The sequence below is a fragment of the Balaenoptera ricei genome, chromosome 4 (assembly GCF_028023285.1).
Source record: "Balaenoptera ricei isolate mBalRic1 chromosome 4, mBalRic1.hap2, whole genome shotgun sequence".
In the NCBI taxonomy this organism is placed as follows: domain Eukaryota; kingdom Metazoa; phylum Chordata; class Mammalia; order Artiodactyla; family Balaenopteridae; genus Balaenoptera; species Balaenoptera ricei.
This window is the reverse complement of record NC_082642.1, coordinates 60,958,991-61,247,348: the sequence shown is the minus strand read 5'-3', so window position 1 is coordinate 61,247,348 and position 288,358 is coordinate 60,958,991. Positions and strand designations below refer to the sequence as shown.

At 35.0% G+C, this 288,358-nt stretch overlaps 1 non-coding gene across 1 annotated transcript; it reads left to right on the top strand.

Moving 5' to 3' along the window:
• The first annotated feature begins 277,588 nt into the window (after positions 1 to 277,588).
• Positions 277,589 to 277,692, top strand: LOC132365666 (U6 spliceosomal RNA). The gene has a single exon (XR_009503188.1). It is a non-coding gene; the product is annotated as a U6 spliceosomal RNA (small nuclear RNA).
• Positions 277,693 to 288,358: the final 10,666 nt, after the last annotated feature.

Sequence of the window (288,358 nt, the reverse complement as noted above, 5' to 3'; positions counted from 1 at the left end):
TATATCTCCATCAAATGTGAAAATCTGATGTACAAATTCCTTCTCTCTTCTGTTAACATTTCTCAAAGAAAATCTATCATTATCTATCTACCTAATCTATCTGTCTATCTATCATCTATCTCCTAAAGTATTGGCCATTACCATTCATTTTTTTTAATTGGGATATAGTTGCTTTACAATGTTGTTTTAGATTCTGCTGTACCATGAAGTGAATCAGCTATATGTTTACACATATTCCCTCCTTCTTGGACCTCCCTCTCACCCCCACCTCATCCCACCCAGCTAGGTCACCACAGAGCACTGAGCTGATCTCCTTGTTCTATATAGCAGGTTCCCACTAGCTATTTTATACATGGTAGTGCATATATGTCAATCCCAATCTCCCAATTCACCCTACCCCCCTTGCCCCTCTGTGTCCACATGTCTATTCTCTATGTCTGCGTCTCTATTCCTGCCCTGAAAATAAGTTCATCTCTACCATTTCTTCTAGATTCCACTTATATGTGTCAATATACAATATTTGTTTTTCTCTTTCTGACTTACTTCATTCTGTATGACACACTCTAGGTCCATCCACATCTCTACAAATTATCCAACTGCATTTGTATACTTGCATACTTTTCAGGGATATGGTGAATGCCTTCTCAAACCCTGTAGGAGATTGGTTTTATATTTAGATTTCTTTATCCATTCATCTTCTTTATCTATTCATCTGTCAGTAGACATTTAGATTGCTTCCATGTCCTGGCTATCGTAAACAGTATTGCAATGAACATTGGGGTGTGTATGTGTCTTTTTGAATTATGATTTTCTTAGGGTATATGCCCAGTAGTGGGATTGCTGGATCATATGGTAATTCTATTTTTAGTTTTTTAAGGAACCGCTGTACTGTTCTCCATAGTGACTGTATCAGTTTACATGCCAACCAACAGTGCAAAAGGGTTTTCTTTTCTCCACACCCTCTCCAGCATTTACTGTTTGTAGATTTTTTGATGATGGCCATTCTGACCAGTGTGAGGTGATACCTCACTGTAGTTTTGATTTGCATTTCTCTAATAATTAGTGATGTTGAGCATCTTTTCACAAGCTTTTTAGCCATCTGTATGTCTTCTTGGGAGAAATGTCTATTTAGGTCTTCTGCCCATTTTTAGATTGGGTTGTTTGTTTTCTTGATATTGAGCTGCATGAGCTGTTTGTATATTGTGGAGATTAATCCCTTGTTGGTTGCTTCATTTGCAAATATTTTCCCCCATTCTGAGGGTTCTGTTTTCATCTCGTTTATGGTTTTCTTTGCTGAGCAAAAGCTTTTAAGTTTCATTAGGTCCCATTTGTTTATTTTTGTTTTTATTTTCACTACTCTATGAGGTGGGTCAAAAAAAATCTTGCTGTGATTTATGTCAAAGAGTGTTCTGCCTATGTTTTCCTCTAAGAGTTTTATAGTGTCTGGTCTTACATTTAGGTCTTTAATCCATTTTGAGTTTATTTTTGTGTATGGTGTTAGGGAGTGTTCTAATTTCATTCTTTTATATTTAGCTGTCCCAGCACCACTTATTGAAGAGACTGTCTTTTCTCCATTGTATATCCTTGCCTCCTTTGTCATAGATTAGTTGACCAAAGGTACATGGGTTTATCTCTGGGCTTTCTATCCTGTTCCATTGACCTATCTTTCTGTGTTTGTGCCAGTAACATACTGTCTTGATTACTGTAGCTTTGTAGTATAGTCTGAAGTCAGGGAGCCTGATTCCCCCAGTTCCGTTTTTCTTTCTCAAGATTGCTTTGGCTATTCAGGGTCTTTTGTGTTTCCATACAAATTGTAAAATTTTTGTTCTAGTTCTGTGAAAAATGCCATTGGTAATTTGATAGTGATTGCATTGAATCTGTAGATTGCTTTGGGTAGCATAGTCATTTTCACAATATTGATTCTTCCAATGCAAGAGCATGGTATATCTCTTCATCTGTTTGTGTCATTTTTTTATTTTATTCATCAGTGTCTTATAGTTTTCTGAGTACAGGTCTTTTGCCTCCTTAGGTAGGTTTATTCCTAGGTATTTTATTCTTTTTGTTGCAGTGGTAAATGGGATTGTTTCCTTAATTTCTCTTTCTGATTTTTTGTTGTTATTCTACAGGAATGCAAGAGATTTCTGTGCATTAATTTTGTGTCCTGCAACTTTACCAAATTCATTGATTAGCTCTAGTAGTTTTCTGGTGGCATCTTTAGGATTTTCTAAGTACAGTATCATGTCATATGTAAACAGTGACAGTTTTACTTCTTCTTTTCCAATTTGTATTCTTTTTATTTCTTTTTTTTCTGTGATTGCCGTGACTAAGACTTCCAAAACTATGTTGAATAATAGTGGCGAGAGTGGACATCCTTGTCTTGTTCCTGATCTTAGAGGAAATGCTTTCAGTTTTTCACCATTGAGAATGATGTTTGCTGTGGGTTTGTCATATATGGCTTTATTATGTTGATGTGGGTTCTCTCTATGCCCACTTTCTGGAGAGTTTTTATCATAAATAGGTGTTGAGTTTTGTCAAAAGGTTTTTCTGCATCTATTGAGATGATCATATGGTTTTTATTCTTTAATTTGTTTATATGGTGTGTCACATTGACTGATTTGCATATATTGAAGAATCCTTGTGTCTATGTTCATCAGTGATATTGGTCTGTAATTTTGTTTTTTTCTGGTATCTCTGTCTGGTTTTGGTATCAGGGTGATGGTGACCTTGTAGAATGAGCTTGAGAGTGTTCCTTCCTCTGCAGTTTTTTGGAAGAGTTTGAGAAGGATCAGAGTTAGCTCTTCTCTAAATGTTTGATAGAATTCGCCTGTGAAGCCATCTGATCCTGAACTTTTGTTTGTTGGAAGATTTTTAATTACATTTTCAATTCTATTACTTGTGATTGGTCTGTTTATATTTTCTATTTCTTCCTGAAGTCTTGTGACTTTTGCATCTTGTTTAAGGAAATATTCCTACCTTAAATTCATTTAAAAAATCTGTTTTTTACTTTCCTCTTTGTCAATAAATTATCCAATTGAAAAAAATAGTTATTGTTTTATTCTGTTTGATTGCATCCAACAGTTCTAGGCATTTGGTGGTAGATTTGTCTCTCTCTTTTTTTTTTCCTTGTCTGAACCAGAGACAGTCCATGTTAATCTTTAAGCCACTCTGTGCTATTTTTTTCATTACTTGTCCTAAAAAGCATCCTTAATAAAACAAGAGACAAAAACACATAGAATTTAATAAAAGATAAACTATTCAACAATTCAAAGTGCTACAGAAAGTTCAAGAAGTATAAAGGAGAAATGTGTTCACTTGATTTGTCATTGGTGATAACAAATCCAGGGAGTAGCTTGATAGAAACCAGATGTTGATGAGTTGAAAACTGTACTTATCATTAATGTTATTCTCTGTATGTTTCCACCTCTCCTTCTCCAGGATCATGTTGAGATTGCACTTCCTGGCCCCACTGTGGTCACTGTCTGATTAGTTTTGGCCAGTGAGTTGTGACGGGAAGTGGCATGTATCCCTTCAGGGTTGGTTGAAAGTTTCATTATAACATTCAGAGCAGTTTCCCCCCACCACAGCAGCCACCAAGATTCATGGTTTGCTCCTTCATGTGGATGGGTCCAGAAGTGAGGAGACCTGCATAAGAGAAAGTGAATCTTTCCTATTACAAGCCATTGGGATACTGAAATTTATCATTACAGCATATCAGAGCCTAGCCTGACATTATATAAGTTGATAGAAGAGGGTTGTGAACTCATGCCCATAGCATAAGGATAAGCTAGATTATGCTGCAGTAACAAATAATGGCATATCTCAGCAGCTTTAAACAAAATTTTTCTTTCATGCTACATGTCCATAGTGAGTTAACTGTGGACTCTGCTCTACATTTTCCTCACTCTAGGCCCCAGGCCAACAGAGCAGTCACTGTCTGGAATATCGCCAGTTGCTGGGGTAGAGGAAAAAAATAGGTGGCAAATCATGCATAGGCTCTTTAAGCCTGAATATGACACATGTCAATTCCACACATATTTTCTTGTAGTTTAGGTTCCCCACTAGTAGCCCTTGAGTTAATGATTCATGTGATGGTAATATAAGTAGTGTTCATAGCTAAAACCAGCAGGAAGGTTGGGAAGTAAGAATGAAAAGAAAGGAAGCCAAGAGACGTTGCAACATCAAGCAAAGTGCCCTGAAATTTTGGCTCCTCTTTAGGGTAGCTCTGGAGACTGGGCAAGTCAAGCCTGAAACATTCTAACCAGGGGAGCATAGAACCTGCATTATTATTCCCTGCTACTTGCCAGCTACTTTTTTAGGGTTTCCACTGTGGTGATATAAAATTCCAGGCTTTGGGGGCTCCAGTGACCTAAAGAGTGTTACAGATCTGGATTTTGGCAGTGAAAACACAGAAGTCTTTGTGCACTAAAATTACAAAGGGTTCCTAGGGGATAGGAAGGCACTGACAGTTCTGATATGCGTGTCAATGGCAAGGCACAACACACCTAAGCTTTAGGACGCCAGGAAGCGTAATCCTACTGTACTAGCAGGAGGAGGTACTGACAATAGTCAGTGAGTAGCACTAATCCTAACCACAAGGAAATGGGAGATAAAATAGGTAGACTTAGAATTGAAGCTTTTTAGAGAAACATTATTAGGTAACTAGCTGTTTCCAAGTGGGGTGGAAAGGAGAAGGAATAGAAGGAGAGTAAAGAAAGAAAGATGAAAGAAACCACAGGTTGAAGGTTGAAGTAGGTTTTTTTTTTTAACATTAAAAGTCCTTGAGAATATGTAAATGCTGACATACATACATATGTATACATATATGAGTATATATATATGTATATATATACACACACACACACACACACACAGAGTGTGTCATTATGGAAGGTGCCTTTGAAGATGTAGTTAAGAAGAGATAATAGATGAGATAAGGTTTTCCAGAAAACATAAAAAAATGAAATCCCCTGTATAGGTGAAATCTTTATTTTCAGAAAGGTACAGAGAAATCATTTACTTAAATGAAAAACAAAATTAATGGTAAGACTGACTGGAAATGCAAATAACCTGCAGGCATGGGGCAGGGGAAGTAAGGAGCTCAAGTGTTGCCTGACCTCCCTTTTCTCTCTGAGTTAAAATCACCAAGCCATCTCCTGAAGGGGAGAAGAAGAAGAGGAAACCTGGGAATAAAGGCAAGTTTGGAATAAACATGAGGGGAGCGAAAGAGGTGTCCCTAGGTTTATGATGAAGTGTGTATGGCAACAGTGAGGGCCAAATGAGGACACAGAACATGAATTTGAAGTGGAGTTGACACATTTCCCTACATACTGAGCAGATATGGTGCTGTTCTGGAGAAGGGTTTTGGAAGATGTCAGCACAACACTGCGAAAGGGAAAGTTGATTTGTGATTTTGGCCATAGAGTGATTAAAGTGAGTTATTGTATGGCATCATCTTGTAAGGAAATAAGAGAAGCTAAGAAAGGGCTGAAAGATAGGGAGAATGTAAAGTGTTAAGGGCTTGATCAGCCAGAGTAGAACTAATGGTGTAAGAGACCAATAAGGCAAGAAATGGTATACGCATAAAGTTCATTCATGGATTCTGCATTCAGAGTGATAGCAAGGTTAAGTGTATGGCATTAAGTTATTGTCAAGAAATTATGAGGTTAGGGTAAGATGTTGGGCACTTTATTCACATGTAGAAGTTGACTGAGATAGTGAAATGACCAGGAGATCGGACATAATGTTGTAATTTTGGAGCATAATATTCTATAGTACAAAATGCACAGTGTTAATTGTGGACATGCCACTGTTGGAGTCCTGGATCTCTGGAAATCAGTGTCTAAAACTATAAATTGTGATTAATACTATCTGTCCTTTCTACTTAACTAGTTGTTTTACTTATGATATTATTTCTCTCGAGAATTAAATGAAATAATGAATGTGATGCCTTATCTAACACGCAAAGTGGTAAGTGAGTATTATGCTGCCCAACTAGATTGCATACTCAGAATCTCATGTAATAGCAAGCATAGTACAACAAATCAGAGATGTCCAATTTGTTCTAAATTGAATTGAGCCAATATTTGAAAATGCCAGATATCTTTGCTCTTGCTCAAATGCAGTGTGATTAGGGAAAAAAGAGGTAGTTGGCCTCAGCTCATATGGTATTGATCAATGTTCTCCTTAGATAAACAAGAAAAATTTGATGTAAGTTACTATCTGTCTTTGTCTAGGAAATACAATTGAGTAGTCAGCAAGAAAACTAAATTGTAACTCCATTTAAGTAATAAGACACAACAGGGTATGGTATTGTGACATTAAACACCCTGAAGTGAGTTAATGTGACTATAACGTGGCTTCTTTAAATAAACCAATTATAGCATGCACAGGTAATAAATTATTTTATCAGTATTAGTATATGAAACTTAATCTTCTATTTCCTGTTTATACATACATGAAAATTTAAAATGCATCACCATAAAATGTAAATGATCTTATTTTACAGTTTTATAGTTCACCCAGATAGAAATGTTTTGCTCTTCACTGAATTTTTAATTTTTTCATTCATATGTTTATTCTTTCATTCTCTTATATGAAATTCTTACCTATTAAAGCTATATGGGGATTCAAATATGATACTTGCTGCTATATATTTGGTACATGTGTGTTATGATTGTTTTGTTAAAAGTCAGACTGGTGGAGGAGGTGATTCTGATATGACAATAGCTTGGTCTACTATGTCTTAATATTTAAAAGGAGATGTCTTCAAGGGGTCTATAATCTGATGGGGAAAAACATACAGAACAATAACTCAAATGTCAGGAAAAAAAAATTTTTAAACACCACAGAGAGATAGAGCTGGAGGGTAAACATGGAGATTTAGAGGAGAGAGAAATAGCATTTCTTTGGAAAAAGGAGAGAAAAATTCCTAGAGATGAAACTAATTCAAATTAACCATGGAGGATTAGCAAAATTTCTATGTCCATAAATAAGAAATGTTATTGAGAAGTGAAGAGTATACAGTTAAGACAGTGCTAAGTTCATTAAGTAATGGGCATTCCCTATTAAATTATTTTTCAACTAAAATAAAATGGAAGCATCCTCACGTAAGCTTTCTATGAATATGTGCATACATAATTTTCAATAAATTTTTCAAAAAAAATTCACTGAGCATTCACTATGTTCCATGCATAATGGAGTGAGATCAGAGTAACTTGACTTAGCATGTTAGTGGTGAAAAAGAAATAATCTGTTTAAAGTTAAAACTGACCAACTCTGCTGATGGACTAGAACACTTGTCCCCAAACTTTTTGGCACCAGGGACCAGTTTCCTGGAAGACAATTTTTCCACGGACCTTGGGGTGCGGGGGATGGTTTCAGGATGATTCAAGCACATTACATTTATTGTGCACTTTATTTCTATTATTATTACATTGTAATATATAATGAAATAATTATACAACTACCATAATGCAGAATCAGTGGGAGCCCTGAGCTTGTTTTCACTTGCCACTCACTGATAAGGTTTTGATATGAGTCTGCAAGCAATTGATTTATTATGGTCTCTGTGCAGTCAAACCTCTCTGCTAATGATAATCTGTATTTGCAGCCGCTCCCCAGCACTAGCATCACCACCTCAGCTCCACCTCAGATCATCAGGCATTAGATTCTCATAAGAAGCGCTCAACCTAGATCCCTTGCACACGCAGTTCACAGTAGGGTTCACGATCCTATGAGAATCTAATGCCACCACTGATCTGACAGGAGGCGGAGCTCAGGCGGTAATGTGAGTGATGGGGAGCGGCTGTAAATACAGATGAAGCTTCACTCACTCACCAGCCACTCACCTCCTGCTGTGCGGCCCAGTTCCTAACAGGCCGTGGACCAGTACCAGTCTGTGGCCTGGGGGTTGGGGACCCCTGGACTAGAAGAATGTAAGAGAAAAAGTCAAAAATAACTATAAGCTATTGACTTTACCAACTGAATGAATGAATACAAGTGACCTCTTATTAAAAATGCTGTAATGGGGCTTCCCTGGTGGTGCAGCGGTTGAAAATCTGCCTGCTAATGCAGGGGACATGGGTTCGAGCCCTGGTCTGGGAAGATCCCACATGCCGTGGAGCAACTAGGCCCGTGAGCCACAACTACTGAGCCTGCGCATCTGGAGCCTGTGCTCCGCAACAAGAGAGGCTGCGATAGTGAGAGGCCTGTGCACCGCGATGAAGAGTGGCCCCCACTTGCCGCAACTAGAAGAAGCCCTTGCACAGAAATGAAGACCCAACACACCCAAAAATAAAATATAAAAAATAAATAAATAATGCAAGCAACCACTAAAAAAAAAAAAACACAGCTGTCTTCATGTGTGGATTTAAAAAAAAAATGCTGTAATGAATTCTTTGCTCATAGAAATTTTTCCGTATTTAGGGAGCTGTAGACTTGACTGGGTCTATCATCTTACCTCTCATGAACTGAGAACAGAAGTGGGCTAGTTCTTAATTTTTTTGCCCAACCATTCAAGCATCTCTATCCAGTCTTGGTGTCATTCCTACATTAGCAATGAGACAGGTTAGCATGCCTCCTTTCTCCATATATATTACATCACATAAAAAGTTATTGGTCAAATTTCTAGGAAATCCTTCCCTCAGTTCTAAGTAGCGAGATCAGCCATGTGCTTCCCTTCCTTATACTTCTATAAGGAATGATAGTCTCCTCTACAAAAGATTTCTTGACAGAAGGTAATTTCCTTTCTCTCCACAATTATCAAACAAATTGGTCATTCTCACACCTGAGGGGAAGCTGCTGCTCTCATTTTGAGAAAGCAGCCTTGAGGATTTTAATATTTTTGTTTTCCACATGATACTTTCTATATTGTAAACGTTGCACTATTCAGGAATCTGTAAAAGCATTAAAATAGTGATTATAGTGTATACTGGGTTTATTCCTTTGTTTTCAGAAAAAGAAAATACCTTTAAATAGATATCTATTCAAGTTTTTACAACATTAATTTTCATTTACTGGCTAAATTAATCACTCTAGTCTATAGAGTAAGCAAATTATTACTTACTTGTCCATTGTGGGACACTCGGATTCACTGCTGCAGGCATAGCTGTGGTTTTGGCCTCCAGTTCCATTTTCCTTTTTTACATTTAGAGTTGGGCAAAGATTTTCTGATGTATTCAAAACCACCCCTCTAACACACACGCACACACACACACACACCCCAAAACCAAAAACCAAAAACAAACCCTATTACTCGTTTCATTGAAGAATTTCAACTTGGTGAGATTTATATTTTCCAGTAACTTCTATCAAGGGTGCTCTTTGGAAACACCCTTTCCCATGAGTTTTGTGATTTCCCTTTAACAATGTATCCATTAAGTTTCATACATTTTCAGTCATACTAAGAAGTCTGGGCTTACCTCTAATACTAGTAGAAAACTATTTATGATTGTTAAGCTAAAGAACGACATGACATATTTAATGTATTAGAAAAATTACTCTCAGCCAATGCAGAGAAAAAAGAGACTTGGAAATATAGAAAAATGTTAGTTAAGAGACATTTTCAGTTGTCAGAAGGAAAATATATTTTTATTTGAATTGCAAATGTGACAGAGGAAATGAAGACAAGTGGAAGTTTTAAAAATATAATTTGGTTCCATGTCTTGGATATTGTAAACAGTGCAGCAATGAACGTTGGGGTGCATGTATCCTTCGGCACCATGTTTTTCTCCAGATATATGCCCAGGAGTGGGATTGCAGGATCATATGGTAGCTCTATTTTTAGATTTTTAAGGAACCTCCATATTGTTCTCCATAGTTGCTGTATCAATTTAATTCCCACCAACAGTGCAAGAGGGTTCCCTTTTCTCCACACCCTCTCCAGCGTTTATTGTTTGTAGATTTTTTGATGATGGTCATTCTGACTGGTGTGAGGTGACATCTCATTGTAGTTTTGATTTGCATTTCTCTAATAATTAGCAATGTTGAACATCTTTTCATGTGCCTCTTGGCCATCTGTATGTTTTCTTTGGAGAAATAGCCTTCTTTGGAGAAGTCTACTTAGGTCTTCTGCCCATTTTTTGACTGCGTTGTTTGTTTTGATGACATTAAGCCACATGAGCTGTTTCCATCAACAGAAGAATGGATAAAGAAGATGTGGTACATATATACAATGGAATATTACTCAGCCATTAAAAAGAATGAAATAATGCCATTTGCAGCAACATGGATGAACCTAGAGATTGTCATACTGAATGAAGTCAGACAGAGAAAGAGAAATATCATATGATATCGCTTATATGCAGAGTCTAAAAAAAAAAATGATACCAAAGAACTTACTTACAAAATAGAAACAGACTCACAGACTTAGAGAACAAACTTATGGTTTCCAGGGGTAAGGGTCGGGGGGAGGGATAGTTAGGGAGTTTGGGATTGACATGTACACACTGCTATATTTAACATGGATAACCAACAAAGACCTACTGTATAGCACAGAGAGCTCTGCTCAATATTATGTAACAACCTAAATGGGGAAAGAATTTGAAAAAAAGCAATAGATACATGTATATGTGTAACTGAAACACTTCGCTGTACACCTGAAACTAACACAACATTGTTAATCAACTATACTCCAATATAAAATAAAAAGTTAAAAATATATATATATATATATATATATATATATATATACAATTTGGAAGTAGAATCAACTGAATTTCAGGAATTGAAGATCTACTGGTTGTGCAAAGTGAGGGAAAGAGGTATGCAAAGATGATTCTGGGTTTTAGGCATTGAGAGTGTGGTAGATGATCATGCTATTCTCTGAGACAGGATGTACATAAGGAGAAGCAAGAGACAAACTGTTGTCAGTTTTAATCACGTTGGTCTTAACTGTGATGTTTTGTGTTTAGTTCGACACATGAGTCTGACAGTCATTAAAGTGGTGTTTGGCTATCCAGATGAGGGAATCATCAGAATTAATGTGAACTGAATCATGAAAGGATGGGTAAAAACTCTGAATATAATATGAGAGGAGAAAGGAAGAGTATTCCACTAGAAATGCAATAAAAAAATAAAAAATAAAAAGAAGGGAAACCCAGATGTATGGTTACATGGAAGTATTTCAAAAAGAAACAATACAATGTAAAATGCCCCAAGGATATGATAAAACTGAAGATGTCCATTATATTTCTTAATAATAAAGATATTTGTGATATCACAATGCTAGTTTCAGGGGAAAAGAGTGAGAACTGAAGCCAGATAACAGTGATTTGTGGCATGAATGAAAGTAAAGAAGTAGGGACACAACAGAAATAACATTTTGGAGTTTGGAGAGGGCTGAAATAAACAATGGAGAGGAAAATGAGACCAAAGAAAATGTGTAAGTGTCAGAGATATGAGCATATTTAAATGCTTATAAGAAGAATATAGAGGAGAAAGAAGTTAAAGTTACAGAAGATAGATAGGTAATAAGTAGTATGGTCCCTTAGGACCAGAAGGTAAAATATCTCAGTTACGTGGTGAAAGGATTACCTTCAGAGTAGGGAAATCTACTTCTATTCCATTTTAGAGGAGACATAAAGAACAAAATGGCTGATATTACTGGTAATTGTTCAGGTTTAAGAGTTGAATTTTAGAAGAGAGCCCATCTGACAGTTCTGGTTGTAAATGAGTAAATGATGAAGTCATCTCCAGAGTCCAGCTAAGGGTCCTAGTGGAATTGGAGATTTAAGAGAAGTAAAGAAGAAATAAAACTGCCTTTCTGAAGAAAAGGAGAGGAAGCTGACAAGACAAACGTAGAGGAATTTCTAGGCTGCACTGCAGATTCAATCAAGGTTAGACAGCATGGATTTACAAAGGAACAAATCTATGCAGTTGATTAGTGTTCTTCTTTTCTTTTTTTACTGATACTTTGAAGTGAAAAGCTGGTTATTGGCTTATTAGTGAGCTGGATTGATTTGATGTTGGATATTCTCCAGGTGGTGTTTTAAAACGACAACAGGGATGAGGATTTTGGCCAGTGTTATGGAGATGGATATAAAAAAATTAGAGATGTGTTTTATTTGATAAGATAATAAAAATGCCACATCATTGCACAAAATAGTGCTAGTTTTATAGATATAAACTAATAGCCAAATTTACTGTAAAATATGATCTAACTTTATTCTCTTAATCTTCCTAAGTCATTTAAAACATCAAAGTGTGGGCTTCCCTGGTGGCGCAGTGGTTGAGAATCTGCCTGCCAATGCAAGAGACATGGGTTCGAGCCCTGGTCTGGGAAGATCCCACATGCCGCGGAGCAACAGGGCCCGTGAGCCACAACTACTGAGCCTGCGCGTCTGGAGCCTGTGCTCCACAACAAGAGAGGCTGCGACAGTGAGAGGCCCGCGCACCGCGATGAAGAGTGGCCCCCACTCGCCGCAACTAGAGAAAGCCCTCGCACAGAAACGAAGACCCAACACAGCCAAATAAATAAATAAATAAATAAATAATAAAGTTCCAAAGCATTAAAAAAAAAAAAAAAAAAAAACACAATGTACTTACATTTTGCCTTAAATCGTGTAAAAGACAAATTAATGATTTGAATTAATGAGTTCTTAAAGATGTTTTTGTAAGAGTGTAATTATTTTTCTTTAGCATAATACTTAGGGTTATATCATTATATTTTCTATGCTGCAATTGAAATAAAAGAAATTTTGAAATATATAAACATGCACTTACATTTTTTTGTCTCCAATTTCTAGCACATCAAATGTAGTCAAATCTGTATCTATGTTCAAGGATAAAATAATAACTATTTAAATGTCTCCTATTTCCCTGAAATTACTGCATTTTGTTTAGGCTGGGTTTGTTCAGCAAAGTTAAAAAGCCCATGTTACACATATTTGAAAGCTGATGATTCCTGATTTACACGTCAATTTAACACAAAGAAAACAAATTGCTATGTCAAATTGAATATTTCATTATACGTATATATCATATTTCATTACCCATTGATCAATTGATGGACATTTATATTGTTTCCATATCTGGGCTATTATGAATAATGCTGCAATGAACATGAGATTACGGACATCTCTTCAAGATCATAATTTCAATTCTTTTGGATATATACCTAGAAGTGAGATTATCGGATCATATGGTAGTTTTATTTTTAAATTTTTTAGGAACATCCATACTGTTTCCATAGCATCTGTACAATTTTACATTCCCACCAACAATATACAAGAGTTCTAATTTCTCCACATCCTCACCAACATTTGTTCTTTTGTTTTTTTTGATAACCACCATTCTAACAGGTATGAAGAGATAGCTCATTGTGGTTTCGATTTGCATTTCCTTGATGACCAGTTATGTGAGAACCTTTTCATATATCTGTTGACTATTTGTATGTCTTGGCCCATGGAACAGAAAAGAGAGCCCAGAAATTAACCCACACATATACAGTCAACTGATCTTTGACAGAGTTCCAAGAATATACAATGGAGAAACAATAGTCTCTTTAATAAATGGTGTTAGGAAAAATGGATATTCACATGCAAAAGAATGAAATTGGACCCTTATCCCACGGCATCACAAAAATTAACTCAAAATGCATTAAAGACTTAAATGTAAGAACTGAAATGCTAAAACTACAGGAAGAAAATAAAGGAGAAAACCTTCTTGACATTGATCTTGGCAATGATTTCTTGGATGTGACACCAAGGACAGGCAACACAAGAAAAAATAAGCAAGTAGGACTACATCACACTAAAAACCTTCTGCACAGCAAAGAGAGCAATCAACAGAATGAAAAGATAGCCTGTGCAATAGGAGAAAATATTTGCAAATTATTCACATGATAAGGAATTATCATTCAGAATATATAAAGGACTTCTACAACTCAATAACAAAAACACAAATAACCTGATTAAAAAATAGGCAAAGGACTGCCAAGGCATTCTTCCAAAGAAGATATATAAATGGCACATTGTATTATTGATTCCAGGACTACACTCTATACTGTAAACATACCATCTTTCCATCCTTTCTTTTTCAGAGTGACAAAGAAGCATCATTGGTAGGAATCTTAAATACCCCATAGACTCTGCTTTTGTCTCACTAAATTTCTGTCTCTCTGAAATTGATCAGTGTAGTTTTCTGCCTAGTGCTTTCACTCCAATGAGTCTGTGGGCCTATTTGGAAGACCTATTTGGAAAGGCCATTATGAAAAATGAACCAGATGATCTTTTTGGAAATCTCAGAAGGAAATTAATCCCTGATTTTATGATAGCATAGTTTTATTCCTCACTCTGGTGCCTCCACTATCAATATCTCAGACCTTGGATCTATTCCCAGCAACCTCTTGGCTAAAGATACTTCATATCTATAACATATCAATGAGGCTGAACACATAAATTTCTCAATCAACCCATCTATGTGGTTACTGGCCTAATACCTTTTACTAGAAGAGACTACTGAAAGCCAGTGGCCCATGATACCACATAACTCCAAAAAGGACTCAAAATTTCCTATATTAACACCTGCCATATACCTTCTGCTTATCAAAAGGGCAAGTGGATGTGATTATCATGTTCTACAAAATTTATGGGCCATTAGCAAGTTCATACTTCACTTCCCTGTAGTCGCCAACCGTTATACTATCCTGTTCTCAATTCCTGAGACAGCTAACTTTGTACTGGTAGATCTATGTTCAGCATTTTTTTTTTAAGTATCTTTTTTTGCATTTACTTAAGGAAATAAACAATACATGTGATTGTTACCTTCCACTGATAGAGAAGCGTCCTCTTACTTTTTGCAAATGCTCAACTAGAACTCCACTCTTATATATATGGTTGATCTCCTGCTGTGTTTTCCAGACTGAAAGTCTTCCAGAATTGATTCCCTCTATTTACTGACAAGACTTTTAAAGAAAAACTCCATTTTTTTCAGATGTAAGTACATTTTCTAGGCCATGACAATATACAAAATGGTAATTGTTTCCCCCCAAATAGGAAGCTATTTATCTTTTTCCCTGATCAATTATTAGAAGAAAACTTGGAGGAGCTCTGGGTCTCACAGGATATTGTATATTAGATTTCTAAATTTCTAGAACTGAATACCTCCTTATAAACTTGAGGGAATCTGACAAACATGAACCTTTGGCTTAGACAGAATCACTATAGATTGTCTCCAGTAATGAAGCATTTCCTTCAAAACCCCTTACCTTTAACTACCCAATAAACATAAAACTTCACTTCTATGTGTATGTGAAAATTTGGGACAAGCATTGATGATCCTAACTAAATAGGACAATAGATATCAGAAATCATTATTATAAGCTTTCACTTAACCTTATAGGAAAAGCTCACCCTTCTCTATGCATAATGGCAGCAGTTGTATAGCTAACTGATCCTGTAGAGAACTCTACTTAGGTCTTGGAACAACTCCAGTACCAAGCACTCAAGTTTGGAAAGACAAACAGAACAACAACAACAACAAACACACACATATATATACATGCCAGAATGGATTAAATTGTTTATTCCACCCAGATGGTCTCTGTACACACTAAGATATTTACCTTTATGGACTCTCTTGAAACATTGAGATGAAGTCTCTCAAAATTTTTAACCCATCATGTAAAAGAAACTAAAATCCATCTTAAATAGGGCTTAGTTAGAAAATTTCAACAAGATCTCAGAAGATGTTTCTAGTATACACACTATCTGTGAAGGCTGCAAACCTGAGAAAATTATAAAGGTGAGTCATGAACATAAACCAACATCTTTAGGCTCTTTTGAACATCTACAAATGGACTTAATTAAGCCTCATATGGCTATAAATATATTCTTACTATTTTTCTGCATGTTTCCTGGTTAGCTAGAGCCTTTTCATGCCATAGAGCAGCTGCTCTGTTAGTAGCAAAGCAACTTTCATGCTTTGCATTTCTCATTTTGGAAAACTCTCCTGTTTGTCTGATATTAGAGGTCTTATTTCATCAGAAGAGTAATTAAGATACTTGGTAAGGCTCTGCCTGTTGCTTAGAAGCTTCATTTTCACATTTCTCAGAGAAAGTGGAATAAATAAATTGTACTCTAAAATTAAAACTTGCAAAACTATTGGAAGAACTTCAGTTCTGTGACCAAAGTTTTGCCCTCAGGTCTCATGGCCATTGACTCCATCCAAAAAGAACTCATAGACTATACACACAGAACCTTCTTACTGAATGCTTGTGCATCTTGTGATCTCACCCCCAACATTAACTCTTCTCTTTTATAGTAGGCTGATATGGACAAATTTTGTAAAGCTTTAATACAAGCTTATTATTAACAGATCCAAGGTTTGCCTTTTATCAAGAATAAACTGCAGGAAGCTCTGCATGACCTTCAATCCATTAATCCACTTTATTTACTAGAAATGATACCAATTTAAGACTACACATGTACCTCACTGGAAGGAACCTTATCAGGTATTGTTAATTATAAACACTTAAGTAACCTTTCAGGGAACTGACCCTTGGATTCGTGTTTCCCAGTTGAAAAGACATCATACATCTACCTCCTGAACGTCTATGCATAGCAAAAAAGTTTCTCGGGAAACTTGGATTTAAAGCAGACTACTAGGCTTAGCCTGCACCCAGATCCTTCAGATTGAGACACTTGAATGCAGGGAGCCAAAACTACTACAACTTTTTTTCTTTCTCTTCCAAATTTTAATGGATTTGTTTGTTTGGTTTTTTTCTCTCCCTCTGTTGGTTTAGGATTCTTGATTGCTAATATGAGTTTCCAAGAGTTTCCTCCCCAGTCTTGTTATTCTGAGCACCAGAGATTAAATCTTGACATTAGACTACACTTGGCACCAATGAACTCACTTTCCAGCTAAAGAATTTAATTAATTTGATTGCTGGATTTGTATCATTTTCCCTGGGAAAATAAATCTTTGTACCAGACAATTATGTCACTTTTCTTTCACTATACACTGACCAACAAGCTTTTAGGATGATTAATATAAAGCAAAATTAAAAGAAGAATACCCTAGACTGTCATTCCTCGCAAATATATACATGTTTAATTGTATCTAATAATTTAAGGTACCTGGGAAGCAGCCTTTGCAAAGAGATCAGAAAAAAACTTCCTTCTCCTAACTTCTAGTACCAAATTGGAACATTAACTCTCTTCTAAGTCTTATAAAACTGCATTCCTATTTACCCTACTGTTAGTCTTATTGCTATCTCTCTACCATGTTATGACCATTACAAGTTTTCTTTTTTCAATTAATTTTTATTGGAGTACAGTTGATTTACAATGTTGGTTAATTTCTGCTGTACAGCAAAGTGAATCAGTTATACATATACATATTTCCACTTTTTTTAAATTCTTTTCCTATATAGGTCATTACAGAGTGTTGAGTAGAGTTCCCTGTGCTATACAGCAGGTTCTTATTAGTTATCTATTTTATATATAGTAGTGTGTATATGTCAATCCCAATCTCCCAGTTTATCCTTCTCCCCTTTCCCTCTTGGTAACCATAAGTTTGTTTTCTACATCTGTGACTCTATTTCTGTTTTGTAAATAAGTTCATTTTTACCATTTTTTAAGATTCCACATATAAGCAATATCATATGATATTTGTCTTCTCTGACTTATTTCACTCAGTATGACTGTCTCTAGTTCCCTCCATGTCTCTGCAAATGGCATTATAATCTTAACGCATGTCTACAGACTCAGTCCCACCAAAGTCTCTGTGCTTCATAAGGAACTTCATGCTCCTGTGACAGTGTTATGGTTTTCATGCTTACCACCTTCTCAAATCTATGCAATGAATTTTAAAAAATAAAATTTATTTGGGAACTTTCACTCCTGGAAATCATTCAGGAATACAAACAAAACTATTTGGTTAATAATTTTTGATACCTAAATATGGACCCTGGATCATATTGTTTGAATATTCCTGGATCTTGGGAACACAGATTGCTAGAAAATTCTACTACTTGAACAGGTACTGGTATCTATTTCCATTTCCACCAGTTTTCTGGTTTCTAATAATCTGACCAAATTCCTTTTATCTATGAAAAATCTTTATTCTTTCTTTCAGCACTAAGATCTTAATAACTATGGTCTCAAGTAATATGGGACAGGACTATAAATTTCCAGAATATTCACTGAAATTAGAAGAAAAAAGTCTACATTTTCTTAGCCTGAAGACATAACAAACTATATTTACCAGTGAATCCTGAGTTGCTGTTTTCTCTCTTAGTTCAAAAACAATTTATTATGCCATGATTGAAACAACCATTTTAGTAACCTAGGAAACTTAAATAAGAATTGCAAGAATTGGTATAAATTCACCAAGCTGTAGTGCAATGTAGAAAAGTTTTTTTTTTTTTTTTCAAATTTAGCAAAAGTTTATTTTACAGTAAATTTCTTCTTCTTTTTTTTTTTCTTTCCATGGGAAAGGCTTAAAATATACTCAGCACACAGGGTAATGCATGTGCTGACTTAGGGAAAGTAGTATGCACTACCTACCAAGAGATGTACTGTATAATTTTCACATAAACAAGAAAGGAAAGCTAATTGTTTTCTGCAGAATTTTTTCCCTGTTCTCTCCAGAGTCTTAAAGTCTTCTGCATAGCAACTCATTGGCTACATAATTTAAATTCAACTACAAAGATAAAAATCATAAGGAGCCCTAATGGCAACCATCACCAATGAATCTGGGACCACGATCAATGAGTGGCATCAATCTAGACAAATCTACATGTGGTCAAATTATGAGATTCAATTTCCCTCTTGAACAAGAGAGGACTGTGAGGGACTTTGAAAGCCTAAAATGTTTCCACTTTGAGCCTTGTGTAACATTAGGACCTACTTTTATTTGCCCTTATCCTTATTGGTAGCCCTCTCATGACTTTAACATCCACACTGCTGAAGACACTTTGCTCAAACAATTGCTGTTAAACTACAAGAGTAAATTTTCCATCTTCCAAGAGGCGAATTTGACCAACTGTTCTTCAAGTTAGGTAAACTTTAGCTATTCTCTCTTGCTTGAGCTCTACAAAACTTCACCCATCTTTCCAATTCAGAACTTTCTTTTGGAATGACACTCAGATGACAGCATGTTAAAAGAAGTTTACAGTGTTTTGGTTTATTTTCTTCTACAGAAATAATTGATATTTTTATGATATTGATCTTTCCAATCCATGATCATGGTATATCCCTCTATTTAACTTCAGTCTGTAATTTATCTTGAAAAAGTTTCATAGTTTTTGTTTAGGGTTCCTCCACATCTTCTGTTGGAATTTTTCCTAAGTATTTAATTGTTTACACTATTGTAAATGTTATTTTATTTTTGATTTATTTTCAATTTATTTCTCATTGTGGTATAAAAATATAATTTTTTTAAACCTTGATTTTGTATTGAGACACTTTGCTATCTCAATGTGATTTTTCAACATGATCACCTTAGCATGATTTAATTCATAAGACCTCAGTATATCTTTGAGTCATTTGAGAATTTAATGTATGGGGATTTAAAAGAAATGTAAAACTCTGACCATTTTTTTCAATTCCTGAAATATGTATATCTCTATGTAATAAAAAAAAGAAGTAAAAAAAACTGTCAGCCCAGAAAGTGAAAACATTCTTAATTTGAGTAGATGATAAAATACCTTGAAAATCTGAAAATCATTAAGTTAAAATATTTAGGCAACCTCAAGCTAAAGAATATTGCTTAAATCTTGTCTTGATTATTACCACATGTAAACTGATTTATTTAATTGTAATTTTAAAAAGTATAAATTATAGAAACACAGTGATCATTTTGGAAGTGACCTAAAAAGCAAGTGCATCCCAGTTATTTTGTATCTGGCAAACAAAAGGAAACAAAAAACTGAGACCAAGTAAAGCTCTTGGTATTCTTGGTTAAGTTCACAGAGTCAAAACTGTAGCAGTCCAGTGCTACATCCTGGGTTATTGACAGCAAGTTAAGCTCTTTTAAATACATCTATTTTATCACATACAATTATATGAATGGGTTATTTCAGAGTTTCTTTGAAATATGATTTTTTAAATTGAAGGAGTGTGAAGATTCCAATGCCTCAATACAATCTTGCAGTGTGAATCATTATTTGTGTCATAGCAAGTCATACACAGTCTCTTAGTTTGCTCCTTATAAACATACTCAAAATTATTTTCCTAAAGTGTTATTATAAGAAGCTAATCTCTGGAAAATCAAAAGAAACAAAGGCATCACATGTGTTGGTGTTGAAAATACCTTAAAACCCCCCTAAAACTAAAAAACAATAGCATCGAATGTCCTAAAATTTAACTAACAAGGCAAAACCTGCAACTATTATTTTTTCAAGTTCAAAAAACAGAGAAAGGTACAAAAAATAACAAAATTTATCTATCATCCAGGATTGATAATTAGTTATGAGTCATCGTGGGTCACTTTTATTTAAGATTAAAAAAAGAAAGAAAAGAGAATATACTGATTGTTATTTTTTCTTTCTTTCTCTTCCCAGAACATCTAAATTAATGTTTTCAAAAAAAATTGATTAATTCAGTAAAGTTAAATATTTTTAAACATTTGTAATAATGGCCATTGAATGGCTCTATATATAAATGGAAAGAAGTACAAAAAGACATGGAGGGGAACATAGAAGGCTAAAATCTGAATTTCTGGACTTTGTTTTCATTCAGTTTAAGACAACCCCATGTGATTATATCAGCAAACCAAATGCTTCCCATCAGATTGGTGGTCAATTATGTCAAAAGTATACTGAGTACTCATTTTAAAATAGGTGACTGATATAAGAGATGGTGACTACTATAAGAGATACAGGGACAACATGAGGAAATTGATACAGAAGAAAACAAAAGATTTTCAGTATTCATTTTGATATACAGAAGGAAGAAGAAAACTCAGACTTTAGCTACACAGGATTATTTTCTTTACAGTGACAAAAATCTTAGCTAAATGTTGTAGATACAGAAATTTAGCTGACAAGTGCTCTAAGGGTTCTTTCTGTTCCATATCCATAATAACTAGCTGATGTATAAAAGTTAGTTTATGTCCAGTGCACTCAGACTGCTATGAGACTGTCAGATGTAGGTGTTAAGCCCATTTGGGGTGGGAGGGGGTTTGGTGATGGAAGTACTGTGATTAAATAATTTACAAAATAATTGCTTTAGAAGTTTTGAATTAAAATACCTTAAAGGGAAGAATTATATATATAAAGGGGAGATTCTTTAACTTCACATATTGGGATATTAATTTCATAGTGCTGTATGTAAGTGACAAATTAACACACTCCTAATCCTTTGTTACCTTTCCTCAAGAAAGTGATTGTACACTAGCTGGAGACTGTGAGTCTCATGGAGACTGGAGATGAAAACGACTTGGTTCAGAAAAATCCCCCTTTGACTTGGTGAGACAGAGTGCTCAAACAAGATGGTCATGAAATATGTGGATTGAGATTATACTGATAATATTTTCACAGATGTAGGAAATACAATTTTATATTTTTGGTTAAATAACATCATGGAGATAAAAGATGAGGCATAATATTGAGCGGGATATGGGTCAGTTTTAATTCAACACTGGTTTAATAAAATAGGAGTTTCTTTTATAGTCATTCTTCTTAAAATTATAACTCCAAAAAACACCTCTAGGAAAATCTCAGAAGATGTAAGAAAATCTTTTTGCATATGAACCGTATGATATTTTGTTCACTGTATATTGTTCATTTTATTCTTTTTATGACTCCTAAAAAATTATAAATAATTAACCATTTTTTATAACATTCTGAAGATACAGAATTTCATAATAAACAGTTCCATATATGATTTTGTACCACCACCATATACTACTATTGTAAGGTTACCACCTTTGGATATATATTCTGTAGGTAACAGTCAAACTTTCAAGTTGGGTTGGTGATTTATAAATGCAATAGTATATGAATTAATGACACTCTCCAGATAATTTCATTTATCAAACAGGAAAACTAGCATTAATTGAGCATCTACTGTGTGTCTGTTCTGTGCTTACTGTTTTATAAACACTACCTAATTAAATTTTCCTTACAATTCTGGGAAGTATTACATAATAATATTCTCACTTTTTAGGCTGCGTAATTGAGCTTCAGGAAGATTAATTATCTAGCCCAAACAGGTAGAAAGTGATGATGACTTAATTTTCATACAGGAATTCCTAAAACTCCTAAAAAGATTCCTAAAATTTTCATTCTTATTTCAAAAGAGGAAACAAATCTCAGAATGTGTGGTCTTCAGAATAAATTTGTATCACCTCTTTCCTAGCAAAGACAATGAATCAATAGAATTTTATCCATATGTAAAACAAACTTGGAAGAAATCATTTATTTGAGCTGAGAAACAACATTTTTTTCTTAATTTGGTTCATCAGAAAAATTCTATTATTAGTTCTTGGTTTAAAAAAAAAAATGTTTCCATATGACTTGCCCTTCAGTTTATTACCCTTTGTCAATTTCCAATGTCTGTCATAGGCCTTTACCCAAATAGTTCAATTTGGAAAGGCAAATGACAAGGTAAGCTAAAAGAGAAAGTAGAACAAATTGCTTTAGAACTTTATATATATTCTCTTTACAGTGACTGACAGATTGAAGACTTTTCTGAAACAAAGAGTAAAGTTTCCGAAAAGCCTGAATGCTGAGGAAAAAAAAAAAAAGATATAAAGCTCAGTGTTTTAGCTTCCTCTGCTGTTATTTTTCTGATCTAACACAAGCTAGTGCCCCTTTCTACTCCTTCAGTATTTGCTGAAAAGAATGCTGTCCCATGGGGTAAATATTCTGGTTATTAGAAAGAACACTGTGATTACAGTGATCTATATACAAGGTGGAAATATTTTTGATTATGCTTTGTAGCACGTGTTGGCCATGCTCACCACACAGTCATGACCATGTTGAAGAGGTGAGTGGGGAGGATGGGGGGACAATCAATTAAATGCTTCAGGGATACCAAGCAGAAATTAATTGTTTAAAAATCAGTAGTATTCTGTAACATGTTAATCAATAGGTGTAATGTCAAATTTGATTTTCAAAAATCTGATATAGTATTAATTATTTTCCTTCATTATTTAGTGAATTAATTTGAGATGAAGCCAGCATGGTCTTTGCCCTCAAGTAGAATACATCTAGTGAAGGGAGATGGAAATGTATTAATTAAATACAATAGAATATTGTAGGTAACATAATATAATGGCAGGACAAGGTTCATTTTATACTAGGAGACAAGGATATAAGGATAGACTCTGTGAAGTAGAAAACTCTACATATTTTGTATCTATTTTACAAAATATATATTCCCTCCTTTCATAATCAGTTGTCTGCAATGATGTCCACTCACTCCATTCAGCATTATAGTACACTCTCCTTGAATATATGCATATTCTATATTGCATACGCCTTTCTATAGACAATAGAGTCCAGATTCTTTAATATATGGTTTAATCTCGTAGTTGAATATTAGTTTATTAGATATTGTTGAAAGAGGGAACCACAGATAAAATATTTTAACAAAGCAAAAAATATTTTGTTAAGATTAGCTGGCTTATTAATTATTTAATTACCAAAGTTTAACAATCTTTATTGTATATTTCCTAAGTGATTCACCTTGAAGATTTCACAAGGGAGTAGATTTGCTCAAAGCTAATGTTCATTTATAATTTTTTTGCTTAGCGATTGTTCTTGTTAGTGACTATGCTTTTGTTATTGAGAGGTATTGCTAAGTTAAGCCAGAGCTGTGGTGCCATTAAAAGTTTCCAAAATTCACTATGATAGCCAGTGCTCACAATAGTTTTTTTTTTTCCCTATAATAAGCAATTAAAAAATTCTGATTGAATATCTATCTGACTAATGCCTAACTTACATAGAGTATTATACTTGAAGGCAGAGATTATATTGTCTTTTTATCTTCTGTAGCATCTCACTTGTAGATAAGAAAAATTTGTTAAAGTATATTTCAGTTTTTAATATTTCATATTTTTTCACGGTTAGCTTTCCCTGTGTCTTGAATCAATATACTAAATAAGTATAAGAAAATGCATAGGATGTGTAATTTATGATAAACAACTGAATGACAATTTTTATTGATTTAATCTTAACCAATACACATTCTATGCCATATGTAATTCTTTCAGCTCTGCAACCACCTACACTTATTCACATTTTTAAACTCAAGTTCAGTGCCCTCAGAAAGGTTCCTGCTCAATTTAGTCATTTTATCCTATTTTTACTTGCACTATTTATTTTCTTATCCCATTATCCTTTGGCCTCTATGCCCTTATTTTACATTTATGAGTTCCTTTCTTCCAGAATAAGTTTTAAAAATCCCAGTACCATGAATAGTTTGTTGTACTATTTGGTTCTAAACCATTGCTGCGTTATTTAACAACTTTTCCATTACCCTTTAGGGATATCCTCATTGTTTCACAATCTAAATGGTACTTTAGTTTCCATCACTTTTTTTTTCTTTTTATCCAAGCACTTATCCTGAACAGAAGTTCTCCAATTTGCTGCTGTTGTGTTTTCCATCCTTCAGATTGAATTGAATTTTATATTAAATGAGATAAAAGATAAAGAAAAAATAAAAATTAATACTTACAGAAAACCATGCAAGTACAATTATAGGGTAGGAGAAAATATTTTTCTTTAAATACTGGCCACTTGCTTTGTTTGTATTATTAAAATATTTTTAACCAGTTAATAGGTATTTGTGTGTCAAGTCCTCTGTTACACGTTGTTGGGGAAATATAATTAAAAACAAAATTTCCTCCCAACCCAGGAAAATATTCCACAAAGTTTGAAGAGAAAGGAAATAGTTTTATAACTTAACAAGCATTGAAGCAATGCTATTCACATCACAGGAAATCTGCTAAGATATTGTTAAAATGGGAAGAATTCTCACCCTTTTATATTGCCAGGTAGATACAAGGCATTGCATATATTTTCTCAAGATAAATAATCACTAGTTCTCAAGTAAGGAGAATTGACAACACCACTTGTCACATATAGTTCATCCTAAATTCATCTGGAAATAAGATGACCCTTTGTGTTAGGTAACTGATTTTATCAAAAAAGAAAAAAAGAAAGAAAGAAAGAAGGAAAGAAAGATATCTTTATGGCAGGTAGGAATTTTGGAGCAAAAAGCTCCCTGTAGTTAGTCTCCTATACTCCCACAGCACTAAGTGATAAGGGATGATTACTTTTCAGAGAGATGGCTTCCAGGTCCTTGAGAAAGACATTTCTGGTTTGTAACGCTGACAAGAGGCTTACTTAGGTTTCAAAAATGTTTCATACATATCCAAGGGACAGAGAAAGAATTTACAACTATAATTTTTTTGTTTTATTTTTAATGAAATGCTCTGAAAGAAAATGGGCAGGGAAAGGAGTCTCTTTTCCTTTCTGTACCAGGGATCCTTTTTTTCTGATTTATATTTACCCTTACAACACCCTGGGGCTATGTATGCTTCTTGCCAGGGAATAAATGGTTAAATTATGAAGATGCCTTTAACAAGATTTTCACACACACGCACACCACACACACACACACACACACACACACACACACACACACACACACCAGTAGCTGTATTTGGTGCTACCAGGCTGTGATCTCTATTTCTGACATTTTTGACCTCTTTAGATGTGTTCATTCTAAGGAAAGCCATTTATATACTTTACTTAGTGATATTTTATTGATATAAATGCCTTTTAAAATGTATTGTTCTTAATTTTTGTAATTTCCATTCAACAAATAATAATTGGAGTGCTTATTTGTACAAAAATTGTTCTAGATAGTATGATCATGATACACTTCTTGCTGCTGTTATTTAAAGTATCATACATTCTTCTAAAGTTTAAAACAGATTTTTTTTAAAAGTTCATATATATGCAAAAAGCCTATTTTAAAGTTAGGAACCTTAACAAATGATCTTTTGAAGAGTTTTTGAATAATGGTAACATCATCTTATTAATGCATTTATCGTACAAGAGTTAATTTGTCCTCTCTGAGAATAGTTTAATATTTGTCCTTTTCCTTTAGTGAAATTATACTTTTCAGTGACAACTAACAGTTAATGCCATTGCTACTTCCAGATAAATTTGGAACATCTGATGTAAGGTCACTCTCTACAAAGGACATTCTGATTCTGACAATGCTTGTATTGTAAGCCCTTAATTTCCTCTCTCAAATCTTGCAGGATATAGGCAATCCACATGACATGGGCATATATATTAAGACATTCTTTTACTGTAGCTTGGGATATTTTTATTGATAAATGGATTGATTTCTATAATTATTTAGATTCTCCATTTGATAATTATATTCAAGTATCCTAATTGTAAATTTAATTCTGCTCTACAGTTTCCCTCTTTCTTTTTCTCATCTAGCCTCTTTTCCTCTCTTCTCTCCCTATCTCACTCTTTCATTCTACTTGTTAAACATTTAAAGCTAGTCTTTAGGGACTTCCCTGGTGGTCCAGTGGTTAAAACTTTGCCTTCCAGTAAAGGGCGTGTGGGTTCGATACCTTGTTCGGGGAGCTAAGATCCCACATGCCTCGGGGCCAAAAAACTAAAACATGAAACGAAGCAATATTGTAACATATTCAATAAAGACTTTAAAAATGGTCCACATCGAAAAAAAAATCTTGTAAAAAATAAATAAAATAAAGATAACCTTTAGGGCTTCCCTGGTGGCGCAGTGGTTGAGAATCTGCCTGCCAATGCAGGGGACACAGGTTCGAGCCCTGGTCTGGGAAGATCCCACATGCCGCGGAGCAACTGGGCCCATGAGCCACAATTACTGAGCCTGCACGTCTAGAGCCTGTGCTCCACAGCAAGAGAGGCCGCGATAGTGAGAGGCCCACGCACCGCGATGAAGAGTGGCCCCCGCTTGCCACAATTAGAGAAAGCCCTCGCACAGAAACAAAGACCCAACACAGCCAAAAATAAATTAATTAATTAATTTTTTTTTAAAAGGCAAAATATTAAAAAAAAAACAAAAACTAATAGAATAAAGGAGCTTCCTTAAAAAAAAAAAAAAAAAGATAACCTTTAATGCACTTATGGAAAACAAGTGTTTTCCATGAGCTGTTTTTTGGTAGTCTTAAGAGTGTTTCAAATCCTCTCTGTTTTGTACTCTATTGCCATAGTTTACGCTTTCATCATTCCTTAATTCTGAGATTTAATTGGATTTCATATTCTTCATGTAATCATCAAATATTTGTTGTTTATTACTTAACAGTAATTGTATTTGCTTATTTAATTATTGGGAAAATTATTACCTAAAGTTATTTATCTTACTAAAAGGACTCCTGTTGGGTGGAATTGCCATTACTGTGACAGTATTGGAATCGGTTGCAATAATCATTCTTTTCATTAGGAATTAGAGAATAGCATCCAAAAACCTTTAAAAATGCATTAGAAACCCTAAAATTTAAAGACAGTAAATCCTAGAAATCTCAAGTAATTTATAAAAGGATTCAGTTAATTATGTAAACATTAGGCCAAAAGATAATTTAAAAATAGTGAGTGTCAAATCAGTTTAGACTTTTCCAACTACTGATAATTTTACAAATCCTTGGCTAGAGTAAGTTGTTTTATTCTTCTGAAAGAAAGTAGTAGCATACTACAAAACAAAGCAAATTATAAATATATCTAAAATCAACCTTTCTGAAGAATATTTCCAAGGAGATTATAGATTTCTTTTAAAGTTAAGTGCATCAATCAATTACCAGAGGGCATTAGCCGTTGTTAACATGGGCTCCTATGCAGTGTTCTTCTCTCCTACATTCAGAGGCAAGTTGGGAAGAAAAGGGTAAACACTGAATAATAAGATTAAAAATTCATGATGAAAAACTCTCATATTATCCAAGACCCTTAACCTGATACCTCTTAGTAAAAAGTCATACATTTTGTCAGCCATCAAAATGTCTCCTTCTCTGGGATTTATTATCACAGCAGTTCTTTTTTAAACGTGTTTCCTTTGTCACCAGATATTGAAGTTCCTACTTTAGTTCACTTGAGACTTATAAGACTAAGCTCAAATTCTACTGTGGTTAAGATAATCGATCCTAGGAGATAAAAATAAATAATTCTATATGACAAAACCATGTTATTTCCCTATGTGATGTTATCAATACTAGGGAAATTATCAAAATTTCTACATATGCAGCATTAGAGGCAATGCTTTTCAAATTTTAACTTGCATTGGAATCATCTGCAGGGCTTATTAGAACACAGAATCCTGGGCCCCCACGTGGAATCCCAGAAATTCGAAGTCAGTTGGTTTGGGAGAGGCAAGACAAGAATCTGCATTTTGGATAACTTTTTAGGTGATGATATACTGCTGGTCTAGAAGTCGTTCTTTGAAAATCACTATATTAGAAAACTAGGTGACTTATTTTGAAGTGTCATTTGCATAATAACCTCACTGTTATTAATTAGATGATAAAGTTTTTATAGACTATTTCATTCATATTTTACATGAGAAATAGATAGTCTCTTTTACATAGTCTCTTCCATTTTTTAAATATTTTTTCTCTTTGAGTTTTGGTTTGGAAATATGCTATCAACAACTTCAAAGTTTCTACTTTGCTTGGCTCTGTCCAGTGTGCTAATGTGCATTCTTCATTTCTGTAATAAGGTGTTTTTTTTTCTTTTAATTTCTAGAATTTCTTTATGATTCTTTTATAGAGTTTTCATCTCTGCTTATTTTACTCATCTATTCTTACATATTTTCTACTTTTTTTCATTAGAGACCTTAGCATATTAATCAGTTATTTTAAATTCCAGATCTAATAATTCCAAGGTTTATTCCATATTTGCATCATATATGAGTCTGAGGGTTGCTCTAACTCTTCAAACCGTGGGTTTCTTTGGTTTGTTTTTTTGTTTTTGTTTTTGCTTTTAGCACGCCCTGTAAAGTTTTATTTAAAGCTTAGCATGACGTTCCAGGTAAAAGAACTGAGGTAAATAGGCCTTTAATGTGAGGTTTTATGTTTATCTGGCTAGAAGTTTGGCTGTGTTTACTATTTGCTGTAGCTGTGAGTGTCAGAGACTAAAATATATTCTGGTATATTTGTTTTTGTTTCCCCACTGTCTTTGGGTTTCCCTAGTGACTTCTTAAATAAGGTCTAAGATTTGCAGTTCTTTCTGTTGTAATCAACTGCTATTGTACAGATGCTCTATTGATGTGGAGATAAGTGTTAAGAAGGCAACCATTCTCTAAATCTATGATTAGATCTCAACCTTTCAGTGTGCCTGTACCCCTTAGCTATGACTTTCATAAATGCTTCTCAGCCTTCTTATCTCACTTAGATAAGACAGGAAGACTAGAGGGAGCTGTCCTTCTCAAGTCAGATAATACTTTGGTAAAGTAGTTCCACTTGAGGCCTAGTCTTTGTTACAAGAACATAATGAAGGAAAGGATATTCTGGGCATATTTCAAAGGGTTTCTTTCCCTCCCCTGTTGGATGCTTAAGGGGAGTTTCCTGCATTCTTCAGAATGAAAATCTGGTGGGGGTTCCAGAGGTAAAGCATATAAAAGTATGGGACCTCTGGAGTTTTTAATTCTAGACACAGCTTACACTGAGCCTCCTGCAATTCCTCAATTACGGTTAAGTGTCCCAATGGTATTGGCTCAGGAGTAAGGATGGACATGCTTACTACCAGGTGTCTGGGTAGGCAGGACTGCCCCCATCACATGGCTGAGCAGGCTTACAGTTGGGTCATAGGGTTATGTCAGGATACACAGTTGGACCGAGGTTGGTGAGCTTTCCAGAGGCAAAATCTTAAAAGCAGAGAGAAGATACATTACCTTCAAACAAGGAGTGACACTTATTCTTCAATAAAAATGCTAAAAAAAAACCTGAACAAAAATATATAATATCTTTAAAGAATTGAAGGAAACTGACTCCCAATACAGAATTCTATACCCAGCAAAGATATCCTTTAAAAATTAAGGTGAAGACTTTTTTTTTTTTTAAGTAATTAATTAATTTACTTTTGGCTGCATTGGGTTTTCGTTGCTGTGTTCAGGCTTTCTCTAATTGCAGTGAGTGGGAGCTACTCTTGGTTGCAGTGTGCAGGCTTCTCACTGCGGTGGCTTCTCTTATTGGTGAGCACGGGCTCTAGGCACATGGGTTTCAGTAGTTGTGGCATGCAGGCTCAGTAGTTGTGGTTCACAGGCTCTAGAGCACAGGCTCAGTAGTTGTGGCGCACGGGCTCAGTTGCTCTGCGGCATGTGGGATCTTCCCGGACCAGGGCTCGAACCTGTGTCCCCTGCATTGGCAGATGGATTCTTAACCACTGCACCACCAGGGAAATCCAAGGTGAAGACTTCTAATATTCACTTTGACCTGTAAAGAACTGGGAAGTCAACATTCCTACCCTCAAAATGTGAAAAAAGCCAAAGGAATGAAAAAAAAAAAAAAAAACACAGCAAATATTCTTAGATCCCTCAGAAAATTGAGGTCACAGAACAAACTGTTGTCCCCCAAACTGGTGAAAGAAGCATACAGAAAAAGACATCTTGTTGGGAACAGAAGCCCACCACTGGAGCCAATACTATCATTAATCAACATCAGTAATCATCAGCGAAATACAAATCGAAACCACAATGAGATATCACCACATCTGTAGCATGGGTATTATAAAAAAGATAAGAGTTAAGAAGTGTATGAAATGGTGTAGAGAAAAGGAAACCCTTTTGCACTGTTGGTGGGGATGTAAATTGGTACAGCCATTATGGAAAACAGTATGGAAGTTTCTCAAAAATTTAAAAGTAGGACTACCATATGATCCAGCAATCCTACTTCTGGATATATATGCAAAGGAAATGAAATTTGTACCTCAAACAGATATGTGCACTCCCATGTTTATTGTAGCATTATTCACAATAGCCAAGATACACAAACAACCTGTGCTCATTGATACATTAAGGGGCAAAGAAAATTTGGAATGTATACAATGTACTATTATTCAGCTGTAAAAGAAAGTAATTTTGTCACTTGTGACAACAGAAAGGAACCTGAAGAACACTATGCTAAATGAAATAAGCCATATACAGAAAGGCAAACACTATATTATCTCATTCATATGTGGAATCTAAAAAAGTTGAACACATGGGAACTAATAGTAGAATGATGATGGTTGCCTGGGTCTGGGGGCGGGGGTAGGAGAAATGAGAAAATATTGAGCAAAGGGTACAAACTTTTAGTTATAAGATGAATAAATTCTGGTTATATAATGAACAGCACAATGACTGCAATTAATAATACTGTATTGTACACTTCAAATTTACTTAGAGAGTGGATCTTAGGTTTTCCCACTACATGCACAAAAAATGGTAGCTATTTAAGGTGATGAATGTGATAATTAGCTTGATTGTGGTAACATTTCACAATGTATACATATATCAAATCATCATATTGTACCCCTGAGATATAAACTTTTATTCATCAGTTATACTTCAATAAAGCTGAGAAGGAAAGGTTTGTCTCTAATTTGATTTTCAGCAATCTTATGAATGTTTCTAGATTTATTATTTTTTTACATTTATATTGCTAAGGGTTTTATAGATTCTTAAATCTGTGGATTTATTAAATTTCTAATAATTCATGCTTATTAGCTTTTATTTCTGTCTCATTCTCTTGCTTTTTTCTTTCTGATTTTCCAATTAAACTTCTGTAAGACATTTTTACTTTATCCCATCTATCACTAATGTTTTTAGTTCTTTTAGTTTACTTATCTGTACTTCAGTTTGCATATTTTCTATTAACTTGTCTGCCAGTTCTTTAATTTTGTTTTCTGGTATTTGTAATTTGTTTTTAAACTAAAGTAAAAACACAGTTTCTAATTTTACATATTTAATTTCTCAAATCTCGAATATTTTTTACTGATTTCAATTGTTTATGGTTTTCTAATAAAATTCTACACTTCCCATCTTTTTATTATATGTTTATCTATTTTCCTAGACATGATAAATATAATTATTTTAAAGCTTTTTAAGAGTACATAATTTATATTTGCATAACCTATGGGTGTTTCTACTGTAATTTTTCTTTTGTTTTTTGGTCTTGTACTATCTTTTGATGTTCCTACTATTTTCTGATTGACCGATTAATATGTTGTTTTAAAAAGCAGATGCTCTAGTTAATGATATCTTCTTCCAAAGGGAGATTGAAGAATACAATGCACTTTCAAAGACTGAGTTTGGGATTTAATTTTAAGAGAGAAATGGACATCATAGAAATTGGGATTTTTATTCCAGAATTAAAAATTTTAACAGCTGACATGAAAATTTTCTTTCATAGGCTTAGCAATAAATTAAGAAAAAATCAGTTAACTTGAAAACAAGCACTGGAAGTTATCCAAACTGAAGCAAAAAAGAAAAATACATAAGGTATAATCAACAAAGTCTCAGAAACATGTGGTATAATTTTTACCTGTATAACATTTGTACATTAGTTTCCTAGAGGAGAAGGGAGATAAGGGAATAAAAATATTTAAATATACAATCTCTATTAGAGATTATCATACTAAGTGAAGTAAGCCGGACAGAGCAAGACAAATACTATATGATATTACTTATATGTGGAATCTAAAAAAAAAAAAAAATACAAATGAACTTATATACAAAATAGAAATAGACCTACAGACATAGAAATCAAACTTATGGTTACCAAAGGGGAAAGACAGGGAGAGGGATAAATTAGGAGTTTGGGATTAACATATACACAGTACTATATATAAAATAGATAACCAAAAGGACCTACTGTACAGCACAGGAAACTATACTCAATATTTTGTAATAACCTGTAAGGGAAAAATAAAAGATATATATAACTGAATAACCAAATTACTTTGCTGTACACATGAAACTAACACAACAGGGCTTCCTTGGTGGCACAGTGGTTAACAATCTGCCTGCTAATGCAAAGGATATGGATTTGAGCCCTGATCCGGGAGATCCCACATGCCATGGAGCAACTAAGCCCGCATTCCACAACTACTGAACTTGTGCTCTAGAACCCGTGAGCCACAACTGCTGAGCCCATGTGTCACAACTACTGAAGCCCACGTGCCTAGAGCCCATGCTACACAACAAGAGAAGCCACCACAATGAGAAGCCTGCACACTGCAGTGAAGAATAGCCCCCACTAGCCGCAGCTAGAGAGAGTCCGTGTGCAGCAACGAAGACCCAACACAGCCAAAAATAAATAAATAAAAATGAATTAATTAATTAAAAAAGAAAGTAACACAACATTGTAAATCAGCTATACTTCAATTAAAAAAAAGGAATTAAAAAATTCCCAAAATAAACAAAAAGATATAATGTCCAAATACTTTCTAAGTTTGATGAAAAATTCAATTTATAGGTCTAAAAACGTCATGCCTCAGTACATCATTGTCAATTTCTTCAATCAAAGATAAATCAAACATTTTAAAAACAATCAAGAACAAAATACACATTACATACAAGGGGATAATGATAAAAACACCTCATATCTTTCATAGGTAATAATAAAGCATAAAAAGTGGAACTACATCTCTAAACTGACAAAATGAAAGCAAATCTCTTGATGTGGAATTCTATATCCAATGAAAATATACTTCAAAATATTATTTTTAGATCAATAAAAACTGGGTGAATTAGTCATTAGCAGACTTCAAATACAAGAAACGTTAAAGAATATGATTGTATTGTGGGTGGTTTATAAATATGTAGAAATAAATTGTTTGACTATAACACAAAGTGTAGGAGAAACAAATAGTTATACTGTATTTTTTATTAATATGTAATATAGTGACATATTAATGTAAATACTGTATTTTTTTATTAATATGTAATATAGTGACATTAATGTAATATAGTGACAAATTAATTAATATGTAATATAGTGACATATTAATGTAATGACATATAATGTAATATAGTGACATATTTATTAATATGTAATATAGTGACATATAATGACAATTAATGATAGTTTAAGAATGAATATTTTAATCCCTCTAAAATGTAAAAAAGAAAAAGCATAGCTATAAACCAATAAAAGAGTTAGTCAGTTAAAAAAAACTATTCAAAAGAAAGCAGGAAGGAGAAAAAAAGGAAACAAGAACAAATGGGACAAACAGAAATCATTGGAAGATGGTACATTCAAAGCCAACTACACTACTTATTACATTAAATGTAAATGAACTAAAACATTCTACATTGCCAAGTAATTGGGTAAGGGTAGTGAACACATGAAGCAAATTCAGTCTGGGAGTTCTGTTTCTACTAAAGCTACTGGAATAAAATCTAAAAACTGCTCATCCAAAGTGCAAATACAAGGAATACTTTCACTTATTTTGTAAAATGTCCATTGTTTCTTTCAATGATTTTATGATGTTCCCAGAATATTGCATAGTAAACAAATGACAATATTCAATATAATGCACAAAAAAGTATCTGAAAAACATACACATAGAAGACTACTATTCCTCAGTAAAATAATGATTCTGTAACTGGCTTATAAGCATATAAATAAACTTTAAATAACAAACTGTTGAGTTCTAAGATTTGTACAAAGTTCTAAGAAAAGTACAAATGAAAAATATGAATCTTTCAGCGCCATATGTTTTTAATTCATATTTTGAATTTTCTACTTAAATGCAATTTAAAAAATGAATGCAATATGTTTTGTTCACTGGAAAACAGTTTGCCAGAATGTTAAGCCTTTAAATAGTTCTGAATCCAGAAGATGCCAGAAAAGGAAAATAAGTCAAGTAAAAGAAATATCTTTTTTTATGAAAATAAGTCCTAAAATATCTTAGCAATTGAGAAAACATCTTATGGATAATTCTTCTAATTTATGTAATTTAGCATTTATTCACACCAAGTACAGCATGCTTATATTTATTAATATGTAGTTTATTTATACTCCTGATTGATAGTAAAGAGGGCAGAGGAACAAGTTAAACTACACTGTGTAGACAGTGTAGTTGTAAACAGTGGAACCATATCTTTAAAGTACTAAAAGGAAAACAAATCTCTTGATGTAGAATTCTATATCCAATGAAAATATACTTCCCAATATAAATCCCAACTGTGGGAAACTACAATAGAAAAAACCTAGTTTCTTCTATTTTAATCTTAAGGAATAAATTGATACATAGAAAATTATTTTAAAAAAATTTTAAATGTGAGAATATGTCAACTCATTGAAACTAAAAATTATGAGGCAAATGGAATTTTGAATACTGATGAAATATTTTATACTATAAACTTAATATTTTATTAAAATATTCAATATTTAGGTACAATTTTTAGTGAAAGAAAACCTATCTTTTAAAAATATATACTAAAACAGTTTTGGATTAAATTATATAATATCTGGGATTAATTCTGAGCAATATGGAAGGATAGGAAATGGACTGATTATGAATGGTGTATGTATGGGGCAGAATCAGCCAGATATTCATGGTTTGGGGATGGTAATATGTTTACGAGGTTTCATTATACTATTTCCATGACTTTTGCATATGTTCAAAATTTTCTCCATAAAAGAAAGGAAAAGAAAAAAGCCAATGTGGTTTAAGAGATGTCCTTGTGACATTCATATGAGAAGAATGGATATTGTATTTAATAGTCTGTGTGTTACTGACTGAAAAGCTGTTGCAGAGAAAATTTTGAACACTAGATGATGTCTATAAAAGGGTAACATTTTAAAGCAAAAGAAAGAAAATGTATGATAATTTATGGGTGTCAGAAGAGACTAGAATGAAAATTAATATCAAAAGAGAATTGTATGAGAGAAATGTTCAGTTTTATCACAGTATCACATATGATTAGAAATGTAGCAGATGCAATGAGAAATACACATTTTTCACAGCAATAAGAAAATCATTTAGAAAGGAATAGTCTTTTTGGATGAGGGAAGTGCAAAAGTCTTGTTCAATCTTCAAGTCTAATATCAAGCATTGTTTCTTTTTAGAAACCATTCCTCTTGTTCCAGAATAATATAAATAATTAAACCTCCCATCCCCAGCCTTTCATAATCACATAGCTCAGTACATATATTCACCAAACACTTACACTATTAAACTGTACTCATGGTTTTAGTTGTTTAGTTTCTAATCTAGAAATTTCTTTTTAAAAGGAATAATGTTTTATCTGCTTTGTGTCTGCAATACTCAATTTGGTATCAAGCACAAACGGAACCAATAATTGTCGAAGAGATCAACCCTGGTACCTGTAGAAGTGTCAGTAAACGTGTTTGGAAACAAATTAGCAACACTTTATTTATCTCATGCTGAAGTTAGTTTGGGGAATTTTCTTTTTTTTTTTTTTTTTTTTTTTTTACTGTCAACTTTCCTATAGTACCTTATTGATTCAGTTCTCAGACAAAAATACATTCCTGAACATACATGCTATTGCAGATTTCAAGAGAAAGTTATGCCAAAGATATCTGTAATGATACTTGCATGTAAATTTTTTTCTAAAAGAAAATAGAAATAGAAACTTGGATAAAAGTTTGTCCCATATCATATTAATCACAAAAGTATCATTTTCCTCTGAGAATGAAGAGTTTATAAGTTCAAAGAAATCAAATAGCCTTCATTCAAATATAAATTCATATATAGAGAGAAGTGTGGATATAAACTAAGGAATTCTAATTCATTTGTTAATGAAAAAGAAATGTACAGAATATTTTAAATGGAACAGACAATATGAAATATGTTGATAGCAACTTTGAAGATAATTTTTGAAAACAGCAAAATAAATTTGGTGATGGCTTCTTTCATCTTTGTTTCACTAAATTATTGTTGTAGAAAGACTGACAATTTTATATTATAAAAGAATTCACTTAAATCAATTTTACTTCAATTGTATTTAAATTAACCAAATTACTAAAGTCAAGTTTTTGGGAAAAAAAGAAAAAAACTACATTCACATAATTAAAAATTTGAAAAGCATAAAAAATAAGGTATGTAAAGAAATTCTCCTTTGTACTCCTAAGTCCCATGCATCAGGTTTTCCTCCATAATGGCGATACAGTTTAATAGTATTTTGCATATGATTCTAGATGTATATTCTTCCTTCAGGGTCTGTTTCTGGAAGGAAATGTTCTAAGATAGAAGTTTTCATAGCAGATACTGGAATTTTTTTCAAAAAATTTTAATGCTATTATAAATTATAAATCTTATTTTTTTTTAAATATTGTATTCTAATTTTTTTGGCTAATGTATTAGTCTGGCTGCCATAACAAAATATCACAGACTGGGTGACTTAAATAACAAAGACCCAGATGTTGGCAGTTTTGGTTTCCTCTGAGGCCTCCCTCCTTAATTTGCAAATGGCTGCCTTCTCTCTGTGTCCTTACATGGTCTTTCCTCTGTGTGTATGCATCCTTGGTGTCTCTTCCCCTTCTTATATGGACACCAGTCTTATTGGATTAGGTCCCCATCCTTATGACCATATTTAACCTTAGTTACCTCTTTAAAGGGCCATTCTCCAACTATAGCCACATTAGGGTTTAGGGCTTCAGCATATGAATTTAAGGGAAACATAATTCAGTCCATATAAGTTGATATATAAATTCTCTCTCTCTCTTTTTTTTTTTTTTTTTTTTTTTTGGTATGTTGACTTTGTATTAAAGAAACTTAACAAATTAATTTATTTCTAATAGTTTTCTGTGCTTTTATTCCCCACATAAGGATTTGTCACCACAAATAGTGACATTCCTTATTTCCAATTCCTTTAGCTATTATCTATTTTCTTTGCCTTACTCCGGAGGTGAGGATTCTTAGCAAAATGACAAATAGAAGGATGATAGGAGGTAGCCTTACCTTACTATGTCAAAGAAAGCTTTCAACGTTTCACAGTTAAGATTGCTATACATACATTTTATCAGAATAATAAAGTTACCATACATTCCTTATTTTTTTCTAAGCTTTTTTTTGTATTGAATGAATATTGTATTTTGTTAAAGAATTTTCCTGAATGAATGAAGAATAGATGATTTTCTTCCTATATTTGTTAATGTCATGAGTAACATCAGTTGGTATTTAAATATTAAATATTAAAACATATCTCTGTATATATGGATATTTTATATTTATCTGAATTTTATTTGCTAGAGTTTTCCTTAGGAGTTTAGTATAATATACATAGGTAGGAATTTATTTTTATTTGTTCTACTTGGAATTTGTCAGGCATCTATTTTTGGTTTGGTATAAATATTTCAATTCTCAGCTAAATAACTTCAAATATCCCTTTGGCACATTCTCTTTCTCTTCTTTTATAATTCTCACTCTATTCTGCCTATATTTTATTCTCTCTCTTCTTCTATATTTTATACCATTGTTTCTTTGTAATCTTTTCTAGATATTTTCTCTTACTTTTCAGCTTACTATTTTTTTTTCTTAGCTGTGTCTAATCTTTTAAACTTATCCATTGAATTCTTAATTTCCTTTATTATAATTTTCAACTCTAGAATTTCAATTATGTTTTTTTATAATTCCCAGTTCTCTGCTAGAATTATTAATCTTGTTTTTTAATGTCTGCCACTGATAACTCCATTGTTAGTAAGTCTACTATTTTCTGTGGTTTCTGCTGATCTTTGTTCATGTTTTAGCTCCTTGTTTATCTAATTTTTTTATTGTGTACTCAATGTCGTACTTGCAAACATGTTTGAATGAATAATATGAGAATTATGATGAAGTAAAATTTCTCTAGAGATATATTTTCTGCCAAGTGCCTGGGTCACTATCAATTTAGGATTATTATAATAAAATTTCTGGGATTGAGGTGATTTAAAATTGGAACATAATCCTAGTTGACTTGACTTTATCTTTACTGATAAATTAGTGCTCTTGGAGGTTTATGCACAAAGTAAGGATTGTTCACCTGGCATCCCTTTTGATATGTTCTAGACTCCTTGTCCTGTTCTTGAAGCCACAAAAAGCTGTTAAAGTGTGCTCTTCAACATCTTAGCTACTATATCTGGAATCAACAAGTGTCTTTGGAGAAAAGGGGCTCTCAATAGAGTGCATACATCCCTGGAACACCAACCTTCCCCAGAAGAATGGCCCAGTTGTTCTTTACTTTCATGTTATTGTTGTAATATTTTCAGGTAGATCTTTATTTGTTTGATATTTTTTGTCCAAATGTTGTATTTATGTTCAGTAAGGAAAGTCCTCAGAAGGTAGGATCACTGTTACTGGGTGGGAATAATTCTTCTTTAATTATTAAAATCCAAGCAGAAATATTTAGGTATAGTATGTTTTGCTTGTCCAGTGGTGACACTATCTTATAATAAATATTGTTAAATCTTTTGTTTGTTTAATTCTTATCACCACCCCATCTATTTTTCTAGACTCCTTTTTTTTCAGGATGTTCATACCTCAGTGGTGTAGGAACGTGTTTCAGGCTAAATGGAGATTTTCCTATGATGCAGGATTTTGCATTTGAGTTTTCTGAGCTTTCATTCTTTGTCAAAGATAATAGGCAACAGTATATAGTTCTTTCTCCCACTCCTCCAGGCAGGGATTTTCTTTCATATTCTCACAGACTGAATTGTTTCCTATGATTATAGTTGTAAATGTAATATCTCATTTAGTCCTAACTCCTCTGCTTCTAGCCAATTCCTTCTTGGTGCCATTGTTGCAGTGAAAATATTTCATTTTTTCACTTCACCTTAAATATTTTGCTTTATCTTCAAAGTAATTTTTGCTGGACCTCCTGAGATGCAGGGATGGCATTATCTGTTAGAGATATCTTTAATTTACTTCCACTTGTATGCCTTCCTTGATGAATATCCACTGCTGTATACATTCTTTCCATCCATTTTGGGTTTTGAGTGTTAGCTCCTCCTGCTTTCTCTTGATATAGAGTTTATGCATTTGCTTCTTATAAATGTTGTGGCTGTTGGATGATTTCATGAAAAATAATGGAGGAAACAATTTCTAAAATACAGAAGTTTTTTCACTATAGACAATATACACTTTTAAGAAGTGATGTCATCTTGAATAAGTAAGCTATAGAAAAAATTTAATAAGCTAATAAATAAGGCAATCAACATATAATATAATCAACAAATAATATACCTGAAACAATCAAAAACTTTAAATTTGTAATTACATACTTGGATAAATCATTACTGTTATATAGTTTCTTGAACTGTAAAATGCTCTAGAGAGACTTGACAATTTCTAAGGTCACTTTCTGTTCCATATATTTAGGACTCCATTACATGCTTCATCTAAGTCTAGCTTGCTAGTTTAGTTAGAGTAGGACCAATTTTTCTAATAAACTCTTCCTTTGGATGAGTGAATTTTGATTGTATAAATATTTTGTAAGGGATATATTTATGTTTAAAAAGTTAAACTTTCATCACATTTCTTAAAACCTCTTAACAACTAGAAAATTATTTATAACTTCCAAAAATTATGACATATAATTGTGCCTCAATGTTTCAAACTGTTTTAATATGAAAATTAACTGTGTTTTTTTCCCTTGCTGTGTTAAAAGGATGGAACACAAATTTCTTCTCACTTCTACAGAATTTTAAATATGAAGATTTCCCTTTCCTCAATAAAAGAAGAACTGATTTTAGGATTGTTGATGTTTCCAAATCTGGATTTAATAAACCATACATATCTCTTACCAAATTAGAAGAAGAACAAATATTTTTAGAAGAGGTAATGTAACAGAGAAAAACAAACCTAACCCCATATTGGATCTATTCCTTTAGCTCTAACTTTTGTGCTCTGTTGCTCAGTTATGCTGGCTCTGCACCTTTGTAAAGGAATGCTGCCTATAGCCTGAAATATACATAATAGTTCTTTCTTGAGGATTTGCTTGACCTTTAAAAGTATTACACTTTTCATTCATATAGAGATAAAAAATTGCAGAACAGAGAATAACATTTGTCTTGTTGGAGGGTTACAGGAACATCGTGACCAGACCTACATGGACAACTGCAAGAACAAAGGATTATCACATCACTCCAGGTGTGTCCAGCACCAAGAAGTTTGCAACAACCAGCCACACCTCCTCCCCTTTTAGTATAAAAGGAGTCTCAATTCTAACTCTGGTAAAGATGGTTCTTTGGGACACCAATCTGCCATCTTCTCAGTCTGCTGGCTTTCCAAATAAAGTTGCTATTCCTTGCCCTAGCACCTTGTCTCTTGATTTATTGGTCTGTTGTGAAGGGAGCAGTATGAGCTTGGACTTGGTAACAGTAGGAGACATGGTTCTTCTGGGAAGCAAAAAAGAAAGAATAATTTCACCTAGGAGAGAAGTAAGTCATAGGAGTGGGGAAAGAGCTATCAAGCCAGCTAGTTGATCCTGGTGAAGTCTGATAGTACTCATAGCCTGGAAAGAGCTGAGTGAGTGGACCAAGTAAAGCCACTAGGAAGAGACTTATGGGCAAGCTCTGGAGTCCTACTGGAAAAGGAGACATGGCCCAAATGCTTCTCAGTCTCATTGTCTCAGCACAAAATATTATTATCATCTCTAACTGGTCATTATCAAGACCCATTTAATAAAAAATCCACTTATTATAGCATATTTCCAAATGACTTTAATAATATATTCACTCAGATTGAGTACATTTTAAATGTACAAATTAAATCAGGACACTGTTACTTTCAAGATTATTGCCTAGGGATCATGCATAATAGTCATTTATTCAGCACATTATTACTTTTTCAAAGAACAGTTAAGCTCATGATCTTATTTATTCTCCATAATAAAAACTGACAGTGAAGTACAACTGAAAAATTCTGGCCTAAGACGCAGGAATCTAAGACCCAATTTGGCTTTGGTTCCAAAGTTACTTAACTTCACTGTGAAAAGTCACTTAATTTCAGTATGCATCAAGAGCTGGAACATAGTTCTGTCTTTTTTTTTTTTTTTTATGTCCAATGTTAAATCCCACTTATTTGATGAGAAAACACCATTTTCCTTAACAGTTTATATTGTTCAGATGAGACAAATCACTACAGTAGCTAAAGAGATGTGGTCATTGCCTGGATGTCAGTGATTTATTCATGACTGGACATACAAACCAATTATGACCAGTAACAAGTAATACCTGGGACTTTTGTTAGAGCTATAGAAATGAGATTTTCTTTCCCCTGGGATTAATAAACTTGTAGAATGTAAGCCTGGTAGTCTGAAAGCCCTCATATAGACAGCCTACCAGTAAACAAGGCCAAAGTGAAGAAAATAGAATAAATACTGGTAAAGACAAAGACCTCTTGATTCAACATGAGTCCCTGTATTCAACCTTGTTTGCCCAATAAATTCTTCTTTTTAAGCCAGTTTGACTTGCAATTTTCTTTTTTGCAAGAGGACAGGTCATGACTCATATACTATCTTTAACTATAAAATCATAGAAGTACCTAGATGATGATTTCCAAAGTTAAATCACTGCAATGCAAAACATGAGGAAGTAATTAAAAACAGAATCTAATCTTTCTAAGTGCCGGATTTTTTTTTTTTTCACTGCTAATTCATCAGCACCAAGAACAGTACTCAATACATATTTGTTGAATAAATAAATGGATTTTCATCTTAGAATGGGGAAGTTATTTTCTAATTCTGCCCCCCTTATCAGTGTACTAGAAGAAAAAAGTTCAATATCATTTATTTGAGGTTGAGTGTGGTACTCAATTAAGCCTTATCTTTACTTGGTTATCAAACAATTTGGGGACCATGGGGTTCATTCTTATTGTCTTGAAATTGAAAAACACTCTCTATTTATAGAGGTAACTCTCTATCTTTCTTACTGGTGTGGCTGACCACAAATAGAGTTATGTCTATGAAGATATAAAACATCTAATTTCATCATAATTAGATCTTTATTTTAACATATTTTTCATAGGTTTATATTATGCATGAATAATTCTACAGTTATCAGATATTTATTGGGCACTTACTATGTGCTAGGAATTATGCTATTGCAACACGTTATAGTAGAAAGAGCAAAATAATTCCTCAATCTCCTTCTCCATTAGATATGAACAATATAATATTTACCTAATAGGGATTGTGAAGATAAAAAGATAGAAATATAATTATATTCCATACATGTGAAAATGCACTGTAAACTGCAAAAATTAATATGTACATCTAAGGTGTTTCTTAAGGGAAACTCCATCTAAGACTTAAAATTGGGTTGTACTTCATGAACATGTGTGGTTGCACTGTTCCAAGCAGAACCATTTCTGTAGAATTCGGTATGGATGTAGAATATGGTCGAATGTAGAATTCTGTAGAATGGGCCCCCTAGAACACAACTCTAGGAAGCATCATTCACAGGAATGACACAAAGTTGTCCTGGGTCACATCAGTAAAATGGTGCATTTATCTCAATGTTCCCTCATCTTACCATCACTGAAACTTTAGCCCCTGCTAAAGTATCCTACAACATATGTATATTCCAAAAGGCTACTTTATATATATCTATGGATAGGTCATGTAAGCACATGGATTCTGCTTTTTCATCTCCAGATTCAGCTTCCCACAGGGATGTCTGCTGCCAAGACCACTTTGTTTGAAAACTGGAGGAAGGTTCTCTGTCCCCCATGGCTGAACTGTCTCTCCCAGGCATAGGCATCACTTTATTGCTGCCACCAGCACTGTCACTTTTGCTGGGCATTACTGCTGCCTCTTCCTCTACCAGGAACTTCCATCCCTGTTGTGATGGATACCTGAGAGCCAATGTGGCTCTTGCAGAAGAAGAAGAAAAAAAGCTATTAGTTCGAGCCTTTCATTAAAATATGAAAACATGGGAAAAGCTCATGACTGCTTTATAAAGAGCCAGAAGCATAAAAACTTTATAGGAAATTTGGAGGATGGCAAGGCAAAGTCGGTTTTTCAGAGAATTTTCACTGTTCAAATTCTTGAAAGCTATGAAGAAATTGAGGTTGTGTTAATCATGGGACAAGATGCAGGAAGAACAGGACTGAATCTATGATCAACTGGGTTTAGAAATAGGTATGGGGAGGAACAGCTGGGAGCTAAGTTCTTGCTAGTGTAGGTAGAAATTTTTTATTTCTTCAGAATCTTTAACACTGAACCCAGTGGTTTCTCCATGGACATATGTTCAATGAAGAAGTGAAGAATGCTTTTCTCACTTTTGCTCTGTTTTATCACAGGGTTATTATAGTGTCTCATAGTTTACATCTCTTAAACCCTCCAGAGGAATTAGACACAATATGGGCATCTAGGTCAGAAACTAATTTTTTGCCAAGTATAACACTGTACTTAGAATCAGCCTTCCTATTTTGAGCTGAAATGTATCTTCCCAAAACGTGTATGTTGAAGTTCTAACCCCCCAGTACCTCAGATGTGACTGTATTTGGAGATGGGGCCTTTAAAGAGGTAATTTTAGTTAAAATGAGGTCACTAAGGTGAACCCTATTCCAACATGATGGAAGTCCTTATAAGAAAAGAAAATTTGGAGACAGACATGTACCTAGGGAAGATCACATGAAGACACAAGGAGATGGTCATCTACAAGCCAAGGAGGGAGGCCTTAGAAGGCATCCACTTTGCAGGTACCTTGATCTCAAATTTCCAGCCTCCAGAACTGAAAGAAAATAAATTTCTGCTGTGTAAGCCATTCAGACCGTGTCACTTTGTTATGGCAACCTTAGCAAACTAATACATCTCCCTTCTGTGAGCTAAAATTTTGTTAATAGAGGAGGTCTGTTTTCATGTCCCCTTCATTCCTTAAAATAAATTCTCCCTCAAAAGCCTCTGCAGTCCTCTGCCACATGAATCCACCTACATATCCAGTAAGTCTGAATCCCAGTGTTGGAAGCAGCTTAAGCTTGAGAAGAGCCACACACTCTCTCTTTTCAACTCAAACACTCTTATACTTTTAATGAATGGCCACAGCACTACTGTTGGGCCCATCATGATAATAGATTCTCTTTTTTAGATGCTCAAAGAATTACTTTGCTATAAATCAGTCTATCATTTATGTTCACAGACATGAACTAATATAGAGTAAAGGGCAAACTCCACTTAGAGAGAGAGTAATGCATTTGTTCAACCACCTCCACTTTGTGATAACAGCTTTAGGAGAATCTCCCTATTGCTCATCTGTGTGCAAGTTTTGGCCAATACCTGAAGTAATGGTCTTGTCATTACGCTCACTTAAACATAAAAGCTTTGTGGTGTCAGAGAGAACCCTCATTGAAAAATGAATTGACTACATAGCACACTTGAATGTGCTTGTACTTCTAGATGAATCTGTAAGCTCATCCTGACTGACGACACATCGGGCAACATCTTGCAGAGTTGCAGAAGAAAATTAAATGCCCACAGATTGCACACTGATAAAGGGTGAATGCTCTTTTCTTTGCTCAGCGTGATTTAAAATCTTGTTATATGTTAGAATAATTCATTTTTCTCTCATTACAACAAATTAATAGGTAGACTATAAACACTGAAGTTAAACAGGAATGAATTTAAGCAGTGACTCTTCTATTTAATACTGTAAGACATCCCCCCATCATAAGGATTAGAATCCCCTAATCTGTAAACTAGGAATAATAATGATGTCTATTCCACAGTAGTTGTGAAAATTATTAATGCACAGTGCCTGGAAATTCAGAAATGTTCCATACATGTTAGTCAGCAAAGGCAAAAATTTTGGCATTACAATAAAGTTAAACTGAATATAAAATGTGCTTATATTGCATATTTTCATTGAGCAGGTATAAGAGTTTCCTAGGGCTGCCATAACAATGTAACACCACACTGGATGTCTTAAGACAACAGAAATTTATTTTCTCCTAGTTCTGGATGCTAGAAGTCTGAATCAAGGTGTTGGTAAGGTTGGTAGCTTCTGGAAGCTCTGATGGAGAAACTTTCTCATGCTTCTCTCCTAGCTTCTGGTGGTTACCAGGAATCCTTGGTGTTTCTTGGTTTCTAAACACACCACTCCCATCTCTGTCTCTATCTTCACAGGGCCTTCTTCTCTGTTTATCTTCACATGGCCTTCTTATTACTCCAGTCATTGGGTTTAGGACCCACTCTAATCCTATATGACCTCATTTTATGTTAACTATTGATAATTACATCTGCAAAGACTCTATTTTCAAATAAGGTCACATTCTGAGGTTCCGGGTGGAACCTCACATATATGCGTTGATATAAAATATTTGTTTTTCTCTTTCTGACTTACTTTGCTCTGTATGACAGTCTCTAGGTCCAACCATGTTTCTGAAAATGGCAAAATTTCATTCCTTTTTATGGCTGAGCACCAGAATCACCTTTAACATCCAAATTTCTACAGTCTTCTCTTTAAGGCAATATAGCCTTTTTCTATGAAGCTCCCCCACGCTTTACTTAATTCTAAAGCCACTTCCAAAGTTTTAAGTATTTGTTACAGCAGCACCTCACTTCCTAGTACCAAAATCTGTATGTTTCCTAGGGCTGTTGTAACAATATATGACAATTCGGGTGGCTTAAAGCAACAAATTTATTCTCTCACAGTTCTGGATACTAGAAGTCTGAATTCAAGGGTTGGCAGAGTTGGTTTCTTCTGGAGACTATGGGACAGAAAACTGTTTCATGGCTCTCTCCTTGAATCTGGTGGTTGCTTGCATTCCTTGGTGTTCCTTGTCTTATAGATGCATTACTCTAATATCTACCTCCATCCTCACATGACTTTCTTCCCAGTATGTCTCCACATGATCTTCTTATTTCCAAATAAAGTCCAATTCTGAGTTTCCATATGGGCATGAGTTAGCTATTCAACCCAGCACAGGGGAAATGTAATTAGGACATGGAGCCACAGTTAATGTAAATGAATGGAGACCACTTAATAAAACATTGCTTAGGACAGAATTTACCAATAAGAAGCATCATTCTCCTCCTCTACTTCCTGGAAAAGCATATTTTTCAATACGATATGCTTGGATAGAAACATTTAATCTTGTTAGTTTAAAAGGTTTTTAGGTTTTCGCAGAAAACTGGCACTTAAAATGCAGTCACAAATATATAGAACAAATACAAAACAACAGAAAATTAAAAGCATTTTCCCATCTTTAATTCCAAGAGTAGTAAAGACAGTAAAGGCTAAGGGAATTCAAAAACACCCCACATTAACTATAAGCTGAAATCCTCACTCTATCCAATTCTTTATGTTATGCTTCAACCTTAATATAAGGTTTACATGAAAGGGAATTAATTTCACATTGCTTATTGTTTGATTTGCCAAACTGGTAATAATCCTCCTAGGGTACTGGTTGTTTTAATCCTTGACATTATGCAGATTTGAAGTTTGAAGGGAGGGTGAAGGCTGTGGAGAAATGTGCTGCTTCCTGTGGTGCCGGGCTGCTTTGAAAAGAAACCTCCAGCTGCTTGGCCAGGTCCTCCAGTGAGCGGCATGGCTGGGAAGAAGGGCTCCGGTGGCTCCCGCCAGCCACATGCCCTGCAGCTCAGTAGGGCGAAATGACTTTGAACAAGGACTCAGAAGAATAGTATGACCGAAGCAAGGAGTATCGTGACGGAGAGAACAGTGAAGATGAAAGTAAAATGAAGCTGAATAAGCAGACAGGAATGGGGGAACTGATGAAATATTCAAATGCCACCTGTTTCCTATCATTCCCACTGCTAGCCATTCCTTGCTCAGAGAAGGAGAGTTATGTAGAAACACTTGTTTAGTACTCAATCCTGTGCATTTGGTCTAGACGCAAGAATATCCCTAAGTTTACCTGGTGCTTCTTTTGCTTGGAGGGGCCATTTTAATTAGTTGTATTAAACTTCATTAACATATGAGGACTTGCTCCCAAGCATGAGCTCTTAGGTAATTCTGATATACATCTTTTATTGTAATTAAAAACTACTAGAATAGAATTATAAGTTGTTACTTTATATACCCTTCCATGATCCTCTATCCCCTGGCTACAGTAACTAGAGTAGCATAAGCAAGACTACTACATCCTAACTTGCTTTTGCAAAACCTCCAGTTTCCTGCCAAGTCTTCCCTAGTTTCAGGGGTGACACAGGGAGTAGGGTTGCGGAGGGGTTTCACATATGCTCATAAGCAGTCTTGACAGCATCAAGGTGAATTCACTTCTTATTACGTTCCTGCTGGGACTTGTCTATTGTTGAATCCACCAATAAGAGTTTTGCCGCCTGCATGCTTCCAGCAGTCCATCAGTCTACATTTGGACACCATTGCTATTGCCACGGAGTACTGCCACCCTGCTGCAAATGTGCTGGACAGAAGGAAACTCCCTTCTCTCCAATCTCAATTCTCCTGTGCCCACTGTCCGCCAAACAGAAGTGAAAAAAAGACCTCTTATTCCCTTTTGAGTTTATTTATTGCATTGATTCTGAAGCAGTACTACCCAATATTCCAATGTCCTACAGAATTTTTAATCAAACAAGCTCCCTTTTTCAATTTCATTGGGGTGAAGGGAGAATTAGTAGCTAATAAAAGCACATTTCTAGCCAAAATTCAAACGAGTTTGCAGTGTAAAGTACTTCTTCCCCTAAACCATTTAGTTAACTTTGGTGGCAATGGTTTTCACATGATATTTTGAATGGTATATCTATATGTTTTCCCACTAAAATCACAACGTAAAAATCATACTCCTATGCAATATTTTTTTTTTAACATAACTTGGACATTAGTACATATCTAATTGTTTATGATAGCTGCCTTCAAAAGGTCATTTTCTATTGTACGATAATAATGGATTTTAAAATGTTTTAATTCTTTGCTATTTCTAGAAATAGCTAAAATTAATATCCTCATACAATATATTTTTCCACTTGTGGGAATCTATCTGGAGGATAAATTCCTGGAAATAGAACTCCTTGGTCAAAGCCCATGTGCATTTAAAATTGTAATAAATATTGCCATGTTGTACACCATAGGAAGCTATACTCGAATAAACTCTGCAAAAATGTTTCCCCACATTTATACTACTTTTTGACCTTTGACAATCTGAAAGGTGAAAAATAGAATTTCTTTATAGTTTTAATATGCATTTGTGGTAATATAATTTATACTGAGCTTATTTTCAGGTATTTTAAAGCCATTTTTATATAATTTGATGTGAACTTCTTTCATATATGTAACTCTTTTCCAATTTTGTTCTTATTAATTTATTAGGGCTTTAAAATATTTAGGTAAATAGCATTTTGTCTATGATGAGTATTCAAAACTCTTTTCCTATGTTATAATTTTTCTTCTGATTTTGTATATTGTTTTCCATATTAAGTTTTTAAATGGATTTGGGTCATCAACTGTCCACAATGGACTAACAGAAAAATTTCTTCATCAACAAAGCTGAATTTTAAAAACTTACTATATAGTAAGAGAAAACATTACCTTGAGAGAACCTTAGTAGTGTCTCAAGAGGAGGATGTTAGGAAATGGTATTCAGAGATTTTATGAGTCACACACAAATGGTTTAAGGTGCATCTTTCAAGGTAAAGAATTGGTTGGAACTGGGCAAAGTTCATGATGTAATGGTATAGGATTGGTGGAAATAGTGAAGCAAGGCTATTGAAACAATTCTTGGTAAGCAACTTATTGTACTGATAAGTAAGCTGTTCATCCAGGTGAGCAAACCGTTTGCCCAGATGAATTGATTTGTAAGAATTTCCTAAAGCAAACAGTAAAGTTATTTATTGACTTTTAGCCTTATCTTCCTGGGCAAGAAATTTATGGAGCAAACAGTTAAATTATGTTGACACAGGTGGTCTCAGTTCTTACAATTTTTGTTTAATATTTTTAGAGGCCTTTCCCATATTAAAATTAGTTTTTTAAATATTTAAAAAATCATTTTTTTCTAATAATTTTATAGTTTCCTCTTTCTCTTCTCCTTCTGCTCCTCTTCAGTCATCTTCCTAATTTAATTATTTGTTCCAACTGGAATTGATAATAAGAAATGAGGTTGCAGTATAAACTTTTTTTAATGTGCTAAATCAATTGCCCTAAACCATTGCTAATTAATGTACATTTTCTCCAATAATATAAAATGTCACTTTTATCATGTACTAAATTCTCACATATATTTGCATTATATCTGGACTCTTTTATTTACTGTTCATCGTTCTATTTATGAATCAGTACTACACTATTTTAATTATTAAGATCTGTAATATTTCATAATATGCTTGAATATTTTCAGGTATTCAAATCCACCTTATTACTCTTACCTTTCAAAAATTACCTAGTTAGTCTTAAACATTCATTTAACCACATGAATTTTAGAATCAGCTGTCTAACACTAGTGAAAAATATTATATTAGTAGACTGCAGGCATCACAACTTGCACACTGATTTAGGATTAGTTGAAATTCTTCAAGTACTAAGTCTCTTTATCGAACAAGAAGGCATTCCTTTCTAATAATTCAAGTTTCACTTTGGGTCCCTTAGTAACATTTTCATAAAAAGTCACTATATTTCTTATTTAGGTTATTCACAGGTATCTTATGTTTGTGCAGCTATTGTAAATGAAATGTTTTCTTCCATTATCCTTTCTAACAAGCATGCAGATAGATGATAGATAGATAGATAAGCATGCATATAATATATATACACATATGCTGTTATTTTGATATATTGATTTTGCACCAACCACCTTATTGAAATCTCTTATTGCTTTTGGCAGTTTTAGTGGTTTCTTTTGAATTTCGTAGATTTTCTATTATATCACTGTAAATAATTTTAACTTTGCCTACTTCTTTCCAATTTTTACACCTTATTTCTTTCTTATGTAAATTCCATTAACTAGTACACTCACAAAAACTATTAAATATTAGTGATGGTAACAATTTCCTCATTTGTTCTCAATTTTAATACAAATTCTTTTATTTTTCCCATAAAATGCATATATATGTGCATAGTATATATACTATATGTGCACATATAGATATGTTTACATGTTATGTATATAAGTAAACATATATATATACACACACAAAATATACACATATAGAGAGGAATTGCCTTTATCTATATAACTTATTAAGAAAGTATATACCTTAGCAATCTTATCCAGTATGGATGTTGCCTTTGATCAAAATAATTTTTTTACCAATAAATAGAAGTTTTTCTCTATAACTATAGTAAATTATGTTTATTGATTTCTTTCAACTGCTGATATAAACTCTGCTTGTTTTATGTTATCCTTTTAATTAGTTGGAATTACACTAAAAAATACATAATTGCATAGTTTTCAAAAAGATGAAGGTGATGGAATTGACTAAAAGATCCCATCAAATAAGCAACTTATCTGCTCATGTCTAGCACCTTCTGTTGGAGGAGAGGTTGCTAGAAATACTGCTTGTTTAAGGTAAGGATACTGTCAGGTCCTTCAGAACACCTCCCTCCTAAGTTCTCAAGTAGGGCTTCATACCTTCCTGATTTCTTCAAACTCTTCTGGACGCTGTGATTTGAATATCCCTGCTTATCATGTGCAGGTAACTGATAATATCCCATACACATTTCTGAATATTTACTGAAAACTTTGGATAACGGAGCCTCAGTTTCCTAGGAAAATTATCCTCTATAAAGACATGAGGTAAATTGCTAAAGATATACACAACTAGATATATTTTGTATTATATAATTTGGGACTTATATAGTTTTATTTATTTTTGATCTACTTGAAATGCCATTGGCAAAAGAGATAAATTAATTAAAATATCATACACCTGAAATATCACTGAAATTTTCCTTCTAGGTTTTATTTCATGAATTTTGTTGTTTTATTTATTTGTAAATAAATAAAATTTATAAATACAATTTGTAAATAAATAAAAAATGTAAATAAATAAAATTATTGTATGTGACTGTAAAATCTTTATGAATTAAACCTTTTATTATTATCATGCATTTGCCTTAAATCAACATTACCTGATGTTAACACCATATGTCCTGTTTTTTGTGTTGTTGTTGCTCTATTTACTGCTAACTTTGTCCATCCTTTTCCACTTTCTCTATCACATATATTTAAACATATTTCAAAACATAGTATCTAGTTTTATTTTACCTTGTCATCTAGATCTATTTTTCTTAGTTCTTTATATTAATTCACTTTTTAAAAATTACTTTAATATATATGTTCATTGATTGTCAGGTTCAAAAAGCATCTTTTGACCTTCAGCTATAAAAAAAGAGGAAATCATTATAGCTATAAAATGTTGCACTTCTCTTACATTTATACTCTTGACTTTTGATAATAGTGATGACTTTTTCTGTCTTGACATGGTTTGTGATTTATAGTCTGTTTGTAACTACAATTTCCACTCTTGGATTAACTTTAATCTTGCAATTAAATAAACACAAGGATCATTGCCAATCTTTTGCCCTAGTGTCTATGTTTATATTGGTCAATTGATCCTCTATAAATGTCTTTTTCAGAGCTCATGAGGAATATATGCCCTTTGTTCTTGTGTATTTGTGTATCAGAAATGAAATATTGACTGAGTGTAAAATACTCAGGTTCCTCTTTGCTTGAGAAATTAAAATTTGCTGGCAATATGTGAAGCCTCCTCTTCTCCACCCACTATAGGCATTTTATCCTTTTTCCTCAAAGCCTGAAGGATTAGTCTTTAACTTTGAACTCTCTGTTTTACCTTAGACAGAGTAAGATCATTCAATCTATACATTAAAGTTTTTCATATTAATCTATACATTAAAATATTTTACAATCCTAGAAAATTTTTGAATTATATCTTGAAGTTTTTGTCTCCTTCTGGTTCTTTTATTCAAGGATACCAATTATATCTATTTTGGATCTGCCTTGGGTATCTTCTTTATCAGTCAGCTCTCCCTAATTTCTTTAATTCTATTTGTTGTCTTTTTACTTTAATTCCACTTTAGTCTATTTTGCCAATCTGACTTTCCACTCGCCTTCGAGTAGAGTCTATTTCCCTTTCATGTTTTCTGTGTGGCCTCGTTTTCTGAAGTCTTTATTTTCTTTTCTTCTTGTCTCTTGAGCTCTGGAGGTTCTTGTATGTATTTATGTGTCCAATGTCTTCCTCGTTCTCTTATATCTCTGCTTTTAGCTCTTACTTTAAATTGGTATTTTCCATATAGTTTGGCCAAAATCTTGAATCTTGTCAAAGGTTGTATTTTTCTGCTATGTCTTCCTTATTTTCCATTTCATTTTTTCTGTTCCTTATTTTTAACTTGCAGAATATTTGTGGATGCTGAGTTGAATAGTTTAAAGTATTAATTATCTTTCTGTGAGGTAAATTCTTACTTTACTACCATCTCTCAGCAGGAGGTTTCTGTGGTTTAAGAGTGAAAACAGTTTACAAGCTACCTGGATACTTCCCTGGTTCATGGAGAAATTTCCTATAACACAGAATTTCAAGTTTGTGTGTGTGTATGTGCATGCCTATATGATTTACACAAACACAATTGCACACATAGAAAGAGAGACAGAGATGGATTATTTAGCCTTTACTTCTCCCAGCTGAAAGAAATCAGCAGTTGCAGGGCTGTTTACAATTCAAAGGCTTTCCTTTATCTGGATTCCCTGCAGATTACTTTCATACATTCAGAATGCTTGTGTGTTTTCTTCTTCAGCATCAACTCCTTACTTCTCTGTGATGATAAATAAGGTCTAGAGAAACCCCTATGACCCAACCCACTATTCTGATATGCAATTGTTAGTGGTATTTTATCCCTCAGGGTGATCAGCTATATTGGAGAGTTATCTATGTCTGCATTATCCAATGGTGCAGCTGTAGATTTCTTTTCTCAGCATTTTCTTGCATCATATTATTACTGTCACTGGATTTAGCAGGCATTCTTCATGTATTTTGTAGAGTTACAGATAGTTTCCAGTTTTACCAAAGATGAAGCTATGTTTCTCATCTCTTTCTTATAATTCTCATTGTTTTGCAATGATTTCAGAGAAGAGGCAAAAGCAATAGAGATGTCATTATTATGCCACTGTAAACCACAAGTCAATTCTTAAAATTTTATTTGTTGTAAGCTTCTATGTCCATTGTCAACTGTGACTTAGTCATTAGTCCATTGAGGGTTAATGTGGGGAGATATCTGAGTCAGAGTAACACTGATGTCACATCCTGACAAAAACCTGAGGCATTACTGTTGAGTTAATCAAATAGCTTCAGTATATTTGGGGTATGTCTTTATCAGGAGACTCCTGATAACCTGGTTCCATTATGACATTGGTCTTGCCATGACAGGGGTCATAGCTTCAGTTCAAAATGAGGATACTACCATTCTAATATAATAGACATATGAAAGGGCAAATGTTAGAACAATAAAAACCATTGAGGAGAATGAAGCATATTGAAGCAAGCAAGCTAAGGTTGAGAGAAAGGTGTTTCACAGAGGAAGTATTCCTAAAGGAAGTAATGCATGAGTTGGGTCTTGAAGGATGGGTAAGTAATACTAAGCAGACATGAACTGAAATTAGAGGGAACAATGAGTGAAAAGCAAGGAGAATTGAGGAAGCATGATGTATGTGTTCTATTACTGAAAGACAAATTACCCAGAAACTTAGCAGCTCAAAAATCACCCATATATTATCTCATAATTGTGTAGGTCAGAATCTGGGTTTATCTCATCTGAGTGTCTCACAAAGCTGCAATGAAAATGTCATCCTGGCTAGGGTTCTTCTCTGGAGTTTGGGGTCTGCTTCCAAGCTCATTCAGGTTGTTGGCTGAATTCAATTCCTTGTGGTCCATCCACAGTCAAAGGGATTTATTATACAAAGTGTACATACGAGAAGGTAGTAATTTTGTGATCCATCTCAGAATTCTGCCTACTACACGTGATTTGTTGGAAAAGATTTGAAATCTTAAGTATGACTGTAGTACAGACCCGAATCAGACAAGTTGAATAAGCAGGTAAAGGCCTGATGTCTATCAGGTAATGGAGTTTGACATTACCTTGGTAGGTAATAAGGCACTGTAGACAGACTTTAAGCAGGTAAGATCTTTTCTGCTCTAGCAGCAGTGTGGAAGATGAATTGGTAAACTGTAGAAAGGGATATTTTAATAGAGACTATTAAGGTATTCCTGGAAAGAGCTAATAAACTAACACTGTAATAATGAACAAGCATAGAGAAGTTTATCTTTAGATATTGAAGAGATAAAGGTAGTAGATTGAATATATTAGTCATATATTTTTACACATTCATTCAGTATCTACTATGTGCCAAACAACATTCTAGGCATTGGGTCAAAAATGAATATAAAAAAGACAACATTCTTTTTCTTAAAATGCAGGGAAAGACCAAAAACAGGAAATGCATAAACAAGCAAGACAATTTCAGAGTTTATTGCCTGCATTAAGACAACTGGTTAGGGTAATGAACTAGAAAATATATCAGTTAAGCTACTTTGGTCTACAATTAACATAAGACCCAACTTTAAATAGCTTAAGTAAGAGTGAGATTTATTATCTCACATTAATTAAAAAAAAAAAAAAAAAAAAAAAAACCTGACTAGAGTTAGTGTTGTATGAGTGTTACCTGACTCAACAATGTCATTTAAATTCTCGTTTTCTCTTTCTTCTCAGCCATCCTGATGTCGGCTTTTATACTCAGGTTTTCACCTTCCGGGGCATAAGACAGCTGCTTCACGTTCTTACACAACAATGCCCAGCTGGTTGTTGAGAAGTTATTCTTTGATCCCCCTTGTAAGACAGAGAATATTTTTAAGAATCCCATAAGTAATCTTTCTTTCACATTTCATTTACCAAATTGCAACCCATGCCCATGCCTGTACTAAATCACTCCAAGCATACTCAAATACCATAACCAATTCAGAAAAATGGTTTTTAACCTCAGACCAAAGATATCAAAATCTCTGTGTGTGGGACCCTGCCATTGTTTGAAAACTATTAGGTTAGACTTATAAAGATTTAAACTCATCATACCTGAAGGGTATTAGGCTTAGTGAAATAAGTCAGACAGAGAAAGACAAATACTGTATGTTATCATTCACGTGTGGAATTCAAAAAATAAAACAAATGAATGAATATAACAAACAGAAATAGACTCATAGAACTAGTGATTACCAGTGGGGAGAGGGAAGGAGGGAGGGGCAAGATAGAGGTAGGGAATTAAGAGGTACAAACTACTATGTATAAAATAAATAAGCTACAAGGATATATTGTACAGCACATACAGCACAGAGAATATAGCCAATATTTTATAATAACTTTAAATGGCATATAACCTATAAAAACTTCGAATTAAGTTGTACTCCTGAAATTAATATAAAATTGTAAATAAAAGAAAAAAAAGATTTAAACCCATCAGATTTAGACTAATGGGGTTGAAGCCCACATCCTCTGAAATATGTGGTTATGCAAGGAGGTAAACAAACTCGGTTTGTTAGAAATGAATAAGGATAAAGAGCTGTCTGTTACAGAGAATGACAGTGCAGGAGAATAATTTAGATGGGAAGTTAACGACTGGTATTTCTCAAGAGGTGTTATTTGAGCTGAAGCCTAATGTTAAAAAGGCGGTCAGCCAGATCTGGACGAAGCAGGGGGAATCGAAAGGCCCTGAGTTAAATATGATCGTGGCATGTGAGAAAACAGAAAGCAAACCAATGTTGGAGAAGTTGGTGAGATCAGTTCCTGTGGTCTCTGAGGGTCCTAATAAGGAGTCTGAACTAAGCGCGGTAACACTTACTTCAGAGTACGAAGCATGGCAGTAGCAAGAATGAATTTACTTTTTTTTTCTATTCACTCAGTGTGAGGAAATGAATCACACAGAGAACTTAAGAGAGAAGAAGGGAGTCCATCAGCAGTTTATTCAGCTGTCCCAGTGATCTCTTTGGAGAGGAGGGGAAACATAGATTTAAAAATAAGACTAGTAGGTTTTGCTGGTGAATCAAATATGGGAAGTGAGGATAAGGAAGAAAAAAAGAGAACAAATGTTCTTCTGTGTTTAACGGGCTGAACAACTGGGCAAACATGGGGTGGGTGATTAACTAAAAGAGTAACAAGTTGAACAGGAAGTTAAAAATATATTTTTTTTAAAGGAGGGAACTAATATTGGAGGACGATCGCAAGGTATCAGTTGAAAGAAACATACTCAACTATTGCATATAAATCAAACTAAACAACATGAGAAAAAAACATGCAAGTCTCTAGGTTACTGAAAATCTGAACTTATAATTTTTTAAAAACCAATCCAAAATCAAACACTGATAAATGTCAAAGGTAACAACAGCAACTTGTAATGGGAGTTTCAAGACTAAAAAGTATCTAAAAAGTACAGAACTTTTAGGGAGGTTGTTAATACCATACTCTATAAAACTGTAGGCAGGAATTTCAGCAAAGTTATCAAATAGAGGAGGTCATTTGTGTTGGAAATATTTATGAAATACACTACCTGGACAGGAAATTAGAAAAGTTCTCAGGTCCATCTAACCCATCATCTTCCTTCACAAACACACTATTACGTATTCGTGCATTATGACTAACTACATTAAGATTATCAGGAAAGAGCAAATGAGATTGTATTTTATATTCTTGACAAGTTAACTGAAAACTGCAGAATATATCAACCACTACCTTTAGAAATGTGTTGGCTGAAAGAAGGAAAATTTGTTAAAAGCTGATTTTCCTGCCAGTAGATAACTAGGAAAAATTAAGAGTAACCACACAGTGGAAAATGTACTTTTCAGATACTGATACGGTGGCAATATCTGCTAGCTATTCAGATGTAAAAGAATATTTATAAAATAATTTTTACAAGCCCAACTTTACTAAAATTGAAAAAAATTAAAATGCCATAAATGTCATGCTCATAGAGAGGTACAGTAGCTGTTTATAAAATTGAAACAACTAATGTATTTCAGGACCTTGTCCTATGACATTATAATAGTCTGTTTCAAGGGGTAAAAAAAAAATTATGACTTCATTTATTCATTCACTAGATACTTTTTGAATGCCTACATGTACCAGATTCTATTCTAGGTACTGAACAAACACATAAAATTCTTGTTCTCAAGAATTTTAGAGGAACAACATATAAATAAACCCACAAAGAAAAAAAGAGAGAGAAAAGAAAGAAAAATATCCTATCATTTCTACTTAGGAATTAAATTAGGGTGACATGGTAGAGAGGAAATGACTGGCTACTTTAATTTAGGAACTAAGGGAAGATCTCTGGCCTGTGTAAGTCCTTAATGAACAGCAAAAGCCAGGCATGGAGGGATCTGGGGAAGAGTATTCCAGGCAGAGTGAACAGCCTGTGCGAAGGACTCCAGACAGGAAAATACATCATGTGTTTGAGGATCTAAAAAGAAGGCCATTGAGGTTGGAGTGTCATGGATGATGCAAATTGTATTGGTTTCCTAGGGCTGCCATAACAAATCACCACAAACTGGTGGCTTAAAGATAAAGAGACTTATTCTCTCATCATTCTGAAGGGTGGAAGTCTGAAATCCCGATGTCAGCTGTGTCATGCTCTATCTGAAGGCTGTTTCTAACTTCTGATGGTTGCAGACCACCCTTGGCTGTAGCTGTATCCTTCCAATTTCTGCCTCCCTCTTCACATGACCATCTATTGTCTGTGTGCGTCTGTGTCTCTGTGTCCAAATCTGCCTTTGCTTATAAGAACACTAGTCATTGGATTTAAGGGCCACCCTAGTCTACTATGCCCATATCTTAACTTGATTATATCTATGAAGGCTCTATTTTCAAATAAGGTCACATTCACAGGTACCAGGGGGTAGAACTTCAACTTACCTTTTGGGGAACACAGTTCAACCAACAACAGAAACCAATAAAAATCTGTTAGAAACTAAATATGAAAATATGACATTGGATAGGTGAGTGTAAACATATTCACAGTTTTCTTTTGTGATATGTAAAAAATATTTTTTTTCGGTAATTAAAAAAGTGGCCACAAAGTAAGACTGTAACTGCCATCTCATGGGTGCTTACTCCTATTACAGGAGATTATGCTCCCTCCTGCTGTTTTGCTAACTTAAGTCTCTGATCTATCATATTTTAAAACATACATATTCACTGTTTGTGCATATCATTAAAGGCAAGTCAAAGCCAAGGAGAGAATCAGTTATATGAAGCTCTCGCCAATGAAGAGAGAATATTCTTGTTCCTCAAAAGGAGGTATATTTTTTTTCTGGGAACTTTGCTATGTAAGCAGCTTCTCACTTGTAGATTCATGCTGAAGGCACTTGGAGTGGACATTACACTCACTGTTGAGGATTATATTCCACAGCAAGTTTCATAAAGCATGTCAAAAACCTGAGTGAAGAAAGCTATTATTCAGGCAGTTACGATCATGCGATCCAATCCTACTTAAATCAATTTTTTTTTAACATCTTTATTGGAGTATAATTGCTTTACAATGGTGTGTTAGTTTCTGCTTTATAACAAAGTGAATCAGCTATACATATAAATATATCCCCATATCTCTTCCATCTTGCATCTCCCTCCCTCCCACCCTCCCTATCCCACCCCTCTAGTTGGTCACAAAGAACCAAGCTGATCTCCCTGTGCTATGCGGCTGCTTCCCACTAGCTATCGGTTTTACATTTGGTAGTGTATGTATGTACATTTGAATGGATAAAGAAGATGTGGCACGTATATACAATGGAATATTACTCAGCCATAAAAATAAATGAAATTGAGTTATTTGTAGTGAGGTGGATGGACCTAGAGTCTGTCATACAGAGTGAAGTAAGTCAGAAAGAGAAAAACAAATACCATATGCTAACACATATATATGGAATCTAAAAAAAAAAAAAGGTCATGAAGAACCTAGGGGCAGGATGGGAATAAAGACGCAGACCTACTAGAGAATGGACTTGAGGACATGGGGAGGGGGAAGGGTAAGCTGGGACAAAGTGGGAGAGTGGTATGTAAATCAATGCTTTTAATCTTTTTCTGCCTCCACACAATTCATGTTTGCAAGATAGTCCTGTAAGTAAGATCTCTCATGAGAACTTATGATTCTCATCTGGAAGGATGATAAAGATGTTGGTATGGGGCAAGATAGGGGTGGGGAGAGAAAGGACTTAACAGAATTTCCAGGGAGGTTTAGATAGAGAAAAACCTTTTTCCATCCTCCCTTTGATATTTTACCTATTCACAGTTAAAAATCAGTGACTTAAAATAACCAGTGTGGGCTTCCCTGGTGGCGCAGTGGTTGAGAATCTGCCTGCCAATGCAGGGGACACGGGTTCGAGCCCTGGTCTGGGAAGATCCCACATGCCGCGGAGCAACTGGGCCCGTGACAACTACTGAGCCTGCGCGTCTGGAGCCTGTGCTCCACAACAAGAGAGGCCGCAATAGTGAGAGGCCCGCGCACCGCGATGAAGAGTGGCCCCCGCTCGCCGCAACTAGAGAAAGCCCTTGCACAGAAACGAAGACCCAAGACAGCCATAAATAAATAAATAAATAAAGTACCTATAACAAAACAAAAAAAACTCATTTAAAAATAAATAAATAAATAAAAAATAACCAGTGTATCCATCTATTTCACTTAAGAGTATGTACATAAAACCCATAGTAAAAGTGACTGACAATATTTAGTGCTTACAAAGTGTCAGGCACTGTTCTAAGTGTTTAAGTACTTAACTCATTTCTTCCCCAGTCCAACCCTTGATGAGAAACTGAGACACAGGTGTTAAGTGGCTTATCCTAGGTTATACGACTAGAAAGAGACAGATTTGGGATTCAAAATCAGGTACAAATACCAGAGGTTGTGATGTTAACCACTATAATATTCTGCTTGTGATTACATGGAAATCCACAGTGATTAGAAATATAAATGCATTACCATGGCTAAAGCATGTCATTATTCAATTGCTCATTCATGAATACTTTCATATTTAATCCACATCTTTTTAGCAAGATCAGAAGAATCCAATACTATATTCTTGTGAGTATTCAACAAGCCCTTGAAGCTTTAATAGCTCTGATTCAGATGTTGTGGGCTAGGTCCACACTTCTGGGGTTTACTCATCACTTCTAAGAAGTCTTGCCTCAAACTGGTTTCTCATTCTTCAAGTGGCAACACTTACTTGCTGTTCACTCTAACAACTTTACTGATTGTACTTTGCTGAACAGTATCCTGATTTGGAAGCCTGCTAGATCTGGAAAATGTCAACCATAACAATAAAAACAACACTAGGAGTCACCTACCTCCTTCTGTTTCTAGACTTGCATCAATATACATTTGGGATGCAGAGTGATTAAGTTCATAGACCCTGTTCTCTGGCGTTGCAGAGGCTCCTGTGTGACAGTTTCCTCATTTATAAAACAACATAGGAGTATGGTGAGAAATAAGTTATAAAATATATAAACACTTGGCACAGTACCTGGCATATGTAAATAATCAATAAATGGCGTATGTCAGTTTTATTAACCTAAATGTCTGTCAGAAACAGGTGTTTTGGCTAAGTAATTTTATTGAGTACCCACTCTTAAGGTACTCTTTAATAGGAAATAAAAGATATTTATATTGAGATTTAATATAACCATCATTTACTGAAAATAATAATTATTATAAATTTATTATTTATTATTTCATGTATTATTCTTGTACTTTTCTAGCTCATTTATAGGTGACAGATCTTTTATATAACAAATCCCAACTTGTATGTATACACACACGCACACACACACACCATATTCAGGTAGACGTGTTTTGACACACTTTGCCTTTCCTTATGCGTAATTATTTACGGAATTCCTTCCCAAGTCTTAGAAATTGATCATTTTTCCCCTGCCTAATGAAATTTAACTGTACTTCATCATTTTCTTTCGGAACAAAACTCTCCTCTCTGCTTTCAAAGTTGTTACTTACCAAATCTGGTGAAAATGTCCCTGTGTGATGGCAAAGTATTCCAGCACCTATTTCTAGATCCAGATAATACATAACAGTTCCAAAAATATATAGTGTGTTCTTGGTAGCCTCCTGAAGACAATGATTTCACATCTGTTGTACTTTCCAAAAGAGTGATTTGGTGGAAATTTAAAGCCAGCAAAAGGAAGAAATGATAATGAGGATGGAAGAAAAAGGCAATTTGAGGAGGTTGTCAGGGATCCTCCAATTTTATCTTTATAATTTCTTTCATTTTAGCAATAATCATATCTTTACATTAATTCAATAAAGGCGCTTCATACTCCAGGCATTGTCAATATAAAAAGTTCTTGGATTTTCAGCAGAAATTGACAGAGGTGTCTTTAATCACACACAAAACCACATGACCAGAATTTTTTACATACACATTCAAATATTCATTCTTTGAAAAAATATCATGTGTCACAATGTTCAAGGCATCATAAGTTACTATGTGCTTCATAATGTAATATATGTTTTGTGGGCAAGGAGCTGACAGCCCAATTGAGGAAAAAAAAGTAAAAAATGAGGGTATTGATTTGTGTAGGCAAATATTAAATTATTTGATTCACATTTCAAAGACTCTGGAGAGCTATCAATATCTAAGTTTGACATATCCAAGTCCAAATCCCATTCTGTGCTACATAAGAGACCATTTTACCTGTATCCTACATTTCTGTTCTTCCATTCATGTTTCCTCCAAGTGTCTTGCCTTTTGACCTTCTATTCTTCTAACACCAGCTTGACCATCAAAACAATTCTAAATTCTCCCTCTTCCATTCTGATATTCTCTCTTCTGATCTTTATGATATTTTCAATTGAATCTCAAAAATCCACAGGCATGCTTTCATGACTATGCAGTTATTTTATTAGTCTTGCTTCTTCAAACAGATGCAAACTCCTTGAAGGCAGGAAGCATGTCTCTGGTTTTTGAAATATAATTGAGAACATCTTAACAAGTGTGTGAATACAATCAAATTTTGATAAACACATTAATTGAAAAGATCAAAGAGCAGCATTTCTTTTACCGTCCACTTTTTTCCTTATGACTGTTAAGCTTTAATTAACTTTAAACTTCACGTGCTTCAATATTTTATTTTCCCTGTTAGTAGTACCCAAAATTCACTCAAAATATTAAAAGTAGATTTTGGGGTTCCTATGAATTATTTCTAGAGTAGAATTATATTATTATTGGTATTGGACTAAATGATATAAAATATATATAGCCTGAAGAATATGAGTATAAATAAAAATGACTCACATCCACAGGAATAAACATGATTCAGTATATAACCAAGTAGTACCGTAGTATGTAATAATACTGATGGTCACGAAATAACATTCATGATATGTCACAACTCAATGAAAATGACTGCAATCAGAATAACATGAAATTTAGTTGGCTCTGATCAGAGGATGACTATGACTAAATTTCAACAGATTTCACTGGATGGACTTAGACAAAGGTTGCCACCACCCACATTTTCACATGTAACTATAACATTTCATGTTGTGTAATATTTTCATTCTATAGCTTTTATTCTGCAAATGATATTTTAATAGAGGACTATTCCATTAGTAAACAGACTGATCTGGCTGACACATCTTTCCTTTTAAAATATACTTTGGCTGAATTCTAACAAAACTGTTTTGAATGCAAAAGGGATGCTTTTCAAACCAGATGGTTTATCTAATAGGAATGTATTCTGATTAGAGAAACAGCAGTAGACTCATGATCACAGCAGGTGCCAAACTGGTCCTGTAGTTTACATGAATTTGCAACTGAACAAGTCATGAACAAAAGGGAATCTATTTTATAATGTGCCACAGTCTATTCTAAGAGGAAAGGGGAACGTAAAAGAAGCTACCATATCCGATGCAATTCATATATCATTTCTTGATATGAATGTGGCCACTACTGCATTTGTGATAACAAAATTTAATTGTATACTGAACTTCCTGAGTATATTGTGGAGACTATTAATAAAATTTCAAAATCATAAAATTTGCAGAGTATTATATGATGGCATCATATCCCAAAGTCTATTTTTAATCTAAATAATTGAGTCTTTTTATTTTAAAAAGTATCATTTTTCTTTCTCATTGCCCTTATTCCTTGCACTTGTATTTTCCCTTTGTTTTAAAAAACAATTTTTCCACGTACTGGTAATCACAGAAGCAGCATATTATTGGTGTGGTAGGCCCAGCTATGCCTAAGTACGTGTAAGAGAGAACCTCCTAGGCCCTGCAGAGATGGCATGGGAATGTAGGTTCCTGAATAATGGAATTATTGCCTGTTAAGATAGTGTAAGTTGCTTCTGGGTGCTAACATGACTACTGCAGACACAGAAGGCAGTGAGCACACCGATTCCCACTCTGACTGAGCAGCATTTCATTCCCAGGGGTTTGCTGAGACCACCAGACCCTGAATCATCTCAGTAAGGTGTGAGGGGCAAAGTGTTCCATCATATCCACCCACCTACTTTCTTACTTCATTTACATTAGTGATTCTGTTTATTTGCTGCTTTGGAAGAAAATCAAAGTAAAAGTAACCTAGAACAGAGTCCAAGTCATCACGCTCAGTCATCCTCATCCCAGGCAAATTCCATGGTCTCTTCTAGAACAGCTGGTTAAACAATAGAAACTGTTGGTACCTGGAACTTGTTCACATCAGAGATACGTTACCCAGAAGAATCATAATTTCCTAATTGTTTTAGTAATTCCATAATATCGTCAATATAATTATCTAAATTAATCCTCTCTGAAGGTGTTAAGTAAGCATCAAAATAAGTCTAAGTATGTTAAAATTTGAAACCCCATTTTTTGATGAAATTATAATGGTTTGGCAAGTTTTTTTTTGTCCATGGATCTGACATTATAAGAATAGTTACTACAGAAAATTCCTGTACTTTATATCATTTCCTCTAATCAAACACCTTCAGAATTTTAAATGCATTAGTTTTACTTGTTTTGGCAGTTATTCATACACAGACTTGAAACCTTATGCTGAATAACTATTTGATATAGAAACTTTTGTTTTTTTCGGGTTGGCTATAAGCATTAACAGTACAGGAAACATATCTTCCATATTCTGTTCAATTCCTTCTGTATTATGCAGAATTGACTATTAATATGCTTATTTTATTAAATTCTTTGCTTATAGGAGGATGAATTCTGTTGAAATAGAGGGACCTGTTTTTCACTCTGCTGAAGTTCTAGAAATCTGTAATAAAAACTGCTCCAGCACTAAGTAACATTAGCATCTTTTAGCCTTGCCTTACTGAATGAAGTAAGCGACCAATAACCTGCACTTCCTTTAAAGTGCTTTCACCTTTGCTGTGGGTCAGTGTTTCTTAGACAGAATAAAGGTGTGCAAGTGTATTGTGGTAATCTACCAGTTCTCAGTGAGAATAGTTTAATTTTCCTCTTCTTTTTAGTAATATTATATGTATAATATTCTATTATATATGATACTATATATATATATATATAAAGCCACATATCAGGTCACCTGGGTGATCATTTTAAAAAAGGACTGCCATGGGATTCCAGTGCCTGCACTGAATATCAGTTTGGAAATGAGTTGGTATCAGGAAGGAATACTTTAATGGTCCTGAGAAAACGAGAAAAAGAACAGAGGTAGTTTTAGAATACACCAATTGTATGATCTTTCTCCATTTATGATATGCTTACTTAAGAAGTCAAGCCCAAATGATGCCAACTTTGTCTGCTCCAACAGAAGTTTCATAGTAATGTGAATAGAGAAAAACAGAGGGAGAACTGAGTCATCACATGGTGTACAGTAGGGTCCGTGTGCCAAACTCAGAAGATCCTATGTCACATCAGGGAATGACATTTGCGTGCTTCAAACACTGAGTTAGTTTGTGCAAAATAACACCATCATTAAATCCATTTAATGTTAATTCTATTTTTTACTACTTTAAATATGTCTTGGAATAAACTAAAGCTATAAATAAAAAGAGTGTGTACCTAGTTACACCTTTATTCAGGTACATAGTAAAAGTAATTTAAGTCATTAATCACGGTCTAGGAAAATACTTTTCATCCTTCAAAGGGATTGTTTGCATTTCTCAAGCATAAGAAATGCTGCTATAGTCTATGTGTACTCTCTATGGTTTCTGAGTATGACTTTATTACAGTGATGGGGCAGGACACGAGGGTCAATTAGTTTAGTTCAGGAGTGAGCAAATGTTTTCTGCAAAAGGTCAGATGGTAAATATTTTAGGCTTTACAGCCCATATAGTCTCTGTTGCAACTACTCAACTCTGTTGTTACAGCAAAAAAAAGCAGCCATAGATAATATGTAAATGAGTGAGCCAAGGTGTCCCAACAAAACTTTATTTACAAGCACAGGCAGTGGGCCAGATTGAATTCATGACTGTAGTTTGTTCACCCTCGAATTAGTTTAGTGGTCTCAGAATATGGTATTAATAAAATATTTTGAGAGTAAATTATCTATTATCCCAGCTTCTAAAAAGGGGAACCTAGTACCACTAACATAGTTCTCCAAAAGAAAACCATATAAAACTTCCCATTTGTTTCTTACTTTAACATAGAAATGGTTTGTTATTTAGAGAGGTTGAATAAAATCCACCTAAAGTAAAAAAGATAAGCTTTGTACAGCTCAAAAAAAAAATTGACAGTGGCATAAATTAGCTATTCATGCCTGTTAAAAAACTATAATAATCATTAAATAGCTGTTTATGTCTAGTAAATATTTTAAAAGAAATGATCACCATTACTAAAGCCAGCATTTCACTTGCCTCCTGTAAACATAATTTTTAATAAAGTTTCAGGGTTATATTTTTATGAATGTGCCTACTTCTTGTAAGAAACAATGTGGCAAGGTAACACATTTTAGTAATAGGAGCAAACCAACTTTCCAATGTCATCATAGATGTATCTAATGAATTCTAAGTACCCTGTGTTCTTGACCATGCATTTCACATCTTCTGAACAATGATTACCTGTAGAAAGAATAAATGTTAACACATCAGGTAGTTTCCTTTCTTGCCAACTGAAAGCTAGTAATTGAAAGTAATATACAACCACAGAAAGTGAATAATTAAAAAGAAATAGATTTTCATATTAAATAAATTAGTCCAGATATGTTATGAAAAACTGATAATTCAATTCTTTCAGCAAAATAGCAATGTTTCTACTCATGATACATCTATGTAATTATAAGAAAATCCTAATGCTTTGAAGAAATCCAACAAATAAATGTATTATTACAATTTAAGTAATTTTATAGCAAAGTTAATTTGTTGTATTTAATAATGTACATGATCATATTCTGTTTATAAAATAGACAAAAATAGTACATAATTTCCGTCAATGTCTAGTAGTTATTCCTTCCAGTCAGTTAAATTTTGATGTTTAGCTTATCTTTTTAGTTTTCAATTCTTTGCAGGAGATTGTAATTTTCCAATATGTCATACCCATTTTTCTTTATTTCCTCGACTGTTACCTTATTCTGTTTATTCTTTCATTCATTCTTTCTCCTCCTGTTAAGTCATTTATTTACTCATTCTTTTTTGATTCATTTCATTGTCCAACTTTTGTTAATCATTTTACATTGAATAAGCATTAAAGGTATTTTGTGGTTATTATATAGCTGGTATGCTGCACCTGATGGCTTATATAGAAAGCAGTCATGTATAGATTGTTAAACAGTATGACAACAGCCGGAGCATATAACTTTATTGAAGCAGGATGTGGAGAGCATCAGGCTTCCAGTAATAGTGGCCTACAACTTAAAATAAGTAACCTTAAAACAAGTGACTGCTCTTTGAAAATATTCAGTAATATAGAAGTGTCTAAAGTGAAAGCAAATTTTTCATACTATCCCTCTAAGCTCTTATACACTAGTTATAATCTGAGCACCATGATGTATACAATTTAGAATTTGCACATGCAACTATTTATGTGTATGTATATGTATACATATATGTCACATAGGAAAAATACACAAGAATATATTTATTTTTACAAAATGAAACCTGACTATATATACTGCTCTACAATTAGCTTTTTTCTCCATCCCACAAACAAAATGGCATGGGCATCCTTACCCATCAGTACATCTCATTCTTATAGCAGCCAGTTACTCCAAATTATAAATATACCTCTCTTTATTAAACCATGCCCATATTAATAAAATATAAGATGATTTAATATTCTTTCTTTCCTAAAAATGATGCAATAATGAACAGTTAAGTGGAAGAATGTCTACAGGATTAAATTCTGGAAGTGGAATTTTTGAATCGAAGTATTTGTACATTTCAAATGTTGGTAAAAGAAGGTACTTTACCCTCCAGCTTACTTTTCCACCAATTGTGTATGTTTCCCCACACTGTCACATTCACTAATCATTTTAAAAAAAACAAAAAAAGTAAATCTAATAAAGAAATTTTGAACTGTATTGTTTTCAAATACATTTCCTATCACCAATGTTGTTTTTTATGTTATTTTTGCTCTTATTTCTTCTCCTGTGAATTACTTTAACTTTCTTTGTTCATTGCTCTTGTATGTTTAAATATTTTCTCACTGATTTGATAATTTATTAGCATACAATTGCCATTAACCCATAGTTTGCTATGTTGATTGCCAATAGCACCTAATCATGGCTGTAGTTATCCATAAATAACTTTAAAAATAATCATTATAGTCATATTTGTCATTATTTTATGTTGTTTCTAGGTTATAGATCTTGAATAGAATAGTCTATTAATATTCTATTAATATTTTTTCTTAATATTTTATATATAACCATTGTGACCTATTTAATGAGTTTGAAGTACATTTCTTTTTATTGTTTTTTACTAGCCCAAACCACTACTGCCATTAATAATTAGATGAATGGAATCCCCCTCTTCATCTTTTTGCATGTGAAAGACCTAAAACCCTAGTAGTTTACTCAGTCCAAAACTGCTGGAAGAATATCTACTGCTTCCTAACCTTGGTTCCACAGATAGAGTTGTGATAATTCATACTCATATGGACATCCATTAAAGCATAACATAATTGTGACGGTTTATTTTATGTGTCAGCTTGGTTAGGCCATGGTACCTAAATATTTACTCAAAAATTATTCTAAATGTTTCTGTGAAGGTATCTTTCAAATTAGATTAATATTTAAATAAGTAGATTTTAGTGAAGTAGATTACCCTCCAGAATGTGGGTAGGCTTCATCCAATCCATATCAGTAGATCATGAATCAACACAAAAAACCTGACCTCCCCAGAGGAGGGGATTATACCAGCAGACCACCTGTGGACTCAGACTGAAACTCTTCCCTGAGTCTCCAGCCTGCTAGCCTACCCAACAGATTTTAGGCTTGTCAAGTCTTCACTGTCACATAAGCCAATTCCTTCAAACAAATCAATCTCTCTCTGTCTCTCTCTCATACAGCTGACCCTTGAACCCTTGAACAATGAGAGGGTTAGTGGTGCAGTCAGAAATCCTAGTATAACTTATAGTCGGCCCTCTGTATCTATGGTTCCACATCCCTAGATTCAACCAATTGCAGATCATGTAGTGCTGTAGTATTTACCAATGAAATAAAAATCCATATATAAGTGGGCCTGCATAGTTCAAACTCATGTTGTTCAAGGGTCAACTGTGTATAAATCTATATCTGTGTCTGTATCTGTATCTGTATCTCTATGTATGTATTCTGTTGGTTCTCTGGAGAACCCTGACCAATACCACAGTGTCAACTTGAATGGAAACAGAGGGCCCTCATGTTTCATCCACACACATCATTGAACCAGCCCTGACCAATAAACAACCCTGAGGTTCTTGAGATAATGTCACTTTCACTCCTGAGTTTACTTCTATGGCCTCTGGTAACCTTCCCTGCTAGCACACCTTGATCAAGGTCATATGCGTCCATCCTTTTAGAACTATAAATCTTCAAATTGGTCTCTGAGATTGGTCCTGGTCTCTGAGGGAACTAAAGTAGCTTTTTCCTTCCCATATTATCTCTAGAATATGCAAACTATATTTCTCCACTGTATATACATGCACTACTCTTCCTATGTATTGTTCTAATTAATATAACTGCATACAGCATGTTTGCTAACTGCCAGACATCCCACCACTTTGAATAATTTCTTTCCAACATTTCAACATATTCATGGTTTTCATTACACATTCACTCTCCCAGGTAAACTTTGGAAATAGCTAAACAATTTCCATGTTATGTTGTTTATGACTGTGATTAGCATTTATTGGATGTATAGATTCATTTGGCATATACCTGGTATCCTTACATTTTTGCATGTTTTATTTTAGTTTTTCAATAATGGTTTATATTTTTTCACAGAAACCTTAAGTATTTCATGTTTAGAATATTCCTACATGTTTTATGGCTGTTTTTTTCATTGATTGCACCTTTTTTCTCCTAACATTATTTTACTGATTATCACTCACACACACACACACACGCACACACAAAACCCAACAACTACGTATATGTGTTAGTTCCAACTAGTTCTAATAACAGTTTATTTGAATTTCTTATATTTCCTTGTAGAAATCATGTAATCTATGCTTTACTAATGGTAGGATTTTATAACCTTTCATTTAAATCTAGTTACTGATTACATAGCCTTTCCAATATACTTGATTACGTTCTGATATTTTAAATTATTTTTAAGGAATTTTTTTCATTTCATTTAAATTTTCAAATATGTAGAATAAAATTCCTGATAGACTCATTTTAAAATTAACTCTGGGGCTTCCCTGGTGGCGCAGTGGTTAAGAATCCGCCTGCCAATGCAGGGGACACATATTCAAGCCCTGGTCCAGGAAGATCCCACATGCCGCGGAGCAACTAAGCCCGTGAGCCACAACTACTGAAGCCCCCATGTCTAGAGCCTGTGCTCCGCAACAAGAGAACCCACCGCAGTGAGAAGCCCGTGCACCACAATGAAGAGTAGCCCCCCGCTCGCCACAACTAGAGAAAGCCCGCGCGCAGCAACGAAGACCAAACACAGCCAAAAATAAATGAAGAAATAAATTTAATTTTAAAAGCCTTTAAATAAATAAATAAATAAAATCAACTCTGATCTTTGATTACTTCCCTATTAAGTACTAATTAACTTTTTTTTCTGTTTGCAGTCAGAATTACCAGATGTGGGCTTTTTTTTTTTTTTTTTTTTTGTATTTACCAAATAACTTTTCTTCTGCTTTTAATTTCAATTCTTTTATTTGAACATTGCTATAACTAAACTCCAGACTTATTTGGATTTCATCAGTTCTTCCTTTAGCATCCTTTTACTGTTCCAGGATTCAAACCAAGAATGCATATATGTAGTTGTCCCATTTCTACAGTATCTTCTGATCTGTGATAGTTTCTCACTCTTTTCTGATTTTCGTGACCTTGAAACTCTTGAGGTATACTGGGCAGGTGTCCTATTGAATGTCCCCAAATATGGATATGCCTGTCATTTTCCTTATGATTAGACTGGTGTTCTGGGTTTGGGAAAATAATACCACAGAGGTAAGTACTCTTTTCATCACATCATATCAAGGGGCAATGATGTCCACATAGCATCACTGGTGATGTTAACCTTCATCCTTTGTTTAAGGTAATGTTTGCCAGGTTCCTCCACTGTAAATTTACCATTTTCCCTGTCCTTATTCAATTCTTTGAAAGATATCATCTAGCCCATCCTCGGTGGGAAGATGCAAGGAAGGGACAAGAATTAAGTTCCACCTCCTGGGCAGGGGTGTAAGTATCTCCATATATTATTTGGAATTCTGTGGAAAAATATTTTCACTTCTCCCTCATTTAAATAATTTTTACATTTATTGATTTATTTATTTTTCTTCCTCTGACTGTTAACTTCTTAAAATTCCTCCAGAAATATCATCAATCAAGCAAAGCTAAGTTTATTAGACCTTATGCTGTAAAGAAGAATACCGAAGGGGAGGAGAGAAGATGGCAGAAGAGTAAGACGCGGAGATCACCTTCCTTCCCACAGATACAGTAGAAATACATCTACACGTGGAACTGCTCCTACAGAACACCCACTGAACGCTGGCAGAAAACGTCAGACCTCCCAAAAGGCAAGAAACTCCCCCCGTACTTGGGTAGGGCAAAAGAAAAAAGAAATAACAGAGACAAAAGAATAGGGACGGCACCTGCACCAGTGCGAGGGAGCTGTGAAGGAGGAAAGATTTCCACGCACTAGGAGCCCCTTCGCGGGCAGAGATTGCGGGTGGCAGAGGGGGGAAGCTTCGGAGCCACGGAGGAGAGCGCAGCCACAGGGGTGCGGAGGGCAAAGCGGAGAGATTCCTGCACAGAGGCTCGGCACCGAGCAGCACTCACCAGCCCGAGAGGCTTGTCTGCTCCCCCGCCGGGGCGGGCGGGGCTGGGAGCTGAGGCTCAGCTTCGGTCGGATCGCAGGGAGAGGACTGGGGTTGTCGGCGTGAACACAGCCTGAAGGGGGCTAGTGCACCACAGTTAGCCAGGAGGGAGTCCGGGAAAAAGTCTGCAGCTGCCGAAGAGGCAAGAGACTTTTTCTTCCCTCTTTGTTTCCTGGTGCGCGAGGAGAGGGGATTCAGAGCGCCGCCTAAACGAACTCCAGAGACGGGCGCGAGCCACGGCTATCAGCGCGGACCCCAGAGACGGGCGTGAGACGCTGGGGCTGCTGCTGCCGCCTCCAAAAAGCCTGTGTGCGAGCACAAGTCACTCTCCACACTGCCCCTCCCGGAGCCTGTGCAGCCCGCCACCGCCAGGCTCCCGTGATCCGGGGACAAGTTCCCTGGGAGAACACACGGCGCACCTCAGGCTGCTGCAACGTCACGCCGGCCTCTGACGCCGCAGGCTCGCCCCGCCTCCTCTGTACCCCTCCCTCCCCGCGGCCTGGGTGAGCCAGAGCCCCCGAAGCAGCTGCTCCTTTAACCCCGTCCTGTCTGGGTGGGGAACAGACGCCCTCAGGTGACCTACACGCAGAGGCGGGTCCAAATCCAAAACTGATCCCCAGGAGCTGTGCAAACAGAGAAGAGAAGGGGACATCTCTCCCAGCAGCCTCAGAAGCAGCGGATTAAAACTCCACAAACAACTTGATGTGCCTGCATCTGTTGAATACCTGAATAGACAACGAATCATCCCAAATTCAGGAGGTGGACTTTCGGAGCAGGATATATTAATTTTTCCCCTTTTCCTTTTTTTTGTGAGTGTATATGTATATGCTTCTGGGTGAGATTTTGTCTGTATAGCTCTGCTTTATAATAGCTTTATTTTACTTCACTATATTATAGCCTCTTCCTTTCTTTCTTTCTTTCTTTCTATTTTTTCTCCCTTTTACTCTGAGCCGTGTGGACGAAAGGCTCTTGGTGCTCCAGCCAGGCATCAGGGCCGTGCCTCTGAGGTGGGAGAGCCAACTTCAGGACACTGGTCCACAAGAGACCTCCCAGCTCCACGTAATACCAAACAGCGAAAATCTCTCAGAGATCTCCATCTCAACACCAAGACCCAGCTTCACTCAACGACCAGCAAGCTACAGTGCTGGACACCCTATGCCAAACAACTAGCAAGACAGGAACACAGCCCCATCCATTAGCAGAGAGGCTGCCTAAAATCATAATAAGGCCACAGACACCTCAAAATACACCACCAGCCGTGGATGTGCCCACCAGAAAGACAAGATCCAGCCTCATCCACCAGAACACAGGCACTAGTTCCCTCCACCAGGAAGCCTACACAACCCACTGAACCAACCTTAGCCACTGGGGACAGATACCAAAAACAAGGGGAACTACGAACCTGCAGCCTGTGAAAAGGAGACCCCAAACACAGTAAGATAAGCAAAATGAGACGACAGAAAAACACACAGCAGATGAAGGAGCAGGGTCAAAACACACCAGACTTAACAAATGAAGAGGAAATAGGTAGTCTACCTGAAAAAGAATTCAGAATAATGATAGTAAGGATGATCCAAAATCTTGGAAATAGAATAGACAAAATGCAAGAAACATTTAACAAGGATGTAGAAGAACTAAAGAGGAACCAAGCAATGATGAAAAACACAATAAATGAAATTAAAAATACTCTAGATGGGATCAATAGCAGAATAACTGAGGCAGAAGAAAGGATAAGTGACCTGGAAGATAAAATGGTGGAAATAACTACTGCAGAGCAGGATAAAGAAAAAAGAATGAACAGAACTGAGGACAGTCTCAGAGACCTCTGGGACAACATTAAACACACCAACATTCGAATTATAGGGGTCCCAGAAGAAGAAGAGAAAAAGAAAGGGACTGAGAAAATATTCGAAGAGATTATAGTTGAAAACTTCCCTAATATGGGAAAGGAAATAGTTAATCAAGTCCTGGAAGCACAGAGAGTCCCATACAGGATAAACCCAAGGAGAAACACGCCAAGACACATATTAATCAAACTGTCAAAAATTAAATATAAGGAAAACATATTAAAGGCAGCAAGGGAAAAACAGCAAATAACACACAAGGGAATCCCCATAAGGTTAACATCTGATCTTTCAGCAGAAACTCTGCAAGCCAGAAGGGAGTGGCAGGATATACTTAAAGTGATGAAGGAGAAAAACCTACAACCAAGATTACTCTACCCAGCAAGGATCTCATTCAGATGTGATGGAGAAATTAAAACCTTTACAGACAAGCAAAAGCTGAGAGAATTCAGCACCACCAAACCAGCTTTACAACAAACGCTAAGGGAACTTTTCTAGGCAAGAAACACAAGAGAAGGAAAACACCTACAATAACAAACCCAAAACATTTAAGAAAATGGGAATAGGAACATACATATCGATAATTACCTTGAATGTAAATGGATTAAATGCTCCCACCAAAAGACACAGGCTGGCTGAATGGATACAAAAACAAGACCCCTATATATGCTGTCTACAAGAGACCCACTTCAGACCTAGAGACACATACAGACTGAAAGTGAGGGGATGGAAAAAGATATTCCATGCAAATGGAAATCAAAAGAAAGCTGGAGTAGCAATTCTCATATCAGACAAAATAGACTTTAAAATAAAGACTATTACAAGAGACAAAGAAGGACACTATATAATGATCAAGGGATCGATCCAAGAGGAAGGTATAACAATTGTAAATATTTATGCACCCAACATAGGAGCACCTCAATACATAAGGCAAATACTAACAGCCATAAAAGGGGAAATCGACAGCAACACAATCATAGTAGAGGACTTTAACACCCCACTTTCACCAATGGACAGATCATCCAAAATGAAAATAAATAAGGAAACACAAGCTTTAAATGATACATTAAACAAGATGGACTTAATTGATATTTATAGGACATTCCACCCAAAAACAACAGAATACACATTTTTCTCAAGTGCTCATGGAACATTCTCCAGGATAGATCATATCTTGGGTCACAAATCAAGCCTTGGTAAATTTAAGAAAATTGAAATCGTATCAAGTATCTTTTCCGACCACAACGCTATGAGACTAGATATCAATTACAGGAAAAGATCTGTAAAAAATACAAACACATGGAGGCTACACAATACACTGCTTAATAACGAAGTGATCACTGAAGAAATCAAAGGGGAAATCAAAAAATACCTAGAAACAAATGACAATGGAGATACGACGACCCAAAACCTATGGGACGCAGCAAAAGCAGTGCTAAGAGGGAAGTTCATAGCAATACAAGCCTACCTCAAGAAACAGGAAACATCTCGAATAAACAACCTAACCTTGCACCTAAAGCAATTAGAGAAAGAAGAACAAAAAAACCGCAAAGCCAGCAGAAGGAAAGAAATTATAAAGATCAGGTCAGAAATAAATGAAAAAGAAATGAAGGGAACAATAGCAAAAATCAATGAAACTAAAAGCTGGTTCTTTGAGAAGATAAACAAAATTGATAAACCATTAGCCAGACTCATCAAGAGAAAAAGGGAGAAGACTCAAATCAATAGAATTAGAAATGAAAAAGGAGAAGTAACCACTGACACTGCAGAAATACAAAAGATCATGAGAGATTACTACAAGGAACTCTATGCCAATAAAATGGACAACATGGAAGAAATGGACAGATTCTTAGAAATGCACAAACTGCCGAGACTGAACCAGGAAGAAATAGAAAATATGAACAGACCAATCACAAGCACTGAAATTGAAACTGTGATTAAAAACCTTCCAACAAACAAAAGCCCAGGACCAGATGGCTTCACAGGTGAATTCTATCAAACATTTAGAGAAGAGCTAACACCTATCCTTCTCAAACTCTTCCAAAATATTGCAGAGGGAGGAACACTCCCAAACTCATTCTACAAGGCCACCATCACCCTGATACCAAAACCAGAGAAAGATGTCACAAAGAAAGAAAACTACAGGCCAATATCACTGATGAACAGAGATGCAAAAATCCTCAACAAAATACTAGCAAACAGAATCCAACAGCACATTAAAAGGATCATACACCATGATCAAGTGGGGTTTATCCCAGGAATGCAAGGATTCTTCAATATACGCAAATCAATCAATGTGATACACCATATTAACAAATTGAAGGAGAAAAACCATATGATCATCTCAATAGATGCAGAGAAAGCTTTCGACAAAATTCAACACCCATTTATGATAAAAGCCCTGCAGAAAGTAGGCATAGAGGGAACTTTCCTCAACATAATAAAGGCCATATATGACAAACCCACAGCCAACATTGTCCTCAATGGTGAAAAACTGAAACCATTTCCACTAAGATCAGGAACAAGACAAGGTTGCCCACTCTCACCACTATTATTCAACATAGTTTTGGAAGTGTTAGCCACAGCAATCAGAGAAGACAAAGAAATAAAAGGAATCCAAATCGGAAAAGAAGAAGTAAAGCTGTCACTATTTGCAGATGACATGATACTATACATAGAGAATCCTAAAGATGCTACCAGAAAACTCCTAGAGCTAATCAATGAATTTGGTAAAGTAGCAGGATACAAAATTAATGCACAGAAATCTCTTGCATTTCTATACACTAATGACGAAAAATCTGAAAGTGAAATTAAGAAAACACTCCCGTTTACCATTGCAACAAAAAGAATAAAATATCTAGGAATAAACCTACCTAAGGAGACAAAAGACCTGTATGCAGAAAATTATAAGACACTGATGAAAGAAATTAAATATGATACAAATAGATGGAGAGATATACCATGTTCCTGGATTGGAAGAATCAACATTGTGAAAATGACTCTACTACCCAAAGCAATCTACAGATTCAATGCAATCCCTATCAAACTACCACTGGCATTTTTCACAGAACTAGAACAAAAAATTTCACAATTTGTATGGAAACACAAAAGACCCCGAATAGCCAAAGCAATCTTGAGAATGAAAAATGGAGCTGGGGGAATCAGGCTCCCTGACTTCAGACTATATTACAAAGCTACAGTAATCAAGACAGTTTGGTACTGGCACAAAAACAGAAATAGAGATCAATGGAACAGGATAGAAAGCCCAGAGATAAACCCACACACATATGGTCACCTTATCTTTGATAAAGGAGGCAAGAATATACAGTGGAGAAAAGACAGATTCTTCAATAAGTGGTGCTGGGAAAATTGGACAGATACATGTAAAAGTATGAAATTAGAACACTCCCTGACACCATGCACAAAAATAAACTCAAAATGGATTAAAGACCTAAGTGTAAGGGCAGACACTATCAAACTCTTAGAGGAAAACATAGGCAGAACACTCTATGACATACATCACAGCAAGATTCTTTTTGACCCAGCTCCCAGAGAAATGGAAATAAGAACACAAATAAACAAATGGGACCTAATGAAACTTAAAAGCTTTTGCACAGCAAAGGAAACCATAAACAAGACCAAAAGACAACCCTCAGAATGGGAGAAAATATTTGCAAATGAAGCAACTGACAAAGGATTAATCTCCAAGATTTACAAGCAGCTCATGCAGCTCAATAACAAAAAAAGAACAACCCAATCCAAAAATGGGCAGAAGACCTAAATAGACATTTCTCCAAAGAAGACATACAGATTGCCAACAGACACATGAAAGAATGCTCAACATCATTAATCATTAGAGAAATGCAAATCAAAACTACAATGAGATATCATCTCACACCAGTCAGAATGGCCATCATCAAAAAATCTAGAAACAATAAATGCTGGAGAGGGTGTGGAGGAAAGGGAACCCTCTTGCACTGTTGGTGGGAATGTAATTTGATACAGCCAATATGGAGAACTGTATGGAGGTTCCTTAAAAAAACTAAAAATAGAACTACCATATGACCCAGCAATCCTGCTACTGGGCATATACCCTGAGAAAACCATAATTCAGAAAGACACATGCATCCCAATGTTCATTGCAGCACTGTTTACAAGAGCCAGGACATGGAAACAACCTAACTGTCCACTGACAGATGAATGGACAAAGAAAATGTGGTACATATATACAATGGAATATTACTCAGCCATAAAAGGAAAGAAATTCACTCATTTGTAGAGACGTGGATGGACCTAGTGTCTTTTGTATGGACTGAAGTCAGTCAGAAAGAGAAAAGCAAATATCATATATTAATGCATACATATGGGATCTACAGAAATGGCACAGATGAACCTATTTGCAGGGAAGGAATAGAAATGCCAATGTAGAAAATGGACGTGTGGACACAGGGGATTGTGGAAGGACGGGTGGGATCAATTGGGAAATTGGGATTGATCTATATACACTACCATCTGTAAAATAACTAGCTAGTTGGAACCTGCTGTATAGCACAGGGAGTTCAGTTTAGTGCTCTGTGGTGGCCTAGATGGGTGAGATTGCATCAGGGGTGGAAGATAGATCCAAGAGGGAGGGGATAAGGGGATACAGGTATACATATAGCTGATTCACTTCATTGTACAGCAGAAACTAACACAACACTGTAAAGCAACTATGCCCCAATTAAAAAAAAAAAAGAAAGAAAAGAAAATGATGATGAGCCTCAATTTGTATTATGTTCACCTTTTAACTTTGTTTCTATGGAATTAATGACTTTCTAATTCAGAGCTGTTTGGTAGGCAAAGTAGCCTGAACATTTTCATGGAGAGTAACAAATAAATGACCTTTCTGAATTAAGTCTGTCTGTCAGCATACTATTTTCACAGTTTCTACATTCTATATTTTGTTGATCCTATAAGTTAGTAAAATAAGAAAATGTACTCAGGACCTTCTTAGAAAAATGTCTAGCATTTTGCCTTGCACATATTAGACACAAATACATGATCGTTGAATTTAATTGATTTTTTGCTTCTATCAATTGAATTGGAGCCGATTTGTTAAAATCTTTTTTTTTTTTTTGGTGGGATTTGCTTTTTCTTCATCTATTTCAGTATGCTGTGTCATAAGGAAGGAAAGCCAGAAACATGGATAACAACAGTATTAGAACTTTTGACCCCTCTGTAGATGAGCACAGAGTTCTTTCATATAGCTATTTTCCACCTGAACCTTTCTACCTGAGTAAAATATGTCAAGATTTTGGCCCTTCATTTTTTTACCACTTTATATAAGTTTAATTGACATGTAAAAATCTGTTCACATTTAATGTGTACAACTGGATGCTTTAGGGGTAAGTATACACCCTTGAAACTATCACCACCATCAAGGCCATAGATGTATCCTTCATCCCTCAAACTTTTATATCTCCCCCATTATTATTTGAATTATTTGTGTGTGTATTTGCGTGTGTGTGTGTGTGTGTAGTAAGAACAGAGTTCTACCCTCTTTTAAATATACAATACAGTATTGTTTGTTATAGGCACTAAGTTTTATAGTAAATCTCCCGAATTAATTTATTTTGAGTAACTGAAACACTGTACCCTTTGACCATCACCTTCTCATTTCCTCCTCCACATGACTCCTAACCACCATTCTACTCTCCCCTTCCCTACTTTAACTACTTTAGATTCCACTTACAAGTGAGATCATACAGTACTTGTCTTTCTGTGTCTGGTTTATTTCATTTAGCGTGATTGTGTTCCAGGTCCATTCGTGTCGTTAAAGTGGCAGGATTTCCTTTTTTAAGACAAATAATATTCTATTATATATATTAATATATTGTATTATATTATTTAGGATATATATATCCCAAATATAAAAATATTCCATTATATATATTTAGACACAGGTTATTTCCATATCTTGCTTATTGTGGATATGCTGCAACGAACTTGGGAGTACAGGTATTTCTTCCAGAATCTGATTTCAATTCATTTGGATAAATATCCAGAAGTGGGATTGCTAGATCACATGGTAGTTCTATTTTTATATAGAACTATTTATGTTTATATTTTTAAACCTCCATACTCTTTTCCATAGTGGCTGCACAAATTTACATTCCCAAAAACAGTGTGCAAGGATTCCCTTTTATCCACATCCTCGTCAATACTTGTTACCATTTTTTTAATTGGAATGTAATTGCTTTACAATGTTGTGTTAGTTTCTGCTGTACAATGAAGTGAATCAGCTACATGTATACATATATTCCCTCCCTCTTTGTCCTCTCTCCCTCCCATCCCACCCATCTAGATCATCACAGAGCACTGAGCTGAGCTCCCTGGGCTATACAGCAGGTTCCCACTAGCTATCTATTTTACAGATGGTAGTGTGTTTGTGTCAAACCTAAACTCCCAGTTGATCCCATCCTCCCTTCCCCCACACCATCTCCATACGTATGACCTCTACATTTGTCTTTCTATTGCTGCCCTGCCAACAGGTTCATCTGTACCATTTTTCTAAATTTCACATATATGCATTAATATATATTTGTTTTTCTCTATCTGACTTACTTCACTCTGTATGACAGACTCTAGGTCCATCCACATCTCTACAATTGACCCAATTTCTTTCCATTTTATGGCTGAGTAATATTGCATTGTATATATGTACCATATCTTCTTTATCTATTCATCTGTTGATGGACATTTAGGTTGTTTCCAAGTCCTAGCTATTGTAAATATTTGCATGGAAACACAAAAGACCCCAAATAGCTAAAGCAATCTTGAGAAAGAGAAACGGAGCTGGAGGAATCAGGTTCCCTGACTTCTGACTATACTAGAAAGCCACAATAATCAAGACAGTATGGTACTGGCACAAAAACAGAAATATCATTTTTTTTAAAAAAGATAGCCATCCTAAAAGGTGTGAGGTGATATCTTACTGTGGATTTGAATTGCACTTCTCTGATGATTAGTGTCACAGTGTTTTCCTCTGTGTTTTCTTCTAAGAATTTCACTGTTTCATATCTTACATATAAATCTTTAATCCATTCTGAGTTATTTTTTACATGGAAAGAAAAGTGTCCAACTTCATTTTTTCCATGTACATATCCAGTTTTCCCAATACCGTTTATTGAAGAGACTATAGTTTCCCCATTTTGTATTCATAGAACCCTGTGGAAGGGCTATACAATTAGCTATACATGTTTGGGTTTTTGTTTTGTTTTGTTTTCCTGAGGTCTCTGTCTTGTTCCATTGGTCTATAATTCTGTTTTAGTGCCAGCACAATTCTGTTTGGATTACTATAGCTTTGTAATATAGTTTGAAATCAGGGAACATGATACTTCCAGCTTTGTTATTCTTTCTCAAGATTGCTTTGGTAGTTTCTATTCTTTTGTGATTTCATGCGAATTTTAGGATTGTTTTTTCTGTTTCTGTGAAAAATGCCATTGGAATTTTGATATGGATTGAATTGAATCTGTAGGTCACTTTGGGTAGTATGGAAATTGTAGTAATATTAATTCTTCCAATCCATGAACATGAATTATCTTTCCATATATTTGTATCTTCAAATTCTGTCATCAATGGTTTATAGTATTCAATGTACAGCTTTTACTTACTCATTTAAATTTATTCTCAAATATTTTATTCTTTTTGATGCTATTATAAATGGGATTGTTTTCTTAATTTTTTAAAATCTTTTTTTGGTCACACCACATGGCATGTGGGATCTTAGTTCCCCAACCAGGGATCAAAACCTCACCCCTTGCATTTGCAGCACAGAGTCTTGACCACTGGACCGCCAAGGAAGCCCCACTAATTTCTCTTTTGGACATTTATTTTTAATATATAGAAATGTGACTGATTTTTGTATGTTAATTTTGTATCCTGCAACTTTATTGAATTTGTTTATTAGTACTGATGGTTTTTCAGAGGAGTCTTTAGGGTTTTCTATGTATAAAGTCATGTCATCTCCAGACAGTTTTACTTCTTCATTTCTGATTTAGATGCCTTTTATTTCTTTTTCTTGTCTAATTGTTCCAGTTAGAACTTGCAGTACTATGCAAAATAGGAGTGGAAGAGTGGGTATCCCTGTCTTGTCCATGATTTTAGAGAAAGTTTTCTGCTTTTCCTTGTTAAATATGATGTTAGCTGTGGGCTTGTCATGTATTTCCTTTATTATATTGGAACTTGTCATATATTTCCTTTATTATGTTGAGGTACTTTCCTTCCATACCTAATTTGTTGAGAGTTTTTATCAAGAACAAATGTGAAATTTTGTCAAATGCTTTTTTCTACTTCTCTTGGAGATCATCGTATGATTATTATCATTCATTCTGTTAATGTGATGTATCACATTTATTGATTTGTGAATGATGAACCATCCATGCATCTCAGGGATAAATCCCACTTGATCAAAGTATACGATTCTTTTAATGTGCTGTTGAATTCAGTTTGTTAGTATTTTATTGAAGATTTTTGCATCTATGTTTATCAGGATTATTGCCCTGTAATTTTCTTTTTTTATAGTGTCCTGTTCTAGCTTTAGAATCAGGATAATGTTAGTCTCATAAAATGAGTTTGGGAATGTTCCCTCCTTTCCCAATTGCTGCAAGTCCTCTTCCCTTTTTCCTGTTCCTAGCTGCCCCAAAAGTTTAAGCCTTTCTGATTCTCTCAGTATACTGGGTGGGGCAAAACAGTATAGGGCCTCCTGGGTAGCACCTCACAAGGCTGGGGAAGCTAGACACTCACTTAGCTCTCACTTTCTCTCATGGGAGATATCACTGGCCTAGGGAGTCTCTCTTGGCACTGGGTTGTGTTACTGTGGACAATGGGTGACACATAAAGTGAAACTGTTCTTCTTACCTTCTTCCTGCATTTATTCTTGGATGTTTTGCTCTAATGAGGTGCTTGAACCTCTCAACTGAACTCCTGGGCTCCCACAAAGTTATTCTTGGTTGTGAGTAGTTGTTCAAACCAGTGTTTCTGTGGGGGGTTGAGGACTGGAACCCCCTATTCCACTATCTTACTGATGTCACTCTGAACCTTTCTATGCCTTTCATATTTTATTAATGATTATTTATTTAGATATTTATTAATAATTTTTAAAATATTTATTTAACTGTAATATAATTCTTGTTCTGTTTGAATTACATTTCCACCTAATTTTAATTGGTTTTCTCAACCAAGTTTCAAGCTGCTTGGAGACAGGAGCATTGTTTATTATTTCTCACAAACCCAATTAGCCTCAAGTGGTACTACGCCTAATAAAATCTTAAAAATGTGTTAATCTGATTTCCTTTATAAACACTACAGTAAATGTAGGTAGGATTAAAAAAATATGAGCACAAGAATTAAAATTATGTTTACTTTATAGGTAATAAAAACACAGCTTTTAAGTAATTTTTAATTAAATTGGGCTATCAAAAATGTCTAATAGTGAATAAATATGTACTTCATTAAGAGGAAAACAGTGGAAAGAATGAAAAGGTAGAAATTATGCAGTGCCATGTTATTTGAAAATGTTGATAACATTAAAGTGTTTCTTTATATCTCTTTATAACTCTCTGTGTGGAAAAATCTCCTTTTCATCACAGCAACTCATTTTCAAATGAGCTATGCCTTCAGACTAAGTATGACCAGCTTTTGGTTATACTTTATTCTCTTTTCATCAACCAGCTGCAGTAATTCAGATATTTCCTTTTTAGTCTCAATTTTATCACTGTTTTCCTTTGCTACCCTACTTTTCACTGCCATTACATTAGGTCATTGTTCAAAAGAATGATCACAACTGAGCTTATCTACTAAGGCAGATTTAGACTGTAAATGAGTCTACTGCCATTTGTAAACACTCCTTGGTTCCAGAAATCCAGTCTTCATTGCTAAACCCCCACAGCTATGGCTGTGCAGTCTATCATCATCTATAGTGTGCAAAGTCAGAATGTGATTACACATATTTTATAAAATGGGAACTGCTGACAACCCAACCCACCAGTTATTTCCTAGTGAAAACATATTAGTGTGTATGTATATATATATATATATATATATATAATGTATACTAATTATGTATCTAGTAATTAATTTTTTAATGACTCACTAAATATTTATGGTCTTTTTTTCTTATGATACAATCTTCAGTTTCCCCAAGAGTTATCCTAATTTAGGCAGATATTTAAATAGAATCACTTCATTATACTTGTTTTTCTGTTGTCTTGAGAACAATGTAATAACACTAGTAAGATATTTTCTTCTAGACATGAAAAAGAAAATATTTGGAAGATACTTAAGCTGTTTAAAAATCAGATTTGGAGGATAATATAAACTGGCTAATTGATTATGGATAATATATCAGTGCACTAGGTGATAGACACATAGATAAATAGATATTTATATGCTGATGAATTTCATTAATGTGAATCAAGGATTTCTATTCAATTGTTTTAACTACTGAAACATTTTCAGGTCAGAATTTATCAAATAATATATGCATTGCAATAGTAGCAACATTTTAAAAGAAGTCCTTAAATTCGCTAAGGCAATGAAGTGTCTATTCTAATAGATCTCTTAATGTAAAGTTTTGCTTAGTGCATGACCTGAATGACTTTGCTGAATTTCCTTGACTGGATCAGTACTAATGATATTTCAGTTCTGCTCTCAGAAATTCAAGTATTATGCCTTAATATATTAGAAATTAAATGGTACTTCTTTATAGAAAATAATAAGGGGGCAGAAAACATAATAGTTGTACTTCTGAATGATGCAACCAGATTTTTGCCTTTACAGAGTTATCTCCTTTGATTGAGAACATGATTTTAATATATAGTTTTGGTCTGATCTGTTAGCTTTGTTCTTTGGTTTCCCCAGAACTATGACCTGTAACTTCTCAACGGGTATTGAAGCTTCCTGAATATGTACACTTCTCAAGATACAGGGCAATTTAAAAACTTGTAAGTTATAAACTTAAAAATTTTTAAAGTATGTAAATCCCAGGGTTTGGTCCTAGGTTACCTCTTGTCTCCTATCAACTTTACCTCTCTAGGAGACCTATCCATTCCCCAACTTCTAATATCATCTGTAGTTCATCCTCTCCAGGCTTTATCTCTCTTCTTAGCTTCAAACTGTACATACTAGTGTTTATTTGATCTTTCCACTTACATCTCAAAACATAATTATCCTCACATCTTCCTGTGGTACTTCCATCTTCCTCCTTCACTCTTACTCATATTAATACATAGCATCACATCCACTCTGTTGATTAAACTAACCTATGAATTATTGTTTGTTTTTCTCTCAGCTCTCATACCTTACCCATCAGCAAATCCTGTTGTTTCTTTTTAAAATACATCTTGTTTGCATTGCTACTATCCTAGTCCAAGAAATATTTGCTTATCTGGGCTAATGCAATAGTCTATTTAATGGTTTGTCTGTGTCTACTTTACTCCTTAATTAGTCATTCTTTACACAGCAGCCAGTGTGAGCTTTTAAAATTCATGGAATCCTTCTGCTCAGAACCCTCCAATGGCTTCTCATTGCAGTTAGAATAAAATCCAAGCTTCATACAAGTCTCTACATGATAATAGTCACTGTGTCCCTCTCTAGTCTTATTGCTTGTCTCTCTCCCCTCCTCACTGACTTTGCTCTTACTACACTAGGATGCTTAAAGTTCATGGAAAACACCAAACTTATTTCCTTGAAACTTGCATCTGCTTTTCCTTCTGCTTGGAACTCTCTGCATTCTGATCTTCATATGTCTGACTTACCCTCTTGACTCAGCCCAAATGTCATCTTCTCAGAGAGACCGTCCCTGAAAATCAATCTAAAGAATTACCTCAGTTTTCTCTATTTTATCCACTGTTTTATTTTGTGCATAACACTCTTCATTACCTGAATTTATCTTACTTGTGTATTATTTTTCTGTCTTCTAAAATATAAACTCTGTTTTGAATGGTGTCTTTTTCTGCTTTTTCACAACTTTATCTCCAACCCCTAGAAGAATAATTGGAACATACCAGTATTTTTCCTGGGAGGGTGGGGGCACATAAGAGAGGGACAGAGAGAAAGAGAGACAAGAAATAGTTTATGTACAATATGATACTGAAGTGATGGACATTTAATCCACATTCTCCCTAAACTGGTTTGGGTAAACTCTAGTCTACAGGAGTCCTGGACACAGAACGATTTTGGGGGCAAAAGGGTGTGGAAGATTCTCCTAGAGATTTTAAAGTTTTATTTTTTAAGTCTATTTTTCTGTAAAGTTTTGCAGTAAAGAATCTTACTTATCATATGTAATCAAATGAATCCTAAAGTGAGGTGGCCCTGGAAGGTGTTTTTTCCCCCCCTTTTAACATATTAACTTTTGGAAATGCTGGTCTAAATTAACACAGTATCCCACCTGGAAAAGAATTAAGGTAATGAGGGTGACATCTTTTTTCAAAGTTATTTAAAATGAAGACTCAATGAATAAGAAATATATATTTATTTTTGAAAATTTTGTAGAGAATTTGAAGTAACTATACTGAGAGAAAAGACAAAAATATACTAAAAAGAAATTTTAGTACATAGCAGATAAGTAACCAAGGATAAAAATCCGCAAAACAATAATAATAGCAAAAATAAAAATGAAAAAATGGATACTTTCAATTAGTTCCAGATTTAGAATAATGTTGGAAATTTTTGAACAGAAAATAATGTAATCACAGACTTCCCTGGTGGTCCAGTGATTAAGAATCCACCTGCCGATGCAGGAGACATGGGTTCCATCCCTGGTCTAGGAAGATCCCACATGCCGCAGAGCAACTAAGCCCATGAGCCACAACTACTGAGCCCCCGCTCTAGATCCCATGAGCTGCAAGTACTGAGCCCACATGTCACAACTACTGAAGCCTGCACACCCTGGGGCCCACGTGCTGCAACTACTGAAGCCTGCATGCCTAGAGCCCATGCTCTGCAACAAGAGTAGCCACTGCAATGAGAAGCCCGAGCACTACAACGCAACGAAGAGTAGCCCCCCTCACCACAACTAGAGAAAGCCTGCACGCCGCAGTGAAGACCCAGCACAGCCAAAAACAAGAAAAGAAAGAAAAAAAATAATGTAGTCAGGTAAAAAAATGTATAATTACCAAACGTGTTCTTTAGAAAGTCTGTGAAAGATGAGATAACACAAACATGAATATCCTCATTATAGTTATGGAAAGTGAGGTAAAACCAGAATTTCAAACTTAAATCCAGGGAGATATTAGGGAGATTAGATTGAGAGTAGTAAATCCATGAAATTTATATTTAACCACAATGTGGAAGGATAGTTTTTAAAAGCTGCTCTTTAAAAAATCTGATTTTCAGCTACATAAAATTTTACCAACATGGCTGTGGTGTTTTTAAATTTCATCATGTATTTATATTTTGCTTCAAAGCTTAGATGAAGAGCAAATATGTAAGTTTAAAAAAAGCTTGTCATAGATAGGGAATGTATTGTAACACCCAATGGAAAAAAACTGTGTATTTATAGAATTCCCAGGTCTCTATATACCTATCCACAGAATAACTGTTATATTTTTAAACCTCATTCCTGGAAGCACTGCAGATGTCAGATCAATTTAGAGTGCCAAAGAGTACCTCTGGGAATGACATGGCAGCAACTGAAATAGTATTTGGCCAAATTAAAAATGTATGCCAGTGATGCCAAAAATCACAGTAACCTGGCAGGTATGTAGCTATTATTTAACTGTATGATAATTACTGGTTTCTCTACTGAAAAACTATTGGTTGTTTATGCGGTGAAATGGAGCCCATGATTTAGGCAGAGTCTCTCTTCTCATGTCAGTAGTAACTGGTTGGGGATTGTATCCAATCGCAAAATATAATTTCCCAAGCAAACTATTTGGAAAAAGCTGTTAACAAATTATATTGTAACTCACTTAGAAACAGAAATAGGAGAATATCAATTTAGGGATTATTTTTGACTATAGATTCTTAATAAGCAGAATGATGTTCATATTCTGAACTATTTACAAATTTCTGTACAAACAGATTAGCCTGATCTTAGTGTTTACTGAAATTTTTTAAAATTGTAAATATTTACTCTGTAAGACAACTAATAAGATATTGTTTTTTCAAATAGTTTTCTTTGTATGTTCATGGTGCCTAGATCTCTGCTCTCTCACCTGAATGCTGGTCTTGTGGTTAATGTTGCCATTTGGAAAGAACTTTGTTTTCATAGTTCTTAAAATTCCAAACTGGCCAAAGTTGCTGAAGTACCTGGAAATACAGCATGTGTTCTTAAATTTAGGAGAGTTCATAATATTTATAAATAGGATCCTCTGGATCTACATTATTGTCCTCCTAATGGATAATGCTCAGTGGACTACATTATATTTTAAAGTGGGACAATCTGCTATTTGGAAAGTGCTGGAATTTTCCTATTTTGTCATTTAAGGAACAATTTTATGCTAAAGACTTTACGTCAACATTATAAATGTATTATCTTGAAAAAACTTGTATCAGGATATTTTCATATTTGTAAGGTTCAGATGTAATCAAAGAGTCTCATTAATCATATATATAGTGGAAAGAATATTATATTTGATCTGTGTTTGTGTCTTGCCTTTTCCAGGTATAGTGTGTTTGGTCAAGTCACTTCTCTTCAGTTTAGTTCTTTGATTAATAATATGAGTCCAATAATACCTAAATATGAAATAGTGTTGTTTGTAAATAAATGTAAATCATTATTACATCAACATTACTGTCATCTTTATCATCACCAATTACATCGTGATTATCATCAAATTTAATGTAATCCTGGAAGATTCCAGAACTCCCACACTCATAAACATACAAACAAATCTGAATCCACTATTTATGGGGTTAGAAGGCAGAATTCAGAATTAATATATTATCAAGTAGCAAATACAATTTTGACTATTTTCTAGCTATTCTATACTTGTACCTGCCAAAATTTATAAATAGCTAACTTGACAAATAAAAGAAGATACAGAAAGTATAGATTTGGGAGGGGCAAATGATTAATTCAAGTAAAATAAATTATTGGGTGTTTCTAGTCTATTTCATGACCAAGTGGAAATCACAGAAAAGGCTTTGGGCAATCACAAATAAATGAATGCTCTATACTGAATTTTAACTCCCCAAATTATGTGTGTTTTTTTTTTAATAGATCTTTATTGGAATACAGTTGCTTCACAATATTGTGTTAGTTTCTGTTGTACAACAAAGTGAATCAGCCATATGAATACATATGTCCCCATATCCCCTCCCTCTTGAACCTCCCTCTCATCCTCCCTATCCCACCCCTCTAGGTCATCACAAAGCACCGAGCTGATCTCCCTGTGCTATGCTGCTGCTTCCCACTAGCTAACTATTTTACATTCGGTAGTGTATATATGTTGATGCTACTCTCACTTTGCCCCAGCTTCCCCCTCATACCTCATGTCCTAAAGTCCATTCTCTATGTCTACATCTTTATTCCTGCCCTGCAACTAGGTTCATCAGTTCCATTTATTTTTATTTTTTTAGATTCCATGTACATGTGTTAGCATATGGTATTTGTTTTTCTCTTTCTGACTTACTTCACTCTGTATGACAGACTATAGGCCCATCCACCTCACTACAAATAACAATTTCATTTCTTTGTATGGCTGAGTAATATTCCATTGTATATATGTACCACATCTTCTTTACCCATTCATCTGTCGATGGGCATTTAGATTGCTTCCATGTCCTGGCTATTGTAAATAGTGTTGCAATGCACATTGGGGTACATGTCTCTTTTTGAATTATGGTTTTCTCAGGGTATATGCCCAGTAGTGGGATTGCTGGGTCGTATGGTAGTTCTATTTTTAGTTTTTTAAGGAACCTCCATACTGTTTTCCATTGTGGCTGTATCAATTTACATTCCCACCAACAGTGCAGGAGGGTTCCCTTTTCACCACACCTTTTCCAGCATTCATTGTTTCTAGATTTTTTGATGATGGCCATTCTGACCGGTGTGAGTTGATACCTCATTGTAGTTTTGATTTGCATTTCTCTAATAATTAGTGATGTTGAGCATCTTTTCGGGTGCCTCTTGGCCATCTGTATGTATTCCTTGTTGAAATGTCTATTTAGGTCTTCTGTCAATTTTTAAACTGAATTGTTTGTTTTAAGTAATGCAGTTATATGTTATGGAACCTAGGAAAGAAATTGCATTTGCTAGAGTTATTATATTAATGAATAATGATACAAAAATAATATAAAAATTAGTTTTGATATAAAATATACTTTATGCCATTTGTGCTGGACAATGATAATCTTAGGTAAAGTTAGATTATTAAATAATTCAGAAATTCTCTAATTAAATACACAAATGCAAGTGTTTTTGACAGATTCAATGATCAGCATTGTTGAAGGCAAACTTCCAAATCTAGGAAGCAAAACATAAAGTTATACACATCTAGCAAGTAAAACTGTGTGAATCCTTTATCATTCTTTACCAGATTAATTTTTGCATTGCATAGTTTCTGACTTTTACATTCATTTTGTGTGCTTTTGTATAACCGTAAGAAACATATAACATGCTAAAATATAAAATACTAAGCTTGAATAGTCTATGAATAGTCTGGTTGTTCATCCACCCATCCATCCACTTAGTAAACAAAGATATCTGAGTACCTATTTTCACTTGGCATTGTAAATACAAAACTAAGTGTCACATCTTTGTGTCTCACAGTCCAGATGGTGAGGAAGACTTAAAAATAATGATTGAGATGTAGTATGAAAAGTGTTATTAAACACACACACACACACACACACACACACACTCAGAGCATTTATAGAGTCGACAAAGAAAAGTGTGATATCAACTTCCTTAGATAAGGAAGACTTTAGAGAGGCAACATCACTTGAACTAGGTTTTTGAAATCTAACAAGGAGATTTCCACACACTTAAGATGGGCTTGTTTACTGTAGGAGGGAGAAAAAAACATGTGCAAAGGCAAAGAGGAGGAGCATGTGGCCTGAGATTGGTGAGGTAGGACAAGATATATGATGAAGAAAAAGGCAGAAACTGATTCATGGAATACTTTCTAATTTCATTTAAGGAATTTGGAGTTTAGACTATGGCTAATATAAGAACCCTGATGCTAATATAGCATTTGAATAATAAAATCTGACTTTCATTTTTGAAAATAAATGTAAGAGCAGTAGGTCTAATGAACTGAGGGTGTGTAAAGTGGAAGCAGAGAAATGAAATAGGTTATCATATAGTTTTACAAGACATGGTGAAGAGCTAAATTAAGCCAGTGAAGTGAAGATAAACAGGAAATTGTTGTGAGAAAAATGCTAGGATATAGTAATCTATTGCATGTGAAGTCAAAACAGTGAGAGAGAATGAAGCCTGCCAGATGGCTCTATGATTTCAGGTTTGGGTATGAAGGCTATATAATTTTTTTTAATCCAAATCAGAAAACTTCTGAAAGTGAAAAGGGGTTCTAAAATAATCAACATTTTATAATGTTAATATTTATTTCTTAATGAATTTGTTGGTTTTTCTATTTTGAATATATAAAATACTTTTATTTAAAAACTATTTTTTTGGGGGCGGACTTCCCTGGTGGCACAGTGGTTAAGAATGTGCCTGCCAATGCAGGGGAAACGGGTTCTAGCCCTGGTTTGGGAAGATCCCACATGCCGTGGAGCAACTAAGCCCGTGCACAACAACTACTGAGCCTGCGCTCTAGAGCCCGCAAGTCACAACTACTGAGCCCACGTGCCGCAACTACTGAAGCCCGTGCACCTAGAACCCGTGCTCCACAACAAGAGTAGCCACCACAATGAGAAGCCCATGTACCACAATGAAGAGTAGCCCCCGCTCACCACAACTAGAGAAAGCCTGGGCACAGCAATGAAGACCCAACACAGACAAAAATAGATAAGTAAATTAAAAGAAAATATTAAAAAATAATTTTAAAAAACTATTAAAAACAAATTTTTTTGGCCATACCATGGCGTGCATAATCTTATTTCTCTGACCAGGGACAGAACCCATGCCCCCTGCAGTGGAAGCATGGAGTCTTAACCACTGGACTGCCAGGGACGTCCCCTAAAAGCTATTTTTATAAATAAAATTATTTGTGCACATAAACCTATGTGTATCAAAGCAAAGCAAAACATTACATAAGTAATACATAAGTAGAAAAATACATGAGTAGAATTATTATCTTTGGTTCACATTCATGTATTTTAACCAGTTTCTAAAATGACTAGGAATAAATCTAACCAAAAAGGTAAAAGAGTTGTACTCTGAAACCTATAACACATTGATGAAAGACATTGAAAGTGATGCAAATGGATGGAAAGTGTTACCACACTCATGGATTGGAAAAATTAATATTCTTAAAATGACCATACTCTCCAAGACAATCTACAGATTCAGTGAAATCTCTATCAAAATATCAAAGGCATTATTCACAGAACTGGAACAAGTAATTCTAAAATTTGTATGGAAACACAAAAGACCCTGAATAGTAATTTTGAGAATGATGAACAAAGCTGGAGGTATCATGCTCCTTGATTTCAAGCTATACAACAAAGTTACAGTAATCAAAACAATGCAGTACTGGCAGAAAAACAGACACATAGATCAATGGAATGGAAGAGAGAGCCCAGGAATAAACCCATGTTTATATGTCAATCAATCTATGACAAAGGAGACAAGAATATACAATGGAGAAAGGCAGCCTCTTCAATAAATGTTGTTGTGAAAACTGGAGAGCTACATGCAAAAGAATGAAACTGGACTACTTTCTTACACCATATATAAAAATAAACTCAAAACGGATTAAAGATATAAATGTTAGACCTGAAACCATAAAAATCCTGGAAGAAAACATAGGCAGTATGCTCTTTGCCATCAGTCTTAGCAATATTTTTTTGGATCTGACTTGTCAGCCAAGGGCAACATAAACCAAAATAAACAAATGAGACTAAAAGTCAAATAAAATAGCTTTTGCACAGTAAAGGAAGCTATTAACAAAGCAAAAAGGCAGCCTACTGAATGGGAGAAGATATTTGCAAATATATACTCAATAAAGGTTAATATGCAAAATATACAAAGAACTCATGCAACTCAATATCAAAAAACAAACAATCTGATTAAGAATGGGCAGAGGATCGGAATAGACATTTTTCCCAAGATGACATACCAATTGCCAACAGATACATAAAAAAATAACACTAATCATCAGGGATATGAGATCAAAACCATGATGAGCTATCACCTAACACTTGTCAGAATGGCTATCCTAAAAAGACAACAAATGACAAGTGTTGGTTAGGATACTGAGAAAAGGGAACCTTCATGCACTGGTGGGAATGTAAATTGGTGCATTCACTATGGAAAACAGTATGGAGGTTCCTCCAAAAATTAAAAACAGAACTGCCATGTGATCCAGCAACTTCACTTCTGGGTGTTTACCTGAAGAAAACAAAAACGCTAATTCAAAAAGATATGCACGGACTTCCCTGGTAGTGCAGTGGTTAAGAATCCACCTGCCAATGCAGAGGACATGGGTTCAATCCCTTGTCTGGGAAGATCCCACATGCCACAGAGCAACTAAGCCCATGGACCACAACTACTGAGCCTGAGCTCTAGAGCCCGTGAGTCACAACTACTGAGCCCATGCACTGCAACTACTGAAGCCCGCACAATCTGGGGCCCGAGTGCCACAACTACTGAGCCTGTGTGCTGCAACTACTGAAGCCCATGCGTCTAGACCCTGTGCTCCGCAACAAGAGAAGCCACCGCAATGTGAAACCTGTGCACTGCAAAGAAGAGTAGCCCCCACTCGCCGCAACTAGAGAAAGCCCATGTGCAGCAATGAAGACCGAACACAGCCAAAAAATTTAAAAAAAAAGATATACGCGCTACAATGTTCATTGCAGCATTATTTACAATAGACAAAATACGGAAGCAAACTAAGTGTCCATAAATGGATGAATGGTAAGTGTCCATAAATGGAATGAGGGTATTATGCTAAGTGAAATAAGTCAGACAGAGAAAGACAAATACTGTATGATCTCATATGTAGAATCTAAAAAACAAAACAAAACAAAAACAACATGAAAACAGGCTCATAGATACAGAAAACAAACAGGTGAATGCCAGAGGGGAGGAAGATAGGGGTGAGATGGGTGAAGGAAATTAAGAAGTATGAATCTCCTCATAAAATAAATAAGCCTCAGAAACATAATATACAGCATAAGGAATAAAACAAATAGAAAAAATCAGTTTCTTAGCTATATTTGTCTCTCAAATCATGTCACTGAAGACTATTTTTTTGTGTTCAGATAAGTTTTAAAAAATGAAATTGCTTGCAATCTTTTTCAATGTGTTTTATGGTTAATAAATTTGAAGTAGTTGGCTGTTTTTATTGTTAATGTTCTATAGGTCAGAAATATTTGTAATTGAGAAAATTTAATTCTGCTAAATAAATGGTAGTTTCATTCCACTTTTTTATTGAAACACGTAAAAATTTTAGTCCAAGGATTTTTTACCAACAGTACCTTTTTACTTTTATTCATAGTAATTTTCTTCAACAATTATTTTTACATTACAAAATTCATCAAATAAGATGTCTCCATGATTTTTTCAGTGTCTTGTCAAACTTAGATGCAGCAGAAAATAAAGGTCATCTCAATTTTATTCTAATCTATTACAGATTATTAATTTATTCAATTTTAAAAAAGGAGAATTTTAAAAGTTATTCTTCAGAACATAAGTTATTCTACAGCTCAACTGTAGATTTTCAAAAATAATTTATGTACCTGTTTGAGTTCTCACCTGTTTTTCCACGTTCTTTTATTTTGGTTTGTTTCTGTGTGAAAAATGTTTTATTCTTTACATTTCTAAATGTTGGTCTCAATAGTTTCAATTATCTGAAAGCCTCAGAGTTGACACTTTTTGACAATTTAGAAAGATTTCCAACAAAACAAGTTTGAAAAAATTAATCAAAATCTAGAAAACCCTTTCACTACGTAGTTTAATATCATTTTCGGACAGATTGGTTTACTACATTGTTTTTAAAAGGCTTAAATATTTCTATATATTTATTGATCATGGACATCAGAGAGAGAGTGTAAAAACTTCTTAATGTGTAAAATGTGTTTGTATATTTACAGAAGCAGTAGTATACTGATCGATATATTAGATTGGTAAAATATTACAGATTGTTTGGATATAATTATTAATTTTATGTGTATACAACCAATTCCAAATATACTTATTCTCCATATATTTCTTTTTTTAAAGATATATTTTATTTTATTATTATTTTTAAAATTTATTTATTTGTTTGTTTTTGGTTGTGTTGGGTCTTCATTGCTGCACACGGGCTTTCTCTAGTTGCGGCGAACAGGGGCTCCTCTTCTTTGCAGTGCGTGGGCTTCTCATTGTGGTGGCTTATCTTTTTTGTGGAGCCTGGGCTCTAGGCACAGGCTTCAGTAACTGTGGCATGCGGGCCCAGTAGTTGTGGCGCACTGCACATCCGCGGCATGTGGGATCTTCCTGGACCAGGGATCGAACCCACGTTCTTTGCATTGGCAGGCGGATTCTTAACCACTGTGCCACCAGGAAAGTCCCTATTTTCCATATATTTCTTAACTCAAAAAGATTATTATCTTTACTATGACTTTGTGATCTAAAACATTTATATTTCAATCTCCCTAAAAGCATGTAATTTTAATCTTCAAGATTGAATTTTTAACTATTTTAGAATCATAATCACAGTAATCTCAGGTGTTTCACCATAGCATAATTAAGTTCCAAAAGCTTTCCTTAGAGTCCATGAATTAGTTGAAAACATAACTTTTATTGGGATTAATCTAACTGGCTTTCTATTTGAAGCAACTGTTGAGATTAAATTAAACCTCACATCACTTACCATTTGCAAAGTTCTTCTTTGGGAAGGAAATAGAGCCAATCTGTGAACAGTTGTTGCTATACTTTTTGAGTAATACACAAGAAAACTTGAGATTAAAAAAGAGTGAAAATAATTTAGAATAGTCATTTAATCTAAATGAAAAGAGAGTAAGTTCACTTTCTACAGCTATATTAATTAAATCAAGATCTAGTAGCATATTTATCTTTGCTTTTAAAATTTATTATTATTATTTTTATTGAAGTATAATTGATTTTTAATATTACCTTAGTTTCAGGTGTACAGCATAGTAATTCACATTTATTTTTTTAATTTTCTTTTTAAAATTTTAAATTAGCTACCATTGCTTCTCCTACAGATTTCTTTCTTTTTTTTTTTTTCTTAATGTCTGAAACAGAAATCCTACAGATTTCTGATTTGATTTTCATATGGTCTGTGATATAACTGTGACCCCACATATGGTGGATGATAAATGTCAACAAATATTTTGTGCAATTCATAACAACTTTTACTAGTAGATTTTTTTACACCTATCTTGGATTTTAAATATCTTGGTTCTTTGCTGCTACAAGTTTACTGCAAAATGAAAGTTCCAGCAATTAGTGAAATAATTAGTTGTAAATATTTAAGATAAAATATATGACAATAACCACAATAGCAAGGGTGTGAAGGCTACTATAAACTCTGACAGGACCCCTCAGCCTTTATTTCCTACATATATTTCATGTACACTTAACGTCTACCTTCCCACATTTCATACGACCCCCACTAAGTGGAGGTTTAACAATTTTGTGAAACTTACAGGCCATGGGACAGTCCAGGGACAACTGGCTGCAACACCAAATGGTGCAAGGGCAATAGCGTCAAATACTTGCTCTACCACCACTTGAAACTAAAAGGAGGTACCGTCTGTGTTGTTTATGACCGAGAACACTTTGTTTTATCATACATACACTATCATGTGTAGTCCCCTTGTCTCTGGAAAGGATCAGGAAAAGATAGAAGTGTTAACGACTAGTCTTTTTTTCCCACCAGATTATTACATGTTAAAGGGAATATTCTATTTACTTAATTCATTCTCACACACTATGAGATGATGCCATAGCCAAACCTGGAAGCCAAAAGGTTGAGATTTACAACACTCAAATTATTTTAAGGCAATTATTAATAATAAGACTTCTTAAAAATGAAAAAGATCTTGAAAACTTAGGACAAGTGCTAAATTGAATAGGACACAGGAACAACAAGATAAACTAGTGCTGTCTTAAGCTAACCAGTAGGTAAAGTCACCCTGGATATAGGTGACTGGTCCATTAACTGATTTGGAAGGAAAAGATAATTTGAGTTTCAATGAGTTCAACTTGAGCATGATCAGTTTTGATAACTGTGGTACATCTGGGTGGTAAAGCCCAGAAGATATCTGGAAATATTACTTTGGAGTACAGGAGAGTGGTAAAAGACAGAAATACAAATTTGGAAGTTTTCAGCATGTGGGTAGTAGCTGAAACCATGCGAGATGAAAGATTATATAAGACACTTTCAACACTAATATTTGTAGAACATTTCATTGACAGTTTCTGGAAATAAGACCAATGGCCTTTGTCTAGACATTAACAACAAAGGAGTGAATGTAATGTCATTACATTACTCTAAATGACTTGTGTATTAGTTTCCTGTAGCTGCTATAACACTTTACCACAAATTTGGTGGTTTAAAACAACAGAAACTTATTTTCTCACAGTTCTGGATGCCAGAAGTCCACAATAAGTATCACTGGGCCTAAATCAGGGTGTTATCATAGCAACAGTTCCTCTGGAGGCTCTAGGAGAGAATTTGCTCCTTGCCTCTTCCAGGGGTTCTTCTGGGGGCTGCTGATATTCTTTGGCACATGGCCACATCACTCCAGTCTCTGCTTCTGTCATCACATTGTTTACTTCTTCCTCTGTGGTAAAATCTCCCTCTGTTTCCCACATATAAGGATATAAGTGATTGTACTTAAAGCCTACTCTGATAATCCAAGAAAATCTCCCTATCTCAAGATCTTTAATTTAATTACATCTATAAAGTCCTTTGTTGATATATAAGGTAACATTCACAGATTCCAAAGATTAGGTTATGGACATCTTTTTTTTTAAATTTTTTCCCATTGGGACGTGGGGAGCTGCTATTAGCAGTCTACCATAACTTGTATCTATCTAATCAACATCAATGTGTAGATTTTTCATCATCTCTAACATCACCCCTGAATTTGGAAGACTTTGTAAAAAAAAAAAAAAAAGTAATATGAAATATCTCATCGTTTTTTATTGATTACAAGTTGAAAAGACATTCTAGATATATTGTATTAAATAAAATGTGTTTAAAATAATTTTACTTAATTTTTTTCAATATGGCTATTAGGAAATTTAAAATTGCATGTGAAGTTAACATTACATTTCTATTAGCACTGGTCTAGAATGTGTGTGAGTTTAAATCTCTTAATTTTATAGATAAGTTGCTATTTTCTTACAAATAAATAATTACAATTTCTGAAAACTGCACACCAAGTTAATTAAATTGCTCAATTTTATTTTATAGGTGTACTTTATTGCAATCCATATTTATACAAACTGTTTACTGCTGCTTTTCTCTCTTTCACAGCAACAAACCAACAGGACTTCGTGTGAAAATCATTGACCACCATATACTCCTCCAGCCTCCTTTAACTCCTAATTCTAGGAGCCTGAGAACTAAAGCAAACCACAAAGAGCCACAGTCACCACTCCCAGCCCTGATTGAAGCATCTCACAAAAACAGTCTCACACGGTGAGTGCCAGACGGATGGGTAATCTCCTAGAACTGAAAGGAAATAAGGTAATTTTGAGGAAGTTGACATTTTCTTTTAAAAGAGGTCATATTCTAAAGGGTGAAGTGTGATGAGGAAATAAGGGGAAAATATTTATGATGGGGAGGGATCCAAGGGAAACTTGTAGGTGGAAGAGTGTTCCCCGAAAGGAGGTTTGAGATTTGAAGAGACCTGTGTGTAGGTCTGGGGAAGAGTTGGAGACGTGTGGTCAGAGGAGAAAATCCTGGAGGTTCTGACAAGTAAAGGCCTGAGAGGGAGAAGAAGGAAGGACACTACTATTTATCAAGACCGTATTGTGTGCAGGGTAACTTCATATATGTTATTCTAAATTTATTTATAATATTCATTTATGAATGCAAAAAATTTGAGGCACAGGAAGATGAAAATGATTTTCCCAAGGTCATACGGCTATTAAATATCAAGGGCAAATTTAGGATCCATCAATTGGTCGGTGGAGATTCTTTTAGAGTATTCAGGCCTGATTAAATGGTGAATAGGCGAGGGTGGAAAACATGGCAAGTGACTTGAGAAAATTTGGGTAATTTCAATGATAGGAGTCTGTGTTTGATTGGAGTTGGGGAGAGAGGAAACAGGCCATGGAAGTGTTTGTACTTGGAACTATTTGTGGCAGCTGTGAGAACATACCACATCCAGAGGACTCAGAAGAAATGAGACATTGGTTGACTTTTTAACTAGTCAAAGTTTTGAACTTGACTGGTTTCCTGGCATCCCACTATATTTCTAGTAAGCATAGACCTCTGCATTTTTAGATAAGTGCCTGTAAGAAATGCAAGCATAGTTAAACTTCAACTCACACATCTGAAAGAAACACAGTGAAAAGACCAGTTCAAGTTTTAGTTCACTGTAAAAATGAAGGTGTTAAAAGGACTATGGTAGCTCATAATTAGGTGACTTAAAGGTACCATGACATCACATCAGCCTCCAGAGTTCCCAATGATGTGCTTCTCAACTTACGCTATTCTCTTTAGAAATCATTTCATTTTCACTTCACCCAGACCCTTCAAGGGCTCAACAACTTTTCTTCAGATATCAGCATTATCCTCGCTTCAGTGGGCTCTTATCCTTGGGCTGTGAGATAAATTATTTTATTGATGCCCTTCCCTGGCACACAGTTGGTCTCTAATCACTTAAGCATTCAATCTGTAAATAGATGACAGAGTAGCTGCTGGAGATGAGTGGAGAGAAGAAAATCTTACACACTAACAGACTTGGCCCAGCATAAATTTACAAAATCCAAATATAGCTTTCATCCTTGCTGGTCTTTGGCAGCCTCCTTTCATTAACTGCTTGGGGTTGTCCGTATTCTGATATCTCAATATCCTTCTTTACTTGTAGCTGTTAGTCTTGCCTCTCATTTGGCCAAAATCAAGCACTTGACCCAGGCTCCCTCATTTCACCTCATTTCAATAGATCAGTGTCTTTACATATAGATCATTTCATCCTTCCCCAAAATCTGAGGAAAAGAAAACATTTTAAAGCAAATATCTTTAAGCTCTAGTTCATATCCCTTTTTGTTTTCTTAAAAACGTAATTGTCAGTATTTACTTTTCTTCTTGTATCTTTCTCTCCTGTCTATTTACTCTTTTATATGTGCTGATCATATAAGGTTAACATTTTTTTTTAAGTTTTGGTAAATCAACAGGAGAAATAACATATCATATTCTTTAAATTGACCTTGAATTATGGGATTGAAAATTTAAATATTTAGCAGTCATTTCATTTCCTACCCAATGAATTGTCTTTTGAATATTTATGTCCCTATATCTATTGTTAATTTAGTATAAATTTTGCAATGGTATTTAAACTTGTTTATGAATTAATATTAAGCATTTACCAGCTTTATGACAAATATGTTTCTGTTTGTTACATCTTACTAATAAATGTCTAAGAAATGGTAAAAATTGCAAAGGTTTAATTTTGTGCATCACATTAGTCACCCTTTCCCTTTGTGATATCTTCAAATATTTCTATACTTAGAATGTCGTTAGCTTTCTATATTTCAAATTAATATATACTTAAATATTTTTATATTTCTATGTTTATTTTATTACTTTAAAGGTTTGAATTCATGTAGAATTATTTTACTCTTTCTTATAATACCAATTTATCATAGGTCATGAAAAGAGCAAATCATCTTTAACTTGTCCAGCTTAATTCATACTCCATGTCATTAATTTAGAAGGTACAATTTTCCAAAATTAAATCGTATTTGACAAACTTACTGATTCATTCTGTTAGACAATAAACATAGTAAAGATAAGAATCATGTCATATTTATGTGCAGGCAGTATAATCCTTAATGTATTAATTTAATACTATGTATGTTACATGATGGACTTTCAATAAATGTTTGCTGAATTGGATTACAAAATTGGGTTATCACATTAAGTCAATGTCATGGTAATTATTTTTATTAATGCTTTGCAGGGTCTTCTTGAAACTATGCTTTTAACCAAGTCAACTTATATATCATTCCTTCTATATTCTTTCTTATTTCTATCCACCTTTGGACAATGTTGGCATAGTCTCCTCTCTGTTTCTCATTCTAGAACCTAGCCGCCTGATTTCAAAGGGCATGCATTTGCCCAGTGATGCTGCTTCTGTCTGACACTTTGGACAACCACCCATCTTCAGTCTCTAGGACTCCCTATCTGCATGAGCTTTTTTATGGGATGGACTTTATCCATTAATAAATATGGCAGCCATCACTTTCCCCCAAAATCCCTACACTTTAGACTTTCTGATACTATCTGCAGTAAGAACACAAAGATATAGCTGCTTAGTTAGTTGTTTATTGACCATATATTTTATTTTATGAAAATCATTTTCAATAGTGCTAGCTCTAGCAAAGACCAGAAGGATTCAGAGATTCCTAATTGGAAATTATTAAGCAGATTGTGTTTGCTAAGGAATGGAACTCCATAGTTTATACATTGTATAAAAAAATAAAGGAAATAAAAGAATGTCAATAGAATAAAAACAGGCACATTTTCCTGGTATTTTTCTTAATATTGGAAAAGAGCTTCCTATGTAGTCAGATGATCAAACTTTCTTAGAGGATATAGACTGAGTTTACAATTTAAAACTTCTTAAAACAGATATAGAAGATAGAGAGGAGGGACAGTTAGAGATGAATGCAAGAAACTGAACAAGAAAATAACATGAAGATCTTGATAGAATAAGATTAAGCACCTAGAGTTTTTTGCCTTCTATAATTTTTTTTAAAGAAATAGATTTGAAGAAGGAGAAACAGGTGTACATGTTGTTTTAAGACTGGTGAGAAGAAAAATAACGAGTCAGAGACTAAAACTGTGTCGTTAAGCCATAAAACAAGATTTATAGCAAGAACTGGGAGTGTGAGACTTCACGGTTTTGCCTGAGGCCACCTCTATTCATCTTCATCCATACATCAGGCAAATACAAGTAATGTAGAAGTATTTCCTGTCTTGTATAACTCCATAGGTTCACATTTTTATGAAATATATCAAAAATTTTTTTCTTCTTTTTTTTTAATGTTTTTATTGGAGTATAATTGCTTTACAATGGTGTGTTAGTTTCTGCTTTATAACAAAGTGAATCAGTTATACATATACATATGTTCCCATATGTCTTCCCTCTTGCATCTCCCTCCCTATCCCACCCTTCTAGCTGGTCACAAAGCACAGAACTGATCTCCCTGTGCTACGCAACTGCTTCCCACTAGCTATCTATTTTACATTTGGTAGTGTATATATGTCCATATATACACTACCACTCTCTCACTTTGTCCCAGCTTACCCTTCCCCCGCCCCGTGTCCTCAAGTCCATTCTCTAGTAGGTCTGCGTCTTTATTCCCGTCTTGCCCCTATGTTCTTCATGACCACTTTTTTTTTTTTTTTTTTTTAGATTCCATATATATGTGTTAGCATACAGTATTTGTTTTTCTCTTTCTGACTTACTTCACTCTGTATGACAGACTCTAGGTCCATCCACCTCACTACAAAAAAGTCAATGTCGTTTCTTTTTATGGCTGAGTAAAATTCCATTGTATATATGTGCCACATCTTCTTTACCCATTCATCTGTCAATGGACACTTAGGTTGCTTCCATGTCCTGGCTATTGTAAATAGAGTTGCAATGAACATTGTGGTACATGACTCTTTTTGAATTATGGTTTTCTCAGGGTATATGCCCAGTAGTGGGATTGTTGGGTCGTATGGTAGTTCTATTTTTAGTTTTTTAAGGAACCTCCATACTGTTCTCCATAGTGGCTGTATCAATTTACATTCCCACCAACAGTGCATGAGGGTTCCCTTTTCTCCACACCCTCTCCAGCATTTATTGTTTGTAGATTTTTTTAATGATGGCCATTCTGACCGGTGTGAGATGATATCACATTGTAGTTTTGATTTGCATTTCTCTAATGATTAATGATGTTGAGCATTCTTTCATGTGTTTGTTGGCAGTCTGTATATCTTCTTTGGAGAAACGTCTATTTAGGTCTTCTGCCCATTTTTGGATTGGGTTGTTTTTTTTTTGATATTGAGCTGCATGAGCTGCTTGTAAATTTTGGAGATTAATCTTTTGTCAGTTGCTCCATTTGCAAATATTTTCTCCCATTCTGTGGGTTGCATTTTTACAGTTAGTATCTTTTAATGAAAATTTTTTTTTTAAGTTTCATGAAGTCTAATTTGTCTATTTTTCCATTTGTTGCCTATGCCTTTGGTATCAAGAAATCATTGCCAATCCCATGGCATGAAGCTTCTGTCCTGTGTTTTCTTCTAAGAGTTTTACAGTTTTTCATTTTACATTTAAGTCCTTGATTCATTTTGAATTAATTTTTGTATATGATGTTAGATAAGGGTTCAACTTCATTTTTTTGCATGTGGATATCCAGTTTTCCCAACACTGTTTGTTGAAAAGACTATCCTTTCCTATTGAATCATCTTGGCACCTTGTCAAAAATCATTTTACCATTTATATGAGGGTTTATTTCTGGGATTCTCTATTCTATTTCATTTGTCTATATGGCTGTCTTTATGCTAGTACCACACTGTCTTAATTACTATAATTTTGTTGTAAATTTTGATATGAGGAAGTGTGAGTCCTCCAAGTTTTTTCTTTTTCAAGATTGCTGTGACTATTCAGAATCCCTTGAGATTCCACAAGAGTTTTAGGATTGTCTTTTCTATTTCTTAAGAAAAACGTCATTGGGATTTTGATAGGAATTGCATGAATCTGTACAGCACTTTGGGTAGTATTGACATCTTAAAACTATTATCTTCCAATCCATTAACTTGGAATATGTTTCCATTTGTTTGTATTTTCTTCACTTTTTTTCAGCAATGCTTTGTAGTTTTTATTTTACAAGTCTTTCACTTCTTGCTTAACTTAATTTCTAAGTATTTTGTTCTTTTTGATCCTATTATAAAATGGGATTGTTTTCATAATTTCTTTTTCAGATTGTTCATTGTTAGTGTATAAAAATGCAACTGATTTTTAGTGTTGACTTTATATCCTGTTGAACTTATTTATTAGTTCTAATAGTTTTTAATGGAATCATTAGGATTTTCTATGTATAAGGTCTTATCATATATGAACAAAGATCATTTTACTTCTTTCCAATTTGCATTCCTTTTATTTTTTATTTAATTAATTAATTTATTTATTGCCTAATTGCTCTGGCTAGAACTTCCAGTATTATGTTGAAGAAATGGCAAGAGTAGGCATTCTTGCCTTGATATTGATCTTTGAACAAAAGTTATATGTTTTTCACAGTTGGGTATGATGTTAGCTGTGGTTTCCTATATGGCTTCTATTATATTGAGGTAGTTTTTTTCTATTCCCAGTTTGTTGAGTGTTTTTATCAGGAAAGGGTGTTAAAATTTGTCAAATTTTTTCTGCATCCACTGAGAAGATCATATGTTATTCTTCCTTCATTCTGTTAATGTGGTATTTTACATTGATTTTCAAATGTGGAACCATCCTTGCATTACAAGAATAAATCCCACTTGATGGTGTTTAATATTTAATATGCTGCTGAATTTGGTTTGCTAGTATTTTGTTGAGGACTTTTGCATCCATGTTCATAAGGGATATTGGTCTACACTTCTTTTGTCTTGTAGTGTCTTTGCCTGGCTTTGGCATCAGGGTAATGCTGGCCTTAAGCGTTTGGTAGAATTAGCCAGTGAAGTCATTAGATCCTGGGGGTGGGGGTGGGGGTTTATTTGTTTGGTTTTTCAGGAAATTTTTTATGATGATTCAATCTCCTTACTAGTTATAGGTCCATTTGGATTTTCTATTTATTTGTGATTTAAATCTTGGTAGGTTTTGTGTTTCTAGGAATTTGTCTGTTTATCTAAGTTATCCAATTTGTTAGCATACAATTGCTGATGGTACTCTCTTATAATCCTTTTTATTTCTGCAGAGTTGGTAGCACTGTCCCTACTTTCATTTTTTATTTTAGTATTTTGAATGGTCTTTCTCTCTTTTTTTTTTAATCCACCTAACTAAAAGTTTGCCAATTTTGTTGGTCTTTTCAAAGAACAAACTTTTGATTTCATTGATTTTTCTCTATTGTTTTATTCTCTATATTGTTTTTCTCTGTTTTAATTTTTATTTTCTTCTTCCTGCTAGCTTTGGGTTTAGTTTGTTCTTCTTTTTCTAGTTCTTTAAGCATAAAGTTTTGAGACCTTTCTTGGTTTTTTCTTCTATATTATATTTTATTTTTTATTTTATCTTTATTGAAGTATAATTGACGTATAAAATTATATTTAAAGTGTATGTTGTGGGGATTTGATATACATACACATTGTGAAAGGAGTCCCTCCATCTAGTTAACACATCACCATCTCATGTATTTATTTATTTTTGTGTGTGTATGAGAACATTTAAGTTCTACTCTTTTACCAAATATCAATTATATAATAAAGTGTTATCAACCAGTTACCATATTTTACATTAGCTCTTAAGACCTTATTCATCTTATAGCTGACAGTTTGTACCCTTTATCAACCTCTCCCTATTTATTTCACCCCTTCTTTCTTATTTTTTAATGTAAATGTTTATAACTATAAAATTTCTCCTTAGCATTGTTTTCACTGTGTCCCACTAAGTTTTGGTATGTTGTGTTTTTGCTTTCATTTGTTTCTAAGTATTTTCTAATTTCTCTTGTGATTTCTTTATTGATCTATTGATATCAATAGATCAAAATCTATTAAAATAGATTTTTTAATTTTTATAATACAGGTCTGTGAATTTTCTAGTTTTACTTCAATTGTTGATTTTTAACTTCATCCTATTGTGTTCAGAGAAGGTACTTTATACGCTATGTCTTTTTAAACCTATTGAGACTTAATCTGTGCCATAACATATGTTCTATCCTGGAAAACGTTCCATGTACACTTGAGAAGAATATGTATGCTATTGTTGTTGGGTAGACTGTTCTGTATATGTATGTTATATCTAGTTGGTTTATTGTATTGTTTAAGTCTTCTGTCTCTTATCTTCTGTCTGGTTATTTTATCCATTATTGAGGGTGAAGTATTGAAATCTCTAACTATTATTATATAGTTGTCTATTTCTCCCTTTAGTTCTGTCAGTTTTGGCTTCATATATTTTGATGGTCTGTTATTAGGTGTGTAAATGTTTATAACTTCTATTTCTTCTTGCTGTATTGTACATTTTATTAATATACATTATGCATCTTTGTCTCTTGTAACCTTTTTGATTTAAAGTCTATCTCATATTAACATAGCCACTTCTGCTTTGGTTATTTTTGAAATGGAATATATTTTTCCATCCTTTAACTTTCATTCTATCTGTGTCTTTGGATCTAAAGTGAGTCTCTTGTAGATAGCATATAGTTTGGTCATGTGTTTTTATACATTCTGGTCATCTTTGGGTTTCAATTAGAGAGTTTAATCCATTTACTTTTAAAGTAATTACTGATAAGGAAGGACTTACTTCTGTCATTTTGCTATTTGTTTTCTATATCTCTAATAGCTTTTTGTCCCTCATTTCCTGCATTACCATCTTCTTTGTGTTTAGTTGATTTTTTTTGTAATGAAAACGTTTCAATTTCTTTCTCATTTTTTGTGTATATTCTATAGCTATTTTCTTTATGGTTACTATGTGGAATACTTTAACATCCTAAAATTACAACAGTCTAATTTGAATTTATACCAGCCTAACTTCAATAACGTACAAAAACTCTGATACTTGGTAGCTCTTTCCTACTCCTTTTACTTGCCAATGTCACAAAATTACATCTTTATAAATTGTGTGTCTATAAGACAAACTAAGAATTCTTTTAAATGCATTAATTTTTTAAGTTACGTTGAAAATAAAATATGGAGTTACAAACCAAAATTATAATACTAGATTTTTCACTAATAACTGGATTTTTTTGTATTAGTTTTTTACATCATGGATAAAACAAAAAGTGCAGTTTCAAACCATTACTACAATACTACTAGCTTTTATAATTGCCCAGGTATTTACATTTATTGAGATCTTTATTTCTTAATATGGCTTTTCATTACTGTCTAGTGTCTTTTCATTTCACCTTGCAGGACTCTTTTGAGCATTTCTTGCAAGGTAAGTCTAGTAATAATGAACTCCCTCAGCTTTTGTGTATCTAGGAATGTCTTAATTTCTTCTTCACTCTTGCAGGACAGTTTACCAGATATAGGATATTTGGGTAGACATTTTGTTTTTTTTCGGTTTTTTTTGTATTAGCACTTTGAATATACTGAGGCACTGTCTTTTTGCCTCTAAAGTTTCTGATGAAAAAACTACTCGTATCTCATTGAGGATCCCTCATATGTGATGAGTTAGTAACCTCTCTCTTGTTGCTTTCAAGATTCTCTCTTTGTCTTTGTCTTTGGAAAGTTCATTATAATGTGTCTTTATGTGGGTCTCACTGAGTTCATCTTGCTTGGAGTTTATGGAGCTTCTTGGATGTTTTTATTTATGTCTTCTCTCAAGTTTGGGAAGTTTTCAACTATTATTTGTTCGATTATTCTCTATGTTTTTTTCTCTCTTCTTTTCCTGGGACTCCCACAATGTATATGTTGGTCCACCTGTTGGTATCCCACAGGTCTCTTAGGCTTCTTATTTTTTCACTTCTTATTTTTTTTTTCTATTCCTCAGACTCAATAATTTCCATCCATTGTCTTATCTTCAAGTTTACTCTTTTTACTCTTTTTTTTTTTTTTTTTTTTTCTGCTTGCTCACATCTGCCTTTGAATCCCTCTAGTGAATTTTTCATTTCAGTTATTGTACTTTTTAGCTCTAGAATTTCTTTTTGGTTACTCTTTAGGTTTTCTGTCTATTGATATTCCTTTTTTTCATGCATCATTTTCTTGACTTTCTCTACATGTTCCTTTGTTCTTTCAAAAATTTTAAGATAATTGTTTTAAAGTCTCTGTCTAGTAGATTTGCCATCAAGTCTTTCCCAGAGACAGTTTCTGTTGTTGTTGTTGTTTTTCTTTTGAATGAACAATACTTTTAAGTATTTTTGTATGCTATGCGATTTGTTGTTGTTGTTGTTGAAAAGTGGACATTTGAATCTGATAATGTGGTAACTCTGGAAATCAGATTTCCCAACTTCCTGGGGATTTGCTGGTTTTTGCTCTTGTTTTTGCTTTATTCTGTTGTAATTTATTCTGTCTCTGTGATGAGAATCACCCTGAGGTAGAAAAGTAAGATCTTCTCAAGTTTTTTCTGAGCCTGCGCCTTTACTCCAGGTATGCACAGTCACTTTCTAATTTATCCCATTTATGCAGTTGCTTTTGAATGTCGTAGGTTTTATGGCTGGTCTCACAAAGGAAAAAAAAATGAAGGGGAGAAAAATGGCACCAACCCTATAAGTCTCCTGGAAGTCACTTTAGCCTGAGGGGGAGGGACTTGCAAGAATGTGGGGAACTGCAACGATGGCCACCTGACTCTTTGTCTGTATCTCTGAGCATAAAGGCAGCAATCAGCAACCAGAACAGAGATCCCCAATATTTAGAGGACAGAGTCCTTTTTCCCCCTCTTGCAAGAATTGTGCAGGATGCTCCAGCAACACCTACACAACACTACACTTGGCAACAACCAACAATGCCTGCCACGGTTGGAGGGGGGAGGGTACGCTTAGTTGCTATTGTGCTAAGAGTTGAAATTAACTGAAGTAACCAGTTTACCACCCAAGGTTTTCCCTAGATGTTACAAGCCTTCAGTAGACTACAGAGTTCCAAAATAATTATATCAGACAGCTTTTGCCAGTGAAATTTTTGTCTACGTTGGGAAATCGATTCCTGGTACTTCCTACTCCTCTATCTTCCCAAAACCCTCCTTGCTTGATGTTTTAAAATAGTTACAATATGAATAGCTGAGCTTTTTTTTTTTTTAATAAATTCAATGAAAAAATAGTAAAATGAAATATCCACAGACTTACTCAGTTACCACCGTAAAGGGAGTGTTTTATTAATATGAATTAAAATATGATAATTATATTTATATCATCATATGCTGAAGAATATATATCAGTAAAATGATTTTTTAATTGTATTTACTTAAAAGCCACATATCTTTTACCAATAGTGAAGGGAATTATGCATTTTTCTAATCAGTGAAAAAGAATATATATGTAATGGGGAAAATATTGAATACGAATTCATAGCTTGAAATTTTATCTTGTCTTTTCCCCATAAATTATCATGAACTTATCACTGAACTTGGATTAATGTAGAAGAAGAAACATTTAGACATTTGGCAGTTGCCTTTTCTGATTCAGTTATTCAGTTATATCAAGCACAATCACTTTTACTAAGTTTGCTCCTTCAATCATTTTCCTGTTGAGATGTAGAATAGTGTCATTTATCCTAATGTGCTTGGTTTTTAACCTAAGTCAGAAACAATGATACTCTCAGCCTATATTTTCATACTGACAGATTGGCGACTTTGTAACCCGCAAAAGACATTTTAAAGGAACATTTATTTTTCATTTCATTCACTCATCATGCATTGAGTTACTAAAACACTTAATAAGTGCCTGTTATATATAAGATACTGCTTGAAGCACTATGGATGTAGAAGAGATCAGGACATGATATCTGCCTTCAAGAAACTTCTAGACTAGTAATAAGAAGTAAAGCTGGCTACAAAAACAAGTTTATCAAATAAACACCTGGTTTTCTGTTAGACACCAGTAGAAGACTCAATAAAGGATAAAAAGAAAAGGCTGTTAGATTTATATATAGGGTCAGGAAATACTTCATAGAGGAAGTGACACTAGGTGTCTTAAAAGATGAGAGAGCCTAGTAGGGAAAGGGATTTGTGGATTGAAAGCCAACCTGAAGAGATTGCATTCTAAATAAAGGGACTTAGAATGGGAAAAGAAAAAGAATCAAACAATGTGATATAGTTAGAGAACTGTATGTTATTTGGAATGGCCAGAGTGTAGGTTATGAGGGGAATCATGGTAAATACTATGACTGGAGAGGTAAGCATGGCCCTGGTCATGGCACACCTTGATAATAAGCAAAAGTGCTTGGGTTTGTTGTAGTGATAATTGAAAGATTTCATATATGGAAATACAATAAACATATTTGCCGTCCAGAAAACACCCAATCCCTAGAGTACTCTGGGTAGTGTGAAATTCATATATGTGAGGTTTAGAGATGTATGTCAGAGAGTCAAATTATAATATTGCACAACCCGAGTGCTTGGGGCAGCCCTTTTATGTTTCTTCCATGTTGTGATTCAGCACTTGTCTTGTAGAGAACTGGTGTCCAACCCTGCTTTTGTTATGGCTTTCTGAATGTTTTATTAGCATTTCTTATTATTTTTAATGCATAGATTAAAATTATTTATTAATTCACTCCCCTGATGGCTGTGGATTTAGTGCTGTACCACATTTTCCCACTATTAGTAAAATCAGTTATCAGTTTTCACAACAGATGACTGCCAATACAGGCCACTTCAAATCTAGGTAGTTTACTATAAGAACGTTCTTTTTCTGTACACTCTTTCTTGCATCAGCTTTCACTTGTGTAATATTCTCTTTAAACATAGATTTGATTTTTTAAGATATTTAATTAGATCACCTATTCATTAGTGTCTCCAATTTTTCATAAACTCTTTCCTTCTTGCCTCTATTTTCCAGCTATAGTCTGATCTGGTGGTTCTTCTGTCATCACTTTTTTTGTCTAACTTTTTTCCCTGATAGGATCCATTATTTCCTGTATTCTATATCTTGATTTGATTCATTGCTTGATTAGTTGATTGATAATCTCTTATTTCCTTGGAGAATATCTTTAAGTACACACCCAACAAAATGTATGTGGGAGGGTATTTTCATGGGTCCTCATGTCTGATTGTGTTTTATGTTTTTATTAAACCTTTATTCTACCTTAAAATTTAAGTTTTATTTAGATATTGAAAATTATTTTTTCCTACACAGCTTTTGTAGCTTTTAGTCAGTGTGGCTCGTGAAAAATCTGATGCCATTCTGAATCCCACTTTTTGTTTTTGACATAATTTTCTCTGAAATACTGTAGACTCCTCTCGCTATATCTGGTACTCTGAATCATAATGCTATGCCTTGATATACTTACTGTGTGAACTTCCAAGCCAGATGTTTCTTAGATAGTTTGTTCTTTTACTTCCTTGATAATTTCCTTCACTTTCCATTTTCTAATCTTTTCCAGAACTTTATTTAGTCAGACATTAGGCCTCCTAGATCAATCTTCTAGGCCTCTCATCTTTCCTTTTATTTTCTTTCGTTTGTTTTTACTATAATACATACAGAAACTTAAAATATATACATACACAGTTTAAATCATAATAATAAAATGAATATTATTGAACTAATCTCCCAAGTTAAGAAGAAATAGAGCATTCCAAATAACTTAGAAGCATTTGATGTTTCACTTAAGAAATATATGCATTCCAGGTAAAAGAAATTTGTATCTATTTTTAGTTAAAGACTTTATTTTTTTTTTTTCTTTTCTTTTTTGAGTAAATATTCTATTGGAAAGATGTATTTTTTCTCCTTTACCATGCTTAAATGGTTAATTACTTTTCTAATATTAAAACAAGACTATATTCATGAGACAAATCAACATGATCTCTTTTATATATTGTCCTTTGGTTTAGTAAATATTTTGTGTAGGATCCTTGTTTCAGTGTTCATGGGTAAGATTCATTTATAAATTTTATTTCTCCTACTAAGTTTGTTTAAGTTTGGAAACAAGTTAAAGAGTGTTCTCTCTTAGCTAGTTCTCTGAGAGTGTTTATGTAATACTGTGTGGTAATTGTATACTGTCCATTTAAGCTGGAACTACGTTTCCCAGAACTCCCCTTTCTGGTTCCATGTAAGAGTAGGCCGTGGCAGAAATTTGTGTGGACTTTAAAAGAGAAGATTAAGTAGAAAGAGAAGATTAAGTAGCAACCGTTATTCTCTGAAAGCAGCACCATTGCTGCTTGCACATAGTTTTCCTGATTTACTTGCTCACTTTATTGGGCTCTCTGCTCTTTCAGTGTCTGTACTTAGGCCTCCTTCAGCTTCTCTGTCTTCTGAGCCAGATGCATGTGGCTAACGGCACTAGTTTCTTCTATAGGAGATTGAAATTGGTGAGAGGGAGAGATGGATTCCATATTGTCCTTGTGTATTCCAGTTTATCTCCCTGGTTCTAGTTGATCATCTTTCTCCTCCTTCATGTCCACCTATTATTTTTCCAGTTGCCACCCAAGTAGATGTACAATGACTTCAAGCCCACTCCAAGATAACAGGTAACAGCTTTCCATGGACTTTTTTTTGTACTTCAATAGATGTTATTTTTTTTAGAGAAGGTTTAGGTTCACAGAAAAATTGAGTAGAAGGTGCAGAGATGTTCCATATATCCCCTGCTGCCACTCGTGCATATCCTCTCCCATTTTCCATAAACGTTTTCTTCATCTTCCACAATTGTGTAAGAATTGATTTCAGAGTCTGTTCCATGAGCTTGCAGATAGTGCAGTCACTCTGAGAACCACATTAGGAAGGTTGCTCATGCTCAGTTGTTGTTGTTTTGATATTTGTAATAATTTTATCTTTGAATGTGTGTTGGGTAAATTAAGTCTGATGGGAAAATGGAGCATGAGCTAGGTGCTTGGAGCCTTGACTAATGTGTGGACCTGCCTTCTTTGGAGAAGTTCTTTGTCTGTTCACTTCTCCACTGACCCCTGCCCAGTGATGGCTGCTGTTCTCTAGACCCTGCAGCTCCCTGGACATGAGTGTAGGAAGGGTCAAGGTCGAGTACATGCACCCCAAGCATTAAGTCACAGGACTGGCCTCAGGTGCCTGTAAGGGTCTGCACTCACAAGTTTTCCCTTTCCTGAACAGATACAGAGAGAGACTGGCGAAGAAAAGAAAAGACTATTTTCCTGCTTTTTGAAAAAGAGGCTCTGCATTTTTATTTTTCTCTGGGTCCTCCAAATTATGTAGATGACCATGTCTAATTCCTATACTTAATCAACTTATTTCCTGTCACTCTTACTTGTTCAGCTTCTCTGATTAAACCTTAACTAGATACATAGTGTACACAGTAGAATAAACTAATAAATTTTGGTAGAACTCACTTGTAGTATGTTTAGGCTTGTAACTTCATTGTAGAGACATTTAGCTGATTATATATTTCATGGTTATGATTATAAAGGGTTTTAATTTCTTAAGTCAGAATTACTGAATTATATTTTTCTCAGGGTTTATTAATTTCATCTACCTTTTCAAATGTACTGGTATAAACTTGTTTTGAAATGTTCTTAGCTGATTAATCTCTGAAGCATCTGTGGTTTTATTCCCTTTGCCTTCTCTGTGTTTTTTTTTTTTTTTTAATACAGCAGTTTCTTATTAGTTATCTATTTTATACATATTAGGGTATATATGTCAATCCCAATTTCCCAATTCAGCCCACCACCATCACCATACCCCACCCCACTTCCCACTTTGGTGTCCATATGTTTGTTCTCTACATCTGTGTCTCTATTTCTGCCTTGCAAACTGGTTCATTTGTACCATTTTTCTAGATTCCACATATATGAGTTAATATACGGTATTTGTTTTTCTCTTTCTGACTTACTTCACTCTGTATGACGGTCTCCAGGTCCATCCACATCTCTACAAATGACCTAATTTTGTTCTTTTTATGGCTGAGTAATATTCCATTGTATATATGTACCACATCTTCTTTATCCATTCATCTATCAGTGGGTATTTAGGTTGCTTCCATGATGTGGCTATTGTAAATAGTGTGGCATTGAACATTGGGGTGCATGTGTCTTTCTGAATTATGGCTTTCTCTGGGTATGTGCCCAGTAGTGGGATTGCTGGTTCATATGGTAGTTCTATTTTTAGTTTTTTGAGGAACCTCCATACTGTTCTCCATAGTGACTGTATCAATTTACATTCCCACCAACAGTACAAGAAGGTTCCATTTTCTCCACATCCTCTCCAGCATTTGTTGTATGTACATTTTCTGATGATGCCCATTCTAACCAGTGTGAGGTGCTACCTCATTGTAGTCTTGATTTACATTTCTCTAATAATTAGTGATGTTGAGCAGCTTTCCACGTGCCTCTTGGCCACCTGTATGTCTTCTTTGGAGAAATGTCTATTTAGGTCTTCTGCCCATTTTTTAATTGGGTTCTTTGTTGTTTTAATATTGAGCTACATGAGCTGTTTATATATTTTGGAGATTAATCCTTTGTTCGTTGATTCATTTGCAAATATTTTCTCCCATTCTGAGGGTTGTCTTTTCATCTTGTTTAAGGTTTCCTTTGCTGTGCAAAAGCTTTAAGTTTCATTAGGTCCCATTTGTTTATTTTTGTTTTCATTTCCATTTCTCTAGGAGGTGGGTCAAAAAAAATCGTGTTGTGATTTATGTCAAAGAGTGTTCTTCCTATGTTTTCCTCTAAGAGTTTTATAGTGTCTCGTCTTACATTTAGGTCTTTAATCCATTTTTAGTTTATTTTTCTGTATGGTGGTAAGGAGTATTTTTTTTTTTTTTTAATTTTACTTATTTATTTATTTATTTATTTTTGGCCGTGTTGGGTCTTCATTTCTGTGCGAGGGCTTTCTCTAGTTGTGGTGAGCGGGGGCCACTCTTCATCGCGGTGCGCGGGCCTCTCACTATCGTGGCCTCTCTTGTTGCGGAGCACAGGCTCCAGACGCGCAGGCTCAGTAGTTGTGGCTCACAGGCCCAGTTGCTCCGCGGCATGTGGGATCTTCCCAGACCAGGGCTCGAACCCGTGTCCCCTGCATTGGCAGGCAGATTCTCAACCACTGCACCACCAGGGAAGCCCAGTAAGGAGTATTTTAATATCATTCTTTTACATGTATCTATTCAGTTTTCCCAAAACCACTTATTGAAGAGGCTGTCTTTTCTCCATTGTATATCCTTGCCTCCTTTGTTTAGTTGACCATAGGTGCATGGGTTTATCTCTGGGCTTTCTATCCTGTTCCATTGATCTATATTTCTGTTTTTTGCCAGTACCATACTGTCTTGATTACTGTAGCTTTGTAGTATAGTATGAAGTCAGGGAGTCTGATTCCTCCACCTCCGTTTTTTTCCCTCAAGATTGCTTTGGCTATTCTGGGTCTTTTGTGTCTCCAAACAAATTTTAAGATTTTTTGTTCTAGTTCTATGAAAAATGCCATTGGTAATTTGATAGGGATTGCATTGAATCTGTAGATTGCTTTGGGTAGTATACTCATTTTCACAATGTTGATTCTTCCAATCCAAGAACATGGTATATCTCTCCAACTGTTTGTGTCATCTTTGATTTCTTTCATCAGTCTCTTATAGGTTTCTGCATACAGGTCTTTTGTCTTCTTAGGTAGGTTTATTCTTAGGTATTTTTTCTTTGTGTTGCAATGGTGAATGCGATTGTTTCCTTAACTTCTCTTTCTGATCTTTCATCATTAATGTATAGGAATGCCAGAGATTTTTGTCCATTAATTTTGTATCCTGCAACTTTACCAGATTCATTGATTAGCTCTAGCAGTTTTCTGGTGGCATCTTTACGATTATCTATTATCTGTAGTATCATGTCATCTGCAAACAGTGACAGTTTTACTTCTTCTTTTCCAATTTGTATTCCTTTTAGTTCTTTTTCTTCTCTGATTGCTGTGGCTAGGACTTCCAGAACTATGTTGAATAATACTGGCAGGAGTGGACATCCTTCTATTCTTTCTGATCTTAGAAGAAATGCTTTCAGTTTTTCACCATTGAGAATGATGTTTGCTGTGGATTTGTCATATATGGCCTTTACTATGTTGAGATAGGTTCCCTCTGTGCCTACTTTCTGGAAAGTTTTTTCCATAAATTGGTGTTGACATTTGTCCAAAACTTTTTCTGCATGTATTGAGATGATCATATGGTTTTTATTCTTCAGTTTGTTAATATAGTGTATCATGTTGATTGATTTGCATATATTGAAGAATCCTTGCATCCCTGGGATAAATCTCACTTTATCATGGTGTATGATCCCTTTAATGTGTTGTTAGATTCTTTTTGCTAGTACTTTGTTGAGGATTTTTGAATCTATATTCATTAGTGATATTGGTCTGTAATTTCTCATTTTTCTGATATCTTTGTCTGGTTTTGGTATCAGGGTGATGGTGGCCTAGTAGAATGAGTTTGGGAGTGTTCCTTACTTTGCAGTTTTTTGGAAGAGTTTGAGAAGGATGGGTGTGAGCTCTTCTCTAAATGTTTGATAGGATTCACCTGTGAAGCCATCTGGTCCTGGACTTTTGCTTTTTGGAAGATTCTTAATCACAGTTTCAATTTCATTACTTGTGATTGGTCTGTTCATATTTTCTATTTCTTCCTGGTTCAGTCTTGGAAGGTTATACCTTTCTAAGTATTTGTCTATTTCTTCCAAGTTGTCCTTTTTTTTGTCATACCGTTGCTTGTAGAAATTTCTTATGATGCTTTATATTTCTGTGGTATCTGTTGTAACTTCTTTTTCATTTCTAATTTTATTGATTTGGGTCCCCTCCCTCTTTTTCTTGATGAGTCTGGCTAAGGGTTTATCAATTTTGTTTATCTTCTCAAACAACCAGCTTTTAGTTTCATTGATCTTTGCTACTGTTTTCTTTCTTTCTATTTCATTTATTTCTGTTCTGATCTTCATGATTTCTTTCCTTCTACAAAAGTTGGGTTTTAGTTTTCTTCTTTCTCCATTTCCTTTAGGTGTAAGGTTATATTGTTCATTTGAGATTTTCCTTGTTTCCTGAGGTAGGATTGTACAGCTATAAACTTCCCTCTTAGAACTGCTTTTGCTGTATCCCATAGGCTTTGGGTCATCGTGTTTTCATTGTCATTTGTCTCTAGGTATTTTTTGATTTCCTCTTGTTTTCTTCAGTGGTCTCTTGGTTATTTAATAACGTACTGTTTTGCCTCCATGTGTTTCTTTTTTTATGTTTTTTTCTCTGTAATTTATTTCTAATTTCATAGCAAAGTCGTCAGAAAAGATGTTTGATATGATTTCAATTTTCTTAAATTTACTGAGGCTTGATTTGTGACCCAAGATGTGATCTATCCTGGAGAATGTTCCATGTGCACTTGAGAAGAAAGTTTAATCTGCTGCTTTTGGATGGAATGTTCTATAAACATCAATTAAATCTATCTGGTCTATTGTGTCATTTAAAGCTTGTGTTTCCTTATTAATTTTCAGTTTGGATGATCTGTCCATTGGTGTAAGTGAGGTGTTAAAGTCTCCCACTATTGTGTTACCTTCAATTTCCTCTTTATATCTGTTAGTATTTGCCTTATTTATTGAGGTGCTCCTACGTTGGGTGCATATGTATTTATAATTGTTTTGTCTTCTTCTTGGATTGATCCCTTGATCATTATGTAGTGTCCTTCCTTGTCTCTTGTAACATTCTTTATTTTAAAGACTATTGTATCTGATATGAGTGTTGCTACTCCAGCTTTCTTTTGATTTCCTTTTGCATGGAATATCTTTTTCCATCCCCTCAGTTTCAGTCTGTGTCCCTAGGTCTGAAGTGGGTCTCTTGTAGACAGCATATGTGTGGGTCTTGTTTTTGTATCCGTTCAGTGAGCCTGTGTCTTTTGGTTGGAGCATTTAATCCATTCACATTTGAGGTAATTATCAATATGTATATTCCTATTACCATTTCCTTGATTGTTTTTGGTTTGTTTTTTGTAAGTCTTTTTCTTCTCTTGTGTTTCCCACTTTGAGAAATTCCTTTAGCATTTGATGTAGAGCTGGTTTGGTGGTGCTGAATTCTGTTAGCTTTTTCTTGTCTGTAAAGCTTTTGATTTCTCCATCGAATCAGAATGGGATTCTTGCCAGGTAGAGTAATCTTGGTTGTAGGTTCTTCCCTTTCATCACTTTAAATATATCATGCCATTCCCTTCTGGCTTGTAAAGTTTCTGCTGAGAAATCAACTGTTAACCTTACAAGAGTTCCCTTGTATGTTATTTGTTGCTTTTTTGTTGTTGCTTTTAATAAATTTTCTTTTCCTTTAATTTTTATCAATTTGATTACTATGTGTCTTGGTAGGTTTCTCCTTGGGTTTATCCTGCCTGGGACTCTCTGCACTTCCTGCACTTAGGTGGTTATTTCCTTTCCCATGTTAGGGAAGTTTTCGAGTATAATCTCTTCAAATATTTTCTTGGGTCCTTTCTCTCTCTCTTCTCCTTCTGGGATGCCTATAATGTGAATCTTGGTGCATTTAATGTTGTCCCAGAGGTCTCTTAAGCTGTCTTCATTTCTTTTCATTCTTTCTCCTGTTCTGCAGCAGTGAATTCTACCATTCTCACTTCCAGGTCACTTATCCGTTCTTCTGCCTCAGTTATTCTGCTATTGATTCCTTCTAGTGTATTTTTCATTTCAGTTATTGTATTGTTCATCTTTGTTTGTTTGTTCTTTAATTCTTCTAGGTGTTTGTTCTTTAATTTTTCTAGGTCTTTGTTAAACATTTCTTGTATCTTCTCGATCTTTGCCTCCATTCTTTTTCTGAGGTCCTGGATCATCTTCATTATCATTATTCTGATTTCTTTCTCTGGATGGTTGCCTATCTCCACTTCATTTAGTTGTTTTTCTGGGGTTTTATCTTGTTCCTTCATCTGGTTCATAGTCCTCTGCTTTTTCATTTCATCTGTCTTTCTGTGAATGTGGTTTTCATTCCACAGGCTGCAGGATTTTAATTCTTCTTGCTTCTGCTGTCTGCCCACTGGTGGATGAGGCTATCTAAGAGGCTTGTGCAAGCTTCCTGATGAGAGGGAGTGGTGGTAGGTCTGTCTTCTCTGTTTTGCCTAAATTAATCTTGCCAGTGATTTGTCTGCTTACTAGTCTTTTCAAAGAACCAGCTTTTATCATTGCTGACCTATTATATTTTTGTTTTCTATTTTATTAATTTCTGCTCTTGTATTATCTCTTTCCTCTACATTCTTTGAGTTAATTCTGCTTCTACTTTTCTAATTTTTTACTTTGGAAAATTTAACTTTGAGTTTTGTTTTTTTTTTTACCGTAAAAATATAAGGATTAGCTATAACTTTAAATACAAAATTTTTAAGTCAAAATATTTGAGTACATTTACATAAAATAAAATTCACTAACCCAAAGTATAATGTTTGGTATCTTTTGATGGTTATATGTATGCATTCATATAACCATCACCCCAATCATCATAGATAGTATTTCCATCACCCCAAATAGTTCCCTTATGCTCCTTTGTAGTTAATAATTTCTCAGTCTTAGGTAACCACTGATCTACTTTCTATTATTATAGATAATTTTGACTATTCTAAAATCTCATACAAATGTAAACACACAGAATGTATTTTGGGAATGACAGTTGCCAAAACTCACTTAACCATTCTAACACATGCACAAACTTGGAATTACAAAGGAGTTAACACTCCACAGGACAAAAAGGGATCTTGACCAATAGGACAACAAGACAGCAACTGATAAGTAAATACTTCCTCTTTCAATTCCTAGGGTAGACATATTCTATGTGGCTCCTCAGAAAGTCCCCAATGGAATTGAGCCCAGGTATTTACTAAGTGACCATCCTGGGATTGGGTTTCCCTCTTTTTCTTTTTACTCTTCTCAGTTCCCTACTCAAATTCCTTGAAAATCATTTTCCAAAATAAACTACTCCATGCAAACTTTTGTCTCAAGCTCTCCTCTTTGGGCCAAACCATGCTAAGAAAAATTATATTAATGGAAATGCTCAGGCATAACCACACAAAACAGTGAATAGTTTCCTCAAATTTTCTAAAACCATTACTTCATATGGATAGTTCTGGGAATGTACCATATGTGTTTTTTGTTGTTGTTTTGGGTTTTTTTAATCTTTTTTTAAAAATTAATTTATTTATTTTTGGCTGTGTTGGGTCTTCATTTCTGTGCGAGGGCTTTCTCTAGTTGTGGCAAGTGGGGGCCACTCTTCATCATGGTGCACAAGCCTCTCACTATCGTGGCCTCTCTTGTTGCGGAGCACAGGCTCCAGACGCGCAGGCTCAGTAGTTGTGGCTCACGGGCCTAGTTGCTCCACGGCATGTGGGATCTTCCCAGACCAGAGTTTGAACCCGTGTCCCCTGCATTAGCAGGCAGATTCTCAACCAGTGCACCACCAGGGAAGCCCTGTTGTTTTGTTTTTAATGTATTTTCTACATGTTGTGTATGGTGTACTAAGCACATCCTTTAGATCAAGTTTATTAATTTTGCTATTCAAATTCAAATTGTTCATATCAGTTTGTCACAAGAGTGGTATTTTATCCATCATTTTAGAAATATGTAGGAGAAATATGTATTTTAGTAATCACAGTTATGGTGGGGGTGCTATTTTCATTTTGTCAGTGGAGGAGTTCAGGAGTGCTAAACATTCTTGCAATGCCTAAGAAAGTGCCCAACAATAAACAGCTGTACCAAATGCTACCTGACTGAACCAAGATTCTAACTTTCTTTTATGTACACAAAGTATTTTGCCAGTGTGTGTAATAATCCACTGAATTTTCAAAGCTTTCAATTACAATGAAGATTAAGGGAAGATAAAGTCAACACTGAGGAGGCAGAGTAGAGAGTCAGAAACTAACTGGATCCTTGGTGAACTCACTCTGGGCTGAATCAACTGATTCAAAATTTGTTCTCATTTGTACACCTGGTTATGTGTGCTAATACATTTCCTTTTTGGTTAAGCCCATTTGAGTTGGTTTTCCAAATATATGCAGCCAGAAGCAACCTAAAATAACTACACAAGGATTTTTATTATGACTATCTATAGTATGTTATTTTGTTTAGCATGAACGATCACCCCCATTTTATAATCCATAAGTAAAATGCAAAGAAAACTTAATATTTTTGCATTTATTTTAAATCTAGGCTCTTTAGTAAACTTTATAAACAAAGTGCAATTTTATTTTCTAGTTATATAATTATATAACCACTGATAATCACCATTTGCAAACACTATAGTTGGAATGAGTATTGAATTTATCAAATGCTTAGTCAGCATTGAGACGATGACATTGTTATGTTTAAGAGGTTCTTTTGTATTTTTCTAATTTTAAAACCATTCATGAAATCTGTGACTAAGTCTTATGTGGTCAGGTTGATGACTCTTTAAAGAACTGTATAATTCATTTGATAGCTTTCTATTTGCTCTTTTTTAAATCTGTTTTAATCAGAGTCATAAATAAGTTTCTTTTTTATACTGCATTTGTAATATTTGGTAATGGATTGAGTTTGTTTCCATGCATTCTACACCATGAAAAGTTTAAGTAGCCTCTGTATTTTCAAAATTACTAGCAGAATTGTACATTTTTATAATTTAAAAGTATCCTTTATATATCTCATGATCCTATGTCTATTTCTTAATTTTATTTAATTTTCTCATTTTTTCCTAATTGTAATTGCCAAACTTTTGCATATATTGTGTCTTACTTTATTTTAAAGACCGTCATCTCAAATATATTTACTAGTCCTGTTTTTTATGTTTTTTCTTAATCTTGTAACTTCTGCCATTATTTTATTATTTATATACAAAATGTAGTTCATACTACATGTACTGTTTTGTTTAACATCATTCATAATTAGTATATCTTTTTATGAATGTACAATAACTTGTTATTTCCTTAATTTGAATTATTTTTGCTATTTCTAAATTATCTCTTGTTACTATTATATATAACTGTGATAAATATCATTAGAAATTCTTGTGAATTTCTCTGATTACTTCCTGCGGATAAATTCCTGTACAAAAAATCACTAGGCTAAATACTTTGTCTCTCGCTCTTTCTTTGTTATGAAGCAAATTAATTGGCTCTTAGGAAGTTTGTACAATATCTATTGGTATACATTTATGAGTTTGCTTTTGAAACATATGGAAATAAATTTAGATAATGTTTGACCTTTTTCCAACAATCGCTCATTAAAATTATAAATGGAAGTAGATGATCTTATATTCCTTTTTTCAGTTGAGAAAATTGATTGAAAAACATCTCAAAGGTATTTAGTTTTAGACTTCTCTTACTGAGGAGGAGAAGAATAGATATGAAAATAGTAAATTTCCATAGATTTTGGTGTTATACACAGAAGAAATAATTTAAGTGATTTAGCAGTAAGTTATAAACTCTGAACTCTAACTTTTCTATAGTGTCATACTTTAACTTTATTATATAAATAGAGGAAAGGAAACATCTAGAGTTGTTAATGCTTTCACTGAGATAAGAAAAGGAATATTAATAGGGAGAAGCAGAATGAGGCTATTCTCTATACATTTAATAACCTCTCTCCTTCTAACTTTCAGCTTTCCTTCTTGTCAAATTCTCTGTACTCTTCAAGGACACTCTAACTAGTAGCAAAGCACACTTCAACAAAATTTAGAATAACAAAACAACTCTTCTGGCCTCCAGTTTTATATATTAAAATGGTTGCTTAGAATAAAGGAATATGATTTTATATTATAAGCTCACCAATTGTTTATATTTTTTTGTGGTCTGAAGAAAGATGGGAAGATATGAGCCATTGGCTTTGGAATTAGAAATAGCTGTATTCAAATTTGTGTCTGCTACTTATTAATTTAGTGACATTGGGGAAGCTAATTAATATTTCTAAATCTCAGGAATATTTAACAGTAGGATGAAAATTTATATAAGTTTATTTACAAACTATTTTTATTATTTATGCTAATATGTTTTCACTCTTCAGTTGAGGTGTGTGTGTGGTGTGCATGCGTGTGTCCAAACAATTTCATAGGTTCAAGAAGCATAAGCATATACCACAGTCATTTTTTTTCTGAAGGAGAAAACTTATTGAAGGGAGACTTGGATTCAGATTTCAGATTTACTATCCATTAGCTATATAACCTTGGATAAGTTACTTAATTCTTTTTTGTTTTATACATCATCCATCTTCTTTCCTATACTGGCCAGTTGAAGAAATTGCTTAGGTAAAGTGAGTTTTATTCCTGGAGCAGATTCTTTATCTCTTCCAGACCTTTTATTATTCCCCTAGCTAACCATCTCATTATGCATACTGCTAAGGTCAGACAAAGGATGTCAAACAGCAAAAACCTCCTTTGTCTTTTAGTGTCATTACTACGCATGCCGTATATTCTTTATACTAAACTACCACTTATTTAAATTTCTTTCTTCTGTCTGTCAATACTGGTATAATAACAATATGAAAAATGTTTTAAATATGTACCAGTCTGCTTAGAACGTGTCAAACTATTACTGCAAAACACTGGGTGAACCAATCCCCAAGAGCCATCTGTATTGAATCAAGAACTCTCTGGAGCTATGAATATTTTGTTTTGTTTCAGTAGTTTTTGTCTGTCTTTTCTTTTTTTCTTCATAATCTTTACTTGGGAAAAATTTACATTGAATTCACAATCAGGCTTATACTGTTCTTCCCAACGCAATAGTGGAAATGAAACAAAATGTATATCCAGCATATTGTTGATATACAGTTACCGTAATGCTGGTGAATGTGGCATTTACATGCCTGACAGATGTTTACCTTTGTGATTATTTAGAATTGTATTTTCCATTGCCTTTCTATAACGTCTATTAACAGGAAGCTGAGAGCTGAAAATTTAACTCTGAGTAAATTTTTCACTAACAAAAATGTATAAGAAACAAGTAATGTCATTTTTATTTCTATTATTATCAATTATGTCTGATTCTGACAATAAATGTCAACCAGAGGCTGATCACCTGACTCTCCATCACCTTCTAAAGATGAGTCCTTCACACCCCTTCTTCGCCAGCAACTGCCCCCTATAAAATCTTTTCTTCTTCCTCAGTAAATTGTATTTTATATACAAACTATATTATTTATTTCCAAACTGTTGTTTATTACTTAGGTAAATATGTTTTCACTGTTCAACTGATATATTTTTCTAACTGCAAAATTATTTGTCTCTGTTGCATTGAGATGGAATGCCTCATATTTTTTCCCATTAAAATTAATGGAGTTATATACAAACACACATGCATATACACACATACACATATACATATATATATATATATATACATATATAGAGACATTTATATGTGTGTATAAGCAAATTTTTCAGGTACCAATAAAAATTGTTAACTAAAAAACATATATAAATTTATTCCTGAGAGATTCAGAAGTCAGTATAACTTTTACTGTCTATAAATGTAACTTCCTTATTGAATATCATAAATGAACCTTTGGATTAAATATCAATCATTATTAAATTCCATAAATATTGATAGCATATTGCATACATAATGTTACAAAGTATACACTTAAAAGGCATTTGTATAATTGTTGTTATAAATTTCAAATATTATTTGCCATATAAATGATATATGAATCTTAACATTCTGTTTAAAAATCCAGAATTTAGAAGTACCAAATTTTGATACTAAATATATCTAATTTAAATTTAAATATGTGAAACAAAAGACTGTGAACACGGAATCTAGTCTTTCTTCTTAGAAATTAGGATTTATTTTTTATTTTTGTCTAACAATTTAACTTCTTTATGCTCATAAATAGCATAATAATATGCTATTTATAATGCTATTTATATAATAGCATTATAAATGCTCAATAATAGCACAATAATAATTGTCTAACAATTTAACTTCTTTATGCTCATAATTCAAAATTATCCATTTTATTATCTATTTTAAAGTAAATTCTTCCTACATCTCACTGTTTACAATAATGATTCCTTCAAAAAACTATTCCTTAGAATATATATATATATATATATATATATATGTAAAATCCCTTAGTGGCAATAGTGAAGGTATGATGGCTTCATCAGCACTTGTGATTTTGTCCTTGTAAACATGGATAAGTCATAATTTGGATGGTGACCTTCTATATCTCTTTATCCATTCATCTAATATCTGCTTGTTTGTCCATCTATCCATCTACGCATCCGTCCATCCCTATCTACCTGTATATTTATCTACCTATTATCTGTCTGTATTAGACTTATTCATTTCTTTAAGAAAAAATGTATACTTGAAGCTTATATAAATGTAATAAAGTGCATTTGACCTTGCTTGAAGAAAAGCTCCATGGATCCTCCTGGATGGTGTTATTATGGCATAAGTTACTTAATTGCAACAACTTAATCCGTCGAAAAAAATTAGGCATATTTCTTTTGACTAAGTGCTGACTGCATCAAAATTTCAGATAGAGGCCACAATTGTTAAAATATAAACCCTTGAAATAACCAATTTACCAGAATCAGAGAAGAATAAAAAGAAATATTTAGTGATTTTGTTAACATATGAAAGGACCATATATATTTTTTTAACTTATTTATTTATTTATTTATTTTTGGCTGTGTTGGGTCTTCGTTGCTGCACGTGGGCTTTCTCTAGTTGCAGCAAGTGGGGGCTACTCTTCAATGCAGTGCGTGGGCTTCTCATTGTGGTGGCTTCTCCTGTTGTGGAGCATAAGCTCTAAGTGCGCAGGCTTCAGTAGTTGTGGCTCGCAGGCTCAGTGGTTGTGGCGCACGGGCTTATTTGCTCCACGGCATGTGGGATCTTCCCGGAATAGGGCTTGAACCCGTGTCCCCTGCATTAGCAGGCAGATTCTTCACCACTGCACCACCAGGGAAGTCCAGGAATGGCTTTCTTGACATATGAGAAACCATTTTTGCCTTAGCCATTTTGTGATCTAAGCCTGGCCACAATGCTTGCCCTTGTAGAGGTCTCAGGAATTAAAGATCTTAAGGGAATAAAGGAAAGCAGAAACATAGCCTGCTATCAGGCAAGAGAAGTAACAATAGCAAAGATAATATATCAGTTGTAATGACTCCCAGTTATGTTTAAATAGTAAAGATTAGCCTGAAGCATTCAACCACCAGATCAACTGGAACCTAAGGGATGTTGATGATGACCTTTCTGACCCTCTTGACTTCAATCAACTAAAGTTTGGACTCCACTGAAAGCCCAGGCCCCTTCATGAATAGGCATGTACTTTTAGCTTAAAATATCCCCTTGGACTTCCCTGGTGGTCCAGTAGTTAAGACTCTGAGGTTCCACTGCAGGGAGCATGGGTTCCATCCCTCATTGGGGGAAAAAAGATCCCACATGCCTTGAGGCCCCCTCCAAACAATAACTTTGCCAGTTTTGCTGTTGGGGAGACACTGCATTGGGAAAGATCCCCAGTGTCCTCCTTAACTTGCTGCAAGTAATAAGTCCTTCCTGGGAATTCCCTGGTGGTCCAGTGGTTAGGATTCCAGGCTTTCAACTGCTGGAGGCCCGGAGTTGGATCCCTGGTCAGGGAACTAAGATCTGGCAAGCCACATGACAGGGCCAAAAGTAAATAAATAAACAAACCCTTCCTTCTTTTGTGCTTTGGCTTGGTTGCTCTGTTGACTCCACACCCACTGGAGGACAGTAACACTGTCTCTAACACTTTTTTTGTTTTTTGTTTTTTTTTGGTTGTGTTGGGTCTTCATTGCTGCCCATGACCTTCTCATTACAGCGGCTTCTCTTGTTGCAGAGCACGGGCTCTAGGCGTGTGGACTTCAGTAGTTGTGGCATATGGGCTCAGGAGTTGTGGCTTGTGGGCTCTGGAGCGCAGGCTCAGTAGTTGTGGTGCATAACCACTGCACCACCAGGGAAGTCCCTCTAACAGTTTTAAGGTAAAAGATTACATCGTGTGGGACACGTCTGTCAAAAATCAATTTTTTTGTTTTGTTTTTGCCTTGCCGCGTGGCTTGTGGGCTCTTTGTTCCCCAATCAGGGATCAAACCCCGACCCTTGGCAGTGAAAGTGCAGAGTCTTAACCACTAGACCCCCAGGGCAGTCCTAGAAACTGAGATGTTTTCTTCAGGGACCATAGATTTTTTTAATCATGGGAAGTATCCACTGAGACTAATTACAAAGTTAAAACTGAGTTACCAATTTAATGGCTTTGGCATTAGGAGAACCTGACTCTTGTTCTGATAGTGATAATAATAGTGATAAATCATAATAATATTAATCCTAATATTAATTACTGTTACTACTACCATAGCTAACATTTGCTGAACAGTTAAAACTGGCAAGACATTGTACTAAGTATTGAATATTTTGCCCTAATAATTTTGATTTCACATTCCCAATGTGAAAAATACTATTATTGCCTATCATTTTACAGATGAGGAAATAAACTTAAAGAAATTTAAAGAAATCTATCAATAGTTTCTCAGCTCATAAACTAAGGATCTTGGATTTAAAACCAGATTGTTTGACTATAGAATCTACCTTCTTAACCACAATGCCCCATCATTCTGAAAATAATCATCTTCTCAGGATCTCCATTTCTTTATCTGTAAAATGAGAAATATCAGATTAACAATATCCAATTCTTATGCAAAATTTCTAATTTTCTGAAGTATTATAAAGAAGGGAACATTTAAGGAGAAAAATTTTACTTGGTTCTTTTTATTCTCTGTAATAACACAGTGCGTAGCCTAAATATTTGTATCCACAATACGCTTTGCTTTTCCTTGATTAATGTTTGTAGAGTTAGGGAATCACTTTATAAATGTGTAAAGAACACATAGTCTCTACTGCACAAAGTAGTCTTTTTATCTTTTATTCCCATTTCTCTAATTTATTGTTTTTTTGTAGTGTTTTCTTAAGCTCAGTTATTTATTTTGAAGCTTTTTTTTGTAATAAGTTTTGTGGCCTATTATTTATTATGTTATCAACTACCATGAAATCATATTCATATTTTTTAAAAGAGCATTCCATTATTGATCATTATTCATAAATTTCCTAATCGCTTTAGCATTCATAGCAAATTACCTTCCTTGTCTCAAATTGGTTAATTATGTAATAGAATCTCCTTTTCCTGTGGTTCAGCCCATCCATGATCAGTTTTTTGATGTCAAGAGCACTCAAGTGGTAATTGAAAGATCTAATATGTTTTAACAAAAGTTCATTTAATTCAGCTGAAATTATGAAAAAAAGCATCAAGATTCCACACAATTCTTGATATACTCAGGTCGGTCTTAGCATTGTAACTCTGATATTGTACCAAAAAATGTAGATATCTTACTAATGGCATTGTCATTATGTTTAATTTGAAAAAAGGAAGGTAATCACCATATAAGAGTTTTTAAATAGATGCTTTTGTTTTTCTAATTTCTCCTTTCCTCTTGGCCGATTTAATGGCCCCTATCACTGTGTGACTTATAAAATCAATTACTAGGTAAGGGATTAAATTCTGGGAGATAAGTTTTACAAGGTACATTGAAATATTCTACATGCTGGTTTCAGACATGACCCTCCAGAGTAACATTTCAGTGTGCGATTAATAGAAACTACACTTTACTATACATATGGAACTTGTCTTGTTCCTTGTGCAGTATGGTAAATCTCTTCTTTGTTGTGTCTGTGGTAAACAAGTAATAAACTTGTTTACCACAAGTTTACTTGGGTACAAGTTGTTGTTTCTGTGGTACAAATAGTAAACTTTATTTCTTAAGAATATATAAAGTGAACTGGAGTTTTTATCTCCTAACAGCTAAATAGTTAAATTGGGTTAAACCAAAATGTGGAAGAGCTTTAGTCAAGATAACATAATTCAAGGCTGGGATTTACTTTCCCTGATCACAATTAAATAATACAAGTTTTATGGGAAATAAAAACAGTGTCAGTATACTTCTGTGTCTTTGGATCCTTTTTCATTATTATTTTAAACAACTATAGTAGAAAACACATCTGTGAAATAAAATGTATTCTAGTTTTATTATTTCCTCTCTATTACTAATTGTAGACACATTATTTAAAATATTGCATATAAACATTCAATGGCTATAGTGTTTATTAGTGCATTTTATTTTTGTCATAATATATTCTTATTAAATAATCACCAAAGGTTAAATATAAGTTAATGTTATCCTGAAATACCATTATCATGACATACCATTATCTTTTCTAAACTCACTTGACATAACTTGTCATTATGTTTAAATGTGCTCAAAACACTATTAATTATAATTTATAAAAAAAAGTTATTAGCATTATAGATTAAAATATGATTGAATGCAGATTGCACATGACCAAGTCAGTTACAATGATTGTAATAACTTTACTTAGGATAATTTTTTTTTTACTAGAAATTAGTTAATTCATTGTGAACATGATTATTTCATTTACAAAATAAATCCTATTGGCCAAAATAATTAAAAGTATCCAATAAGTGACAAAAATTATCAAAGAAAAACTGAAAAATACCTCTTTAGTTTATAATACAACATATATTTTATATTTGTTCCATGCCTACTGTTAAAAGACTTTTAAGGTGACAATTTTAAAACATACATATGCAAGATAATTTTGTCAATTTTTTTAAAATGGAGAAATAATATAACAAATAGCTTAGGTATATTGTTTAAACCTTTAATATACTAGAATAATTTGAGAACAGATGAGATAATGTATTCAAATTTCTCCCTGTAGGTTAAGTTATAATAAATATAGATAATTAAATTCATAGAGAATTCCCAAGCCTCTTTTTTAAGAAATAAAATTTTCAGATCTGTATTTCTCACTGCCCATTTTTACTGCTTATTTTCTGTCACTGGCAGTTCAGTGATCAAAAGAACAGAATTGAAAAGGCTTACAGACTCTGCACTTAAAAAGATCACTCAACAGAGTGATGAGTACCTGAAGTATATATGTTGAATTCATAACTAGACGTCAACAGAAAGAGGGAAAATGTTCATATATGTATTCAGCATGAAAGGAATGCCTTCTACAGTGGCCTATCCATGTAAGGGACCTGGCAAGTGTGGGCACAGATGGTTAGAGCACAGCTGGAAGAATTACAAACATTTGGACATCAATGACACCAATGCTGAACAACTTATAGTCACAATTGTTTTAAAAAAGAAAAAGAAAAGTATCCCTTAGGCTACTTCATCAACTTTAGCAGTTTCTGGAAACCTTACTTTTGGAGAAACTGATTTTTGCTGGGAACCAAAAGAGACGTCTATCAAGAGTATGAGAAGGCAGCTCACAGACTGGGAGAAAACATTTGCAAAACACATATCTGCTAATGGACTGTTATCTGAAATATACAAAGAAGTCTAAAAAATTCAACAATAAGAAAATGAACAACCAAATTTTTTTAACTGGCAAAAGACCTAAACAGACACCTCACTAAAGAAGATAAACATATGGCAGATCAGCATATGAAAAGATGGTCCACATCATGTGCCATAAGGGAAATGCAGGTTAAAATGAGATATCACTACACACCTATTAGAATGGCCAAAATCTGGGACACTGACAACACCAATTGCTGGTGAGGATGTGATCAACAGAAACTCTCATTCATTGCTTGTGAGAATGCAAAATAGTACAGCCATTTTGGAAGAGAGTTGGGCAGTTTCTGTTTTTTTTTTTTTTATAAGTTTATTTTGGGCTGTGTTGGGTCTTTGTTGCTGCGCACAGGCTTTTTCTCTAGTTGCGGCGAGCAGGGGCTACTCCTTGTTGCAGTGTGCGAGCTTCTCATTGCAGTGGTTTCTCTTGTTACGGAGCATGGGCTCCAGGCACGCGGGCTTCAGTAGGTGTCGCACGCGGACTTCAGTAGGTGTGGTACACGGACTTAGTTACTCCGCGGCACGTAGGAAATTCCTGGACCAGGGCTCAAACCCATGTCCCCTGCACTGGCAGGTGGATTCTTAACCACTGTGCCACCAGGGAAGCCCCTGCAGTTTCTCGCAAAAGAAACATACACCTACCAAATGATCCAGCAATCATGTTCCTTGGTATTTACCAAGGAGTTGAATGAGTTCAAAACTTATGTTCACACAAAAACCTGTACACAGATGTTTATAGTGGCATTATTCATAATGTCCAAAACATGGAAGCAACCAAGATGGCCTTCAGTAGATGAATGGACAAAATAATTCATTGTCTACTTGTACCACAGTGCTGTCAAGCCATGAAAAAACTTTTAGGAACCTTAAATGCATATTACTAAGTGAAAGAAGTCAACCTGAACAGGTACACACTCTGTTATTCCAACTGAATGACATTCTGGAAAAGGCAAAACTATAGAGATGGTAAAAATATTAGTGATTGCCAGGGGTGGAGGGGAGGAAAGGATGAATAAGTAGAGTACAGGGCATTTTTAAGTTAGTGAAACTAATCTTTATGATAATATAATGGTGGATACATGGCATTATACATTTGTCAAAACCCATAAAATGTACAACTCCAAGAGTATATTCTAATGTAAATTATGGATTTTGGGTGATAATGATGTGTCAATATAGGTTCATTGATTGAAACAAATACTTCACTATGGTGGGGGGTGTTGATAGTGAGAGAGGTTTTGCATGTATGGAAGAGGGCTGTAAAGGAACTCTCTGTATTTTCCAGTCAATTTTGCAGTGAACCTAAAACTGTTCTAAAAAATAAAGTCTATGGAAAAAGAGAGAGGAAGAGAGGGAGAGGGAGAAAGGCAGGGAGAGAGAAAGAGAGAGAGAGAAAGAGAGTACAGTCAACCATTGAAGCTCAGAAAAGATAAATCTGAATAGACCAAGGGAACCAGAAGTGAAAAATTTTGTCATAGCTTTTTGGTTATAGACCTTTCCCATTGAAGTGGGAAATATGAATCATTCAAACCCAATCATAAGACCCCTTACACCCTTTCATACTTTTTAGATTATGACCCACATAAGAAATACATTTTATGTTGGGATCCATTGTGCACAGACAATCATTATATATATATGCACAAACAATTGAAAGAAAACATCCACTAAACAATTTTACACTTAATACATGCAGTGTACTCATATTTTCTCTTTTAGTCAACATTGTTAAAAAATATGCTGGACAAGTTTCAGTTAAATGACTATTTTTCTTTTTTTTCCACAACTCCAGTTTACAAAACATCACCTGGAAGGCAGTCTAGTGTTGAGATCAGAGATCGTGTTGAGGTCAGTCACACAAATGATTGCTGTTCTTTGGTATTTTGCAGATTGCAGAATGGATAGATAAAACTAATTCAGAATCTTATGTCTGCCTGGACAATTAGGGGTTGACTTCATCTAAGACACTAAGGGACATCTTGTGGTTGAACTCACACATGAAGGACAGGACATAGCAAATATTCCATCTTCCTCTTCTAGCCAGGAGCATAGCACTAGTGACTGACAGTTATTGAATACTAACTTCCAAGTGCTTGTTTCCTGGGAATTGATTAGATTAGCCAGAAGAGTTCATGATGGATATACTCAGCCAAGGAAAGTCACACATCATCCCTCGGTTATCAGAAAGGAATCCTACCCTACACATAGAAAAAGATTAAAAGAGTTGGTGTTGGACTAGGGATACAAAGGATCACTGTCACTGACTGGCATTTTATTCCTCTGTATGGAATACTACAGAGATTTGACTTGGTGAAAAGAAGACAGAGAATAAGTCTTGTACATGTGTACTCAATGCTTTATTCCTTCCCATGGTCACAAAGGAGAATTTTGCCTTTATCTATTCAGGCTTTTCTATCATTTCTTTTCTTTACCACCAGGAACTCCTGTTAGCTTGCCCCACCACACAAAGGACTGCCCTGGAGGGAGCTGGAGAGTTGCATCTTTACTTGATTAGCTCCAGGCATGTCTGCATCAGAGTAATACCTGGACTTGTACGAGAGGTAATAGTGGGAGAAAATCATAACCATCATCACCATAGTCAGATAGAGAAAGGGGAAAGTGGCTAGAAAAATAAGAATCTACACAAGGTGGATTGGGATAATGTTCCTTTGAGGTTATTTTGAGAGGAAAAGAGAATTTTGAGGAGACTGTATCCTGCTTATGAGGGTAAGATAAAAAGACGAAGGAATTTTATGTCGTGTTGCCCTACATTAAAAAAAACCTCCATTGGTGTTTTCTTCAGAAACTGCATTAAAGATTTAAATTGCTTTCAATCATATTTTGGTTGAAATTCTTCCTGTTGTTGCATTGTTATTTTTGTTGTAGAGTAGTAATACTAATAATATTATTGTAAATAATATTAAAACAATACTCAAATCATCATTACTATTATTATCATTACCATTACTATTGTTTCAAGAATACTATATGCCAGGAGTTATCTACAACTGATAGGAGTTAAATAAAAACTGAAAATTAAAAGTGTTAAAATCTCATAAAGTTAATTTTTCCAACATTATATAATACCTAGGATTGCTCTTTAATCCACCTCTAAGTCTCAACTCACATTTTTTTTTTTAAATTTATTTATTTTTGGCTGTGTTGAGTCTTCGTTGCTGCGCATGGGCTTTCTCTAGTTGCGACGAGCGGGGGCTACTCTTCATTGCAGTACACGGGCTTCTCATTGCGGTGGCTTCTCTTGTTGCAGAGCACGGGCTCTAGGCATGTGGGCTTCAGTAGTTGTGCCACGCCGGCTCAGTAGTTGTGGCTCGTGGGCTCTAGAGCGCAGGCTGAGTAGTTGTGGCACACGGGCTTAGTTGCTCTGTGGCGTGTGGGATCTTCCCGGACCAGGGCTTGAACCCGTGTCCCCTGCATTGGCAGGAGGATTCTTAACCACTGTGCCACCAGGGAAGTCCTGAACTCACATTTTGAAGTTGCTGGCAAAGGGAGGGATTTAGAATATTGGTAAACCTAAATATAGTATAGGTATAAATTCAAGGAAGCTAATTTCAGTTATTGAAAATACATTTTTAAAATATGAGTCATTTCCTTTTTCTCTTATTAGGAATACAACTGAAAGTTTAAAGGCAGTATACAGTATACTCAGCAACCTTGGGAAAGATTAAGGCTCAACTCTTAAAGCAACAAAGCAGACAGCCATGAGAGTTTACATATATTTCAATTTTACAAAGTTTTCTTTTTAATGTCTCAGTAGTTGATGGCATTATTAGACATATTTTACTATCTACTAGCTCCATCAAATAGCAGACAAGATAGAAAATATGAATGGAGATCACTATTCCTTGTGGATTAAATTTGACATGATATACTATGGTGTTTCGAATACCCAGTTTTATGTATCTCTGCTGAGAAATGGAAATCTTTATTTTGTCTCTTTTATCTGATTTATTACACTATTGAATTCAGAAACTGCACTCAATCCAGTATGATTCCTCATCTGTCTTTCAACTGAAAATAACAACCAAAACAAAAATCAATGACCATTTTTTTATAAAAAGGTCCCTCTCATATAAGAAAAAAGTAGCAAGGCTTTTCTTTAAACAAATATTAGCCTGGCCAGGGAGAATCATATTCAGGGAACTTGTTTGATAAATATTAATGTCTAGTTCAATATTAATACTTTGTTTTTAGGTGTGACACCATAATATTAGCAAAAATGTTATGTGACACAATCATAAACCTATATATTGAAGTGAGATTACATCAATTGTTTGTTGGGCTTGAGGGGAGAATTTTGCTTCCTCCTTTGAGGCATTCTATGACACTGTTTCTCAAAGTCTGTTCTGAGGACTACAGACATTAATCACTTGTTAAAAAAATTCCTCAGTCCTGTCCCTAGTCCTACTGACAAAAATCTTCGGGAGTTACAACTCAGAACCTACATTTTTATTTAATTAATTAATCAATTTATTTATTTATTTTAAACATTTATTTATTTATTTTTCTATGGCTGAGTTGGGTCTTTGTTGCTGCGTGCAGGCTTTCTGTAGTTGCGGTGAGCGGGGTCTACTCTTCCTTGGGGTGTGCAGGCTTCTCATTGTGGTTGCTTCTCTTGATGCGGAGCACAGGCTCTAGGCGCACGGGCTTCAGTAGTTGTGGCACGTGGGCTCAGTAGTTGTGTCGCGCAGGCTCTGTAGTTGTGGCACATGGGCTTGGTGGCTCTGCGGCATGTGGGATCTTCCCTGACCAGGGCTTGAACCCATGTCCCCTGCATTGGCAGGCAGATTCTTAACCACTGCCCCACCAGGGAAGCCCAGAACCTACATTTTTAAAAAGTACATCTTGAATGAGAAATATTGGCCTGTGTTTCAGAATAAATTCATAGTCCACAGAAATCTTTAAGATTCTAAGTAACTAGAATTAACTACCAAGGATGTTGCCATTAATAATACCAGATAATTTATAATTAATATTAAGTAGAATTTAAATTATATATTTAATTCAATTTGAAATATTATCAATATTTTAAGAAATATAACAAAATATTTTCACGTCAGTTTAGAAATATGCATTAAAAATTTAATTGTTTAATAGTAATTGAGAATCTAATTAGTTAAAAATTAAGAAATATATAATATGTAATATTAAATTTTAATACTTAATAATATTTAACATAACCATGACATTATATAGTCCAAAATAGGTTAGTGTTTAATGTTCTCTACAGAAGACTTGTACCAGGGAATTTATTTTTAAAGAGGTAACAGAGTTTATAATATATTATGGGTAGAAGGAGGCTTAGGGATCTGCTACCCCAAAACTTCCACTATCATGATGAGAAAAGAGAAGCCCAGGGAGGTAGCAGAACTAGGATCTGCACTTGGCTCCCCAGAGCATTTTTTTGTTATGCTATGCATCATACGGAGTTGTTATACGTGTGCCTTTCAAACCGGTGGAAGAGGATGCTGGTTAAGAACATATACTTTGAAGTCAGAGAGATTTGGACTTGAACACTAATCTATTTTTGTAACATTAGAAAAGTTTCTTAATTCTCTGTATCTCAGTTTTTCAGCATATTGGGGAAAACAGAACCTATCTCATTGGATAGATATAAATATTAAATCAGATACAGCATTTCAGGTGTCTAACCCTTTATTGCTCTCTACCTTATATATATTTACATATATATAATGGTCATACATATATATAAATAATGATTTATTTATAACCATTTATATTTTGAATTTAATATATTTTCAATAGATAATGCATTCAAGTAGTTGTTTTTAAAAATCAAAGCATTATGAAAAGCTATACAGTAAAAATTCTCCCACTTTGCCTCTACAAGTCTCCTTCCCCTTACCTGTAGATAACCACATTTGTGTATGTGTGTGTGCCTGCTTCTAGATTTTCTTTATGTAAATACCAAAAAGTACAAATTAATATATATTCTTTTTTCCCTTCACACATTAATGATGGCCACACACTGTTTTACAGATACTTTGTTTTAACTTAACATTATATCTTGGAGGTCACACAATGTCAAATTACAGAGAATGTCTTCAATTCTTTTTTACAGAAGACTCATAATAGTAGTCATCATTTTTATGGCAATTAGCATGCACGAGGCACTATTTTAAATGTTTTAAGTGCTTTACATATATTAAGACATATGTAATGGCATATTCTTCAAAGCCACACTAGGAAATGTATGTTTATTTCATTCCCATTTATAGCTGAAGAAGCCATGTTTATGAATGTTGCCTCAATGAACCATAACTTATTTATCCAGTACTCTACTAATGCAAAATCATGTTGCTTCCAAACTTTTCTTTTTATTAAAACCAGTGCTGCAGTAAATAATCTTGGACAGGAAAATATTTGCAAGTATATCTGTAAGATAAATTCTTAGAAGTCAGATTACTGAGTAAAAATGTAAATGCCTTCGTGATTTTGATAGATGTTACCAAATTACCCTCTTTAGTGATTTTTAATGTGTAGTTCCACCAGTAATGTATGAGTGTTTATTTCCCCATAGCCCTGCTAACAGAGTATGTTGCCAAACATTTAGATTTTAACCCCAAATAGGACAAAAAAATGCTATCTCACTGTAGTGTTAATATTAATTTTTCTTACTAGGAATTAGGTTGAGCATCTTTTCATTTCTTCAAGACCAATTTGTATTTCCTTTTCTGTTCATAACCTTTGCTTATTTTTAAAAATTGGACTGTTGGTCTTTTTGTTTTTTAAATAAATATCCAGGAATCCTTTTTACGTATTCAGGAGATTGACTCTGAATACAATGTGACAACATTTTTTTTCAGTTTTCACTTTTAGAAATAGACTTTATTTTCTGGAACAGTTTTAGATTTACAGAAAAATTGAAAAGATATTACAGTGAGTTCTCAAATATCTTGCACCCAGTTTTCCATTTTAATATATCACATTAGTATGGCACATTTATTACAATTAATGAACTAATATTGATATATTATTATTAACTAAAGGCCATATTTTCTTCAGGTTTCCTTAGTTATTACCTAAGAAGTAACATACCATTTTCATCACATCATGTCAAGAGTACATGCTGTCACATGATTTATCACTGTTGGTATTGACGTTTATCACCTAGCTAAGGTAGTGTTTGTCAGTTTCTCCACTGTAAAATTACTCTCCCATCCTACCCCCTTTCCTCTAGGTCTTTGGGGAAAAGCCACTGTGCTCAGCCCCAGCTTGAGCATGGAGAGTTATGCTTCCCCTTCTCAAGGGGGTAGTTTCTGTACATAAATTACTTGGAATTTTTCATGAGAGATGCATTCATTATCCTCTCTTGAAACATTCCTTCGCTTCTTTTTATCAGTATGGAATCTCTTTTTTTTTTTTTTGTACTTTAGGTTAAAATTCAATACTATTTTTTATATTTTATTGTTAAAAAAAGCTTTGTCCATTGGGAGCTCTTTCAGTTGGCTCTTGTGTGTTCTTTTTGACATACCCCCATTAATGCTTGGTTTGAGTACTTCTCACTTTCTAGCACTACAAGATTCTCTAGGCTCATTTTTTTACAGCTCCAGTCCTAGAATCAGCCATTTCTTCAAAGAGTCTTAGTTCCTTTTATTGTAGAATGATATTAGAAACCAAGATCTGGGCAGTATGTGTGCTTCATGCTTGGGTGCTATTATTGCCTTCAGGCCTTTTCAGCCAATAAAGGGAGAAAATATAAGTGTATATATTACCTCGTGTGTGCATATGTAATTTCTATATGCAGCTATCTGTATCCATATTAATTAAACATGAGTTCATATGGATAACTCCAATTCTAATCCATTACCACAAGGATTATTCTAGCTCTCTCCCCTTGATTAGCTATAAATTCCCACTCCAATGGTGAAAAACCTGGCTTCCACAATCTGCTATCCACTTAATTATTCAATTCCAATATATGTATAGAAGTATCAAAATTAACTGGTACCTGCATAAGAACTAAAGTGTAGTGCTTTTGTGCAGCCCATATGCCTTTAGTTTTACAGCTTCAGATCATCTCCAGAGTATGTAGGCCAGCACATTTTCTGCCCATCTCCTTTAGTGAGGTTGTTTCATATATTTGTAATAGGTTCTCTCTTTTTATTTTTTTAACATCTTTTTTGGAGTATAATTGCTTTACAATGTTGTGTTAGTTTCTGCTGTATAACAAAGTGCATCAGCTATATGTATACATATATCCCCATATGCCCTCCCTCTTGAGTCTCTCTCCCACCTTCCCTATCCCACCCCTCTAGGTGGTCACAAAGCACCGAGCTGATCTCCCTGTGCTATGCAGCTGCTTCCCACTAGCTATCAGTTTTACATTTGGGAGTGTATATATGTCAATGCTACTCTCTCACTTTATCCCAGCTTACCCTCCCCCTCCCCGTGTCCTCAAGTCCATTCTCTACGTCTATGTCTTCATTCCTGTCCTGCCCCTAGTTTCATTAGAACCACTTTTTTTAGATTCCATATATACATGTTTGCATATGGTATTTGTTTTTCTCTTTCTGACTTACTTCACTCTGTATGAGACTCTAGGTTCATCCACTTCACTACAAATAACTCAGTTACGTGTCTTTTTATGGCTGAGTAATATTTCATTGTATATATGTGCCACATCTTCTTTATCCATTCATCTGTCGATGGACACTTAGGTTGCTTCCATGTCCTTGCTATTGTAAATAGAGCTGTAATGAACATTGTGGTACATGACTCTTTTTGAATTGTGGTTTTCTCAGGGTATATGATCAGTAGTGGGATTGCTGGCTCATATGGTAGCTCTATTTTTAGTTTTTTTTTTTTAACTTTATTTTATTTATTTTTTATGCAGTAGTTTCTTATTAGTTATCTATTTTATACATATTAGTGTATATATGTCACTCCCAGTCTCTCAATTCATCCCACCACCATCACCACCCCCTGCCCCGCTTTCCCCTTTTGGTGTCCATATGTTTGTTCTCTATGTGTGTCTCTATTTCTGCCTTGCAAACTGTTGCATCTGTACGATTTTTCTAGATTCCACATATATGAGTTAATATATGGTATTTGTTTTTCTCTTTCTGACTTACTTCACTCTATATGACGGTCTCCATGTCCATCCATGTCTCTACAAGGGACCTAATTTCGTTTTTTTTATGGCTGAGTAATATTCCATTGTATATATGTACTGTATCATCTTCTTTTTTTTTTTTTTATAGCTACTTTATTTATTTATTTATTATTTATTTTTGGCTGTGTTGGGTCTTCGGTTCGTGCGAGGGCTTTCTCCAGTTGCGGCAAGCGGGGGCCACTCTTCATCGCGGTGCGGGGACTGCTCTTCATCGCGGTGCGCGGGCCTTTCACTATCGCGGCCCCTCCCGTTGCGGGGCACAGGCTCAGTAGTTGTGGCTCACGGGCCCAGCCACTCCGTGGCATGTGGGATCTTCCCAGACCAGGGCTCGAACCCGTGTCCCCTGCATTAGCAGGCAGATTCTCAACCACTGCGCCACCAGGGAAGCCCTGTACTGTATCTTCTTTATCCATTCATCTGTCGATGGGCATTTAGGTTGCTTTCATGACCTGGCTATTGTAAATACTGCTGCAATGAACATTGGGGTGCATACATCTCTCTGAATTTTGGTTTTCGCTGGGTACATGCCCAATAGTGGGATTGCTGGGTCATATGGTAATTCTATTTTAAAGATTTTTAAGGAACTTCCATACTGTTCTCCATAGTGGCAGTATTAATTTACATTCCCACCAACAGTGCAAGAGGGTATCCTTTTCTCCGCAGCCTCTCCAGCATTTATTGTTTGTAGATTTTTCTGATGATCGCCATTCTGACTGGTGTGAGGTGATACCTCACTGTGGTTTTGATTTGCATTTCTCCAATGATTAGTGATGTTGAACATCCTTTCATGTGTTTGTTGGCAATCTGTATATCTTCTTTCCTGAAATGTCTATTTAGGTCTTCTGCCCATTTTTGGATTGCATTGTTTGTTTTTTTGATATTGAGCTGCATGAGCTGTTTGTATATTTTGGAAATTAATCCCTTGTCAGTTGCTTCATTTGCAAATATTTTCTCCCATTCTGAGGGTTGCCTTTTCGTCTTGTTGATGGTTTCCTTTACTGTGCAAAAGCTTTTAAGTTTCATTAGGTCCCATTTGTTTATTTTTGTTTTTATTCCATTTCTCTAGGAGGTGGGTCAAAAAGGATCTTGCTGTGGTTTATGTCATAGAGTGTTTTGCCTATGTTTTCCTCTAAGAGCTTTATAGTGTCCAGTCTTACATTTAGGTCTCTAATCCATTTTGAGTTTATTTTTGTGCATGGTGTTAGGGAGTATTCTAATTTCATTCTTTTACATGTAGCTGTCCAGTTTCCCAGCACCATTTATTGAAGAGGTTGTCTTCTCTCCATTGTATATTCTTTCTTCCTTTATCAAAGATGAGGTGACCATATGTGTGTGGGTTTATCTCTGGGCTTTCCATCCAGTTCCATTGATCTGTATTTCTGTTTTTGTGCCAGTACCATATTGTCTTGATTACTGTATCTTTTTAGTATAGTCTGAAGTCAGGGAGCCTGATTCCTCCAGCTCCGTTTTTCTTTCTCAAGATTTCTTTGGCTATTCGGGCTCTTTTGTGTTTCTGTACAAATTGTGAAATTTTTGTTCTACTTCTATGAAAAATGCCATTGGTAGTTTGATACGGATTTCATTGAATCTGTAGATTGCTTTGGGTAGTATAATCATTTTCACAATGTTGATTCTTCCAATCCAAAAACATGGTATATCTCTCCATCTGTTTGTATTGTCTTTAATTTCTCTCATCAGTGTCATAGTTTTCTACATGCAGGTCTTTTGTCTCCTTAGGTAGGTGTATTCGTAGGTATTTTATTCTTTTTGTTGCAGTGGTAAATGGGAGTGTTTCCTTAATTTCTCTTTCAGATTTTTCATCATTAGTGTATAGGAATGCAAGAGATTTCTGTGCATTAATTTTGTACCCTGCTACTTTACCAAATTCATTGATTAGCTCTAGTAGTTTTCTGGTAGCATCTTTAGGATTCTCTATGCATAGTATCATGTCATCTGCAAACAGTGACTATTTTACTTCTTTTCTGATTTGGATTTCTTTTATTTCTTTTTTTTTTCTCTGATTGTTGTGTCTAACACTTCCAAAACTATGTTGAATAATAGTGGCGAGAGTGGACATCCTTTTCTTGTTCCTGATCTTAGAGGAAATGCTTAATTTTTTCGCCATAGAGGATGATGTTGGCTGTGGGTTTGTCATAGATGGCCTTTATTACGTTGAGGTAAGTTCCCTCTGTGCCTACTTTCAGGAGGGTTTTTATCATAAATTGGTGTTGAGTTTTATTGAAAGCTTTTTCTCCATCTATTGAGATTACCATATGGTTTTTATCCTTCAGTTTGTTAATATGATGTATCACACTGATTAATTTGTGTGTATTGAAGAATCCTTGCATTCCTGGGATAAACCGTACTTGATCATGGTGGAGGATCCTTTTAATGTGCTGTTGGATTCTGTTTGCTTGTATTTTGTAGAGGATTTTTACATCTATGTTCATCAGTGATATTGGCCTGTAGTTTTCTTTTTTTTCTGACATCTTTGTCTGGTTTTTGTGTCAGGGTGCTGGTGGCCTCGTAGAATGAGTTTGGGAGTGTTCCTCCCTCTACTGTATTTTGGAAGAGTTTGAGAAGGATAGGTGTTAGCTCTTCTCTAAATGTTTGATAGAATTCACCTGTGAAGCCATCTGGTCCTGGGCTTTTGTTTGTTGGAAGATTTTTAATCACAGTTTCAGTGCTTGTGATTAGTCTGTTCATATTTTCTATTTCTTCCTGGTTCAGTCCTGGAAGGTTGTTCCTTTCTAAAAATTTGTCCATTTCTTCCAGGTTGTCCATTTTATTGGCATAGAGTTGCTTGTAGTAATCCCTCATGATCCTTTGTATTTCAGCAGTGGCAGTTGTTACTTCTCCTTTTTCATTTCTAATTCTATTGATTTGAGTCTTCTCCCTTTTTTTTTTGATGAGTCTGGCTAATGGTTTATCAATTTTGTTTATCTTCTCAAAGAACCAGCTTTTAGTTTTATTGATCTTTGCTATTGTTTCCTTCATTTCTTTTCATTTATTTCTGCTCTGATCATTATGATTTCTTTCCTTCTGCTAACTTTGGGGTTTTCTGTTCTTCTTTCTCTAATTGCTTTAGGTGTAAGGTTAGGTTGTCCATTTGAGATTTTTCTTGTTTCTTGAAGTAGAATTGTAGTTCTATAAACTTCCCTCTTAGAACTGCTTTTGCTGCATCCCATAGGTTTTGGGTTGTCGTGTTTTCACTGTCATTTGTCCCTAGGTATTTTTTTATTTCCTCTTTGATTTCTTCAGTGATCTCTTGATTATTTAATAGTGTATTGTTTAGCCTCCATTTGTTTGTATTTTTTATAGTTTTTTCCTGTTATTGATATCTTGTCTCATAGTGTTGTGGTTGAAAGAGATCCTTGATATGATTTCAATTTTCTTAGATTTACCGAGGCTTGATTTGTACCCAATATAGGATCTATCCTGGAGAATGTTCCATGAGCACTTGGCAAGAAAGTGTATTCTGTTGTTTTTGGATGTAATGTCCTATAAAAGATCAATTAAGTTCATCTTGTGTAATGTGTCATTTAAAGCTTGTGTTTCCTTATTTATTTTCATTTTGGATGGTCTGTCCATTGGTGAAAGGTGGGTGTTAAAGTTCCCTACTATTATTATGTTTCTGTTGATTTCCCTTTTTATGGATGTTGGCATTTGCCTTACGTGTTGAGGTGCTCCTATGTTGGGTGCATAAATATTTACAATTGTTATATCTTCCTCTTGGGTTGATCCCTTCATCATTATGTAGTGTCCTTCTTTGTCTCTTGTAATAGTCTTTATCAGTCTGCCTTCCTTCCTGGGATTCCTCAACCTCCTAAATGTTTTCTTTTTTTAATTTGTATACATTAAGGTTCACCTTTGTGCTTTAAATTTTGGTGGGTTTTGACATATACATAATTTTATATCTGACATTACAATATCATACAGAATATTATCACTACCTAAAAAATTCCTTGAGCTTCACCTATTAAATGTGTTTTTCCTCAGAACCCCTAGAAACCACTGATCTTTTTGTCTCTGTAGTTTTGCATTGTCCAGTATGTTGTATAATTGGAATCATATAGTATATAGCTTTTTCAGACTGGCTTTTTTCACTTAAAAACATGTATTTAAGGTCCATCCACATTTTTTCATGGTCTGATAGCTCACATGTAGTTTATTGCTGAGTAATGTTCCACTGTATGGATTTACCATAGTTTGTTGACCTATTCACCTATTGAATAACATCTTGGTTAAATCCAGTTTTACAGTTATTATGAATAAATCTGCAATAAACATTTGTATGCATGTTTTTATGTATACATAAATTTTCAAATAATTTGGGTAGATATATCTGGGAGAGTGAGTACTGAATGATATGGTGAGGGTTTTGCAAAAACTGTCAAACTGTATTCCAAAATGAATATACCACTTTGCATTCCCAAAAGCAATGAAAGTATTGTTCCATGATCTTTTCAACATTTGGCATTGTCAAATTTTTTAAGTATTAGCCATTCTAGTAATGTGTAGTTGTGTCTCACTGTTAGTTTAATTTGCAGTTCCTTAATCACAGATGATATCTTTTCATACATTTATTTGCCATTGATATATATTCTTTGATGAAGTGTCTGTTTAGATCTTTTGTCCATTTTTTAAATTGTATATTTTGCTTTCTTTTTGTTGAGTTTTAAGAGCTCTTCATTTATTTTGGATAACAGCCCTTTATCAGGTATGTATTTTGGAGATATTTTTTTTCCCAGTTTGTGGCTCTTCTTTTCCTTCCCTTAACAGTACCTTTTCAGAAGGTTTTAATTTCATCAAAGTCCAATTTACCAATTTTTACTTTTATGGATCATGCTTTTGGTGTTGTAACTAAAAATCTATTGCCAAACCTAAAGTCTCCTTGATTTTCTCTTATGTTTTTTTCTAGAAGTTTTATCATTTTGCATTTTACATTTAGGTCTATAATCATTTTGAGTTGATTTGATTTTTAGCATTTCCTTTTGAATTTTTCCTAGCATTTCCATTTCTTTGTTTATATTACCCATCTGTTCTTGCATGTTTTCAACTTTTTCCATTAGAGCCCTTAACATATTAATCATAATTGTTCTAAATTCCAATCTGTGTCATATCTGATGCTTATTATTTTTCTTCAGACTATATTTTTCCTTGCCTTTTTGCATGTCTCAAAATATTTTGTTGAAACCAGACGTTATGTACTGGATAAGAGGAACTAAGCTAAATGGGCCTTTAGTGTTAAGGTATTATGTTAATCTGACTTGGAGTGGGCTGTATTTAATGTTTGCTGTGGCTGTAGTTGCCAGATGCTTCAGATTCCTCTAGTGTCCCTGTTTTTGTCTTTCCTGCTGTCTTTGGATTCTCCAAAGAACTCTTCCTTAAATGGAATTTGGGCCTTGTAGGCCTTTCAGTTCTAATCCACTCTCTATATGGCATTAAATGTGTGGGAGGGGAAGCATTCTAAAATCTTATCATTCAATCTCAGTCTTGTACTGGGTTTATATCACTGGGATGTTACCTTCACAAGTATTTCTTAGTCCCCTGCCCACCATCGCCCCATCCCACCTTACATGAGACAGGAAGGCTAGAGGGGCTGGAGTTGGGTAAATGCCCTTCCCTCTAGATGAAATGAGGCTCTGGTAGTCTTTTCCCCTCAAGAGATCGACTTTGTTATGGAGAATGTTCTGAGTATATTTCAAAATGACTTTTTTCCTGTGTCCCTGCCAGAGACCTGAAGGAATATTTCTTGGCTTTTCTGTGATAATCTAGTGGAGTTCCAGAAATAAAACACACAAAAGCATGGGAGTATTCCTAAGTCAGTGACCCCAGAAATTTCTCACACTCATGCTAGTCTACATTCAGACTCCAACAATTTGTCATACTTATTATTTAAGTTTTCCTAACAGTCTATGGCTTCATCCACTTATGCTTCATGTAAGATGGTCTTAGCTGTGATTCTTCATATTTATCTGTCTCACCAGATTTCTGGGTGGCAATTACCCAGCAACCTTATTTGTCTAATAGGTCCAAGAATAGCCATTAACGTTGTTTGTTTAGTTTTTTTTTTTTCTGATTGTAAAGACGGGAGTGACAACTTCCAAGACATGCTGGAGCTAAATCCAAAAGTTCTATCATTTGCTTTTTGACTGTTTAGAGGACTGATTGATTGATTTACCATTTAGATGTTATATTGTTTCTGAAATGTTGCATAAGTCACAAACCATTTTAATTATTGAGAATTTATAAAATACTTGAATATATAGTAGGGCTACCACCCTTTTTAAACTAGTTTTCTATTGCCTTATAGCACATTACCCACAAAACATTGAATTAACACAATAAACTTTTTTTTTTTTTTATCTCACACAATTTCTGTGGGTCAGAAATTCTGGAACAACCTAGTTGACTCAAGGTCTCTCAAGATGTTTCAGTCAAGGTGTCAGCCAGTACTACAGTCATCTTAAAGTTTGACTGAGGCTGGAGGATCTGTATTCACATTTTCTCTCAAATGAGTTGGAAGCTGATGCAAACTGTTGCCATTTGGCCTCAGTTCTTCACCTGACATACTTCTCCCTTGGGCTGCTTGAGTGTTACTACAACATGGTAGCTGACTTCCCCCAGAAATAATGATCCAAGAGAGGACAAGGAGGAAGTGACAGCCTTTTGTGAAATATTCTTGGATGTCACACATCATCGTACTATATATTCAGCTAATAACACAGGTCAACCCTAATCAATGTGGGAGGGGACTTCTTTAGTCTGTGTAGGTAGAAGGATCATTGAAGGCCATATTGAAGAAGGGCTGTGACATCCTTTTTTAACTGTCATCTGCAGGATTTTCTTGGTTATTTTCACTTATTTAATTTTTTTATATGAACTTTAGATTCAGCTTGCCCAAATTTAAGGTTTTTTTTTTTTTTTTTGGCAGGGGTGTGGGGAGGTGGTAACATTACATTTAAAAATTAAGTAAGGGAGAACTGACATCTTCATGAAGTAGGGTCTTATATAAGAATATGTTATAACTTTCAGTTTGTTCATATGTACTCTTATGCTTTTTGTGTCTTAACATTTTCTTCATAGAAGTTATCTGTATGTCTTGTTAAGCATGCTTTAGGTGCTTTATCCTTTTTTATCTGTGTGTGTGTCTATTTTAATGTCTTTTTCTTCCATTATACTTTCTAACTGATAATGATTTTTTTTTGTCATAAGATAATTGATTGCTGTGTATTAAATTTGTACCCTAATATTTTATCACATTATTTTATTATAGTAGTTGAGTAGTTTATTCTCTGGTATAGTCTAGGCATAGTTAGCATATACAAAAAAGTGAGAATATTACATCTCTATTCCAGTGTTTATAACTTTAATACCTATCTCTTGTTTAACTTATGTGTGTATGTATGTGTGTGTGTATATGTAATTTGACTTCCTCTTATAGAAGGACTAAGGATATTTGGACTAGTTAATAAACATGTCCTTTCTATCCCTTTATTTTAGGATTTATTGCAAATTGATGAAGTAGCTTAGTCTGCTCTGCTTTTCTCTCAAGTCTCAGAGCTCTAAACAGGAGTCTTCCTTCTGTAGAGGGTTAGGCTTTAAGGAAAAGTCCATTCCTTCCTGGTGGTTGGTTTAAGAATGGAAAAGGGGCCAAAGCCCAAAGATGAGCTATTCTGAATGCTGTTATTCCTCAGCCTCCTGCCCTGTGTATTTGCTGATTCTGGGGCTGTAGTATCCCCAAAGCTCTCTTAAAAATGACAGAACATACCTTGCTTTTCTCACAAGATTTTACTGTTGTGATTTCTCCCCTATTCAATTATGTATGCCTTTTATTTTTCAAATTCTCTAACGGGATTTCTCCTTTCCTCACTGTTATTGTGGTTTCATTATGTCTTAACTTAATATATTTTTTTATAATAACTTTTTGTCATTTAAATTCAAAACTTAGAATGGTGGATAAGAAAACATTTGTGCCTAGTCTGCCATTTTCAAACAGAATTTAATCTGCCATAACCTAATGCTTATTTTTATTTTGATTGCAGACTGTATGAATTATATTGGAATAAAGTTGTTAAATGTACAGTTGATTAACAGACACACATCTGTTGTAATAATATATTATTTTCACTACATGAGAAATCTTTGGAATATATGTAAGGTGTGTTGGGAGAACAAACTTTTTCCTCTTCCTGCTTGGTTCCAGTGTTTGGGGATTTGCAAGTTAATTGACAATAAGCAGATTAATATAAGTAAAGATAAAGTTTATTTACACTTCTCATGCAGGAGTTGCTCAGTGATGAGTAATTCACTGAATAGCCAGAAATAAAGGTTTGTATACCAAAATCAACAAAAATGGAGAGGGAGAATTTAGGGCTTCCATGAGAAGGTATGGAAGGTTTTCCTGAGCTTTTTTTAAATGCCAGTGGTAATAGGCAGTCTGTCTCCTGGACAGCTAAATTCACAGGAAACTCCTTCTGAGGGAAATTCATGGCAGCTGAATTTTCAGGAGGCTCTGCTTTAGTCAGATAAAGGACGTTCTGATAAGATTTTTTTCTGCCTCTTCTGTAGCTCAAATGTTTTCACTTTACAGTCATCTTTATACCAACTCCTAGAGTCTAAATGGGTCCTGACATTTCCCCCACTTGAAACTTCCTTAGAAGTTTCATTAAAAAAAAAAATCTAGGGAATTCTCTGGCAGTCCAGTGGTTAGGACTCAATGCTTTCACTGCCAAGGACCCTGGGTTCGATCCCTGGTTGGGGAACTAGGATCCCACAAGCCGTGCAGCATAGCTAAAAAAAAAAAAAAAAAAAATCTGTATAGATTGGTGTGGAGAGAGATTCCAGTTAGAAATTGTGAGGTAAGAAATCTACCAAAAGGAAAAACAGCATTGATTAGAACAAGGATGAATAAGCAGAAAAGAACAAATCTAAAGACATTACTCCATATCCCAATGGACCAGTCCTGCCATAGGTAGATCAGTCCAGTTAAATGGTTGTGTCTTATAGAAGGAAGCAATGGTGAAGGTGGGAGCACAGCACAAATCAAAGTCAGGCTTCTATATAGTAGAAGTGATCAAGCCTCAAGTGAGGGGCATTTCTATGGAAACAAAAAGATTTTTAAAAAGAACAATGGTTGGAGCAGATGATAAGCCTAGTTTCTGAGTCCAGAGTGCAGAGTTAAGAAGATTAGGCTCAAAGTGTCTGTAGATGATGCAGAGAGGACAGCAATGGCAATCTGGTGGATTCCCCAGTTTATAGTTTCAGTGCCCTTGGTGATGGCGTAGACATCAGTGTCATCGTCATGGTTATTTTCAGGAGCAGAGAAAGATGCAGGGATTCAGACGAACTTCCCAACTGACTCAAACTATTGTAAGTCCTTTCAAATTATGTCAAGTTGTCCAGCGTCAGCTTACAGGGCTTTGGGAAAGGAACAGCTACTACACAACCTAGAATCTCAATAAAGATCTGGACAGTCAGTTTTTAGTTCTCAGTGACACCAAGTCCGGAGGGTGGGAGAAAAATTGGAAACATTAATTATTGACAAATTAATTACTGACAAAATGCTCAGGATAGCAGGATCCAATTTACAAAGGGGTGAAAAATGCTCAAAGACAGTGAACAGGACCAGAATCTGATAAGCCACATGGTAGATTATAGAGTTTCATTGAAACATAAAATTTCTCTCTACAATAACTCCCATTTTGTCCAAAGATAATCAAAGCGAGATGATTTTTGTTTACAAACTTAGTCTTATTAAATTGGACCTAAATATTTACATAAGTGAAGCAAGAATAGTAACTGAACACATAGGCTTCTGTTTAAGTTTGCTTTACTGCAACTTTTTATAGAGAGCCTTAGATTGGACTTCTAGAAGCCATGCCAAGAACTCACATACTTTGCCTGCAATACTTAGAGATTTGGATGGACTCTTCTCTCCTCAAGGTACCCCCAAATATCCTAAGGTTCCTGGGCCTGCCAGGAAGTAACCTTCTTCACTTACTTGTAAATCTGGAACCCTTTTATGCTAAGTAACAGATCAGTTTTTCCCAAGAGAGCTTTGTAAGCATTGGCTCATAAAGTCAGTCTTAGTTCCTTAAAACTGTCTAGTCACATATGATTCTATGCACATCATTATCAAATATGACATTCCACTTAAAGCCTTGATAATATTCATTTTCCCAATTATGTCCTATTACAAGAACAGATTCTCATTGAATTTATGCAAATATCTATATTACCATGTAAGAATACTTAATGAGAGTTTCTGAATTCTAGAGTGATCAGGCAAGGAGAAAAGATAAATGTTTCATTTCTGCTTATACAATTATAATCTACTAAATTTTTGTAAGTTATAGATAACTTAGGAGAAAAGGAAAAAAAGGGTTTCTTAAACCTGGAAAAAAGAACATTAAAGAACCAAGCAATGTTCCGAAATTGTTCACAGAAAACATAGTAATTATTTATTACTTCATCTAATTTCATATAATTAGTTCTTGTTCTGCTTGATCTTGGGTTAATAATTTCATGAAACCATCAGCTTTTCCACCAGAGTTCTAGAAATTCTTGCTCAGTCCAGTGGTATGACTTCAAAGTTGTTAACACTATCTGAAGCTTATACCTCAGAGTACCTGTCATGGTTCTTTCCATGGTTCTCTGAGACAGTCCTTTTTGTTGAAGATGAAGGTTTCTGGCTTGTAGCTGGTTACAAGAGTTTTCAGGAAAGCGTCAGATCAAAACAATAACTAACTGTGGGTGATAAAACACAAAATAGCTGTGGTTAAATATCTGAATAGAGCTCATTAAAATAATGCAATTTATAAGGAAATTTGATTTTCTACGGTATACATTTTAAATAATAAATGGAATTATTGATGATAACTTTATACCATTGTTTTCTACTATCACAAAAAGCAACATAAGGATATATTATGGACAGCAAGGGCATTGAAAATTTTCTAGAAATTTTATATAATTCCTGAAATACTAGTATTGATAAAATGTACCCATACAAATATAACCTAGGGAAAGTTAAGTGTCTCTTCTTCCTTGACAATGTTTTCCATGACAGTCAACATAACAAACAAACCTAATTATTTTTTAAACATCTCTCTTTTTACAAGGTGAAAGAACACACTATTTGAGATTTTTAGGGGCCCTCTGGGAAACGTCACAGGTCAAGACCAAGATTTTATTTAGGATTTGTTTTGGGGAAGGCAAAATATCATAAGTTGTCAAAAATGTCAAAAGTTGAACACTTGATTAAATAGGATCACAGGTCACAATAAAACAATTCTTAGTTATCTATTCAACCAAAGTGACAGAAAAGATGTAAAAAGTATATGTAGGAGGTAACATGACTATAAAACAAACAAAAGAAACCACTTAAATTGTTTAACAGAAAATTTGTTTCTCTTAAATAATTGAGGACATGATAAAGACAACATAAAATAAGGAAAATCATTCTGATAAGATATAGAATCTTTCTTCCCTAGACAGATTACTCAAAAAGTTCAAAACAAACAAACAAACAAACAAAACCCATTTACTCTCTTATTAAGAGCAGACTACTAATTCAAGAAACTTTATCTTTTTAAGAGAGAGAAAACCAAGCTCAAGTTCTGCATTGGTACACTATTACTATGATAGCTCATTTTAAAACCTATAATGAATCTATTTAATCTTACTTATCTTGATCACACAAGATAAGATATCCTCTCTCTTTCTCTCTCTCTCTCTCTCTCTCATTTTCTTTACTGCAGACCCTTTACAACTTTCTATATCCATCCAGGTTTTTTGTTCTATGTTTTCATTTTTTCTCATTTTGTAACAAACTTTAATCAACCTCTAAATTACTACTTTAGGACAAAATTACTCTTTTTTTCCCTAAGAAAAACACATCCTACATTCCTCGAAAAATTTTTGTGATGGTTAATTTTATTTGTCACCTTGACTGGGATATGGGGTACCCTGATGAAACATTATTTCTGGCTATGTCTGTGAGGTTGTTTCTGGATGAGATTAGCACTTGAATTGGTGAACTGACCAAAGCAGATTGCCTTCTCCAATGTGACTGGGCATTATCCAACCCACTGAGGGCCTGAATAGAACAAAATGGCAGCATAAGAACAAATTTACTCTAATTTATTGAGCTGGACATCAGTCTTCTCCTGTGCTCTATTGGGACTTACATCATTGGCTCTCCTGGGTCTCAGAACTACACCACTGGTATTCTTGAGGTTGCAACCTGCATATTGCATATCATGAGATTTCTCAGCCTCCATAATGGCCTAAGCCAATTCTATATAATAAATCATATATATATATATATATATATATATATATATATATATATATATATATATATATATATATATCCTATTAGTTTTCTTTCTCTGGAGAACCCTAATACATTTTTCATACAAAGTTGTGTTTTTTTCCCTTCATCCATATTGTTTAGAGTAGTTTCATATATATATATATGAAAATTTTATATATATTATAATTTTTAACCATTGGTAGCCTTTATTTCACAGAGAAAACTAGGAAGTAGATAGTTATGAATTGCCCCTCATACACAAGCTTTCTGTAGTAGATTAGCAAATTTTTATGAATATAGTATTTCACAGTTTCTAGAGGCATATGCTTCTTTATAGTACAACTTTTCAATGGGATAGAAAGGACATGTTTATTAACTAGTCCAAATATCCTTAGTCCTTCTATAAGAGGAAGTCAAATTACATATAAACACACACACATACATATATAATATATATATATTTAAATGTATGTTTAGTAAGTAATGTTTCAGCATTTTATCTATTTAGAAATAATCTACTTATTGAATAGCTATTATTTAACTTAGAATAAGCCTAAGGTTTCAAGTTACCAAAAAGATTTTGGAAACTACTTTTAAGCAAACACATCATAAAACAGAATTATTGTTAAAATAGAGTTTTTAAGAACACTGACTAAATTTGATTAAAATCAAATCTGTAAGTTTTATAATTAAGAATCTAGTATATATAATATTAGCTTATTTGACTAGTAAGACCAGGTTCAGCTGCTTGCTGCTCACAAACCAATAATTTGAGAGGCAAGTGTCAGTAGAAAGGAAAGGTGCTTTAATCAGAAAAGCTGGCAATCTGGGAAGATGGTGGACTTGTGTCCAGAGACCAACTGTGAAGATTCTGCTCAGCTGTGACGGCTTTTTTAAAGGGAAAAATGTGGGGGAGGGGGGAGAATCTCAGTGAATCATCGAGGCAGGAGGTTGGGCTCTGCATCATTCTCCACTGAGTGCAGACTGGCTGACTCTTTCTTCAGATGTTATCTTACCCACATGATCTGCCTGCACGATTGCTAAGGGGGCTGTTTGGGTAGAGAGCTAGTCATTTTTAACTGCTTAATTCTTCATTCTTCTTTTTATCTAGGAAAAGAATCAACAGGTTAGACAAGGCATGGTGTGCATTCAGGAGAGCATAAGTCTGGAGTTAGTTTCAATTGCTTAGTGAGCTCATTTCTATAATTAAGTTCTTTTAAGGTCAGAGGGGAAGAGAAATGGGCAAACAGGAAAGGGGCAAAAGAGCTGCTTTCACAGGTTGAATAAAAATTTATGTCTGTATTGTAGTTAATGATAACAACTCTGAAGACATACCAGTTTTACTAAACCAACAATATTAAACTAGTCCTATTCACCAAAGGTTTATCCAAATCATATAAATTTGAAAAGCAATTGGATTGGTTCATATACTTCTGAGAGTTTTAGAAGTATTTAATTTATACAAGTGCTTATTTTTCTCTAAGTGAATTAGAATAGAGCTCCTTTATTAATTTGGTAATACCATTTGAAGATCAGAAAATATCACAAATATACAACATATATACATCCAGATAGATTACAAATAGAGATCTTTATGGCTTTCATTATAAAATTTTAACAATGAGTCAGGCATAAATACAGTAACACAAAAGTCATTAGTTTCTATATGAGTCAGTTCTCATCTTTGCTCCACTTTATATTTTTATCCGAATTGTGTTTTGGGGGATAGAACATGTTGTTACCTGCCTAACTTGAGGGCTAAAGCTTTCCATCAATATTTTTGGAGACTTTTAAGGTTTTCTTTCGTTCTCACATGGAGGCAAGGGACTAAATTCTGTTTCCAATTGCCTAATTTAAAAAAAAAAAAAAAAATTTGAGTGTCCCTGAGTCCCTTGAAAGCCCCTGAGGTGTAGCAGGGGAGCCTAAAGTTCCAATAATTATAGAGAGTTGAGGGGTTGGAGTAGGAAGGGAAGGTCTTAATGAAGCCAGCTTGGGAGATTTACCTTTTCTCAAAGGAGCCGTTACAAACAAACTTGGTGTTCTAGCATAGCTTCAGAGAGTATACTTGTTTTAAATGTGATTCAGCCAATAAGTGTTTTTATGGCTTAATCATGGACATAATACTTTTCCCCAAAATGGCACTGAAAATGCAGCCCCCAGACCCCAAAATAGCCAAAGGAAAAAAGGCAAGGACACTCATTGCTGTAGACAGTAAGCAAAGGCAACAGGAGTGAAAGAAGAGTCCTTATGGGTTGAGACCTTTTATTTTTACTCAAAGGAAATCCCAGAGAGCTGGCAATGATCAGTAAGATGACAGCTGCAAATGGAGTGTCCAGGCTGCCCACAGTTCTGCCTAGCTGGCTACAAATTGTTGGTCCCCAACCTGACCTCCAATCACAGATCTGACAGTCTCCACACAATCCACCCCAGGCGGGTAGAAAACCAAAGAGAACACTCTCTGGATCCAAACCAAGTTTTTAGAATACAAAATTGAGGCAGAAGGAGAACTTTATCCAGTATTACTGGTGACCCACAAACTCACCAGCCTGTGAAGTGGGTTCAAACAATAAGTGTTGGGGAGGAAAAATGTTTCCTCTACCTTCTTGGTTCTTTGGCTGCTCTAATAATCAGATTAACATCAAACGGATTAACAGGAGAAAAATAATTAGATACATGTATGTGGGGCCCCATAAAAATATGAGACACAAAGGCAATCAGGCAGTTGAGGCTTATGTGCTATCCTGAGCTAAGGAATGGGATAGGGCTGTGGGGCTTCAAAGGGGAGGAGGGTTAATTCACAGGACAATGAAAAGAGCACATGTTTTGTAATTAGATGTTTACCCTGGCATAGAGATAGTTCATTCAGATAAAAGTTATCTCTGGCAATAACTCTTTCTGAGCCAGGCCTCCTATTGAAATTCTTTCAGGCAGTTGAAGGGGAGGTAAAAAGCTCTTCCTGCATCTTTTGGGCCTCCAAAGTCTTCAACTCTAATCCAACTTGTCATGTTTTGGGGTGGCTTGTTCTGAGACCCTTCACAGGCTTATAAGATCTATGCGTGTGTTCCACACTATGATTCTCCTCAACAGCACAACACAAAAGACAGAGACAAACAGGACACATGGTGATATATATCAAGAGCCACAATATCCAAAGAACTAGTTCTAACCGAAAGTTTTCTGTAAATCTAAATCTTACTGCCCTTGCTCAACAAGACCCTGAGGAGAGATCCAGGAATCTGACTATTAAAAACAGTTTACCTAGGACTTCCCTGGTAGCACAGTAGTTAAGACTCTGCCTGCCAATGCAGAGGACACAGGTTCGATCCCTGGTCTGGGAAGATCCCACTTGCTGTGGAGCAACTAAGCGCATGTGCCACAACTACTGAGCCTGCACTCTAGAGCCCGCGAGCCACAACTACTGAGCCTATGTGCCATAACTACTGAAGCCCGCTTGCCTAAAGCCCGTGGTCCTCAACAGAGAAGCCACCGCAGTGAGAAGCCTGTGCACCGCAACAAAGAACAGCCCTCCACTCGCCGCAGCTAGAGAAAGCCCGCGTGCAGCAATGAAGACCCAATGCAGCCAAAAATAAATAAATTTATAAAATAGAAAAAAAACAGTTTACCTTTGTCGGCTTGGTCAGAGGTTCCGAGATGTCAGTTGCAGTCTCATCTCCGGAGTGAGAGGGGAGTCCTAACCATCCTGTCTTAGTCAACAAAACTGTTGAAAGGCAAAATCTTTTTTCTCTTCCAACTTGGGTCCTGTAAAGAGGGCCTGCAAATTAAGTGACAACTGACAGATTAACAAGAGGAGAGACTAAGTTTATTTACACTTGCACGTGTGGGAATTGCTCAGTGATAAGTAAGTCACTGAACAGCCAGAGATAAAAGTTGATGTACCAAACTTAACAAAAGGAGGGGAAAGTTTATGCATCAATGGGGAAGTATGAAAGTTTATATTGGGCTTTTTTGATGCTAATGAGAGTGGGCAGTCTGTATTCCTGGCAGCTGAATTCACTGGAAACTCCTTCAGAGGAGGGTTAATGGCATCTCTATTTTCAGGAAGCCCTGCTTTAGTCAGATAAGGAAATTCATATAAGATTTCTTTTTGCATCCTCCGCAACTCAAATGTTTTCATTTTATAATAATCTTTATACCAATTCTGGAATCCAAGTGGATCCCCACAGATGCTTAATATAACATTTCAGAAATTTTTAATTAAGTTGGATTGAATTTAAACAACAACAACAAAAAGCATACACATTCTGGAGTAGACATGAGACTTGAAAACAAAATTAATTGTTCGGGACATAACACAAATAAAATTACTTTAGAAATATGCAAATATACTCTAGGAAAATTTACTCCAATACTCTTTTTTCTCAGTTTATCAGAATCTAAGTCTAAGAGCACGGAAAGAGAGTATGTCCTCTTGAACATTATACAAGATAGGTCACCATAGGTAATGTAACAATACTCAAACCCATACACATCAGCTGCGTTTTATTTCTAATACTGAGAAAACAGTCATAATCTGTCCTTATAGAGACACTATTGGAATGGTCTGCCTCTGCCTGTTTTGTGGTTGTGTTAATGTTAAAATATGGAAAACAGTCTTCCTGTTAACATATTATACTTCAACTTACACTTTCTTTTTAATTTTTTTCAGACTTGTACTCATAAAATTGAAGGTTTACTGCATTAAACACAATGCTAACTGGCACTGAATCTCTTTAAGAGATAACAGTTGAAAGGAAAGGAGAAAAAGGTGAGAAGGATGAGGAAGATGAAGTGATGCCAGGGAAAATAAAATACTCATTTTACTCAATAGCATCTGAAAGTGAAAGATGGATAAAGGAAGAAAAGGAATTCAAATATCTGATAGTTTGATGTACTCTGAAAGAGTTTTAATGATAAAGGAAATGTGACTTTCTTCTGTTTCTGTTCATCTTCATCTGGTGTTTTCTCTGTGGCTTACCTTGTCTTGCATTTTTAAAGAGAATTTGGGCCTTGCCACTCTCCCATTCACTCTCCTCTGTGTTATTAGTACTTTCAGAGGCAGTGTTTGTTGTCCTTGACAGACATACCATTGTCTTTCTTATCAGATCCTTTTGGTAACTTTTTAAAATTCATTGTCTCTACATCTATATTTTCCTTTTGTTTTCTCTTTGCAGTAAGTAACTGAACATCGTCTCTTTTCCTTCCCTTCTTTCCCTTTGTTTTCTTCCTTATTTCATTGACCTCTACTCAGTCTGACATTTTATGCAGTTCTGTGCCACAAATACCTCTGACTTACCTATGTCTCTGCTCCTTGTCACACTTCTTGGATATTTTGTTGCTGGACAAAAATACCACCTCTCCTGATTGCTTATTCTCTGCAATCAAAGAGCCTTAGTAACTATTTGAAAATATGTTTGTAATGTCTCTTAGGGTAATATTAAAAGATAATTTGAGATAAAAGGTAAAATTTTCTGTTGTGTCTGCTCTCATGAGGTGGATTTCTTCATGGGCTATTTAACATGTAGCTGTGAGCTGTAAACTGTATTTGTGGGAATCCCTCACACTAGAAGTTTTGTGTCCACTTGCTGGGTCCCTTGGTTTTGAGTCAGGAGATAGATGGACCCCCCAGGGCAAACGGTTTGAGTTCGTCCCTGTGGACCGATACTGTGAGACAAGAATAACAGGACAGTGTATATATGTCAATGCCATATACACTATCAAATGTAAAATAGATAGCTAGTGGGAAGCAACCACATAGCACAGGGAGATCAGCTTGGTTCTCTGTGACCACTTGGAGGGGTGGGATAGGGAGGGTGGGAGGGAGACACAAGAGGGAGTTGATATGGGGATATATGTATACACATGGCTGATTCACTTTGTTATACAGCAGAAACTAACACACCATTGTAAAGCAATTATACTCCAATAAAGATGTTAAAAAAAAATAACACAAAATAAAATAAAAATTCAAAAAAAAAAGAATAACAGGACAATTGAGAGAGGAGGCTGTGTCCTGCCCAGATAGAAGATAAGAGACCACATATTCCTCATTCTCAAAGTCAGGAGACCTCCCCAACTACACATGCACAGAAAGTCAAAAGGGGAGTGATGTCAAGTGGCTAAATCTACCCATAGGCCTCTTCGATAGAATCCATCTTGGCTAAGAGATGCACGTGCACACATGGGAAAATCCTGATATATACCAAATACGGACTTTGAACCAGTCAAATTAAAATGATTGGCCAAAGGAAGCCCGGAAGAAATGCCCCATATAAGTGATTTAAACTGCCACAAGGGCGCGACTCTCTCTCTCAACCTACCCGTGTGTCTAGCCACACATACTATACTCTTTTTTTCTCCTAATTAATACTTTACTTGTTTCCCTGTTTTCCGTCTTTGTGGGAATTCTTTTTCTGCAAAGGCGTAGGGCTAGGGCCTTGTCACTGACCACTGGTCTAGTAACTAGGATTCAGTGCTCTCACTGCTGCGACCCGACCTCAATAAGTGGCCGGGAACTGAAATCTTGCTTCAAGCAGCTGCAGGCTGAGGCCACCCGAGATCAGTTTCAAGTTTCTTAAGTGAAGAAAGTCCTGGATGAGTAATCAAGCCATCATTGCTATTTTAAATTAGCTATTAACATACTTCATATATATTATTTATTTTTCAGGGAGTCACTGAGTATTGGTTATTGTGTTTGGGTTTATCTTTAGTATATTTTAGATAACTTTTAAATTCTCTTCACAACTAAAATTGATTTGTGATTAATATATTTTATTCAACAAAACACATTAAACTCTCCATACCAAATTCCCATGTCATTTTAAAATCACATAACTCTTTTTAATCTCACAATTTTTTTTAAAAATTGATCTTCCTATTTTTAAAATAGAGTAATATGTTTCCAAATATTTACTACCTCAAATAATACCAGGTCTTATTAATTTGCCCAGAAATAATTAGAAGTAATTTAAGAAAAACTTTACCTTTCCAAAAGAAAAAAGGACAAAACAGAACTATATCATAGACTTAAGAATGTTAGAGCTGGAAAATTCTGCCTTAAAAATCTTCATTTTATTACATTTCAAGTCCAAGCATGAAACACACTGTCAACTGGGAAAAAAAAAAAGTGCAACGTAAGAGCTGTAAGTTGAGTTTTATTCAGTGTCATACCGAGGTCTACAGCCCAGGAGACAGCATCTCAGATAGCTCTGAGGAGCTGCTCTGAAGAGGTAGGTGGGAGGGAGACAGTATGTATGTGGTTTTTGCTTAAGGAGTATATGCAATCCAACATACATCTTGGTAGAAAGTTACCACTAGTCACAAGGAACAGATATCTCAGTTAATAATCTGTGTGCTTTTCTAAGAATGGAAAAATGCAGGAATCTGGGTTCATGAATATTTTTCCTGAAATATATCTAACTGTCTAAGAGTCTGTTTTGCCTGTTTTCCTACAGCATATAGTGCCTCATCCTATTCTTCATCCTGAATTCCTTTCAGGGTATACTGTAAGTCAGTGACTGCAATGGCTAATGCCTTAATCCTTGTGGAACCAGATGGTGAGCAACGTTCCTTGTTTTATAGCTTCCATCATGTTTAAACTTTTAAAAGAGATTCTATGCATTGCATGGTTCTTGTTTTTAAATTCGATATCTTTGAGACAACTAAAAGTTATTTAATGAGACTTGGATCACTAAGCAAAAGTTGTAGATGAAAATTTAACTTATTAATATTAGTTTTAAGCATAAAATTTATATTTTATGTACATACATATTTAGATTCAACTATATACAGAAAATAGTTCAGATTTTTAAACTGAAGTAAATAATTTAACCTTAAGGTTTAGGAATTTTTTTAGAGCTTCCTACAAATGTATGACATCATCATCTGCTACATTTAAGCATCACAAAACATATTAGCTGGATGCTTCTTAACTATGAATTGTCTGTAAGCCTGTAATTCTATTTTGCAGTTCTCATCTAAACCAAATTAATTCTTCTCTCTTCAGTAGTAGAACAAAGCCTGGCATAAAGTACATACATAAATGTTCATCAAATGAGCAAACAAATGAACAAATGCAGTCTCAACTGGAACTACTATGTGTATATATTTATGGCCTAGAAGGAAAAGGAAAAACTAACCAATTTTTCAATGATGAGATAGTTTCCCTCTGAACATTTTTAGAATGATAATACATTCCACTTTATGTAGAATAGTCCTGTTTTATACTTGTCATCCTATTGTAGCTATTATTATATTTCCTTTCACTCTTCAAAAAGTCCTGGTTTGAGCAATAAAGTATATGGTTCTTCTGGTACTTATATTTAAGTGCATATGTGAAAGAGAATAGAGAAATGCCTGTCTTGCTTTACTATTTTCATGTCTTTCCTGGACCTTAAACTAAATGATTTTCCTATATGGATATGACCAGTTTCTACCTCAAAATACTACTTTGGTTGTAAAAACCTAATATCAAATTTCTCATATCGTTAATTTATTTGAGTCAAGGTATTGAATGCCTGTCTTTGCTTGGTGTACATCATCAGATAAACTAGTTTATCTTCTAGGAAGACACTAGTGAAATGGCAATGGGAATAGGTAACTTTTAAAGCACTACATTAAAATTGTATATGGGATGTCTGCTTATTTCTGAGCCCTCACTAGTGTAGCTTTTTATTGTCATCATTAAGATAGTAATGTGTAAAAAAGTGATACGAATATCATGCAGACAAAAAGTAGATGACAGTAATAGTTATTACAGCTTTTGTGTCCAGTTAAATATGTTCAGCTTTCCTTCTTCTGGACATATAATAGAATTCTCTTTGTTGCTCCTTTGAAACTAAACTAATGGCCAAAGCAGAAATTTTACAAGCCAGTTTATGATTTTTCTGCCTTCCCTTTCCATGAAAACTTGAATCAAGAATAAACTTCTGTATAATCTGGACTCCTGAGTAGCAAATATGAGTGGGACTCCTGCTGTTCTGAATGTAGCATGAATGGAAAATAATTTTTTTTGTTATGTTAAGTCACTGAGATTTTAATATACTTTGTTACCATAACATAACCTAGCCTAACCAAGCCTCCATCAACTGCTAAAATCACCTTCTTAAGTAGTACCTATCAACTTCCTGTGAAAAACAATTGCACTATTTGCTTTCAGAGCTGTATACCATTTCCCAACCCCTCCCAGCACCTTGGAGGTCTATTCAGCTAAGGTCAGCTGGCAACTAGTATGTTTTGACCGCATAGTCTATAATCCCTTTATGAGGAAAACAGTCATGGAATTGTAGAGCTGGAAAGATTTTAGGGATTATGTAGTTCAGCTCCACCATTTAGACAGGTCATTTGGAAAAGCACAAGTTAAATAGGCTCTGATAGTCACTTATGTGAACGCAACCAAGATACTTAATCTTTCTGACTTTACTTTTCTTAACTATAAAAGTGAAGATAATTACACCTTCCTGTCAGGTTTATTTAAAAGATTAATTAAGTTTAAGTGAACCCATCAGGTATTGTGGTCACAGGGCATCTACACATTCCTTCACTCCTTAAAAGTTTCATTAGGTTAGACAGGTAAAAAGTGGCAGAGCTGGGACTTAAAAATAACATTCATGAAGAGTTTTATAATTTTATTTTCATATCCATTAGCAATATCATATAAACTTTACAACCAACTTGTTATTCAGGCAAAGCTGGAATCATTATTATATCTATTTCATAATAGTCAGTTGAGACCCAGAAAAGTTGTGATTTATCCAAGATCATCCTGCTAGTAATATATAGCAGAATCAGAGCTTGAACCAACAGCCTCTGACATGAACATCACACTCTTTCTTTTTCACCACCTTGAAGCATAGACTTGGTGCTATGGACATTCTAGCCAGAGCTTTTTCACTATAAATAGGCTTTGTAGAAGTGAATATTTCTAATTTCTCAATACCCAATCCACAATAATAATAGTTAACATAGTATTGAATACTAATTAATATGTTTTAGATTATATTGATTGAAGAAAAAAAAATCAAAATAAACTCCTGGCCTTTGTTCCCAATTCCTGGGAGGTAGCCTCTAAATCCTTAGAATTTCCTTAGTGATAGGACTGTCTTTGTTATTCATGGTGGGCCCTGATGATAAGCTTATGCTAAAGGGGTGACTAATAGGAGGTCCCTACCTGGTGTGTGCTAATGAGTTGACTCAGGATAGGGACTGGCCAAGCCAGAAAGACCAATCACTTAATTAAAAGGTTGGGGGTTTTAAGCCACACCATATCAGCCCATTCTCCAGGTACAAGAGGGTGGTCAGAATTGAGTTTAATTTTATAGTAAATGAGTAAATCATTTATGCCTATGTAATGAAACCCCAATAAAAATTTTAGGAACCAAAGCTCAGATGAGCATTCCTGGTTGGCAATAATCTGTATATTGTCACACATGGATGTGCCAGGAAGGTAATATGTCCTGACTCCACAGGGAAAGGACAATGGAAGCTTCCTATTTGGGACCCTACGATATATTGTTATTTATCCTTTTGCTATAATAAATTTGTACAAGCATACCTCAGAGATGTTGCAGGTTCAGTTTCAGGTTATAAAGTGAATACTGTAATAAAGTGAGTCACAAATTATTTGGTTTCCTAGTGCATATAAAAGTTATGTTTACACTATACTATAGTCTGTTAAATGTGCAATAGCATTATGTCTAAAAAAAGTACATACCTTAATTTTAAAAAATACTTTATTACTAAAAAATGCTAACCATCATCTGAGCCTTTGGTAAGTTGTAGCAGTAACATCAAAGATCACTGATCACACATCACCATAACAAATATAATAATACGGAAAAAGTTTGAAATATTGTGAGAATTACCAAAATGTGACACAGAGACATGAAGTGAGCAAATGCTGTTAGGAAAATGGTGCAAGTAGACTTGTTAGATGCAGGGTTGACTGAAACTTCAGTTTGTAAAAAAGAACAATGTCTGCAATGAGCAGTAAAGCGAGCATAGTAGAATGAGGATGCCTAAATCATATCACTTTCCTGAGTTCTATGAGTCATTCTACTTAGTTATCAAACTTGAGGGGGTGTTGGAAACACCTGAATTTATAGCAGCTAGTCAGAAGGGTGGCTTGGGGACCCCTGAACTTGTGACTGGTGTCTGAAGTGAGGGCAGTCTTTTGGAGGAGTGTGTCCTTAACTTTGAAGTTCAGCTAGTCTCTAAGCAGCTGATGTCGGAAGTTATTTCATAAACATACTTCAAAACATATATATATATAAACTTTAGAAAGCCTTCTTTCTTATACTTTTGACTCATAGGTAAAGATAAATAACACCTGATGTTACTTCATTTTTTAAACGTTTTACATTACTTTTACATTAAATAATCAAGGATATTTCCAGATCTTAGAATTTTTGTCTTGATTTTTTTCAAAAATTTTTAGAGCTAGTTAATGTTTATTCTGAAAGTTCTTTAAATAATTATTTTGTTTATTTTATGAGAACATCATTTTAAAAACCTAAGATACCCTTATTTGAAGGAAATATGACAGAAAGTTAACATTTTTCTTTTGGGGACATAGATACATGAGTTGCTTCATTGTATATTCTCTATATTTCTGCATGTGTGAAATATTTTCTTAAGTGTTATCTATGATTCAATAATAATTTTGCTTCATTCTCTGGCAATGCTGAACAAGAAAGTCATTATAATAATTTAACAGTATGATATCAGAGCACTTCAGAAATTTGCAAATGCTATAATTCAAAACTTTTTCTCCACCTGTGGAGAGCTGGTGTTAAGTAGCCTATAATTGCGTAGTGGTCTTTTTCAATCTCCTGGACCATACAAACACAATTTCTACCAGAAACACATTCTATTAGTAATTTGCTCTGCAGAATTGGTACCTTACTGGATGCAATGTTATATTGCCTACACTGTTGCTGATTGGCAATCTCACCATGCATTCTGCCCAGTCATTACCTGCCAACTCCATAATGAGAAAAAGGCTGCCAGTCACAAGGTTCTCAGTTGGTGAAATACTTTAGTTTCATATAACTTCAAAATGTTGAAATTTGTTTTTTGATGAATTCACCTACTGTCTCCCTGATTTGCACCAATAACCTTATTAAAATTTGAATAGATAATATCTTAAATTCATGACCAATAAAACTATTCATCTTGACAGTACATCAATAGCAGCAGTATATAAATTTTCCTCTTCATAATAAAACATATTTAATTTATACAAAGATTATTTTTTAGTTACCATTTAATGAACATCAACTTCACGCCAAGTGTTAAGTAGTTTTCATATTTTCATTTTCCAATTTTTCTCAAAACCCCTTCAGGGAGATAGGCTTCACATATATTCTATCTTGCATTAAATATAAACCTCATTAGAGAAGGAGTGTTGTCTACTTTTTCAATGAAATATCTGAAGAGCCTAGAACAGCACTAGGAACATAGTGGATACTCAATAAATATTAGTTGAATGAATGAGTGGTTTTAACTATTGTATAAACAAATAAAATTTAACTTTTCAACATCTCATAATTTATAAGCCTAATGCAATAGTTTCCATGAGTGCTTTCTCTTAGTTATGCCATAATAGCAGTTATACAACAATTAGCTATACAACAATAATGTATTCACCAACAGGGAACTCTCTGTCTGGCAACCCTTTTCTTATTCTGGAGTTGGCAGAAAGCATGGAAAGATTCATGACTAACCAGAATCGGTGAAGGGATTATACTATGGTATCCAGCAAGATAATTATCTCACACGGATATTTGGCTGTTTTGCTCCATGATTTACTTAAAGCCCCTAGAATAGAGACTAGCACACAGTTGGCAGTAAGCTCGATAAATATGTGTTGAATAAGCAAATTTTGTTTTCAATGTGAATAAGATTAACAAAATTTAAGATACTTCAGAGTGAAAGCTACAGTTTAAGTGTTTTCCATTATACCATGTTTTTAAATACTTTTCAGTACTCTTTTCAATATTTTATTTGATCCTAAGAATAACTTTGAAGATGCATAAAGCAAGTATGATAGTTATCTTTTAATAAATATATGTGCTAAATTGTGCAAGGTCAAATGAATTTTCTGAGAATACAGAATTCACTGAAAAACTATGATTATGTATTGGTCTTCTGGCTACTTTTTTAATAAAACAGGGTTTTTTAAGGCATCAGATTTTGCTGTCATTTGAATAATTTGAATGATTTCAAATAATTATCTGATGTGGATGAATGGCTGCAGAGTGAGAGACAGCCACCCCCACCCCTCCAGGGAATTCCAAGACCAGCAGCCATGTGGCTGACAGGGTCTTGGTGATCCAGACAGGTGTCAGGCCTGAGCTTCTGAGGTGGGAGAGCCGAGTTAGGAAATTGGTCCATCAAAGACCTCCCAGCCACACATAATATCAAACAGCAAAAGATCTCCCAGAGATCTCCATCTCAATGCTAAAACCCAGCTCCACTCAACAACCAGCAAGCTACAGTGCTGGACACCCTAAGCCAAACAACTAGCAAGACAGGAACACAACCCCACCCATTAGCAGAGAGGCTGCCTAAAATCATAATAAGTTCACAGAAACCCCAAAACACACCACCGGATGTGGTCCTGCCCAGCAGAAAGACAAGATCCAGCCTCATCCACCAGAACATAGGCACCAGTCCCCTCCACCAGGAAGCCTAAACATACCACTGAACCAACATTACCCACTGGGAGCATACACCAAATACAAAGGAAACTACAAACATGCAGCCTGAGAAAATGAGACCACAAACACGGTAAGTTAAGCAAATGAGAAGACAGAGAAATACACAGCAGATGAAGGAGCAAGGTAAAAACCCACCAGACCTAACAAATGAAGAGGAAATAGGCAGTCTACCTGAAAAAGAATTCATAGTAATGATAGTAAAGATGATCCAAAATCTTGGAAATAGAATGTAGAAAATACAAGAAACCTTTAATAAGTACCTAGAAAAACTAAAGACCAAACAAACAATGATGAACAACACAATAAATGAAATTAAAAATTCTCTAGAAGGAATCAATAGCAGAATAACTGAAGAAGAAGAATGGATAAGTGACCTGGAAGATAAAATAGTAGAAATAACTACTCAGAGCATAATAAAAAAAAAAGAGTGAAAAGAATTGAGGAGAGTCTCAGAGATCTCTGTGACAACATTAAATGCACCAACATTCGAATTATAGGGGTCCCATAAGAAGAAGAGAAAAAAAAAAGGGACTGAGAAAATATTTAAAGAGATTATAGTTGAAAGATTCCCTAATATGGGAAAGGAAATAGTCAGTCAGGTCCAGGAAGCACAGAGAGTCCTATACAGGATAAATCCAAGGAGAAACACACCAAGACACATATTAATCAAACTACCAAAAATTAAATACAAAGAAAAAATATTAAAATCAGCAAGGGAAAAGTAACAATTAACATACAGGGGAATCCCCATAAGGTTAACAGCTGATCTTTCAGCACAAATTCTGCAAGCCAGAAGGGAGTGGCAGGACATATTTACAGTGATGAAAAGGAAACACCTACAACCAAGATTACTCTACCCAGCAAGGATCTCATTCAGATTTGATGGAAAAATTAAAGCCTTTACAGACAAGCAAAAGCTAAGAGAATTCAGCACCACCAAACCAGCTTTACAACAAATGCTAAAGGAACTTCTCTAGGCAGGAAACACAAGAGAAGGAAAAGACCTACAATAGTAAACCCACAACAATTAAGAAAATGGTGATAGGAACATACATATCAATAATTACCTTAAATGTAAATGGATTAAATGCTCCAACCAAAAGACATAGACTGGCTGAATGGATACAAAAACAGAACCCATATATAAACTGTCTACAGGAGACCCACTTCAGACCTAGGGACACATACAGACTGAAAGTGAGAGGATAGAAAAAGGTATTCCATGCAAATGGAAATCAAAAGAAAGCTGGAGTAACAATTCTCATATCAGAAAAAAATAGACTTTAAAATAAAGAATATTACAAGAGACAAAGAAGGACACTACATAATGATCAAGGGATCAATCCAAGAAGAAGATATAACAATTGTAAATATTTATGCATCCAATATAGGAGCACCACAGTACATAAGGCAAATGCTAACAGCCATAAAAGGGGAAATCGACAGTAACACAATCATAGTAGGGGACTTTAACACCCCACTTTCACCAATGGACAGATCATCCAAAATGAACATAAATAAGGGAACACAAGCTTTAAATGACACATTAAACAAGATAGACTTAATTGATATTTATAGGACATTCCATCCAAAAATAACAGAATACACTTTCTTCTCTAGTGTTCATGGAACATTCTCCAGGATAGATCATATCTTGGGTCACAAATCAAGCCTTGGTAAATTTAAGAAAATTGAAATTTTATCAAGTATCTTTTCCAACAACAACACTATGAGACTAAATATCAACTACAATAAAAAAATCTTTAAAAAATACAAATACATGGAGGCTAAACAATATGCTACTAAATAACCAAGAAGTCACTGAAAAAATCAAAGAGGAAATCAAAAAATACCTAGAAACAAATGACAGTGAAAACACGATGACCTAAAACCTATGGGATGCAGCAAAAGCAGTTCTAAGAGGAAAGTTTATAGCAATAAAATCCTACCACAAGAAACAAAAAACAGCTCAAATAAACAACCTAACCTTACACCTAAAGCCATTAGAGAAACAAGAACAAAAAAAAACCAAATTAAGCAAGAGAAAATCATAAAGATCAGATCAGAAATAAATGAAAAAGAAATGAAAGAAATGATAGCAAAGATCAATAAAACTAAAAGCTGGTTCTTTGAGAAGATACACAAAATTGATAAACCATTAGCCAGACTCATCAAGAAAAAAAGGGAGAAGACTCAAATCAATGGAATTAGAAATGCAAAAAGAGAAGTAACAACTGACTGCAGAAATACAAAGGATCATGAGAGATTACTACAAGCAACTATATGCCAATAAAATGGATAACCTGGAAGAAATGGACAAATTCTTAGAAAAGCACAACCTTCCAAGACTGAACCAGGAAGAAATAGAAAATATAAACAGACCAATCACAAGCACTGAAATTGAAACTGTGATTAAAAATCTTCCAACAAACAAATGCCCAGGACCACATGGCTTCACAGGCTAATTCTATCAAGCATTTAGAGAATAGCTAACACCTATCCTTCTCAAACTCTTCCAAAATATAGCAGAGGGAGGAACACTCCCAAACTCATTCTACAAGACTACCATCACACTGATATGAAAACCAGACAAAGATGTCACAAAGAAAGAAAACTACAGGCCAATATCACTGATGGACATAGATGCAAAAATCCTCAACAGAATACTAGCAAACAATACAATAGCACATTAAAAGGATCATACACCATGATCAAGTGGGGTATATCCCAGGAATGCAAGGATTCTTCAGTATACACAAGTCAATCAATGTGATAGACCATATTAACAAGTTGAAGGATAAAAACCATGTGATCATCTCAATAGTTGCAGAAAGAGCTTTTGACAAAATTTGACACCCATTTATGATAAAAACCCTCCAGAAAGTAGGCATAGAGAGAACTTACCTCAACATAATAAAGGCCATATATGACAAATCAACAGCCAACATCGTTCTCAATGGTGAAATACTGAAACCATTTCCAATAAAATCAGGAACAAGACAAGGTTGCCCACTCTCACCACTGTTAATCAACATAGTTTTGGAAGTTTTAGTCACAGCAATCCAAGAAGAAAAACTAATAAAAGGAATCCAAATCAGAAAAGAAGAAGTAAAACTGTCACTGTTTGCAGATGATGTGATACTATACATAGAGAATCCTAAAGATGCTACCAGAAAACTACTAGAGCTAATCATTGAATTTGGTAAAGTAGCAGATTACAAAATTTATGCACAGACATCTCTTGCATTCCTATACACTAAAGATGAAAAATCTGAAAGAGAAATTAAGGAAACACTCCCATTAACTATCACAACAAAAAGAATAAAATACCTAGGAATAAACCTACCAAAGGAGACAAAAGACCTGTATGAAGAAAACAATAAGACACTTATGAAAGAAATTAAAAATGATACAAACAGATGGAGAAATATACCATGTTCTTGGATTGGAAGAATTAACATTGTAAAAATGGCTATATTACCCAAAGCAATCTACAGGTTCAATGCAATCCCTGTCAAACTACCAATGGTATTTTTCACAGAACTAGAACAAAACATTTTATAATTTGTATGGAACCACAAAAGACTCTGAATAGCCAAAGCAATCTTGAGAAAGAAAAATGGAACTGGAGGAATCAGGCTCCCTGACTTCAGACTATACTACAAAGCTACAGTAATCAAGAAATTATGGTACTGGTACAAAAACAGAAATATAGATCAATGGAACAGGATAGAAAGCCCAAAGATAAAGCCATGCACCTATGGTCACCTTATCTTTGATAAAGGAGGCAAGAATATACAATTGAGAAAAGACAGCTTCTTCAATAAGTGGTGCTGGGGAAAATGGACAGCGACATGTAAACAAATGAAATTAGAACACTCCCTGACACCATACACAAAAATAAACTCCAGATGGATTAAAGACCTAAATGTAAGGCCAGGCACTATAAAACTCTTCAAAGAAAGCATAGACAGAACACTCTATGACATAAATCACAACAAGGTCATTTTTGACCCACCTCCTAGAGAAATGGAAATAAAAATAAAATAAACAAATGGGACCTAATGAAACTTAAAAGCTTTTGCCCACCAAAGGAAACCATAAAGAAGTCGAGCTTACCCTTCCCCCTCCCCATATCCTCAAGTCCATTCTCTAGTAGGTCTGTGTCTTTATTCCCGTCTTGCCCCTTGGTTCTTCATGATCTTTTTTTTTTTTTTTCTTCTTAGATTCCATTTATATGTGGAAGCAGCTGCATAGCACAGGGAGATCAGCTCGGTGTTTTGTGACCACCTAGAGGGGTGGGATAGGGAAGGTGGGAGGGAAGGAGATGCAAGAGGGAAGAGATATGGGAACATATGTATATGTATAACTGATTCACTTTGTTATAAAGCAGAAACTAACACACCATTGTAAAGCAATTATACTCCAATAAAGATGTTAAAACAAAACAAAACAAAAAAAGAAGTCAAAAAGACAACCCTCAGAATGGGAGAAAATATTTGCAAATGAAGAAACTGACAAAGGATTAATCTCCAAAATATACAACAGCTCATGCAGCTCAGTATCAAAAAAACAAACAACCAATTCCAAAAATGGGCAGAAGACCTAAATACACATTTCTCCAATGAAGATACACAAAATGCCAACAAACACATGAAAGGATGCTTAACATCACTAATCATTAGAGAAATGCAAATCAAAACTACAAGGAGATATCATCTCACACCGGTCAGAATGGCCATCATCAAAAAATCTAGAAACAATAAATGCTGGAGAGGGTGTGGAGGAAAGGGAACACTCTTGCACTGTTGGTGGGAATGTAAATTGATACAGCCACTATGGAGAACAGTATGTAGGTTCCTTAAAAAACTAAATGTAGAACCACCATACTACCCAGCAATCCCACTACTGGGCATATACACTGAGAAAACTACAATTCAAAAAGGGTCATGTACCACAATGTTCATTGCAGCTCTGTTTACAATAGCCAGGACATGGAAGCAACCTAAGTGTCCCTCAACAGATGAATGGATAAAGAAGATGTGGCACATATATGAAATGGAGTATTACCAGCCATATAAAGAAATGAAATTGAGTTTTTTGTAGTGAGGTGGATGGACCTGGAGACTGTCATACAGAGTGAAGTAAGTCAGAAAGAGAAAAACAAATACCATATGTTAACACATATATATGGAATCTAAAAAAAAAAAAAAAAAATTGTTCTGAAGAACCTAAGGACAAGACAGGAATAAAGACCCAGACATAGAGAATAGACTTGAGGACATGGGAGGGGGAAGGGTAAGCTGGGATGAAGTGAGAAAGTGGCATGGATATATATACACTACCAAATTTAAAATAGATAGTTAGTGGGAAGAAGCCACATAGCACTGGGAGATCAGCTTGGTACTTTGTGTCCACCTAGAGTGGTGGGATAGGAAGGGTGGGAGGGAGAGGCAAGAGGGAGGAGATATGGGGATATAAATATACGTATAGCTGATTCACTTTGTTATACAGCAGAAACTAACACACCATTGTAAAGCAATTATACTCCAATAAAGATGTTAAAAACAAAAAACAAAACAAAACAAAACAAATAAATAAATAATTAGCTAAGAGCCACAATTACTACCTCATTTTGTGAAAATGTCTAAACAGTTTTTTCAATTAATACTCAGAAATGGGACTGCTGAGTGATATGGTAGTTCTATTTTTAATTTTTTAGGAATCACCATATTGTTTTCCATAGCAGCTGCAACATTTTGCATTCCCTGCAAAAGTACACAGTTTATAATTCCTCCACATCCTACTCAACATGTGTTTTTTTATTTGTTTCTTCATTTTTGTTTTGTTTTGTTTTGTTTTAAATAATAGCCATTCTAACAGGTGTAAAGTGAAATTCTTTGATTTGACTTTATATCTCCCTGATGATTGGTGACCTTGGATATGTTTTCATATACCTGTTGGCCATTTGTATGTCTTGTTTTGGAGAAATCTCTATTCAAGTCATTAGCCCACTTTAAAATCAGGATTTTGTTTGCTTTTGTCATTTTTGTGCATGTGTTTTTATTTTTAAAACCGTTTTTTCTTTATTTTTGTGTAAGGTATAAGATAGGGTCTAATTTCATTCTTTTTTAAGTGGATATCCAGTTTTCCCAGCACCATTTGTTGGAAAGAGTATCCTTTCCCCAGGTGTGTTCTTGATACCCGTTTTGAAGAACAGTTGACCTTACAGGTGTGGATTTATTTCTAGGCTTTCTATGCTTTTGCATTGGTTTATATGTCTGTCTTTATGCCAGTATCACATTGTTTTAATTACTGTAGCTTTGTAATATATTTTGAAATAAGGAAGTATGATACCTCCAGCTTTTTTCTTCTTTTTCAAGATTGTTTTAGCTATTCTGGGTCTTTTGTGGTTCTATATGTATTTTAATATTATTTTTTGTTTTCTGTAAAAACTGCCATTGGGATTTTGATAGTGATTGTGCTGAATCTGTAAATCCCTTTGGGTAGCACAGACATTTTAATAATATTGTCTTCCAATCCATGAACACAGGATGTCTTTCCATTTGTTTGTATCTTCTTTAATTTCTTTTATCAGTGTTCTTTAGTTTTTGGTTTACAAATCTTTCACTTCCTTAGTTGCATTTATTCCTAAGTATTTTATTATTTTTGGTTCTATTACAGGATTTCCCTAATTTCCTTTACAGATAGTTCATTTTTAGTGTATAGAAGTGCAACTGATTTTTATATGTTAATTTTGTATTCCATAACTTTATACTGAAATTGCTTATTATGTCTCATAATTTTTTATGGAGTCTTTAGGGTTTTCTTTATATAAGTCCATGTCATGTGAAAACAAGGAAATTTCTTCTTCCCTTCTGATGTGTATATCTTTTTATCTCTTTTTCTTACCTAATTTTTCTGGCTAGACTTCTAGGACTATGTTGAATAAACTTGGCGAGAATGGGACATCCTTGTCTTGATCCTGATCTTAGAGGAAAAACTTTTAGTGTTTTTACCATTGTATATGGTATTAGCTATGGAGTTTTCATAATGTTTATTATGTTGAGATAATTTTCTTCTAATTATAGTTATTTGAGAGTTTTTTTTATCATGAAAGGGTATTGAGTATTGTTAAATGCTTTTTCTGTATCTTTTGAGATTATCATGTGATTTTTATCCTTCACTCCATTAATGTGGTGTATCATATTAATTGATTTTAATATGTTGTAACATCCTTGCATCCTAGGGATAAATCTCACTTGGTTATGGTGTCTGATCCTTTTAATATGCTGTCAAATGCAGTTTGCTAGTATTTTGAGAATTTTTGTATCTATGTTCACCAGGGGTATTAGCCTATAGTTTTCGTTTCTTGTGGTCTGTTTGTCTAGTCTTGGTATCAGGGTAATGCTGGCCTAAAAATGTTCCTTTTTTTCTTTATTGAAGGGGATGGTCGTGTAATGTTAACCAACTAAGGACATTATTTGAAAATAAAAAAAAGTTCCTTCAGCAAAATGAAAAAAGGAAACAAAGCAGATGACATCAGCTAAAAGAGGCAGTATGAGTTAACCATGACATAGCATAAGATAGGAGTTCATAAAGAAAATATGTTGACTTTAGACTTAGAAGATTCTTCTTTGAGTGGTAAGGTTTGAAGAATGTCAGTTTATATTTCTTTCCCTATAGATCCAATCCCACAACTCAATTCTACATTGGATACTCATTCACATGGTCTTAAATTTTAAATGCTGTTTAATGGTTTTTGACTTTTAGGAAATCTATAAATAATGCATAGAAGAAAAGTATAACTACAAGTTAGTACATAAATACTAGATATTAAGTTGTATAAGTCATCATTATATACTTACATATACATTAACTTGTTTATATGTAATACCTATATATAATTAAGGTTTATAATACAAAAATTGGGAGGTGAAGATTGGGTGAGAAGAGTTTGAAGAAAGTGTAAATATTTTATCTATTTTCTTGGTTTTCCCCAAGGTTTCCCCAAAGGCTGTGAAGCTATTATTTATGTCTGGTTCTCTAGAAGCAGAGCTGCAATGGGAAATTTCATGCTCATGATTGATTAAGGGGGTGTTCTCAGGAAAAACCAGTATGGGAATGAGGGAAGCAGGATAGAGAAGGAGAAGGAGCTGCATAAGATGTAGTTTCAGATGAAGTCTAGGTTCTCTCTAAATCCTCTGGGAGCTTTGGATAATAAATGGCAAGATGGCCTGTTATGACTTGGAGTCAGGAAGCAAGGCCTTTGTACACCTTTGACACCCCAGGTTGTCATTGACTATCCAAGGTGGATGAAGGGAGAGGATGCTCCAGTTAACTCCTAATTACTTTTAGGAAAGTGAGTATGATGGTTAACTTTATGTCAATTTGACTGAGCCACAGGGTGTCCATTTGGTCAAACATTATTTAGGGTGCCTGTGAGGGTGTTTATGGATCAGATCAATATTTGAAGCAGTAGAGTAAAGCAGACTGTCCTCCCCAGTGTGGGTGGGCCTCATCCAATCAGCTGGCCTGAATAGAACAAAAAGGCTCATCCTCTCACAAGGAAGAAGGAACTCCTCCTATATGACTGCCTTCCAGCAGAGACATTCAATTTTATGCTACCTTCAGCCTTGAAATAAAACATAAACTCTTCCTGGATCTCAAGCCTGTCAGTCCTTGGCCTAGAACTACACTATCAGCTTTCCTGGTTCCCAGGCCTTCAGACTCAGACTGGAGCTGTCATCGGCACCCCTGGGTCCTCAGCTTGCGAACTACAAATCTTGGGACTTTAGCCTCTATAATTGGGCAAGCCAATTCCTCATAAAAACTTTCTCTCTATATATATGTATATAGATAGCTGGATAGACAGATAGATAAATATATCCTATTGATTCTGTTTCTCTGGAGAACAATAATACAGTGAGAGGTGGATTCCATAGCATAAGTGAAATCCTCCAGAAAATATCAGTCAATGTGAGGCATTGGTAGAAGCACCCCCCCGGGAAGTAGTAAAAGTAATTCCAAGGGATTTGGAGTGGGCACCAACAACATCTGCTACAAGTATGCATCCTGCTTTTATTAAGTGATCTGTCACAGTAGGCTCTCCTTTATACATTCTAGGAAACTACCTGCATACAAATAGCATCTCCATCCAGCCTTTCTCTCCCAACCAATACTCCAACCAATCCTTGTGAAGGTTGAAGCTCTGTGCATGCCCTTAATCAAAAATCTTGACTCTTTCAACTTATCTGGTAGTAAACTTTGTTTTCTATTAATTATACACCTATAATAGTTCATAGTCTATTCTAAAATAATTTTTAGAATTCTAAATTTACTTAATTTTTATGTAGGTTCCCTGCCTTTTGCTCTCAACAAAGCTATTCTATGCCAAATTACTGTAATGCTCTTTTTAAATACTCAGGTTTCCAAAAAATTCTAAAAGATATAAAAATGCCATAGATAATCCAAAAGCTGATCAATCTATTATTTGAAGCTAAAAAACATACTTCTTAGCAAATGTTGGGGTACTTGGTTACTTAGTATTGAGAGTGCCACAGCTCCCTTTGAAAATGATATAATCAAATAATATAATCATAAAGCTTTAGGCTGGAAGTTTCATAGAGATCCTCTTGTGCAACATACTTTTTCTTCATACAGGTAAACTGAGGAAGAGAATATGAAGTCAACTGAGGCATATAGGATATATATGAGATAACATTTTACTTTATATTTTTAACACCTTGATCAGCAATTATTTTTAGTTGGAGCTCAGTATAAAGTCATTTATATACAATACATTTTTAATGTTGAAATCTTATTGCTTATGGCTCTAAATTCAACTCAGAAAATGCCTCAGATGCAATTTTTCAGTAAATGTTTTATTAAAAAGAATGTATCCTTTATGGAGAACAGATGATTATGAACGAGATAGAGCCATGATTTTTAAAATAGTTTATCACTACAAATCTTTGAAGAAAATAGTAATAATGATGACAGTGACAACAACTATCTCAACAGCACAAGCATATTAACATATTTAATCCCTAAACAGTCCCGTGAGGTCAGTACTTTTATTACCTCCTATCTTCATTATGTGAAAACTGTGGAATCTGACTCTAGTTATTCTGGCTCACAAAATTATCTTCTCAACCACTGTACTCTTCTGTAGAACAAATATACTCCGAACACCTAACTACTATTTAAAGCAGTTGAATACACATTTAAACCTTTTTCATAGACATTTTCCAGAAACTTATGAATACTGTTTCACTGTTTTTGTTTCATCTGTGAAGATAAAACAGTGGACAGTTATTAGATGTAATTTAGTGATCAAGTGGAAAATCATGTGCTTCAGCACAACCCTTAATTGGTTTTTGAGTAATGCAGTTTGCAGTTTGAATGTGAAGATGCTGATCCTGATTCACTGTCAAAGGGAATATTTGTGGGGTTGATTTTACAGTGAATGAGGGATTGCATAAACTATGATAATCATTTTTAGAAGAAAGTGTGATGGTACAGAAGTCAGCGGGCCTAAGTTTTAATTTCTGCTTTGTGAGTAACCATTTGGCTTTAGCCAAGTCCCTTAACTTTATGAGAATTATTTTCCTCCCCTTTAAAGTAAGGAGGTTCAAGTTTTGACCTACATCAACTTGAAGATTCCCTCTAGGTCTATTCTAACATTCTATGATTCTATGACCTAGACCTCATTAGTGGAGTATTAATAGTCAAAATTAGGCACAAATGAAAGACATTAGGTTGTTTTTTATATGTAACAGATACTGTTGGATTTGAGATTCCAATTTTTAATTTCCATTTTGGTATCCTCATCTTCCTGCTCTATGCTCTTTCAGAAAACTTTGCTCTTAGAAAAAAACCAAAGTACATGGAGTGAAGAGATAGTCTTTTGAGTATTTTAAAATTATTTAACAAGCTAATTTAAAAGGATTTAATAATAAGTTAAATATCTAAAATTTAAAAGCAAACCTTAAGTCAGTCTATCAACTGTTCCCTGTCTGAACTGGAATGACAAATAAAATACATTATCACCCTTTTCCACGTGGACAAGTGATGTAATGTGTCAAGAGAGAAGAATGGTTTTGGTCATGCCCTCTGGAAAAGATGCCCTTACTTGGCATTCTTCACTCTGATCCTTTAACAGTGTGCCTGAGCAGCTGGAAGCAGGCTGGAACAATTGAAAAACACTGAATTAGTGGGAGGTAAGGGAGATATCTGCAAAAGCTGAAGCAAAATGAACTTTTCTGCCGAGAAAAGCAGCTTAGTTACAACCCTCTGAGATTAGATGTCAATCCATCCCCAAGCAGGACAAGTGTGGGTGATATATGGAAAGTATATTTTTAAATCTGCTGGAGCTTGCCAATCTGGAGAATCGCCCAGGAAAGAGAGCCTCAGAAAAATCACGATGGAAACAAGCAAATTTTATCATATTTATGCAGAACTTGAGAGCCACAGAAACTAATTGGACATACTCCCATTGCTAAGCAGATAAAGATTTCATCATTAATAATTACTACGACAGAAAGCTCTTTTAACTGTTTCTCTCCAGTATCTGTTGCAGTGATTAAATAAGTATGTGTACTAGTTTTGTGTGACATCACAATACAAAGAATACTTTCCACACATGCCCTTATAAAGCTAAAACCTGCTCTCTTGTAACTTGCTGAATCAAATTAGTTTTCAAATATGGCTATGCTGTCAAATAGAAGTGGTAGGAGCATTTCTTTCTGAAATCAGAAGCATTTTATTTTGATTGTTCAAGAAAATCACAAAAACCAATTGTTTTGTTCCTTTAAAATGAAGGTGTTTAACATCTTGAAGTATGAAAAATATTTGTGATACTAAATAATAATAACGAACCTTTTCTTTAATATACACAGAATCATTTTGTCTGCAAAGTGAAACACCCTGTATTAAAAATAATATTAATACTAATTGGCTGTGTATGTTATTGTCTTTTGCAGACATCAGTTGAGTCACCATGATTTGTTCCAAATGAGATATTTTTAATGAAAATGTATCACATAGACAAGCTAAATCATTTCCAGTAATATTGTAACAGCTTCAAAAAGAAGCACTGTGGTGTTAAAAAGAAGCATATGATTCTTGGTGTCAGTGCCAGAGAGCTATAGTTTTAATGTGTTGAATCAGTACAAGTGATGACAAGAATGATTAAATTTTACAATAGCAACTTAATTTGAAGGAAAGAGACATTCTTATTGAGAGATTTACCTAAAATTTCTTAAAGTTATAAAGAATTAAAATTTGCCAAAGTTTTCATTCAACTTATATTTTTAATAAAAAATGAACTTAAAGAAGTAGCAATTAATTTTATAGGCAATGCAATAGTTTTGAGTTAGTGAAAGTACTCTAGACAGAGTATAAGTAATCATATTTACTTTTTTCCTAATGGATATATATATATATATATATATATTTTAATTAATTAATTTATTTATTTATTTTCGGCTGTGTTGGGTCTTCTTTTCTGTGCAAGGGCTTTCTCTAGTTGTGGCTCACGGGCCTAGTTGCTCCACGGCATGTGGGATCTTCCCAGACCAGGGCTCGAACCTGTGTCCCCTGCATTAGCAGACAGATTCTCAACCACTGCGCCGCCAGGGAAGCCCCAATCATATTTACTTTTGCAAAAATATTTAATATTTAGCTGTTGAGATGGTCATCCTAAACTTTATTTATTTAAGGGTACAAAATTCTAGTATCTCAAATTACAGTTCTGTTTTAGGACAGGTAGATAAATAAAACAGGTTAACATTATCAACAATTGAGGAATTAAAATCATAGAATCCATAGCAAACAAATTAGGATAAAAATCACTAAAGGTTTAATTCACCTGTGCTCTTTTGCAATGTATTAACACTGATGCGCTCATTTTAAAAGACCAGCAATAAAACTATAAGCCTGATTATCACAGGTCACTGCTGATACCCAGACAACAGTTATTATTGCATGTTGTCAATAAAGCTATTGTTTTAGATCTTATATAATGTAACATGGAATAAATGCTGGCCAGTTGTAAGAAATTGAAGGAAACTACATTCAAATTAAAAGTGATATTTAAAGAAAGGGCTCACTAGTAAAATGTTAGAAAGTAACTCTTTTACTGTCACCTGGCATCTTTAAACCACCTCTAAACTTAGTATATTTTCTACTTTATTCTTTTTGCAAGTGGCATAGGACATAATTATCTTTGGGGTAAATCATATTTTCCAGATTTTGTGGTTAGGAATAGATTTGTTGCAGAGAACATGTTATTTAGTTTTGGTAGCTTTTTTTTTTTTTTTTTTTTAATCCGTCATCAGTTTTATACACATCAGTGTATACATGCCAATCCCAATCGCCCAATTCAGCATACCACCATCCCCACCCCACCGTGGTTTTCCCCCCTTGGTGTCCATATGTTTGTTCTCTACATCTGTGTCTCAACCTCTGTCCTGCAAACCAGTTCATCTGTACCATTTTTCTAGGTTCCACATACATGCGTTAATATACGATATTTGTTTTTCTCTTTCTGACTTACTTCACTCTGTATGACAGTCTCTAGATCTGTCCACATCTCAACAAATGACTCAATTTTGTTCCTTTTTATGGCTGAGTAATATTCCATTGTATATATGTACCACTTCTTCTTTATCCATTCATCTGTCGATGGGCATTTAGGTTGCTTCCATGACCTGGCTATTGTAAATAGTGCTGCAATGAACATTGGGGTGCATGTGTCTTTTTGAACTATGGTTTTCTCTGGGTATATGCCCAGTAGTGGGATTGCTGGATCATATGGTAATTCCGTTTTTAGTTTTTTAAGGAACCTCCATATTGTTCTCCATATTGGCTGTATCAATTTACATTCCCACCAACAGTGCAAGAGTGTTCCCTTTTCTCCACACCCTCTCCAGCATTTGTTGTTTGTAGATTTTCTGATTTTCATTCTAACTGGTGTGAGGTGATACCTCATTGTAGTTTTGATTTGCATTTCTCTAATAATTAGTGATGTTGAGCATCTTTTCATGTGCTTCTTGGCCATCTGTATATCTTCTTTGGAGAAATGTCTATTTATGTCTTCTGCCCATTTTTGGATTGGGGTGTTTGTTTCTTTAATATTGAGCTGAATGAGCTGTTTATATATTTTGGAGATTAATCCTTTGTCTGTTGATTCATTGGCAAATATTTTCTCCCATTCTGAGGGTTGTCTTTTCGTCTTGTTGATGGTTTCCTTTGCTGTGCAAAAGCTTTGAAGTTTCATTAGGTCCCATTTGTTTATTTTTGTTTTTATTTCCATTACTCTTGGAGGTGGATCAAAAAAGATCTTTCTGTGATTTATGTCAAAGAGTGTTCTTCCTATGTTTTCCTCTAAGAGTTTTATAGTGCCCGGTCTTACATTTAGGTCTCGAATCCGTTTTGAGTTTATTTTTGTGTATGGTGTTAGGGAGTATTCTAATTTCTTTCTTTTACATGTAGCTGTCCAGTTTTCCCAGCACCACTTACTGAAGAGGCTGTCTTTTCTCCATTGTATATCTTTGCCTCCTTTGTCATAGATTAGTTGACCATAGGTGTGTGGGTTTATCTCTGGGCTTTCTATCTTGTTCCATTGATCTATGTTTCTGTTTTTGGGCCAGTACCATATTGTGTTGATTACTGTAGCTTTGTAGTATAGTCTGAAGTCAGGGAGTCTGATTCCTCCAGCTCCGTTTTTTTCCCTCAAGACTGCTTTGACTATTCGGGGTCTTTTGTGTTGCCATACAAATTTTAAGATGATTTGTTTTAGTTCCATAAAAAATGCCATTGGTAATTTGATAGAGATTGCATTGAATCTGTGATTGCTTTGGGTAGTATAGTCATTTTCACAATATTGATTCTTCCAATCCAAGAACATGGTATATCTCTCCATCTGTTGGTATCATCTTTAATTTTTTTCAGCAGTGTCTTATAGTTTTCTGCATACAGGTCTGTTGTCTCCCTAGGTAGGTTTATTCCTAGGTATTTTATTCTTTTTGTTGCAATGGTAAACAGGAGTGTTTCCTTAATTTCTCTTTCAGATTCTTCATCATTAGAGTATAGGAATGCAAGAGATTTCTGTGCATTAATTTTGTATACTGCAACTTTACCATATTCATTGATTAGCTCTAGTAGTTTTCTGGTGGCATCTTTAGGATTCTCTATGTATAGTATCATCTCATCTGCAAACAGTGACAGTTTTACTTCTTCTTTTCCAATTTGTATTCCTTTTATTTCTTTTTCTTCTCTGATTGCTGTGGCTAGAACTTCCAAAACTATGTTGAATAATAGTGGTGAGAGTGGACATCCTTGTCTCATTCCTGATCTTAGAGGAAATGCTTTCAATTTTTCACCATTGAGAATGATGTTTGCTGTGGGTTTGTCATATATGGCCTTTATTATGTTGAGGTAGGTTCCCTCTATGCCCACTTTCTGGACAGTTTTTACATAAATGGGTGTTGAATTTTGTCAAAAGCTTTTTCTGCATCTATTGAGATGATCATATGCTTCTTATTCTTCAATTTGTTAATATGGTATATCACATCGATTGATTTGTGTATATTGAAGAATCTTTGCATCCCTGAGATAAATCCCACTTAATCGTGGTGTATGATCCTTTTAATGTGTTGTTGGATTCTGTTTGCTAGTATTTTGTTGAGGATTTTTGCATCTATATTCATCAGTGATATTGGTCTGTAATTTTCTTTTTTTGTAGTATCTTTGTCTGGTTTTGGTATCAGGGTGATGGTGGCCTCATAGAATGAGTTTGAGAGTGTTCCTTCCTCTGCAATTTTTTGGAAGAGTTTGAGGAGTATGGGTGTTAGCTGTTCTCTAGATGTTTGATAGAATTCACCTGTGAAGCCATCTGGTCCTGGACTTTTGTTTGTTGGAAGATTTTTAATCACAGTTTCAATTTCATTACTTGTGATTGGTCTGTTCATATTTTCTGTTTCTTCCTGGTTCAGTCTTGGAAGGTTATACCTTTCTAAGAATTTGTCCATTTCTTCCAGGTTGTCCATTTTATTGGCATAGAGTTGCTTGTAGTGGTCTCTTAGGATGCTTTGTATTTCTGTAGTGTCTGTTGTAACTTCTCCTTTTTCATTTCTAATTTTATTGATTTGAGTCCTCTCCTTTTTCTTGATGAGTCTGGCTAATGGCTTATCAATTTTGTTTATCTTCTCAAAGAACCAGCTTTTAGTTTTATTGATCTTTGCTATTGTTTTCTTTGTTTCTCTTTCATTTATTTCTGCTCTGATCTTTATGATTTCTTTCCTTCTGCTAACTTTGGGTTTTGTTTGTTCTTCTTTCTCTAGTGTCTTTAGGTGTAAGGTTATATTGTTTACTTGAGATTTTTCTTGTTTCTTTAGGTAGGCTTGTATAGCTATAAACTTCCCTCTTAGAACCGCTTTCGCTGCATCCCATAGGTTTTGGGTCGTCGTGTTTTCATTGTCGTTTGTCTCTAGGTATTTTTTTATTTCCTCTTTGATTTCTTCAGTGATCTCTTGGTTATTTAGTAACGTATTGTTTAGCCTCCATGTGTTTGTCTTTTTTACGTTTTTTTCCCTGTAATTCATTTCTAATCTCATAGCGTTGTGGTCAGAAAAGATGCTTGATATGATTTCAGTTTTCTTAAATTTACTGAGGCTTGATTTGTGACCCAAGATGTGATCTATCCTGGAGAATGTTCCGTGCGCACTTGAGAAGAACGTGTAATCTGCTGTTTTTGGAAGGAATGTCCTATATATATCAATTAAATCTATCTGGTCTATTGTGTCATTTAAAGCTTCTGTTTCCTTATTTATTTTCATTTTGGATGATCTATCCATTGGTGTAAGTGGAGTGTTAAAGTCCCCCACTATTATTGTGTTACTGTCGATTTCCTCTTTTATAGCTGTTAGCAGTTGCCTTATGTATTGAGGTGCTCCTATGTTGGGTGCATATATATTTATAATTGTTATATCTTCTTCATGGATTGATCCCTGGATCATTATGTAGTGTCCTTCCTTGTCTCTTTTAACATTCTTTATTTTAAAGTCTATTTTATCTGATATGAGTATAGCTACTCCAGCTTTCTTTTGATTTCCATTTGCATGGAATATCTTTTTCCATCCCCTCACTTTCAGTCTGTATGTGTCCTTAGGTCTGAAGTGGGTCTCTTGTAGACAGCATATATATGGGTCTTGTTTTTGTATCCATTCAGCAAGCCTGTGTCTTTTGGTTGGGGCATTTAATCCATTCACGTTTAAGGTAATTATTGATATGTATGTTCCTATGACCATTTTCTTGATTGTTTTGGGTTTGTTTTTGTAGGTCCTTTTCTTCTCTGGTGTTTCCCACTTAGAGAAGTTCCTTTAGCATTTGTTGTAGAGCTGGTTTGGTGGTGCTGAATTCTCTTAGCTTTTGCTTGTCTGTAAAGCTTTTGTTTTCTCCAGCAAATCTAAATGACATCCTTGCCTGGTAGAGTAATCTTGGTGGTAGCTTCTTCCTTTTCATCACTTTAAGTATATCATGCCACTCCCTTCTGGCTTGTAGAGTTTCTGCTGAGAAATCAGCTGTTAACCTTATGGGAGTTCCCTTGTATGTTATTTGTCGTTTTTCCCTTGCTGCTTTCAATAATGTTTCTTTGTCTTTAATTTTTGCCAGTTTGATTACTATGTGTCTCAGCGTGTTTCTCCTTGGGTTTATTCTGTATGGGACTCTCTGCACTTCCTGAACTTGGGTGGCTATTTCCTTTCCCATGTTAGGGAAGTTTTCAACTATAACCTCTTCAAATATTTTCTCAGGTCCTTTCTGTCTCTCTTCTCCTTCTGGAACCCCTATAATGTGAATGTTTTTGCATTTAATGTTGTCCCAGAGGTCTCTTAGGCTGTCTTCATTTCTTTTCATTCTTTTTTCTTTAGTCTCTTCCGCAGCAGTGAATTCCACCATTCTGTCTTCCAGGTCACTTATCTGTTCTTCTGCCTCAGTTATTCTGCTATTGATTTCTTCTTGTGTAGTTTTCATTTCATTTATTGTATTGGTCATCTCTTTTTGTTTGTTCTTTAATTCTTCTAGGTCTTTGTTAATCATTTCTTGCACCTTCTCCTTCTTTGCCTCCATTCTTATTCTGAGGTCCTGGATCATCTTCACTATCATTATTCTGAATTCTTTTTCTGGAAGTTTGCCTATCTCCACTTCATTTAGTTGTTTTTCTGGGGTTTTATCTTGTTCCTTCATCTGGTATATAGCCCTCTGCCTTTTCATCTTGTCTATCTTTCTGTTAATGTGGTTTTTCTTCCACAGGCTGCAGGATTGTAGTTTTTCTTGCTTCTGCTGTCTGCCCTCTGGTGGTTGAGGCTATCTAAGAGGCTTGATGGGAGGCTCTGGTGGTGGGTAGACAGTTTTGGTAGCTTTAATTCAAACTGTAATTGAATAATTGTTTAATTAGTTGTTGAATGGCTGCCTTTCAACAACTGGCATTCTTAAGTTTATAAACTCAGTGAAGACTGGAATGGTGTCTGCCTTGTGAGTCACAGTCCCAACCTGTAGCATAGGGATTTAACACAATAGGTAGTCACTCATTAAGGAATTGCTCATTTTGAAATGACTGCATGGGCCCACAGCTAGCAACTGGGAGGGAAGGAAATTCAAGCCCAAGTTGCTAACTCTGTGCTCAGCGTTTTAGAGATTATTTTGAATTTGTTAGTGACAGGGTATGAGCTTCAAATTCATGTATGTTTCTCAGTGAATTCAAACATTACATTACTGTTGAATAAATTATGTATAGTGATTACTTTGACCAAATCAGTTGTTCTGTTCTTGTGACATGATTTCATGGTTTGCTATTTATGGAAATACCTTTAAGTTACAGTTTATACTACATATCATAATTCTAGAGAGTTCATGGCTAGGACCGCTGTTTCAATTCTCAGTGGGAAAATTAGATTTTCCAGGGAAACTTTCTTTTTTCACAGGGTTCATACCCCCAACTCATGTTGAAAATGCGTGTTTGGTTCTAATGGAAAAATTGTGGACCAAGTGTGAACAAACATCAGTCCTTTCTCATCTCCAACCCTGAATCATCTGTTGACCAATTGAGCCACTGTTGAGTTATCCTAAATATTCGCTGAACTATTTTCTGGTTCTGAATTTATATTAAATTAATAGCATCAAGTTTGTACATTTCATTTCTTTTAGTTCTGAAAACAATTTCATGAAATAAGTATTAACATCCTAATTTAAGATGAGGAAAATGAGACAAAGAGGGAATTCAAATCTAGGTCCCAACCTAAGCACTTAACCTTAGGTGATTATTCTGTAGTAAAATAAAGATGACAATAAGTATACTATTGCTCATAGTACTTTATGAACCTCAAGTAAGATAGAAAATATTATTGTAGTTAATGTAACTTGTAAGCTAAAAAGTAATGTATGCAACACAAGCTATTATTAGTTTCATTTAATCCAGGTGTCAGAGTACTGCAAACTGGGGAATAACACCATGGGTTGATAGGAAATTCTATAAATATCAGAAATATCAAAATTATTCCTGCTGCAGAATTATAGGCACTCAAATATTTGGGACTTAACTTTTATGATTCTACGAACTTTTGATTCTTTAAATGGTGTAATCTTTTCAAAATGCAACCATGAATATTATTAGCACAGTGCAGATAGAACTCTTTTTCAGAATTTTAAGAGGCCTGGATAAGCATTCTTATTTTACCTTGGAGGTGAAGACTAGCCAGGCGATATTATTTCTGTTTGAGCTTCATCTGAGAAAGAGGATCATAGAGTATGACGTAGTTGTAGCCCAGAACTTATTTTTTTTAAAATATATTTTCCTTGTATATTTGGCAAAATTGATAACAAAGAAGATTCCAAGATTGACTTTCCCTGCCTTTTTGGCAGCTAAAAGACAAACATTTGACCAAGATTCCCCCAGTAAAATGTGCTTCCAAAATGATTCAATTCAGCAGGGAATAAAACAGAAGCAGCAGGCTTTTTGAGGAATATGGTGAATACTGGTGAATATGGCAGAGCTTGGAATAGACACTGAGTTTGAGAAGCAGCTATGGCAGAATTGCTGAGGAAAGGGTCCTGCCTGTGCTGGAATCAAGCCTGTGAATAGTTTAGTGGTGTGGTTTGGGCATTATTTCTGGTGGCATAGTTTCTAAACTAGATACTATGGTTTAATAAATTGCTCTTCTGATTCACCTAGTTTTTGAAACTAATAAACCTGACTAAAATAAGCCTATTCCACATAGCAGACTTGTGTTAGACAGAATAATTATCCCCAAAGATGTCCATGTCCTAATCCTTGGAACCTGTGAATATATAACATTGCATGGTAAAAAGGGAGTTTTTGCAGATGTGATAAGATTACAGACCTTGGAATGGGGATATTATCATGGATCATCCATGTGGGTCCAATCTAATCATGTAAGTCCTTAAAAGTAGAGACCTTTTCCAGGCTAGTTCTAGAGAGAGACAGAGAAATGTGACAGAAGTGGTAGGAGGAATTTTAAGCACGAGAATGATTCTACCTGCTGTTGCTGACTTTGAAGGTAGAGGAAAGGGGCCATGAAACAGGGAATGCAGATGATCTCCAGAAGCTAGGAATGGTCCTCAGCTGACCAAAAGCAAGGAAATAGAGACTGATTTTTACAACTAAACGAAACTAAATTCTGCTAACATCCTGAATGAGTAAGAAAATGGAATCCACTCTAGAGCCCACCAGAGTTCTACACTTGATCTTAGCCAAAAGACTGAGAAGTGATGCTCACCAGAGTTCTGATCTACAAAACTTTAAAATAATAAATTTGGGAATTCCCTGGTGGTCTAGTGGTTAGGACTCTGTGTTTTCACTGCCTAGGGCCCAGGGTTGACCTCTGGTCAGGGAATTAAGATCCCACAATCTGTGCAGCCAGCCAAAAAAATTAAACTAAACTAAATTAAACTAAACTAAACTAAACTAAAATAAAATAAAATAAGAAATTTGTGGTTTTAGAAAACTAATACAAGGCTGGAACAAATTCAGTAGTTCATGGAGCAGTATTTGATTGGGAATATTGCCCAGCATTTGTATAAAGCCAGGAAAGTTAACTCAGTCTCTGGAGGCATAGATAGAATGGAGAGCCAGATTCATTGTCACAAAGTACCAAGTCTATAATCATCTATTCTTTCACAGTTTAAGTTATCAATCATCAAGTGTGCTGTTGGATTACAGAGGCAACATCCAGTCCACACGGGCCACCAGTACGCTATCCTTTATGCCTTGGTTCTTGTTATAACCAGCTTCATGTGTTTGACCCTTCTCTGCTCTGGATCCTGTCATATTCTGTTTCTGTCACTCATTCTTTTGTTTGCTGCCTTGAACCTGGCCAGAGCTTTACTAGCTGTCACCCTGGCTATGACATACTCTGAACTCAGCTTGACTATGATTTTGATTCTTCTCCTGAAGACTGCTTTGTTCCACTGTCTGCTCCAGTCTTTCTTATATGACTCTCACCCTTACCTCTGCGCCGAGATTCTAAGTGCTTAATATCAGGAGGCAAAGTGTAGAGCCAGAATAAGCAGTGAGATTGGTATATGGCAAAATTCTGAGAGAGATGACATGAAATGCAAGATAAGGATTGAATCAGAAGATAATGAAATTACTCAATGTGGGTGACCCTGGACAGTTAAACTGTTAATGCTTCTACTTCTCTATATGTAAAATTTGGATCATAATAGCACTTCATAGATTGTTAATAGTACTGAATAAAAGAATACACTTAAAGCTCTTTGTTTAGTCTCTGTCACATAGTAAATTCTTTATAAATGATACCCATTTTTATTGGCATAGGGTGTATATGCTAGTGTACATAATATATACTGAAAGCACACTGAGGGAGAGGGAAAGGAAGGTGTGCCTTCTTAAAATTTTCTCTCTAAATTGAACTGTTGTCTTTGTGAAAAGAGTCTTTTGATTTTGAAATATATCTGATCAACATTTATTTAATATATCTAAAAATTAATACTCCAATCAATATGAAGGCCCTTTAGGAATGAGACTTAGGTTGATGGAAAAATCAGTGATTTAAAGTCTTGTTTTTCATGGTATGGTCTGTGGGAACATGTTTGAAGGCAGATCTAACCTGAGACCCACTAAGTCAGGGTCTGCATTTTAATAAGATCCCTAGGTGATTCATGTGCCCTCCCTACAAGGTTTAGGAAGAACTGATATAAAGCACAAACAGCAAAAATTGGAAAAGTAGCCAAATTAAAATTCTAAACAACTCAAAATTATCACTACAGTGAGACTATTCGTATGCCTTCTCTATTTTGTTTCATATAAAATGAGGACAATATATGCTACCTATTTCATAGAGTTAAGGTGAATATTTAATGACCCATAATGTAATTAATTAGATAATAATGCAAAGCTCTCTTTACATTGCTTGGCCAATAATAAATGCTTATCAAATGTAAATATGATTAGTATGCTTCTTTAGTAACCCAATTTTCTACACAAGCCTCCTCTTTCCCCTTGTCCAGCAATCCTTATTTAAATAACATTTTTACAATAACTTGGGTACTCCGGTGCAACTAATCATTTGAAATGGTAGCCACAGTGGATCAAGAGTAGAATCAACTCTTTTCTGTCCCTCTTTTGGCTAGAGCATAGGGAAGAGGATAAAAAAAAAAAAAAAGGTCCTACCTTAACCTTATTAAAATACCTAAAATTTATTGAGTTTTTATATAGATTAATTCATTGCCTATGAAAATTCTTCAGCTCCAGATATTTAGGACTCTAAAAAAGTACTTTTGTCTGTGAGAAAGAAGCCACATGATAGATCTAAAATGAGAATAAACATAGATTAAGACGTCTGGATTTTTATATCTACTACAGAAGTATGAGTATAAAATAGAAAAATAGAGGCCAGCTTAGAAGCCAGCAGGACTTGGGTTTAAAATTTGACTATTTTTTTCTTACTTACTATGTGACATTTGGCAAATCTGTTAACTTCTCTGGAGTTTAGTTTCCTCATCCATAAACATCCACCTTATGGGATCGTGGTTCTTGTTAAATGTAAACACCTTTTCCATGCTGTTTGGCACAGAGCAGGCATAAAATAAAGTCTATTTTTCTGTCTTTTCAGGTTTTTTGAAACATAAATAGGATAAGGTAATATCAGGATTATATCTCTAAATATTAATCTGTGCGTTTTCTGTGTATTTTCCTCACCCTCGTCACACTGTTTTCTAAGGCATTTTATCCCCTCTCAACTTGTCTGTGGATAAGCAGAAACAAAGACTTACAAGTAAGTATGCGACAGAAAGATTCAGCCATATGCTTACAGAGCAGCCTAAGATCAGATAAGAGTGGACCTGAATATAGAAGAAGAGAATGTGGAGGAGCAAAGGGTAACTCTGATTGGAAAAAAGGAGAAAAGGAACCCTAAACATTGAAAAAAAAAAGGGGGCAGGGAATAGTACCTTTCTATTCAGTGGCTAGAGCCACAAACGAAAGGAACTGAGGACCAACATTTCTCCAAGTCTTCACCAATCCATTACCTAGAAACAAAAACTGTCCAATAGTCCTGGACAATTAAGTATGTCCTGAGCATAGGCTAAAGGAGTTAGGCTGTATATTTGTGACCAAGATGGAATGAAACACAAGAGGTGATTTCACTATGAGTCATAGCAGGACCGTACACCCTCCCAAGGATAATTTCTGTCTGGATCTTGACTCAAAAGAAATCAGAGGGACTTCCCTGGTGGTCCAGTGGTTAAGAGTCCGTGCTCCCAATTCAAGGGGCCCAGGTTCAATCCCTGGTCAGGGAACTACATCCCTCATGCCGCAACTAAAATGAAAATAAATATCCCGCATGCCACAGCTAAAAAGATCCCACATGCTGCAACTAAGACCAGGTGTAGCCAAAATCAAATTAAATAAATAAATAAAAAGAAAGAAAGAAATCAGAGACTGATCAGGTATCTTGAAAAGGGTAATGATTGAGGCTACATCTTCAAGTGAACCTGATATTTGGATATGAAAACCTTGAACTTTCATGAATTTGAGTGACTACTAAAGCTTCAGATAGTCACAGAGACACTAGAAGATTATTAATAAATGTTATATAATATTTCAAGTATATGTATTATTTGTAGATTATTAAAAAGAAGTTATATTTTTATTGATACATTTGGATACATGTGCATAATATTTTTAGCATATACAATTTACACTGTAAGTTTATTTTGCTGTTATATTGACATTTTAAGCTTCAGAACCTAATAAAGAGATGTCATTTTACATTGATGTTTAGTTTAGTGTTTTTATATGCATCTGTGTAGCCAGCTAGAGTAAAAGTGGCCACTTTAAAGTAGCCCAAGTACTTTGATGAAAATTCTTTTATCAAATACATTCAATTTTATAAGCTGCATTGAGCACTTACAATACACTGTACCAGGCACTATCCAGTGTGCCAAGACAATAACGATGAAAGAGATATGCTTTTTTAAGTGCTGTGTTTAATGTTATAGGAATATATATAGGAATATATAGGAATATGTATAAAATTTCAATAGAAAATTCTTTGGAGATGAATGTTTCAATACTCATGTATTATGATGTTTAAAAAGCTAATTTAATTCATGCTTCTTCACTCTGAAGAAATATTTTTTTTCATATTTTAGAAAAAACATTTAAAAATTTTAAATATTATTAAGGTTTTTTTGTCTTGACGTTACTCTTCAGAGAGTTTTAAACTAATTATTCAAACTTAAATTTTTTGTAGTAACATATTAGGTAATTTAACCCAATCCCCATAATGAAGACAACTTAAAAAAGCTGGATGAAGTTAAAAACAAATTGCTTGAAAGCATTGTATTGATAGAACTAACAAGACTGTGAAATTTACAAGGCCAAGATTTGAAAGGTGGAATTCTAAAGATGGTTGGTGTTTAGTTCCACTTTCTCCTGAGGAGCATTGGCTTATTCTGAAAGAGGTAGCTCAGTGTTTGGGAAGCCGAGCACTGCTGCTGAAACTCTCTCAAGGCTAGAGGAAAAACGGGTGAACAACATGTAGTTTGGCTGTCCTATGGATTGAGGCCTAATTTCAAATCATATCAAACTTGAAAATGAATTAAGTTAATTCCAGATTCCTAGTACCTCTAGCTGCGTTAAAGAGTTTAAACAACTATGCTATTATATTCAGTTAGCTAAGGGATTGAAATATTTGGAAGACTGCAAGAAAAAACGTTTTTAAATAGTCAAACAAATATTCCAGAACTTAAAAAAAAAAAAAAAAAAAAAAAAGAACGAGAATTGAGATTAGGAATTTAATAGATTGGTTCAACAATAAAATAGACATGCTAAAACAATAATTAGTGAATTTGAAATCGGTCAGAAGGAAACTCCCAGAATGAAGCAAGGAGAGACAAAGTATGTTAAACACAGCAAAGTGTATAAGAAACAAACAGGACAAGTGAGAAAATCAAATACATGTGTAATTGGAGTCTGAGAAAACAATAGAGAGAAAGGAATAGAAACAATTTTTGAAGATATAATTTCCAAGAAATTTTCAAAACTGATCACAACAAATAAACCAACCACAGAGACCTTATGAATGCCAAAGTGAGAGAAAAGAAAACTCCTATGAGTTTGTTTTCATTTTTTTTTTTTATTTTAATTTTCAGACTCCACATATAAGTGAGATTATATGGTATTTGTCTTTCTGATACAGAAAACAAATAAACGAGTGGTTGCCAGAGAGTAGTGGGGTGGGGGATTGGGCAAAATTGGAGAAGCTGGTTAAGAGGTACAAACTTCCAGTTATAAAACAAATAAGCCACAGGGATGTAATATACAACATAAGGAATATGGTCAACAATATTGTAATAACTTTGTATGATGATAGGTGATTGGTAGATTTGATATGGTGATCATTTTGTAATGCATATAAATGTCAAATCACTATGTAGTACATCTGAAACTAACATAATATTACACATGAGCTATATTTCTATTAAAATAAAAAAAACCTCCTAGGTAAAACAGTAAAATTTCTTGAGCAAGTGAGAAAAGTACCTAGAGAAACAAGACAGATTAGTTTCAAAGGAACAATTAACCTGGAAGTAACTTTTCATAGAAGCAATGGAATTTAGTAGACAATGAAATGGTATATTTGAGGTTCTAAAAGAAAGCAATAGAAAATCTATAAATCTTTATATAAAGAAAATATTACTTTAGAGTGAAGGCGAAATAAAGACAATTTCAGATGAGCAAAATCTGAGAAAATTCTTTACCAGCAATCTCATATAAAGGAAGTACCAAATGATGTTCTTCCATCAGGAGGAAAAATAGTTCAAGATAAAAATCTGGAATTGAAGGAAAAATTAAAGAACTATGAAAATGGTAAATATATGAATAAATTTAAATGAAGATTGACTATATAAAATAATAAAAATGATGTCTTGTGATGATTAGGAAATGCAGTGAATTAAAATAGACCACAAAGATACCATACAAGCAGGAAGGACTTGAAAATATTTAACATGTAATCAAGTCCATATTTTGTCTAAAACAAGCTTAAAAGTATCAGATAACATTACACTTTGAAAGTTAAATATGCATATTTTACAAAGATTGTAAAATAAGTTTCCAGAGTAACCACTAGAATATTAATAAAAGAGTTTATCACTAATAAGCCAATAGAAGGGAAAATGAAATAATACAAAATATTTAATTACTATGAAATCAGACAAAACAGGGGAGAAAATGAAACATAGAGCAGATAGGAGAAATAGAAAACAACTAGTACAATGATAGATTTAATCTCAGTTTACTGATACTTACATTAAATTAACTGGACTAAATTCTCCAACTACACCAAAACAAAGAAAAAATTGTCACACTGGATTAGAAAAATGTTTGCAGGAAATACATGATAAACAAAAAGATACAGAAAGGTTGACAGTAATGGATAGAAAAATTTATAAAATGAAAATACTAACCCAAAGAAAACTAGCTATATCTGAAAATGTAAGCTTTAAAGGCAGAATGCATTGAAAGACAAGAGATATACCTCATTATAAGAAAATGTATAATTCAATAAGAATATATAAAATTCTTAATTTTTATGCACCTAACAACATAATCTCAAAATATAAAAATCAAAAATTGACAAATTGAAAGGAGGAATAGACATGCATGATCATAGTGAGAAATTTATCATTGCCAACATAGTAATGGTTAGAGAAACAAACACAAAAATCAGTAAGACTATGGAAGATTTGAAAACCTTAATTAAAGATTTGCCCTAATTGACTTATTTTAAGATCTGCACTCAGCAACTACAGACTATATATTCTTTTCAAACACATTTCCAAAAATTGAAATCATTTACAGACTGTTCTCTGATCACAATAGATTTAAGCTGGACATGAATGTGTGATTTCATATATTCATATATATATAAATCTCAATTTATAGGGAACTGAGATAACTTCTAGTTAACCTGTAAGCAAGGAAAACTCCCAATGGAAATTTGTGAGAAATTCATGGACTTAAATTTATATTTTAGAGGAGAAGAATATCTGAAAATCAGTGATCTCTACTCCCATCTCAATAAGCTTTAAAATGAGAAAATTAAAACTGAAGAAATTTGCAGCAATTTCTTCAATATTATATAAGTAAATTTCAGTCAAGGAAATAATATTTATAAAATTACAGATTAAAGATGAAAAAATAAAAAGATAATCAACAAATCCAAGAATTGAATCTTTGAAAGCCTACTAAATGCCTATTAAAACTGTCTGATCAGAGAGTGAGAGAGAGAGAGAAAAACAAAGAGAATTCAAAGGAGTATCTAAAATCAGAAATGGAAAACCTTAAGATACCAAGAGGATATCATGAACAACTTTAACTGAAATTTTAATATTTAGATGAAATAGACATATCTAGAAAAATACAACTTACCAAATCTGACACAAGATGAAATGGAATAACCAAACATTTATATAATTATCAAAGAATTAGATACATAATATGAAACCTTTCTACAAAGAAAACTGTAGTCCCAGATGACTTTATCAATAAATTCAACTCAATATTTAGGGAAAAATTTAATGCCAGTCTTCACAACTCTTCCCAAGAATAAGAAAAATAGGAGCAAACATTGATAACATATTATGGCAAGGGCATTCCCTCTGGTAAAAACTACAGGTCAAGGTTAAATCATGGGCATAGATGCAAAAATCTTAAAATATTTTATCTTATTTTATTTTTTTGAATTTTATTTTATTTTATTTTATTTTATTTTATTTTATACAGCAGGTTCTTATTAGTCATCTATTTTATACATATTAGTGTATATATGTCAATCCCAACCTCCCAATTCATCCCACCACCACCACCACCACCACCCCTGCTTTCTCCCCTTGGTGTCCATACATTTGTTCTCTACAACTGTGTCTCAATTTCTCCCTTGCAAACCTGTTCATCTGTACCATTTTTCTAGATTCCACATATATGAGTTAATATATGTTACTTGTTTTCCTCTTTCTGACTTACTTCACTCTGTATGGCAATCTCTAAGTCCATCCACATCTCCAGAAATGACCCAATTTCGTTCCTTTTTATGGCTTGGTAATATTCCATTGTATATTCCAATATACGTACCACATCTTCTTTATCCATTCATCTGTCGATGGGCATTTAGGTTGCTTCCATGACCTGGCTATTGTAAATACTGCTGCAATGAACATTGGGGTGCGTGTGTCTCTTTGAATTATGGTTTTCTCTGGGTATATGCCCAGTAGTGGAATTGCTGGGTCATATGGTAATTCTATTTTTAGTTTTTTAAGGAACATCCATACTGTTCTCCATAGTGGCTGTATCAAAAATCTTAAAATATTAACCAAACAAACCCAATAAAACATAAAAGGAGCAATCTAGTTGGGTTTATCCCATAAATGTAAGTTTAGCTTAATATTGAAAAATGATCAATGGTTTTCAGTACTACATTAAATTATTTGGCTTCCATATGTGTAAAATAATAAACATTCATTCATGAAAAAGAAACTCTTAAGAGGGATTGAAGTATATTCCCTTAATATATTCAATAGTATAGCATATGTATACAAAGTCTGCAGCTAACATCATACTTTATGATAAAATGTCTAAAGCTTTGTATTCAAAATAATACAAAGATGCATGTTATCATCACTTCTATTCAACATCTTACTAGCTGTTCTCCGCAGTATAATAAAAGCATGAAAAAGAAGAAATAATAAAGTTTGTAAAATAGGAAATGTGTCATTATTTACAGGTAGCATAATAATATATACTGAAAGTAGATATAAATCTCCAAATGAATTATTAGAATTAAGAAGTGAGCTTAATAAGATTATGAGCAAAAGCTCAACATACAAATATCAAAAGTAACTACCATATGATTCAGCAATCCCTCTTCTGAACATATAACCGAAGAAAAATCAGTACCTAGAAGAGATGTCTGTTCTCCCACATACATTTCAACATGACTCACAATAGTGAAGATATGGAAACAACTAAAGTGTCTGTTGATAGAAGAATGGATAAAAAAATTGTGATGCATGTATGTACAATGGAATATTATTCAGGAGATTCTGCCATTTGCAACAACATGAATGAAACTGTAGGGCATTATGCTAAGTGAAATAAGCCAGACACAGAAAGAAAATCTGCATGATCTTATTAATATGTGGAATCTGAAAAAGTTTAATACATGGAAACAGAGTAGAACAATGGTTACCAGGGGTGAGGAGAGGTGGGGAAAAATGGGGAGATATTGGTCAAAGAGTATAAAGTGGTAGTTATGTAGATCAAATGATCATGTTGTACACCTTACATATATACAATTTTTATTTAAAAATGAAATTTTAAAAAATGTTTGCATTATTCTTTTGGGGACATAGTGAGTATAGAGATTTTACCAAACGTGCTAGGTCAATTATCACCTTAAACTAGAAACTAGTAAAACTATGAAATTGGAATCCATTGTAAATATCACAAAAACTGCTGTGGAGTTTTCCGACAACGATGGAACTTTTCTTATTGTTAAAACTGAAATTTTATAGATGCAAATGGATAAATGTTTAATATATCAACTTGGTATTTTAATTTGAAATACTGAATTTAAAAATTATGATTTTAATTGCATTACTAATGTGGATTTCATTGGAAAAATATAGTCCGAAAAATGAAAATATTGAAATGTGCAAGTCATCACTTGAATAATACAGAATAGCCAGTGTGGTATTATAAATCCTGGAAATCTTTTCTTAGACCAAAACCTCAGTGAAATACAATTATTAAAAATAACTTAAAATAAGAAAATAATTGGAATAAATAAAAAGATGAATAACAAGTAGACAAAAAGATGAATAAATTAAAAAGATGGATAGCTACATACTAAATGCAAATGGCAAAATAAAATATTTTTAAAACACACCATTTTCAATGCATAAAATATAACAAATACTTAGGAATTGAATTAGTCAAAACCAGATGTGATGGTTAATTTTGAGAACCCTGACTAATATGCTAGTTAAGAACTCTACCCAGACAGCTTTCTGGAGAGATAAATGAATACACTCTTTTTATGGATTGAAAGATTGCACATGGTAAAGGTGTCAAATTCCCCACATATTTTTATATAGACAAACTACAATCTGGGTGAAAACTCCAGTGGGCATTTTTATGAAAATCGACAAGCTGATTCTAAAATGCATAGAGAAACGTAATGGGCCAATATTAGATAAGACATTCTTGATGAACAATAACATTGTTGGAGGACTTTCAACAAGTCTTTTTACAAAGCTACAGTAAATAAGGAACAGTGGTATTAAAGCAAAGTTAGATACATAAATCACTGAAAAACAAAGCCCATATACTCATGGACACTTGATTTATGAGGTTACTGAAGAGTAGTAGAAGAAGGATGATCTTTTTGATAAGTCAATTGAATATCAATTTGATAAAAAATAAGTGAAAGAAAACTGATCTCTGTATCACATCATACCCCAAAATCAATCCCAGGAAGATTTTAATATCAAAATGTGACATGCAATAAGTATAGCCAGAAGATGATATGGTAGAATATCTTCACAGTATTGAGATAGCAAAAAAAAAAAAAAAAATATATATATATATATATATATATATTAAATAGTATCTGAAAAAAGTGTTAAGTATAAAGGCAAAGAATGATAAATTTGACTACATTAAATTAAGAACATCTGTTTAGAATATTCTTAGTCTCTATTAACAGATTAAGAATATAAAAAAATATGAGAAGATATTTTCAACATGTAATTGACAATGAACAAGGGAGAGGAAGAGACACTTTACAAAAGGTAATATCAAAATATCCTGTGAAATCATTTAAAGGATGCATAATTCACTAATATTCAGGGAAATACAAGTAAAGTATTTCATAAGCTACCATTTTTAATCCACCAGAATGAGTAAAATTTGAAGAACTATAATATAATGTATTGTGCAACTATACCTGCACAACTACATAAAGATATGGAGCACCAGGAACTATAAAATTCACTGGTGGGAAGGTAAATTGGTACAAACATTTTGGAAAACAGTTCAACATTCTTTACTAATGTTACAGATCTGCATACCTTATGATCCAACAATTTTGCTCCTGGGTATATTGCAAGAGAAAGACATGCACAGAAAGACTATATAAAAATGTTCATAGCTGCCCTCATACAACAGAATCTATGCAGCAATGAAAATAAATAAACTATGGCTACAAAAAGTACCAGATATCAGGACAATGTTTACTTTTGGGGAGGAAGGAAGTGGTAAAGGTGGAGAAGCTACATAAAGGGGCATCTGTGGTTGACCTGGATGTTGTTATATGGCTGTTCTCTGTGATAATCTGTTGTACTATAGATTTGTGCACTTTTCTGTGTATGTATTATACTTCATAATACAAACATTTTAAAATCCTGATTTTTAATGTAATGAAAATGCTTTTTAAAACACATATTTCAGTTGCAAAGATTAAGAGAAGCCTATTGACATAGAAAGTGTGCTGCTCTATTTCACTTAGCTAGGTGTTTTACTTGTTTGTGCATATAGAAACCCATAGTTCAGATCTCATTTATGTCCTTATGTGTTTGTGCCAGTGAGAAAGGACTAAACTACCCACCTGGCAGCACCTTAACTCTTTCAGGCTAATAGAGGTTATTTTGAAAATTACCTCTTTGAAGTGAATTAAATCAACCAAATAGGTTTGTATAATCTTACATGCCAAATGTAAGTGATAAAGTTACCCCTACAGTCAGGATCAGACAATGGAGGCTGACTTGTTTGAAAAATTGAGTTTCATCTGCCAAAAAAGGAAAACAATGCCATTTTGAAAATCCAAACATGGTGATGATCACTGTATTTCAAAGAAACTGTATGGGCCTGGAGTGAATCCCCACATCCTTTTTGTGAACTCATCATAGATAACAACTATACCTGCACAACTACATAAATATTATCCTCAGAAAAATGTATTAGAATCTGTTACTTTGGTCAGGAATTGTATGCTGTATCAAGACATATGAAGTCTATGTGTGTTTATTGTTCTATTGCCAGTTAAATTAGCAACCTGTGTCTGATGCTATGAGTTTTCTACAAATTCCTTTGATATAGCTTTACTATTGAATGAAGTTCAATAGAGGATTAAGCAATGATCTTGTTGGGTAACTGACCACAAAGATCTACAATGAAGCTAATTATGAATTACTCTCCTAATTAAAATAAGCATAAAATCCATATATTTAGAATATAAAAATCAGTATTTTAAAATATAAAACACATATTTAGTTAGAATTTTTGTTTATTTCTTTATTAAAAATAAACCTAGGCTGAAAATTTATTTTCATTTCAAAACTTATTCATCTTTTAACTCATTTTAGAGAGAATTTATTGTTTCTATCACTAAATAAATGTAAACCAACACTGACATGGTTTATTATTTAATATACTACAAAACAGTTTTACTTCAGGAATAATGCAAACTTAGATAATGAAGAAAAAATTAAATTTCAGGCCAGGATTCCAAATGCCTTGGAACATAATTACTTTAAGTATTCAAGAATTCAGTACATGTTAAAAAGACCTCTTAGAAGTCACATATGCAAAAAATATTTTTCAAGGAATTCTAAGGATTTTCTAGAAGTTTTATCACAACAATTAATCAAGGGGGGGGAGGGTCATCAATCACACATCCAAAATATTAAGGAAAGAAGCTTGAAGCAGTACTGATATTATGGAGAAGTTAAACCATTGCAATTACCCCCAGATGATGAACCTAAGTATAAGCAAGATGTATGTGGAAAAAATTAAAAATAAATGGAAAATTTTCTCCAATGACCACTTAAAGCAGTGATCATAAAAATTTCAGACTATAAAGAAGCAAAGCAATTTGAAAGACCTTTTAAAGAATACAAAAGACAAAACCTTTTGGTCCAGAGACATTTTAAATGAAGCTGATCCCAAGCCTCTAAGTATCCATGATAAGATTTTTTTGGAGCAAGAGTTACAGTAGGTGATACGGGTGGTTCATCAATTTTAAGAAAGATACAAAACAATAGGAAACTGGCACTAATGGTACATTTGTCCTTACACTAAAAATTCTCTATTTGCATACCTGCAATCACATACTAATATGACTTTATATATGCATCTTTTTCAAGTTTTGAGTTGAGATACTTAAAACACAGATACTGTGTTAACAAACAGCACAGGAGTTAATTTTCTTAGTTTTGTTTTGTTTTTTGTTTATTTTTATTGTGGTAAAAAACAGATAACATTTGCCTTCTTAATCATTTTTAGTGTACAGTACAGTAGTGTTAACTATATGCACATAGTTGTGAAACAGATTTCTAGAACTTTTCATCTTGCAGAATTGAAACTCTGTGCCCACTGAACAGCCCTGCTTTCCCACGTCCCCTGGACCCCTAGCAACCACCATTCTACTCTCTGTTTCTAAAAGTCTGACTACTTTAGATACCTCATATATGTAGAATCATGCAGTTTTGTCTTCTTGTGACTGCCTTATTTCACTTAGCATAATGTCCTCAAGTTTCATTGACAAGTTTCATATGACAGAATTTCCTTCTTTTTTTAAGGCTGAGTAATATTTCATTGTATGTATATAGTACATTCTCTTTATTCATTAATCCACTGATGGACATTTAGTTTGCTTCCACCTCTTGGCTAGTGTAAATAATGCTGCATTGAACATGGGTGTGCAATATTTATTTGTTTGTTGAAAGGAGTTTTCTCTTCCTATTTGTGTTCTTTGAGATAAGTTCATCATGTTGGGAGTTTGTTTTTGACCTCAGTAAGAGAAACTTCAGTGGAGAAAAGTATGGGATAGACCAATATAAAGAGCAAGTGTGAAATATTCCTTTAGGAAGTTCATGGTGATGTAAGAAAAGAGGATGTGACAGTGGTTACAGGATGATATGGGGCTGAATTAACATAGTAAAGAATTTAATTTATTTACAATTTTAGTAGAAGAACAAAGATTATCAGAAAAAAAGAGAGTGTAAAATTGAGGAAGTAATATTTTATAAAAGATGAAAGAGTAGATAATTTAAGACAAGGTTTAGAATTTAGGCTTAGACTGAAAGAACCTTTTCCCTTTGAAACTTGGGGCAAAGTAGTACAATTGGGTATAGAAGTATATGTTTTTAAGTGAAGGATTTCATGTCTAGAGTCCTCCATTTTCTTTGTGACACAGAAGGCTAAATTATCTATGTAAAATAAGGGTCACAGACTGTTGAGGAACATAAGAAAAATAAATTAAATTTTCACTGAGCAGAATTGGAGAGGGAGCAGTTAAGAGACAGTTAAAAAAATTCCAAGCAATCTTTATGACCCCATTGAAGTTAGAGAGCATATATTTGCAGTGGTACTGACTAGTGTAATATTCTCCAAGGGCTCTTAGTTGTCTAATTGCTGACAGAAGTCTTGGCTGTTCCAAAATTGACTTATACTTTCATTTTTACTCATTTAAAAGTGTACTGAGTATTATTTGCCAGGCACTGGGTTTTGCACAGGACTTGCACAACAGCAATAACAACAAAGGCAAATCCATATATATCACTTAGGGTTTAGCCAGAAAAGCAGAATCAGTAGAAAAGATCACAAACAGGATGAAATTCCAAGGGCACGGGCTGACGCTCTCATCCACAGGGGGAATTTTTCTCTCTTTCAAGGAAACTTCAGAACTAATTTAATGTCCTTCCAACCAGCCAGGCCCACCTAACTTATCCAGGATAATCTCCCTGATTTAAAGTCAACTGATTAGGGATTAGCAAAATACCTTCAGAGCAACACCCAGATTAGTGTCTGACTAGGTTCTATAACCTAGCCAAGTTGACATATCACAAAAGCCATTATAGCATTCTTAAGTTTATTTCCTAGTTCAGAGTAAGATAGGTAGAGAGATGGTAGTATTGTACTGTGAAAGATGTGGGCACTTCTGAACACAAACCATAGACATCAGGAAAGGAGGGGTCTGTGCTGAGTAGGCGCTAGCCAGGAGAGCTTGGTTAGGAGAAGGCTAAAACAAAATTCCAAGGATAGCATTCCCCATTCAGAGGGCAGCAAGTAATTCAACTTATTTCAACTGTGGCATGTAAGATGGGAAGAGATGAGGTAGTTAGTAAGAAGCAGCTGAAGTCAGATTATAAAGGACAGTATATACCACAATAAGGGCTTGGATATTATCTTGAAAGTTATGTAAAACTTTTGAGGTTGTTACATGAGATAATGCATTTAAATTATCACAATGCTCATTATATAATATATCCTCAGTAGAATATTTTGTTATATAAATGGCTTTAAGAAACAAATTTGACATAATAAAATTAGCAGCAGCCTGGAGAAAAAAAAAGAATGTGGACAAGAATGAGGCCATGAAGGTTATTGTAACACTTTCAATTGGAAATGAGTTAGGAATTTAAATACCATCTATAAGAATGTAGAGACACAACAGGATCTGGTGAGTGAGTAAATGTGGGGGCAAAGGAAAGAAAGGAGGTAGTAATTATACCCTGAATTCTGGCTCAGTCCAGTAGATAGATTACTGTACCAGTCATCAAGAGTTACTTTAGAGACATCCAAGTAGAAATGTCAAGCAGTTGAATTTTTGAGTGTGAAACTCAGAAAAGATTTCAGATATGAAGGCATAGACCAGTACTTCTCAAACCCTAGCATGTGTAAAAGCACCAGAAGCTCTTGTTAAAATGGAGCTTTCAGAACCACATTCCCTAAATTGGTGATTCTTGAGGCTCATGTCCCAGAATTGAAAAGTAGTTCATAGACCAACTTAGTCATATTTATAAAGATTTTGCAGAAATTATCAACATATTGAAATATAACATTACTGAAACCATGGGAATAGATGAATTCAGCTAGGCAAAGTAGGAAATGATGAGAGTTAAGAGTCAAATCCTGAAAAAGAGAGTAAACCTTAAATAGACTGCTAAGACAATTGAACCCTCAAAGACAACTGGGAATGGTGGGTAAGAGAAAGGTTTGAGGAATACCAGGAGTGGGAAGGAGAGACTTTCAAATATAAAAGATCAAAACCAGTGCCAAATGAAGCAGAACAGTCAAAAATGATATTCATGAATATAGTGTCATTGTCTTTATCAACAAACTCCTTGGAAAGCCAATTTTCAATTAAGGCAATGTAACAGAGATAGTGTTTGAGGAGATTTATTTATTTATTTATTTATTCAACAATTATTTATTGACCTCCTACTCTGAGTTAGACTCTGTTCTGAGCACTGAGAATATAAGAGGGAACAGGATGAAAAAGAATTTATGTCCTAAAATGGGAAATTTTTTTAAAAAGGAATAAATATATAGAGGCTTAGACAGTGAGAAGTGCTATGGAAAATAATGAAGCAGGGGAAATGAAATGCCAAAATAAGAAAGGTTACTATTTTATGTAGTGTAGTTAGGGAAACATCTCTAATAAGGTGACATCTGAGCAATGTGCCAAAGGAAGTGCAGAAACAAGTCTCCAAACAAGTGTAGAAACAAACAGATATCTGGTATTACTGGAAAAGGAAATGGCAAATGCAAAGGTCCTGTGTTGTGTGCATGTGTGGAATGTTTCAGCATCAGCAAGGAGACCACTGTGGGTGAGGGGGAGAAAGTAGGAGAAGAGGATAGAAAAATAGTAGAGTTCCAGAACGTGTAAGGCTTTGCAGGCCTTTGCAAGTTATTTAATCTTTATTCTGAGTGACATGAGTTGCCATTGGGGAGTTTGGAAAACAGGGACAAAAATATGACTTAGGTCTTAATAGGATTACTTTGGCTCTTGGTTGAGAATTGCATATAAATGAGTTAGAGCAAATAAAAGAGAGCGCAGTTAGAGGTTATTGTAATAATTCAAGTTAGAAATGGGGTTTGAGCCAAGGGTAGCCATAGTGAGAAGTGATTGGAATTGTTTTACATAGTACTGAAAATAGCATAGAATGTATTCACTGGTGATTGGATGAAGGTTATGAAAGAAACACTTCAAGGATAATTCCAAGTATGTAGGTCTAAACAACTGAAAGGAATGAATGATTATTTACTTAAATAATGGGGAAGAAGACTGTGGTAGGTACAGCTTGGTCAGAGGTTGTCCAGGGTAAGGTTAGAGGTGAATCAGGTGTTCAGTATTAGACATGCTATGTTTGAGGTGTTTGTTTAAACATTCAAGAAGTGATGTTGAAAACAAAATTGTATATATGAATCTAGAGTTCAGGGAAGAGAGTGGGTTGGAGACATAAATTTGGGAGCTATCATCATATAAATACCATGAGTCTGGAGCAAATCACCTAGAAAATTAGTTGAAAGGTGAAAGAAAAGAGATCCAAGGACTGACAGTTGAGCCACTCCAATATTTAGAAGTCAAGGAGTTGAAACAGAAGATAGAAAAGGAGACTGATAAGATATGGTCAGAAAAGTAGGAAAAAGACCTTGATCTACTGGGCCATTTCTGTTAGCATACAAATGTTTAATATTTCCTCCATTAAAAAGCCACAATGATTCCACATTTTTTTCCAGCTGTCACCACATTTTTTTCCATCGAGCAACACTTCTTGAAAGAGTAGTTTTTTCTCATTATCTCCAATTTCTCTTTTATAATTCTCTCTTGAAAACACTCCAGTCGGGTGCTTGTTCCAACAATACACTACAAATGCTCTTTTCGAGGTCACCAGTGACATCCTCATTGCTAAAAGCAATGGTCAATTCTCAGTTCTCATTTAACTTGGCCCATCAACAACATTTAATACAATTATATGCTTTCTCCTTTTTGAAATGTTGTCTTTACTTGGCACCCTACCCACCCCACCCTGCACAACTCCTGACTAAACCTTGGTTTCCAGGATATCACTCTGTCCTCATTTTCCTCCTACCTCTCTAATTACTCCTTTTCAGTCTCATTTGTTGATTTCTCTTCATTTCCTATGCATATATTTATCAGGACTTAGGTCTTGGAATTCTTTTTAATATCTACACTTACCTCCTACTTAATCATCCAGTTTCATATATCTGTCTGCTAATGGCTCCAAAATGTGTAACTCCGTTCTAGACATTTACTTTGAACTATAGACTTCTATATAGAACCGCCTAATCAGTATCTCCACTTAAATGTCTAATATGCATCTTATCTTAGAATATTCAAAACTGATCTCATAGCATTTGTCCCAAAGAGATCCACCCTCAGTCTTCCACATTTCAGTAAATGACAACTCCATTCCTCTGGCACTCAATCAAAATCATACTTGACTCCTTTTTCTTACATCCTATATTTGATACATCAACAACTCTGCCTTTAAAATACCTTGAAATTATGCTATTCTTTGCTCAATATTCTCCAATGGCTTCTCTACCCATTCTAAATAGAAAATAAAATCCTTAAATAATCTATCTAACCCACAAGATCTGGTTTCTGATTATCTCTCTGATGTTTTCTACATGCTCTCATTTACTTGACCTCAGCTCCATTGACCTTCTTGCCATTCCTAAAACATATCAGGTATGCTCTTGAAATTAGGAACTTTACACTTGCTGCTCCCTTTTCTGGAAAGGTCTTCCCTCAGATATCCACATGATGTAATTCCTAACTTTTTTCAGATCTTTACTCAAATTTAATTTTTTTCAGTGAGACATACACTGGCCACCCTATCTAAAATTGTCTGAATTATTCTTCTCTTTAGTTAACTAACACATCATATATTTTACTTAATAATCTTCATTTATTATTTTTTAATCCAAACTAGAAAATAAGTTCCACATCTCCTAGGTCTAGAACAAGGCCTGGTGTGTAACTGTCAATAAATATTTGCTGAGAAATGAATAATGAACCTAATCTATCTCTCTTGCATTATCACCATTTCCTTCTTCTCTAGATCATTCCTATCAGCATACAAACATGATTGAAATATCACTCATCTTAAAGTGATCTCCCTTAAATTTCTAACTTCCCTTAGTTACCACCCACTTTCTCTGCTCCACTGATGCAAAACTTAATGTAAAAGATATCTCTTTACACACAAAAACAAACTCAAAATGACTTAAACACTTAAATATAAAACATGGCACATAAAACTCCTAGAAGAGAACATAGGCAAAACATTCTCTGACATAAATCGTATCAATGTTTTCTTAGATCAGTCTCCCAAGGCAATAGAAATAAAAGCAAAAATAAACAAATGGGACCTAATCAAACTTATAAGCTTTTGCATAGCAAAGGAAGCCATAAACAAAATGAAAAGACAACTTAAATAATGGGAGAAAATATTTGCAAATGATGCGACCGACAAGGGATTAGTCTCCAAAATTTACAAACAGCTCATGTAGGTCAATATTTAAAAAAACCAACAACCTAATCAAAACATGAGCAGAAGACCTAAATAGACATTTCTCCAAAGAACACATACAGATGGTCAAGAGTTACATGAAAAGATGCTCAACACTGCTAATTATTAGAGAAATGCAAATCAAACCTACAGTGAGGTACCACATCACACCAGTCAGAGTAGCCATCATTAAAAAGTCTACAAATAACAAATCCTGGAGAGGGTTTGTAGAAAAGGGAACCCTCCTACTCTGTTAGTGGGAATGTAAATTGGTGGAGCCACTGTGGAAAACAGTATGGAGGTTCCTTAAAAAACTAAAAATAGAGCTACCACATGATCCAGCAGTCCCACTCCTGGGCATATATCTGAAGAAAATTATAATTTGAAAAAATACATGCATCCCAATGTTCACAGCAGCACTACTTACAATAGCCATGATATGGAAGCAACCTAAATGTCCATTGACAGTTGAATGGATAAAGAAGATGTGGTATATATACACAATGGAATATTACTCAGCCATTAAAGAAGAATGAAATAATGCCATTTGCAGCAATGTGGATGAACCTACAGATTATCATACTACATGAAGTAAGTCAGGAAGAGAAAGACAAATAGCATATGATACCACTTATATGTGGATTCTAAAATATGACACAAATGAACTTATTTACAAAACAGATTCACAGATTTTGAAAACAAACTTATGGTTACCAAAGGGGAAATGTAGGGGGGAGGGATAAATTAGGAGTTTGGGATTAGCAGATACAAACTACTATATATAAAATAGATAAACAACAAGGTCCTACTGTATAGCACATCAGACAATATTCAATATCCTGTAATAAACCACAATGGAAAGAATATGAAAAAGAATGTATATATATTATAACTGAAACACTTTACTGTACGCCAGAAACTAACACAACATTGCAAATCAACTATACTTCAATTAAAAAAATTGTATAACAATGCTCAGATCATAGTTCTCACAGATTAAATTTTTCAAAGTAAGAAAAGAAAGATATCTCTTTATAGTTACTATTTCTTCTTCCTAACATCTTATCTATGCCAAATCTAGCTCAAATAAGGCTTCCAATTATACTTGTCCCTTGCCTCTGATGACTTTTTGGTTGCCAAAAGAACATTCACTTCTTTGTCCTCTGTATTTAAACCTCCTAGCAGCATTCAACATAGTTGAATAAGTCTTTCCTACTTCTCAAAACACTCTCTTCTCTTGGCTTTTTGGATAACACATTTGTACCTTCTAGCTCAGATTTTTCTCTTCCGTACTAGTCTGTCCTCTGTATATCTGATTGGCAGAAGTTCATGTGCCTGAACTTCATCTCCAAAGAGGGGTGGGAAGTAGGCTTTCAGACTTATCTTTTAGTCAGAGGGGACACATAATTGGCAAATTTTAAAAATATATAGAAATATGTTCAAAGGTTATAGAGGCTAAAATATGACAAAAGTTCACTACTTCTCTCCAGATAGATTTCATTACAGAAGACTCTCTGCCTTACCTTAAAAATATATCTTGTATCCATCTGTGTTGTTAGCTCTACCGCATCACCTTAGTTCAAGTTACCACTCTTTATTTTGTGGAACACTGAAATAGGTACCTGTTCTTCTGTGGCCACATTTCCCCCTGTTCAATAGAATTTCTACACAGTAGCTTAAAATGGTCTTTTAAAAAACTATTGGTATCCAACCACTTAGAAGTTGGAAAACTTAGAATACTCAGTGATTTCCCATCATACTTTCACTAAGTACAAATCCTTACCATGGCCTACAAGATTCTGTATGAGCTGGTCCTTTAACTTCATATACATTTCAAGGACATCCCATAATTGTAATTGTCAAGGTTCTCCTTATCCTTGAATCTTTTCCCTTATTCTTCTCTCTGTCTGCAGTATTCTGCTCCTGACAATATGTCTATGACTATGAGAACATAAGGTTGGTTCCTTTTTACCATTCAATTCTCATCTCAAACGTACTTCCTCAGATAAACCTTTCCTGACTGATTAAAATAATTAGCCCCTCATTCTATCAACCATTTTATTCTATCACTCTGTTTTATTATTTTTTCTTTATGGCACTTACATTGTTGGCTTCTGATTTTTCCATTCTCCCCTCTGTAGGATGAAAGCTACACACATCTCTGCCGTTCACTAGAGCCTAAACATGGCACATAGTAGACACTCAATACATTAGGTAATTTTCCATTTCAGCTCTAAGAAAATATTTAATTGAAGAATGGAACAAGAACTCAATTTTTGGAATATGGGTGTAGGCAGCAGCCTTCAATATGACCCCCAATGATTCCCATCTCCTGATATTTGTGCTCTGTGTATTTCTCTACCTTTGAGTGTAGCTGATTTATTGACTTGCTTCTAATGAATAGAATAAGGCAACAGTGGTGGTTTGTCACTTCTGAGATTAGGCTACGAAATGACTGCGCTTCTGTTTGGGTGCCCTCTATTGCACTCTCACTCACTTTGAGGGAATCCAGCTGCCATGTTGTGAGAAGCCCATATGGCAAAGAACTGATGTTTTCAGCCAAGAGTCACCGAGGACCTGAGGCTGCCAACAGCCACATGAATGAGTTTGGAAGGATTCTTTCCCCAGTCAGGCTTTGAAATGAGTGCAGCCCTGGAGTGCAATTTTTGAGAAATGCTAAGCCAGAACCACTGAGCTAAGCAGTACACAAATTCCTGACCCTAAAGAACTGTGAGATAATAAATATGCTTTATTTTAAACAATGAAGTTTGGGGAAATCTGTTACACAGCTATAGTTAACAAATATAATGGGAAGCATCTTCAGTATTGTGGATTTGGGTTGTGGGAGATTTTATGTACTCAGAGACCAGAATAAAGGGAGGAAATTTAAAACTCACAATTCAGAGAGGGTCACGGATAGAAAATGGCTGATGGCATACTGTATCTATTTTAATTACTTCTGAATTTTGCCTTTTTTCCACCATTTTTTAGATGCCAAGGCATTTAAAAAATACTTCTCAGGTTCTCTTTCTCCAGCCATTTACTTAGCTGTAAGTGTGATAGAGGGACAAGGAGACTGGGAATGGGTCATCAATCTAAATAAACAAGAAACATTTATCAGATTAGCCAATAGATAGTAATGCCTCATCTGGGAGCTGGCTATAAATGCAGACTCTCAGGCTGGAACCCAGACCTACAGAATCATTTTTTTCATCTTAACACATCCTGGGATGGTCCTTATGCCCAGTATTATTTGAGAAGTGATGTCCTACATTACTAGTGAAGTTGGAACCATTCATCTACAAAATTGATACTTTAACACAACCTAAGAAGAAAGCATATCTGTATAATGTAGTTTGCTTAAATTAGGGATGGGGTACAAGGTACAATTCTGACTCACAAAGAGATATTATCACGGGATCTGGAATAATTATAGTTGTTGAATTAGAATCAGAATAGATAAGACATTTCAACTGGACTTCAAATGTTCAGGCAAACGTCATTGTTTATATAGGAAAGTAGGAAAGTAAACAGTTCGATTGCCCGTTGCCAAGATTATTGTTTGAAAGTTAACTTTCTGGAAAGTATTGATATGTGTATTTTTCAAGACCATTAAATTAAGAAAGTGAAAATTACATGACTTGTCAGTTCATTATGCTAGGAAGTTTTAAAGAGTGAATTAGATTTTATAAACCTTATTGAATCTACTTAATATATATTCAGCATATCTTTAAGATACTTCAATTACATGAGGAGAAAAAAATCATTTTAATTTTATGTCTTCAACATGCAATTTTGTTCTTGGGCTGATTCAGCAGAGTAGAAATAATTTTGACATTTGTAGTGTCTAGATGTAGTTTAATATAAGAATAAAAGTCCTCGTGGGAAATTTCTGTTTGTGGACTTAAAAGTTCATGCTGAACAATTTGAAAGTATGAGGACTACGTTTACAACTCAGAAAAAAGCAAACATTTGGAACTGAACTGAAAGACGAATCACCAGAATGAGAAACTTCTACTCACATGATTAATATAGACTTGCCTGTGATATTAGTCTTAAGCACTGAAATAATATCACATCACCTAATCCAAGAAACTTCCACGTGTACGGTCAAAGCCCCTAAAGACTGGGTGATTCGTAGGGTGACAGTGGTGGTGGTAGGGCTGATAGAATTTTGAGATTAGCTCTCTTTTGGTGACTCTTAAAGGGACAACTCTTATAAAGAATTTAATATTTTAATTTTTATTACAAATAAAAGTTTAGTCTGTAGTGGCAGTTATACAGGTATCTTGATTTTTTAATTGTATAACCTTTTATTGTGAAATGTATAAGTTGGTTTCCTGTATTATGTCACATATTAACTAACATTCATAGTAGAGTAGATCTATTCAATTGAGGATTACATAATAATTGATGCTATATGATAAACATTTTGACTCAGTTGCTCTGTATGACTTGTGACCAGAAAGTTTATGCTTAAGGGTATAAATTTAAGACAATAATTTACTAGTGTGAAAATCTTAAGATAAGCATGGTAGGGCAAATGAGAATATTGGTGTGGTTAATGTGAATTAGTTACTGAAAATTAACTAATGTTTAGAAAATATTTTAAGATTAAAACAATTTAAAAATGTTACATAAGAAGAAATAATCAATTTTAATATATTCCCATCATGTACTTTAAAATATTTAGAATTTTGTTTGATGATGGTGATTACAATTTTATATATTTTCAGTATTAGGGTGTATCTAGAAGTTAACAATATTATAATCTATCATGAAATGCAGTAAGTGCATTGAGTGGTTATAGGATTAAAAGTGAAACTTAATGTAATATACATATTATTTTTCACAGTTGATACTTTGCTTATAATAATATTTGTTCTTAAAGCATTTTTGGCATGTTTCTGGTTATAATTTTTGTTGTTGCTGTGGTTGAATTTTGTGTACATCTGTGTTAAATTCACCATTTAGGAATATAATGTTGCTTAGAAAGATTAATGCAGCACTTTGAGCCCTTAAGAGATACTGTAATATTATTAAGACAAAATATTTTGAGAGATGACAGATCTACATAAAGTAAAATTGTATCTACAGTTAGGATGAAGTAAGTATTGTGCTTCCAGGGATTGCTGCATAAACTTTAGTTGAAAAGAAGTTTCCCTGTGGTTTAGCATTACTAAGCTGTATGAGTTTTGGAGCTTTTGCATTTTCTTTGGAATCATCTATCATTGGCTGTGTCACAAGTGAAATTTGATGATACTGTGCACCAAGAGATATAGTGTATTCCTTGGACGCACTATTCTACATTGTGGGACTCATCGAGGATCAGAACATACCCTCAGAGATTCCTAGTGTTAAAAAAAAATAATTTTAAGAAAGCAGCATTGCATTTAAAGACATAGGATTCTTTTGTATCACCTTCCTTGAGTATGTGAAAGGTTGCCTCCTGTTTGAATGACACTAATTTTGAAGGTGAGTAAATCTTTTCTGAAGGTTTACTTGCAATAATTTCCTATAACTCTGCATTCACTGAATCAAGAATGTTTAATGGAAAACATTTTGTTCTAGGATTTTATGGCTTTGGACTGAACCACTAATTATTGGACATATTTAGTGCAAAAGCACTAAAGAATACAACTCAGTAAAAGCAAGTCATTCACAGATAATACATCAAAACTCTATGGTTATCAGAATTTGCTGCCTACCTACAATTTTGCCTCACAGAGCAGTGAAGACCTCTATGAGGATTCTGCAGTGCTCCTTTTCTTTCCTGTTGAAATGTCACAAATAACAATTCATTATATAATTATTCCTGTGTTCATATTTATTTTAAATTAAGCAACTGTTATTTTTCAAAAATCCCAGGGGCAATCAACAATAGAGTGAGTTTCAGTTTTTCAGAGGTCCATTATATAACATTCATCTTTAATTTCATCCCCACAAACACACACTCAGTTTAGAGTTACTCTGGGTTGCTGAGTTTACTGGAAGATTAATCTATTAGAGGCAACTTTAGTCATGTTTTGATAGAATGTTTTCAGGAAATTACCATGCTTATAGATCATTTTACTGGGTGTAGGGATACCTATGTTAGGTGATCATTTCTCTTTTGCATGCAGTCTGAAAACTGTGCTTACCTGGATGGCATATTCCAATCTGCCACATCAATTCTTGATGCAGAGTCTCATACATTAGATTTTTATCCCTTGAATTCAGGACGTCTTGCTGTTGTCCTCCTCTCTGGTGACAGCAACTACACAGTGTCTCTTTGCATTAGAATACATGTGTATAATAGGTTTTGTTATTTTTTGACAGAAATTTTCTGCTTGTATCTGTCTTACAAACTTTTTCATTCACTCATTTTCTTTCTTCATAATCTGTTTTCATAAAGTGATTTTCTGTTACAGTTGAAATCATTATTGTAATTATTACTATTTTGAATCATAATAATTATTTTATTCTGCACCTACAAAATATGTAACTCATGATTAGTCAAACAATCACAAAATACTATCAACATACCCAGTTTTCCCAGCACCATTTACTGAAGAGACTATTCTTTCCCTATTGTATATTCTTGGCTCCTCTGTCAGCCATTAATTGACCATATATGTATGGGTTTATTTCTGGGATCTCTATTCTGTTGCACTGATCTATGTGTTTGTTTTTATACCAATTCCATACTGTTTTAATGACTATAGCTTTCTAATATTGTTTGAAATCAGAAAGTATGATGCCTCCAGCCTTATTCTTCCTTTCAAGACTTATTTGCCTATTCAGGATCTTTTGAGGTTTAATATAAATTTTAGGATTTTTTTTTTTCTGTGAAAAATGCCATTGGAATTTTATTAAGGATTGCATTGAATCTTTAGATCACTTTGGGTAGTATGGACATTTTAACAATAATAAGTCTTCCAATCCACGATCACAAAATATCATTCCATTTAGTTGTGTCTTTTATTTATTCCATCATTTTTAGTAGTTTTCAGTGTACAGCTCTTTCACCTCCTCAGTTGAATTTATTCCTAAGTATTTTATTATTTTTGATGCTATAGTATATTGGTTAAATTCCTAGAAATACACAACCTACCAAGACTGAATCATGAATAGAAACTCTGAACAGACCTGTTACTGGTAAAGAGATTGAATCTGTAATCAAAAATCTCCCAACAAAATAATCTTTTATATACTGAGATAATTTGACCCTTCCAACTGCTAATTTTGGGCATTTATTTGGAATCTTGGCAAAACATAATTAGGAACTCACACTAGTTTATACAAACAAATAAAATAGTGTTTACTATAGGAATTGACTTTAACTAAATAACTAAAACTTTACTAAGAATGTCACAAAATCAAGGGAAGTGGTCTGTGGACCTCAGGATCTGAAGCATGTGTTTCTGTGGAGATGGCTGGAGGAAACTCTGAGAGTATTCTCTTTTCATCTCTACTTTTTATCTTTTTTTTTTATTTTGCTTTCTCCAGATAAACTTCCTTTGCATATCACCCTGCATCTTGGAGTGCAAGTAGCTCCATTAGAGAAATAAACTTAAAAACCCAATGAGATGCAGCCACATACCTCTTGGAACGGGAAACACAAACAAAAGACAGAAAAAAAATTCCCTAAGAATTTGAATTGCTGAGCAAGTGGGACTCTCATACATTGCTGAGGAGAATGGAAAATGACAGAGACAATATGGAAAATAATATGGTTCTTGCATATAAAATAACATATATACTTACTTTACAGCCCAGGAACCTCATTCCTAGGTACTTACCCAAGATTAATGAGAAAAGAGTATGTCCACACAATGACTTATACAATAATGCTTACAGTAGCTTTTTTCATAATAACCAAAAACTGGAACTGATATAAACATCCATCCACAGGTGAATTGATGAACAAATTGAGATAAATCCACACTATGGAAAACTTCTCAGCAATAAACAGGAACTAACCACTGGTATATGCAGTGTGGTAGGCTGAATAATGCCCTCCCTCTTTCCCAAAGATGGCCAAGTTCTAATCTTTAATACCTCTGACTATTCCCTTATTTGGCAAAAGAGACTCTGAAGATGTGACTAAATTAAGAATCTTGAGATGGGGAGATTACCCTGGACTATCTGGATGGACTTGATGTAGTCACAGAGGTTCTTATAAGTGGGAGGCAAAAGATCAGAGAGAGAAAGAAAGTATAAAAGAAGTTGTGGCTAGGACTTCCAAAACTATGTTGAATAATAGTGGCGAGAGTGGACATCCTTATCTTATTCCTGATCTTAGAGGAAATTCTTTAAGTTTTTCACCATTGAGAATGATGTTTGCTTGGGTTTGTTGTATATGGCCTTTATTATGTTGAGGTAGCAATCACACTCCTGGGCATATAGCCGGAGAAAACCATAATTTGAAAAGATACATGCACCCAAATATTCACTGCAGCACTATTTACAATAGCCAGGACATGGAAGCAACCTAAATGTCCATCAACAGAGGAATGGATAAAGAAGATGTGGCATATATATACAATGGAATATTAGTCAGCTGTAAAAAAGAACAAAATAATGCCACTTGCAGCAACATGGGTGGACTTAGATATTGTCATACTGAGTGAAGTAAGTCAGACACAAGAAGACAAATATCATATGATATTGCTTATATGTGGAATCTAAAAAGAAGGGTACAAGTGAACTTATTTACAAAACAGAAGTAGAGTCATGAATGTAGAGAACAAACTTATGGTCACCAGGGCGTGGTGGAAGGAGGGATAAATTGGGAGATTGGGATTGACATATACACACTACTATATATAAAAAAGGTAACTAATAAGGACAGGGAACTAATATAGTACAGGGAACTCTACTCAATACTCTGTAATGGCCTGTATGGGAAAAGGATCTAAAAAAGAGTGGATATATGTATACATATAACTGATTCACTTTGCTGAACAGCAGAAACACAACACTGTAAATCAACTATACTCCCATAAAATTTTTTTTTAAAAAGTTGTGATCCCAAAAGCAGAGATTGGAGTGTTATAACCAGGAGACAAGGAATGCTGACAGTCTCTGCATACCAGAAGCATGAAGGAATGGATACTCCTCTGGAAACTCTAGAAGGAATCACCCATGCTGATATCTTTTTAGCCCCTTAAGACTGTTTTGGACTTATGACTTTTAGAACTGTAGAAGAATAAATTTGTGTTGTTTTAAGCCAGTAAATTTGTGGTAGTTTGTTACAACAACAATAGGACACTAATACAAAAACAATATGGATGAATCTCAAAAGCATTATGTTAAGTGAAAGAACTTGTAGCTGGATAAAATTAAATTGGGTGCTGGATTTTGCATATGCATATATCCAACCCTATGAAATCTAATCAAAGTGGTAGAATTAGAGATATACCATGCTTTGGGGGTTTTGTTTTATTTTTTCCTTTTTCCTCAATTGTGATTATCTCTGCCCTTCTTCTTTGATTGTAAACCTCATTTCCAATATTTATGCATCGCATTTTCATTCTGGAGTTGAATGTTGTATTAAGCCTGGTACTAAGAGAATGCCACCCATATTCAGGGTTTTTCCTTTCTCTCTCTTTCTACACAGCCCTTACTTCTTTAATCTTTCTTCTCTAATATCTCTTCTTTCCATTAGCCCAGAACTTTGTTTTTCTACTTTGTCTCCAAATAAGAAAATCCACTAGATTAGAAAATTATATCTTAATATTTCCATTTATCTTTTCTACAATTAAGGAATGTATTTATTCTTACTAATATTTAATACTACTAGGATTGGCACTGGTGCTTTTTCTTGGGCCAATTATCAGATGATCAATCATGATAGCCTAAGGTAGTAAATAAGGTAGCCTGAGAGAGGAGGGAGACTTCACAATAAAAAGGGATTGATTTGCTTTCAGAAGATTTTGTCCACTAAATAGATTTACAGATTTTTATAATCTTAAATAGTAAAAAATTCCATTACTTAGGAATGAGATGGACCAAGATCATAATAATCATCTGAACACATATATGTTTGCTGGTAATTTAGATGTTTAAATGTGTGCTGGAGAAAAGTGTCAAATGATTTTTTGAGTTTAAAGATGAGCTTCTAATTTACACATTAAATTATTTAAAATCTGCTAATCTTTCTATCATGGAAAGTGGTTTTTGTTGTATAATAACTAGAAAATATTTTCCAAAAAATAAACACAATCTGTACTTTCAATGTAAAAGTGAAGTTTTAATAAGTGCAAAAGTAAGTGCTTTTGGAAAAAAGTTGTGTTGTACAGAGTTTTGAATATAAAAGTTTGGAGAATTTTCTGTCACCATGAAACTTATTGGAAAAAATGTAAGCACGTTACCTTTAAAAAACTGACATATATTTAAATTTAAAGCAAACAAACCTTGGCATTCAGGATATTCTAGTTTGTTTAAAACACCCCCCCCAAAAAAAACGATAAGTGGGTTTTAAGAAAATATTTCTTAAAAGAATATTAAGTCTTCCCTGGTGGCACAGTGGCTAAGAATCCACCTGTCAATGCAGGGGGGACATGGGTTCGAGCCCTGGTCAGGGAAGATCCCACATGCCACAGAGCAACTAAGCCCATGCGCCACAACTACTGAGCCTACGCTCTAGAGCCTGCAAGCCACAGCTACTGAGGCCGCGTGCCACTACTGAAGCCCGAGCGCCTAGAGCCCATGCTCCGCAGCAAGAGAAGCCACTACAACAAGAAGCCTGCGCACCGCGACGAAGAGTAGCCCCCGCTCACCGCAACTAGAGAAAACCCTCACACAGCAACGAAGACCCAATGCAGCCAAAAATAAATAAATCAATTTATTAAAAAAAAGAATATTAAATAAAGCCTGTTAGTGTGTAAGAACAACTGATGCAAATCAAGGATGCTAGGTTTCCAACTAAATTTCCATAGATATTTTCATACTTGTTGGTTGAGATTGAAACAATTGTAGCACGATTCTTTAAAGTTTTCCCTTTTAAGAAGCTCTAAAACAGATTTTGTACATTTTCTCAGTATAAAAAAAAAAATCACTTAGAAATTCCTAGAAGAATGTCAGGGAAAGAATTAATACCTCTACATATGCTTAGTTTCTGCTTAGTTTTTGATTCATTGTAATCATAATGTATACAGAAGGATCTTTTTAAATTTTTATTTTGTTTGAAATATGTACAAGTTAAACATCACTTTGGTGCTATTAGATTCATCATTTGTTAGTATATCACTTATTGCTATATGGTCATCATTATAACATATTAATAAATATATTATTTTTGTATTTATAAACCACATTATTATAAAATGGTATATTATCTTACAAATTCTCCAGTGTGCATTGTGCTTGGCTAATATGTGGAATAAATTAGCACTGAATTTTCTAGCTTCTGGCTGAGATCTATGTGTGAGGTAATTAATAGAACTTCATCTCTTTCCCCCTTCTAACAGTTCCTGGATGTAAGCATAAATTACAAAAATGCAAGATATTGGAAAAAATATTAGAATACAAAGAAGAATTATTTATATTTCTCCAATATTCTTCCCATGTTTTGAGATGTATTTTTATTTATTTTACTTGTAAACTCTTCTGGGGATTCTCTATACTGAAGAATTAAGCTATAGCTATGTTTGTTTGTAGGGAGTAAAAAAAAATGGGAATTCAAATAGGGTTGTATCACTGCATTTTATAGAATGTTTAGTGTTTAAGAGGAAGATTTTAGCCATGGTCTTTCTTCTAGAATTGGTCAGATATTTGCCCCATTCATAGAGGATGCCCTATGCCTATGTCTTTTATCTCCCTGTTCTAAAACACTGACGCTCTTTTTGGCTTGGCAATATTCTCCTCTTTCTATTTGTGTTTAGTTTCTGTAATTGTGCTGGTATCTACTTGTAAAACAAATCTCATTTGATTACTAGACCAAATCAGCCTATTTGTGTATAGAACCTCAAGAGACTAGACTTTAATCCCTTGAGTACTTAACATTCTTGTGAGTCAGGAGAAAAGCTGAAGTAAATTGATGATCAGAGGCACCAATGCCTTAAATCATGGGTAGAGCTGACAGATACACTCTTTGTTCTATTAAAAGCTTGTAGAGGCATTGTTTTTCCTCAATAACCTCCAAGAGGGACTGAGAGTGAACACAACTCAAAACGCCAATAGAAGCATTTTAGCCCTTAGCAAGAGTACATTGATGGTCTATTAATTCTTAAAAATCCTAAATTTAAATGAACGATGCTCAGCTGGAATTTCTAGTCACTTTGTTTGTTTTGAAATAGAAAGACAGCATGAATCATCTCTGTGGCTGTCTTCACTGCATAGTTTCTTTTGTGTGCTTTTGATTTTTCTTTCTCATATTCCCTAGCTATTATCTGAAAGAGGGAAAATTGTCTTATATGCTAATCTTCAGTGTCAGTTACACTTTTTGTACTGTGCTTGGATTATTTTGTAAGTCTATATTCATATTTACTCAAACTTCTCCCCATCTTGAGTTGGTAGTGAATCAGGACTGATGATGACCCAATAGAAAGAACATGGTAGAGTGCTGACATTTACTATACATAGGAAAGGTAATTACAGTAAACACTGACCACAAAATCATGTCAAAGCAAGAAAAGGGAGTTAAGAGGCAAAATAAGGCTTTTAGGAGACCTATGTGTGGCTAGGTTTAAAATAGATGAAAAAAGATGAGTTTTGGAATCACACCACTAGTTTGGAGGCAAGTGGCAAGAATCCTTTTATGCCATATCTACAATCAACAGGTATGCCGTAATGAGACAAGTTCAGGGCATTTGATGTTATTTTCAACTGGCTTCTATAATACTCTTGAGAATATTTTTTTTTTAATCAAGCTGGAGGTCAAAGATGGTTCTTTGGTTTTTAGTTTTTAAATGATATGCAATCATTAGTATATGTTAATATATAGCAGGCTGTTACCCTGTTTCAACTATTTCCCAGAAGTTTGTACAGGTGTTTACTGGAACTACCTCTTCTTCACAGATAAGTGAATTGTAGTAGCTTAACGCAGTGCAAGATCTTCCCGTGTTCTCTTAAGATGGATTTCCTGTGGTGTTGTTAGGTGGATGTGAAAGCAGCCTCCTATCACTCAGATTTTTTAAAATCTGTGGGCTTTCCTTTTTACCTCCTGGTAACTAATGTCTTAAGGAAGTAGTACTTGTGATTTCAACCCACAAGCCAATACTGGTTAATGCCATGGGGGCTGCATCCTCCTCTTGTCAATGTTCCCAGAATTTGGGGTTTATGTGATCCCTACTTTGAATTCCTGGATCTGGGCCCTAGTCATAAATCTTCTCAACTAGATCTTTCTAGGTCTCTGTGTTTGGCTGATAATTACATTTTTTAGCTTTATAAAAGTTTGACTTTAGGACTGTCAGCTGCTTTCCCAGGAGTCTCAGGTTGTCTAATTTCCTACTGTATTAATCAGGACTATGGCAATGACAAATGGCAAAATTCCAAAATAAACTAGCTTAAACAAAATTAAAGGGGAAATGGTGGTTTCCATAACTTTCCTCTATCCCACCACCTTCCTTGTCTTCACTTTTCTCTGTAGTCCTTTGTTTACATCCTGTAAATAGGTCTTCTCTACTTTGAGAGAAAGTGACCACTACCAGCAGCAAATTCAGGTTTGCCTATTTAGGACCCTAGGAAGAAGCAGAAGGAAAGCTGCTCTTCACCAGCACCTGAAAATCAATCCCAGTAAAGAACTGTAGCTCCTGGGTCATGTGCTCATATATGGACCATTAACTGGGTCTAAAAAGCCTGAATCATGTACACATCCCTGTGGTCAACAAGAAAGTGTAGGGCTGATATCAGAAAAGGGAGATGGGAAAACTTTCCAGACAAGTAAAATAGAGTATACTTGCCTTTTCCTAGGACTTTTTTTTTAGTTGCATTATTGACTAACCTATCCCTTATACTTAGTCCTCTTCCCACCTCAGTTTACATGGCTTGATATAATGTATCAGTTCTTTGCTGAGGGCTAAATCAGTGAGGAGAGAACTGCATCTAGGATGTCACTGACAAACTACTAGACTGAGAAACATAATATCTGTTCCCAGCACCAGTTCATTAGAAACTCAGTGTTGGACCTTGGACTGGTCTCTTAACCTATCCATGACTCAGTTTCCTTAACTTGAAAGTGAAGATAAAAATGATACCACCCTATAGGGTTAATTCAAGGACTAGATTAGGGAATAGATATTTGATCTCTTAGAATAGTGCCTGACATATAACAAATATAAGTATTAGTAATAATAATAATAATAAGTAATAATAATCTTATCTTTAAGACTCAATTTTTAAATTTGTAAAATCTAAGCTATGCTCTCGATGAGCATCTCACACTCAAATACTTATTGGCCTAGATATATATCATAAATTAGTGAACCAGAATATGAGGAAATGGGCATGCTGGAGGCAAGTAGAGACAAGGAACATTGTTTATCTGCAGGTGGAAGTCACTACTCACCCTCAGTTGATTCCTGGCCTGAATGTGTCTGCCATTCCAGTCAGATCTTCCTGTCTTTCAAGGGAGTCAGATCAGGATGTTTATGTTAAATATCCAAATTTGGAATTTTTTAAAATGTTGAACACTGTGTTAGTCAAATACAGCATGTCTGTAGTCAATCAGTCTCAAAGTCCTTCCTAACTTTACATTACTGCAGGTAAGGATGCTGTCATTCATTTGATTTGTTTGGGGGGGGGGGTGGAGTGGGGAGGGGGAGCAGAGAAAGGTTTATTGCAGGGTCTAACAAGGAGAATGAGTGGTTTAGGCTCCAAAACCCTGAACTCCCTGATGGTTTTCATCCAGGCACTTCCAGAGTCATCATTCTCCCCAGAACCCCTCCCACATGGCTGCTGTCAGTGCCAGTCTATGTGGGACCTTGGTAATCTCCTCTGCCTGGGGAGAACTTCCAACAGCAGGTGCGGGTGACACAGCCTCTTCCTTAGCAGGTGGCAGCCCAGCAACTCCTGTGGAAGATCCAGCAGAGGCCCACTCAGCCCAGGCCACCTGCACAGCCATCGTCCCTCAACTCCCTCCCACCAGCCCATACCTGCAGCTGCTGATGGGGCAAAGAGTACCTCGGATGCCATACCTACAGGTGATTTTTAAACTAGGTAACTAAAAACTGAACTTGTTTGATTCTGACCTGCATACAATTTTTGTGTAAACTAGCTAACACTTGAGAGGCTAAAAATTAACCTAAAATTCATATAAAGCCTATACATAATTCTCCTACTCCTGTCTGACAAAATTCAGACTCTAATGTGTCATCCTTACTTATAAATTATTTCATTTTTTTGTTTTTTGTTTTTTAATTAGAAAATACCTTCAACAAAAAATCATCAAAGTGATTTTGAGTCAGAAAATGTGTACCAATTAAATTCTAAGCAAAATCTTGGTATAAGGACAACCAAATTCTATGACTTTTATTTCTCTAATCATGGAGGTAAGCAAAAACTGAGATTTATGGCAAACTCTACAAAAAATAAAGAAAAAGGAAAAAGAAGTTATTGCTTATTTTGGAAGCCCCCAGAAAGGTGGTCTTAGTTATTGGTGAATTCATCATTGTTTAGTTTCATATTTGCAATTTAAATATTCAAGATCTATATTCTTTACCCCCAAAGACTCACATTTATAATTGGGAAATTTGCCACTAAGTATTGCAAATTCTGGTTTTTGACACAATTTATCAACACATTTATTTGGTTTATTGAGGAAATAATTGTTTAACTACAATGATATACTATTTCACCCCTAGTGGAATGGCTAATATTAAAAATACTGACAGCATCAAATTTGGTAAAGATGTTGAATGGCTCTCATATTTTGCTGGTGGATGTTTAAAATGGATTAATGACTTTGCTGATTTGTATTTCCTTTTAATGTATAATTAATATATCTATATATACATATATCTAGCTTATGAACTAGAAATTCTAATTATTCACCTAAGAGATATATAAACATATGTCCACAAGGGGCCTTGTACAAAAAGGGTCAAAGCAACTTTTCCATAATGGCACCAAACTGGCAAAAACCCAAATGTCCATTCACTAGTAAGTGTGTAAATAAAAAGCCACATATACTTACAGAGGAATACTATTTAATATTAAAAAAAAAAAGAATGGACTACGAATTTACACCACAACCTGGATGAATCTCAAGAACATTATGTTAAATAAAGGAAGTCATTCACAAAAAGATACATATTGTATCTTTCCATTACATGAAGTCCAAGAACAAGCAAAAGACATCTTTGATAGAAGATGTAATGATAGAAATTAGAAAAGTCATTACCCAACAGTGCGGAGATTGATTAGAAGGTCCAAGTGAACTTTCTGGAATGATAGAAATTTTTTTTTCTTTGGTGGGATGACGGTTTCACAGGTGTACATTTATCAAAACTCATTGAATTTTGTACTTCAGATCTATGCCTTTAAGTGTACATAAAAATTACCTAAGTAAATTAGTAAATACATACATATTTGTCTTATATTTATAAGATAGTTGGTGAAAATATTTTAAGTAAAATCCTTATATAATTATTCCCAGATATTTGGGCCAACATTGTTCTGAGTTTGTCATGAGGGTGTTTCTGGATGGGATTAACATTTGACTCAGTAGACTGAATACAACAGATTGCTCTCCCTAATGTGGGTGAGCCTCATCCCATCAGCTGAATATCTGTACAGAACAAAAAGGCTGAGTAAGAGGGAACTCCTCTTACTTGACTGTTTGAGCTGGGACATTGTGCTTTTGCAGCCTTTGACTTCAGACTGAACATTGGCTCTTCTTGGGTCTCAAGACTGCCAGCTTTTGAACTGGAACATATACCATCAATGCTCCTGGTTCTCAGGCTTTTGGACTCAGCCTGGAAATACACATCAGTTCTCCTGGGTCTCCAACTTGCTGACTGCAGCTCTTGAGATTCCTCAGCTTCCATAATTATGTAAGTCAATTTTTTATAATAGATCTCTTTATATATATTTATATTATATTCTAATATTTCTGTATTAGAGAGTATTTATATTATGATGCACGTATATTTTTAATTATTAATTCAATTTAACTTTGAGTCTTCCTAGAAATAGGATTAAATGTGGTTTTCTTGTGGATCTATAATCAAAGCAGTTGATTTTGTTTAATGATCAAATTTTGACTGGTTGTAAGCCATTAATACCATAAAAGAGAGTATACTTCACACCTTCATTTCAGACAACTGGTTACTAAGTCTTGTTCCCTGCCACTCTCTCTCTGCGTTCTGGAGGTACTAACCCACTTGCAAGCTCATTTCCTCTGCATAACTCTCTTCACCTTTCTGTAAACATTTTATTCTTAGAATTAAACCTCATTTATTTACTTAACTCTCAGCTACACAATTCTCAACATCATTTTCTTTGATCATCATCATCTTTAACTTTGCCATCATCAGAGAGGCAGTTTAGATCAGTGGTTAAGATCATGGACTTGGCATTTAGAATTACTAGCGGTTTGACCTTAGTTAACCTCTCTGTACTTAGTTTCAATTGCTACAGAAATAGTACCTATCTTATATTGTTGTTAGCATTAATGACAATGTATTTCAAATACTTGGAAGAATACTGGACATAAACAAAGTGACATCATTATCAAAAATAAAACTCTGTATATTGACACATTGCCTTCATTATCACTAAGTATATAATATGTGTCTGCTATGGACTTTAAGGACTTTAAAGGGAATAAAAAGAGAGAGAAGGCAAATTTTTCCAGTTTTATGAGACATAACCTAATGGTGAAAGTTAAACATTCACACATTCACACATAAACCACAAGATTAATTACAAAGTCATGCAAAAGTATATTTCATATGAGGTTAAAAGGTAAAGTATTGAAAAATATAAATTTAGTTTTATCTTAAACTTACACCTTCTCTGAGAGCATAATAATTTAGAGCAAAAAGAGATGTATCCAAAAATGTTAAAATTTTCCTTTGTTATATAAATGCAAGATATTATTTTTATTACCATTATCATGTAGTCTAAAAATCACATTCCAAAAGAAGAAAAAACTGAAGGCAAACAAAGTTGAGTTGTCAACACTAAATCAGTAGCAGACCAAAGACCAAAATCTAATTTGGCTGACTCCCAATTAGTATCCTTTCAGCTAAAATTTGGAGAAATGCAAGAACTAAAGAGCTAATAGGGTGAAGATGAGTGAAATTGGAGAAAAGTGGAGTTTCGTTTCAGATCATTAGAGGGAGAGACATGACTAAAATGAAGGAATAATTGTATGATCTTGCCTACGATGGCTATTACCTTAATTTTAAACTTAAAAATACATGAATCAAAAATGCTGTTGCTAATTTCTTGGGCTGGATTGTCTTCTACTATATTCACAAAACCATAATATGTTTTTACTGATCTAGTAAATATTCATCTCTACGTATACCCTCTAACTTCCCTATGGCTATGAATAAAGTTCATTCTCTCATAAAAGTCCAATTCCTTTCACTGTGTTCTGAATCTCTGGCACTCTTTCTTTCTCAAAGACTTTGTGTTCACCTACCTCCCGCATTTTTTTCTTTGCATCATTGATATCTCTCTCTTTCTCCTAAATCATTTCTATAAGCCTACTAACATTTCCTGTCTTTTAAAAATACTCCCCTTGAACTTATGTATCTCTCCAGCCTCTACTGTATTTTGTAGCTCCCTTCAACAGCAAACTTTCTCAAAAAGAGCATTTATAGTCATTATTCTCATTCTCTCTATTTCTCCTTTTTTCCCCTCCCTAATGTGATTTCCATCTTTTTACCTCCTCAGTCATTGCTCATGACAAGGTTATCAGTGGCTTCTAACAGTAGCCACATCCAGTGTTCACTCTTACAGTCTCGATTGACTAGATATCTTAAATAATCCAATGTTGCTGACTTTACCTGATATACTTTACTTAGTGTGGCAGATTATATTTTCCAAAGATGGCTGCACCAATACTTCTCATATTATCTTTCAACAAAGTGGCACTGAGAAATGGAGTCTATGTTTCCTCCCTTCCACTGAGAAATAGCGTATATGTTTCCTCCCCTTAAACTTTAGTGGATCTTCAAAAGAGTGTTGACCAATAAAATGTGGTGGATTTAATTTTCTATTATTTCTTGTGAGAGTACGTAATAAAAGGTGATGTGGTTTCCACCTGGCTCTCTCTTGTGACACATACTTTGGGAGCCCTGAGTTGATATGTAAGAAGTCCGGTTACCCTGAAGACACCATTCTGGAGCAATTATGTAGAATACTGCATAATGATAGAAAAAGATGCTGTAGGAAGTCCAGCTGTTCCAGCTTCCAGCTATGATTCTTTGATTCTTTACAGTACAGGCACCAGACACAAAAGGAAACAAGTTTTCACACGATTTTAGCTTGTTGCCCCAAACTGCCCTAGCTGATATTTAGTAAAATGGAACAGAGTAGAGCTCTGCTCAAGCTGCTGATTCATAGCAAAAAAAAAAAAAAAAAAAAAAGACCTAAGTTTTGAAGTGCTTTTATTACATAGCCATAGTAACTGAAACACTTGTTTGGGCTTCTACAGTAATAGGCATTTTGGTTTTCCCCCACCCTCACTAGTTGCTCCTTCTAATTCTCTTTCATTGTCTCCTATTTCTGTGTCCTAATATTAAAGTGTTCCAGGATCCTGGGATGCACGTTCCTTTCTCTATACATTATCTGAATTGCTTTATTTCATCATAGCCCATGGCATTTATATGTGGATGACCTCCTCTCCCCCATAACATTACATTTCTATCTCTGATATCTCCTCCGTATCCTCTGAATTCTAGGCATATATATAAAATGGCCTACTTAACTTTGCCACTTGGATATTTAATAAGAACTCAATACATACACATCTGAGCTCTTGATCTCTTCTCCCTATAAAACAACATAAAACTTATTCGTTCCTTAGTTTTCCTCATCTCAGTAAATAGAATAACAATTCGCACAATTTCTCAAGCAAAAATTTAGATTCCTCTCTTTCTCTCAGTGACTGCATCTAATCTATTTCCAGTGATTATACCTCTACAACGTATCTCCAAACCTTTCTTTATCTCCACTTCTTCTCCCTAGTTCAAGATGCCATCATATATTTCCTAAACTATGGAAATAACCTCTTTAGCAGTCTTCTTTCTTCTAGTCTTACCACACATTAGTCTGTCTTCCACATGGTAGCCAAAGCAATCATTTTCAACAAAACACAGATCACATTACTAATCTGGGTCAAAACCATTCAATGTCTTCTCATGTGAGCAAATTTTATTTTCCAAAGATGGCTCCTACATTCTGTTCTTCTAATGTGACTTGATATTTCTACCACTTAAAGGTGGGAATCTATGTATTCTTCCTTTAAATCTGTATGGGCCTATGATTCCAGTGGAAGTGATACTATGGCTGTAAGATCAGATAAAACCATGCCTGGTTCTCTTGGGACACTTGCTTTTGAACCTAGTCCCCATGCCTGAATAAGCTGATTCAGCCTGTGGAGAGGCACATACAGAGAGGAACTGAGACCCCCTAGCCCCAGCTAAGTTCCCAGCCAATTGCCAGTATTAATTTGCCAGCCATGTGAATGAACCATTTTGACATCTGGAACAAAGATGGACTATCCACAAAGCTCTGCTTTGACTGAAGAATTATGAGCAAAGGAAAATTTTGTTCCTGTTTTAAGTCACTAAGTTTTGGGATAGTATTTTTTTATACAGTAATAAAAAACTCACATCGACTTTGGTACCTGCAAGTGGAATGCTATGGTAAAAACCCCAAAACATGTAGCATTGGCTTTGGGGCAAGCCATATGAGGAAGATGGGAGGGCCTTAGAAAAATGTTAGCAAAACCCTAAAGAATCTTGAAGAGTCTGTCTCTGACAGCTCAAAGAAAAATAAAGAAAATGTGATTAGAATATGTTTTGTAGTGGTGGATATTTTGGCTACACTATAACCTGAAGTAATGTGGAATACAGGAAATGTTCCAATGAACTCAGTGATCAAGCTAAGGGAATTGTCATGCAGAATATTAAAGTGTCACTTGGATTCTTTCACTGCCTAGGGTATAATGTGAGAAGAGATGAATGAGCTAAAAATGAACTCTTACATATAAAGGATCTAGAACTATCTTAGTTTCAAAATAAATCCCTTTTTCTTCCCAAATCTCTCTAGGTAAAAAATGATACCCAGATTAAAGACTGACTTAAGGGAAAAGATCAATTTTACTGTAAAACCTATTATTAAGACCTTCAAAGAAATCTGAAATGATTCCTCATATAACTTTTCAAACAGACAAAGCCCTTTTAAGGATCATAATATTGTAATTAGCAGAACTCTTTATTATACAATAAGACTTATAAGAATCTTAAGGATGTTATCCCATTGTAGTGTCATGGTGAAGTTGAAGAAGAGAATGACTTACCTGGAAAAGATTTGGGTTTATATCTTTTGTCTGATGGAGTAAATTATAAATTGATATACTGAAAGCCCACAAAAATTGTTAAAAGAATTATATCAGCTTGCAATGGAAGGAAGAGAAACAAAACAATATGAGAAAGGGTTCTGAACCCTCAAACGTTTACAAGTGAAAAATTGGCTTAAGAAGTCTTAAGTAAAAGAAAGGTAGACTCAGAGGGAAAGACTGAGTTGAGCTAAGACCTATGGAGATATAGGGAGTAGGACTGAACTCTAATCAAAGAACGGGCAACATGTGCCTAGCTAAATTTCAGAATTGGTATGGACCAGTGACTACTGTGTTCCTTCCCCTTCCCCGTCACTTTTAATGGGAATGTCCATAGCACTTATGCAATGCCTGTCCCAAAATTTTATTTTGAGTATTTGGAGACCTAGAAAAATTGGCTCTGTAGGTCAAATGTGTCACTTGTTATCACATCATTAAAAAGAGTGCTCAAAGAGCGTATTTGAGGAACTGCACACAAAAAGTATCACTTAAACCTAGATCTGATTTAGACAGTAAGATTCGTAACTTTGAGCTGATGTAATTATGGAGTGAGAATTTTCAGTCTTGAGGAAGGGAATGGATATATTTTGCATGTGGGAGGGATATAAATTGTAGCCTGAAGACAAACTGGCAGATTGTATTCTTCAAATATGGCTGTAAAAAGACCTCCTAGCTCACGTTTTCTTTTTACAATATGACTTTGAAACTCTTCCAATGAAGAGCTATCCCCTTCCCTAAAATCTGGGCAGGACTGTGACAAAGCTTTATGGCTTTGAGAGAGAAGGTCATAAATTTCCATTCCAGAAAGAGGAAAAAAATGTATAGGTGATAGTCAATAAAAGAAGAGATGAATTTGGGATGTGAATCCTTGGCATAATAGTGATACAGTTTTTTCATCTAATCAGTGTTACACATAGATTAGAAGTTAAAAAATGATTTTAATTTACTTACTTGGAATTTATTTCTTTGCACTTCAAAGCCTGGATAACTGAGTGCAGAAATGTAGTTAGAATAGTCCTTCTAATCAAGAATTAGCCACCTCTTCAGAGTCCGAAAATAAGTTAGAGAAATTGCATTAATGATTTTCTCCCTGGGGAGGAGCAGTAGTCTGAAGTCTCATTAACGTCTAATTCTGAAAGAATCAGAGGATCTGTTTATATCATAAGCTGACATTTGCAACTTTCCTCAATTTTCCTTGGAATTTCTTCAGCCATATCCTGCTGAGAGAAGTATACTAAGTCCTTTTTGTTTGAGAAGCTTATAGAGCAAGTCATAGCCTTAGGCCAACAGACAATCGTCTATTCTAATCATCCATATTCCTATTGTAAACAACCACACTGTTGGCTCTTGCACAAGAATCTCCTGAGATTAATAATTGGTAGACTCTAATTGCCTATTTCTTCTTGCTCATTTTTTTATCCTTTGATAAAAGTGAAAGGCTGAGCCTTCAATAGATTTTGTACTTATGTCTTATTCTATTAGCCTAATCATAATGCAATTCCACTTAAGCACAAGCAGAGCAACAGCAATCATTACTTAATTCTAATTCCTAACTCTCTGTAAGTAAGCCAGACCATGATTTTACTAACCAGTTTCCAATGCACATAAATAATAACATATATTTAGATTATCACAGTGCCTAACTCTCCCTGAGGGGCAAAAAGATTGTATTTTCTTGTGCTCATCTTGCAGTTTCACAAGATGTCCCATTAATTTCATTATTGTTCCCTTAAGCTATTATGTTTAGTCATCTTCCTCATCACTTGCTTCCCTCTGTTGGCTCCTTATCTTTTCCTTTCAACTCCTGCTTGGCCTCGTTCCTCTATTAGTGACAGCTCCTTTAGTGATGTGACTTCCTCCGCTTTCCTTGCCTTCAGATAGTCTCATAACATCTTCTGTCAATCTCCACATATATTATTTGCTTTATGCCATATTATATTTGTAAAATACATAAAAGATTGGTATATTTTCATTTTATTGATGATGAAACTGAAGTATAGAACATAAATGACTCCTCAGAGGTGCTGATTTGTGGACCTTGTAGTGGGTTTAATGGGAGGAGGCAGGTGTGTGATAGAGACCTAAGAAAGAGGGAATTAAATGGTCCAGGGCATAAGATGACCTGAGGAACAGTAGAAATAAAAAAGAGGGAAAGACCTTAAAGTTGATGACTCCTCTGTCCTGATAACTTCAAAGTGCATTTCAATTTGAAATCTCTATCACCTCATTGCCTGGGGACAGGTGAAAAAACACATACAGAACAGTTATCTCTTCCTGAAGTTTCCCAAATTCACAAAATTCCTAAGATATTGAGAGAAGAAAGACTATGAACATGTTTAATCTCAGTTATTGCCATTTTTTATCCAGCCAAATACATTTCATAAATTCTGTTTCATATATTATTTAACCTTATCTACCTATTGGGTTGGCCAAAATGTTCATTCGTTTTTTTCCGTAAGATGGCTCTAGTAGCATTTAGTTTTCTTTAACTTCATTTGAAACAATTTTGTTAGATTGTATTGTGACAGTTGTCATATCAGTGTGCATTTAAAAAAAAACTTATCAAAACTGGTGAATTTTTGTATAGTCATTTTAATATTGAAGAAGCAACATCTTCAGCATATTATGCTTTATTATTTCAAGAAAGATAAAAATGCAACTGAAATGCAAAGACAAAAGATTTGTGCAGTGTGTGAAGAAGTGCTGTGACTGATCAAATGTGTCAAAAGTGGTTTGCGAAGTTTTGGGCTGGAGATTTCTCACTGGATGATGTTCCACAGTTGGGTAGACCAGTTGAAGTTGATAACGATCAAATAGAGACATTAGTTGAGAACAATCAACATTATACCACGCGGGAGATAGCCGACATACTCAAAATATCCAAATCAAGCATTGAAAATCATTTGCAACAGCTTGGTTATATTCATCGCTTTGATGTTTGGGTTCCACATAAGCAAAAAAAACCTTCTTGACTGTATTTCCACATAAAATTCTCTATTTAAATGTAATGAAAATGTCCCGTTTTTAAAACAAATTGTGATGGGTGGTGAAAAGTGGATGCTGTATAGTAATGTGGAAAGGAAGAGATCGTGGGGCAAGTGAAATGAACCACCACCAACCACACCAAAGGCCATTCTTCATCCAAAGAAGGTGATGTTGTGTATATGGCGGGATTGGAAGGGAGTCCTCTATTACGAGCTCCTTCCATAAACCAAAATGCTTAATTCCAACAAATGCCGCTCCCAATTAGACCAACTGAAAGCAGCACTCGAAGAAAAGCCTCCAGAATTAGTCAACAGAAAATGCATAATCTTCCACCAGGATAACATAAGACCACATGTTTCTTTGATGACCAGGCAAAACTGTTACAGCTTGGCTGGGAAGTTCTGATTTATCCACCATATTCACCAGACATTACACCTTCAGATTTCCATTTATTTCAGTCTTTACAAAATTCTCTTAATGGAAAACATTTCAATTACCTGGAAGACGTAAAAGGCACATGGAACAGTTCTTTGGTCAAAAAGATAAAAAGTTTTGGGAAGATGGAATTATGAAGTTGCCTTAAAAATGGCAGAAGGTAGTGGAAAAAAACAATGAATATGTTGTTCAATAAAGTTCTTGGTGAAAATGAAATTGTGTCTTCTTTTTACTTAAAAACCGAAGGAACATTTTGGCCAAACCAATACCATGATATTGTTCAGCTGACACATTCTATTTATTAAATATTAATTACACACATTTTAGTGGCCTAAACTTATGTATTTATTATACTTTACCTGTCTGGGAAAAGAGTGACTTCAATAAAGATCATAGTTCCTAGTGTTATCACCTGTGTGGTAATATCAACAACAGTGGACTTAAGGATGCTATTACTCTACTTGCTCAAAATTTATCGGTTTCCCCTGGTCCTCTCTGTTAGCCTCAAGGTTAGGTCTCTGTACAATCCTTTCTTCTTTCTTGTTTCCAGGGCCAGTGTAAATAGCTGCAGAGTCTGTATGTAATGCAAATCCAAGGGGTATTCCTGGCATTCGGAAGTGCACAAACCCCAAAAATATATCTAGTGACCCTGGATCAGTTTTATATAGCAGAGTTTCTAGTAAGGCCCTTAGCAGAACATGCTCTAATTAATATAAGCAGAAAACAAACCTATACCTACTAATAAATAGAAGATTCGTGTGATGAGTTTCTACAATAAGGCAAGCTGTGTTACAAAGGTTGGGAACTCAAAAGTGAATAGTACAGACCCGGCCCCACTCTCATCGAGTTTACATTCTAGTGGAGAGGAACAGATAATAATAAAATAAAAATAGAACAAAACATTGGGGAGTGCTTGTAAGTACTATGAAGGAAAATAAAGCAGGATAAAGGATAAACAGACATGGTCACTTATTTCAGGAAAAAAAAACAACTTGGGACCTCCCTGGCGATCCAGTGTTTAAGACTCGGTGCTTCCACTGCAGGGGGCACAGGTTCTATCCCTGGTCGGGGAACTAAGATCCCACATGCTGTGTGGTGTGGCGAAAAAACAAACAAACAAACACTTCTCTCAGGAGTGGAGATATAAGTAGGAAAGCTACTCTGTAAGAGGATATATGAACAGAAATCTGAATGAAGTGAACAAGTGAGCCTGCCATGCAAGTATGTGGAGGCATAATATTTCCGGCGGGGGTGTGAATAGCAAGTGCAAGTTCCCTGAGATGAGAGTGTGCTCTGAGTACTTAAGGAATAGCAAGGGGACCACTGTGGCTAGGGTAAAGGAGGCAACTAGTAGAATGGTAGGAAATGAAGACACAGTGAAAGCTAGAGACAAAGTCAAATAGTGACTTCTAAGCAATAATAAGAACTGAGAAATTTATTCTAAATGTGACGGGAAATCCGTGAAAGATTTTGAGCAGAGGACCAACATTATCTGATTTGCCAATTAGAAGTGTCATTCTTGCTTCTATGTAGAGAATAGACTTAGGGTATGCAAGGCAATATTTCACATTTTTAGAGGTTAAAAAAAAAAAAGCAATGAGGCAAGTTAGGCGGCTCTAGAAGCTGCCCATGTTAGATATGATAACATCAGTTGGGTTGCTGGTGGAGGTGGTGACAAAAGTGAAAATAAGAACATATGAGGAATTTCCTGGCCATCCAGTGGTTAGGATTCCACTTCCACTGCAGTGGGCACGGGTTCGATTCCTGGTCAGGGAACTAAAATCCCATAAGCCGTGCTGTGTGGCCAAAAAAACAAAGAAAAAAAAAATTGATTTCTTCAGTTAAGACTTGTGCATTTTCTGGGAATTCCCTGGTGGTCCGGTGGTTAGGACTCTGCGCTGTCACTGTGGAAGGCCTGGGTTTGATCCCTTGTTGGGAACTAAAATCCCATAAGCCGTGTGGTGTGACCAAAAAAAAAAAAAAAAAAAAAAAATATGCCCAAAGTAGCTCTGATTACATTTGCTCTGACGACCATTTACTGAGGGATTAGATAAGCAGTTTAAGAGAAATAGAAGGATGAAATGCAATTACAACATTTTAATCCTGAGCAACTAGGTAGGTGGTGGTGCCGTTTTCTTCCATAAGGGAATTTAGAACAGGAATCCCCAACCCACGGGCCTGTTAGGAATTGGGCCACGCAGCAGGAGGTGAGCAGCTAGGGAGTGAGCAAAGCTTCATCTGCCTCTCCCCCTGCCACTCCCCGTCACTTGCATTACCACCTGAACCATCGCTCGCATTACCTCCTGAACCACCACCCCCCACCCCATCCATGGAAAAATTCTTCCACAAAACCAGTCCCTGGTGCCAAAAAGGTTGGGGACCACTGCTTTAGAAGACAAGAAAGTTGAGGGCAGAAAATAATAGGAATCAAGAGATTATGTTTAAAGATGTTGAGTTGAGGTGCCTAAAGACATCCAATTAGAGGTTATTGTGTTTTGTATTGGGTCAACTGAGCTAATCTGGAATTTAATGTTTCCCCACATCCCCTTCCCTGAATAGTTCTAGATGGATAATAAAGACATTTAGCATGAGGTGTGGAAGGCAGAAGTGAAGCAGCAGCCATATTCTTTTTATTCTCAAAAAGATAATGCAGGGGATAAGGTACTTTTGCAGTACACACATGTGGGCACTTATCTGCTGACTCCTCTTGCTGGTGAGACTTAAGGAGTATAAAAAAGAAAACGAGTATTTAGCACTGGAGATACATTTTATACTGTTTGCATTATAATGGATAGATGGATAGTGAGAATGAAGCCTATTATTAAATAAGGTGACAAGGGATTTGAGTCATAATTAAAGAACAATGCTTGGCCAGAAAGGATAACAAATACCTTTACACAAAGCTCCCATTGGTCTTGGAGCCTGGCAGGTGCTGGCAGTGCTCTTAAGAGTCTACAGAGTAAGATCTGCCACGGTTTTGATGGGCTTGTTAAAAATAGCCCTAGGCCAGACACATGCCATCCATCAGAATTAAGTGGATCACTCAGCACCTGCTTCCTGTATCCTGTCTTCTGTTACTCCATGTGCTTTCCCAGATACTGATGGGTCCTTGACCCTTGCTTCTAGGTGTAACAGTAATCTCTGCCTAGGGAAAAGGTAATGATCTCTGAACAATATATGCAAGCCCGGCATAGATTTATCATTTTAGGATTGAGCTTCCATTACTAATAATAGCTATCTTGCATTGAGTCCTCACTCTGTGACAAGCTCTTGCAAAACACACTTCAGATTTTATCTCATTTAATCCTGGCAACAGTGGTATAAGGTAAATTCTAGTATTATTCTCCTTTTGTATTGAAATACATTTAGTTGTAAAGAAATTTACTGAATTGCTCAAGATCTCACGGGAAATGGCAGAGCCATAAGGACTCAATCAGGTGCCACCTGCCTCTAATAACTGACCTCACTTATATTAAATTGTTCCCTGGGTTTAGGTAAACTTGGGGAAAGCTTCTTTCTTGCAGAGACTTCTGGGAGTATCTGACTGTTTGCTTTGAGATTGAACTCTGATGTGGCCTCTAGATTCTTTGAAATCTTGAAGGAGAGAGTAGAACCTGCAATAACTCTTGTGATGTTTCAAACGAAACAGAGGAAAATAGACATATCTTTAAGAAAGACTCTTTTACTCTGGAAAAATCACTTGAATGAATCATATAACCATGTAAATAAAAAGCAGACTCCATATCAGAAAAGTTATTCCAGACTCTTCATTATAAGCAGTAAATATATTCTGTTTAACAATGGAAAATATGGTCACTCTGGTACATCTCTACAGACTGATATCTGATATTTTTGTAGGATGAGACTTGACTGTTCTAGAAAACAACAGCTTGTCCTGTGGAGAATTCTGAGGATATGCTGATGGAAAATTAGGGGCTGAATACCAAAAGACAAAGGAGCTGTTTTCCTGAGGGTCTTTCTGGGACCCTGAGTACAAGCAGTGGTGAGCTAGGCAGCAAAGGTGAAGTATGGAGCTGGAGAAACAATAGCTGGACCCAAAAGGCAAGAAGTACAATCCACCAGGAAGATGTAGCCATCATAAGCATGTATGCACTGGAAAATGTAGCTACAAATCATATGAAGCAAAACTATTAGAAATAAAATTGCACAAAATAATAAATTAAAAAGTTTTCAGTAAACAATACATGTTTTTTCAAAATACTCATAGAATATGTTAGCTAGAAAAAAATAAAATGCAAGAAAAGTTTATATGTGCTATAACAATGGAAGACAATAGACTAAAATTGGAAATTAAAAGCAAAAATAGCCAAAATGAATTAATGTTTAGAAAATAAATTTTTTTCAGTTATTTGTGTTAAAGAGGAAATCAAAACTGAAATTATAGATTATTTAGAAATGAATCTCACTACATATCAAATTGCATATTAAAATCATGCTCAAAAGTAATTTTACAGCATTAATTTTTTTTTTTTTTAAGGTCTGATAATAAGTGGAATTTGCATTCACCTCAAGAATCTAGGAAAACAACAAAATGAGTCAAATAAAAAAATAGGGAACCAAAACCAACATAATTTGTGATCATTATGTCAGAAGAACTGGATCTGGGACTTCCCTGGTGGCGCAGTGGTTAAGAATCCTCCTGCCAATGCAGGAGACACGGGTTCGAGCCCTGGTCCAGGAAGATCCCACATGTTGCGGAGCGACTAACTCATGCACCACAACTACTGAGCCTGTGCTCTAGGGCCTGCGAGCCACAACTACTGAGCCCGAGTGCCACAATTCCTGAAGCCCGCGTACCTAGAGCCCATGATCCGCAACAAGAGAAGCCACCAAAATGAGAAACCCGTGCACCGCAATGAAGATCAGTCCCCGCTCTCCTCAACTAGAGAAAGTCCGCGCACAGCAATGAAGACCCAACGCAACCAAAAATTAAAAAATAAAAAAATATTTAAACAAACAAAAAAAAGAACTGGATCTAAATAGACTTTCTTGTCTCTCTATGGAACAATACAGAGAATAAGCAAAAATAAGGCAGTTACTTGCTCTAGGAAATTCTTGCTCTTCAAAGATAAGACTGTGAACCAACTGAAATAGCTTTTTAATCAAGACTAATAGCTTATTCAGCAATACTCATTTCAAGACACTCACTTCATGGGGTCCATCAATCCAAAACTATTATTTCTTAAATCCTGCCAAATCCCAACCAGTTTCCCTCCTGGCAAGACTCACATTAAAATCATCCAGCTCAAGCACTAAAACCTAATAAACATCTTTTTCTCCCTCTGACTTTCCCTTTCTGAGTCATTACACTAGTACTCTATCAAGGTGGTATTCTTCTTTTTTTTTTTTTTTTTTCCCATCCAGCATTTATTATAAGGCTTAGATTGCATTTTCAAAGTTATTTTTTAACATCACCTTGATTTAGGAAATTTTTACCTCTCACTACTCTCCAATACCACTGGGAATTCTTTTTTTTTTTTTTTTTTTAAACATCTTTATTGAAGTATAATTGCCTTACAATGGTGTGTTAGCTTCTGCTTTATAACAAAGTGAATCAGTTATACACATATAATATGTTCCCATATCTCTTCCCTCTTGCATCTCCCTCCCTCCCACCCTCCCCATCCCACCCCTCTAGGTGGTCACAAAGCACTGAGCTGATCTCCCTGTGCTATGTGGCTGCTTCCCACTAGCTATCTATTTTACATTTGGTAGTGTATATATGTCCATGACACTCTCTTACCCTGTCACATCTCACCCCACCCCCTCCCCATATCCTCAAGTCCATTCTCTAGTAGGTCTGTGTCTTTATTCCCATCTTGCCACTAGGTTCTTCATGGCTTTTTTTTTTTTTTTTTTCTTAGATTCCGTATATATGTGTTAGCATACTGTATTTGTTTTTCTCTTTCTGACTTACTTCACTCTGTATGACAGACTCTAACTCCATCCACCTCATTACAAATACCTCCATTTCATTTCTTTTTAAGGCTGAGTAATATTCCATTGTATATATGTGCCACATCTTCTTTATCCATTCATCTGTCGATGGACATTTAGGTTGCTTCCATGTCCTGGCTATTGTAAATAGAGCTGCAATGAACATTTTGGTACATGACTCTTTTTGAACTATGGTTTTCTCAGGGTATATGCCCAGTAGTGGGATTGCTGGGTCATATGGTAGTTCTATTTGTAGTTTTTTAAGGAACCTCCATACTGTTCTCCATAGTGGCTGTATCAATTTACATTCCCACCAACAGTGCAAGAGGGTTCCCCTTTCTCTACACCCTCTCTAGCATTTATTGTTTGTAGATTTTTTGATGATGGCCAATCTGATCGGTGTGAGGTGATACTTCATTGTTGTTTTGATTTGCATTTCTCTAATGATTAGTGATGTTGAGCATCCTTTCATGTGTTTGTTGGCAATCTGTATATCTTCTTTGGAGAAATGTCTATTTAGGTCTTCTGCCCATTTTTTGCATTGTTTTTTTTTTTTTTTTTTTTTTTTATTGAGCTGCATGAGATGCTTGTATATTTTGGAGATTAATCCCTTGTCGGTTGCTTCCTTTGTAAATATTTTCTCCCATTCTGAGGGCTATCTTTTCATCTTGTTGATGGTTTCCTTTGCCGTGCAAAAGCTTTTAAGCTTCATTAGTTCCCATTTGTTTATTTTTGGTTTTATTCCATTTCTCTAGGAGGAGGGTCAAAAAGGATCTTGCTGTGATTTATGTCATAGAGTGTTCTGCCTAGGTTTTCCTCTAAGAGCTTTATAGTGTCTGGCCTTACATTTAGGTCTTTAATCTATTTTGAGTTTATTTTTGTGTATGGTGTGAGGAAGTGTTCTAATTTCACTCTTTAACATGTAGCTGTCCAGTTTTCTCAGCACCACTTATTGAAGAGGTTGTCTTTTCTCCATTGTATATTCTTGCTTCCTTTATCAAAGATAAGGTGACCATATGTGCGTGGGTTTAGCTCTGGGCTTTCTATCCTGTTCCATTGATCTGTATTTCTGTTTTTGTACCAGTACCATATTGTCTTGATTATTGTAGCTCTGTAGTATAGTTTGAAGTCAGGGAGCCTGATTCCTCCAGCTCCGTTTTTCTTTATCAAGATTGCTTTGGCTATTCAGGGTCTTTTGTGTTTCTGTACAAATTGTGAATTTTTTTTTTTTTTTTCTGCATAGAAGTCTTTGTCTCCTTAGGTAGGTTTATTCCTAGTTATTTTATTCTTTATGTTGCAATGGTAAATGGGAGTTTTTCCTTAAGTTCTCTTTCAGATTTTTCATCATTAGTGTATAGCAATGCAAGACATTTCTGTGCATTAATCTTGTACCCTGCTACTTTACCAAATTCATTGATTAGCTCTAGTAGTTTCCTGGTAGCATCTTTGGGATTCTCTATGTATAGTATCATGCCATCTGCAAAGAGTGACAGTTTTATTTCTTTCCCGATATGGATTCCTTTTATTTCTTTTTCTTCTCTGAATGCTGTGGCTAAGACTTCCAAAACTATGTTGACTAATAGTGGTGAGAGTGGGCAACCTTGTCTTGTTCCTGATCTTAGTGGAAATGCTTTCACTATTTCACCATTAAGAATGCTGTAGGCTGCGGGTTTGTCATATATGGCCTTTATTATGCTGAGGTAAGTTCCCTTTGTGCCTACTTTCTGGAGGCTTTTTAATCATAAATGGATGGTGAATTTTGTCTAAATATTTTTCTGCATCTATTGAGATCTTCATATGGTTTTTCTCCTCCAATTTGTTCATATGGTGTATCACATTGATTGATTTTCATATATTGAAGAAGCCTTGCATTCCTGGGAAAAACCTCACTTGATCATGGTGTATGACCCTTTTATTGTGTTGTTGGATTCTGTTTGCTAGTATCTTGTTGAGGATTTTTACTTCTATGTTCATTGGTGATATTGGCCTGTAGTTTTCTTTTTCTGTGACATCTTTGTCTGGTTTTGGTGTCAGGGTGATGATGGCATCATAGAACGAGTTTGGGAGTGCTCCTCCCTCTGCTATATTTTGGAAGAGTTTGAGAAGGATAGGTGTAACCTGTTCTCTAAATGTTTGATAGAATTTGCCTGTGAAGCCATCTGGTCCTGGGCTTTGGTTTGTTGGAAGATTTTTAACCACAGTTTCGATTTCAGTGCTTGTGATTGTTCTGTTTATATTTTCGATTTCTTCCTGGTTCAGTCTCAGAAGGTTGTGCTTTTCTAAGAATTTGTCTATTTCTTCCAGGTTGTCCATTTTATTGGAATAGAGTTGCTTGTAGTAATCTCTAATGATCCTTTGTATTTCTGCAGTGTCAATTGTTACTTCTCCTTTTTCATTTCTAATTCTGTTGATTTGAGTATTTTCCCTTTTTTTTCTTGATAAGCCAGGCTAATGGTTTATCAATTTTGTTTATTTTCTCAAAGCTTTTAGATTTATTGATCTTTGCTATTTTGTCCTTCATTTCTTTCTCATTTATTTCTGATCTGATTTTATGATTCTTTTCCCTCTGCTAACTTTGGGTTTTTTTGTCTTCTTTCTCTAATTGCTTTAGGTGTAAGGTTAAGTTGTTTATTTGACATTTTTATTGTTTCTTGAGGTAGGATTTTATTGCTATAAACTTCCCTCTTAGAACTGCTTTTGCTGCATCCCATAGGTTTTGGGTCATCGTGTTTTCATTGTCATTTGTTTCTAGGTATTTTTTGATATCCTCTTTGATTTCTTCAGTGATCTCTTGGTTATTTAGTAGTGTATTGTTTAGCCTCAATGTGTTTGCATTTTTTACAATTTTTTTCCTGTAATTGATATCTAGTCTCATAGTGTTGAGATCAGAAAAGATACTTGATATGATTTCAATTTTCTTAAAATTACCAAAGCTTGATTTGTGACCCAAGATATGATCTATCCTGGAGAATGTTCCATGAGCACTTGAGAAGAATGTGTATTCTGTTGTTTTTGAATGGAAAGTCCTATAAATATCAATTAAGTCCATGTTGTTTAATGTGTCTTTTAAAGCTTGTGTTTCCTTATTTATTTTCATTTTGGATGATCTGTCCATTGGTGTAAGTGGGTTGTTAAAGTCCCCTACTATGATTGTGTTACTGATTGTGTCCCCTTTTATGGCTGTTAGTATTAGCTTTATATATTGAGGTGCTCCTATGTTGGGTGCATAAATATTTACAATTGTTGTATCTTCTTCTTGGATTGATCCCTTGATCATTAGGTAGTGTCCTTCTTTGTCTCTTGTAATAGTCTTTATTTTAAAGTCTATTTTGTCTGATATGAGAATTGCTACTCCAGCTTTCTTTTGATTTCCATTTGCATGGAATATCATTTCCTATCCCCTCACTTTCCATCTGTATGTGTCCCTTGGTCTGAAGTGCATCTCTTGTAGACAGCATATATATGGGTTTTGTTTTGTATCTATTCTGCCAGTCTGTGTCTTTTGGTTGGAGCATTTAATCCATTTACATTTAAGGCATTTATTGATATGTATTTTCCTATTACCATTTTCTTAATTGTTTTGGGTTTGTTTTTGTGGGTCATTTTCTTCTCTTGTGTTTCCTGCCTAGAGATATTCCTTTAGCATTTGTTGTAAAGCTGGTTTGGTGGTGCTGAATTCTCTTAGCTTTTGCTTGTCTTTGAAGGTTTTAATTTCTCTGTCAAATCTGAATGAGATCCTTGCTGGGTAGAGTAATCTTGGTTGTAGGTTTTCCTGTTCCATCACTTTAAATATGTCCTGCCACTCCCTTCTGGCTTGCAGAGTTTCTGCTGAAAGATCAGCTGTTAACCTTATGGGGATTTCCTTGTATGCTATTTGTTGTTTTTCCCTGCTGCTTTTAATATTTTTTCTTTGTATTTAATTTTTGATAGTTTGATTAATATTTGTCTTGGCATGTTTCTCCTTGGATTTATCCTGTATGGGACTCTCTGCACTTCCTGGACTTGATTGACAATTTCCTTTCCAATATTAGAGAAGTTTTTGACTCTAATCTCTTCAAATATTTTCTCAGTCCCTTTCTTTTTCTCTTCTTCTCTTGGTGCATTTAATATTGTCCCAGCAGTCTCTGAGACTGTCTTCAATTCTTTTCATTCGTTTTTCATTATCCTGTCTACAGAAGTTATTTCCCTATTTTATCTTCCAGGTTACTTATCTATTCTTCTGCCTCAGTTTTTCTGCTATTGATTACTTGTAGAGTATTTTTAATTTCATTTATTGTGTTGTTCATCATTGTTTGTGTGTTCTTTAGTTCTTCTACGTCCTTGTTAAATGTTTCTTGTATTTTCTCCATTCTGTTTCCAAGGTTTTGGATCATCTTTGCTATCATTACTCTGAATTCTTTTTCACGTAGGCTGTCTATTTCCACTTCATTTGTTTGGTCTGATGGGTTTTTACTTTGCTCATTCATCAGCTGTGTATTTCTCTGTCTTCTCATTTTGCTTAGGTTAATGTGTGGTGTCTCATTTTCATAGGTTGCCTATTTGTACTTCTCATTATTTTTGGTGTCTGCTGCAAGTGGGTAAGGTTGGTTTAGTTGGTTGTGTAGGCTTCCTTTTCAAGGGACCTGGTGCCTGTGTTCTGGCGGATGAGGCTGGATCTTGTCTTTCTGGTGGGAAGGACTGTGTCCAGTGGTGTGTTTTGGGATGTCTGTGACCTTATTATTTTAGACAGCCTCTTTGTTAATGCGTGGTGTTGTGTTCCTGTCTTGCTAGTAGTTTAGCATGGGTGTCCAGCACTGAAGCTTGCTCATCATTGTGTGGATCTGAGTCTTCGCATTGAGACCGAGATCTCTGTGAGAGTTCTCACTGATTGATATTACATGTGGCTGGGAGGTCTCTGGTGGTCCAATGTCCTGAACTCGGTTCTCCCACCTCAGTGGCTCAGGCTTGACACCCAGACGGAGCACCAAGACACTATCAGCCACACAGCCAGGTACGTGGGCATCTTCCTGCCTTTGGGGAAATCTGAGGTCTTCTGCCAGCATTCAGTAGGTGTTCTGTAGAAGTTGTTCCACATGTAAATGTATTTTTGATATATTTGTGGGGAGGAAGTTGATCTCCATGTCTTCCTCCTCTGTCAGCTTGAAGGTACTGTTTTTTTTTATTGAGCTTCATGAACTGTTTGTATATTTTGGAGATTAATCCCTTATCAATTGTTTCATTTGCCTATATTTTCTCCCATTCTGAGGGTTGTCTTTTGCCTCATTACTTTTCTTTACTGTGCAAAGGATATTAAGTTTAATTAGGTCCCATCTGTTTTTTGTTTGTTTGTTTGTTTGTTTGTTTGTTTTCATAACTCTAGGAGGTTGGTCAAAAAATATCTCGCTGTGATTTATGTCAAAGACTGTTCTTCTTATATTTTCCTCTAAGAGCTTTATAGTGTCTGGTCTTACATTTAGGTCTTTAATCTATTTTAAGTTTATTTTTGTGCATGGTGTTAGGGAGTATTCTAATTTCATTCTTTTACATGTAGCTGTCCAGTTTTCCCAGTGACAGACTGGGAAAGACTGTCACTGAAGAGACAGCTGATAACCATATAAGGATTCTCTTGTATGTTATGTTTTTGCTTTTCCCTTGCTGCTTTTAATATTTTTTCTTTGAATTTAATTTTTGTTAGTTTGATTAATATGTGTCTTGGCATGTTTCTCTTTGGATTTACCTTGTATTGGACTCTCTGTGCTTCCTGGAATTGGGTGGTTATTTCCTTTCCTATGGTAAGGATGTTTTCAACTATAATCTCTTCAAATATTTTCTCAGATCCTTTCTCTTTCTCCTCTTCTCCTGGGACCCCTATAATTCAAATGTTGGTGCATTTAATGTTGTCCCAGAGGTCTCTGAGGTTGTCCTCATTTTTTTTCATTCCTTTATCTTTATTCTACTCCTCAGCAGTTATCTTCACCATTCTATCTTCCAGCTCACTAATTCGTTCCTCTGCCTCAGTTATTTTGCTATTGATTCATTCTAGTGTATTTTTCATTTCAGTTATTGTGTTGTTCATCACTGTTTGTTTTTTGTTTAGTTCTCCTAGGTCCTTTGTAAACAATTATTTTCTCACTCTGTGACTCCATTTTATTTCTGAGATTTTGGATCATCTTTACTATCATTACTCTGAATTCTTTTTCAGGTAGGTTGCCTATTTCCTCTTCATTTGTTTTTTTTGTTGTTGTTGTTTTGTTTTGGTTTTTTTACCTTACTCATTTGTCTGTAACATATTCTTTTCTCGTCTCATTTTTTTTTTTTTTTTTTTTTTTGATGGGTGAGGCTGTGTTTCTGTCTTGCTGGTTGTTTGGCCTGAGGCATCCAACCCTGGAGTTTGCAGGCAGTTGGGTGGAGCCAGGTTTTGGTGTCAAGATAAGGACCTCTGGGAGACCTCACACTGATTAATATTCCCTGGGACCTGAAATTCTCTGTTAGTGCAGCAGTTTGGACTCAGTGTTCTCACCACAGAAGCTCAGGCCTGACCCCTGGCTTGGGAACCAAGACACCTCAAGCTACGTAGCATGGCAAAGAAAAAAAAAAAGTGTAACAAACAGAAAAGAGCAGAACAATAACAAAATATAAAAAATAAAATAATATTAAAAAATAAAAATATATTAGAAAAAATAACAATAACAATGAACCAAAAACCAAACAAAACAGAACTCCACCAGTAAAAAAAAAAATTAAAAATAAAATAGAAAAGATTAAAAAAGAAATAAAAATTTAAAAAATAAGATAAAATAAAAAATAAAAGAAAACTAAAAGATAAAAATAAAAAAAGAAAAAGAAATAAATAAAAAGAAAAGATAAAAAGGTAAAAAAAAAAAATTCCCTGGTGCCTCCTCTATCAGTGTTGTTGCCCACATAGTGAGGTACAGCCAACACTTGCCTCCCCATTAGGTCTCCAAGACCTCTAGGTATGTCTCTGGACCTGCTGTGTCAGTCCCACCTCTGCATGTGTTCCTCTCACCAGCATCTGTTCCTGAAGCTGGCCTGGAGCACACATGCCCACACAGGCCAGCTTGGGCACAGTCCTCCACTGGCATTCCCACAGCGGCTGGTGCAGCAGGAGGGGGGCAGTGTTTGGGTCAACTGCACCCACTCAGCCAGAGGAGGCCCTGTCAGGGGTGGCACTTGGGCTGCCAGGATCTGAATGGCCAGAGGAGGTTTTGGGTGGTGGTGCTCAGGTCTGCCAGGACCCACACAGCTGGAGGCCCCAGCTGGGGCCAGGCTCAGGCCGGGGACCCGTGAAGTCAGAAGAGGCTTTGGCAGTGGGGCGCACTCAGGCCCGGGAACTGCATGGCCAGAAGAGGCCTTCACCATCATTTTCTATGAAGGTATATAGAGAGAGTGGCTACAGTTTAAAAATTAGGCATTTTCTTGAAGGCTTAAGAGTTTTTAATTGAAAAAAAAGTGTGAGAATACTTAATTTTTATAAAAAGAAGCAAAATCTCACATTCCTATCTCTTTTTACACCACTTTTGCACACCAAAATATAAATGAAACTGAACACTTCATCTTAATAGTTGAAATAATAGCATATATGTTGTTAAGAATATTTGTTTCACTTGAATACATGTCTATAATCTGCCCTGTCCAAAATAGTAGGAGCTTGACTTATGCGGCTATTCAGATATGAAAAGTGGTTAGTCCAAGTTGAAATGCACTGTAAGTGTAAAATATGCACCAGATTTCAAAGACTTAGTAGCAAATAATGGAAAAATCTCTCATTGGAAAGTCTTTTATATTAATTACAGATTGAAATAATAATATTCTGTATATTTTGGTTAAATAAGATATACTGCTAAAATTAATTTTACCTGTTCCTTTCTACTTTTATAATGTGGTTATAATGTATAGCTTAATGTTTCTATCTTTCTATTCCTATTGAATTACTTAATGAGAATAAAGTGAAATTTATTTACATTTATTCACATAGAAATATGTCAAGCTAAAGGTCACAGATATCATTATAGGTCTTGTTTTACATAATATATTGCATTTTATGAAAGGGTTATATACATTTTCGGTGCCAACAGCAATAAATCAGTACCCCAGATACACAAAAAACATTCTAGAATTAATTGTTATATGTTTAAAAATATTGCTACTTTAATGGATATAAAGTGTTCTCTCAATGTTACTTTAATTTACATTTATAGTTTTTACAGAAAATGAATATTATGTTTTAAAATTAATTAATTAATTTTTCTTCTATAAATTGTCTTTTCCTTTGCCTATTTATTTGAATTTTTATAAGCTTTTTAAATAAATCTGAAGATTTATAAGTTTTTTTTTTTTTTTTTTTTGATCAGAAGAGATGAGATTGGTTCAAGATGGCGGAGCAGAAGGACATGCTCTCACTCCCTCTTTTGAGAACACTGGAATCACAACTAACTGCTGAACAATCATTGACAGGAAGACACTAGAACTCACCAAAAAAGATACCCTACATCCAAAGACAAAGGACAAGCCACAATGAGACGGTAGGAGGGGCGCTACCAAAATAAAATCAAATCCCATAACTGCTGGGTGGGTGACTCACAAACTGGAGAACACGTATACCACAGAAGTCCACACACTGGAGTGAAGGTTCTGAGCCCCACGTCAGGCTTCCCAACCTGGGGGCCTGGCAATGGGAGGAGGAATTCCTAGAGAATCAGATGTTGAAGGCTAGTGGGATCTGATTGCAGGACTTTGGCAGGACTGGGGGAAACAGAGACTCCACTGTTGGAGGGCACACACAAAGTAGTGTGCGCATCGGGACCCAGGGGAAGGAGCAGTGACACCACAGGAGACTGAACCAGACAAACGTGCTAATGTTAGAGGGTCTCCTGCAGAGGCGGGGGGCAGATGTAGCTCACCAAGGGACAATGACACTGGCAGCAGACTTTCTGGGAAGTACTCCTTGGCGTGAGCCCTCCCAGAGTCCGCCATTAGTCCCACCAAAGAGCCCAGGTATGCTCCAGTGTTGGGTCACCTCAGGCCAAAACAGGAACAGGGAGGGAAACCAGCCCCACCCAAGAGCAGACAAGTGAAAAAAAGTTTTACTGAGATCTACCGACCAGAGCAACAGCCAGCTCTACCACCACCAGTCTGTCCCATCAGGAAACTTGCTCAAGCCTCTTAGACTCATCCACCAGAGGGCAGACAGGAGAAGCAAGAAGAACTACAATCCTGCAGCCTGTGGAACAAAAAGCACATTCACAGAAAGACAGACAAGATGAAAAGGTAGAAGGCTATGTACCAGATGAAGGAAAAAGATGAAATCCCAGAAAAACAACTAAATAAAATGGAGCTAGGCAATGTTTCAGGAAAAGAATTCAGAATGATAGTGAAGATGATCCAGGACCTCGGAAAAAGAATGGAGGCAAAGATCAAGAAGATGCAAGAAATGTTTAACAAAGATCTAGAAGAATTAAAGAACAAACAAACAGAGGTGAACAATACAATAACTAAAATGAAAAATACACTAGAAGGAATCAATAGCAGAAAAATTGAGGCAGAAGAACGGATAAGTGACCTGGAAGACAGAATGGTGGAATTCACTGCTGTGGAACAGAATAAAGAAAAAAGGATGAAAAGAAATGAAGACAGCCTAAGAGACATCTGGGACAACATTAAAAGCAACAACATTTGCATTATAGGGGTCCCAGAAGGAGAAGAGAGAGGGAAAGGAACTGAGAATATATTTAAAGAGATTATAGTCGAAAACTTCCTTAACATGGGAAAGGAGATAGCCACCCAAGTCCAGGAAGCACAGACAGTCCCATATAGGATAAACCCAAGGAGAAACATGCTGAGACACATAGTCATCAAATTGGCCAAAATTAAAGAGAAAGAAGAATTATTGAAAGCAGCAAGGAAAAACAACGAATAACATACAAGGGATCTCCCATAAAGTTAACAGCTGATTTCTCAGCAGAAACTCTACAAACCAGAAGGGAGTGGCATGATATACTTAAAGTGATGAAAGGGAAAAACGTACAACCAAGATTACTCTACCCAGCAAGGATCTTATTCAGATTTGATGGAGAAATCAAAAGCTTTACAGACAAGCAAAAGCTAAGAGAATTCAGCACCACCAAACCAGCTCTACAACAAATGCTAAAGAAACTTCTCTAAGTGGGATAAACAAGAGAAGAAAAGGACCTACAAAAACAAATCCCCCAAAATTAAGAAAATGGTAATAGGAACATACCTATTGACAATTACCTTAAATGTTAATGGATTAAATGCTCCAACCAGAAGACAGAGGCTTGCAGAATGGATACAAACACAAGACCCATATATAGGCTGCCTACAAGAGACCCATTTCAGACCTAGGGACACATACAGACTGAAAGTGAGGGGATGGAAAAAGATATTCCATGCAAATGGAAATCAAAAGAAAGCTGGAGTAGCAATACTCATATCTGAAAAAAATAGAATTTAAAGTAAAGAATGTTACAAGAGACAAGGAAGGACACTATGTAATGATCAAGGGATCAATCCAAGAAGAAGATAAAACAATTATATAAATTGTTATGCAATTGTTATGCAAATGTTATGCATATAAATATATATGCACCCAACATAGGAGCACCTCAATACATAAGGCAACTGTTAACAGCTCTAAAAGAGGAAAGCAACAGTAAAACAATAATAGTGGGGGACATTAACACCTCACTTACACCAATGGACAGATTATCCAAAATGAAAATTAATAAGGAAACACAAGCATTAAATGACACAATAGACCAGATGGATTTAATTGATGTTTACAGGACATTCCATCCAAAAACAGCAGATTACACATTCTTCTCAAGTGCTCATGGAACATTCTCCAGGATAGATCACATCTTGGGTCACGAAATCAAGCCTCAGTAAATTTAAGAAAATTGAAATCATATCAAGCATCTTTTCTGACCACAGTGCTATGAGATTAGAAATGAATTACAGGGAAAAAACGTAAAACACACAGACACATGGAGGGTAAACAATACGTTACTAAATAACCAAGAGATCATTGAAGAAATCAAAGAGGAAATCAAAAAATACCTAGAGACAAATGACAATGAAAACATGATGATCCAAAACCTATGTGATGTAGCAAAAGCAGTTCTAAGAGGGAAGTTTATAGCTATACAAGCCTACTTCAAGAAACAAGAAAAATCTCAAATAAACAATCTAACCTTACAACTAAAGGAACTAGAGAAAGAAGAACAAACAAAACCCAAAGTTAGCAGAAGGAAAGAAATCATAAAGATCAGAGCAGAAATAAATGAAAGAGAAACAAAGAAAACAATAGCAAAGATCAACAAAACTAAAAGCTGGTTCTTTGAGAAGATAAACCAAATTGATAAAACCATTAGCCAGACTCATCAGGAAAAAGAGGGAGAGTACTCAAATCAAAATAATTAGAAATGAAAAAGAAGAAGTTACAACAGACACCACAGAAATACAAAGCATCCTAAGAGACTACTACAAGCAACTCTATGCCAATAAATTGCACAACCTGGACGAAATGGACAAATTCTTAGAAAGGTATAACCTTCCAAGACTGAACCAGGAAGAAATAGAAAATATGAACAGACCAATCACAAGTACTCAAACTGTGATTAAAAATCTTCCAACAAACAAAAGCTCAGGACCAGCTGGCTTCACAGGTGAATTCTATCAAACATTTAGAGAAAAGCTAACACCCATCCTTCCTTCCCAAACTCTTCCAAAAAATTGCAGAGGAAGGAAAACACCCAAACTCATTCTATGAGACCACCATCACCCTGATACCAAAACCAGACAAAGATACTACAAAAAAAGAAAATTACAGACCAATATCACTGATGAATATACATGTAAAAATCCTCAACAAAATATTAGCAAACAGAATCCAACAACACATTAAAAGGATCATACAACATAATCAAGTGGGATTTATCCCAGAGATACAAGGATTCTTCAATATATGCAAATCAATCAATGTGATACACCACATTAACAAACTGAAGAATAAAAACCATATGATTATCTCAATAGATGCAGAAAAAGCTTTTGACAAAATTCAACACCCACTTATGATAAAAACACTCTAGAAAGTGGGCATAGAGGGAACCTATTTCAACATAATAAAGGCCATATACGACAAACCCACAGCAAATCTCATTCTCAATGGTGATAAAACTGAAAGCATTTCCTCTAAGATCAGGAATAAGACAAGGATGTCCACTCTCACCACTATTATTCAACATAGTTTTGGAAGTCCTAGCCACGGCAATCAGAGAAGAAAAAGAAATAAAAAGAATACAAATTGGAAAAGAAGAAGTAAAACTGTCACTGTTTGCACATGACATGATACTATACACAGAGAATCCTAAAGATGCCACTGGAAAACTACTAGAGCTAATCAATGGATTTGGTAAAGTTGCAGGATACAAAATTAATGCACAGAAATCTCTTTCATTCCTATACACTCATGATGAAAAATCTGAAAGAGAAATTAAGGAAACACTCCCATTTACCATTGCAACAAAAAGAATAAAATACATAGGAGGGGGACTTCCCTGGTGGTGCAGTGGTTGAGAATCTGCCTGCCAATGCAGGGGACACGGGTTCGAGCCCTGGTCTGGGAGGATCCCACATGCCGTGGAGCAAATGTGCCTGTGAGCCACAATTGCTGAGCCTGCGCGTCTGGAGCCTGTGCTCCACAACAAGAGAGGCCGCGATAGTGAGAGGCCTGCGCACTGTGATGAGGAGTGGCCCCCGCTTGCCGCAACTAGAGAAAGCCCTAGCACAGAAACGAAGACCCAACACAGCTATAAATAAATAAATAAAATTTTAAAAAATGGTATAGGAGAGAAATGTGGAAATGCTGAATCAATAGTGATTGTATTAAAAAAAAAAAAATACATAGGAGGGCTTCCCTGGTGGCGCAGTGGTTGAGAATCTTCCTGCTAATGCAGGGGACACGGGTTCGAGCCATGGTCTGGGAAGATCCCACATGCCGCAGAGCAATTAGGCCCGTGAGCCACAACTGCTGAGCTTGTGCGTCTGGAGCCTGTGCTCCACAACAAGAGAGACCACAATAGTGAGAGGCCCGCGCACAGCGATGAAGAGTGGCCCCCGCTTGCTGCAACTAGAGAAAGCCCTAGCACAGAAACGAAGACCCAACATAGCAATCAATCAATCAATCAATCAATCAATAAATCTTTAAAGAAAATACATAGGAATAAACCTACCTAGGGAGACAGAAGACCTGTATGCAGAAAACTATAAGACACTGATGAAAGAAATTAAAGATGACACCAAGAGATGTAGAGATATACCATATTCCTGGATTGGAAGAATCAATATTGTGAAAATGACTGTACTACCCAAAGCAATCTACAGATTCAATGCAATCCCTATCAAATTACCAATGACATTTTTTCAGAACTAGAACAAAAAATCTTAAAATTTGTATGGAGACACAAAAGACCCCCAATAGCCAAAGCAGTCTTGAGGGAAAAAAACAGAGCTGGAGGAATCAGACTCCCTGACTTCAGACTATACTACAAAGCTAAGTAATCAAGACAATATGGTACTGGCACAAAAACAGAAACATAGATCAATGGAACAGGATAGAAAGCTCAGAGATAAACCGATGCATCTATGGTCAACTAATCTATGACAAAGGAGGCAAGGATATACAATGGAGAAAAGATAGTCTCTTCAGAAAGTGGTGCTGGGAAAACTGGACAGCTATGTGTAAAAGAATGAAATTAGAACACTCCTTAAAACCATACACAAAAATAAACTCAAAATGGATTACAGACCTAAATGTAAGACTAGGCACTATAAAGCTCTTAGAGGAAAACTTAGGAAGAACACTCTTTGACATAAATCACAGCAAGTTATTTTTTGATCCACCTACTAGAGTAATGTAAATAAAAACAAAAATAAACAAATGAGACCTAATGAAACTTAAAAGCTTTTGCACAGTAAAGGAAACCATAATCAAGACGAAAAGACAACCCTCAGAATGGGAGAAAATATTTGCCAATGAATCATCAGAAAAAGGATTAATCTCCAAAATATATAAACAGCTCATGCAGCTCAGTATTAAAAAAACAAACAACCCAATCCAAAAATAGGCAGAAGATCTAAATAGACATTTCTCCATAGAAGACATACAGATGGCCAAGAAGCACATGAAAAGCTGCTCAACATCACTAATTATTAGAGAAATGAAAAACAAAACTACAATGAGGTATCACCTCACACCAATGAGCATGGGCATCATCAGAAAATCTACAAACAACAAATGCTGGAGAGGGTGTGGAGAAAAGGGAACCCTCTTGCATTGTTGGTGGGAATGTAAATTGATACAGCCACTATGGAGAACAGTATGGAGGTTCCTTAAAAAACTAAAAATAGAACTACCATGTGAACCAGCAATCCCACTACTGGGCATATACCCAGGGAAAACCATAATTCAAAAGACACATGCACCCCAATGTCCATTGCAGCACTATTTACAGTAGCCAGGTCATGGAAGCAACCTAAATGCCCATCGACAGACGAATGGATAAAGAAGATGTGGTACATATATACAATGGAGTATTACTCAGCCATAAAAAAATAACGAAAGTGGGTCATTTGTAGAGACGTGGATGCAATTAGAGACTGTCATACAGAGTGAAGTAATTCAGAAAGAGAAAAACAAAAATCATATATTAACGCATATATGTGGAACCTAGAAAATGGTACAGATGATCCGGTTTGCAGAGCAGAAATTGAGACACAGAAGTAGAGAACAAACGTATGGACAGCATGGGGGGAAAGCAGCAGGGGGTGGGGCTTGTGGTGTGATGAATTGGGAGATTGGGATTGACATGTATACACTCATGTGTATAAAATGGATGACTAATAAGAATATAAATAAATAAATAATAAACATAAAAAAAAATCAAAAGAGAATGTTTCCATTTCAGTAAAAGTACTGTCTAGTAACTTTACATATTTATTTTACATTTAATCTTCACATTATCCTTAGACATAGGTATTACTAATCACACTCAAGTAATTGAAATAAAGACGTTTTAAAAAGTTTAGTGAGAATCACAAATCTATTACAAGAAAAGGCCCAGGCAGACTGTCTTCAAAGCCTGTATTTTTTTAAACTATGTAACTTTGTCCCTGTATAATAATTACTTTTGTTTACTATGTTCAATATAGCTATTTTCCACATTTTCACTGCCATTTTATTAAAAATTTTGCTATTTAAAAATAACACAGGTAAAGAAATAAAAAACCCACTTTTATAATTGAGGCAATATTTTTTCTGGAACTTTTTAATGTGGTAGAAGTTTTGGGGAGAATTTTTTGAAAAATCAGAAAATAGAGATAAAAAAGCTAGATTTGGGGGAGAGAGAAGGAGAAAAAAAGGGTACATTTAATTTTGGCAAAATTCTATAATGTAAGCATTTGTGAAAAGACCATGCTGTATTCATTCAGCAAATACTTACTGAATATATAAATAATCAAGGTGCGAAGGAGATGAGACAGAGTGCCTCCTTACCCAAGTGAGTTATTCAAGTGGCAAAGAACTGTAATAAAACACACTAATGCTGCCTAAATGTCACAGACTAATTCACAAAAAAGTGATGTATATATATAGATAGATAGATAGATATAGATATAGATATAGATAAAACCTCTGTAGATAAAGAAGAATTTATGTACTAACCAAGGCAGAAGAGGATATTTCAGGTAGAGGCAATGGCATGAACTAATAGTTTAGAAAGCACTAGACATGTTGGAAAAACACTGAAAATCTCAGATCTACTGATGCTTAGATTAGTGGGTTGGAAAGGAAGGGATTTGTTAGAACAGACCTTAATTACAACTTATTGAATACCTCCTATGTTGCCAACACTGTGGTAGGTGTTTTGCATATATTTTCTCTAATTCTCACGTTTCTTTACGATTCTATTTACAGATGGGGACCCTGTACTTCAAAGAAATAAATAATTTGTTTCAGCTCACACACATCTAGTGATATTGGCTACATCAGGTGCTAACCCAAGTCTGTCGGGACTCCAGGGTTCCACCCTTTAAGTGTCATATTCCTTGGTTTGTGACAGGGCCTTTTAAATATTGTGATGTATTTGTGGGGCAAATTGCACTTAAGATTCATATTTTAAGAAGACAAGCCAAATCCATGATGTTTCTTGTAACTTGAAGACTTGGGAAATAAAGAGCCATTTAGAAAGCTACCGTGGGAGATCTGACGAGAGCCACTGAGAATCTCAACCAAGGCATGGTAAATCAGAATGGAAAGGAGGGGGAGGTTTCTAATCTACAGAAGACTTAGGATAAATAATAGTGGAGACTACCTACTTTTAGCCAATAAATGAGAGAGAGAAATTGAGAGTGCCTACTATTTTTCTAGCTTGAAAAAATGTTTGATGATAATTATGCTGTTGAAGTCAGAAAGAAAACAAAATGAGTAAAGAAGACTGATTTCAGTTGTTTGGTTTTGAATTTGTGGATCCTGGAGAATACCAGTCTGGAGACACAGAAAATCACTTGAAAATATAGGTCTGACACTTAAATGGGAGAATAGAGCTGAAAATGCACCTTTAGTCATTGGCCGAGATTGTCAGTTAAAGCCACTGGAAGAGACCAAACATTCAGCAGAATGGGACCACAATGAAGACATGACAGGAGAGAAGACTTTGGAAGTACCGTGCAAGGCTCTGGCAAGCAGGGGTATGAAGATGGTGTGGGAGAGCGAGAAGGGATGGTAGGAGTTGGGGGTAAGCAGTAGAACAAGGAAAGAAGGGGCATCAGGAAGCCACTACAGAAGTTTTAAGAAGCAAATAAACTTCCAGCTGTAAGATAAATAAGATTTGGGAATCTAATGCACAGAATGGTGACTATAATTAACATTACTGTATTATAAACTTGAAAGCTGTTAAGAGAGTAGACCATAAATGTTATCACCGCACACTCAAAATAATCATAATTACATGAGGAGATAGAGGTGTTAACTAACCTTACTGTGGCAATTATTTTGCAATTATATAAGTGTATCTAGTCATCAAATTGTACCCCTTCAACTTACATATGCTATATGTCAATAATATCTCAAAAAAGCTGGGAAAATTTTTTTGAGTAGGAATAAAGATCAAATGCCATAAAGAAATTAGGCAGACCGATGACAATAAAGAAGCTATGGAATTTAATAATCAAGAAGTAGCCTTGATAGCCTGAAGGAAAATAGATTATGCCAAATGATAGCCTGAAGGAAAATAGATTATGCTAAATGTCTGTATGGTGAAAATTCATATTTAAGTTGTATTTCCGTAAGTTACATTTCTATATAAAATAAGAATGATAACAATAATAGTAAGAACATCATTTGCATGGTATTTTACAATTTCCAAATATAGCTACTCATATATCCTTGTCTGAAGAAAAATCATTCTCTTTCTGGGAAAATTTCAGTCAGCTTTGAGGACAGTAAAATAAGATCTAACCCTCAAAGAAGCCAGGTGCTTTAACTCCAAACCCCACACTCTTTCAGATTCGTCACAGGATGCCTCTTTTGTTTAATGGAGCCCCAGTTTTTTCAAGTAGTGAGGGAGGTACTGATGTTTGGCAGAATGAATCCAGTGTTTGGCACTTGAGCTTGGATAAATCCTGGGTCTGCCATGCACAGCCTGTGTGAGCCTCATCCCCTTGTCTGAACCAGAGGATAATACTACTCTTCTTTGAGGGTGGTTGTGTAAATTAAACTTGAAAGCAATTGAGAAACATGTGACAAGGAGCTGTCATTAAATAAACGTTTTCCTCTTTAAGTTCTATAAAAGAAATACAGTATGCTTATTTTAAAATATGACCAGTTATTTGTAACAATTATATATTTTAAACTAGCTAAGCAAGTGAAATAAATACTGCTAAAACACTGGGATTTTTAAAAAATAAATCAAAGCAATATGGCCATGTTCACAATCAGAAAAATATCCTGTTTTCCAGTCTCTGTAATTGCCTTACAGGCCACCAAGTATAAGATTGGGTATTTCACATGTTAAATCTCACTTTTTAAATAATTTTAGGTCCAAAATAAGTTGCTGCTCTTGCTAAGTATTCAATAATATTTTTTCAAAAGCTCTCAACATTTTTTCCCCATAGTTAGAGGTACATAGACATTTTGTAGGAAAACCTGTAAACATTTTCCTATGGATAGAGATGATTACATTTTCATTTTTGATATCTTTTATTTAAAAAATCACTTCTGAAGCGATGATTTTATAGAAATATTTCAAAATTTTAATAGTAATATTGTCTAGTAGAAATGGACACGACTAAACTCAACATTGTATTTCCAGTTTTGCTCACAAATAGCTGCGTGCTTCTGACAAGCCACTAAGTTTTCTTTCAGAGATTTTCTTGGATGAAAATAATAACTAAAAAGTATTAAATATTATGTTCTAGGCATATTAATTTCCATATGTTAAGTTATTTAATCCTCTCAAGAAACATATTAGGAAACATTTTGTGGACAAGAAAACTGAAATACATGGAAGGTTTAATTCATACTGCTAATAAATAATAAGCCAGGATTAAATAAAAACCAAGGAATTCTGACACTAGAGTTTATGCTTTTAACCACTGCTGTCCTGCACTCTGAGATGGCTGAAGCCATAGATTTCTAGAGATAGAGGAGCATCTAGAGAACACATCTGCTCCCCTTTCCATTTAACATATGAGGGCAAAACGAGGCATGGAGAGATTATATAATGTGTCAGATTAGATCACAGTTAGATCAGGACCTATGGCCCAGCTCCACCAACTTTCTAAAACCTGTTTTACTACATTACCTCTCTTCTGAGCATAAAAATCATGATTTTATAAAACTAGTTTAATAAGGGTTAATCTTGTAACTGTAGCTTCTAAGTGGCATAGAAAGACATAATTATTATTGTGTACCTTGACATACACAGTAAAGTATCCTGGAATGGATCTCACAGATTCTCTAATCCAAAATTGCTCCAGTTATCTTAATAGTAAAGATTTTATAGGTTTCATCAGATTTTGAAATTCAGTAAGATCATTCAATAAGAGACTGTGGCAGAGACTATTCCCATGTGCTCCTCTAGATTTTCTAGTCACCCTTGCAATTATGTTGGTCATGTGACTACCTATGTAATACAGACAAAAGAGATGTAAAAAACTCACTGCTCTAGCCATTTAAAACACCCCATCAAGCCTTCTGGCCCTCTCTTTTGTCATGGTGACCTTGAAAGTCATGTTCTTCAAGAGCATGACTAAAAAACAGAAATGGCTTAAACCCATGAGTCAATACTTGGAGGAGAGACACCTAGCAAGACACCTGGTATGAATCAGATGATGCCTCAATGAGAAGTAAACATTTAAAGTATTAAGCCGTTGGTATTTTGGGTTTTATTTCATTCTTCAGCATATTCTAACCTATCCTGAGTAATACACATTTTGCTTTGGAAATGGAGTGTGGCCATAGTGAAAAACCGACAGTTTGTGGTAATTAGTTCAGCAAATAGATGGCAAGTAGTTAGGAAATCGCTATCAGAGGCTGGAGTGACAGAAATACACCTTTTGCAGTAGTAAAACCTTTAGTATTACATGTCTGTGGTAACTTGAAAAGCTGTCCTTTTCTTACCAAATTCTCTTTAAGGTCAGACTCTTGAACTCTAACATCTCTATCATTTCTACTACAGGAAGTAAAATGGGGACTATAAAAGTTATTTCTGGAAGTTGAAGAGGATAAATGACAGAAGATTTGAAAGCACTTCACACTAGTTAATATTGGGTGGGCCAAAAAGTGCCTTAGGTTTTTAAGGAAAAATAAGACACATTTTTCATTTTCATGAAAAACTTTACTGTAAACAACGTATTCACCCTTTTGTTCCACTACCTTCTGCCATATTTCAGGCAACTTCATAATTCCATCTTCCCAAAATTTTTTATCTTTTTGACCAAAAAACTGTCCCAGGTGCCTTTTACAGTCTTCCAGGGGATTGAAATTTTTTCCATTAAGAGAATTTTGTAAAGACCAAAAAAAAAAAGGAAATCTGAAGCTGCAATGTCTGGTGAATATAGTGGATGAATCAGAACGTCCCAGCCAAGCTCTAACAGTTTTTGCCTGGTCATCAAAGAAACTATGCAGTCTTGCATTATCCTGATGGAAGATTATGCGTTTTCTGTTGACTAATTCCGGACACTTTTCATCAAGTGTTGCTTTCAGTTTGGTCTAATTGCAAGCAGTAATCATTGGAATTAATCATTTGGTTTTCTGGAAGAAGCTCATAATAGAGAACTCCCTTCCAATCCCACCATATATACAATATCACCTTCTTTGGATGAAGACCGGCCTTTGGTGTGGTTGGTGGTGGTTCATTTCACTTGCCCCACAGTCTCTTCCATTCCACATTATTGTACAGTATCCACTTTTCATTGCCTGTCACAATTTGTTTTAAAAATGGAATGTTTTTGTTACATTTGAATAAGGAATCGCGTGCAGAAATATGGTCAAGAAGGTTTTTTTCGTTTAACTTACGTGGACCCCAAACATCAAAGCGATGAACATAACCAAACTGGTGCAAATGATTTTCAACGCTTGATTTGGATATTTTGAGTATGTCAGCTATCTCCCCCATGGTATAACATTGATTGTTCTCAATTAATATCTCGATTTGATCGCTATCAACTTCAACTGGTCTACCCGACCATGGAGCATCGTCCAGTGAGAAATCTCCAGCACGAAACTTCGCAAACCACTTTTGACATGTTTGATCAGTCACAGCACCTCCATACACTGCACAAATCTTTTTGTGCGCTTCAGTTGCATTTTTACCTTTCTTGAAATAATAAAGCATAATATGCCGAAAATGTTGCTTTTTATTTTTCCATCTTCAGTATTAAAATGGCTACACAAAAATTCACCAGTTTTGATAAGTTTTTTTTTAATGCACACTGATATGACAGCTGTCATATCAATGACAATCTAACAAAATTGTTTCGAATGAAGTTAAAGACAACTAAGCGCTACTAGAAACATTTTACTGGAAAAAACGAACACACCTTTTGGCCAACCCAATATTTAGGCAGTTCTGAGAAACTTGAATGAAAGTAGAGAGAAAATTGGTAAGATGTAAACTGTAAGATAATATTTAATTCTCGAAAATATAAGATACCTCTAAAATAAATTCAAGTTTTAATAATATGAAATTATGTAATGGAACCAGTGTCTCAAATTATAATTTTAAGTTCAATTTCTATAATTAATGTGAAAAAGTAAAGTTTTAAAAACCTATCTCGAGCATTTAATTGTTCATTCATTTTGTATGCATAATTAAATACATTGTTATTAGAGACTAGCGTTGATGTATATACACTACCAAATGTAAAAATGGATGGCTAGTGGGAAGCTGCCGCATAGCCCAGGGAGATCAGCTTGATGCTTTGTGATGACCTAGCGAGGTGGGATAGGGAGAGTGGGAGGGAGGCTCAAGTAGGAGGGGATATGGGGATATATGTATACTTATAGCTGATTCACTTTGTTGTACAACAGAAACTAACACAACATTGTAAAGCAATTATACTCCAGTAAAGATTAAATAAATAAATAAATACACTGTTATTGGTTAAAAGCACAAATTCTGGAGTCCAAAAGACCTGAGTTTAAGTTAGTTTACTGAATAATCACACTTAGTAACTTAACCCTTCAAAGCTTCAATTTTATCTAGAAAATGTAGATTAAAAAATTACTTCAATTTTTGGTAGAATAAATTGATAAAATACATTAATTACTTCATATATTTTATGGATCACAAAAGTACTAAAATACTGGTAGCTATTTTGTTGTTGCAGCAAACACTGCCATGATCATCACCACCATCTTTAAACATGCTCAGTATCTTTCACCAAAGATAACTGATGAAATCAGTCTTCAGATATGGACTCAAAAGGACCCTGACCCTTAGGATTCAAACAATGTAGTTTTCAGAAACACTTGTGTTATACTGAAACATTCCCTCCACAATTATAAAATGACCCTATCTTTCAGTGGGATGGTTGGTTTATCTGAAAATAATTTTCAGGAATTTAAAGGATTTTTTGTTCTAGTTATTCATTTGTTTGTTTATTCTTCCAGTTTTATTGAGACATAATTGACATATAGCACTGTAAAAGTTTAAGGTATATGGCATAATGGTTTGACTTACAAACATCATGAAATAATTACCATGGTAAGTTTAGTGAACATTCATTATCTCATATAAATATAAAATTTAAAAAGTATTTTTTCCTTGTGATGAGAACTCTTAGGACTTACTCTCTTAAATCTTTAAAAATTTTTGTTTATGAAGAAAGGTGAATATAAATTTCACAACTAAACAAAATAACATCACCTTTAATATCCAAAGGAAACTCAGAGAGTATTAGTCGTCAGCCCTTATCTGCATTAATCTGTCTTCCCCAACTAAAATTTTAAATTTTAAAATACGAAACCTTTGTGTTATTCAATAAGGTTGCAGTTTAATTCTGTATTTAATCTTGGCAGATTGTCACCTATTGTTCTAAAAGAGTTTACATTAATTTGAAACATGAGGTGGGTAATCTGTTAGTTTTTTACAATGCAGCTGAAAACTATTTTGGCTCCATTAGTGACACCTTTTCACAGGAGTTTTCATCTGGAGCCCTCTCAAAAATTTTAACTGACCTCATTATTTCATTTAAAACTTTTGTGGGAGATTTTTAAAAGCACTCAGAAACCTCATGATTTGACAGAGGGTAATCTCAGAACACCTGAGCAGTACTGGACAGCAGAGAAAGAATGCTGGGCAGGAAGCACTTTGCAACAGGCTGTGAATAGTGACATTTGACAATTTCTTTGCCATTCAGAAGCATGTCTAAATTACACTGAATGTAAGCCCCTGCCTCCTGACTTCATATGCTTTACACTAGATCATACAAAAATTTATGAGGGAATATATCTGTATGTATGTATACAAGTAGTATTAATTTTTAATTTTTTCTCAAAAGTGCATACATTTTTCAATAGTTTACATTGACAGATAGTTGTGAAGAAAATCATTCCTCTCTAAACATTAGATTTTTAATCATATCAATGAATAATTAAAGAGAACAGTGGTATGTGAACTATCTTAAAGAAGCATAAGCGATCTGAGGTCACAAGACCTGATTCTGTCTTGACTGAATACATTAAAATACATAAAGAAAGCATGTCTTTAAGGAGAATTAGCTAGACATGAAATAAACCTAAAATCATTGAGCATTTACTACATTTCAAACAGTATTCTAAGCTCTTTAGAACATCTTTCACTCAATCCTTACACAAACAGTACAAAATAAATATGATTATTATCATATTAAAACTGAGGCCCAGAGGAAAAGGAACCTGCCCAAGGCTACACAGTTGGTAAGTGCTGAAATCAGGTTAGAAAAACAGCATCATAGTGGACAAATTTTCAGGGCTCATCCTAGCACAGTTCAGAGTAAACATATTCTTATCCAATGGACTTGGAGTGTTTCATTCCACAGGCAAAGCTCTTCCTACTCTTGTAATAACAGAGATCAGATTATCTGAATCTGTTGTCATTGGACATTCTTTTCTTCTAATAAAATACATTTGCTCAGAATCCACACTCATCAAGCAGTTTATAATTTGGTTTTCCATCTACAAGGATACAGCTCAATATGTTGAACTAAGTATTCTGATAGGTTTGATGGTTAAGTTTCTCATTATAAATTTATAAAATTGCCCTTTTATTTGTATGCAATTGTTTGTAACAAGCATGTTTTCATCCAAAAGTAACAGAATACCAGACCAACAGTGGCTACAACATAGGGGTTAATTTTTCTCTTGTAACAAAAGACTAAAGATAGCTAGCTGCTGGTGTTGGTTTCATAGCTTGTAATGCCAGGACCTCTGAGATTAATTCAACCTTTTCATGGTCACAAGATGGTTACCTCAGTTCAAGGCATCAAGTCAGCACTCAGGGAAAGAATTAAGAGGAGAGCTTCCCTGGTGGTGCAGTGGTTAAGAATCCATCTGCCAATGCAGGGGACACGGGTTCCAGCCCTGGTCTGGGAAGATCCCACATGGCATGGAGCAACTAAGCCCGTGCACCACATCTACTGAGCCTACACTCTAGAACCCGTGAGCCACAACTACTGAGCCCGTGTGCTACAACTACTGAAGCCCGCGTGCCTAGAGCCCGTGCTCTGCAACAAGAGAAGCCACTGCAATGAGAAGCCTGCGCACCACAATGAAGAGTAGCCTCCACTCCCCGCAACTAGAGAAAGCCTGCGTGCAGCAACGAAGACCCAATGCAGCTAAAAATAAAATAAATTTTAAAAAATTATTTAAAAAAAGAAAAAAAATAATTAAGAGGAAAGGTCTGTGTCTCTGATATCTAGATATTTTATCAGGGAAGAGAAAGCTTTTCCAGAAATTCCTTTGCCAATGTTGGCCAGAACTATTTAACATGCCCACTTCTACCAGTAAAAATATTGGAAGAATGAGGGTTTATGTTTTCCAATTCATATAGTAGGGAAGAAAAAGGAGAAACAAGCTGTAAAATTGTGTTGTGTTAGCCAAATTAGAATGACACTCATGAAAGAGAGACTGCCTCTAGGGTGGCTGACACATTTGGGTTCTGAGTCTGGAAGGCGATTAGCCAGACTCCGCCTATGAAAGATACACCAACATGAAGGAAAGTGTCAGTGAAACAAAGCAAGGCCAGCTGCTCCTGGTATGACCTCTACAATGCATTTTCATCCATTATGAGATTTCTAAAATTACTATTGAAAATTCCAAATAACCAAATATTTCCATTACAGTAGAAATATTTGTCTTGTAATTAATATAATGTTCTATCAAATTCATTTTTCCATATCCAAGTATCCATGGCTCCATAGTAGATTCCTAAAAATAGAACACACCAAATTCTGGGCAAGTCGAAGACTGGTGGGGCACCATGATCAACCAGAATTTTATTTACATGAACACCCGTGAGTCCCGTGGGAAATGTAGTTAGTAGAGTTCTATGATTGTTGAAGCACATGACCAAAAATTCAGAAAAAAACAATGACTCTCATTTACTATGGCATAAAAGGATTGGGAAAGAAACCCGACTTGAGGTAGAGAGTCCAGATCCATGGTTTGAAGATGCTGGTGGGTGCCAGAGAGAAGGAATGCTTTTGAGAGTAGCAGTAGGTAAGTATAAAATCTGTGATCTGACTTATTCTCAGGTTCCTAGAATCAAAGGAACTGTGATTAATTTAAAGAACAAATGAAATGAAAATGCTCTGTGAATCAAGACCATTCTACTATTCTCTTCATTCTATTCACAAACTAGGGTTTTCAAGTTGTTGGCAAATACTTGTTACTTAGTAAATGCTTGATATATAAATACATATATAATACATATAATATATAAACACATATATGTACATGTATATAATATATAAACATATATAGCTATAAGTTCTCTTAAACTGAAAGTATTAGAAGCTCAATAAGGTGATCTCACGAATCTGAGCATGATTATCTTTCTACAGTCCTGAAGCATGCTCAGTGGGCAGTGAAAAATGAGCCATGGTACTGCCAATAGAAGCAATAGCTAGATTGAGGGTAAAGGCTTTCAGCTTAGTAGGTGGGTCTCAGGACCTGCAGAGGAGAGGGAGACAAGGGATGTGTAACATAGTGGTAAAGAACACAGTCTTTGGATATAAATATGGTTAGTTTGAAACTAGGTTCTTCCAGAAACTATGTGATTTTTGTCAAGCAACCTTGTCATGAACATAGAGATGCTCTGCCCAGATGCACTGTCACGGAAGGACTCATTGCTAAGCTATTGGAAGTGCTGTGGGCAGAAAGTCTGCAGCTGTCAGTCCTTAAGGGATTGTTTGAGCTGCAGACTTCTCCCAAGGTTACAACCTTCCTGGAGGCCACATGCATTGGAGGCAGGCTATAAACTTGGAACCATTTCAATTTCAGTCCAACCTGGGACAATTCTGACAGGTCAATTTTAGCTCCAGAGCTCCTGTACGGCCCGCTGAGGCTGTCCAAACTGCATCAAAGCCAGACCTTTCTCTCTGCCTAATCTTGCTTCTTTCTCATCCCTTTCACAGATACCAATTTCAAGGACCATTCCTAATAAATGTCTTGTACCTTAAACTTCATCTCAAGTCAGCTTCCTGGAGAACTCAACCTGTGATATACCTCACCGAGGGTAACCATAGATTTTCTCATTTGAAAAATGAATATTGGTAACAATACCAATCTCATATTTTGGAGTTTTATATTTTGTTAAGAAGTTTAAGCAAGAGATATTATTTTACTCTTGTTTTGCTACTGCACCCCCAGGCTAGTTAGGTCTGAGAACATGACATAATAAAAAATAAGTCTAGTATCACATGAGTAAATTGTTCAAGGTTTAACTTGGCATAGATTGCATTGTGATATAATATCAAATGTTTGTGTTTGTTTTGCTTTAATAATCTCAAACAAATATTAAGACCTCTCTTTATTTATCTTGGCATTTATAACCAGAAATTTTGTCAGGGTTATACTATAATGATATAAATTATTACTAAATTTTTCTTCCAGAAAGATTTTTTTACATGAAAAAAGTTTCTTTGTTGCAGTATTTTCTAGTAACTATTATAGGACCACTATTTACCTTCAACTGTAATTGATACTTTAGATGTTTTAAAAATTAGATTATAATTATTTATGGCATTCTCTAATAAGGACACATTCTCCTTTTGAAACACTGTTTGAACTAATTTGATCTTTTCATGGCTTTTAAAATATTTCTATTTGTTGGAGGAGACATAGAGGTCTTTGAAATCACTGAAAAGAGTGGTAGTCCAGATTATGTGAGGCAAACTACAATTACCACTATTGTTACTGTAATTCTTTTTATCCAATATCACCACAGGCAGAAGAAACATTTAAAAGTAAATTCATCAGTGAGTTAATATAACTATTATCAAGAACAAAGACTATCTTTAGTGTATTTAAAACCACATTTCCTGAGGTATTGAGAATATAAAGAAAATGAATGACACTATGTTAATATGTTCAGAATATATGGTATAATCTGAAAGATGATATAGTTGAATAAATTAAAAGGAGACATAGGATCAAATTAAAAACTATAGTCACAATTATAGCAAATCTTCAAACAAATATGGACGCTTATTATCCATAAAACCTCATGCTAAGCATTTCAGGGAATACAAAGATGAGTAAGTTTACAATTTCATATACAAGGAAGAAAAGTGTACAAAAACCAGGATATAGTAAGTATAAGAAACAGAGGATATTTTAAGTATAAAAAATATTGACAAATACTAGCAGGTGTGAGTGAAAAATATTGCCTGCCATATCAGTAAACAAAAGATGTTGCAGTCATCAAGCCATCACATTATAGCCACCCTGCTGGTGAGTCCAGAGGGAACTCAGGATGGAGGCAGGATATCCCCACATCTAGCAGTCAGATGCTGTAGCCACCTTAACCGTGCACCCTGGGGAAACTCAGGATGAGAAAACACAGTATACTGGCCCCAGGTAGCTAAGGTGCATATGAAAGGAATGATTTCAGTGAGCCCAGACTCTTGCATTTTCCCATACATAGAGAAGAGCTAAATTCCTTAACTTGAGATATCTGGTTTTCTTTAATTAACAGTAATCTTTTGATGTTCTGATTACCTGGTCTCTGCTGCGAAAACTCCTACATATCCTGGCTCGCCCTTGTCTCTTTGGAGTAGTCCCTCAGAGCGATCTGAGAGTCCTGTCTCGAGGGATTGATGTTCTCAGAACGTCCACCGAATAAAACATAACTCTCAACTTTTAGGCTGTGCTTTCCTTTTTTTTTTTTCAGTAGACACAGGTATCAAGATAGGAAGAAATCACATGTGTTTGACTAAAGAATTTAGAAAAGAATGGTGAAAATAGCTTTCATAAATGGCATCTATAATTTCAACATTTAGAATGGGAAAGAGGCAAGTTGGGGAAAGCCTATTCAGTAGAGAAACATGAACAAGTATTTCACGCCCAGGGTTACACAAAGGAAAATGGGGAACAGAAAACAGTAGAGTTGAGAATTCAGGGTATGTTTAAAGAAGTAGGTGGAGATGTATGTAGAAGAGATAATTAGCTGAAAATTATTATTGAATAAAGATATACATTCATATAAACATTTTCCAAATTTAAGAATATATCCTTAATAGAGCTTCAAGATGGCGGAAGAGTAAGACGCGGAGATCACCTTCCTCCCCACAAATACATCAGAAATACATCTACACGTGGAACTGCTCCTACAGAACACCTACTGAACGCTGGCAGAAGACCTCAGACCTCCCAAAAGGCAAGAAACTCCCCATGTACCTGGGTAGGGCAAAAGAAAAGAGAAAAAAAAGAGACAAAAGAATAGGGACGGGACCTGCACCAGCGGGAAGGAGCTGTGAAGGAGGAAATGTTTCCACACACTTGGAAGCCCCTTCGCGGGCGGAGAGAGCGGGTGGTGGAGGGGAAGCTTTGGAGCCACGGAGGAGAGCGCAGCCACAGGGGTGCGGAGGGCAAAGCGGAGAGGTTCCCGCACAGAGGCTCGGCGCCGAGCAGCACTCACCAGCCCGAGAGGCTTGTCTGCTCCCCCGCCGGGGCGGGCGGGGGCTGGGAGCTGAGGCTCGGGCTTCGGTCGGATCGCAGGGAGAGGACTGGGGTCGGCAGCGTGAACACAGCCTGAAGGGGGCTAGTGCACCACAGTTAGCCAGGAGGGAGTCCGGGAAAAAGTCTGCAGCTGCTGAAGAGGCAAGAGACTTTTTCTTACCTCTGTTTCCTGGTGCGCGAGGAGAGGGGATTCAGAGCGCCGCTTAAACGAGCTCCAGAAATGGGCGCCAGCCGCAGCTATCAGCGTGGACCCCAGAGACGGGCGTGAGACACTAAGGCTGCTGCTGCCGCCACCAAGAAGCCTGTGTGCGAGCACAGGTGACTCTCCACACCGCCCCTCCCGGAAGCCTGTGCAGTCCGCCACGGCCAGTCTCCCGTGATCCGGCGACAACGACAACTTCCCCCAGAGAACGCACTGCGCGCCTCAGGCTGCTGCAACGTCACGCCGGCCTCTGACGCCGCAGGCTCGCCCCGCCTCCTCCGTACCCTTCCCTCCCCCCAGCCTGAGTGAGCCAGAGCCCGCGAAGCAGCTGCTCCTTTAACCCCGTCCTGTCTGGGCGGGGAACAGACGCCCTCAGGCGACCTACGCGCAGAGGCGGGTCCAAATCCAAAGCTGAGCCCCGGGAGCTGTGCGAACAAAGAAGAGAAAGGGAAATTTCTCCCAGCAGCCTCAGAAGCAGCGGATTAAAGCTCCACAATCAACTTGATGTACCTGCATCTGTGGAATACCTGAATAGACAACGAATCATCCCAAATTGAGGAGGTGAACTTGGGGAGCAAAGATATATATATATATTTTTTTCCCTTTTTCTCTTTTTGTGAGGGTGTATATGTATGCTTCTGTGTGTGATTTTGCCTGTATAGCTTTGCTTTTACCATTTGTCCTAGGATTCTGTCTGTCCATTTTTTTTTTTTTATTACTTAAAAATTTTCTTTTCTTAATAATTATGTTTTATTTAAATAATGTTATTTTATTTTACTTTATTTTATTTTATCTTCTTCTTTCTTTCTTTCTTTTTTTCCTCCCTTTTATTCTGGGCTGTGTGGAGGACAGGCTCTTGATGCTCCAGCCAGGCGTCAGGACTGTGCCACTGAGGTGGGAGAGCCAGGTTCAGGACACTGGTCCACAAGAGACCTCCCAGCTCCATGTAATATCAAATGGCAAAAATCTCCCAAAGATCTCCATCTCAATGCCAAGGCCCAGCTTCACTCAATGACCAGCAAGCTACAGAGCTGGACACCCTATGCCAAACAACTAACAAGACAGGAACACAACCCCATCCATTAGCAGAGAGGCTGCCTAAAATCATAATAAGGCCACAGACACCCCAAAACACACCACCAGACGTGGACGTGCCCACCAGAAAGACAAGATCCAGCCTCATCCACCAGAACACAGGCACTAGTCCCCTCCACCAGGAAGCCTACACAACCCACTGAACCAACCTTAGCCACTGGGGACAGACACCAAAAACAATGGGAACTATGAACCAGCAGCCTGCGAAAAGGAGACCCCAAACACAGTAAGTTAAGCAAAATGAGAAGACAGAGAAACACACAGCAGATGAAGGAGCAAGGCAAAAACCCACCAGACCTAACAAATGAAGAGGAAATAGGCAGTCTACGTGAAAAAGAATTCAGAATAATGATAGTAAAGATGATCCAAAATCTTGGAAATAGAATGGAGAAAATACAAGAAACGTTTAACTAGGATTTAGAAGAACTAAAGAGCAAACACACTGTGATGAACAACACAATAAATGAAATTAAAAATTCTCTAGAAAGGATCAATAGCAGAATAACTGAGACAGAAGAACGGATAAGTGACCTGGAAGATAAAATAGTGGAAATAACTACTGCACAGCAGACTAAAGGAAAAAGAATGAAAATAATTGAGGACAATCTCAGAGACCTCTGGGACAACATTAAATGCACCAACATTCGAATTATAGGGTTCCCAGAAGAAGAAGAGAAAAAGAAAGGGACTGAGAAAATATTTGAAGAGATTATAGTTGAAAACTTCCCTAATATGGGAAAGGAAATATTTAATCAAGTCCAGGAAGCACAGAGAGTCCCATACAGGATAAATCCAAGGAGAAATACACCAAGACACATATTAATCAAACTATCAAAAATTAAATACAAAGAAAAAAATATTAAAAGCAGCAAGGGGAGAACAACAAATAACACACAAGGGAATCCCCATAAGCCTAACAGCTGATCTTTCAGCAGAAACTCTGCAAGCCAGAAAGGAGTGGCAGGACATATTTAAAGTGATGAAGGAGAAAAGCCTAAAACCAAGATTACTCTACTTAGCAAGGATCTCATTCAGATTTGATGGAGAAATTAAAACCTTTACAGAGAAGCAAAAGCTAAGAGAACAAAAAAACCCCAAAGTTAGCAGAAGGAAAGAAATCATAAAGATCAGAACATAAATAAGTGAAAAAGAAATGAAGGAAATGATAGAAAAGATCAATAAAACTAAAAGCTGGTTCTTTGAGAAGATAAACAAAATTGAGAAACCATTAGCCAGACTTGTCAAGAAAAAAAGGGAGAAGACTCAAATCAATAGAATTAGAAATGAAAAAGGAGAAGCAACAACTGACACTGCAGAAACACAAAGGGTCATGAGAGATTACTACAAGCAACTATATGCCAATAAAATGGACAACTGGAAGAAATGGACAAATTCTTAGAAATGCACAAACTTCTGAGACTGAACCAGGAAGAAATAGAAAATATGAACAGACCAATCAGAAGCACTGAAATTGAAACTGTGACAAAAAATCTTCCTACAAACAAAAGCCCAGGACCAGATGGCTTCACAGGCAAATTCTATCAAACATTTAGAGAAGAGTTAACACCTATCCTTCTCAAACTCTTCTAAAATATAGCAGAGGGAGGAACACTCCCAAACTCATTTTACAAGGCCACCATCACTCTGATACCAAAACCAGACAAAGATGTCACAACGAACGAAACACTACAGGCCAAAATCACTGATGAACATAGATGCAAAAATCCTCAACAAAATACTAGCAAACAGAATCCAACAGCACATTAAAAGCATCATACACTATGATCAAGTGGGGTTTACCCCAGGAATGTAAGGCTTCTTCAATATACGCAAATCAATCAACGTGATGCACCATATTAACAAATTGAAGGAGAAAAACCATATGATCATCTCATTAGATGCATAGAAAGCTTTCGACAAAATTCAACACCCATTTATGATAAAAGCCCTGCAGAAAGTAGGCATAGAGGGAACTTTCCTCAACATAATAAAGGCCATATACGACAAACCCACAGCCAACATCGTCCTCAATGGTGAAAAATTGAAACCATTTCTTCTAAGATCAGGAACTAGACAAGGTTGCCCACTCTCACCCCTATTATTTAACATAGTTTTGGAAGTTTTAGCTACAGCAATCAGAGAAGAAAAAGAAGTAAAAGGAATCCAAATTGGAAAAGAAGTGAAGCTGTCACTATTTGCAGATGACATGATACTATACATAAAGAATCCTAAAGATGCTACCAGAAAACTACTAGAGCTAATCAATGAATTTGGTAAAGTAGCAGGATACAAAATTAATGCACAGAAATCTCTTGCATTCCTATACACTAATGATGAAAAATCTGAAAGTGAAATTAAGAAAACACTCCCATTTACCATTGCAACAAAAAGAATAAAATATCTAGGAATAAACCTACTTAAGGAAAGAGAAGACCTGTATGCAGAAAATTATAAGACACTGATGAAAGAAATTAAAGATGATACAAATAGATGGAGAGATATATCATGTTCTTGGACTGGAAGAATCAACATTGTGAAAATGACTCTACTACCCAAAGCAATCTACAGATTCAGTGAAATCCCTATCAAACTACCACTGGAATTTTTCATAGAACTGGAACAAAAAAATTCACAATTTGTATGGAACCACAAAAGACCCCGAACAGCCAAAGCAATCTTGAGAACGAAAAATGGAGCTGGAGGAATCAGGCTCCCTGACTTCAGACTATACTACAAAGCTACAGTAATCAAGACAGTATGGTACTGGTACAGAAACAGAAATATAGATCAATGGAACAGGATAGAAAGCCCAGAGATACACCCACACACATATGGTCACCTTATCTTTGATAAAGGAGGCAAGAATATACAGTGGCAAAAAGATTACCTCTTCAATAAGTGGTGCTGGGAAAACTGGACAGCTACATGTAAAAGAATGAAATTAGAACACTCCCTGACACCATACACAAAAACAAACTCAAAATGGATTAAAGACCTAAATGTAAGGCCAGACACCATCAAACTCTTAGAGGAAAACATAGTCAGAACACTCTATGACATACATCACAGCAAGATTCTTTTTGACCCAGCTCCCAGAGAAATGGAAATAAGAACACAAATAAACAAATGGGACCTAATGAAACTTAAAAGCTTTTGCACAGCAAAGGAAACCATAAACAAGACCAAAAGACAACCCTCAGAATGGGAGAAAATATTTGCAAATGAAGCAACTGACAAAGGATTAATCTCCTAAATTTGTAAGCAGCTCAATATTAAAAAAACAAACAAGCCAATCCATAAATGGGCAGAAGACCTAAATAGACATTTTTCCAAAGAAGATATACAGATTGCCAACAGACACATGAAAGAATGCTCAACATCATTAATCATTAGAGAAATGCAAATCAAAACTACAAGGAGATATCATCTCACACCGGTCAGAATGGCCATCATCAAAAAATCTACAATCAATAAATGCTGGAGAGGGTGTGGAGAAAAGGGAACCCTCTTGCACTGTCGGTGGGAATGTAAATTGATACAGCCACCATGGAGAACAGTATGGAGGTTCCTTAAGAAACTAAAAATAGAACTACCATACAACCCAGCAATCCCACTACTGGGCATATACCCTGAGAAAACCATAATTCAAAAAGAGTCATGTACCAAAATGTTCATTGCAGCTCTATTTACAATAGCCAGGATGTGGAACCAACTGAAGTGTCCATCAACAGATGAGTGGATAAAGAAGATGTGGCACATATGTAAATTGAATATTAATCAGCCATAAAAAGGAACGAAACTGAGTTATTTGTAGTGAGGTGGATGGACATAGAGACTGTCATACAGAGTAAAGTAAGTCAGAAAGAGAAAAACAAATACCGTATGCTAACACATATACATGGAATGTAAAAAAAAAAAAAAAATGGTCATGAAGAACCTAGGGGCAAGGGGCAAGACGGGAATAAAGATGCATACCTACTAGAGAATGGACTTGAGGATACGGGGAAGGGAAAGGGGAAGCTGGGACAAAGTGAGAGAGTGGCATGGACGTATATACACTACCAAACGTAAAATAGATAGCTAGTTGGAAGCAGCTGCATAGTGCAGGGAGATCAGCTTGGGACTTTGTGACCACCTAGAAGGGTGGGATAGGGAGGGTGGGAGGGAGGGAGATGCAAGAGGAAAGAGATATGAGAACATATGTATATGTATAACTGATTCACTTTGTTATAAAGCAGAAACTAACACACCATTGTAAGGCAATTATATTCCAATAAAGATGTTAAAAAAAATAAAAATTAAAAATGAATAAATTAAAAAAAAGAATATATCCTTAATAAATATGTACATCTTGGCCTGATTTTATACATAGATATTCTTAGAACAAGAGAACGTGAAATGTAAAATGATTAAAAAACAAAGAAACTCATCTTTCCATTGGCTTCCAATATCAATTAGGAGACATATTGCTAAAGGGGATGGGGATAGAAAAGGTGGATTCCCAAGCTATAAAACAATAACTTCTTCATATTCATCCTGCCTGTTTCAGCCTATTTAAACCTCTTTTACTTGTAAATGTGTGCGCTTTCAACTTTGAAAGCTCAGCCTTTTCCTGATGCTTCAAATTCAATCAGGCTGTTTATGATCCTTTTAGAAGTTTTGTAACTTTCCCATCTACTAAACACATGGAATCCCTTAGAAATGTGACTTCTTCAGCTAAAATAAAATGAACACCTGGATTATTTTTCTTCTTTTTCCATGTTCCTCATCATACTTTCAATCCCATATCTTTTGTTGCCAATCCATCGTCTACCTAGTAACTTCTTTCCTTAAAATCGGTTATGTTTTTCAAGCCCCACATCATATTCTTATCAGCATGGATATCACACGGAACTTCTCCACCTTCAAGATCTTAAATTAGATGCTTTCTCTCTATTATCATAAACCCTTTATCTTTTCTTTCTTTCAGGTTCAATAAATCAGCTTTTTATATTTTCAGTATAAACTCCTATTGCTCAATCGTGCTAATTTACTCAGTTCTTTAATCTCTAGTTATAGACTGCAGAACACATCACGACCTTTATTTCCATCACTGCACCCACCCTAAGCTCATATTTTCCCAGAGTTTATTGTCCTTTCTCTACTTCCAGGCCATAAATTATTGTTGATTAAAGATTTAAATACATGAAGCCAAATTCCCCTTAAAAAAAACGAGACAAAACATGGCCTTCATCTTTTAGTAGGACTCACTATTGCAAAACATTATTTAGTTCACACGTTTTTTTCTCATTCCCTAGCACACTTCCAAGAAAGCAATACCAAAATTTACACATTGCCATATCTCTTTAAATCCCCAATTCACACACACTTTAATAACAACTCCCAGTGTGAACTTCCTCAGGTAATATCCTCCCTAACTCAGCAAATTACTTTTACCATATTTATCTCTTATTCTATCATTTGGTCTCAGAGAAAGAGGTATCTCTCCTCCCAACATTTATATTTTAAAATGCTTGCTTTACCATACACTTAGCCCCTTCCTCGTTGAAGTCTATCCCCCAAAACTGAATGTCCACCTGAGTGTTCTACTACAAACCCTTATTAAGACAAAAATCTAATCCATCACCTTGCTCTACTCTCTTTCCATATACTTAACATAGAACCAGCCTCAACTTTTAGATCATTTTTTTCACTTACCTTCACATCATTGTCAATTTCTTTAAAATCTACTTGCACAGTATATATATATATATATATATATATATATATATATATATATATATATATATATATATATATATATATATCTCATTGTACTGTCCTCCACCTCTTTTCATTTATGCTGCCACCAGGACTGAAAAGGCAGGACTCATGAGATATCTTAATTTCACTGTTGCAAACACCTCTTAACTACTTTGATTCTGCTCTTATTTCTCTTCCATATATTATTGCCAACTTAATCTTCTAAAAACAATGCACTATTATATCGTTTCCTTCCCTGACAGTACCTCATTTGCCAAATCGTCTCAATTCATTAGTCTGATGCATAAGACTCCCCTGAATTTGAATTTGTCAGCTCTATTTTTAGAATTTTATACTATTCTGCAAAATGAGTTTTATACTCCAGCCAGACAGGAATGATCACGCAGTACACAGTGTCAACATGCTTTTTCAGCTGTCCAGCACCTTTTGAACACACTTCGTATGTTGGAAGGAATTTCCTTCTCTATGATTTCAGGTCTCCACTGCTGCCAAGAAACAGGCATGATTCCTTAATCAGATATACTGACTTGAAGTAAAAGAAGAGAAAGATAAGAAAAGAAAGGTACTGTGTGGAGCAAATTTACGTGAGGGAGCTGATGAAATACTCAGCAATCGGAGGCAAAAATAGAAACTTTTCTCCATAAAATTCTCAATTTAGTGTTCTGTGCTGTTTTTATTTTATTTTAACCTCTTCCTCTTCTTAATCTCATCAATTTGGTTTATCCAATGTACTGCTACCACTATTGCAGGTATGCTAATGGTACTGCTACCAAAGTTACCAGTTGTAGCAGCGAAACTCAAAGGATGTGGCATAGAATACATTGTGGAATATAATGAAGATATTTTCCTTAGACAAGAGGTGAGAGCTAGGACTCAAAATCATAAAGAGGGGCCTTCCCTGGTGGCGCAGTGGTTGGGAATCCGCCTGCCGATGCGGGGAACATGGGTTCGAGCCCTGGTCCGGGAGGGTCCCGCATGCCACGGAGTGGCTAGGCCCATGTGCCACAACTACTGAGCCCGCATGCCACAACTACTGGAGCCCATGCACCTAGAGCCCACGCTCTGCAACAGGAGAGGCCACCGCAATGAGAGGCCCACACACCACAGCGAAGAGTGGCCCCCGCTCGCTGCAGCTGGAGAGTGTCCGCACACAGCGACGAAGACCCAATGCAGCCAAAGATAAATAAACAAATATATTTTTTTAAAAAACTCATAAAGAGAAGTATACATTACATTCAGAATCACCTATTTACTAAGGAAGGGTAGAGGGTTATTTATTACAAAAAGATGTCTGTCAAAACAATCAGTACAAATAGATTGTGGCATATGAGTTACATTTCTGATTCCAGTAATATAAATTCTAGGTATTCCAAATATCTAAGGATGTATTGCAATATGCATATAATATTGGCAATATGAAATTTTTCTTTCCCATTACCTAGACCAGGGGTCCCCAACCCCCAAGCCGCAGACCGGTACCGGTCCACAGCCTGTTAGGAACCGGGCTTCACAGCAGGAGGTGAGTGGCGGGCGAGTGAACAAAGCTTCATCTGCCCTCCCCATCGCTCCCCATCGCTCCCCATCGCTCACATTACCGCCTGAACCACCCCCACCCCCACACCCATGGAAAAATTGTCTTCCATGAAACCGGTCCCTGGTGCCAAAAATGTTGGAGACGGCTGACCTAGACCATTTAGGGTAGCAAAAGCAGAACAAAATAAAACAAACTACAAATAATAAATTATAAATACTACCTTATATTTTCTTGTAATCTGATTATGTAAAGATCCACTCAGCAGCAAAAGCATACGTAATTTTCTTATCAGGTTAAACGGTGACATGTGACTGGCCATTCCTCTTTTCTTGGAAGTGGGTCAGGGCACAGTCTCAAGGATGCTGAGATCAATCACAAGTTTTAATGTTGGAAATAGATAGCAAATAATTCAAAAACTTTAAAAATGACAATTATGTTATAATAATAATTAACAATTCAAATTTCAGTGCTATTTATGCTAAAACTTTGTTTCCTTTATGGCAGACAGCTATGTAAAATGTTATATTTATTTATAACATATATATGTGTGTATATATAAATGAAATAAGCAGTTTTAGTAGTGACAACATAGTTCAATTTTTAATGAAAAATAAATACTGTAAAGTTTATTTAAATTAACTAAACCAACATTTTCATTTCTACCCTGCCACATCTTTTCTCCTGTAAGCTGTATGATTGACACACAGCTTCTGCCAAGCCACAGTGAGTTTACAGCCTTAAGTCCTTTTAGTAAGCTGCCTTATCTCTTACTTAATATTGTGTATCCTTTGGTGTTTCTGAGGTTGTATTTCAAGTTCAGAGGTTTCCTTTAAAAGACACATGACAAAGTGCCAGAGAAGTAACAGTACTGGCTTTTGGGTAGCTGGACTAATCTTCAGTGTTCTAAAGTTTCCAAATTTTCTATTATTGGCCTGTATGATTTTTATAATTAAAAAAATGTTTGCTAAAACATGCCAGTCTTCTTTAAAATCAACAGGTTCCATTATTCATTAAGCCAATCAAGGAATGAGTCCTGATCTTATTTCATGAATTAGTACAAAATACATCAGAGAAATAAATTAACATACTCACCCGTAAGTAATGGTATTTAAAGATGAATCTTTTCTCACTAGTTTAAGTGCAAAAAAACACATAGCATTTCATAGATTAACTTCCAAAATGAAGTAATGGGAATGAAGACAAAATGGTCATCATAAGGTTGCTTGGGATCCTCAGTGACCAAGATTCATATTCCCTCTCTCTGTCTCTTTCTCACTTAAAGGGCACCCAGGAATAATTTTGCTATATTTCACAGCAAAACTTCACTCCAAGATTTCAGGAGAATCCTATACTTGTACACTATGAAAGACATCAGCTGTGTAAGTTCTTTTAACTGGAATGCTGGTAGCTAAGAAAACATGTTGACATCATAGTTCAGAATCATGGAGTACCTGTCTCTAAAATCTACTAGCTGATTGGAGTCTTAATCTGAATATAGAAGCAATCTATCAGGCCTTGTCTCTTCTCCCCTTAGCTCTGGAATCATGAAAATCCTGGTTACTTGCTTAGCCTCACTCTGCCACCAAGACCATTTCTGACCTTAACCGGGAAGAATTTAAGATGTTTAGTTCAACTAAATGAAAATCAGTATGAAATCATCATTGCTGCTAGTCACTCATTCTTTTATTAAACAACAATTTATACAGGAATGACTGCATGCCCAAGACTGCTAGGTGCTGGCAATATAGACATTACTGACACACAACAGAAATACAGCGTGCACTGACAGCATAGAGCAAGGGCTCTGACCCAGGCTGAGAGGTCAAGGGAGAATTCATCACTACAGAAGTGGCTTACGAGATGAAGATGCAAAAGATGAAAGAGAATTAACCAGACATAGGGCAGGAGGAAGACTGTAAGTAGGGGGAAGGGAGGGGAGAAGGGAGAGAGAAGCACTAGGTGCAATAGCCCTAAGGCAGGAAGGAAAAGGACTTATTCTAGAAACCTGAGTCTGGTGAGTGTGGCTAAATCACAAGGGAAAGTGGTGTGAAACGAGTAGCTAGAAGAGTGGCAAGGAATGGAAAACAAAAAGACAAATCAGCCCCCAGATTTCATTTTAACAGAAACTGGGAGCCACTGAAGGAATATAAACATGGTAGAGACATATTTATGGCAGTGATTTTTAAAAAGATAATTCTGGCCAAAATATGAAGATTTCATTAGGAAGACAAAAGAAGGAAGAGGAAACCAACTATGAGGCCATTGCAGTATTCCAGGTGAGACTGTTGCCACAGGAGATAAACATAAAGAAAAGCATATGAGAAGGTTTCCCAGACAGGATCAGCTAGATTTGATAACTTAAAAATAGGGTTAAGGGTGAGAGAGTCATCAAGAATGACTTTTGGGTTTCTCAACTAGACTTTCCTTAGTGTATATACCAGCTCTTAAACCTGGGTGCTTGACCCATAAGTGCTTGTCTTGGTAATTTGCCCCACACTACATTCTTTTAGGAGTCAGCTGAAACGTGCTAACTTAGACATTCAGTTATTGCCTTGTCCCTGGATTCCCCACCACCTGCCTATAGAAGCATCCTATTTCCAATTTTTTGACATTGAGCAACTGTTTTGACTACTATATTTTTTCTCTTACCCTTGGTATTTTATTTATTTTACACTGCTTCATTAAAAAATTAAGGCTGCCTTTAAAATACCTACAGTTAAATTGCTGAGCATTAGGGCTAAGGGAAAATGCAGACTGGGTGAAAACTAGACCAGGTTTGTGCAGGTCATTACATTTATAAAAACTTTTAAAAAAAGAGTTGCAACTTTTAAATATCATATTATGGTAGTCAAAGCAAAAAATGGAACATGATCTGCCTCTCAGTTTACAATGTCTACAGAATATAAGCATTTCAATTGTTTGAGGAAAGCAATAGATGTGTTGGCACTTAGGAACATCTCTCTTTAGGAGATGCTAAGTGATGTGATGCATCCCAACAACCTCCTTGTAATAAATGTAATACTGATTTTCAGAAAATACATTTGCATTGGAATGGAGAAAGAAGAATAAAAGAGAGGAATGCTTCACCTGGGAAGAAACTGATAGGGGGAGATCAATTTTTAACTATACCATTTTTCACCCCTGAGACTAAAATGCTCACTAAGAGAGTATTTTCTCTGGTATGCACAATCCAATCCAAGTAGTTCATACTCCAGTTATGTTAGAGGAAAGAAAAAAGGGTGAGAACGCTGGCATTGAGATATGGGAAGAGGCCACATCTCTTAAGCACCACCTCCCTTCCTGACACACATATATAAACACACATACAAACTCACAATCTCAGCTGGACTTCTGATAAAATTTGGATGGCACACAGTTCAGTATCAGTTATGTGAAGTAGAATTAGTGATGTGATTAAGAGCACAGACTCTGCACAGAGTCTGTCTAGCTTTGATCTTGGGCAAGTTAACCAATCTTTCTACCATAAAATAGGAATAAAATTGGTACCTACCTAATACAATTTTGAGGAAGATTAAATAAATTAATTTTCATAAAATGCTTAGAAAACTGCCAGCATATTATATGTACTCTTCTTTGTTTATTTAAAAAATACAAGAAACCTTCTATAAAGATTTGGAAGATCAAAATCCTATACTGTTCAATCATTTGTTATTCAGCAAATATTCATTGCATATCTATTGTGTCAAGGCCTATACTTAAAGTACATTATGGCGTGCTTGCTTCGGCAGCACATGTACTAAAATTGGAACAATACAGAGATTAGCATGGCCCCTGCACAAAGATGACTCGCAAATTCGTGAAGCGTTCCATATTTTTAAAAGGGAACCCTCTTGCCCTGTTGGTGGGAATGTAAACTGATACAGCCACTATGGAGAACAGCATGGAGGTTCCTTAAAAAACTAAAAATAGAACTACTATACGACCCAGCAATCCCACTACTGGGCATATACCCTGAGAAAGCCATAATTCAAAAAGAGTCATGTAACACAATGTTCATTGCAGCACTATTTACAATAGCCAGGACATGGAAGCAACCTAAGTGTCCATCGACAGATGAATGGATAAAGAAGATGTGGCACATATATACAATGGAATATTACTCAGCCATAAAAAGAAATGAAATTGAGTTATTGTTGGATGGACCTAGAGACTGTCATACAGAGTGAAATAAGTCAGAAAGAGAAAATCAAATACCTTATGCTAACACATATATATAGAATCTAAAAAAAAAAAAAGAAAAAAAATGGTTCTGAAGAACCTAGGGGCAGGACAGGAATAAAGACGCAGACGTAGAAAATGGACTTGAGGACACAGGGAGGGGGAAGGGTACGCTGGGATGCAGTGAGAGAGTAGCATTGACATACATACACTACCAAATGTAAAATAGATAGCTAGTGGGAAGCAGCCACATAGCACAGGCTGATCAGCTTGGTGCTTTGTGACCACCTAGAGGGGTGGGGTAGGGAGGGTGGGAGGGAGATGCAAGAGGGAGGGGATGTGGGGATATATGTATACATATAGCTGATTCATTTTGTTATACAGCAGAAACTAACACACCATTGTAAAGCAATTATACTCCAATAAAGATGTTAAAAAAATAAATAAAAATAAAGTACATTATGGCAACTGTGAATATGATAGATCTTCAGCTGCCAAGCCCTAATCTCCCCCAGCTATTTTACTTTTAAATCTAATAACTGATTTCTCTCTATCTCTGTCTCTCTTTTTTCCTTTCTCTCTCTTTTATTTATTTTTAAATATTTTCTCACTAGTTAACAGTTCAATAAAATACTGTACATAAAATTTAGCTTAGAAAGATGGTCTAGTCATATTGCTTGGATATACACACTTTACAGATTTACTGAAGTGATTGTAGTGCTAAATTTTTGTGAGGATAAATTGAAGAGCCAAATACAAAACCCACTTTTATTTTCAGAGGCCTTTTAAGTAGTGAGTACTGTCTGGAGGCATGGACTTAATCCTAGAGTATACAGGTAAATATGTTCATTCATGGAGGAAGTTTAGGTCTAGGCTCAAGTTTATTCCATATTACCCTCCCTTACCATAAACCAGGATAACATACAACCAGTGACAGCTCCAATAGATCCAAATACAATGTATATTCTTCGTAACATTTGAATGTGACCAAAATTAATGCTTTATTTCAACAGAAACAAGTCACATGTACTTAAGTATGCATAGTATGAAATCAAGATATGGTATTTAAAATGTCTTATATTAACATGCATATTTCTTGGGCTCTTAGATGAAAATTACCTATATTTGAATATATGCATATCCTGAATGCATATCAGGAAGCTAAAATTTAAATATTTTATTTTATTTTTTTCCTTTTATTGGCAGAAAAGCCAATTGTGATTTAAATTTTCTTCTAAATTATTTGTGACATTGTTTTCTCCACTAAAGAAATGGAAGTCCAGGGGCTTCCCTGGTGGCGCAGTGGTTGAGAATCTGCCTGCCAATGCAGGGGACATGGGTTCGAGCCCTGGTCTGGGAGGATCCCACATGCTGCGGAGCGACTAGACCCGTGAGCCACAATTGCTGAGCCTGCGCGTCTGGAGCCTGTGCTCCACAACAAGAGAGGCCGCGATGGTGAGAGGCCCGCGCACCGCGATGAAGAGTGGCCCCCGCTTGCCGCAACCAGAGAAAGCCCTCGCACAGAAACGAAGACCCAACACAGACATAAATAAATAAAATTTAAAAAAAAAAACAAAAAAGAAATGGAAGTCCAAAAACACTCTATGCATGAATGACAGCACTTTTTTTCCTAATGGAAAAACATTCATTTTAATGTCAGTATTAAAGTATTAATACCTCATAGGAAAATATTTTTACATATTAAGCAAATAAAATATTTTAAGATAGTTATGTAATCATTTTAAGGGTTTGAAGAAAGCATGCATTTAGTTTACCAAAGGGCAGTTTTCAAAGTTAAATTTGAATTAAAAAAATTACATTTATACGGTTTTCAGACCCACGGTTAACTGAAATTAACATGAAATTAGTTTAAAAGTTCAGGTTTAAAAATTTTGTTGTGAGGTAATATTTGTGACAGAAAAATATTTTAACATATATTAAATTCTAAATAAACAATGACTCTTTACAAGAACTATAAAAATTCTTACATGATACATAGAGGGCTTAGTAACAAATACTGTCGAAGCTCGCCTTTTAATTTTGTTGGTTCTAAAGAATTCATTAAAACATATCCTTAAATATATTAAATTTAAGAAACATCTTTTTAGAAGATAGTGTTCAGATATTTCAATATTTAAAAGTATTTAAAATGTATATGTAGACTTGTATGTTGTTTATATCTTTAATACCAATGCATATGGTAACGTAGCAGCTATATGTTTAAATCAGTAGTGATGTGATAATAATATAAACAAATAGGATTTGCATATAAATTCAGAAGTCAGATGTTTCTGAACCAAGGCAAAGTCATATGAGACCCATGTTGTTTCCCAACTGAGAATCAGTCGGCCACAGACTGCTGTATTGTGAATCACAACTCTGTCATCTCACTTTTTTGAGCAAGTTGTATAACTTGCTCCTGCCTATATACCTAAAAAGCTCAATAAATAGTTTTGGTAGGTTGACTAAACAAATAAGCAAATTTTTCTAAGACTCTTTTTCTTCTTTTGCAAGGTACTCAAGCAGGCAATCATAAAGTGAAATACAGTTGTTTCCAATTGTTACTATTTGTATTAGTACTCCCATTACTACTGGTTAGACATTATTGGGACTATGGCTTCTAAATAATATTTGATATGATCAACTATCATCAGGCCTGTCAATTGGATGAGCAATGCTGAGAATGGCTCAATCAAAATTTCTCCTTATAATAGCCAAATGATCACAGCAATAGTAATTTTTAAAATAAAATAAAATAACAAAGATAGAATGTGAGTTCTTCTGTGAAGGAGTTTAAAATACCTTACTTATCCATATTCTTACAGAATATCTTAACACTGAAACTCTATTATTGCCTGTCTAATATAAAACCAATATGAGTCATATATTAATATATTATTTTTAATATATTACCATAAAATAACAAAAAATTAGCAAACATAATCTGGGATAAAATAAACATTTCTGCAAAAAAAAAAAAGGAAAAGAAAGAAAACAAGGGCTATAATTTCTAGTAACTTTAACTATAGGACATATGAAAATTTTTCCCAAGAGTGACATTTTAAAATTAAATTTTGTTTATAATTTTTACTTATAAAAGGTAATAACACTGGAATGAAAAAATATCTATACTGTATATTTAAAGTGTATAATCTATGGCATCAGGTGTAAAAATATTGATAATGGAAACACATTAATCTAATTGTAACATATTGTAAAGTAGAACAAAAAATGTCATGTCCCCAACAGATGTTATGAAACAATGACAAGTGGAGTTGAAATAAAAATTTATTGATAAAAATCATTTAGTTTTTTTTTTTCTGTAATATGATGATATAGCTCAGGGATTGGCAAACTACTGTCCACAAACCAGATCTGGTCCACCAGCTGTTTTGTAAATAAAGTTTTATTGAAACAAAGCTACATTCATTCTTTTACATACGATCTATGGCTGATTTTGTGCTACAGTGTGTCTAAATAGTTATTATAGAGACCATATGGCCTACAAAACTTAAATTATTTATTACTTGGCTCTTTATAGGAAAAGTTTGCTGACCTCCAATATAGAGCGTTGTTACAGATAATCTATTATTACTAACAAAGTGGTTTAAAATGGTATTTCATATGCTTCTTGGTTTCAAATGTATATTTGCAAAATAAATATCATATTACTCTTGGAAGTTTTTCTTTCTTCAAAGCTTCAAATTCCTAACAATGAAGATAAAAGTTCTATTTCATAATGTTCTCTGACATTAAATTTTTTTTTAATTAAATAGGTTTTTAAAGTACCATTTTAATGAAGTATTGGATTTAATTAATTTTATATGTCGGAATTACCACAAGGGACTTCAAACTCTACAATTATTCTTTGTGAAATGAACTTGGCACATTCACGGATCTATGTAAGAAAATGAAATGGGCTGCACATCACTGCTAGTTTTATCCATTCTGCTTATCACCAAGTAAATATTTTTTAAATTTAAAAGTTATAACAAAATATTTGTGCAATATATGTGCAATTACCTCTACTTTTACATTTGTTTAAACAGATGTGCACAGGTTTGCACATTTTTTTAGCAAGCCAAAGAAATGCTATGATTAGAATAAGTGTATGATTTTATAAATCCATCTTGATTAGCCTCAAGTTTTTTCCGATTTTCTAAATTAGCAATTCTTAGCTCCTGGCAAGCCATAAACAGTTTTCATTTCACGAATGTCGCTTTCTGCTCTGCTACAGAGGTATCTTTGTAAAGAGCATAACTTCTGATGATACGGAGATTAACACACGTGTAAGGGTCACTCAAGTAGTTATTATTCAATTTAAATCTAACTTCTGCATAATTACATCATAATGTAGCTTCCATTCAGCTGCTTAATATTCTTGATATCATGTAATCTCAAGGTAATCACTAACCTAAGAGCAACCTCTGCTGGCAAACAGAGGCTGAGCTGCAAACATTTTTACCATAGTTTTACAATGTCTTTTGACCATGTCAGATTAAAAAGTATGTTTTGGGGAAGGTTTTAACATTTTTGTTGTATACAGAAGTGTGACAAATTGCACATTTTTAATATAAAATGTGGGTAAGTATAGTATGTTTGTTTTAGGACTAAACAAAATTCATAAGATTTTTTAAAAATGCTTGATTCTTGATTCTCAGCTTTGTGGCCTGAGGGTCACTTAGGAAGAACAGTTAAAGATAAGAGCTCAGATTTCACAGGATTTTAATAATATTGAATGAGAGGATGATGTATCAGGAAGTTTACTGTAATAAAATAGGCATGTGTAAGAAAAAAAAAATTCATGTTAAAACAAAATTTAAAGGTTCTTGAAGAAAAGAAAGTGCTTGAAGACATAGTTTATTTATTGGGTTGGCCAAAAAGTGCCTTCGGTGTCTAAGTAAAGGTAAAAGGCACATTTTTCATTTTGATCAAGAACTTTATTGAACAACGTATTCACCCTTTTGTTCCACTACTTTCTGCCATTTTTCAGGCAACTTCATAATTCCATCTTCCCAAAACTTTTTATTTTTTTGAACAAAGAACTGTTCCAGGTGCCTTTTTTCCTTTGCTTCCAGGGAATTGATATATTTTCCATTAAGAGAACTTTGTAAAGACCTAAATTATTAGAGATCCGCAGGTACAATGTCTGGTGAATACGGTGGATGAATCAGAACTTCCCAGCCAAGCTGTAACAGATTTTTGCCTAATCATCAAAGAAACATGCTGTCTTGCATTATCCTGATGGAAGATTATGTGTTTTCTGTTGACTAATACTGGACACTTTTCATAGAGTACTGCTTTCAGTTGGTCTAATTGGGAGCAGTACTTGTTGGAATTAATCATTTTGGTTTTCCAGAAAGAGCTCAAAATAGAGGACTCCCTTCCAATCCCACCATATACACAACATCACCTTCTTTGGTTGAAGACCAGCCGTTGGTGTGGTTGGTGGTGGTTCATTCGCTTGCCCCACGGTCTCTTCCATTCCACATTATTGTACAGTATCTACTTTTCATTGCCTGTCACAATTTGTTTTAAAAACGGAGCGTTTTCATTATGTTTAAGTAGAGAATCTCATGAGGAAATATGGTCAAGAAGGTTTTTTTTTCGCTTAACTTATGTGGAACCCAAACATCAAAGCGATTAACATAGCCAAACTGGTGCAAATGATTTTCAACCCTTGATTTGAATATTTTGAGTATGTCAGCTATCTCCTGCGTGGTATAACGTTGATTGTCCTCAATTAATGTCTTGATTTGATCGGTATCAACTTCAACTGGTCTACCCGACCGTGGAGCATCGTCCAGAGAGAAACCTCCAGCACGAAACTTCGCAAACCACTTTTGACATGTTCGATCAGTCACAGCACCTTCTCCATACACTGAACAAATCTTTTTGTGTGTTTCAGTTGCGTTTTTACCTTTCTTGAAATAATAAAGCATAATATGCCAAAAATGTTGCTTTTTTTCTTCCATCTTCAATATTAAAATGGCTACACAAAAATTCACCAATTTTGATGTATTTTTTTAAATGCACGCTGATACGACAGTTGTCACAGTCAGTCTAACAAAATTATTTTGAATGAAGTTAAAGACAACTAAGTGCTGCTAGAGCCATTGCACAGAAAAAACCAAATGAATCTTTTGGTCAACCCAATATTTTCATTACCCTCCTACTTATATCCTTTTTTTAAAAAAAAAAAAAATAGATTTGTTTATTTATTCTAAAAAAGAAGTTTACTGTAAAATACAAAGTTCTATATAAATAAGTTAATTCTAAATTTTAAGAATGGTTCCAGTACAATGAACCTAATGGATGTGAATACCCTAGTGAATTTTCCTTTCCAGATAAATATTGTAAATGAGAGATCATATAGAAGTAATAGGATAATACTTTTCTTTTAGAAACATATAAAAGAAATGCCATCTAGATATAACTTCCAAAGATTACATCTACTAAGTACACAATCACTCTTTCTGGGTCTATGTTACAGAACCGCATACCAAGTTTGACTATAAAATATGGCTTGTGTGGTAGCAAATAATTGTTCAATAAGTATATATATACCTTGCCCTTTGGGCTGAGTGGCATGAAGGATACATATTACATAAAGGCATGCACATCTAGTACGACAAAATTATGTATACAAAAGTAATACACTTGAACAACAGTGAACAACTCAAACCTGCAAACACTATGTGGACTATACAGTTATACGGCCTATCCATTTTTTGGATAGAATTATTCTGCTATGCTTCATGGAGACATCCTGATACAGCCTTAAAAACAACTAAAATGTTAGGTCTTGCTTTGTTTAATTGTTTAATACAGAGTCCTTTATAAAACAGAACTCTCTACAACTGGCTCTTACTTCTCCCAAGTGTATTTCCGATAGGAATCTGCCATTCACATTTACCTATGCTACTAATTCTTTGCACAGACCTTGGATCTTCTTTCTTAATAATAATATATTTAACATGAATGCCTAGTACAGTGGTTCTCAAAGTGTGGTCAAGGATCTTGGAGGTCCCCAAGACACTTTTATGGGGTTCATGAGCTCAAATCTATTTTTGTAACACTAAAATGTTGTTTGCCATTTTCACTGTGGAAGATGCAAAAGCAATGGTGGAGAACATTGCTAGTGTCTCAGCACAAACCAGGGCACTGGTACAAAACTGTATCCTTTACCACCACATACACAGTTTAAAAAAAAAAAAAAAAAGCCAGATTCATTTAAGAATATCCACAGAACAATAAAAATTATTAATTTTATTGAATCACAACACATGAATATGTCTTTTTTTCTCTTCCCTGTGATAAAATGGGAAATTTACATATGCATTTCTGCTGCATACTAACATAAGATGATCATCTCCAGAAAAATCAGATGTGTGATTATGTTGAGTGGTACTAGCTGCTTTTTACATGGAAAGGAATTTTTACTTGAAAGAACAACTGATAGACAAACTACAATTATTCAGATGGTTATTTGGCAGAAATTTTCACAGAAAGGAACAAAGTGAGTTTATACTTCACGGAAAACAATCATTTATTAATAATAAAATTCAGGATTTCAAACAAAAATAAGAAGTATAAAAAACTTGCATCTACCATAATAGACTTAAGAGCTTCCCAATAATTAAATAAGAGCTTCCCAATAATGAAAAAAAAAAATCTAATGTAATTGGTGGTGACATTAATGAATGTGATTTTTAGATATTGCATAATGAAATGTGGCAACATTTGGGAGATCAGCATAATTAAGTTAAGCAACATTTTTCAAGTGACCAACGCATGATGCTATAAAACTATTCATCAGTAAAAAACCCATTCAAAGTACATGATAGATCAATGGATTTTCATGTAACAGAGCTCTAAAAGTTCACTAATATGATTTCAAATTCCACATTGCAACAGACCTTTAAGAAACTATCATTTGTCAAGATTTGTTGTACTATCAAAGAAAATCCACAATTATGAAAAAAGCTTTTAAAAATACTTCTCCATTTTCCAACTACATATCTATGTATGACCCGATTCTCTTCATATGCTTCTACAAGAACAACATATCACCACAGATTGCATACAGAAAAAGATATGATAATCCATCTCTGTTTCATTACAGAAAATAGTAGAGACTTGCAAAAATGTAACAATGTAACAAAGCCACTCTTTTAACTAAATTTTTTTGTCTGGAAAATACAGTTACTTTTCCTTAAAAAATGTTATTTATTTAAGCTTGTAAGGGGTATATTGTTGTAATTTTTAATTAATTGAGACTTATTTTAAAATTCTAATATGGCAAGTATTGATAGCTATGACCCACATATACATTTCTTAGGATGCACTACAGTTTTTAAGTTTGTAAAAGGGTCCTAAAACCCCAAATTTGAGAACAATTGACCTGATACAGCTAGATACTAGTCTAAGGACTTTGCAGGTATTACTTCATTAATCCTCAAAACAACCATATGAGTAATATTATTTTCATGATTTATAGATGAAATAGAGGTATAAAAATTTCTCAGAGGTCACATAGCTAAAGTGGAATAAAGCCAGGATATGAACACCAGGTCCCATGCTGTTTACTATTATACTACCTCCATGATTTTGGTAATAAAGTTCCTATAAAGAGTTTATCTGATGGTCTGCATCCTCCATTGAATGGCACTGTATCAAATAGAATAAGTAACAAAACAAAATGCCCGAATTTGACTCCCAACTCTACCATAAATTCTTTGAGGTTCAGTAGCTTAAAAAATGAGCAAAGTAAAAATGTTCATGGTTCTTGTAACAAGCAAATTAAATAACACATATAAAATTTTTATACAAATGTAAAGCATGCTAAAGTTATTACTGTCTTTGCTTTATGTTCCAACTGAAGGCATTTCTCCCCACAAAGCCTTCTTAACTATCATATACCTCTATGTTTGTGGCCTTTCTAAAGAATTATGGCACTTTTAATGCACTCATTTAATAACTCATTTTTCTTTTTACGTGTGTCTCCTATATTCCTACTTAAGTTATAGGATCTACAGCACAGGGAATCTCTTATATTTAAGTGTATCCCCAGCTTCTTACTTACAGCCATCTAGCCAGCAAGCACCCAGTAAATATTTTCTTATGAAATCTGTGATTACATGTATCACTCAGGTTTAAGATCAGTCCACTCCAAACCTTATGAGTCTGACTTAGCTTTTATTTGAGGAAGAGAGCCAGTAATGATATTCTTACTGAGTTAAATAAAAGCCACAGGTAGGAGAAATTTTAGAAAGGTGTTCATCTACCCAGGAACATTAAAGGAGACAAAATGAAAGCACAGTTTAAGGGAAAAAAAAGAGTATTGATGAGCTATACTTATAATGATGTACTATGAAGATCTATCTATATGTATGTTTTACTGTTTTTACTCTTAGGTCCTTATATGCAGAGGTTGTAAACATTTTGTGTATTGCCTTTGAGAGGTTCAAACCTTGATGAGTTGGTTTCTAATGTTCCCAGAGGCATCACAAAAATTCTACAGGTTCCCTGGATACCATAGTGATGACAATAAAGGGTTGAAGAACACACTGAATGAACTGGTTTCTTCACAAACCCTGTATCTCCAATGTCAACATCTAGTAAACTACAGGTGCTCCCTCTTTTCCATCCAGGGAGAGATGTCTTCCATTCCAATACTCAATTTTTCCCTCCTTCTGATAGAATGCCCTGTGGTGTCTACTACCATCACCACCCTCCCTTTCTTGCTAGAATACTTATACAGTTTGTTTTTAAATACTGCTCAAATTGAGATAAACACACATATTCTTCTTTCTCTTGTGTCCATGTCCTTTTCCTTCTTTCCTTATAGCACAGCAGAACCCAAATTTAACACTCATGATTATCTGATTGTCCCTATAGGCTCACTGTAAGACTTGTTTATCCCTTAAGCATCCTGTAAACACTTAACGTTTGTGTCTACATTCAAGAACACCACATACTTGTTACACTGTAAAATGTTTGAGTGCATCTTTTTTTAATAGGGCAATTCTTATTATTGTTTCCTAATTACATTCTAAAAAGTTTAAAAACATATATAATTAATTCAAAATAATAACCTTTTTTTTTTTAACTCCACATTCCGTCTTAACTACATCTAAATAACATCAGACCTCCTTCATTGGAACATTTAATTGTTCATCTTCAGTTCACTGATGCATCAGGGTGTCGTTTTTGATAAAGTATCAGCTCACTTACTGTATCAAAATAAAATTATTGTGCAGTAATTTAATGACATAGCTCTTTCCTTTTATGAGCTCAGAAAATATCTCATTAACAGTTTCAC